Source organism: Thamnophis sirtalis, unplaced genomic scaffold (genome assembly GCF_051295495.1).
Source record: "Thamnophis sirtalis isolate CommonGarterSnake01/CBP01778 unplaced genomic scaffold, rThaSir2_p1.2 scaffold_2, whole genome shotgun sequence".
Taxonomy (NCBI): domain Eukaryota; kingdom Metazoa; phylum Chordata; class Lepidosauria; order Squamata; family Natricidae; genus Thamnophis; species Thamnophis sirtalis.
The window spans coordinates 50,188,713-50,453,335 of record NW_028261382.1 but is presented as its reverse complement, the minus strand read 5'-3'; the positions used below and the strand labels follow the sequence as shown (position 1 = coordinate 50,453,335).

General features: G+C 58.3%; 18 protein-coding genes across 25 annotated transcripts in view; 11 read left to right on the top strand and 7 right to left on the bottom strand.

Moving 5' to 3' along the window:
• Window positions 1–4,655, top strand: part of MYO1H (myosin IH) — a 12,871-nt gene extending 8,216 nt beyond the window's left edge. Inside the window, 6 exon segments of the mRNA XM_087703464.1 lie at window positions 1,186–1,241; window positions 1,387–1,522; window positions 3,020–3,090; window positions 3,188–3,285; window positions 3,891–3,990; window positions 4,228–4,655. Coding sequence (XP_087559590.1) covers window positions 1,186–1,241; window positions 1,387–1,522; window positions 3,020–3,090; window positions 3,188–3,285; window positions 3,891–3,990; window positions 4,228–4,251 — 485 coding nt within the window. The 3' untranslated portion in view covers window positions 4,252–4,655.
• A 1,931-nt stretch (window positions 4,656–6,586) lies between these two features.
• KCTD10 (potassium channel tetramerization domain containing 10) lies at window positions 6,587–12,714 on the bottom strand. The gene is made up of 7 exons (XM_014069641.2): window positions 12,637–12,714; window positions 11,421–11,634; window positions 10,042–10,211; window positions 9,276–9,362; window positions 8,922–8,974; window positions 8,574–8,769; window positions 6,587–8,465 (listed from the first exon to the last, which is right to left on the bottom strand). Exons 1-7 carry the CDS (start codon window positions 12,637–12,639, stop codon window positions 8,247–8,249), a joined length of 942 nt encoding a protein of 313 aa, XP_013925116.1. The 5' UTR covers window positions 12,640–12,714; the 3' UTR covers window positions 6,587–8,246.
• A 117-nt stretch (window positions 12,715–12,831) lies between these two features.
• Window positions 12,832–25,382, top strand: UBE3B (ubiquitin protein ligase E3B). Of its 3 annotated transcripts, none has more exons than XM_087705428.1 (28): window positions 12,832–13,005; window positions 13,447–13,614; window positions 13,731–13,899; window positions 14,127–14,241; window positions 14,518–14,577; window positions 14,887–14,991; window positions 15,112–15,208; window positions 16,127–16,212; window positions 17,001–17,083; window positions 17,185–17,290; window positions 18,868–18,988; window positions 19,366–19,543; window positions 19,708–19,862; window positions 20,551–20,718; window positions 20,950–21,121; window positions 21,219–21,337; window positions 21,434–21,548; window positions 21,692–21,791; window positions 22,014–22,133; window positions 22,214–22,390; window positions 22,487–22,597; window positions 22,917–23,054; window positions 23,367–23,432; window positions 23,573–23,631; window positions 23,817–23,999; window positions 24,391–24,502; window positions 24,659–24,751; window positions 25,011–25,382. In XM_087705428.1, exons 3-28 carry the CDS (start codon window positions 13,739–13,741, stop codon window positions 25,200–25,202), a joined length of 3,192 nt encoding a protein of 1,063 aa, XP_087561554.1. In that variant the 5' UTR covers window positions 12,832–13,005; window positions 13,447–13,614; window positions 13,731–13,738; the 3' UTR covers window positions 25,203–25,382. The 3 variants fall into 3 exon arrangements, with proteins under 3 accessions (XP_087561554.1, XP_087561553.1, XP_087561555.1); XM_087705427.1 differs by having other exon boundaries at window positions 13,443–13,614; XM_087705429.1 differs by having other exon boundaries at window positions 13,443–13,614; window positions 24,659–24,726; window positions 25,011–25,192.
• Window positions 25,383–26,810: 1,428 nt separating this feature from the next.
• MMAB (metabolism of cobalamin associated B) lies at window positions 26,811–31,240 on the bottom strand. The gene is made up of 9 exons (XM_087705425.1): window positions 31,074–31,240; window positions 30,872–30,936; window positions 30,690–30,783; window positions 30,166–30,223; window positions 29,946–30,018; window positions 29,258–29,355; window positions 28,955–29,019; window positions 28,391–28,450; window positions 26,811–27,959 (listed from the first exon to the last, which is right to left on the bottom strand). Exons 1-9 carry the CDS (start codon window positions 31,187–31,189, stop codon window positions 27,866–27,868), a joined length of 723 nt encoding a protein of 240 aa, XP_087561551.1. The 5' UTR covers window positions 31,190–31,240; the 3' UTR covers window positions 26,811–27,865.
• Window positions 31,241–31,478: 238 nt separating this feature from the next.
• MVK (mevalonate kinase) lies at window positions 31,479–38,496 on the top strand. Its single transcript, XM_087703736.1, has 10 exons — window positions 31,479–31,579; window positions 32,090–32,237; window positions 32,598–32,733; window positions 33,374–33,529; window positions 33,796–33,899; window positions 34,405–34,450; window positions 35,892–35,982; window positions 36,395–36,511; window positions 36,923–37,076; window positions 38,247–38,496. Exons 1-10 carry the CDS (start codon window positions 31,499–31,501, stop codon window positions 38,396–38,398), a joined length of 1,185 nt encoding a protein of 394 aa, XP_087559862.1. The 5' UTR covers window positions 31,479–31,498; the 3' UTR covers window positions 38,399–38,496.
• Window positions 38,497–71,389: 32,893 nt separating this feature from the next.
• On the top strand, window positions 71,390–98,711 carry FAM222A (family with sequence similarity 222 member A). Of its 3 annotated transcripts, XM_014075872.2 has the most exons (3): window positions 71,390–71,986; window positions 86,202–86,331; window positions 96,890–98,711. In XM_014075872.2, exons 2-3 carry the CDS (start codon window positions 86,250–86,252, stop codon window positions 98,140–98,142), a joined length of 1,335 nt encoding a protein of 444 aa, XP_013931347.2. In that variant the 5' UTR covers window positions 71,390–71,986; window positions 86,202–86,249; the 3' UTR covers window positions 98,143–98,711. The 3 variants fall into 3 exon arrangements, with proteins under 3 accessions (XP_013931347.2, XP_087561550.1, XP_087561549.1); XM_087705424.1 differs by lacking the exon at window positions 86,202–86,331; XM_087705423.1 differs by lacking the exon at window positions 71,390–71,986 and having other exon boundaries at window positions 85,727–86,331.
• A 2,310-nt stretch (window positions 98,712–101,021) lies between these two features.
• On the bottom strand, window positions 101,022–107,792 carry TRPV4 (transient receptor potential cation channel subfamily V member 4). The gene is made up of 15 exons (XM_087705422.1): window positions 107,415–107,792; window positions 107,142–107,314; window positions 106,352–106,504; window positions 105,768–105,908; window positions 105,100–105,398; window positions 104,759–104,938; window positions 104,509–104,667; window positions 104,229–104,321; window positions 103,904–103,977; window positions 103,544–103,709; window positions 103,213–103,279; window positions 102,797–103,113; window positions 102,141–102,268; window positions 101,521–101,642; window positions 101,022–101,425 (listed from the first exon to the last, which is right to left on the bottom strand). The coding sequence occupies exons 1-15, from the start codon at window positions 107,789–107,791 to the stop codon at window positions 101,268–101,270; spliced, it is 2,607 nt and encodes an 868-aa protein (XP_087561548.1). The 5' UTR covers window position 107,792; the 3' UTR covers window positions 101,022–101,267.
• A 6,043-nt stretch (window positions 107,793–113,835) lies between these two features.
• GLTP (glycolipid transfer protein) lies at window positions 113,836–119,233 on the bottom strand. The gene is made up of 5 exons (XM_014075871.2): window positions 118,942–119,233; window positions 115,519–115,580; window positions 115,144–115,277; window positions 114,872–115,022; window positions 113,836–114,699 (listed from the first exon to the last, which is right to left on the bottom strand). The coding sequence occupies exons 1-5, from the start codon at window positions 119,042–119,044 to the stop codon at window positions 114,517–114,519; spliced, it is 633 nt and encodes a 210-aa protein (XP_013931346.2). The 5' UTR covers window positions 119,045–119,233; the 3' UTR covers window positions 113,836–114,516.
• A 983-nt stretch (window positions 119,234–120,216) lies between these two features.
• On the top strand, window positions 120,217–123,277 carry TCHP (trichoplein keratin filament binding). The gene is made up of 11 exons (XM_087703463.1): window positions 120,217–120,415; window positions 120,516–120,726; window positions 120,823–120,879; window positions 120,986–121,054; window positions 121,141–121,314; window positions 121,489–121,601; window positions 122,071–122,137; window positions 122,281–122,453; window positions 122,669–122,750; window positions 122,842–123,027; window positions 123,116–123,277. Exons 1-11 carry the CDS (start codon window positions 120,222–120,224, stop codon window positions 123,275–123,277), a joined length of 1,488 nt encoding a protein of 495 aa, XP_087559589.1. The 5' UTR covers window positions 120,217–120,221.
• A 1,551-nt stretch (window positions 123,278–124,828) lies between these two features.
• Window positions 124,829–132,890, bottom strand: GIT2 (GIT ArfGAP 2). 2 transcript variants are annotated; one of them, XM_014075847.2, is made up of 19 exons: window positions 132,732–132,890; window positions 132,350–132,483; window positions 131,727–131,839; window positions 131,419–131,524; window positions 131,179–131,265; window positions 130,765–130,895; window positions 130,493–130,587; window positions 130,328–130,373; window positions 130,069–130,120; window positions 129,774–129,846; window positions 129,486–129,583; window positions 129,044–129,155; window positions 128,614–128,756; window positions 128,226–128,375; window positions 126,777–127,010; window positions 126,311–126,393; window positions 125,977–126,141; window positions 125,831–125,894; window positions 124,829–125,738 (listed from the first exon to the last, which is right to left on the bottom strand). In XM_014075847.2, the coding sequence occupies exons 1-19, from the start codon at window positions 132,781–132,783 to the stop codon at window positions 125,526–125,528; spliced, it is 2,151 nt and encodes a 716-aa protein (XP_013931322.2). In that variant the 5' UTR covers window positions 132,784–132,890; the 3' UTR covers window positions 124,829–125,525. The 2 variants fall into 2 exon arrangements, with proteins under 2 accessions (XP_013931322.2, XP_013931324.2); XM_014075849.2 differs by having other exon boundaries at window positions 130,069–130,117.
• A 493-nt stretch (window positions 132,891–133,383) lies between these two features.
• Window positions 133,384–140,347, top strand: ANKRD13A (ankyrin repeat domain 13A). The gene is made up of 15 exons (XM_014075845.2): window positions 133,384–133,593; window positions 134,480–134,612; window positions 134,704–134,828; window positions 135,949–135,994; window positions 136,163–136,306; window positions 136,793–136,988; window positions 137,193–137,259; window positions 137,386–137,467; window positions 137,560–137,621; window positions 137,729–137,859; window positions 138,136–138,293; window positions 138,429–138,533; window positions 138,957–139,117; window positions 139,281–139,348; window positions 139,668–140,347. The coding sequence occupies exons 1-15, from the start codon at window positions 133,516–133,518 to the stop codon at window positions 139,858–139,860; spliced, it is 1,749 nt and encodes a 582-aa protein (XP_013931320.2). The 5' UTR covers window positions 133,384–133,515; the 3' UTR covers window positions 139,861–140,347.
• Window positions 140,348–140,602: 255 nt separating this feature from the next.
• CUNH12orf76 (chromosome unknown C12orf76 homolog) lies at window positions 140,603–141,567 on the bottom strand. The gene is made up of 2 exons (XM_087705421.1): window positions 141,317–141,567; window positions 140,603–141,177 (listed from the first exon to the last, which is right to left on the bottom strand). Exons 1-2 carry the CDS (start codon window positions 141,456–141,458, stop codon window positions 141,092–141,094), a joined length of 228 nt encoding a protein of 75 aa, XP_087561547.1. The 5' UTR covers window positions 141,459–141,567; the 3' UTR covers window positions 140,603–141,091.
• A 164-nt stretch (window positions 141,568–141,731) lies between these two features.
• On the bottom strand, window positions 141,732–149,184 carry LOC106556827 (sodium-dependent serotonin transporter). The gene is made up of 13 exons (XM_087705420.1): window positions 148,830–149,184; window positions 147,112–147,246; window positions 146,579–146,798; window positions 146,209–146,347; window positions 145,832–145,966; window positions 144,751–144,854; window positions 144,300–144,427; window positions 144,008–144,120; window positions 143,586–143,717; window positions 143,070–143,169; window positions 142,672–142,772; window positions 142,230–142,397; window positions 141,732–141,980 (listed from the first exon to the last, which is right to left on the bottom strand). The coding sequence occupies exons 1-13, from the start codon at window positions 149,014–149,016 to the stop codon at window positions 141,900–141,902; spliced, it is 1,743 nt and encodes a 580-aa protein (XP_087561546.1). The 5' UTR covers window positions 149,017–149,184; the 3' UTR covers window positions 141,732–141,899.
• A 2,223-nt stretch (window positions 149,185–151,407) lies between these two features.
• SGSM1 (small G protein signaling modulator 1) lies at window positions 151,408–171,110 on the top strand. Of its 3 annotated transcripts, none has more exons than XM_087705418.1 (25): window positions 151,408–151,690; window positions 156,579–156,654; window positions 157,366–157,528; window positions 158,101–158,253; window positions 158,468–158,535; window positions 158,709–158,854; window positions 159,129–159,260; window positions 159,438–159,562; window positions 159,750–159,817; window positions 160,040–160,200; window positions 160,457–160,583; window positions 161,440–161,616; window positions 163,579–163,717; window positions 164,139–164,203; window positions 164,416–164,561; window positions 164,650–164,778; window positions 164,991–165,173; window positions 165,615–165,686; window positions 165,812–166,363; window positions 166,593–166,717; window positions 166,833–166,915; window positions 167,209–167,318; window positions 167,596–167,692; window positions 167,931–168,098; window positions 168,397–171,110. In XM_087705418.1, the coding sequence occupies exons 1-25, from the start codon at window positions 151,526–151,528 to the stop codon at window positions 168,483–168,485; spliced, it is 3,519 nt and encodes a 1,172-aa protein (XP_087561544.1). In that variant the 5' UTR covers window positions 151,408–151,525; the 3' UTR covers window positions 168,486–171,110. The 3 variants fall into 3 exon arrangements, with proteins under 3 accessions (XP_087561544.1, XP_087561543.1, XP_013931345.2); XM_087705417.1 differs by having other exon boundaries at window positions 160,037–160,200; XM_014075870.2 differs by lacking the exon at window positions 161,440–161,616 and having other exon boundaries at window positions 151,409–151,690; window positions 160,037–160,200.
• A 2,561-nt stretch (window positions 171,111–173,671) lies between these two features.
• KIAA1671 (KIAA1671 ortholog) lies at window positions 173,672–199,699 on the top strand. Its single transcript, XM_087705416.1, has 12 exons — window positions 173,672–173,805; window positions 180,119–180,264; window positions 180,495–182,004; window positions 182,529–182,622; window positions 184,005–186,632; window positions 186,804–186,932; window positions 197,561–197,679; window positions 198,250–198,481; window positions 198,573–198,753; window positions 199,000–199,115; window positions 199,277–199,419; window positions 199,621–199,699. The coding sequence occupies exons 3-12, from the start codon at window positions 180,533–180,535 to the stop codon at window positions 199,697–199,699; spliced, it is 5,193 nt and encodes a 1,730-aa protein (XP_087561542.1). The 5' UTR covers window positions 173,672–173,805; window positions 180,119–180,264; window positions 180,495–180,532.
• Window positions 199,700–202,267: 2,568 nt separating this feature from the next.
• CRYBB2 (crystallin beta B2) lies at window positions 202,268–204,595 on the top strand. Its single transcript, XM_014075844.2, has 6 exons — window positions 202,268–202,362; window positions 202,935–203,000; window positions 203,225–203,343; window positions 203,571–203,703; window positions 204,039–204,181; window positions 204,317–204,595. The coding sequence occupies exons 2-6, from the start codon at window positions 202,953–202,955 to the stop codon at window positions 204,483–204,485; spliced, it is 612 nt and encodes a 203-aa protein (XP_013931319.1). The 5' UTR covers window positions 202,268–202,362; window positions 202,935–202,952; the 3' UTR covers window positions 204,486–204,595.
• A 2,933-nt stretch (window positions 204,596–207,528) lies between these two features.
• On the top strand, window positions 207,529–226,214 carry GRK3 (G protein-coupled receptor kinase 3). The gene is given in 22 exon segments (XM_014075869.2): window positions 207,529–207,925; window positions 210,523–210,599; window positions 214,766–214,839; window positions 215,729–215,830; window positions 216,026–216,100; window positions 216,418–216,479; window positions 217,136–217,187; window positions 217,477–217,568; window positions 218,283–218,382; window positions 218,829–218,907; window positions 219,311–219,441; window positions 219,798–219,892; window positions 220,147–220,254; window positions 220,549–220,615; window positions 221,013–221,113; window positions 221,673–221,739; window positions 221,922–222,017; window positions 222,254–222,416; window positions 222,689–222,739; window positions 222,742–222,824; window positions 222,923–223,036; window positions 223,341–226,214. Coding segments are annotated over 22 exon segments (2,064 nt in total). The 5' UTR covers window positions 207,529–207,812; the 3' UTR covers window positions 223,503–226,214.
• Window positions 226,215–233,531: 7,317 nt separating this feature from the next.
• The window catches only part of MYO18B (myosin XVIIIB), a 35,082-nt gene continuing 3,990 nt past the window's right edge, over window positions 233,532–264,623 (top strand). Inside the window, exons 1-36 of the mRNA XM_087703462.1 lie at window positions 233,532–233,576; window positions 234,120–234,275; window positions 234,644–235,360; window positions 235,929–236,001; window positions 236,587–236,699; window positions 236,853–237,029; window positions 237,157–237,355; window positions 237,467–237,609; window positions 237,750–237,850; window positions 238,315–238,378; window positions 238,650–238,794; window positions 241,664–241,822; window positions 243,405–243,495; window positions 244,840–245,032; window positions 245,366–245,446; window positions 246,248–246,380; window positions 246,684–246,843; window positions 247,925–248,108; window positions 248,585–248,780; window positions 249,583–249,692; window positions 250,398–250,463; window positions 250,546–250,674; window positions 250,936–251,079; window positions 251,343–251,432; window positions 256,442–256,561; window positions 257,391–257,499; window positions 258,264–258,388; window positions 258,730–258,884; window positions 259,601–259,724; window positions 259,930–260,130; window positions 260,222–260,332; window positions 260,417–260,521; window positions 260,891–261,026; window positions 263,539–263,696; window positions 263,792–263,908; window positions 264,326–264,409. Coding sequence (XP_087559588.1) covers window positions 233,538–233,576; window positions 234,120–234,275; window positions 234,644–235,360; window positions 235,929–236,001; window positions 236,587–236,699; window positions 236,853–237,029; window positions 237,157–237,355; window positions 237,467–237,609; window positions 237,750–237,850; window positions 238,315–238,378; window positions 238,650–238,794; window positions 241,664–241,822; window positions 243,405–243,495; window positions 244,840–245,032; window positions 245,366–245,446; window positions 246,248–246,380; window positions 246,684–246,843; window positions 247,925–248,108; window positions 248,585–248,780; window positions 249,583–249,692; window positions 250,398–250,463; window positions 250,546–250,674; window positions 250,936–251,079; window positions 251,343–251,432; window positions 256,442–256,561; window positions 257,391–257,499; window positions 258,264–258,388; window positions 258,730–258,884; window positions 259,601–259,724; window positions 259,930–260,130; window positions 260,222–260,332; window positions 260,417–260,521; window positions 260,891–261,026; window positions 263,539–263,696; window positions 263,792–263,908; window positions 264,326–264,409 — 5,208 coding nt within the window. The 5' untranslated portion in view covers window positions 233,532–233,537. The remainder of the gene's footprint in view (window positions 233,577–234,119; window positions 234,276–234,643; window positions 235,361–235,928; window positions 236,002–236,586; window positions 236,700–236,852; window positions 237,030–237,156; window positions 237,356–237,466; window positions 237,610–237,749; window positions 237,851–238,314; window positions 238,379–238,649; window positions 238,795–241,663; window positions 241,823–243,404; window positions 243,496–244,839; window positions 245,033–245,365; window positions 245,447–246,247; window positions 246,381–246,683; window positions 246,844–247,924; window positions 248,109–248,584; window positions 248,781–249,582; window positions 249,693–250,397; window positions 250,464–250,545; window positions 250,675–250,935; window positions 251,080–251,342; window positions 251,433–256,441; window positions 256,562–257,390; window positions 257,500–258,263; window positions 258,389–258,729; window positions 258,885–259,600; window positions 259,725–259,929; window positions 260,131–260,221; window positions 260,333–260,416; window positions 260,522–260,890; window positions 261,027–263,538; window positions 263,697–263,791; window positions 263,909–264,325; window positions 264,410–264,623) is intronic.

Below are 264,623 nucleotides of genomic sequence, written 5' to 3'. Positions count from 1 at the left end.
ACAGCCATGTGATCCATTAAAACTCTTTAAAAGTCCTTAAAGTTCTTTAAAAGTCTTTAAAAATAGTCTTTCAGGTATTTTCACAGCCATGTGATCCATTAAAAACTCTTTAAAAGTTATTAAAGTTCTTTAAAAGTCTTTAAAAACAGACTTTCAGATGTTTTTCACAGCCATGTGATCCATTAAAAGTCTTTAAAAGTCCTTAAAGTTCTTTAAAGTCTTTAAAAATAGTCTTTCAGGTATTTTCACAGCCATTGTGAACCATTAAAACTCTTTAAATGTCATTAAAGTTCTTTAAAAGTCTTTAAAAATAGTCTTTCAGGTATTTTCACAGCCATGTGATCCATTAAAACTCTTTAAAAGTCCTTAAAGTTCTTTAAAAGTCTTTAAAAACAGCCTTTCAGGTATTTTCACAGCCATGTGATCCATTAAAACTCTTTAAAAGTCCTTAAAGTTCTTTAAAAGTCTTTAAAAATAGTCTTTCGGGTATTTTCACAGCCATGTGATCCATTAAAACTCTTTAAAAGTCATTAAAAGACTTTAAAAAACAGGCTTTCAGATGTTTTTCACAGCCATGTGATCCAGGGCTGGTGGGTGAGTAGGGAAGGGGCTGCTTTTAAAGTAGTGCTTTAAAAGTGAGTGGGTGGGTGGATGGGGGGCATGTTTCCATGTCTCCTAGCCTTTTCAAAATCAGGTGAAGTTGACTAATTCAAATACAACCTCAGTATAAAGCCAGGAGGAGGATTCACCCACTGCCTTTGATTCTTCCCACATATATAAAGTACACCCACCAGATTGGTTGCTGAACAATTTGGGTAGATCTCCATGGGTGTGTATTACACATGCACAAGTGTGGCAAAAAGCAAATCAGCTTGTGAATTCTAAATTGGCCACGCCCACCCAGTCACATGACCACCTAGCCACGCCCACCCAGCTGGTCCAGCTACCCCAACACTGTGAGGGACCGCCGTGAATCGGCCCCCTGTTGGCCGAGGGTTTCCCCGCTTGAGCAGAGGGTTGGACTGGAGGGACCACTAAGGCGCCTTAAAACTTCCTCTGTTATCTGGTCCAGCAGGAAAAGTAAGTCCTTATTTAAATGAATAATGAAGGGAAAAAAATTAAAGACATTTCTGGCCAAGGTTTCTTCGAAGACCTCAGAGGAGCTTTCTGCCCCTTCTCTCCTAGGGGAGGGCGACCTCTGCCCCAAAGTCCTGCAGATGATCCGCCACGAGAAGGTCCAGGTAAGGCAGAGCAGGGCACCCCGCAGGTAAGTGGGGAAAGAGCTCCGAGCGGCTCCCACCGTTTTCTCCCGGACTCCGATGCTGCCGACCCAGCCCTGCTTCAGCCCTCTTCAGCTTCCCTCTTGTCTCTTGTGCTGGTTTCCAGTATGTCACCCCAGTGGTCAAATACGACCGGAACGGCTTCAAACCCCGAGAGCGACTGCTTGTCCTGACCCGCGTGGCGGCTTACGTGGTGGAGACGGCCAAGATCAAGCAAAAGATCGAGTACGCCGCCCTCAAAGGTAACCTTGGGCGTCGCTTCTCGTGGGCAGAGGGGACTCGGTCCTCGTCCCTGAAGCCGGCCCCTTTGTGACTTTGGAGCAGGAGGGGGGAATTCTGCCCTCAGGCAGGCCGCCACCGGTCTAGGAGAGCCGGCGCAGAAGCTAGAATTTTCCACCAAGTTAATCAGGAGCTCTGGCCTAAGTACAGGTATTTACCCCATCAATATCTGGAAGGCAGCAAGGCTGTTGAGGCCAGGTGCTTTTCCAAGGACAAGAAGGCTGCCAATTGGTCTCCGGACGCAATTCAAGGTGTTGGTCATCACCTTTAAAGCCCTACATGGCTCAGGACCAGCGTATCTGCGAGACCGCCTACTGCCACACTCCTCCCAACAGCCGATAAGATCCCACAGGGTGGGCCTCCTTTGGATGCCATCAGCCGGACAATGTCGGCTGGCGGGCCCCCGGAGGAGAGCTTTCTCTGTGGCTGCTCCGACCCTGTGGAATCAGCTACCCCCAGAGGTCCGGACCTCACCCACCCTCATGGCCTTCAGAAAAAGCTGTTAAAACCTGGGCTGTTCTGGCAGGCCTGGGGCTGTTGACCTTATTGTTAAGGTCCAGCCCCGATTAGAAATGTATGCGTGTTGGGAATTTTTAAACTATTCTTTTATTTTGCTTTTCTTTTTTCTTTCTTTGTAAGCCGCCCGGAGTCCTCCGGGATTAGGTGGCCTATAAATCTAATAAATAAGTAGGGAAGCAAGGAGGGAAAGAGGGAGGGAAGGAAGGGAGAGAAGGAGAGTAGATAGGAAGGAGGGAAGGAGGGAAGAAAGGAGGGAACTTAAGAGAAGAGAAAGGAAGGAGGGCAGGAGGAAAGGAGGGAGGGAAGATATGAGAGAAGGAGGGGGGGAAGAAGAGAGGAAAGGGAAGGGGAAGGAAAGGAAAAGGAGGGAAGGAAGGAGAGAAGGAGGGAGGGAAGGAAGGGGAGTGGGGAAAGAAGAAACAAGGGAAGGAGGAGGGAGGGAAAGAAGATACCTAACCTTTGATGTCTATAATGATTTTGATATTATGGGAATGTCTTGAAACACAGTCAATTGTAAAGCGAAACAGTGGATGTTGTATTGTCTTTTACCAGTTATTGGTTGTTGTATTTTTCTTTTACTAATAAAAATACTTTAAAAAAAAAATCTAATAAATAAATAATAAATAAATAATAAGAAAAGGCCTAAGTAGATGAGAGGGGTGGGTGGGAAGGGGCGTCTCGGGAACAGGAAGGCTCCAATGGGTTGGGAAAAGATGGGAGACCAAAGACCTTCTGGTGGAACAAGGACGTAGGGCTCCATCTTTGCAATTTCACCAAAGGCCCCTCCGAAAAAGAATCGGCGGGAAAAGGGGATTCGCTTGGTTAACGAAACCGTCTTTTTAAAAAAAAGAAAGAGTAGGAACTTCTTCCACATTTCCATAAAACTGACCCGTGTGGGACAGAAAGAATCAGGTGGTCTCTTCTCCCTTCTCCCCTGCAAGGCATTTCCACCAGCAGCCTCAGCGATGGAGTCGTAGTCCTTCATGTCCCCGAAGACAACAAGCAGGAGAAGGTAAGAGGGGGGGGAGGGTCTGCTGTTCCGGAGACCCTCGCAGACCCTTCGGGACCTGGTCAGGAATAAGGGCCCCCCTCTCCAACCTCCCTTGCAGGGAGACGCCATCCTGCGGTGTGAGCACGTCTTTGAGACCGTCACCAGGCTCTGCATGTTGGCCCATAAGGAGGACCTGGTGGCCGTGGTCCAGGGCAGGTAAATTGGGGGCTCCCTTTGCTCCCGAGGGGGCGCAGTGGGTAGGGGTGCAGCACTGCAGGCCACTTCAGCTGACTGCTAGTTCTGCAGTTCGACTGTTCAAATCTCACCGGCTCAGGGTTGACTCAGCCTTCCATCCTTCCGAGGTGGGTAAAATGAGGACCCGGATTGTTGTTGGGGGCTGATATGCTGACTCTGTAAACCGCTTAGAGAGGGCTGAAAGGCCTATGAAGCGGTATATAAGTCTAACTGCTATTGCTTTGGCATGCTTGTTTTTTTTTAATACTGTTGGATTAAAACCCACTGAAGAAACGTCAAATAATTTAAGGCTTCCCTTTCGCAACACACAGCAGTTAAAAGTCTGATTTTCTGTTTCTCCTTCAATCTTACAAAATGTTTGTTTTCTCATCCAAGATCTGTTTCGACTCCTAGGGCTCGGGGCGGGGGAAAGACCCTTCGGCCTGTGGCCTGGTGCTGCAGACGAGCCCCCCCCGCCCCCCGGTGTCTCCCTCTGCAGCCGGGGCCCTGCTGCTGAGCCTGGCCCTGGGCCAAAGGCCCCCTGGAGCCCTGGTGGAATTGCTCTGGTTTCCCCTGTTTTGTAACAGCCTCCAGTTCCAGATCAGTCCTGGGAAAGAAGGGACCATGGTTTTCACCACGGGACAGGAGCCTCACGTCTACAAAGCCAAAAATGGGACCCTCACAGTGGTAAGGCCTCTGGGGCGCATCAGGCCAGGCGGGGCTTTGGGGCATCAAGTCTGAATATGATTTCCCTCCTCAAAAGACGGAAGGAGATTCCGTTGAGGCAACCGATCAATGCGTTTAGCCAATGCAGTTTTGATTCTTTTTTTAATGTAAAGAAAAGCAGCCTCCGTTTCTTCACGGGTGTTTCTTTGGCTGAAGCTACCTAGAAATAAAACTCTCTTTTATGTTTAAACCCCAAAGGTGTCGACCAAGATAAAGTCCTGATGGGGAAGAGCAAAGCTGAGGGCTGTTCGTCACTCTTCTCTGCTGGAAAAGGAAGTCCCCGAAATCCCCTCCGTGGAGAATTGAGGTGCTCTCCGTAAACCTGCTCAGAGGGGCTCAGAGGGGAGTTGAGGTCATCTGCATCTTTTTTTAAAAAAAACAACGCACCACCGTGAACAATGCCCCCCCCCCCCATTAATCCCAGACTCTGTAACGGCCTCAGTGACCCTTTCCCAGAACGGATGCATAGATCGAGCCCCGAGTGTTTTTTGTGATCATTTGCTTCAACATTCCAGTCGGCAATCATTTAACCCAGTGTTTCTCAACCTTGGCAACTGGAAGATGCCCGGACTTCAACTCCCAGAATTCCCCAGCAGTGGTTAGGACAGTGTTTCTCAACCTTGTCAACTGGAAGATGTCCGGACTTCAACTCCCAGAATTCCCCAGCCAGCATTCGCTGGCTGGGGAATTCTGGGAGTTGAAGTCCGGACATCTTCCAGTTGACAAGGTTGAGAAACACTGATTTAACCATTAACTGCACCAAACGGTCCCCCCCCCCCGGCACCCGTTTTGAACTCCAGAACTCCAGAAAAGAACCTCAGCGTAAAAAAAAAAAACCCGGAGGACTCCCAACGCCCCTTTGAGGAGGTCTGGAAGAGGAGCAATACGGCCGTCCGGGAACCTCTACCCGGGGACCTTGAAGGGGGGGGGGTCTCTTTTCAACCAAATCCTCTGCAACATCTGAAGGGGGCCGGTTGATGGTGGTGGGGGGCACCAGCCCCATTTGTGAAATGCAAATTGAGGTTCTTACTTCCGAGATAAGGAATTCCCGGAAGGTCCTCCTGTCCCTGGAGTTACGATCCCACGTTATTCTCTGTATTAGCAACCTGTGATGTATTTATGAAAAATTAAAAAGGCGAAAGGAAAATTCACTTTCACTGGCCTGGCCTCTCCGTGCCTGCGAGCCACCTTGTTCAAAACGCCAGGCCAGTTTTTAAGAAGGGTTCCCCCCCTCCCCCTCGTTTCCCAGGGGCCTCCTAAGGCCCTCCGAGGGCTGAAGGGGGGGCTGCAGAATCAGCCACAACACACAGACCTCTTTGGGGGGTGGGAGGATGTTTGATCCTTGAAGGGCCTTTCCCAGGTGAGTGACACCTGGCCAAAGCTTCTCAGCAGCCCAATCTGTGACGCTGAGGATAAGAGCCGAGGTGGCGCAGTGGGTAGAGTGCAGCACTGCAGGCTACTTCAGCTGACTTCAGTTCTGCAGTTCGGCTGTTCAAATCTCACCGGCTCAAGGTTGACTCAGCCTTCCATCCTTCCGAGGTGGGTGAAATGAGGACCCAGATTGTTGTTGGGGGCAATGTGCTGACTCTCCGCTTAGAGAGGGCTGAAAGCCCTATGAAGCGGTATATAAGTCTTAACTGCTATTGCTATTGCTAACTCTCTGGTCTTTGGAGGAAATTGGCTGCTGGCAGCTGTGCATTCTCTTCTGACTCTGGTAGCCATGCAGACTAAGAGCCGAGGTGGCGCAGTGGTTAGGGTGCAGTACTGCAGGCCACTTCAGCTGACTGCTATCTGCAGTTCGGCGGTTCTAATCTCACCGGCTCAAGGTTGACTCAGCCTTCCATCCTTCCGAGGTGGGTGAAATGAGGACCCAGACTGTGGGGGCGATATGCTGACTCTGTAAACCGCTTAGGGAGGGCTGAAAGCCCTATGAAGCGGTATATAAGTCTTAACTGCTATTGCTATTGTGACAAGCCTAGCTGGGCATGTTAGTGATCTGTCGGAGTGGCTGCAGGTACTTTCCTCGACCCAAGAAATATAGGACCTGCTTCAGAAGTGCTGCTGCTCACTTCTCTTGTGACGGGACGTTTTTCTCCCTGCAAAAACTCTGATTTTGCTCCCTGGCCTCTTTCAAGAGACGGTCTTAAGTCAGGACGCCGAGAGACGCTGGCAATAGGAAAGACGTCTAATTTATTTTCCGTATTTAAAATCTGTGTCAAATGCCTTAACGCTTACACAAAGGGACAGAAAACCACGTCAACAGAGAGGAAGGAAGGGATTCTGCATGGACAGGCTCCTTGAAAGAAAGTGAGGCTGGGCTCCCAGCGTCAAAGCAGGTGGGGAGGGGGCTTCTTTCCCAACCTGTCTGGTTCACAAGGCCCAGAAAGCAAAGGCACTGCTGGGAAGGGGGGCGCAGGGGGGGGGGCGAGGCAACTTTTCCCTCTGGCCAAAATTGTTTTTGGTATTAGGATTAGCACAAGGACGGTTTGAAGCCAATGGAGGCACTCAGGTCTATCCTGATCACTCACTTGGGGGGTGGTGGTGGTAGGGAGGGTGGGGGCTGGTCAAAATTGGGTCTAATGCAGATGCCTCACCGGCAGGCTAAACAGACAAAAGTTTGCAGCCGGTCTTCTTTATTGGGTTGGGGTGCTGGTTATCCCACCCCAGAAACATTTCCTCCCTGGTCCCCTTGAGCGATTCGGGCTCAGCCGCACGGCTGTCCCTTTTCCTGGAACTGATTGTCCTCTCTGCCAGCCTGGATCGAGAGCCCCCACCCCACCCCGCCCCAAGAAGCAGCCAGAGAGAGGAAGCCCAGGGCACCCCACCCCTTCCTCTGGGCCGCCTTCGCTGGGTTCTTAGCAGAAACAGCCACAAAGACGCTTCCCAATTCAGCAGCGCATTCAGCTCTGGGAAATAAATATCTCCTGGGTGGGGGGGGGGGAGAGGAGGGGGATGTTAGTAGGCAGCCAAGGACCCATTGGACGACTAACACAACCGTTGTGGTTTTCGGCATCTTTCGACAGTTGCTTTTTGGCTATTCTGGTTTACCTCCCTAAGCTTTTGAAACGCACAAAATAAAACTTGCAATCTATTTTTCTTAAATGGAATAAGCCAACTCTGGACTTTGGTCTGCAGCCTTGAACACTTCGCACAACCTCTCAACTCAGCCGAACTTAATCTCAGTCCCGTCCAAACTTAATCTTTGGATTTCCTGCTACTTAAAACTCCAAATGACAAATAAGATTTCCGCTGTGAAATAATAAAAGGATTGGAGAGATGCAACAGAAATGGACAGAAGAATGAAGGGACAAAGGGCTTCTCATCCCGCCTGGCGCAAGATTGACTCTAGATTCCTGCCAGCCAGGCGCCTTCTCACCTACATGGGGGCTTCGGGGTGGGTGGGTGGGTGTGATGGCACACGGTATGGAAGCCCCAGGCAGAAAAGGGCCCCTGTTCCCCCTTTTCGGGACCCTTTTCCAATCCAAGGTGCTTTCGGGCCTCTTCTGGACGAACTGCAGGGGGACTAAGAGAAGAGGCCTAGGGGGGGGTCTCACTCATCAGGACTTTCCTTCCACCCACCTGCAAAATGGCTTCTAATTTAGAGGGGGCAGCCGGGGTGAGGAAATATCGGCCTCTGAATGAAGGAGACCGAATCACACACGGACACGGCAAGAAGGCCATTGCTGGGAAGTCGAAGCCTTTGGTCTTGGATAAGAAGATGGAGGGGCTCGTGAATGGGGAGGGGGCCACGAGAAAGAAGGCCACGGGGGCACTTTGCAGCATCTACTAAAGGCAAGATGGGAACCAGCATCCTTTGGGGGGGGGGGAAGTGAAGGAAACGGGCCCTAATACTCTTTGTCCTCCTGCAACAGGAGACGTTGGCAGGCCCCCTTCCCACCCCCACCCCTCCTTGGGCGGCCAGGGGATTCAGCCACAGCTTTTCTCCCTGGGACTGGAGGCTCAGCCGGAAACCTCCCCTGGAGGAGCCCGCTCGAACGAGAGGCTGCGTGGCCCTACCCGAAACAGGCTGAATTTGGAAGTGCTGCAAAGCCCGGGACCTGCACCCCGAACTCCTTCGCGGGGGGACAATCCATTGGGGCGCCACACGCTGCATCGTTGAATTATACCAAAAATACTCTGGGTAGAAAAGGGAGAGTCCAGGCAGCAAGCCGAGGGCCGGCTGAGTCAGAGGGAGGGGGCTGGCCCGCCGTGGCCCCTCACTGGTGCATGTGAGTGCGGTCGTCGGGGCGCTTGATGTGGATCCGGCGGACCCTCTCGATGCGCTCGCGCTCCTCGTCCTCCTCCAGGTGGTGGGAGCGCCCGGCCGCCCCGCCGGTGGCCTCCAGCAGCGCATTGTCGGGACCCCGGCCGTCCTGGGCCTCGTAGAGGAGGATGTTCAAGGTTTCCTCGTAGATCCGGGCTTCCGGGAATTCAACCTGGAGATGCCGGAGGGGAGGGGGAGTTAGACCGCGATCCCATGCGCGACCCTTTCTGAGCGGGGTGGAGAGGTGGGGGGGGGGGTACAGAGAGAGCCAGCCACTCACTTTGGTCTGCTTCTTCTCGGTGGCGTACACAATCGAGGTGCAGCACACTTCCGCGATCTTCCGTCCCTGCCCGTAAAACGACCAGCAGCAAATCTCGTCCCCCAGGACGTCTTTGATGAAGAGGACCCTCCCGTTGAAGCGCAGGGAGAGTTTGTCAAACAGCTCGATGTTCTTCAGCATGTTGTCATCCGAATTGCTGGGGGGGGGGGGGGGAAGGGGGGGCAATGGACCCAGGAAGGGAGAGATGGGGCAATGCTCTTAATTAGCCAGTTGCCCCCACCCCACCCCTGGCTGTTTCCCTCCCCTCCTTTCCGCCTCTCAGGGAAACTAGTGCTGAAAATACTTTACCTGGTGTAGGAATATTTGTTGTTACTTCGGTTGTAGAGCAATTTAACCGCCGGCTGCAAAGACACAAAAAGCAAATAGGGGCCTTTCGTTCCATGGGTCACCACTAGGCGTTGAAGGCCATCGGGCCCCCTACAGGGATGGTTGGAACTGCAGAGCTAAACATCTGGAGACCAGCTGTGTTCCCCCCCCTCCCAGAGTTGGTCACCATAAAGATCTGGTGGAAGGTGAAACCCCCTTGGGGGGGGGGGGATGACCATTCCTCTCCCAGCTCCAAGGGGAGGGGGAGCCACTAAGAATGACCGGAAGACCCCCACCCCCAGCTTCAGAATCCCCCTTTAACGCAAGGCTGTTTACCTTGTTGGACGTGGCTATGAGCTTCTGCTCCTCCTTGGAGGATGTGATGATGGGCACTTTGCAAAAAGGCTCGTAGACATCTTTGTTCTGGGCAAAGAAGAGGACAGAGATTCGAACCCTCACCACCCTCCAGGCCTTCCGCAAAGCCCTTAAAACCTGGCTGTTCCGACAGGCCTGGGGCTAAAGAGCTGTTGCCCCCCCCCCGTCTCGAATGGTATGACTGTTGTGTGCTTTTAAATTATGTATTGTTATGTTTCATCTTTTTTATTTCCTGTCTGTACCCCCCTTCCCTGATTTGAATTGTGAGCCGCCCTGAGCCCCCTTTGGGGAAAAGGGCAGCATATAAATGTAATAAAATCCAATCCAAAATCCAAATCCAAGGGAAGCAAGAAGATCGGGCAGAAGCCGGCCTTTGCTTACGGCAGACCAGTCCTCCCTTCTCTGGCTTGCAAAGGCTTTCCTTTAGAACAGTGTTTTCCAACCTTAGCCACGTTTAAGATGGGTGGACTTCAACTCCCAGGATTCCCCAGTCAGCAACACTTAACAACGCTGGAATCCTGGGAATTGAAGTCCACCCATCTTAAAATGGCTAAGGATTGTGGAGAGGGTGCCTTAGAAGCACCAATAACCCTATAGAAGGGGGGGGGGTCCAGCCCCACAGCCTCCCTCCACCCCCCAGGTGGGAGCCTCATCCACCCCCCCGTCAGAGGGATTCAGAGTGGGGAAAGAAAGGCTGCCTCCAGAGCACCCACAACAGCAGGTTTACCTGAAGGGCAGCCTGGCCCTCGTCCACCAAGCCTTGGACCAGGTAGTACTTGGCCTCGGCCAGCAGCTCCTCAATCTCCCGCCGGCTCTCCGGGAGGGGCACGGCGCCATCGCGCAGGTAGTTTAAAATGGTTCCAAAATGCTTGCCACACCTGTCTATCAGAATCCAGCCTAGGAAGGGAGACAGGAAAACGCAGCCAGGGTTGGAGGGGATGCAGAGGCCGAGCTAAGCCTCATCCTAACCCTGGCTTCCTTCCCTCTCAGACAGTTCGGTGTCGTCACCCGGCCTCAAAACAAGCCGGCTCAAGAGAGGCCAGCATCTTGCGCAAGGCCGCCAGTTTCCATGAGCTCAACGTCTTTGTGGGCAGAGAGACAAGAATGTGAAGCGGGGAGAGGATTAAAAAAAATGCGCACGGAGGCCGCTGGTCTTTTGACAAATAAGGGCGATGCTGGCTGAAGAATGCAGAGGCCGTCTTAAATTAAGGGGACTTAAAACAGCTAAAACCGGATTAAGCTCTCAGTTCTGCAAGCTGTGGATTTCATTCTAATGGAAGCAGAAGTCGTCGTTTTTGGAGTCAAACTGTAGTAACCTTTTGATATCTGGGTCCGTTCATCTCCTTACTTTAAAATCCTCAAATGCGGTTGAAAAAAACAAAACCTGTTTTAATGGGAGATTCTCTCGTCCCAGATCCCCTCATCAAACTTTCGAATGCTCCTAGCAAATCAAACGCTTCCTTTGAGATGGTGCAAAGGTATCATCCTCAGGTGGGCTGCCTCTAGTTGGCTTTTACCACAAAGTAAAGCTTCAAACACCCGTCTCCTCTTGGTCCTGGGAGAGGCTGCAGGTGAGTGGGAAGCCACCCACCCCCACCCACCCCCGAGACTTCCTTGTGCTGTGCCACTCAAGAATCAACTCTACTTTGCAAAGACAAAAAGCTGGTTTTCCTCCAAACGGAGACTCAAAAATCACATTGCGTGGGCTGTTGGATATGAGATGGGCGGCAATTAAATTTCACAATAAAATAAATAAATTCGGAACATGATTTGGCAGCTCTTCCTCCTTCCTGTTATTCATATCCAGGAGGAACCGCAGGAGAAGTTTGGTCACAAGAACCAGACCTCCCTGCTGGAAAGCCCATCCTGTGAAGGGCTCCTGGTTCAACACGGAGCCAATGGGAGCACATGCGTCACGGGCTCCGCTTCTGGGGGGACCCAGGGGCAGAGAAGCCTGACCCCCCCCCCAGGAGCATCCCGAGGCTCAGAGCGACTCCGAACCCTGGCAGGCCGTTCTAGAGGGTGCCGGGAAGCCCACTTAACCCCAAAGCCCCCCTCTCTTGCAGAGTCGATGCTAACCCACCCACCCACCCCCGGTTTCTTTACCTTCGCTGTCGGTGAGGACCTCCATGCGGCCACTGAACATGGCCTTCAGCATGGTGTCCTGCTTGGTCAGCGTCTGCATGGTGGTGTAGTACAAGGCTCCGCCGATGTTCAGCTTCACATACTTGGAGCTGGGGCTGCCGCTTTTGAAGGACGTGGTGCGGGTCGTGGCTGCTGGCACGGCGGTGCTCACCACTGTCTCTCCGGACATCTCTTCCTGCAAGGGCGGGGGGGGGGCTTCAGGGAGAGCCCAGCGCATCCCCAGGGGCAGGAGAGGACGGGGCCAGGCGCTCTGGAGGGGGGCCAGGGATGTCCAGGGGCCGTTCTTGGGCCTCCCCAAGGGGCAGACAGGGCCAAGGGCCCTTCTCCCGAAAGAGCCCTTCAGAGGGGAGTCTCTGTTGCTGGAGGGGAAACCCCTCCATGGGGGCAAGGGCCCCTCGGCCCCCTCCCTCTGAGTCTGGGGTCTCCCAAGGTGCCAGCTTTAAAGCCAGGAATTCTGGGAAGTCCACAAGTCTTAGAGCTGCCTACTTGGGAGACCCCAGACTCAGCGGGAGGGGCCAGAGGGCAGCCCCCCCCTCCTGAGACCCAAGGTCTGAGGTCCCCACCGACCTGCCCCCAGGAGCGGCCTTTGCCCCCGCCCCGCCCCTTTTCCCCTCCCTCCTCTTCCTCTTTTGTTGCCCAGCTTGGACTTTGGGCCTCGGATCTCTGGACGGCCGTTAAGCGAGTCAAGGTTTCCCCCGGGCGCAGAGGCGAAGCAACGCGCCAGAAGCCCCCCCCCCCCCACGGTTTCCTCGCCTGCCATTCATTCCCCCCCGCCCGCCTTCCCGGCTCTCTGGGCGGAGGGGCCGGGGCCGGAGATCCGGAGGGAGCAATCCGGGCCGAGCAGGCGGGGGGCGGCGGCGGAGACCCCCGAGGAGGCTGGGCGGGAGGGAGGAAGCAGGAAGCGGCCCCGGCTGGGAGAGGCGGCCTCCGCGGAGGGAAACGCCGGGAAAAGCGATCGACTCCCGCCCTGCCCGCCCCTTCCCCCTGGAGACCGACTAGATGCCCTCCGGTGGACCCTCGCTGATCCCCCCAGCCCCCCCCTTCGTTCTTCTTGCCCTCCCCCCGGATGTCCCCCCCGCCACCATCGGCCCACCGTCCCCGCCGGACGAGGAGACCCCCGAGAGGGAGGAGAGGGGGCGACGAGGACCCCCTCCCCCCACCGGCGCCCCCTCCTCACCATGAACAGCCCGCGCGAGGCTCCCTCCTCCCCTCGGCCAGACGGTCCTCCTGGGCGGGGCAGGGAGCGGATGACGCAGGCTGTGGGGGCGGAGCCTCGCCCCGCCCCTCCTCTACGCAGGTCGGAACTCTGCGTCGCGGGGCGCGTTTCCGGGCGGGCCTCGGCCTCCGAAGGCGCTTCCGCTGCAACGGCCGGAAGCGGTCCTGCCGGCGTGGCTCTATGGTCCTCGGAGTTCCGCGGGTGCTCGGTGGGGGTAGGCTGAGGGATGGGGGGGCGCGCCGCCGAGGGCCTCGACCCGTAGCAGCCCCGCAGCCCGGCCGGAGCCCCCTCGCCCTTCGCAGGCCTCGCCGCCAACACGCCCCCTGCCAGGTAGGACAGGCTGCGGGGGGGGGGCTCTCGCGGGGGAGGGCTCCGTCCCCGCTCTGGGCGCCCCCAAAGGGGACCCGGCTCGCTCTGGGCGCCACGGGGCCCTCCTGGGGCCTGGTCTCCGGCGGCCCCCGCAGAAGGGCTTTCGGGGGGCCCAGGAGACCCCTCCCCAACTGGGCTGGTGGGGGGAGGGAGTGGCATGAGGGGGCTAACCGTAACTCCTCCAGAGCCCCCCTCCCCGAGACCCCCTGGCTCTGCAGGTCAATCAGGACTCCCCCCCCCCCTTCTGTCCCATCTAACCAATTTCGTTGTATTTATTTTGTATAATGACAATAAAGGCTATATCTGGTCTTTCTTTCCCTCTCTCTCTTTCCCTCCCTCTCTTCTTCCTTCCTTTCCTTTCCCCCCTTCCTTCCATCCTCTCCAACTGATGCGCCCAGCCAGAAGAAGAAGCAGCAGCGTTGGAAGCAGCCAAGAAATGTGATGGGAAGCTGCCTGGCATGAACTCATTGCTCTTCCCAACAGCCAGGAGAAGCTGCAGTGTGGAGCGAGTGTGAGCCATGTTTGTCAACGGGTGACCTCCAGGCTCTTCTGCAAAACACACCCGCCTGGGTGAGCTCCACGCCCGAGCCGCCTTTCCGCCAGGGACCGTCCAAGCAGCCTTTCCTGCACACGCATGCAAAGGTGCTCCTACTTCAGGCCTCCCCTTCCTTGTCTTTGGTTCGCAGAGGCCAAAATGTTCAGTGCAGCCCAATCATCCAAGGCCGAGTTCCTGGACAAGGCCCGGCAGGCCCGGGAGGAGCGCCGGGAGCAGAAGGAACGTGACCAGGCCGCGGTGCGGATCCAGGCCCTCATCCGAAGGTTTCTGTGCCGCTGTCGGCTGCAGCGGAAAATCAGGTACGTATAGCTACGGGTACTATGAAACCGTACCTTCAGCGGGTACCTGGGCATATGGAAAAGTTGTCTGTTGCCACACGTGAAATCCTCCAGTCCCAGAACAAGAGGCCTGGGAGGTCGTCCGAGTCAAGCTCCCTGGGCTTCTGTATCCAAACTCAACGCCTTGCCTGCTGCACCGGAGGCGCCTGTTGCTGGGACTTCCTTCTTCCTTCTCCTCTTTGGCCCAGGAGCGAAGTGGATAACTTCTTTCACACCAGCGGTCCTGCCAAGAAGACGGCCCTTTCGCTCTTTAAAATCTCCCGGAAGCTGCTCTTTATTTTCAGGCTCCCTCAGGACAAAGAGGTACAGCGCCTCTGATGCTTTTGGAACCCCAGCTACTCTCGGCATTAGAGGGGAGGGGGCATCAGTAGAGGGTGGGACCCTTGGCCTCCCAGTTCTGGTGATGGAAGAATCCCTCGTGGTTGTCCTCGGACATCAAGCGAAGGAAGGAAGCAATGTCATACGCTTTCCATGAGTTAATTAGCCATTTAAACTTAGTTCTGGGGAATCAGGTGGATTCTGGCAGCTTGGTAAAGGCTCATCTCATCTCATCTCGAGTCTGTTTCCTGCTCTCCGCAGAGATTTGAAAAGCTGTGCCGCTGCATCCTTAGCAGCATGGAGGCGGAAAACGATGCTAAGGTAAGCAGGTTCTCTTTTCACGAGATGAGGGTGCAACTGTGCATCCGGCTGTTCATTTTGCCAGAAAAAGAGAAGCGGGGAACTTTTTCAGAGGCGACTCCCCCCACTAAAGCTTTTCCCGGGACTATTTGTGGCTGTTTTGAGACATTTCTTTGTCTCAGCGGCTTCACAAGAGGCAAAGAAAGTTCCTCTGAATTGCAGGATGGCAGCATTTTGCCCTTTGACCTCTCAATCCAGGGACAGGAGCGGGACTCCTCTCCCCCCCCAAATCGGGGGCCAGGTTACTCTGGTGGCCCTTGTGTTTTGCAGGTGTGGTACGTATCCCTCGCCCTCTCTAAGGAGCTGACTCTCTTATGGATCCAGCAAGTGAAGGACGTGCTGTGGATTTGCTGTGAATTTCTGAAGCTGCTCAAGGTACAGGCAGCCCCAGTTTCTGTGGCGCGGATTTTTTAGGGGTATTTTTTTTTCCACCCCTGCTGTTAGCTTTACAGTAGGTTTCCTTTTTCAACTTTCTGGGGGTTCATTTTTTTCTAGCCAGACATCTTGCAAGATTCAAAACTGGTAAATTTGCACCTCACGATGCTGGTGACTTTTACGGACACTTCTACCTGGAAACTCCTGCAGGGGAAAGGTGCGTTTGCAGAATTCTGCCTCGATGCTCCTTTGTTTGCCAAAAAGAAAAAGATGCCACTTCTTTCTTCTTTTCCATTAGCTTTGTCCTATTGGCTTGCCAGGGGTGATTTCCTCTTGACCTGATGGCAGAGTGTGGGTGTTTGGCATCTTTTCCTTATATAAATTATGTAGCGTTTAGTTTTAGTTTAGTTTAGTTTTATTGATTTTGTATGCCGCCCACTCCCGAAGGACTCTGGGCGGCTTACAATAAAACAAGGGAAGGGGATAAATACACAAAACAACACTTTAAAATACACAACAGTCACAGTTTCTGAGGGGCTGGATATTTCGAGAGCCCCCCCGGCCTGCTGGAGCAGCCAGGACTTAACGGCTTTGCGGAAGGCCGGGAGGGTAGTAAGGGTCCGGATCTCCACGGGGAGATCGTTCCAGAGGGCTGGAGCTGCGACAGAGAAGGCTCTCCCTCGGGGAGTCGCCAGCCGACATTGGCTGGCAGATGGAATCCGGAGGAGACCTAACCTGTGTGATCTAATCGGTCTATGGGAGGTGATCGGCAGGAGGTGGTCTCTCATTTGAGCCCCAACTCTCCTCTGAGTGTGAGGGTTAAGCTAAGGGCTTTTTGTTTATCTTGGGAGTTTTCAACTTGACGGCTTATTTTACGGCATTTTTTTAAATCTTTGTTGATTGATTTTTTAAAATATATATATATTTAAAAGCATTTAGCCTAATGATGCCTCTTAATCTGTTCATCAAAGTCTAAATCCTGGAGGCTGGGGGGAAAGTCCAAGTAGACCACACTCTCAATCGGGTTTTTCCTGCCCTCCCCGAGCCTTGGGGAGCCCTTGATGGGCAGGAGGCGCCTGGCCACGAAGGGAAGAGTCGCTGCTGAGCCCTTCCTTCTCTCTGGGTCCTTTTGCAGGAGACGCCCTGCGCCACGCTATGAACCACATCTGTGCAAACATCATGGGGCATCTCAACCAGAAAGGCTTTTACTCTGTGCTCCAGGTTTGTTGCTGTCTAGTCGCCATGGCTGTAAGCTTCTCCCTGGGAAAAGAAGAAGGGAAAGAGCTTCGTGGGGGTTTTGTTTCCCCATCTCCTCATCTCTGTTTTGTGACTTTTTTCCTTTAGAACCTTGGCAACTTTAAGCCTCGTGGACTTCCAGTCCCAGAATAAAACTATATACAGTTAAATGTTAACTAATATGGGGGAAATGTTATGATACACGATATAATTACATAAAGAAAGGAGAATGATAATAAACTATATACATGGAGGATGGAATTTTTGGTATTAAATATTATGGATGTTTAGCTAAAACAGGATATGAGGATTTGATGTTAATGGAGGATTTTATAAACAAGTAAATGAAATGCCAGCATGTGATTATGGATTAAATCTTTGGCATAGTTAAGGTTGAAAGATGTTTAAACAACTGTAGTCAACTAAAAGTGGAGGTATGATGATGTCAATATGGTAAACATTTGAGTTAAGGTATTTGGATTAATATGAATTAATGGAAGAGATGCACAAAAACATGTAACCAGCTGATATACTTTTTTATAATATATACCTGGGTTCTTTTTTTCTTTTTCCCCTGCCTTGTTTTCTGTTTTTTGTCTTTTTTGTGTTTTGATTTTTTCCCCCCACTAGTGTGGGCATGTGTTGTTTATGTAACAAATTTTTTTAATAATAATAATAAAAAAAGTCCACAAGGCTTAAAGCTGCCCAACTGGAGACCCCTCCTCTTGACCCTTAAATGCATTTTCAACTCTTCCCCCTCTCCCCCTCCTCAGATTTTGCTGACAAACGGCTTGGCCAGGTCTCAACCTTCCTTCTCCAAAGGCACCTTAACGGCGGCTTTCTCTCTGGCACTGCGGTAAGGCAAACAGCTGTGACTCAGTCCAGGGAGCCTTGAAGGGGACCGTGGTGGCGCTCCGAGCCTCTCCAAACCCTTGGCGATGTTTTTCTCTCCCGCAGCCCGGTGGTGGCGGCTCAGTTTTCCGACAATCTCTTGCGGTCCTTCTTGATCCACATCATGTCCGTGCCAGCCATCATCAGCCACCTCGCAACCCTGACCCCCGAGGTAGGCGGTTCCTGTGCAGGCCAGAAGGAAAGGAGAGGCGACCGATTTGGAGCCTCCTTTTCCTGGGATCCCAGAAGCCGCCTGATTGTCCTGCAATCCTCTCCAGCGGGGCTTCTCAGCCTTGGCCACTCTCCGACACGTGTGCGGACTTCAACTCCCAAACTCCCCAGCCAGCAGAGAGCGAGGGGGGGGGGGAACCGCCACGGTTGAGGAGCTCTGCTCTGCAGGGCTGTTCAGGATGCCTCTTTCTTGCTGTATGGATCGTCTGTGATATTATCCCTGTACATCAGTGCTGGGGGCTGTTCAGGAGGTGTGAAAAGGACTTAGTTGCTTGCACACAGCTGTGGAGAACAGCTGGCAGGGAATCTTTTAATTTTTTTATTAACTATTTTCATGACATATAATCACATGTATATTATTACATAGACAATATCATGTTGTAAGAGAGGACAATATACATGTGCAATCATATTGCTTTAAAATCAGAAGAAGCTAGGGTCAATGTAGAATGTCATTAATCTCTTTGTTTCTTTTTTCTCAATAGATTTTAGACTGTGTTTGTTAAAAATCCATACCCTGTACGGGTTCTGGGAAGTCGGGGGGGGGGAAGGAGGAGGGGGGTTGGGAGGGGTGGAGGGAGGGAGGGGCATACAAAAAAATTGTACTTGGATGTTTTACTGATTGAGGAATGATGAAATGTTTGTTTTGTTTTAAAAGAAATAAAACTTTTGAACCATATTGCTTTAAAATCAAGCCTAGTATACTTTCCCCCCCCACCCTCCCCCCCCCCGAGCCCCCACAGCCTACCCCCCCAACTTCCCAGAACCTGTACACGGTATAGATATTTAACAACCACAGTCTAAGATATATTGATAAAAAATAAAAGTAAGAAGTTAATAACATCTTTGCGTTGAACTTAGCTCCTCCTTGCTAACCTAACTTTAGACAATTTAAATCATTCCTGATCTTAAGCATAGGCTAACTGGAATTTCTTGGTCCCGTATTTATTTTGTATATAGTCGATCCATTTTTCCCAGTCTCGTTTATATCTCTCATTTGAGTGGTCTTTAAGATATGCCGATATTTTAGCCATCTCAGCTAAATTTGTGACTTTCAGTGTCCATTCTTGGATTGTCGGCAAATCTTCCTTCTTCCAGTATTGCGCCACCAACAGTCTTGCTGCAGTTATTAAATGCAAAATCAGGTTAACCTCTACCGCTGTACAGTCAGCAATTATACCTAACAAGAATAACTTGAGGAGTAAATTTTATCCTTTTTTTAAGAATATTTTGTATAATCCACCATATTTTTATCCAAAATGCTTTAACCTTTTGGCAAGTCCACCATATATGGAGGTATGTAGCCTCAAGAGAACCACATCTCCAACATTTGGGTTGCAAATTCGAATACATAGAAGCCAGCTTTTTAGGATCTAAATGCCATCTATAGAACATGGAATCTTGAGGACGTCTTTGTTTCCCTTTCTTGGCCAGAGCCAAACGCACAGAGCAGGCTTTGAAAGGCCCGGGGAGCTGAGCCTTAGCCCATCAACGTCTCCCCTTCTGCTCTCCTTTCAGCGCCTGGCAGTGATGGAATCCCAGGATCTCCTGCACAAGTTCCTGCTCTTCCTGAGCCGCGAAGAGCAATGCAGAGACGTCTGCGTGTGTCTGGAAGGGAGCCACACGCTCTGCCTGCTGGGTAAGATCCCCAGGCGGCCCCTTGGCCTGCGGAGTAAGGAAAAGGGGGGCTCTGGGAATTAGGGCAGGGTTTTTCAACCTTGTCAACTTGAAGTCCTGTGGACTTCAACTCCCAGAATTCCCCAGCCAGCTATGCTGGCTGGGGGATTCTGGGAGTTGAAGTCCACAGGACTTCCAAGTTGACAAGGTTGAGAAACACTGAATTAGGGAGACCATATTTGCCATCCTCTGCGCAAACTCTGTCCCTGCACTTGGGTTGAGACGGATCCAAGGCTTCTTGCGTGCAGGGGACAGGCTTTGGGGGCCGGGGTGTGGATTGGGGCAGAGCTCCCCCCCCCTTGCCCCGGGGCCGGTTCAAGTCCTGCGGCTGTTTCCCAGGCAACCTCGTCTACTTGGGTTCCCTGAACGAGAAGGTGCTGCAGGAGGAGACGGGGCACTTCGTCAGCGTCCTCACCCACATGCTCTGCTACTGCCAGAAGTACGTCTCGCAGAAGAAGTCCAACCTCACCCACTGGCACCCGGTCCTTGGCTGGTTCTCCCAGACGGTGGATTACGGGTAAGCACCACGAGGGAGACCGGGGGACGAGACACGGGCGTGCTGCCTTGGGGTCCCTCCTCCTTTTTCTGACTCGGAGACCCGCTGGAGGCGCTGGGCTTGCCCCCTCTTGGCTCCCAGCTGCAGCTGCTCTCCCCTCCTCTCCCTCGCCTCCCTTCCCTCAGCTTGAACGAGTCGATGCCGTTGCTCACCAAGCAGCTTCAGCACCTCTGGGGGGCCCCCATGATCCGCATCCTCTTCAGCGACGTCCTCAGCAAAAAGCTCCTGGAGAGCCAGCCCCCGCCAGCCCCCTCCCCGCAGAACAGCCTGCCGGTGAAGAGTGAGTAGCAGGGAGCGGCATCCCCCCCGGGGGTCCCTGTGGGGTTCCGTGGTCAGCGAGCCCCAAACTCAGCAGGAGCATCTACCCTCCAGTCAGTATTTGTGGGCTTCAATTCCCAGAATCCCCCAGCTGAGGAATTATGGGAGTCGAAGTCCACCCACCTTAAAAGTGGCCTCAGGTGGGCTGCCCACCTGCTGCTTCCCCTGGACTGAGGTTGTAACGTTCCCGTGGTTCGTCCATGAGGCCAATGTGGAGAAAAGACAGGACACGACCTTTCTCGGGATGGAGCGACCCAGATTGGGGGTCTGAGAGCCCCTTTTATTGAGACAGGACAAAGGCAGGAGGAGCAATATCATGTGGCTAAAAACAGCCTGTAAAACTACAATTTCTAATCTACTGCTCAGGGAAGTTCTGTCTATATATGGTCAATTCCTGGGCGTCATTGGTAGGGCACATCTCAGGATGTTATGTTATGAACTATCAGGATGTTATGGCGTTTTAGGAGTTTGTTTTCTCCTGTGTGGTTCAGCGTGGCTCTGCATGCCCTGGTATGAACTGGGCCATGGGTGACCGCTACGCCTACACAAGGAACTATATTACAACATCAGGTTTCCGAGAGAAGGAGCATCTTCCCTCCAGCTGTTCTCAGGGTTTGTTCCTCCTTGCTTGCCTCTTGGTCTCCCGCCAGGCCTCTTCAGGCGCGCCTTCCAGAAGTCGACCTCCGTGCGCAACATCCTGAAGCCCATCGGCGGCAAACGGGTGGACTCGGCGGAGGTGCAGAAGGTGTGCAGCATCTGCGTCCTGTACCAGATGGCCCTGACCACCCTGACGCAGATTCGGCTGCAGATCCTCACAGGTGGGGTTTGAGGTGCTGAGGGGTGGGGGGTGGGGGGCAATTTTAGGTGCTCCATCGGGTTATCTAGGGAAGCGGAACTGATGGAAGCTGCCCTCCCTCCCTGCTCAGGCTGGCTCTGGCTGCCTGCATGGAGAACGTTAGTAGTTTATTGTGGGAGGGGGAGATTTTCCAAGAGATGGGGCAAAAGGAGAGGGCCGGATCTCCTCACTCTCCTTCTCTTCCCCCTTCCAGGTCTCACTTACCTGGACGACCTCCTGCCCAAGCTCTGGGCCCTCATCTGTGAGCTGGGCCCCCAGGGGGGCCTGAAGGTCTTCCTGGAGTGCTTGAACAACCACACCGAGGAGTCCAAGCGGCTTCTGGCGATGCTGACGCTCTTCTGCGACTGCTCGCGCCACCTGATCACGTATGCTGGGCGGGGGGGGCGCCCTTCCCCTCCTCCCCCCTCCGTGAGGATGACAGTGCAGCCTGACCCCGTCCCCCTTTCACTGCCCCCCCCCCAGGATACTGGACGACATTGAAGTCTACGAAGAGCAGATCTCCTTCAAGCTGGAAGAGCTGGTCACCATCTCCTCTTTCCTGAACTCCTTTGTCTTTAAGATGATCTGGGATGGGATTCTGGGTAAGTCCCTCGTGGGGGGCAGCCGCCCTCCCTCCCTCCCCTCCTCTACGGGGGGAGGAGGGTCTCTCAGAGAGGCTGTCTTTCTCTCGGCCGCAGAGAACGCGAAGGGGGAGACCCTGGAGCTCTTCCACTCGGTCCACAGCTGGCTGATGGTCCTCTACGAGAGAGACTGCCGGCGGCGCTTCGCTCCGGAAGACCACTGGCTACGCAAGTAAGCGCCCTTCCCTTGCCGGGCTCCCTCCTCCGCTCAGCGGGTGAGGCTGGTGCTCCCCGGCCCACCGAGGGCAGGGCCGCTTCTGCGCCTCCGGCTGATTTTTCTACGCACTGTGTGTCCGTGTGTGTCGTGTTGTTTAGGGACCTGAAGCCCAACTTGCTGTTCCAGGAGCTTGACAAAGATCGGAAACGAGCCCAGCTGGTCCTGCAGTACATCCCCCATGTGGTCCCCCACAAAAATGTGAGTGGGGCCGAGGAGGTGGCAGGCCAGGGCTGGCCGGTGGGACGGTCCTGGCCTTGAAACAGACCCAGCCGGGCCACCCTGCGATCCAGACGCGCTTCAGAAGAATTGAGGCCAAGGCAGGAAGCCCCTGGGGGGGGGGGGGCTCTCCTTGTGGTCTCCGCTTTGCAAACCCAGCAGGGCTAAGCCATGTTCTTTCCCTCCCCCCCAAAAAAAATTTAGCGGGTCCTTCTCTTCCGGAGTATGGTCACCAAAGAGAAGGAGCAGCTGGGCTTGGTGGAGAGCAGCTCTGCGTCGCCTCACGTCACCCACATCACCATCCGCCGGTCCCGCATGCTGGAGGTGAGAGGGGTGGGCCGGTGGCCCTCGAGCGCCCCTTCCCTTCCCCTCCTGATCCCGGGGACTGTCTTGGGCCTCTCCAGGACGGCTATGAGCAGCTGCGCCAGCTCTCCCAGAACGCCATGAAGGGCGTCATCCGGGTGAAGTTTGTGAACGACCTGGGCATGGATGAAGCGGGCATCGACCAGGACGGCGTCTTCAAGGAGTTCCTGGAGGAGATCATCAAGAAGGTCTTTGACCCGGCCCTCAACCTCTTCAAGGTATCTGCCCCAGGGACGGGATTTGGGGCCACCCGGAGAGGGGAGTGAGGCTCCGTGTCTCCAGCTGCTCAGCTGTCCTGCTCTGTTTCGGCCCAGACCACCAGCGGGGACGAGAGGCTGTACCCGTCCCCCACCGCCTACATCCACGAGAACTTCCTGCAGCTCTTCGAGTTCGTGGGGAAGATGCTGGGAAAGGCCGTCTATGAGGTGGGCCGAGTTTCACGACCGGTCGGCCTGCAGCTCTCTTCCCACGGGCCGAGTGTGGGAAGAAGGGCACCCAGGCTGCCTTGGGGGGGGAGGGAGGGGGAGGATGCTGGTAGCTCTGCTGCAGTTCTCGCACAGCCCTCCCTGCCTTCCATCTTCAGGGAGGGGCCCCGGGTGCTGCCTGAGCCGGCTGGTGTTCTGGCCCAGGCGTTTCGCGAGCCAAAGGGGGCAACGTGATCAGTGCTAGGGATGCGCGGGTGGTGTCGCCCAGTTGGGCAGTTGCTCCTTCCGGCCCAGAGCTGCAGATCCGTCTCCTTTCCAGGGCATCGTGGTGGACGTCCCCTTCGCCTCGTTCTTCCTGAGCCAGCTGCTCGGCCACCATCACAGCATCTTCTACAGCTCAGTGGACGAACTTCCCTCCTTGGATTCCGAGTTCTATAAGAACCTGACCTCCATCAAGGTTCACTCCCAGCTCCTGCGGGCGATGCTTTGGTCCCCCGGGCGGCTCCTGCGGGGACGCGAGAGGCTGCAGAGGGCGGGTTATGCAAGGCCCCTTCTTGTTCCTCATCACTCCTGGCAGAGCACAAAAAGCGACACGCAGGGGGTGTTCAGCTGTGCTGGGGGGTTTTGCAAGCAGCAGAGTTGGCCTTTCTCTGGGGCAGTTTTTTTTTTTTTAAGGCTAAGCCATCCTGGGTCTCATGTTGGGCAACTTCTGCCGGACCCTTTCCCTGCAATTCCTCAGCAACGGAGCTGCTTTCTCGCCCTTCTGCAGCGCTACGAAGGAGATACCAGCGACCTGGGCCTCACCCTCTCCTACGATGAAGACGTGATGGGCCAGGTAGGGTCGGAGGCCCCTTGAGCGGCACCTGCTTTCCAGGGGTTGCCAGCTGCTCGCTCGCCCCATCCCCGTTTCTGCAGTAAATGCTAATTTCTCTCCTTTTTTTGTCTTTTCCCGCTCCACGATTTTTGCCTTTCTAGCTTGTGTGCCACGAACTCATTCCTGGGGGAAAGACCATCCCGGTGACCAACGAGAACAAGTAGGTCTGACTTTGCCGACTTTCCCCGGCGGGATCCGGCCGCTGCCTTTGTTGCAAAGGGGCCTCTGGGCTCCTTTTGACCTTCCCCCCCTCCCCCAAAGGCCTCAGGCGGCAAAGGGCTTCCTGGGGAGACGGGCTGTGAGGCTCAACTCTCCGCCCTTCTGGCTTCCTCCTCCGTTTCCCAGGATCAGCTACATCCACCTGATGGCCCACTTCCGCATGCACACCCAGATCAAGAACCAGACAGCCGCCTTCATCGGCGGCTTCCGCTCCATCATCAAGCCCGAGTGGATCCGGGTCTTCTCCGCCCCCGAGTTGCAGCGGTTGATATCTGGCGACAATGCGGAGATCGACCTGGAGGACTTGAAGTAAAGCAGGGGCCCGGATGGCTCCAAGGCCCGGACTCTTCCCGCCCCGGGTGCCTTGCGCTGCCAGGGATCTCCGCGGGCAAAGCCCGGAACTGCCCTCCCGCTTGCCTGAAGGGAGGCTTGCGAGCAGGAGAGGCAAAGGCCTTGCAAGGCCACTTCCAGGAGGGAGATTGGGAGGCTGGGGAATCGGGGAGAGACACAGGGATCTTGCGGTGCATTCAAGCGCCTGGGGAGAGAAGAGTCCGAGGGGGAAAGAGAAGCTGCAGTGCTTTGGGGGAGGAGTGGGGAGGAACAGCCCGGCCTGCCTAGAAGCAACACCTGAGGAGGGCCAGGAGCATGTCTGGGGCGTTGCAAAAGGCGCCTCTGGCCTGACCTCTTTGGTTCCCTCTAGGAAACACACCGTCTACTACGGGGGCTTCCATGGCAGCCACAGGGTCATCATCTGGCTCTGGGACATCCTTGCCAACGACTTCAGCCCCGAGGAAAGAGCCATGTTTCTCAAGGTGAGGGAACCCGTGTGGCACACGCATCTCTCTGCGAGGGAACCGACTTCCCTAAGCGCTACTCTCCCCTCTGGTGGGGGCTGTGTGGGGCAAACACCACCACCACCCCCAGTGACAGTGCTGCGTCCCACTCTTCATTTCTCTCTTGCCTCTCAGTTTGTCACCAGCTGCTCCCGGCCGCCCCTCCTGGGCTTCGTCTACCTCAAGCCTCCCTTCTCTATCCGGTGCGTGGAAGTGTCGGATGACCAGGTGTGTGTGGGGCTGTTGGCAGGGCTGTTGGATGGGGCCTCCAGAGCCGCTGCTTGTGTTCCCAGGGAAAGTGCGGCCAGCTGGCGTTCTGTGGCGGAGACCCAGAGCCCTGGGGGAAGGGAGGGCCGGCAGCATTCCTGGGACGTCCCAGTGGAAGGAAAGGAGGGGGGGAGCCTGGCTGATCTGCTCGTGGGATTGGGGTTCAGCCTCTTCGGCTGGTGATTCCCCCCCCCCTTCCTTATTCCTATCTGTCTCCCAGGACACGGGGGACACCCTGGGCAGCGTCCTGAGGGGCTTCTTCACCATCCGGAAGAAGGAGCCCGGGGGCCGCCTGCCCACCTCCTCCACCTGCTTCAACCTCCTGAAGCTGCCCAACTACAGCAAGAAGAGCGTCCTGAGGGAGAAGCTGCGCTACGCCATCAGCATGAACACGGGCTTCGAGCTCTCGTAGCGGCCCTGGCGAGAGAGAGAGGAGGGCCCGGGGGCGGGGCCCAGTTGGCTGCACAAAACAGCCCCTTCCCCGGAGCCCTTGGGACTCCGGTGCCCAGGTAGAAAAGGAGCTGCCTCCAGCACTGCTTCGCTCCTCCGAGACTGCAGCTGGCCTGCCATTAAACGTCGCCTTGCCTGCAAACCTTGTAGAGTGAGCCGTTGCAGGGGGCCGCGTGGAGGGCTGGGCAGGGGGTCCCTCGCGTTAAGAGCCCCCATGGCTGCTGCAGAGGGCGGGGCCTCTTGATGCCGCCTTCTCTCTTCCTCCACGTTGCTGCGGCCTTCCTGCCTGTCCCGGTCAAGCGTCCCAACTGCCCTGGGAGGGCTGTGGCCAAACTCTTGCAGGGCTCCCTTGTAAGGAGGCCGATCTCCGCCTGCTGAATCCGAGGCCTCCTCAGAGCGGGTGAGAGATTGGAGTTAGCGGCCAGAAAACCTGTTCCTCCGTGAGCCTGCAAGGCTGCCTTTACCTCTTGACCCGAAAGTGGGAGTCTTGTCCAGCCCACTTTTGTTCCCTTGAACTGCTGGCCAAACCAGTTTGGCTTTGGATCCCCCACTGGGCCCTCCCCAGCAAGACACGGGGCTGGAATCCACCCGTCGGCCTTCAGTGGCCAAGGCCCAGGGCAAGGGGTCTCCAGTGTGAACTTTGAGCAGCAGGAAGGCCTGGCACAGAAGGCGCCTGAGTGCACTTAGGCCGAGGGGGGAGGGGGTGGTCGGTGGGGTCTTTCAGCCCCAAGAAGGAGCACGTAGGCAGAGGTGAAGGGGAACCCGCTGGGCAGACCAGGGTGGTCCTGTGCCACGTCTCTCAGGGTTCTTTTGAGGTTGAGTCTGGCTGTTCGTGGAAGGAGGCTCTAATGGGTTTAGACCAGGGGGCTCCAAAGCTGGCAACTTTTAAGACTCGTGGACTTCAACTCCCAGGATTCCCCAGCCATTATGCCGGAGAGCCCCAACCTAGACCAGTGGTTCCCAAACTTGGCAACTTTAAGACTTGTGGACTTCAACTCCTAGAATTCTCCAGCCAGCTCTGCTGGCTGGAGAATTCTGGGAGTTGAAGTCCACAAGTCTTAAAGTTGCCAAGTTTGGGAACCACTGACCTAGACTGAAGCGTGCGTCCCGTCCCCCCCTTGCCGGTTGCTCTGGATTGTTCTGCCCTCCTCTTGAAGTCTCCCAAAGCCCCCAGGATGAGCTCGGGGCCTGTACAGGTTCCGCCGTCTGTGGCTCTGGTTGCACACGTGTCGGCACATGCATGGACGTACAACTCTTGGAACGAACACAAAGTCCGGCCAAGAAAGGACGTGTTTTTTTCCGCCTTTTAAAATAAACGGGATGAATCCGTCCATAGGGAAACGTATTTCGCTCCCAGTCCGGCTCTATTCAGTGGCGGTTTTCCACAGGGCTCCGCAGGGCTCAAGCGAGTCCAGGGCCTAATTGTGGTCCTGCCCCCAGGTAGAGCTGCGTGGCCTCTGGGAGAGTCTGCTTGTGTTAGGAAGACGGATTGCAAACCCTTTCGCACAAAGGTTGTGAAATATGAAGAAAGAAGAAAAGTTGGTTTGAAGAAACTAAAAACAGCGCAAGGTATTTTGGGAATGTTGCTTTTATTTTTAAGTCCGGTTCTTTTTAATTTCAGAACGTAGCTACTGCCTTGAAACAACCCCCCCCCCCTCTTTTAAATTAAGGGCTGGGCCCAGACAGGTTCATAAGCATGGAGCTGTCCTAGATGCTGGTTCAGCCAAATCCCTTCGTGACTTTCCGCTGGGGATTATGGGGCATTGACCTGTGGCTACCACTGCAGCCCTCCCAGAGAACTGTTTCAAATTTCCCCCTCGGAGGAGGAGGGGGTGCAGCCTCCCCCCACTGGAATCCAGGAGTGGCCAGTCCTAACAAGCCTGCCAGCAGCTGCACGCGGCTTCCCACAACCTTCAGTGCGCAAAGAGGGGCTTTGCAATGCACAGGCCCCTCCATTGCGCTGTTGCTCAGGCCTAGGTGTCCCCTGGAGGCCCTTCTGCAGGAGCCCACGCCTTCCCCGCATAGGTCTTTTCCCAGGAGAGAGGAAATCAATAAATTATTTTGCTCTTTGATCCCCCCGGTATTATTTTTTTTTAGTTAATGGCACATTCTTCACACTGGAAATTCAGGAAATAAAGTTGAAAAATTGGTTGAATGCTGCGGTCGCTTTTCTTTTTTAAAAATGCACGACTGGGAGAAAAGAGAAGCCAGGGAAAGAGCTTTGGGGCATTCTGGACGTTTGCCAAAAGTGCCTGTCTTTCAAAAGCTGCATTTTTCCAAGATTGTTGATGGAAGAAGGTGGCCGAGGGGAGAAATCCAGATCCATTTTTGTCTGGATCAAAGGAGACCTTCAGACGGCATCATGCTTAATGGGACTGAACTGAACCTCAATTCCCTTCCTTGTTCCAAGACGCAACAATGGCATCTTTCAGGCATCACAGTTGCTCTGAGTTTCCATTCGCAAGCCGGACTCTCAGCAAAGTGGCCAGGAATCTGAATTTCCGTGGGCTTCTATTGGCTTCTCAGGTCGGGCTCTGAGCGTTTCAAATTGCCAGGATTTTACACACTTTGTTTTGCCTTCTATTAGCTCAAAAGTTCTACCCTGCACATCATGCCTTCGTGAGTTTAGTCTTGGGGCTCCGTCCTCCTGTAGATTTGCTCCTCCTTCCCTTCCTGCTTTGCAGCCAACCGGGCCAAGACAAACAGATAGTCGCTCAGCCTGGATACGAGGGGAAGAAAAGGGTCATCCTCCATCTGTTGACAGCACAGCTAGAGAGAGACCCCCAGCCAGAGCCGGGAGTTGCGTCTGGGCACAGGGGAGAGAAGTGCCAGGGCTGACCTCTTATGACCCACCCGTGCCTGCAGCTCCCCTCGCCAAGGTCTGCGGAAGAAGCCCATGGATGCACAGAGACAAGAGTTGCCAAATAACTCCCTTGAAGCAGCTGGGAGTTTGAACCCAAGGCCAGAGTAAAGCAGTAGAAAAAATCCTTTTGAGGCCAGACAATCTCTTTTGGATCTCTTTCTGCAGAGGCTGCGATGCTTCGTATGCCTCTCCAGCAATGTCCCATGGTCTGCATTGTGCATGCAAAGTTTCCTTGTGGTTGGACTGCAACATTTGTCTGCCTGTTTAATCGCTTAAACCCAAGTTACCTGTTTAAATACTTGGCGACATTTGCATCTGCTTCTCCCGCTTTCACCAACGGAACAACACTGAAGACATAAGGAGACAAGAGGCCCAAACGCCATCATGACACAAAGCAACTGGGGTTTGCAAAAGGGAAAACATCCCGACCAAGAATCCGTGTTGCCACAACCCTGTGCCTGCCCTATCTCAAAGCCCAGGTGTCGAATTTGTGTGTTCTGCTTGGACAACAACCTTTTAGGTCAGTGTTTCTCAACCTTGGCAACTTGAAGATGTCCGGACTTCAACTCCCAGAATTCCCCAGCCAGCGAATGCTGGCTGGAGGATTCTGGGAGTTGAAGTCCGGACATCTTCAAGTTGCCAAGGTTGAGAAACACTGTCCTAGACACTTCCCCATCTTCAAGTTGCCAAGGTTGAGAAACACTGCTTTAGGTGATGGCTTCCCCATCTCTCCCTTGGTCCTATCAACACCTCTAAAGCCACAAATGCAGCTGGGGTCCCCTTGTAGAGTCTTCCCAGACGGGGGGAGCATTTATTCTAGAACCAACTGAAGGACAGGCCCCATCCCTTACCGCCTCTCGGCTCTGCGACACACGGCTCGGGAGAGATGGAGCGCGGCGCTGCTTTTCCCACCAGACTGCAATGACACAAAGACACGAGATTTGCTTGGCCGAAGATCATGGGATGCATTGGCTCACTAAAGACGACCAACTCTGGGCTGCCTTTAAAAAAAAAAAAAAAAATAGGATGCAAGGCATGAAGTTGCGATCCTAACAAGGAAAAAACTCAGGGTTTTTAGAGGCCGAAGTCCAGCCCTTCTATCCTGACTCCAGGACTGAAGGCAGAAGACGTGGATGGGTGCATAAAGGACTTACTGGCACAATGAAGGAGGTTAGCGGTGGGAGCTGATCTGAGTATTTGTCTATCCAGCTTTCCAACTCCAGCACAGGCTTCTCACTGAAGGATGTTCGCTCTGAGGAGGAGGAGGAGGAGGCCAGTCACACAAGATGGGCCTGGAGGAAAGCCTCAGGCTCCTTGGAACGTGCCCAGGGCAGTTTCCCATCTCCCACTGAGGGACAGATTAGATTAGATTAGATTTATTAAATTTCTATGCCGCCCTTTTCCCCGAAGGCGACTCAGGGCGGCTCACAACCCAAGTCAAGGGGGAAGGGTACAAATAAGAAATAAAAAGACAGACAAAACAATACCATAGTTTAAAAGCACACAACAACCATACCATTCGAGGGGGGGGGACAAGACTCATTAGCCCCAGGCCTGTCGGAATAGCCAGGTTTTAAGGGCTTTGCGGAAGGCCTGGAGGGTGGTGAGGGTTCGAATCTCCTGCTTTGATCTGCCAAGCGTGACTCCAAGGTGTCAAATCCAAAAGCTCCCCCCACTTAGGGACCCTTGGAAGCCTTTGAATCCCAACAGGTTATGGATGCAATCAGTGAAGCAGCCGTGGGAGAAGTCTGGGCTTCCAACTCTCAGCAGAAAGCAAAAGGCAAGGAAAACTGGCTTGAAAAGCAAATTCCTTACCAACTTTCTTAGAGAAGTCCTACTTACTTATGTGAGACTCCCTGGCTGAAGAGATGGGTGTTGCCACATTAGAGCCGGCATCTTGCAGCATGCACTGGACCTGCAGTGGGGAAGTCGAGACATGTTTGGGGCACAAAGTTGGTATCGCCCGGAAGGGAGTCAGGCCTCTGTTTTAATGCGCCTCTCAGAGTAAGAGGGGAGTAAAGCTTGGCCCAGATAGAAAGGATGATTTCAATTTATCTCTCACCTTGTGGAGTTCTTCCACAAACGCGTGGCCTCTTTCGCTGCCAAATTCAGCACTTAAGCTGCAGTGAAAAAGGACAGACTGAGCCTCCGGATGTGACTCCCTCTCCTCTAATATTATTAATTATTTGGGGTGATAAACCTATGATTGGTCACTTAGCAAACTTTGGAAAGTACAATGGGCTTCCTGAGGGCTTCTTACACCCAAGTTCCTGTATTCTGGCAGCTGCTCCCCATGGTCATGTGATCACACGCAACAACTATCAAGGCAGTCTGAAATCTATGGAGCTGTCACATATTTTTCCCTAAACGTAGAGCGTGTTTCAAGAATGCTGCTATTACCTATAGATATTAACACTGCTTTGCAAGTATTACATTTGCACGTGCGTTTCTCATCCAAAGCTTCCCCTATCTAAAGGGCAAAGGCCCAACTGGTGACAGGCAGCCAAGAATACTTCATGGGAACAGGCGTGTGGTGGTGGGGGGCAACTTTAGCTGGCCTATTGGGCATAGGAGTGTTGCATTTACCCTATAGCCGAGCTCAGTTCGTCCAGGGTCCCCAAAGCCTCGAAGATCAGGTCATCTTTGGCTCTCCTCTCCCCGGTGAAGGTGCTGGAGAACCCTTTAAGCCCAAGAAGAGACAGGCGATGGGCGCCCACCGGGGAGGCAGGGTTGGGGGGCGGGGGGTTAGGGCCAGGCGGAGGGGCTACCTTTGTCTCCCGTCCTGGTGTAGATCTTGGGGGCTCCGCTGCTTTTCCCGGGCTTGGAATCCGGGCTGCAGGGAGAAGGGAGCCGCATGAAGGCAGCCACGGCCGCCCCTCCTGGGGGTCTCCCGAAACCCTTCGCCCCCTCTCCCCCAAGGACACCGCCCTCCCCCGGTGCATTCGGCTGCAACCCCGCCACGGTCCTCACCTGGGCGGCTCGGGCCCCGGTGGCCGGCAAAAGGCCCGGCTCCTCGCCCCGCCGCCCGCCGCCGCCGCCGCCCGCGCCAGGAGGAAGCGGCCGCCCTGCCAGCAAGTCCCAGCCATGCCCGGGGACAAGGGCGAAGCGCCCCACCGGGATTGTCCCTTCCCGGCCGCCGTCGCCGCCCCCGTCCGGCTCCCGATTGGGCGCGGCGCTGCGGGAAGCGGCCAATCCGGGGAAGGAATGGCCCGCATCGCCCGATTGGGCGGGGGCGGAGCGCCGGCCACGCCCCTTCGGGATGATCATCCGGAGCGGCGCTTGGCACAGGTGAGCGGCTCTCGCGCCGGCCCAGCATGCATTGCGCGGAGGGGCGCAGGTAGAGTGCCTCGGGAAGGGGAGGCTCAGGCTCGGGCGTTTCTCTCTGCAGGGAGGCGATGTGGAAGGAGGGGAGCCTGGTGCTTTCCGCCCCGGGGAAGGTCATCCTGCACGGGGAGCATGCGGTGGTGCACGGGAAGGTAAGGAGGCGCTCGGGCTTTGCACCCCAAGAGGCAGGGAGGGAGGGAGGGAGGCCTCCCCCCACCCTTTTCAGTCCTTTAATTCAGTGTTTCTCAACCTTGGCAACTTGAAGAGGTCCGGACTTCAACTCCCAGAATTCCCCAGCCAGCGAATGCTGGCTGGGGAACTCTGGGAGTTGAAGTCCGGACCTCTTCAAGTTGACAAGGTTGAGAAACACTGTCCTAACCACTGCTGGGGAATTCTGGGAGTTGAAGTCCGGACCTCTTCAAGTGGCCAAGGTTGAGAAACACTGCGTTTAATTTTATCCCTTTAATCCAGGAGTGTCCAAACTCGGGAACTTTAAGCCTGCTGGGGAATCCTGGGAGTTGAAGTCCACAAGTCTTAAAAGTCCCCAAGTTTGGACCCCCCCCCCTGATTTTAGTCCATCCACCCATCATCCCCGAATGGCCACTAAGGCTTCTCCCCCCCCAACCCCTTCTGCTTTCCTCTGCTGCTTTTGGGACCTGCAGGTGGCTCTGGCGACGGCGCTGGACTTGCGGACTTTCCTCCGGATGACTCCGCGGCAGGATGGGAGAATCTCCCTGCAGCTGCCGAATCTGGGGAGCAAACTGAGCTGGGGAGCAGCTGAGCTCCAGCCCCTGCTGGCCGCCTTCTCAGGTAGGCACAAGGCACCTTTGGGGGATTCCCACCTGAGCCACAAGGAGCCGCTCGGCTGCTGGGGAAGTGGGTGTGTTTGCCACCTCGCTGGTGATGTTGCGGCTCCAAAAGCCACTACAGGCCGCCTCTTGCCCTCGTCTCCCTGCTGCTCTCGGTCTATGAGGCTTTGGTTTCTTTGCGAGGTCTCCCAAAATCAGCTTCATCGTCAAATTGTATCCGTCAAATTCTGCCCCTTGTGGATGGTGCTATCCTGACGCACGTGGAATAGTTAGGAAGGATTGTCCAAAGACCCTGAAGAAAGGGGTCTTGCCTCCCTTTCTGGGCGTAGAAGACAATGTCTCTCCTGCTGTTTCTCCTCAGCTGAACTGCCTGAAGGGCAGCCACCCAGCGTTGAACAAGTGGAGAAGCTGAAAGAGTTTGCGGGGGATGATAATATTCAGAGTGTGGCCGCTGCAGCCTTTCTTTACTTGTACCTGTCTGTGGCATCTAAATATGGGTAAGACTGATGGGTCTCAGCTTTGCGTTGTGGCTCTTTTGCTCCTGGCAGTCAGGATTGCCCAAACCTGCCTTCCCAATTTCCACACGGAGAATTTGGAGGCGTTGATGGAGATTGTGGAACTGTTTTGCCTTCCTCTGGGAATGTAGGGAGGGTTTGGCGAACGGTGCAGATTAACAGGGATCCTAAAGAACACGCAGTGCAAGATACGATGGATCGGTAGAAATAGAGAAAAAAATGGGATACAGCCAACGAAGATTGACAATGAAAGAAAAAGAATAGGTGTTTTATTATTACAGGAATTTAAAATCAGGAATGTGGGATAGTTTTTGCAGAAAATAACTCATGAGCCATGAAATAAAATCGTGGATTATATCTCTTTTTTTTAAAAAAAACAGGAAACTAGGAGCAGGCAACATACAACACTTCTTAACAAATTACTTGTTTCTGAGGCACCACATCCAGAAAAACCAGAAGAGAAAATGAGGGAAGGAAAGACCAGTTCTGTGGTCTTACTTGTTCTGTTAGCCTGTTGTGACTCATCATGAACGCAAAGACTGTTAAGTTCTGCTCAGCGCCAGGAAAACAACGAGTGGGAATTGCAAAACTTTTAATGCTCGCAGTGTTCTTATCTTTTCAGGGTTCTGCCAACGATTGACATCTTGGTCTGGTCTGAGCTGCCCACCGGCGCTGGGTTGGGGTCCAGCGCAGCTTACTCGGTCTGCCTGGCAGGGGCGTTGCTTTCTGGATGCGGCGCCGTCAGATATCCTCTGCAGGAGGGCCAAGAAGCAGCTAGGTAGGCACTGGGAAAGAGAGGAGTTGAGGAATTGTTTCCACCTGTCCAGGTGGGACTGGGCACGTGTTACGGCACCTTTTTAAAGCCCTTCATTTTGGACTCTTGTCACTCAAAGATCAGAGTGCAGTTCTAGGGACACAGGTGCATCTTTTCACCCTGCCTGGTTTAAAGGGTCAGAATCAGCAGGTGAAAAGAGGAGCCAGGAGGGCTGCTGAAAGGGGGCAGGGAGAGGCTGATCTCAGCCAAGGCCTCTTCTGCTCTTCCAGATGGACCAAGGAGGAGCTGGACGTGATCAACCGGTTGGCCTTCCGAGGAGAGCAAGTGATCCATGGGAATCCTTCTGGAGTGGACAACGCCGTGAGCACCTGGGGTTGGTGTTCTCTTTCCTTCTTTCCCATTTCTGGATTGGCTCAGAGGCAGCTGAGTGGTTAGGGTGCAGCACTGCAGGCCACTTCAGCTGACTGCTATCTGCAGTTCAGCAGTTCAAATCTCACCGGCTCAAGGTTGACTCAGCCTTCCATCCTTCCGAGGTGGGTGAAATGAGGACCCGGATTGTTGTTGGGGGAAATATGCTGACTCTGTAAACCGCTTAGAGAGGGCTGAAAGCCCTATGAAGCGGTATATAACTGCTATTGCTATTGCTCTGAGATGCTGAACTGAGCTGCCTCAGGGAACCACAAGAAATGTCCCTTAGGATTCCAGATTTTGGCTGCCGTTGACCCCAAAGCCGCCCTTCCCTTGGTTTTTGGTAGAGGAGTCAGCAGCCAGATGTTTCCCTCTTGCTTAGGTGAAATGAGCAATTTTGCAGAATATGGAACAATGAAACATTGAGGGGAGGGAAACAATTTCTCTTCCTTCCTTTCCCAAATGTTTAGGTGGAGCCTTGCGGTATATTTCAGGAAAAATCTCTCCGTTGAAGAGGTAAGGTTCATTTGAGCTTCAGCGTTTAGATAGTTTCAACAAGAATTGGTGGCTTTATGAAATCGTTTTTAAAAGACCGAGTTGCATTTTTTAGCATGGTTCCCATCTGTTGGTGTTTCCTTTACGAAAAGATAGTTTTCTTCAACGTTTTGATTTGATCAGCGTGTTAAAAAGTTTTGATTTTTTTTTTTTTAAAAAAAGGAAAAGCCTTGCTAGGATGATTAATTTCTTCAGGCAGACAGGAGTCTTCTTTTCGAAAGAAACAGCCTCCCGCTGATCTCACTCTGGGCCTGAGGTCTCACACTGCGAAGGTTGCCCCTCGGCAAGCAAGCATCGAGCAGTGTTTCTCAACCTTGGCAACTTGAAGATGTCCGGACTTTAACTCCCAGAATTCCCCAGCCAGCATCTGCTGGCTGGGGAATTCTGGGAGTTGAAGTCCAGACATCTTTAAGTGGCCAAGGTTGAGAAACACTGCATTAGAGAGTTTGCATGCTGAGCGTTTCTGGGGCTTGGAAAAGAGATTGCCAGCGAGGGCTCAGCTCCCTTCCCACTCCCCCCCCAGCACCTTCCGCCAGCTTGGCCTAATCGGACTTCATTAGAATCTTTCGCAGGGCGTGAAATTGCTCTATTAGCAGCTAATGTTCGACCCCACTTATTCTGTTGGCAGTTATTAGAAAACAAAGTTATTTTGCCTTGCAAAATGTGGGCCTTGGCTGGGTCGTTCCCAACACGCCAAGCTAATTCTAACTAAACCGTGGCTCTAATTGGTGATTAAGCTTAGCTAGCAAAGGTCCCTTCCTGGTGTGCCGCTGGCTGTGCAACATTCGCAGGAGCGGAGCAGAAGTGAAGCTTCAGGGCCTCCAGGGAGGGGGACGATGGGGCTTGTAGTTTCACCTTCCTGTTATGGAGATGCTTGGCCAAATTCTCCCCCCCCCCCTCTCCCAGGCTGCAAAGTTCCAGTTCCTTTGGGGCAAAATAAAAGCTGTACCTTCCTCCGGGTACGCCCTCCTCCGGGTTCCGTCCACCAGCCAATGCCACCTGGCTACTACCCGGGGGAGGGCCTTCTCTGTGGCAGCTCCGGCCCTTTGGAACGAACTCCCCGCGGAGATTCGGACCCTCACCTTTCTCCAGGCCTTCCGGAAAGCCGTCAAAACCTGGCTGTGCCGGCAGGCCTGGGGTTGATGAGTTCCCCTCCCCTCTCGACTTGTATGGTTGTGTGATTCTTGTTTATTTTAATTACGTGTATTGTGTTTTATGTTCCCCTTTTTCTCCCCTTGAGTTGTTCACCGCCCTGAGTCCCTCCCGGAGAAGGGCAGCATACAAATAAACTAAATCTTAATCTTAATCTTTGGCTGTGCCTGATGGGTCTGCGTTCTTAGTTATTGCACAGCAACTCCCAGACTGTTGACTTGATTTCTAAGAGTCTTTTCCTTTTTCTCAGCGTGCCCACTTTACGGATTTTACTGACCAACACTAAAGTTCCACGCAGCACCAAGATCCTGGTCGCGGGGGTTAAAGCCAAGCTCCTGAAGGTATTTCTTCTGGTTCCTCTCCCAGGCTTTGTGACTGTTGGTGATAAGTCAAAATACATTCAGGGTGGGAGGGAATGATTTGGAGAAGGGCTGTATAAGAAGCAGAAGCATGTATAAATCTGCCATTCACGAGGGTCCCTTTCCGGCTAAGTTTAATAGAAGCAGGTGTTTGTTTAAAAGTAAACCTTATAACTGTTCCAATATAGGATTTCAGATTTTTTATGCCTTTTATTTTTGCTCTTCAGTTCAGTTCAGTTTATTGTATTTATATGCTGCCCTTTTCCCCCGAAGGGGACTCAGGGCGGCTCACAACTCAAACCAGGGAAGGGGGATACAGACAAAAAGTTTTTAAAAACTTCCTCCTTCCCTTTCTCTCCCTCTGTCCCTCCCCCTATAATTTCCCCTCCTGCAGCTTCCCACGATCATGGAGCCGATGCTGGCTTCCATAGACGCAATTTCTCGGGAATGTGAAGTTATTCTTGAGGCAATGACCAAAGATCCATCTCAGGAACACTACTCCAGGCTGGAGGTAAGCCCTTGTCTTGGTTCCTTCCTTTCCCATGAGGACTAGGACCCTGCTTTTAAAACAGAAAAAGAAGCTTGGGTTTTTTGGCACACTCTGAAGTGAGACAATTTTGCTGATCTTCAATTTGTAAACCTTGCTAAAAGTAAAGAACTCCTGAGTTTTCGGAAAGAAGGGAGAGAGAGAGAGTAACACTCCGTTCAGGCCGAAGACTGAGGTTAATCTGGGTAGCCACAGGAGAGCAGGAGGTGTGGCTTCCAAAGATTTCCTCAGTCTCCAATAGGCAAGAAGACTTGGTTAATACCCATGGTTACTCCTCCCACACCTTCTCTTCGGAAACGCTTGGATTTCTTGGCCCACTCTGAAGCTTCTGCTCCTCGTTTTCCCTCTCATCCGTGTCGCTGCTTTTTCCCTCAGGACTTGGTAGACATCAACCAGCACCTCCTCAACGGCATCGGGGTCGGCCACGCCATGCTGGACCGCGTCTGCCAGGTCACTTCCTCCCACGGGCTGCATAGCAAACTGACCGGAGCTGGAGGAGGAGGCTGCGCCATCACTGTGATCCCACCTGGTAAGTCTTTCCTGGCCGGCTCTTGCCTTCCTACGCACAGGTTTCATTTCCGCTCTGGAATTCTCTGTTGCCTGCGCATCAGTTGGGTTCACAGTCAAGCGCGTAAGTGGAAGGGCCCTACAGATGTGTTGCAGTGCAGCTGTTGGGGGCATATTGGCTTTCAGTTGGTCGTGCTGTTGTATGGGCCGATGCTTCTGGACTCTGGCAACTTTAAGACCTGTGGACTTCCATTCCCAGAATCCCCCAGGCAGCATAGCCCGTGCCTTAAAGGTTGTCAAGGTTGAGGAACTCTTCTGTAGGATTTACCTTAAGTGCCACACTTAAAAGTAACCATGAAGCACCCCTAAATTCTGCTTCAAGGCTTCCCAGGTGCAGCTCAGAGCATCTTCCCGTCTGCATTCGTGGCTGTTCAGCTCCGTTTCCTTCGGCTGCACTTTAAAAAAAAAAAAATTATTTCTCATATATACATTCACAATTATATGATCTCATAACTGTTATTAATAATATGTATTTGTAACAATTTTTCTCCCCTACAATTGACAATATAATTGAGATTGCTTTCTTACCATCCCATAAACCCATCTTATTTTACAACAATCCTACTTCTTCTTCCTTCCTTCCCTCCTTTCTTCTCTCCTTCCTTCCCTCCCTCCTTCCCCCTTCCCTCCCTCCTTTCTTCTCTCCTTATCTCCTTCCTTCCCTCCTTTCTTCTCTCCTTCCTTTCCTCCTTCCTTCCCTCCTTTCTTCTCTCCTTCTCTCCTTCCTTCCCTCCTTCCTTCCCTCCTTCCTTCCCTCCTTTCTTCTCTCCTTCTCTCCTTCCTTCCCTCCCTGCTTCCCTCCCTCCTTCCTTCCCTCCTTTACTTCCTCCTTCCTTTCCCTCCTTCCTTCCCTCCTTTCTTCCCTCCTTCCTTCCCTCCTTGCTTCCCTCCCTCCTTCCTTTCCCTCCTCTCCTCTCCTTCTCTCCTTCCTTCCCCCCTTTCTTCTCTCTTTCCTTCCTTCCTCCTCTCCTTTCCCTTCTCTCCTTTCTGCACTTTCTGAGTGCCAGACCTTCCGCACCGCTTGGGGTGGGTGGGCAGCTTATTACCCACATCTGCTGTTTTGAATAAATAAAATAAAATAAATAAATAAAACTTTTGAGTGTCTTAATGGGGGGGCAACGTCTCTTGGCAGGCACCCCTCCTTCGGCAGTGGAAGACGCCATCCGAGACCTGACCCACTGCGGCTTCGAGTGCTGGGAGACAGTCATCGGGGCGCCTGGAATAAGCGCCCACGCCTTGCCGTGCCTGAAAGTGGAAGCGCAGAAGGCCTTGAAGGGCAGCTGATGGTAGCCGTGAAGAGCGACTCTTCCTCCGCCTGGGACTGGACATCCAGGCAATCTCTAAGGCAGCCCGGCAAGGACTCGGTCAGTCAGTTTGGGAAGGGCGCAGTCAATGGGGGTGGGGGCTGCTGGAGCACCGATGGGGGGGGGGTGAGAGGCAGGTAGCCGGGATCTTCCTAACCAGTCCTCTGCTCTTGACGTGGCTCTGCTGCTAACGGGGAAACTTTGGGTACACTAATATACATCCTTGCACCTTTTGCACTCACTCAAGGTCACTAAAAATGCCAGGCATGAGAGCCCATCTCCTGAACTCTGCTCCTGGGGGGCTTTCCTTCTTACCCACCAGTTGACAGGGCCTGGCAAGTCTGCCCTGAGCTATTAACTCTCTCTCTCTCCTGATTTGTCTCTAATGTGCTTTTTTGGGGGGGTGGGGGGCAGGTTCCCTGGTTAATGAGTTGCTGAGTGGCTTTAAGGGGAGGAAAAACAGGGCTTCCAAATGTCCTTGTAACCAGCCTGTTCCTGTCAGCCCTCCCCCCCCCCCCCCGGTTGCATTTGATCACTTAATCCAGTGTTTCTCAACCTTGGCAACTTGAAGATGTCTGGACCTCAACTCCCAGAATTCCCCAGCAGTGGTTAGGACAGTGTTTCTCAACCTTGTCAACTTGAAGATGTCTGGACTTCAACTCCCAGAATTCCCCAGCCAGCGAATGCTGGCTGGGGAATTCTGGGAGTTGAGGTCCAGACATCTTCAAGTTGACAAGGTTGAGAAACACTGACTTAATCAACACAAGCTTTCGGGTGTTAAGAGGGGCTGCGAGGGCCCCTCTTTGTGGGCGTCTGAATAAAGGCCGCGGGTCAAAGATGGCTCTTCTGGCTTTTGTGCCGGGGCTGTTGGGGGAGGTGGAGGGGAGGGTCTTCCCAGCAACAGCCACTGCTGGGGGGGTTGGGGGGTGGGGGCGCTTGTCCTGAAGTGGTTGGAGGGAGGCTTCTCAGCGGGTGCAGAGATTTTTCTGAACAGCAGAGGGCAGCATAGACCCACTTACGGAGAAGCTTCGGCTGGGAAGGGTCTCTTGAGCTTGCAATGGGAAACCCCCCCCTCCCCACCCCCGGAGGCAGAGGCTGGCCAACTGGCTGGGAGGGGGCTCCGTTGGTTCCCTTGGAGTGCCCACCCACCCCTGGCAGGGGACTGTTCTTGCAGCTCATCCAAGGTGTGGGGGGCGTTTGTGCCACCTGTTAAGCTGGGTGGACACTCCTTGTAAGTGGTGGAGCAGGCCGCTTTGGGGGGGCTGACTTCTTTGAGCATAGACACACACACACAAACACACACACACACCCTAACCATATTGGCGAAGTGGGAGGGGAGCCCAGTGCCTGCAGAGGCCTCCAAACACTTCTGGGAATTCAGTGGCTGTCACACTTCGAGTCCCAGTTCATCCCGGTTATTATTATTCTTGGATTCCACCTTTTCCTCTTCCCCCCCCCCGACTCCCCCCCACCCCCTGGCCTTTGAGAAGGTGGGGGCAGCCGGTGAAGAAACAAATGGAAGTTAAAACAAAACCATAGTTTGATGGGATGTAAAATGTAGGCATGTTGGGTCTAGCATTTAAAATGGGTTCCCCTGTTCTGCTGGCTAATGCCATCCCTCCCCAAGGTAACCCCCTCGGGGGAAGGAGGGGGAGATCTGGCATCTCATATCATCTTCCTGGCCCTAATTTGAGGGCCCTTCCTCTGTTTGGGGGAGAATGGCGGGTGGGACAACCGTCTCTGGAGAGGAGCGCAAGACGGCAGAAGTGACCAGAGGGTCATCACAGGACAATAGTCGCGAAGGCAGCCTCTCCGCCTGCTCCCCCCCCCAAGGAGAAGCCTGCCCCTCCCCCTTTGCCTTTGGGTGGGGGGGCTTCTTCCTTAGCTTCCAGGCCCCTCTTGTCAAAGATTACGAATAGCTGATGGATAACTTGGCTAATTTTTCTCAAGCGTCACTTTCCCACTGATGAGCTTTGTGGCGGGAAGGCTCAGCGTTCTCCCTATTGGCTCCTAATGGCCGGAACAGCCCAGGAAGGCGGAAGATGAAAGGGGCAGGCGAGAGCCAGACTCCTCTCCGGGAGGAAGGGCAGAGCCAGGCCGGGCTTGGCAGCCCCTGGCAGAGATCAGTTGTGCAGGGATGCGGATCAGAGCTGTCTCATTCTGGGAGAGGGGCCCAACCGAGGCTGGCTGCTAGAGGCACGCTGGGCCAGGAAAACACTGGCTGGGGACCTAAGGGGGGTGGGGGTGGGGGGACAGGTTATCAAGACAGCTGAGAGCCGGACTTTGCCCGCATGGCAAAACCTGGGGAAGCAAGCAGAAGAGCTGAAGAGGTGAACCTCAAAGGCTGAAACTCCTCCAGTTGGCCTCCTGGGGGGCCGGTGGGTCTTCTGACCCGGGTGGGCTCACCGAGGCCAGCAGCCTCCTAGGTGGGTTTCAGTCCCGTGAAGGGTGAGGATGAGCAGGCAATTTTATCAGCCGGAGAGCAAAACCAAAACATTCCCAATGACCACGAGGCTATTTATTCCTTTTCCAATCATTTGCTCAGCTGCATTAAAAAAAGGCGTAACCTGCCTTTCGGTTGAAAGCCAATTTTCACCAACGTGCCAATAAAAGCATCAAAATTATACCAGAAGTTAAAGCAGGAACGTGGATCCTGTGGCACTGAATAATTGAGCTGTATTAAAACAACCCTTTACGAAGAGGCTGGGGAAATGACTTTCTTTTTACATAACCCATGAAACCATGCTCCACTGCCAAGAGGATTGGGGGGGGCAGCACTCTTCCCCCTCCTGCACAAACTGAGCAGGGGGGTGGGGAGGCAGCCCATCTGGTCGGACCCTCTGAGCTGTTTGTCCAAGTGGGACCCAGTCCAGCACGGGGGTCCTTCTCGGCTCCTTGTCCTGTCCCTTCTTGGGGTCGGTTTCTAGCATCCTTTGGGGGGGTCCTTCCTGCCTTGGGCCCCACTGCAGGCCCCCCCCTGTCCTGTTAACCCTGAGGGGAGGGGGCTTCTGCCTTCCCCCAGAGTGGCAGGTGTGGGTGGCGCGGATGGTTTTATGCTGAACCTCAGCAGTGGCCCCTTCGAATGGATGCTTGGGAGACGATGACGCTGGGGGGAGACAAGAGGGGGGAAAGGGGGTCAGAGTGGGAAATGTCAAAGGAGGAACTCAAAGGCAGCTGCCTCCCTCCCTCCCTCCAGGATCCAAGGGGGCCTGGCAGAGATTGTGGGGCTCAAAGCCCCCTCCCAAGCATTGCGGGGCTCATGTCGGTTTGATCTCCGCTTCTTAATCCTGCTTTTGGGGGGACAGAACGGCCCCATCAGTGGGAAACAATGTCTGGGTTGACACGTTGCACCAAGCCATAATTCCCTGACTTTGTGCTCACACTTAAGCCACGATTTAGAAGCTTCAGTGGCTGCTTCCCTCTTCACTCTACGCTCTGAGCCCAAAGCCCACCCAGCTACTTCGGGCTTAGCCCTGAGAAGGACATTATTCCACTGTGGAATAGAACAGAAATGGGACACACCCACCCACCCACCCACCCACCACAAAAACCCCTTCCAGAGCCCTCCGAGGGGGCCTGGTTCCCAGGGCGGAAGGACCCACAACTCTTAACAGTGTGAAATTGTGGTCGAAGCCGAGTGGATGAAGATCAGATCTAGAAGACACCAGTGGCCTGTGAAACATCTGGGTGTGGTCCCAGAAGAAGACTTCCTGTGTAACTTCTTGGCATTTACTCCCAGGAGTATCAAAGAAGGTTCTTCATCCTACTCTGTTCTCCCTGGTCCTTTCCTTCCTTCAAGAGCCAAGATCTGGAGGGAGAGGAAAGGTCTCTGCCCCTGACAGGGAGCCTGGGTCTGGGAAGCCCACCCTCCGCTCCAGATGTGCCGCCAAGGTGGCCTCAAAGCTCTCCGCAAGGGAAGGAGGCCGGGGGGGGGGGCTCAGCTGCCGTCCATCAGGCTCCTCCAAGGGGTCTGGAATTAGGCACCTCCAGGTCTCCGGAGAGCAGAATCGGAAAGGCTGATCACTGTTGAGGGTGTGGAAGTGTCTGCTGGGAGCCTGTGGATTTTTGCATCTGTCTTCAGACAGACCCTCACTCCCCAATTGAGGGAGGGGGCGAGGCAGGGCTGATGTCCCCGGGGCTTCCTTCCCCCAGCACGGAAGGGCACCCCTGACAGCCTGTTACTCCGTGATGGATTTAAGGCACGAATCCCCCCCCCCACAGAAGCCCCCCATGGCACCGTGAAGGTTTTGAAAGTTAAGTATTACTGTCGGCTTTGTTGTTGCCGAAGTACGACAGACAAATTGAGAAGTAGTTGTCAAAATGTCAGTGCACAACAAATCAACATTCAGAATGAGTCTTGGTGCAATGTGGTGTATAATTAAAAAAAAACCCTTTTTAGGAATTTCGGCAAGCATCGGCTTGGCTTTATATTTGTCTGTGTGATTAATAAAGGCAGCTAATTTTCAGACTTTTAAAAACAGCTAGAAAATAGCTCCTAATTACATATTAGGCTCCGCGCGTCCCCCGCTGCGCTCGGCTGGTATTGGTGGGCCAGGAATTTTGGCAGAGGCTTAATTACATTCTGAGAGCTTCATCTAATTTTAGTTAAATGTAATGTAATCAGCAGCAGATGTCTTGAAATAAAATATGAATTATGAATACGAAGAAATTCCTTTAAATAATTCTTTAAAAAATAATTCGCCATTGAGTTTTCTCCAAAGCGGCTCCGAGCTCGGTGGGAGAAGGCTGGAGGCTGGGAAGTGGGGGTTCAGAGGGGCTGGGGGTTCCAAGATTGAGTAGGAGGCACGGAGAGCGGAGCAGCCGTGGACAGATGTTTCCGGGGAGGGGGGGGCATCCAAGGCAGATTAAATGTCATCGTACCGCCGGGTCAGCTGGATTTCAAAACTGGTCCGATTTCCCTCAGCCGAGCAGGGCTGCTGAGTTAGCATTCTGTGGCATCCATCCTCGGCTTTATTGAGTTTTCCAAGCAATTTGGGGGTCCTGCCCCTCCTGAGGGAGCCTCTCCACCTCCTCCCCCCCCTGCAACACCCTGAGATCAGCTTAAATCTCCGCTTATATTGCATTTTTCTGCTGACGCTGTCAGGGTTGTGTTTTCCCCCTCCTGCCTCTGAAGCCCAACGCCCAGGGTGGGGTTTGGGACAGCAGAGGCACCACGGGGCTCTCGGGGGTCAAACCGTAATGTTGAGGCTTCCCTTTGCAAAAGGGGGGAAAAAAAGGACGTGCAAATGTGTGTGGAGGGGGGGGCGTTGTGCAATGCTAGGAAGCTTCCCTAAAGAGCCATTCAGAGGGAGAAAAGGCAGAAGGGCTCAGCCTGTGCCCCCTTAGGGAGGAGGTGAGGAAAGCACTGGGGGGGGGGAGCCAGCTGTGGGGCCGGACGTCCTGCTGGGCCCTCATGGGCCACCGGGACCTTCCGGGAGGCCAAGGCCTCCAGCCGATGCCTCTCAACCTGCCCTCTCCTGCCCTCGCCCTTCCCTGCCTGGGTTGGCAGCCCCAGCTATTCAATTCATCACGATGGGGAGTGACAGCTGAAATTCATTGGAAGATGAAGAAAATGCCGGCTAATCCTTTCCGGGAGACATTGATAGACTAGCGGCCGGGGGAGAATCGCACGGCAGTAATGAAATTAGGCTAAAACTACTGGTGGATAACAGATAATTGCCCTTGTCTGTCATCAGGAATAACATCTCCCCCAATGCAGACACAGGAAGAGCGGGGAGAGGGGGGGACGCTGAAGGCATGGCGTGGATTCCTCCGCCTCCCCTTCTGCCCCCCCCCCCCCGAGGAAGGCAGGGACTCCCTCCCCACCCTTCATGGGCGCCTCAGGGGTCCTCTCCTCGCTGCAGGTGGATCCTTTCCGGACACTTGGCTGATCTCCCCCAACAGAGGAGCCGAGGTGGATCAGGTGGGCCGAGGAGGGTGGGGGGCTCCCAGCCCCAAAGGCTGCAGGGAGGGGCGGCCAATCGCTTGGGCTCTGTGCTGCTGGGGGAAGCAGGTGGTCCTGCGGCCAGCCCTGGTCTCCTGGCTGGGGATGATGGGCTAGGAAAGCCCAATTCTCCTCCCAGGGAAAGGAATCTGCTTCTACACCAGTGCCGGGATCTTTCAGCCAAAGCAGCCCAGCAGTTTTCGGGATCCACTTCCTTCTGGAATCAGCGGACTGACTCGGATGCTGCCATCCAGGCCCAGGTCGACCCTCAAACATTCATAAATCCACGTAATTGCCCCGCGGTCCTCGGGGTCTCCAGCAGCCGCCACAGTGGTGGCTCCGGGGGCCTGGCGTGACCAGCAGCCGTTTGCCGGGTGATTTATCGCGAGAGGCTGGTGAGGGAGGGCGCAGGCCGGCCAGCTGCAGGAATGGTTTATGCGCCCCGGCCGGTGGCTGTAATTTACGGCGGACGCTGGAGGAATATTTCGCTTCCTGTCGCGCGGGTGAAGATTACTTGTGTTTGCAATCGCCCGAGTACACAGTGGGATCCACTTAAGCGGTTCCACTCGGCTGAGCCGGGGTGATGCCCGTCTCCTGCCTGGCTCGCCAGTGGCAGAGCCGAGAAGGAACCCTCCGGCGGCTTTCGGTGCCCGCGCGGACCAGCCCCTCGCGAGAATCAGCATGCGGGGGGTGGGGGGGTGTTGCTCTGAGGGCAGCAGGAGGCAGCGAGGTGGCCTCTCAACCCCCGGCTGATGGCTGAAGAGAACCTCCAGCCTCAGAGGCCGCCCCCTGACTCCCAGGCAAAAGTCCCTTCCTGGGACGCACAACTCCCGGGTCTATTTGGCATGCGTCAGGGTGCTGGTTTTATCGCCCGCCTTGCTGCAGGTGGCATAGCTGAGTTGAAAATCGGGATGGATTTCCTGAGGACTACCCTCTTGTTTTCCTCCCAAGTGCAGAGGGGCAGATCCCTGGGGCAGAGCCCGCAGGGAGGCTCTGGGTACCAGCCTGCCTGCCTGCAAACTCAGCGGGCAGGATGGGGGAGCGAGGGGGACTCTGCTTTCCCAGCCTCTGGACGCCGAGAGGTCAAAGGTCAGGAGGGGCCGGGAGAGCCAGACGCCTCCTGCTCCCCCCCCCCAAAAAAAACAGCGTCTGAAAGCTTTGGGATGTCGGCATCCTGGTACACTGAGCCCTTCGTAGCCAGCTGGCCCTCCGGCTCTGAGAGCTTCCCTCCGAGAAACCCCCACTGGCTCCCCCCGTCCTGGGTTTGAAGGAGAGTCACGTCCCCAAGCAGTTTAGCCCAGGAAACGGGCCAGTGGCCTGGCAGCAAAGGCTTCCGGGCGGATAATCCGTGGCCCCTTCCTCCCCGGGGTCTCTGCCCTGCGCCTGCCCAGATGTCGAGGCGCATTGGGGGACCCCGGCTGGGGAGGAGGGGGAGGTTGCAGCTGAGTTGGGCCGCCTGGCTCCCTCGCCTCACAATCTGGGGCTGAGCCATGTGGGGGAACGGGGTGGCTGGGAGCCTGGAGGGAGGCCGGGAGGGGCAGCCCAGCCGCTGGGGGCTCTGCGAGAGAAGGGGGCCTCGTCCGTATCTGGGCCTGACGAACGAGCAGCCGGGCGCTGCCACCCCAGAGCGGCTGTTCGCAAAGCCCACCGATTGGATTCTCCCCCCCTGCCAGTTTGCTCCCAGCCGCAGAAGCCGAGCCGGTTAGCCAGCAGCTGCATGGGGAGGGAGGGTCCTCGAGTCGCTTGCCAGGAGGCCCAAGCCCAGCCGCTTGCTCAGCCCTGGCCGGGACCCCCCCCCCTTCCCTTGCGAGGTCTGCAGGAGCCTCCTCCCTCTGGAGCAACCGAAGGAAGGGCTGCGAGGACCCCTCCCCTTGTAGGAAGAGCAGCCCTGGGTGCTCCCAGGGGGAGATGGGTGGATCTGGGAGGGGCCGCCCCCCCAGGACTACTGAGGGGCCTGCTCCTGGTTGGGACCCAGGAAGAGTCTAGCCCCCTCCCCCATCATCCTGGCACTGAAAGGGACCTCTTGGGGTGGAAGGTTCCTCTGCCCCCTTTAGCTCGTGCCTCCTCTGATCCTCCTATCCTGGCCCCTAATTCCTTCATCCTCGGCTTCAGGTGTGCAGGTAGACTGCCTCTGAGCAGGGAGGCTCCATCTAGCTCTTTTGGAACAGGGGGGGGAGGGAGAGCAGGTTCTCCACCTGCTTGGAAGTCACCGGTGAGGGGCCCCCCTCCCCACAGCCTCCTTCCCCGGCTGGGCTGTTTCCGTGGCTCTTTCCTTGACACCCGTCCCGGGGTTTTTATGGCAGCTGATTACAATCCAGTGTTTCTCAACCTTGTCAACTTGAAGATGTCTGGACTTCAACTCCCAGAATTCCCCAGCCAGCATTCGCTGGCTGGGGAATTCTGGGAGTTGAAGTCCGGACATCTTCAAGTTGACAAGGTTGAGAAACACTGTCCTAACCACTGCTGGGGAATTCTGGGAGTTGAAGTTCGGACATCTTCAAGTTGCCAAGGTTGAGAAACACTGTCCTAACCACTGCTGGGGAATTCTGGGAGTTGAAGTCCGGACATCTTCAGTTTGCCAAGGTTGAAAAACACTGGATTACATAATGGAAAACTCCTGTTAACACTCCACCAAACGGCAACGGAAGATTATGAAGGAGCTGACAAACCAGCGCAGGGGAGGTGTGAAATATGATGCCCCTAATGTTGCAATTAGACAAGGACGACTCTTTTCTGTCTCTTTCATCCCCGGCCCTTTTTTTTTTTTAATTAGCAGGAATAATAACATCCAGGCACCAAAGCGGAGGGGAACTGCTGGTGGGGGGGGGGGGGGAGAAGCGCACATCATTGGCAGAGAAGCAGCCTCAAGGCTGGCTGGTGAAAGACACCCACCCACCCACCCCCCAGCTGTTCTCAAGGCAGAGAGGGCATGACGGGCAGTGCCATTGTCTTCGCGAGGGGCAGGAGAGAAGGAGGAGAAAGCGGGCATCAATCCTGCGAAAAGATAAAAAGGCCTTGAACAAGCTGTTCTCCTTCCTGCTGCTGCCTTTTTCCAGCAAGAGCCACTTGACTGCGGAGGGGGGGGAGAGCCAGGCTGCCCCCCAGGGCTGCTCTTCCCCTCCCCAAGGAGAACGGGGGGCCCTTCCTCAGCTCTGCCTGGAGCTCAGCCGGAGGTATGGGCATGGCCCGGCTGGAGGTGGCAGTTCTGCCCTCTCTTAAAGTTTAATAACATTTATATGCCACCCAATCCCGTAGGCTTACAATACAAAATAAATCAAAAAGAAGAGAAGGAAAGAAAAGATAGATTTTAAAAAAAACACCATGCTCTCCGTTCTAAGTGGGGCTGGGCCGTATTTTGGGGTCAACAGCCCCAGGCCTGCCGGAACAGCCTTACAGAAGGCCGAGAGAGTGGGAAGGGTCCGGATCTCTGCGGGGAGATCATTCCACAGGGCCGGGGCAGCTACAGAGAAAGACCTCCCCCGAGTGGTCGCCCGAAGGAGGCCCAGCCTGCTCTGAAGCCCCCAAACTCCAGGGAAGGAAGCGGCTGTCTTCAGAAGAGGCTTCCCTGCGTGAGGAAGGCGAGGGGGGTGATTGAAGGGGGCGACTCTTCTGGATGCCAAAGGCCACGTGGAGCCTGCCTGCCGATGCCCGCTGAGCCAACAGGCATCGCCTGGGAAAGCCATGGAGGCTAAACATGAGTGGGCGGATCTAACCCGGACCCAGGATGGGGAGGGGAGTGTCCTGAGGGGTCGCATTTTGGCCCTGCGGGAGGTCAGAGCCAAGGGCCACTCCTGGGGCTGAGCTGGTTTTGAGTTGGATTTGGAAAAGAAGAGGGGGCAGGAGGAGTTTCTAAGGCACAAGGAGACCCTTGGAGAGGGAAGCCCTCAGCCCAGCCTCTGCCTGCCTTGCAGCCCCCCCCCCTCTTCCTTAAGCCTCCGGGAGCGCCCTTAAAGGGAGGACCGAAGCCATGGAAGCTCAGACGGAGGCCGTGGCCCCCTGCAAATGCAGAGCAACCTCCCCTCTTCACAGAGACAAGCGGGGGGCTTCCGTCCTCTCTCCAGAAAGAAGAGGAGGATCCATTACATGAGGATCAGCCAGAAACCGACTCGGCCAATCGGCGGGTGCATAGGGAAAAACGGCAAGCAGGAGAGGAAAAGGGAGGGTGAACGAGGAGAAGAGGCAACGGAGGAGTGCAGAGATGGAAGGAGAGCGTGGAAAACGAGGAGGGAAGAGAAGCGGGAGTTACAAGGAGGAATTTAAGCAGAGGGAAAAGGAGCTTCATCCTCTGCGTGCCCTGGGTCACTTAACCACTGAGGGTCAAAACATCCATTTCAATGCTCTTGAGTCCTGGGGGGGCCCAAGGGAAGGGTCAGCCCCCCACCCCCAGGCAGCCTCATTACGACTGGAACAAAAGCCCCCCCCTTTTCTTTCCTCCGTGTTCTTGATATCCACTTCCATCAGTTCCATTGACAGGTCTTGAAGCCCATCCGTCAAGACGATTGGCAGGTCTGGGAGTCGGCTGGGAAAAGGAAGGGAAGGGTGGGGGGTTGGGGGGGGTTGAGAGGAACCGGCCAAAGACAGGACTTCTCAATTAAAAAAAAAAAACCTCCAAAAACATCTGTGGACTTTTTCCAAATATTTTTTTAAAAAAAAACAAACGCTGGGGAGCAGGAAGAAGTTTTTGGGGTTCTTATTTAGTTTGCTTAATTGGCCGTTCTGCTTGATGTCCAGGGTCTGTGGAGGAGGGTCTGTGGGGGGGGGGGTCCGGGGCACCTGAAGGAGACCCAGCTGCCCCTCCCCTGAAACTTTTGGCCTGGGCAGGGTTCACTAATGCAGTGTTTCTCAACCTTGTCAACTTGAAGATGTCCGGACTTCAACTCCCAGAATTCCCCAGCAGTGGTTAGGACAGTGTTTCTCAACCTTGTCAACTTGAAGATGTCCGGACTTCAACTCCCAGAATTCCCCAGCAGTGGTTAGGACAGTGTTTCTCAACCTTGTCAACTTGAAGATGTCCGGACTTCAACTCCCAGAATTCCCCAGCAGTGGTTAGGACAGTGTTTCTCAAGCTTGTCAACTTGAAGATGTCCGGACTTCAACTCCCAGAATTCCCCAGCCAGCGAATGCTGGCTGGGGTATTCTGGGAGTTGAAGTCCGGACATCTTCAAGTTGACAAGCTTGAGAAACACTGCACTAGTCCACAGCCCTTCTGGCAAGGCTGAGGACAATGGGAGCGGTAGTCCTTTCGGCCTGTTGCAGAGGGTGGGGGGGCTGTGCTGTTCGCTTGCGTTGGCAGCCCCTCCCTCCTGAAGCTCCCAACAACAGGGGGCTCTCTTGGCTGCTGCTCCAGAGTTGCTTTCAAAGCCCCCCCCCCCCAGTTAATGGGCCTCTTTGCGCCTTTCTGAATTACGGAGTGCTTCTGTTCTGATGGGCTTTTTCTGCCAATTAGCCTTTATTAATGGAAGGCGACCTCTTCCCATTAGGGCCGCCTGCCTCTTGTGCCACAAGCCGTCCTGCTTGCGAGGCCTCGTGCCACAGAGCGTGCCGGGGGGGGGGCGTGTGCGTGCGTGTGCCAAAGGGGCCGGGGAGATTTGGCTGCGGAGGGAGACCCTCGTGGCCTTTCAAGGGGGATTCTCCGGTTAGCTGCCAATAGGAACCGTTTTCTGAAAGTTGCTCCAGAGCTCTTGACTCAGAGCAGGGAGGTGTCCCCCAAAACTCACTAACCGTGAAGGAGACAACAGGGCGTGTCCCCCCTCCCACACACACACACACACACACTGTTTTGCTTGGCATCTGAAGGAAATGGTGCAACGTTTCTCTTTTTCACCTAAGTTTGGGGGGTCTCCAAATTTGGTAACCGGTGGTCTTCCCAAGCTTGCAATTTTGCGTGAGGGAATGCAGTTTTTTCCTTGCTTCTTGCCTGGTTCCCGTGAGGTGCAGTGGTTAGAGCAGCTGCTACACACACACACACACCCTCCCTCCCTCCCTCCCCCGTGGAGGATTTTCTGTGGCGGGTTGGGGGGGGCAGCGAGGGGCTCCTGATGCCAGGCCTGCTTGCAGCTCACCCAGCCAAGGCCTCCTCCGTCTCGCCAGGCCCCAGCTGGCTCCGCCGCTGCCTCCTGGATTGGGGCCATGTGCCTCGAATTGCAATTGCAGTAAATAAATCCCATTAAGGGGGACTCTTCCTCCCGCGCGCACTCATTACCATGTGCCAGAACTCCTGGGCTCCTGGGAGCGCGACTCTAATGAGGCCAGGATGTATGTGTAGCTGGGAAATTAATGCTTATGCAGGTTAATTTGTTTTTATTAAGCACATCACATGAGCAGCAGGAGGAAGGGGAGATGCCACTCAGCGCACGGGGGGGGGGGCGGTGTTGGAGGGGAGGTGGGCAGAAGGTCCTAGGGGGGCAGTTCCATAGCCCCCCCCCTTTGCTCGGCTCCCTTAACTCCGCTCTTCTTTCCCCAAGGGATGCTTGGCTCCTTCCTCAAAGGGCAGAGGAGCCTGGCTGTTTCTCCGGCCTCACCTGCCCTGCCCTGCAACAGCCCCTCCCTTCAGACGCAGCCCTCCTGGGGGCTCCCCGGGTGAGGGAGGCCTGTTTTGTGCCCTAGTGACAGTGGGCAGCCTCGGAGTCTGTTTTTCGTGCCAGCTGGGCTGTCCTGAGCTGCTCTGTCCAGCAGGTGAGAAGCAGGAGAAGAGTTGAGTTGGGGGATAAGATTCTAATCCGCCCCACCCGAATGCTGAATGAAAGTTGTGTTTTATCGTCTTATTTTTTATTTACGCACTGTCTTATGTTTTATCTTGCACCCCCCTTCCCATGAACTGTAAGCCGCCCTGAGTCCCCTCAGGGAAAAGGGCGGCCTATAAATAACAAATAAATTCTAAATTCTAAATTCACCTGTGGCTTCCTTCAGGCTGCCAATACCAGCCCAGTCTCTGCATCGGGATCTGGCCCATTGGAGCTCCCAGGGCTCAGGATAGCAATGGGCCAGCCAGGCCCCCACAGAGCCCCAGCTTCCCTGGGGGAGGGGGGGAGGTGACATCTGCACCAAGCAGCTTTGATCCAGCCCCCCCTCCCTCCCTCTTGCCCTCCTCCCCCCAGCGGGCTGAGCTATCGGATTCATCCTTCTCCGGTCTGCCTCACCTGTGATTTCATGAAAGGAGAGGTGGAAAGGGAGAGGAAGAATTCCAAGAAGATAATTTTAAAAAACCTCCAATTAAGCAATTTGATCCTTCGGGGCCCAGCATCACATCCGCTGTTGGGAGAGGCTGGAAGATGCCCAGGTGACCCGAGAGAAGGGGGGGGGCAGGCGCATGATTGTCTCCCAGGGATGGAGGCTCCCTCAGCTGCAGTGCCAGGCCCTCCGTCTCCTTCAATGAAATGGCCTTTATTGGAGGAGGAGGAGGAGGAGGGGTCCGGACACCTGCTGCCTGAGAGTCATTGCCACCCACCTCCCACCCTCCAGCAGCTGGCAGGAGGGAGAAGGGGGGGGGCTCTGGGGCTGTGGCAGAAAACTTTCCTTGCAACTGCAAAATTTGCAGATTCTCCCTCCCTCCCTGACTGGCAGGCAAATGGAGCTGCTGACCTGTAGTGTCCATTTCTGTGCCATGGGCCAAGGATGATTGCCCCCAGCCCCACCCCAGAAAGAACCCAGCTCATGCCCAGAGAAGGAAGAGGCTAAGGTAGCTGGGCAAAAGTTCCCTCTGCTTGGAGTTCATTCGCTCAGCTAGGATGGCTGGGTGGCTCTTTGGGGGGGGGGGTGCTCAGATGCTCCAGCCCCCCTCAAGAATTCGTAGGCAGAAGCCCCCGATTTCTTGTCCCCCGTTCTAAGACTAACAGCTGGGCATCAACCGGCAGAGCTCGAGCTGCCCTGGCACCTCACTTGGGGCCATGCTGGTGGGACGCCCTGGGAGTTCTAGCTCAGCCGCGGCTCAAGCGCCTGAGTGCTCCACCAGCCAGGCCGAAAGCCCTTTAACCGCGGGGCTGAAGGGCATCGCTCTCCTGGCCTCCATCCGGGGAGGAGGGAGGGAGAGCGGAGGAGAAAAAGGAGCGGGGTGAAAAAGATATTTTCGTCCTTGGCAACTTCAGCTTCGCTTCGTCTCTCTTCTCCCCCCCCCTTTTCCCCTTCTCCGCATTGTTCTTCCCCTCCGCCGAGGGAGATTTCGGCGGCATCCTCCTTTTTCCCGCTGAAAAGGCTAAATGATATACTGACACCTTAATTACACCCCATTGTCACAATGAGGCTTGGAAATTGCATTACTGATATGAGAAGAAAGGGCTCTGGCGTGTGCGTGTCAGAGCGTTTGATTCACGGTGGCAGGTGGGGGAATGACACAAATAGAGGCTTAGAGGAGTCACACCCTGCTTTGTTGGCAAAAAGCAAAGGGGAGGGAGGGGGGAGCATCCAGTGGGGCCACAGGGCCGGAAAGCGGGGTGGGGCAGGCCCGGAGATGCTCCTCGCACGCAGCTCACAAAATGGTTTTGGCTCTTTCCTGGCGTGGCCCTTAGGATGCTCAACCATGAATCGGGTTCCCGCCCTCTGGATTTCAGTCTGGAGGCTGCAGAATAATGTTTAATGTTTGATGTTTAATGAATTTATAGGCTGCCCGATCCCGAAGGACTCCGGGCAGCTTACAACAATACATTTAAAAATAGAAGTTAAAAACATAGATTAAAAAGATCACAACATACACCCAGTCTAATCAGGGCTGGAACTCAATTGTGAGGTCAACAGCCTGGGGCCTGCCGGAATAACCAGGTCTTAATAGCCTTTCGGAAGGCCAAGAGAGTGGGGTTTTCTCCTGTGTGGTTCAGCGTGGCTCTGCATGCCCTGGTATGAACTGGGCCATGGGTGACCCACACCTACACAAGGAACTATATTACAACAAGGGTCCGGATCTCTGGGGGCAGTTTATTCCAGAGGGTCGGAGCGGCTACAGAGAAGGTCCTCCCCCGGGTAGTTGCCAGCCGACATTGTCTGGCTGACGGCACCCGGAGAAGGCCCGTCCTGTGCGATCTTATCGGTCGTTGGGAAGTATGTGGCAGAAGATGGTCCCGCAGGTATCCGGGTCCTAGGCCATGTAGGGCTTTAAAGGTGGTAACCAGCACCTTGAATTGCGCCTGGAGACCAATGGGAAGCCAGTGCAGCTCGCGGAGGATAGGTGTGATGTGGGTGTACCTTGGTACACCCAATATCGCTCGTGTGGCTGCATTCTGGACTAGCTGTAGTCCAGGGGCAGCCCCATGTAGAGCGTGTTACAGTAGTCAAGCCTCGAGGTAATGAGGGCGTGAGTGACCGTGTGAAGTGCCTCCCGATCCATGTAGGGCCGCAACTGGTGCACCAGGCGAACCTGGGCAAAGGCCCCCCTGGTCACAGCCGACAGGTGATGTTCTAACATCAGCTGTGGGTCCAAGAGCCTCAGGTCTTCCAGCTGTTGGTGGAAGGGGGAGCCGACACGACTTCCGACTCTCCTCACAGCTGGCGAGGGGAGGATTGCCAGGGAGAAATGGAGCTGGCACAATAGCCGCGTCTGCCTTGGCTGAGCCTTGTGTGTGAATTCCCATCGTTGTGGTTTATGAATCAAGGCTTAATGCGAGCGTTGAACCTCACTGACCAGGATTTATCAGACAGAAAATGCGTTTCTATCCGGCACCGTTCTGCTCTCAGAAAACATTACTCGGGTGCGTTTTCTAAATGCTGCTTGTGCGATGGAAATAAATACTTAAGTCAGGATATTTAGGCAGCCTTTTCTAAAACTTTTCCAGTTAAAACGGCTGCTGGGGAAAGGATTCCAAGCAGCATTAAGTCTCTCTTCTAAGCTGGTGCCTCCAACTCCCTGATCTCAGGGCTCCCACCTCCAGGGGTCTGTTTTGAAAGGGCTTGGAGGGGAAAGGGGGCCTGGGGGGCCTGGGGGGGTCTCCTGCACCTCCCTGCCGGGTTGCCTGCCCTCCAGATCGGAGGGAGGCAGAGGGAGCCTTGGAGGGGTCTTTGGCTGAAGGCTTTGTCCCTTGAAGGTTAATTGGCTGTTAACATTTCATTGATTCGGGGCTTGGCCTGGCTGTGGCTGCAGATGGTGCTGGGGAGGGGGGAGAAGGGGCTGCCAAGAGAGCAGTGCAGAGACTGGGGGGGGCTCACAAGCATCCCCTCCACCCATTTGTAATTCAGAGCTTCAGCACAGGCCTTCTGGGCTGCCCACAGGTTCCCCCCAGGTGGGATTCTTTTACTTCCGAAGGGAGAAGGCCAGATCCGCTTGTGGGGGGAGAAAGAAAGGGGTCTGGACGAATTGGTGGGGGGGGGGAGAAGCTGGTGGCGAGGTGGCGCAGTGGTTAAATGCAGCACTGCAGGCTACTTCAGCTGACTGCAGTTCGGCTGTTCAAATCTCACCGGCTCAGGGTTGACTCAGCCTTCCATCCTTCCGAGGTGGGCGAAATGAGGACCCGGATTGTTGTTGGGGGGCGACATGCTGACTCTGTAAACCGCTTAGAGAGGGCTGAAAGCCCTATGAAGCGGTATATAAGTCTAACTGCTATTGCTATTGCTATTGGTGCTCCTGAGCTCTTCCACCAACTCTTCTTCTCCCCGCATTGAGAGACGGCAGGGAAGGCGGCATCTCCAGCCGAGGCTGCTCTGCCTTCAGCTCCGAGACCTTTTCCCGCCCCCAGTAAATCTTTCCTGGGGTATTTATTGTAATGGATCCGCACGAGAATCCATGCATCATCTCTGCCTCCGGGCGCACTCCATTACCCTGACAAACCTGCGGCATTTAGCACCGGCCACGCGGCTGCTCCAGAGAGGAACCGCCGCCAAAGCCCCACTGACTCCTGGCTGCCAAGCTGAGCAGGGCTGGGGGGGGGGGGGAAGGCGGCCAGAGGGAGGAAGGGGGGGCAGGCGGGAGGCAGACCCTCACGGGGCAGGATCTGAAGCCCTCGCGGGTCTCCTGACCCCGGGATGCCTGGCCCAGGAGTCGGAGGGCTGGGGAGGAAGGAAGGAGGCCGAAAGAGAGGAGGGTGGTCCAAGTAAGGCTTGGATTAACGAAGGAGGGAAGAGCTTCCAACGAAGCCTTTTGGGGGGCTCATCAAAGCTGCCGGCCTGGCAAAACCACCTTGGTGGTGTCAGGAAGAGCAACAGGAGATAAGACATTGATAAGAGCAGCCTCTGCTTCTTAAGGGAGACGTCCCTGGGGCTGGCCGAGAGAAGCCAGCAATTCTGAGAGGGTCCTTGGGGGCACTGCTGGGCTGAGGGAGAACACCATGGCAGGCCACCCCCCACCCTCCACGCTGCCCCTGAGGGTCTTAAGGCCCCAGGCGTCCCCTCCTCTTGGTCTTCGAGCTGCACCCAAGGGCCCACCAAGGCCTGAGCCGGCCCCTCCTGGCGCCTGCCTTCCCTTGGGGCATCCGTGGGGAAGCCCCTCTCTCTGAGCCTGCCTCCCCTCGGCCTGCCCCCTCCCCCAGGGAGAGAAGTCAGTGTGGGGGGGGGGAAGATGGATGGAGAGGGGGAGGCACTATTTGCGTGTGGAGGTGGGATGCTTGCTTGCCCACCAAATGTGGGAAGAGCCTTCCAGAGATAGTGTCATAAATCACGCCGACACCTTCTCTTTGCATACTGGGGACGGTTGACAGTGGCTATTCATCTGAATGTCACTGGCAGTAAACTAGGTGGGGGGGGGCACAGCACAAATAAGCCACAGGGAGGGAGGGAGGAGGGGGCTTCGCAACACCGAGACCCCCAAAGTCTCCTCCCTGGAGGCCTGGATATCAGGACGGAAAAGGTGAAAGGGAAGCACCAGGAAAGGCCGGGTCGCTCCCTCACCCTCCCTTGGGCGGAAATGTAATGCTGGGGATATTGAAGTGCCCAAGAAGGAGGAAGGGCAGAAACCAGCAGCCATCCCAAGCCCCCTCCCCTCTTCCTGGGTTGCAAGGAGTGGAGCCCTTTGAAGGACGGGCCGGTGGGAGCAACTGGGGGAGTCAGGGGCCAAGCGTTTTCCCCCAAGTGGGCATCAGGGGCTGCGGACTGGAGGCTGGGCAGTGGCCAAAGCTCACCACCCCTTCTCTGGGGGGCTTTGGGTGGTGAAAGCCAAGAGCGGGCAGGGGGCCAGCCTCTTGTGCAGGGAGGCCAGCTGCTTCGGAAGGCAGAGAGAGAATGGACGGGGAGGGGGGAATAGAAGAGGACTTCTCTAGATCAGGGTGGGATTGTGGGGTCTTTGGAGCGCTTTGAGCTTGGCGGTTTCCGTGCAGACGTTTCGTGACCTGACTAGGTAACCTCATCAGTGCCCATGGACGTGGCAGCCCGGATTCAAACCCTCCCCAGATAGTTCAAACAACCTACAGCCATTCTCTTTTTGGCTCACACTCCAATGAAGATAGCGGAGTTTCAGGGAAATGAGCAGATCCAGGAGAACAGGACCCTGGAGAGCTCCTTGAAAGGGGTCCTTCCAGGCGGAATCGGAGCCCTTTGAGCTCAGCCAGGGGTGGGGGGCTTTCCCATCCCTGAGAGCGAAGTCTGACATTTGGCTCGGTTTTTAGTTGCCCTCTTTCCTATCGTCGAGTTGCAATGAATCCGGGAGAATGTAGCTTTCGGGATGGGACCCATCTCTCTTCTCCCTCCGAAGTCCCAACTTTTCCTCCTGGCTGCTGAGGGGTCCGATGGGAGCTGCGTCTCAGAGTGGAAGAAGGCAGGGATTACCTGGTGGTGACGTTTCCATCAGATAAAGGATGGTCTGTTCCTCAGGTTGGAGAGGTGTAGGTAGATAGGTATCAGCACTTGGCTTCAAGGGAGGGGTGCGTGTACGTGTGTGTGTGTGTGTGTGTGTGTGTGTGTGTGTGTGTGTGTGTGTGTGTTCCCACTCCCCATCCGAGGTGGGGAGCCCTAAACGTTATTATGAAGAGTTTCCCCAGACAGAATCTGCTCCACTTTCCCCTTCAGGCTCTGTTTGCAAATATTGGTTATTAAATTGATTTCTGCCATGGTGCTTCCATGCTCAATGAACATTAAAATTAAAGTTCTGCTTAGTTTCTCACTAGGTTAAGGGTGAGGGAGCCAGAGGCTGATGGGAGGGGTGGGGGGGCAGCAAGGGATGGGGGTCCCCAAGAGCACAAGCACAGCTCCTTCCTCAAAACCGGCACGAGGGATGATGGGAGCCCTTCCTCTACAATGCTTCCGAGGTGGAAATCCTGGTGGGGGTCTCCCCGAGCCTTCCCAATGATGCTTGGTGGCCAGAAATGCTTGCAGGTTCTCTGGCTGCTTCTCCGGGGGTCTCTGAGCCGAGGGCAGCCCTGCCCGCCTGCCGGAGGATTTCCTGAGCCTGCAGTAAGTTGCAAGGCAGGGAACCCCCCCCCCAAGTCCAAAAGGCCCCCTTCCCCCCCCTCCCCACTGCTGGGTTTGCAGAGACAGGTGATGGAATCGATTTCCCCCCCGTTTTACATGCTCAATGAACATTTGAATTAAGATTTGGCCGCCTCTCCTGGAGGACGATGGGGGCTGCTGTGAGCTTGGAAGCAGAGGGGGAGAAACTTTCTTTGGACTGACCACCGGGGAGGCCCAAAAGGGCTCCAGGTCATGTCTCTGGACTCAGTGGGCATTGAAAGGGACAGGGACGAAGCTGGAGGACAGGCAGAGAACCGGGGGCCGGGGGGAGGCAGCAGAGCCCCTGGCTGTGCCCAAGAAGGCTTGCTTGGCACAGGGAAGATTTCAGGTGCCTTCAAGGCAAGAACTTCTCCCTGGGCAAGGAGATTCTCCTGCACCGAGAAAGCAACCTGGGAGGGGGGGTCTCCTTGGAGCAGCCCCCCAAGAAGGGCCCTCGTAAGAGACGGACTTTGAGCACCACATCTCAGGGCCTGCCGGCTCCTTAGCAGAAGTCCGGAATCAACGACATGCATGCTCTCCATCCCTGTGGCTGCAGCACCTGGCTCCCCCCCCCGTCTCCCCCCTCCCTCCCCCATGGTCTCTTCAGCAACCCCGTCAGGGAGCCTTTCGTGCTGCACTGGTTCTTTTTATTAGTTCCCATCGCTTCTGACATTGCCAAGCGTGGACCTTGGAGTAAATTTTCAGAAGCGACTCTGTGGGGCGAGGAAGCGGCATGCCGTCATTTTTCTAAATTAGGGAAGATTTCCAGCCTGCGAAGAGGAAGGTGGCACCGACTGGTGGGTGGGGGAGTGGGGGAGGACCAGAGAAGGGCCAGAAGGATCCTCCCCAGCTGGACGGGGGTGGGTGGGGGGGGGGTGGAGAGGTCATTCCTCCTGAGGCTTTGGGTTGCAAAACTGCCCAGAATGGCTCCTGCAAAGCCTGGGGCTGCCTTGGAGAAGGGAAAAGGGGCCTTTCGTTCTCCCGTAAGGGGGTCCCGGAAGGTCCCTGCAAGTGGGGACCCAAAGGTGTGTCTCCCCCCCCCATCCTCGCCTCTGCCCCCCCCCCCCCCGGCCGCCTGTGAAGGTTGCCCCTGAAAGGATAAAGGAGGGGGGCGAGGCCATTCCTCATTTATGAAGAAACACAAGATTGGATTCGCATGACCAGCCCAGATTCCCCCTCGGGGGCTTTGATCTTGCTGGGTGAGCCGAGGAGCCTCAGGAAGAGCCGGATGTGATTCTGAAACGTCTTCATGAAGCGGCTGTTTGGGTTTCAAATCTGATTTTCTCTTCCCGATATTAAAATGTGTCACATGGAACAAGGATCAAAACGGCTCAAATCCGGCTCCAGGAAAACCGGCTAATAAGAGCAGTGGGGTGGGGGGGGGGAAGCAGCACCTGGGAGGGAAGCCGTCATAAGTGGAATAAACAGAGGGGTTCCTGGGCATGTACAAAGTGCCTTTCCCTCTCCACTGACTGTCTAAGAAAGGAAGAGTCCCTGGGAGGGCTAATAAACCTTCTGAGTGGTTGGTACTATTTCTGCCCACCTTTCCAACCTGGCACCCGCAAAAGTGTTGCACTACCCATAATCCCCAGCCAGCCTGGCTTTGGGGCTGGGGTGAGTGCCTCTCCGAAGCAAAGGGGAGCCTGGCGTTCTCTTTGCCAGGGTCTGCATGGCGCCTGCTGGGTTTCCTTGGGGTGCGCCTGGAGCCATGCAGGGGGGCATTCCAGTGGGACTTGCCCTGGCTGTATGGGAGGGGGCGGGGGGAGATGGAAGGCGATCTTAAGGGCGGCTGGGAGGGGGGTTGCCCCCCCTCTTCCACAGACTGGCATTGCTTTCCATTGATTTTACTCTCAGAGAAGAGACAAGCCATCAGGGAACAGGTGGGAAGGGTGCCAGGTAAATCAGCAGACTTCCCAGGGCAGGCTGGCAAAGGGCTTGGTGGGGTCCAGAGAAGCAGACCCCTCCCTGTGCCTGGGGTGGCCCACCAGACAGGGCCCTTAAGTGCTGGGCAGTCCGACTGAAGACGTCTGACCTGGCAGCTCCTAGATGCCAGCCTGCCTTTTCCCTCCGTGCTTCTGCCCCGCTTAGAGCCACGGGTGGCCCCTGGGCCCCCCCCATCCAGTGGCCTCTCGTGAGCCGCCCCTTGTGGCCGAGGAAGCCAGGATGAACCGCCCAGGTGTTCCGGAAAGGGATGTCAGGGGACACGTGCCAAGAAATACGCCTGGGCGAGAGGAGCCTTCCCAGATGGCAGCATCCATTTTGATGTCAAGCCCAGTTGCCAGACAGGCCGCCGTATTTCATGCCGAAGCCCATCATTCACGGGGGGGGAGGGGGAAGCGAGGAGGGGGAGCTGAACTTCAGGGAAGGGTGTTTTATGGACTTCCAGGTGAACAAGATTCACAGCGGTGAAGATCCGTGCATCTCCTCCTGCCTTCCTGGAATTTACTGCCAGCCTCCTGGAGTTGCTGTCAGAAAGAGAAGTGGGGGGCACTGGAGGCGGGCTTCCCCCCCCCCAATCAGCTTCCCGGGGAGAGGAATAGGAGCTGCAGGTGGGATGGGACCCAGAGAAGAAGAAGGATGAGTCTTTGCCACGCCACCACCCGCCAAAGCTGGCAATCCCCCGGGATGCAACGCCAGCATTCGGTTGTTGCGTTGCAACCTCTTAAAGCCTCTTTATCTGGTCAAGGCGGAAGACAGGGGCGAAGGAGCCAGGAGGCTGGAGGTGCCGAAAGGGGAGAATCTCCCGGAGGGACCAGCCAAGGCACCAATTGGGGAAGAAACGGGTGTTGGAGTTGGCACAACGTCAAACCTCAGCAGATGGCAAGGAAAGCACCGCGGTGGATCAGGCCCGAGGTTGCCCTCTTCTGCCGGGCTTTGAGGGGTAGTCGAGAGCCTCAGTGGGGAGACGAGGGGAGCGCCCCTTCCCATGGCTGCCCACCTCCAACTCCACCATCCAAGTCTCTGGCTCCTCTCCCCTTCCGAAAGGCTCTCTCTCTCTGCCCCCCTCGGAAGCCCTTGGGCCTTGTCCACCACAGCTGCCTGGGGATCCGGAGCATGACGCCCCAGGACTGACCCCTTCCCCACCGGCCCCCTGGCTGCCCCAGATGCCAGATCTCCGTACGCCCGCATAGCATTTGTCTCCTGAATCACCTTCCCATTTTCTCTGACATGGACGGTTTTTAATGCGCAATCGATGTCTGATCCCTTTTTACGGCTTGCTAATGCCCGGCCGGCCGGCTCCCCAGGCTGGAGGACCCGTTGCCATTAAAACCTGATCTCTGCTGCAGCTGCGTGGCGCCTTGGCAGGTATCAAGTATCGGAGGGGGGCTCTTCTTCCCCCCTCCCTCCCTCCCTCCCTCCCAGGATGGGCCCCCGCTGACTGGATGTCCATTAATGCCCAGCAGGATCGCCTTTCTGCCGGCCTCGTCTCCTCCTCCTCCCCTCCAACTCAATGGTTGCCATGTCTCCTAATCTACCTCTAATTCCCCGCAAGGCCAGCTCAGATCCCAGCTGTGGCTTTTCTGCCGAAGAGGACGAGCCAGCGAGGAGCTTCCTACCTACTCCGGGTTTGCTAGGGATTTGCTCCAGGGACTTTCCTAGGCGCCCCATCCATTTAGACCAAGGTTGAACGAGGGCCTTGGCTGTGAAATGGATCTGTGTGGCGGCACCACTGAAAATATCCTTGCTTGCCAGCAGGGGGAGCCGCTACTCTTCTGATGGACCTCTGGTGCCCTCTCTGGTTAGCGGCGGAATTACCCTCTTGTCCCATGATGGGGAGGACCAAACTGGGGCAGCCTAGAGGGGAGTTGGTGATGGGGCCCAGGAGGTGGGATGGCTGCACTCCCACCCTAGAGCCCTGCTGGTTGGGAATGCTGAGAGTTGTAGTCCTGCTGTCTTGGAGGCCCCCTCTGGTTCCCGCCTCCTTTTTTTTAAGTGTGTGGATCCTCTAAATTTGGTTGGCATGGCAACGCTGCAGGTGAGTCTCATTAAGCCCCAGCCTGATTGCTCCCCCCTTCAATCCTGGGTAATTACCTGGGGATCGGATCCCCCCTCCTCAGAAGCCACTTCCTGACTTGGGGGTCTGCCTCCCCCTCCTTCACCCCCTTCCCCCCCCCCACTGCCACTTGTGTGCCCCCGCAGGGCTGGCTTTTGTCTTCTGCCGCGACTCATCCCCATCATTAAGCCGAAGGTTGGTTGCCATGGCAATTAATCACTCAATCCTTCATCAGCAACTTTTGCCAAATGTCACCCTGTTCTTGATCAAATGAGGAGAACAAATTAAGCCGGGCGCCCGCCCCGCACCCTCCTTCCCAGGTGCCACCCCCAACCTCTTGCAAAGGGGCTGCAGATGGTGGCGGGGGAGGGGGTTCCCAGAGGTTTGACCCCTTCACAACCTTCAGGCTCCCTTCCCTGCCCCAGTCCTGCCCCAGGGCCACTTGGGCTCCCAGGCTGGCTCCAGGGATCAGGGCAGGGCTGGGGTGAGTTGCCCAAGGCTGAACCCTGGATGGGCTCCTGGCCCTGGAGGCGAATCCCACCCCTGATGGGTGCTGAGGAGCCCCAGGAGTTAATGGCAGCAGGTGCTGAACGGAAGCCTTCCCCCCCCCCCCTCTTGCAAACAATTCTACCTAAAACTCATTTCCCTCTTCAACCTGCAATTAGCGGAGTCATGTGCCACATGCAAATGCCGGCCTTTAATTGTCAGCTCTAACCTTGAGAAAAGCTGCCCCACCCCTCACCACCCACCCACCCCGCGAGCCTCTTGCCTCCCGCCAACCTTGGCCAAGGACGGCAGGGCCCCCAGGGCCCACCTGCCTCCTGGCACAAGGGAGCCACGCCTGGACAGGGGCTTCGGGCTGGGAAGCCCCCCCCCCAGGGCACCTCCAGGGCACACACCCCCCGCAACCAGAACTGGGATGTCTCCTCAACGTCACTTAAGTTGATCCAAACCTCCGTCGGGTTTATTCGCTCTGGCCTGAATCGTTTCTCCGCTGCTCAATTTGGCCTCCTTGCTCCGTCGCCGGCCATCCGCTCTTCCCAGGAAGGAACAGTCAGATCCCGAGAGCAAAGGCTGGTCCTGGGAAGCTGGGAGAAGGGTCTTCGGTTGGGGGACCCCAGGTGACCCCAAGTCCGTAGGTTACCCTGGAAGGCCAGAAACGCCTGGTCTCTCTTCGGCCGCCAGTAACCTCCCGAGGAGAGTTTGCCCCCCTTTTCTCTCTCTTTGGCTGCCTGGAATCAGCCATTGGGACAAGCAGGGGGAAGGAGGGATCCGGCCCCCCCCTTGGGAGCCGATTCTGATCTCTTCAGCCAGCCCAGCAGGGAAGATCTCCTGCCTTTAGGGGCTGCCATGGTTCCATCTGTGGGCCACGGTGTGCCTGGACGAGCCAGTCGTAATGGGGAGCGATCCCCAGGGCGGGGGCTTTGAGAGGCTGGAACAGCCCCCCACCCCCATGGGCAGCTGGGGGAGAGGGCAGACCTCGCCCCTTTTTCTCCCTGGAGACCCTCAACCCAGTTCAGGTAATAAGCAGGGAGAAAGTGAGGAAAGTTACGCAGCGCTCCAATTATAGGAAATTGAAAAATTGCATTAGGGAAGGTGGCGTTTAAGGGTTGATGCCTTCGGACAATTCGCCCCTTTCTGCCTGGGGGAAATTGATTATCCAGCCTGGGGATTTCCTCCTCTCCCAGGCGCTTTCGGTCCCCCCCCCCTCCGTGGTCTCTCTGGGAAGGTGGGAATCGGCCCCCACTGGCGCCAAGTTGAGATTTCTCCCTCCCCCCCCCCCCCCGCCGGACATGGGTGGGCCGACTCCTGGCGGCTCCCTTCGGGCGTATCGATCCGGCCTCGGACTCCCGGCAGAGCTCTGCCAGTCAGCCGACACCCCCACCCCACCCCCCAGGCAAAGTTCAGGGATGTGGGTTGTGTGTTAACCAGCTCAACAACCGATAGAAGTTGCCTTCGGCTTACAGATGCCCTGATGTTAACGAGAGGTCCAGCTGCAGTTTTGGGTACCAATAGCAATAGCAATAGTTAGACTTATATACCGCTTCATAGGCCTTTCAGGCCTCTCTAAGCGGTTTACAGAGAGTCAGCATATTGCCCCCAACAATCTGGGTCCTCATTTTACCCACCTCGGAAGGATGGAAGGCTGAGTCAACCCTGAGCCAGTGAGATTTGAACCGCTGAACTGCTGATCTAGCAGTAGCCTGCAGTGCTGCATTTAACCACTGCGCCACCTTGGTGATCCCTTGACGTTTCCCCGGATCCACCATAAGAAACGGCTCCTGCGGGTTTGCCCTGCCCCCCCCCCAAGGAAGGGGCACCCTGGAGGTTGGCAGCCTTCTTCTGCCGCCTGATCGCAGGGAGAGGTGGGTGTCCTGGTGGAATTGACCTCTGCCGGGGTGGCTGAGGATTAATGTCGCTCAGAGAGGGGGGTGCCCCCTTTGCTACAGCCCAAGCGGGAGGGGGTGTGGCAGGGCTGTGGGGGGGAGGAGGCTTCCCTGGGCCTTTCTGCCCTCCATGCCTGGAGCATCTCCCCACCCCCCTCGTCCAGGTGATGGACAGCTCTCTCTGCTGTCCAGGACTGGGACCAGAGGAGGGTCTCCCACCTCCCCTCCCCTGAGAAGGGCAGTTCGCATCAGGGGAGCCCTCCACCCGTTAGCCGTCGGGGGGGGGGGGGACAGCCCAGCCATGGATGACCCTCGCTTGCTGAGAGGAGACAAGGAACCATCTAGCAGCTCAGACTAATTGGGGAGTTGCAGGCTGACACCGTGATTTACAGGAGTGATTGACAGACGGTGTCTCTCCATCACCCATCGGGGACCCTGGGAAGACTCCAGGCCTTTTGGTTGGGGACTCGGGATTGGCCAACTTAGAGCTTGTGGGCTGGGGGCCTTCATGTAAGCTCAGCGAGGGGGGTGGGCTGTTAGAAACCTACCCACAGGTGCTGTGCATGTAGAAGAGAGGGGGGTCCTGTCTTGGGGATGAAAAGTGGGCAGAGCCTGCAGGCCCAGGTTGCTCCCCCTGGTTCCCTTTAGGGCCCAAGCCTCCCTCTGGGCCTGGATCCTCCCCACCCAGGGAGGGTGTTTTTTAATGGGCCACCGGCCCCTCCTTCGTCCCACCCGCAGCTCCCGTCCTTGCTCATCAATTCTTGATGTTGGGGCGGCCTTAATCGGTTTCCAGGGCCCACTTAATATTCCCAGGGACATAAAGTGGAGGCTACTCAACTCGTTTAAGCCAGAATGGCCCCCTCCCCATTCCGGCTGCCGTAAACCCCCCCCCCCCGCCCGTGCCTCTGTAATTAAGGCCTCCCTCCCGCGAATCCATTTATAAGGCGAGGTTCCCGCGTGGCCAGGCTTTTAGGCAGCTTCCACTCCAGCGCCAGCCCAGCTCCCCTCTTCAATTAAGCAGCTGTGGATAATGGAGGCTTCCGAGGAGGGGGAGAGAGAGAGAGAGAGGCCCACCACTTGCCGTTTCCCAGAAGGGACACGCACAAAAATAGATAGCTCTTTCCCCTTTTTGTGCAAAGCCTGTAAACACACACACACACTCGGAGAGAGAGAGAGAAATAAAGTTAATTGTACCTCTCGGTTTGCCCAGAATTTCTGCGCTGAAGCTAATAAGAACGGGGGGGGGGGGGCACGCTAAAATGGGAAGGGGGGGGAGGATTCCCACAATCCCCATTGATGCAAGCCAGAGATAAAAGGGGGAAATTGCCGGCCACGTTAATGACCATAATCAAGGTAATCATAGGCTTGGGGAGGGGAGGGGGCTCCCAGCCCCCTTCCCTTCTCACCTGTAACCAGTCCCAGAGGTTCTCCGGTCAACGATGAGGAGGCCCAACGGGCAGAGAGGGAGAAAGGGGCTTCCCCCCCACCCCGCCTTCATCCTGCTGAAAAAGGCAGGCTTTCAGGCAGAGGGGAGCCTTGAAGCCACGTGGGGGAGCAGCTCCGAGCCTGGGGGGCACAGCGGGAATTTGGGGGGGGCAGCAGAAGGCGGGCGATTGAAGGGACCCAGAGCCCAACCTTCAGGGCGGCCCTCCTGTCCCCCTGCCAGTGAATGGATGCCTATTGCTCTCTGCCAAAGGAATCTTGGAATTTGTGGCTCTGTTGATTTGGCCTCGTTATTCCTGCTCCCTAGAACCGTTTTCTAGAACTGCCAATATTTTTCCCGTTTCCATCTGGGATTTCTGCAGCAAAACACGCTTGTTTGAGAAATGGGCAAGGTCCCAGCGGGAACCCAGCCATGAAGGCTCCCTGCTTTTCTCTCTCTTCTCTCTCCTTCCCTCTCCCTCTCTTTCTTCTCTTTCTCTTCTCTCTCTCCCTCTCTCTTCTCTCTCCTTCCCTTTCCCTCTTTCTTCTCTCTCTCTCTCTTTCTCTCTCTTTCTTTTCTCTCTCTCCTTCTCTCCTCTCTCCTCTCTCTTTCTCTTTTCTCTCTCTCCCTCTCTCTTCTCTCTCCTTCCCTCTCCCTCTCTTTCTTCTCTCTCTCTTTCTCTTTCTTTTCTCTCTCTCCTTCTCTCTTCTCTCTCCTCTCTCTTTCTCTTTTCTCTCTCTCTCTCTCTCTTCTCTCCTCCCCTCTCCCTCTCTTTCTTCTCTCTCTTTCTTTCTCTTTCTTTTCTCTCTCTCCCTCTCTTGCCTGCCCTGGCTCTTCCTTTCCACGTCTCTGCAGAAGCCGCGATTCCCACAGCCACACTGTGGCCCTGACGCGTCCGAAGAGACAGCCCTCCCCACAGTTCCCGATACCTGTTCAGTGGCAGAAGCAGGAGGGGGGATTTGGGGTCAACCAGCCCCGTGAGGAATTCTGCCTTGAGGTGGGCAACAGCCAGTGTATTACTGTAACGCGTTCTACATGGGGCTGCCCTTGAAGAGTGTCCGAAGACTTCAGCTAGTCCAGAACGCAGCCGCGCGAGCGATTGTGGGTGCACCCAGGTACACCCACGTTACACCTATCCTCCACGAGCTGCACTGGCTGCCCATTAGTCTCCGGACCCGCTTCAAGGTGCTAGTCATTACTTATAAAGCCCTTCATGGCATTGGACCTGGGTACCTGAGAGACCGCCTCCTGCCGATTACCTCCCATAGACCGATCAGATCTCACAGGTTAGGTCTCCTCTGGATTCCATCTGCCAGCCAATGTCGGCTGGTGACTCCCCGGGGGAGAGTCTTCTCTGTTGCTGCTCCGGCCCTATGGAATGAGCTCCCCGTTGAGATCCGGACCCTTACGACCCTCCAGGCCTTCCGCAAAGCCACTAAGTCCTGGCTGCTCCAGCAGGCCGGGGGCTGTTGAAGTATCCAGACCCACGATAACTATGAATGTTGTGTATTTTAAATTGTTGTTTTGCCTATTTATCCCCTTCCCCTGTTATTGTAAGCCGCCCGGAGTCCTTCGGGAGTGGGCGGCGTACAAGACCAATAAACTGAACTGAACTGAACTGGCTCCCTGTGCCTGGCACACCTGCTCGGCTGCTTCTCCCAGCTCTTCGGTGGGGCAGCTGTTGGTCTTTCACCAAGGGGGCCTTTGGCTACACAACTGAAGGGTGGCTGTTCCCCCATTCCCTTCCCCCCCTTCTTGCCATGGGGGCCAGCCTGAAAAACTTTGTGCTTCTCTTTCTGTGAAAAGGCTCCAAGGGCATTTTTGTCCTTCCCCATTCGGGACAGTCTCTCCTTGGCGAGTGAACGGGGTGTGTGTGTGTGTGTGTGTGTGTGTCTCGAGGCATCCTTGTGTGAAGGTGGTGTGACTTTTGTGGGGCAAGCCTGGCACTTCCCTGCCCCCACCCTTCTGAAAACACCATCAAAGACTACAATTTCCCCTTCTTTATTGGCCGAGACTTCCAAAGCATCCCTCCCACCCCCACCGCCTCCCTTTGCAGTCAAAGAGCATGGGATGTCCTTGCAGGATGCCTGCCCCCCCACCCACAATTAAAGATCAAAGTCTTTCAGGAGCCCCTGATTCCGGAGGTGCCAACCAGTTGCTGCAGGAAGCAATAAGCACAATGGGGGCCCTTTTCGCCCCTCTGCTGAATGGCTCTGCCTGTCAAATGGCCGCCCTTTGATTCCATCAGTCTGCAAGGTGGGGGTGGGGGGTGGGGTGGTGGGCTTGTCTTGCCAGAATGTTTTCTAACAATGTAGCCCTTCCGGATCTCCTGGGGGCTCCTGCCCGAGGCCAGTTTGGGCCTCTTTTAGCCAGGCTGCACCTCTGTCAGGTGGGAAGTTGGACCAGCAGCAGCCTTGCCTGGCGGAAGAGGCCAGCCGACCCAGTCTGCCCATCTGACCCAATCTGCCCATCGCTGCCTAATTGCCCCCGGACTGGCCTAGTGGGAATTGGGGGGTCCCTGGGGGATCAAGGCAGATGCTGCGCTCCAAAATGGAAACACTCGAATGGAGTTTAAAGTGCTTTTGAGGCAGAGTTTAACTGGGACCCTCCACTGGGCCACTGAGCTTGTGTGGAAATAATCCCACCGGCACTTCAGGCCCTCTTCCAGAGGTCACTTCCTCTCCCAAACCTTTCATCACGGCCGCCCTGCAGTCTTCGAGCCACAGAGAAAAGGTGGCACAAGAATCGGAGCAGGTGGGATGTTGGTGTCGGAAGACAGGATAGCAATAGCAGTTAGACTTATATACCGCTTCATAGGGCTTTTCAGCCCTCTCTAAGCGGTTTACAGAGTCAGCATATCGCCCCCAACAATCCGATAGATAGATAGATAGATAGATAGATAGATAGATAGATAGATAGATAGATAGATAGATAGATAGATAGATAGATAGCAATAGCAGTTAGACTTATATAGCGCTTCATAGGGCTTTCAGCCCTCTCTAAGCGGTTTACAGAGTCAGCATGTCGCCCCCAACAATCCATAGATAGATAGATAGATAGATAGATAGATAGATAGATAGATAGATAGATAGATAGATAGCAATAGCAGTTAGACTTATATACCGCTTCATAGGGCTTTAGCCCTCTCTAAGCGGTTTACAGAGTCAGCATGTCGCCCCCAACAATCCATAGATAGATAGATAGATAGATAGATAGATAGATAGATAGATAGATAGATAGATAGATAGATAGATAGATAGATAGATAGATAGATAGCAATAGCAGTTAGACTTATATACCGCTTCATAGGGCCTTCAGCCCTCTCTAAGCGGTTTACAGAGTCAGCATATTGCCCCCAACAACAATCCGGGTCCCCATTTCACCCACCTCGGAAGGATGGAAGGCTGAGTCAACCTTGAGCTGGTGAGTTTCGAACCGCCGAACTGCAGCTAACAGTCAGCTGATGTAGCCTGCAGTGCTGCATTTAACCACTGCGCCATCTCTCTCCTCACACTGGGCTTTGGGGCCAGCTGGGATGGAGAGGAACCAGCGGGGTTTTCTCTCCCCCCCCCCCTCCAGAAGCTTCGGATGCGTGAAATTGCCCCTGAATCAGGAAATGGTCGGCCTCTTTCAGCAAACAGGAAATACACCCCCTTTATGGGCCCAATTGCAAAAAGTGCCCCCCCTCCCCGGAAAGGAGACTTAGTAAAGACCCCCCCCCAGCCCTCTTTCACAAGGGAGATTACCTTTATGTGGCATTTCCTTTGCTGCCCCTTAGATCTCTCCTGGCTGCCCTGTCTGTGCTGAGCTCCCTGTTGCTCCTGTCTGCTCAAAGGCCAAGGGTTTGGAGCGGATGGCCTTCAGATCCTCTTCTCGGGTGAGCCTGGCTGAGATTTCAGGGGGCTTATTTAAACTTTTTGCCCCTTGGGTGGGTGGGCTTGGAATCTCTAGCTTCTCTCCCGCTCAGGCTGGTGGGAGGAATTGGTTCCCTCTTTGGGCTGGGAAGCGGCTGGTTTCCCACCTGAAGAAGCTTCCCCTGAAACCTTCCCAGGAGGCCAGAGAAGCCCCTCTGATCCCAGAAGCCGGGCAGAGCAAAGAGACCCACAAAGGGGTCCCATTTTCCTGACCCAGACAAAGTGGCCGCCTCTCTAAATTCAGGGCTGGTTTGCCTTTGGTTGGTTGCAACTTTAAAGGTCTGAAATATTGGGTGGGATCGAGGGCTGCTGAAGAAAGGGCTTGGGGAGGACCCCTTCTCCGGGGGGGGGGGGATTGCTTTCAGCTTGCAAGTCTGGTGCAGAAAATGGTTATGAATTCAGCTGAGCTGCAGCAGAGAGAGAGAGAGAGGAAGGGGCAACTATTAATTAAACGCTGACATCTGGAAAGGCAGATTCTGAGGTGGTCTCCCTCTCTCTCTCTTTCCCCCTCCCACCCTCTTGTCTTTCCACTCTCTCTTCCAGCCTGTCCTTCAGCCCATTGTTTTCTCACCCGTGCCGGGAGGTTCCACAGAGGCCTAGAAGGCCGGATCCCCACCTATTGACGGCCCAGCCAATCAATGCTATCTCCTCTCCCCATGCCTGCGTGTCCATTGATTTTTGTTGTTGTTGTTACCTCTCTGTTTATGTAATGCCTGAACTTTGCACAACTCAACCGTTTAATGTGCAGGAAAGGAGGCCCGTTGCCATGAAAACACGGCTCCCGGTGACAGCGTAATGGGGAGGGAGCCCTCTTTGCTTGGACTGCGCCGAGCGCATTTTAACCTTGATAAGTCAATAACTTTGTGGGAAAGAAAGCCGGGCCTGATGCTGCTTCCAAGGCGTTGGAGACGGGGGAAAGGCTGGTTTTTTAATTCCCAGGAAATCTCTCCTCCCTCCGTGTGACAGGACAGCGGAGGCTGCCCTTGTCGTTGTGGCTGTGATGTGTGTGTTCTCTAAACCAGTGTTTCTCAACCTTGGCTACTTGAAGATGTCTGGACTTCAACTCCCAGAATTCCCCAGCCAGCATTCGCTGGCTGGGGAATTCTGGGAGTTGAAGTCCAGACATCTTCAAGTAGCCAAGGTTGAGAAACACTGTCCTAGACACTTCCCCATCTTCAAGTTGCCAAGGTTGAGAAAGGCTGCTCTAAACAGCCGAGCAGAAGGACCGGGATGTGTTTGTGTGTGAAGGTGGTTGGTGCCCCTTCCTTTGGGGCAGGGAAGCCGAGGGGGGGGGCAGGGAGGGTTCTGGGGAGAGGCAGGGGGAAGAGAGGGGGGAAGCTGCCCAGGTCCCAAGAGCCAGAGCTGGTGCTGGCTGAGGAGAATGGGGCTTGTAGTGTGTGGACTGGGGAGGGGAGCAACTTGAAGTAGCGAACGGATCGCGTCAAAAAAGCTTCAGACGTGATCAATACAAACAGATTGGATCGGTGTTGAGCGGAGACGTCCCTTCCCTCTCCCCGGAACCGGAGCCCGGCCCAACGCGTCGACCAGCCCAGCTGGGGACGATGGGATCCATTCCGCCCAAACCTCGCTCGCAGCCGCCCAATTGGAAAAAAGAGGCGCCCCTATGCAGCCGCCTCATCCCGGGGCTTCGGTCGTTGTTCCTGAGCATCCTCCGTTGGGGCCGCGGGAGAGGGAACCGCGGGAAGAGCCCCACCGGCGCTTCCCAGGGAACCGGCCGGGCGGCGAGCGGGCCGAGCGAGGCCACTTTCGAAGCGGCCGCGTGGCTGCCGAGGCCCCGCCCCCTCCGGCGGGGGGGTGGGTGGGAGGACGCTTCGTGGCGTCGCCCGGGCAACCCCGGCCCGGGGAGGGGGGAGGAGGGGGCGTGGCCCGGCCGCGTGCGCCGCCAGCCGGGAAGAGCGCAGGAGGGGCGCGCGCTCCGTGCCTCTCAGTCGCCGCCGCCGCCGCCGCCGAGGGAGGTCGGGGCCGAAGCTGCCGCTGCGTGGAGCCGGCCGGGCCACATCCAGCCGCCACCCCCTCGCTAGCCTCGGCCGCCCCGCTCGACGAAAGAAGGCGGCGGAGCGGCGTCCCCAGCCCGGCGCCCGCGAGACCCAGCCGCGCTCCGCATCGCTCACGGCCCGCTTCCTCCGCCGGGCTCTGCCGCGCGGCCCCCGGAGTCCCCGCAGCGCTGCCCCGGCGGTCAGCGGCTGCTCGGGGCCGGCAGCTCGGCGCGGCGGCGGCGGCGGCGGCACACAAAGGGAGCAGCCCCGCCGCCCTCCTCCATGTCGTCTGGGCTGCTCCGGCAACGCCGCGCGCCGCCCCGGCAGGATGTGAGCCCCGCTGGCGGCTGGCCACCCCCGCGGAGCCTCGGCCGGGCCACGCCGCGCCCGGTCGGCCCCTGAGGATCGCGGCGGCGGCGTCTCCTCCTCGGCGAGGCATCGGCGGCACTCCTGGCTCGGCTCCCTTCATGGCCGCGAGGACCCGGCGGCGACGGCGGCGGTGGTGGAGGCGGCGGCGGCTGCTGCTCGCGCCCGAGGCGCCCTGAAGCCCAAGCGGGGCCGCAGCGAGATGGTAAAGCGGGCGGCCGGGGGGGGAGGGCTGGGCGAGCGGCGGGGGCCTGGGGCCTGGCCGGGGAGGATGGGCAGGGCGGGCTGGGCGTCTGGCTGGGACAGGCCGCCCCGTCCTCGCGCGTCCCTTCCCCGCCCGCCTCCCCTCGGCGAGTTGCCCGATGGCCGCGGGTCTTTCGGGGGAGGAGAGCTTCGGGCGGCTGATCAGACACCCTCCGCCCATCAGGAGCGGCGGGACGGGACCCCCGGCCGGTGCTTTGCTCCTGAGGGCCTCTGGCTCCCGCTGGATCGGCGGCTGGTTGGAAGAGGCCCCCGGGGCTACGCGAGGGGGCGAGGGCGGCCGGGTCCGGGGGTCCGCGTGCTCTGGCCAATCTATGGCCTGGTGCCGGTGGGATGTCTCCCCTCCGAGCCAAGGGGCGAGTCTGGTCTGAGCCGAGCGGTTGTCTCTGGACTTCCGCGGGGGTCTTTCAAGGGAGGCCCCAACCTCCCCCACCTTTTCGGCCATGCCCTCTTCTCCCACCGGCGCCTCCTGGAGACCCCCACAAGCATCAAAGCTGGAGAAGCAGCCTTGAAGACCCCGGAGGCCTTTGGGGGGGGAGGAGGGACCCTATGAGGCCGAGGAAGGGGAATCCCCACCCACTCTCTCAGAAACAGCCCCCTGCCCCCATATGGGGATGGGGGCTCCCTGCAAGGGGCTCAGCTCCCCTTTGGGGCACCGGGGTGGCTTTGCAAGGAAATCCGCTGGGTGGGGGAGGGGTTCGCCTTCCTCTTTGCAGCCTCACTGGGCACTTTGGCAGGTGCCCTTGTTTCTCTCCCGGCAGTGGCACTCCCCCCCCCCCCTCTGGGCCTTCGCTGGCTGCTGCCCTTGAACGGCCCTGGAGCTCTCAGCTGCCCAGCCAGGCACAAGGCCTGCTTTCTTTCCCGAGCTGGGGGGAGGGTGCTGCCCAGCCTGATGGATGGGGCTGGCGGGGGCCAGGAGAGGGGGCGGGAAGCCTCCGGGATGACTTATTTACTCCCCCCTGCTGCAAAAGCGGCCCCCTCCCCTCACTGCATGGAAGGGCCAAGTGGGGTCTGTGTTGCGGTGGGGTGTGTGGTGGGGGTGCTGCCCCCTCCCCAAAGCCTGCTTGAGCGGCTTCCTCCTGTGCATGCATGGGGGGGGGGGCTGTCTGGTTTGAGCCTCCTCTGAGCCCTGACTCTGGGAGGACAGCCAGAGCTCCTCCCGCCCAACGGAAAACCCTGATGGTGGTCTTGTGAAGCCCCTCCGCCCTTCAGACAAGTTGGACCAAAAATTAATCAGGGAGGTTAAATCTCCCCAGGCCACGGAGTCTTTCTGCCAGCTGTCCCTGGCTCCATGGCTTCTACTGATCCTGGACTTTGCCCCCCCCCCACCATCAAATCTATCTGGAACTCCTGCAGGTGAAGTCAGTGCCCCCCCACCCCCCTTGGTTCCCCATCTGCTGTGAGGAGGCCCTCTAGGGTGGGATGAACCCAGAGGCCTTTTTACAATGGAAAAGACGGGCAATCGGGGTTGGCGTCTGGGCACCGGAGTCCAGGGGTCAAGTGTAGGCTGTTGCTTTGGGACGTCAACGCCTCATTGTGCAAAGTGTGTGAGGCGACGTGCACAGAATAATTGCACAGCACTCTCCCCCACCCACCCACCCTTCTCTCTCTCTCTCTCTCTCTCTCTCTCTCTCTCTCTCTCTCTCTCTCTCTCTCTCTCGCGGCTTGCTTGGGAAAAAAAGTTTTCAAGTTTCAGACTTCGCGGGGGGAATTTTGTTGGAGAGAATGAAAAAGGCTCAGAATTTCAGCACCGGAGGAAGGGACCTGCTCTTCAGCCAGGCCTTTCAATTATGATTGGATCCTGTTTGATTTGGCCTGGTTTTAATCCTGATGATGATTGTGAATTCCCTGAAATAGGCATTCTGGGCAGGCAGTTTGCCAGATCAGTTGAATAAACTAGCTGGTTTACCTGTTTAGTGCAAAGGTTTTTTTTCCAGGCGGACCAGGATAAAAAAAATTATGCGAAATGTTAAAACCTGCACGCTTTTTAATGCCGGCCCACCCAAGTGAAACATTTGAGCCGCGGCACCGGGAGAAAATGCCTGGCTCGGATGCTCCTTTGACTCAAAATTGTGAAATCGGAGCATCATTGAGCCTGTGGGGGGCATAGGAAGAAGTCCTTTCTCTTCTCCCTTTCGGTCAGAGAGAATGGCTGGAATTTTATATTGTCTGCCAGCTGAAGAACTCTGCAGAAGAAGGAAGCTTGTCCAGGTGCTTTGCTGGATCACCTGTAGGTCCCTGGTGTTTTCATCTGGTGGGAGCCTCCTTTGATCTCCCTAGGGGCATTGGCTGGCCTTCATGGGGAGAAGGGGGTGCCGGGAGGGCTTTGTGTCCTTCCTGCCTTTCAAAGGCTCCCAGACGGCCTCTGGGCACCCTCTCTCCTCCGCCTGCAGATCCGCCAGTGGCTCGAACAGCTCAATAAATCTCCATTCTGCCGCCTTCCTCTCAGTTTCACGCTGCGAGATATTTCAAGTCTAAAGAGGGAGCCGCATTAAAAATTTAAGCCTCGAAGCCACTGAATCTTCCTCAGTTACCCAAGGCTGCACAGAGAGAGAGAGGGAGGGAGAAGAGAGAGGGAGTCATGCGGGTCCTTCAAATGGCTTCTCCTGGGATGGGGAGGGGGTTTCACTTGGCTTGTGAGAGAGTAGTAGAGGGGCCGGGCCTGTTTTCCTGAGGAGCGGGCTCTGATCCCGCAACAAGGGCCTTTATATGGTCGGTATCTTCAGCCATACTCAATTGTTGGGATCCAGTGATGGATGGGATGCCCTTCCCCGCTCACCCCAATTCCCAGGTCTGAAGCTGTCTGATGCATTTGGCTCAGGACTGTAGGGCGTGTATTATTGTCCATGCTCAAGTTGCTAGTCCATATTGTGGATGTGTGGGAAGATCCGGAGAGCAGCCCCAAAGGTCCACTTTCAAAGTTGTGGATTTCCCCCCTCCTTCCTCCTCCTGTTTCCTAGACCCGGAGGGAAGTCAGAAAAGGGTTTGGGGTCTCTCCTTGAAACTGGAAGCTCAGTGCTCCAGCTGCTTTCTGTGAAAGGCACTTGGGGGGGGGAGGGCAGAAGGCCCTCTCCCCAACAGAAAAAAGGTGACGCTTTAAGGGCATGTGGCTGATGGCATGGGGGTCTCTTAGCCACAGCCAGGGGGAGGAACCACTAGGCCTTGGAGAAATGCTGACATTCATGTAATTCGATCGAAGGGCGATTCCTCTCTGGCTAATGCCGCACACAAGCCGAAGAGGCTTTATAGCTCCTGCTGGCCGAGGCGGATGCCGAATTCCCCGCCTGGAGTCAGCCGGCTAAAGCTGGCTTTATTACGTTAACCTATTTTGCGTGTCAAGAACTATTGTGCGGCCGCCTATCGCTGCTTGTGCTCGCCTGGCACCACCAGGGAAGGGCAGGGGAAAATGGCTGGTCGCTCGGCCTCACCGGGGGCACCCGCTCGGTTGCTAAGTGCCTCGCTCCCCTGCGCGCCTTCTCTCCGGAGGAGATGCCCTCCATAATTATCAGCCGGCTGACATTGGCGGAGAGCTGCCTCACACCCTCTCTCCCCTGCCCTCCGGGAAAGGCACAGGCTGCAGACGGTGCGGCCTTGGCCAGAGGGAGAGAGAGGTCTATCCGGCCCACCTTGGTGAGCCCCGCAGGAGGAGACCTTTCCTCCTTTTGAAAGCTGCCCCTGCTGGGGAGGATGGGACAGTTTGGCTCCCCCAGAGATGGGAATATGATCCCGGGAACTGGAATTCAAAGTCGGGCGGCGTGCGCCTTTCGTAACTTATTGTGGTGATTTTTATTCCCCGTGCCCTCTTATCAAGTGGGAAGGGAGGGAGGAAGGGGCTTGCAAGGGCTGCCCTGCCTCCCCTCCGCCTCGCGTCTGCAGTGTGCTTTTGTGTGTTGCCAGAGACGGCAGCTGGCCCCGTGGGGGGGGGAGGGGGGGCTGCGCAGCGCAGAGCAACAGAAGATTCGTGCAGGTGTTTGCTTGGCTGATTCGGTTATTTATTGCCTTCGCAAAGGGCTCTCTGTTTTCTCCGACCAGCACAGCAGCTTCCGGTACTGGAAGGAGAGGAACAGCATTCCTGCAATTAAAAATCAAGAGTTTAAAATTAAACGTTGGAATACAATTAATCACTAAAAAGATTTTCTGCTTGCAGTTTTTCCCTATTCCATATAATTATCTCTAGGCATCCTTCCCACATCGGCTCCTTGGTGCTCTCTTGTCAGTTCTGGATGATCAGCCAGCCTCCTTGGGGGGGTGGGGAATCTGGTTGGAATTCCCCCTTCTTTGTGGCCAGGCCTAGAATGTTTGAAAGCACCTTGTCCAAATTCCCCCTGGACCGCTGTGGGCGGCCTCCTTCGGCCCGTCCCATGGAGCCAGGAAGGGCAGCCGCGTCTCCTAACTGCTTCCAGTGGCGGATTTGATCCGAAGGGGAAATCTTGAGTCCTGGGAGTGGAGGATGGGGTGGGGGCTGTGTGCTCCAGGATGTGAGACCTTCCATGCCGGGGGGGTGGGGGGTGTATGCACAGGGCGTCTGAGTTATGCACCGGCATTTCTGGATGCTCGTACTTGGAAGGGGGGGGTGCCAGCTGCAGCCCCTTCTGGTTTTCCCCGGCTTGGTTGACTGTGAGTGGTTTCAGTCCCCCCCCCCCGCCACGCTTGAGCCCCCCCTCCTTCTCACTCTGGGTTTGAACTTTGCAGAGTCCAGTTCCCCCCCCCCCCCCAGTCGAGTGGATGGATTTGAACAGGCTGGAGATGCTTTTCCTGGTGAGATCAGACCGTCTGAGCCACCGGCATCATCCAATCCAGAGCGACTTGCTGGGAATTGCAACTTGCACAGTTGGAGAGCCCCCTCCCCTTTCGGTGTCTCAGGGCTGCGGCTTTCTTCCCAGCTGCCGCCTGCCCCCCCCCCCTTTCCCGGGGGTCTCACGGCGGCTCTTTGCTGGAGAGGCACAGAAAGGAATCTATTTATGACTGCTGTAAACAACCTTTCAATAAAAACAGGTTAATGACCTGAAACCGACGAGAGCCTGCTGGGAATTTTTTATTGCCCGGGAAGACAATATTGGCGCTTTTAAGCCCCCTCCCAGGGCCGGCTGCACTTGGCCCCCAGCCTTTCAGCCTCCTGAACTCCACACGCCCCCACAGCCCCCTCCATACACACACACACACACACACACACACACACACACACACACACACACACACTGCCCGGGCCAGTCAGCCGGCCAGATGCCGGAGGTCCCTGCAGGGCTGGGGTGAACTTCTGGACTCCCTGGGAGCCAAATGAATTTTGCTCCTCCTTCCTCCCAGGAGAAGCCTTGGGTCGCATGGAAGGAAGGAAGGGGGGGGAAACGCTCCTCGCCCCAAGATTTTAATTGCTTTGCATTTCCCCTCCTGCAGATCAGCGAATTGGCATTTTAATTCCAGAGAAAGGATCCTGAGATGCAGAGGTTTCCCCTGGAGTCCAGGCTGGGGAGGGGGAGGGGGCACTTCCTGATTAATCCCCTGCTTTGTGAATCCTCTCCTCCCCCCCCCACTTCTGTCACCTGCTGGCTGAACTTTTGGGGTGTCAGCTTAAATGCAGCTGAGTAATGGCTTCTTTGTGGTTCCAGTGGAATTAAAAGCATGGCTTTGTTTGGGCACAACGGCTGGGTCCCCCCCCACCTCCTCTGGTTTGCATTTCCCCAGATGTAAAGAAAGGGTGAGCAGGTGAAGGGGGGAGATTTGGGACCCACAGGCAGCCTAATATTACTAATGGGGGGCTGTGTTCTGCTCCTTGTCCCTAATCCCAATTCCCCTGGCATTTCCTGCCCCTCAGGGGGGGTCTTCAAGGACCCCTGGAACTCCCTGCCACCCAACAGCCATGGCTGCTGGCTCCCCTCAATGTAGAAAAGAAAGGGGGGAGATCGAAGTGGGATACACACACACACACACACACACACGCCCAGCTCCTCACTCCCGCATCGTCTCTGTGAAACCTGGGTCTTGGTGGAAAGAGGGGCTTTGGGCTAGAGAGATGGGGCTTCTCCCTTGGAGGATGAGGGTGCGAAGGACTCGCACACCAACCTGTTTGGCCTGGGATGTGTGTCTCTTAAACTGGTTTTCTGGAGGGGGGGCTGGGTTTCATCCCCCCCCCCAGCTGCCTGTTCATGAGGGGCACCTGTATTTTTATAGGCTCCTTTTGGATTGTGCTTGAGGGGGGAGAAGGCTCACCCTGCGGCAAGTAACCGGCCCACCACTCATCAGGCTGCAAGATTTGAGCTTTGGAGGAGGGGGCTTCACACAGTTTCCATGCTGCAGCCGCCTCCTGTGGGGTCTTGAAACGGGTTGGAGTGGACAATGTCCCCTTTGTAAGAAGAGATCCAAGGTTGTAGTGTAAAGGAAGACTAAGGCATTTATTGATGAAATATTGTGATGCTCTCCGGCCTCTTTCTGAAAGTGGAAATCCTGTGGCTGAGGAATATGGGTATTGTGGTCCAGCCCGTTTGGAAGACACAGGAGGGGCCTTTCTGAAATGATGGGCTTGGCCGACAGAGAGAAAAGCGGATCTTCTGTCTTTGCCCTGGAAAAGGATGTTGTTTGAGGTCAAAATGGGAGTAGATTTACTCCCATTTTACTCCCATGTAATTAAAGCATCAGCTGGGATAGAAACTCTTCAGGGTCCTCTTGGCCTGAATGCCGGCAGCCGCTTTGAATCGGAATCTCTGCTGCACGGCGCTTTTGGGAAACGGGGATCGTCTAGCAAAAGTTTCAGGGTCCAGAATAACTTCCGAGGCATCTCGTCCCTTGAAGCTTTCCGTTTTTGCAAAGCGGTCTTGATTTTGGGAGAGTGGGGGGCTTAAAGGAAAAAAAGGATTTCCAGAATGTCCATTCCGAAGGGGAAGGCCTCGTGCCCTTTGCACATGCTCTGCACGTGGAACCGAGAGTGTCCAGCCAGGCCTGAGGCCCTGGGAAGCCTCAGGGTGCTCAGCTGGACCATTGCCCGATGGGGTCCTCCTGAAAACAGCAGTTGGAGGAGCCCCAACTCTCTGACTTTCCTTCTGCGGGATGGGGGGGTGGGATCGGTTTCAATGGTGCACACACGTGTGTGAATGTGTGTTGCACAGGCAGAAGGGCTGGTCCTCCCCCCCCCCTCCCTGCCGCCCTCCCTGCCCGCCTCCCCAGCTGTTCCGGGAGTTATTAATGCGCAGAGCCGATGACGGGCTCCCATTGTAATCATTAAAACTATTAGAAGGGAAATGTTCGCTCGGAGCGAATGCCGGCCTCTCTCGGCGTTTCTGCTTTGCAAATGCTCACAATTAATGCCAATCAGGACTCGGGGATGAAGCCAACTTGAAATCACGTCTGTTTGATCTCATTTGTCAGCTGTTGCCGATCCGTGTTGTACATTTTCATACAATTGCTATAAACAGAGAAGGAAAGGAAGGAGGGATGGTGGCGGGGTGGGGGTGGGGGGGCGCTCCGTGTGCCTTCTCTCTTCCTCCCCGCCCTGACACCATTTCCCCCGTGTGTCACACCATTGTTTCGTTCCGCTGGTGCATTTCAAGCGCTTGGCATTTCTCTGCCTGCCATCGGGGTCTCGCGCGAGGAGAAGGGGGGGGGCTTTGTGCAGCCATCTCCCTGCGTTTGAGAGGGGCCTGGTTTTCTGACCCGATGGCCAAGTGAGGGGGCTGCGCGGGGGTCTTTGCAGTGATCCTGGTGGATTTTGGCTTTCATTCCCTCCTAGATTCTGCTTAAAGGCCTACAGAGGAAGCCTCCCTCTCCCAAATTGGCTCTAAACTCGGGGTGGGGGCGGTGGCAGGGGAAGTAAATACTAAGATTTGGGGAAATGCAAAGACAAACCTTGAATGCTGACTGGCTGGCCTGCATTGGCATCATATGAGGCCGGCTGGAAGGTGGGATGATCCCGGTAGCTGCAGAAGAGAGGAAGGGACTCTGGGAGGCCTCACGGGGCATTCAGAGCACATTGGAGGCACTGGGAGTGTGTGTGTGGCCTTCTCCCCGCTTGCCCTTCCGAAGTGGTTCTCAAGGGCATCTTGGCTTAGCAGAGGGAGGAAAGCCTTTTGCACATGCTCAGGAGGCGTCCCGGCTTGGGCCAGCCTGTTTCTCACCCACAAAAGGAATGGCAGCCCCTCCTAATCACCCGCAGAGTTTTTTTAAGTCGTGCCCAGGTGCCCTCAGCATGGATGATGCCCATCCAAGCGGCTCAAAGAAGAGGCCGAGTGGGGGGTTTGTCCCAGGATGACCCCCCTCCCCCAAAGGAACAGAAAGCGGTACTTCTGTTTCTCAGGGGCTGCCCCAAAGAAGAGGGGCTCCCACTATTCTCCAAAGCACCCGAGGGCAGAACAAGAAGCAATGGGTGGAAACTAATGAAGGAGAGAAGCAACTTAGAACTAAGGAGAAACTTCCTGACAGTGAGAACAATTAATCAGTGGAAGAGCTTTTTGTGAATCCTCCAACACTGGAAGTCTTTTAAGAAGATGTTGGATAGCCATCTGTCTGAAACGGTGTAGGGTTTCCTGCCTAGGCAGGGGGTTGGACTAGAAGACCTCCAAGGTCCCCTCCAACTCTGTTATTCTAGTCTATTCTGTTTTCTCTTGCTGCTTTGTCCCCTTTCCTCTCTGGGCCTGGGGAGCCTTGTCCCCCCCACTTGGTTGAGGTGTGAGATCTTGCCTGGGTCAAGAGCCGTTTGGGGCAGCTGGAGAGACCAAGCAGTGGCCATGCCCATGGCCCCCGGTTTGATATGCTGGCATCTGAGGTTGCCCTGGAGGGCAGGAGACCCTTTTCTGGCCCGGGGAGGCTGCGTCCTGGGTCCTTGGCTATTTCATTTAAATTCTGTGCCCTCAAGCCGTCTCTGTGCACCTTTTCTTCCCCTTAGCTGGCATTTGAAACAACTGGCCCCCCCTTTTCTTGCACTAAAGAGATGGAGACCTGGTTGTCTTGGCAGGCCTCGCTCTCCGCCCGGGCCTCCCGCTGACGGCTCCTTATTCCAGCTCCAGCAAGAACAAAACTCTTGTTTCAAGGTCTCTGTTGTTGTAACAAGGAAGAGGGGGAGAAAATCCATAAATTGCCGAGCAAACACAATAATGGCACAACAGGGCACTCTGGGTTCTCATAATTCTCCGCTTGTTTGTTTCGAGATAAGAAATTAGCCCAGGCGGCAGAAGCTGATAATTTTCTTATTTATTTACTTCCAATATTTGCAGACCCTCCTCCAGGCAGACAATGGCCCAGATGCCCGTTTGCCAGCATTTAGGAAATGCAAATGAGCTGCAATTAGGGAAATGCTTCTTCCGCCTTTGGACTGAGTGGAGCCCAGAGGGTCAGAGAGGACTCTTTGGGGGTGGGGGTGGGGGCTAACATTAAGGAACCCTTGCTGGAAATCCCCAGAAGCACCACGAGGCACAGGATGTGCCCAAGTACAACTTTGGCAAAAAGCTTTTTTGGGGGGGGGGAACAGTATACTCTGGGGTCTGTGATTCTCAACCTTGGCAAGTTTTGAGGTGTGGGGTCCCCACATCTCACAACTTGCCAAGGTTGAGAAACACTGATGGTGCATCAGTGCAATTGATGGGGCACCTGCCTGGCCTCTGGGCCTTTCCCTTGATTCCTGGAGAGCCCCCCCCCCCCGTCCCTGCCAAGCAAGAGGAGGAGGAGGAGGAGCTGGGAGGTAGCCTGTCTTTGGGGGTGACCAGGTGTGCAAAGATTATGGGGGTGGCACGGAGGGACCTCAAGAGTCTTGGGCCGCAACCCAGGTTCACACAAGCTATTCACAAGCTTTAAAACCTGGCAGCCCCCCCCAAAAAAAGTCCTGGCTGGTTCCTCCCCCGCCCGCCGGGTCCCCCCTTTTAATCAGCAGCCTGTGTGGCACGAAGCCACATGAAGCTCTGGCTGATCACACAAGGGGTGAGTGGAAATTACCCTTGACTCTTGCATGCTAATATAATCTTCAACCACATCTTCTGGGCTGCAGCTAAAATTGCCTTTTAGATTAACATTTAATTATTAACCGGATGCACTCCTCCGTTCTCCCCTCCGCTGGTTCCCCAGCAGGCTCGGGGCATGCTCGTGATGGGGGGGAGGCAGCCAGTCAGGGTCTCTTCCTCCCCCCCCCCCACACAAATGCATTAGCTGGGTTTCATGGAGACATTTGCGAGCAGGGAAGAGAGGTCACCCACCCACCCCCCAAACCGCCTGCCTGCTGTATTAGGCGCCTTAGGCAAAAAGGTGCGGGTGAAAAGTTTCCCGTTTGGGGTTTTATTTATTTGCCATGATTTACAGAAAGGTGACCCTTCTCCAGATTAACTCATTCCAGCACCCAAACTGTCGGCTCTGCTAATTGAGTTGCTGCAGCCCTTTGGGGTTTTCAAGGTTAAGCATAAATTATTTCCAAGTTTGCCTGAGTAGCAACTGGCAGGAAGGGGTGGGGGGGGGAAGGCAGAGCACGGGGGGGGTGTGTGGAGAGAGGGATGGTGTGCTTCGGAGCATGGGCAGAGTGCCTCTGGGTCTTGGATGGGAAGAGGAGCTGGTTTAATTTTGCATCCTTTGGGCCCGGAAGGAAGTTAGATGTGACTGTTTAAAGCTTGGTGTGTCGTTTGATGGATTAAGCCCACCTTTGCCTCAGGAAGAGCACCTGGGCACGAGGGTTGGGATACCCCTAAACCAGTGTTTCTCAACCTTGGTGACTTTAAGCCCTGTGGACTTCAACTTCCAGAATCCCCCAGCCAGCATAGCTGGCTGGGGGATTCTGGAAGTTGAAGTCCACAGGACTTAAAGTCACCAAGGTTGAGAAACACTGTCCTAAACACCAGCCATACTATTCGGCTCTCTGTCGAGCAGTCGGCCTTAAGGCAGGTGAGTGTAAACCCCTGGCAGGCTGGCATGAGAGCAGTGTTGGAATAGGTGTGCCAGGCTTTCGTCCTTCATAACCGCCCTGCCAGGTAGAATGGGGGAGTTCCCAGTGATCCATATGGCTGGCGGGGGTAGATTTGAAGCTGGTCTTCCTGTGCCCTTCTGAATGCCAGCCTTGCAGAGCTTGTTCCATACGTCAGCTGGTCCCAAGCGGACCTCACAGCCACAACGGGAGACAATTCAACAAAACGCCCCCAACGCACAACCCCTCGGAGGCCGTCGGTCAAAAGTGGGCAGTCGTCCAAAGGCTTTTTCCAGCCAGAGCAAATAAGGCCCAGGTGGGTGATGACTCCCACTGTGTGTCCCACCCAGCATGGCCATTGTGCGTGCTGCAGGTGAGCGTGGATGGGAGTTGTAGTGCCGACACTTCTTCTACAAGCCATCGTGTCATTGGAGGGCTGCAATGATGGCGTGGAAGTTGGAGCCACCCTGGTTTTAAAATTCTCCCCCCCAGTCTCTCATTGGGGCTCAAGGCCCCCTTGATCACCAAGGGGCAGTGCGTGGCCCTGCAGGGACAGGTGACTTTGGGCGGGGGTGGGGTGGGGAGGAGGGTTATTGAAGCCGCAGAGACCTTGGGCTTATAAATAGCCCTGATTTTCACGGCAAGCTTTCAAAATTAGCAGGCGTTAGAGAAAAGGCTGTGAAGGGGGCACTTAGACGTGAGAGGGAGGGGCCGTTAGCATGACTCCCAGAAGGCAGCTATTTTTAAAGGCTCCATCCCGTTCCTGGAGCACGGAGGGGGGAGTGGCAGGGCAGGGCCCCATCCTGCAAGCTCGAGCTCTGGCTGGGAAGAGGAGGGGGGAGTAGCCAGCTCTCCTCAGCCGGAGATGGGCTCGGCAGATGGGCCAAAATGCCGAGTCCGGCCGAGCCCTCCGCGGATCCGGCTGCCGATGGAATCCGGGACGGCTGGGATTTAACTCAAGAGCTGCGGGGGGCTGAGTAAAGGCAGAACTTTTTTTTTGGCTGAGCTCCGTGACATCATGGCAGATTAGCCAATAAGCTGGGGAGATTTGCAGGCGGGTTCAAAAGAGGTGGCGCTTCCAGAGGGCCGAATTGGCTGGCATTTGGCTTCGAGGGGTCGAGGCTTCTGGCAGAAGCGGCTCTCGGAGGAAGGAAGGGTCCGGGGGTGGCTTTTTCCTTCCTCTTTGCCCTTCTGAGTGGCGGAGATCCTGCCACCTGGCCAGAGTGGGAAGGTGCCCGGCGGTCCTAATCCCTTGGGGGGGGGGATGGATGGATCTGCCTGCAGGATTAACCTCAAGTGTCAGTGTCAAGAAGCCGGGGCAGGAAGCTGAGGCTGGAGGCCCAGATGGCCAATCCCTCTTAAGACGGGCAGAGCAGCTGTCACAGCCCTGCACACACCCCGGGGGGGAGGGGGCTTCAAGGAGGCCCTCTGGCAGATGGGGGGAGGGGTCATCTGGCGGGGGTCTCAGCTGTAGTAACCACTTCCATCCCTCCAGCCTCGCAGGCAGCCAGGCACAAGGAGACCCATGAATGCAGAAGGTCCCATAAGCCAACCTCTCTCTTGCCCTTCTTGTGACCGGGGGGGGGGGGGCTTGCAAAGTGGGGGGGTCTTAGCCTCTTCCTTGCTCAGGACCAACACCAAAGTGGAGGATGCGATGGGCCCTTCTGGGTGGGTGGGGGAGGCTGGGCTTTCGACCCCTCCCCTTGAATGAAACTGCTAGGGAGGAAATGGACAACACCCCCCCCCAAATCGCCTCTTGCATGGATGGGTAATGGGGGTCCCCCGTTTTGCTTGCCTCTCTTTTCTCTTCCAGACAGTAATAGGCAAAAATTGGCTGCGAGACGGAATAAAAGTCCTTTTCAGAGTAAAAATCCGCTCCTTTCGAGGTGCAAAATAAAATAGCTGGTAATGATGAAAAATGCCTGAGACTTCGGTTTCCTTTTCTTCTCCCCCCCCCCACTTTAGTGGTGCAGATCGGGGTGGGGGGGAGAGAACCTAGATTGAGATAATTATGTAGTAACGAACTCTTGTTGTGAAATTAGCATCTTAAGAAAGAGACTGAAAGCGGCTTTTATTCCTGAATGCTTCATTAGTAGCAGGAAAAGGAGCTTGGCAGCTCCAGGCGCCTGTTCAACAGGAGCAGACGCAGCGGATGTTTTGGGCTCCCCCCCAGGCGCCCCCCCCACTCCCGGCCTGCCTCCTGCCCCCCCCCCTCCGTGTGGGGTGCAAACCCTGTGCAGCCGGATCTGCTCCCCTGGGAAGGCATGGGGGCCTCTGATGCCGGCTTCTTCCCTCTGGCTGGGAAATGGGGAAGTTTTCCCTGCTTCCTCCAGAGGTTCAGGCAGATCCTTTTCTCCGATGGGGGGGAGACGCGTCGTTTTCGGATTTCTGGCCAAGGCAGCAGCTTCTGGAGCCTCAGGATAGGGCCTCCTGGGGCCCCTCCCTGGCACAAGATGCCCCTCCTGGGCGAGAAGGAGCCGCTTGCTGGTGTCCCCTTTGCTCATTTAGCAGCCGGGTGGGGGGGCTTCAAGCCACCTCCCCCCCCCCCCGTGCTGTCCATTGTGTGCAGGGAGAAGGACACGGGGTGAAATCTCTCTGACAGAACCATTAACCAGTTCACTCCAGTGCGAGGCGACAGAGTGGATGCCCCCATCCTGATTGGGAGTGAAGGGAGAAGATGCCCGGCGGGCAGAAATCTGGTAGCAGCCAAGAGAGAGAGAGAGAGATGGAGGGAAGGAGGGAGGGAAGGAGAGGAGAGAGAGGGAGGGAGGGAAGGAGGGAGGGAGAGGAGAGAGAGAATCTTCTGTCCATTGTTTTTTCTCCACCATGTCTCCGTTTTTTAATGTCACCTGCAAACGGTGGGGGCATGCCCCTCCTGAGTGTCTCACCTGGCCAGGTGTGGGGGCTCTTGCTGAGCTGCTCTTGAACCCAGTCCCTGCCCTAATGTTGCCTCCATTCAGCCGTCGGTCAAGGGCCAGCGCTCCCTGCCAGTTCCTCCTGGCACCTGGGTGCCCGCTGCCCTTAAGGGAAGCTGGTGGCCTGGTTTTGCCACGCCGGCTGGGGAACTCTGGGAGTTGAAGTCCACCCGTGTGAAAGTAAACAGCCCTCTTGTGTGAAACTCCGGCCTTGGAGATGTTGATGGTCAATAGAAGCGTCGCTTGTCCGGTGCGCGCAGAACCCCTGCGGAGTTGGGACCCTGCATGAAACTTTCTCCCCTGGCAGTTTGTGATGCCGTCGGAGGGTTTCCGGCTGAAGGACTGACCCCGTTGCTCTTCTCTGGGATTCCTTGCAGGGTCTTCTGGAGTGATGCCACCAGAGTCGCCTCGCCCTCTCTTCCGCCATGTTGGCCTGCCTGCAGAGGACCCAGAACCCCCCCAGGCAGCCTCTGGGTTGTCCGAATAAGGCCCTGGAGCCACGCAAGGGTGAGTCGCTCTGGGCTGGTGGCTGCAGCCAGGAGGGCAAAGGAGCCCCCTCCCCCTTGTCTTGGAGTGGTGGTCCCTGGCGGAGGAAGGGGCTCTTGGCATGAGTGCCACGGAGGGGGAGGTGAGGAGGGGGCACCGTTAGGCCATCTGCCCTGTTGCAGTTCCCCTCCCTTCTAATTCCCACTCAAGCCCAGAAGGCTTTCGGCGGCCGTGGCTGAAAGGAGCCGGCCTTTTGCAGAAGCCATAAAGGAGTCACCTTAAAGTAGGTCCCCAAAGGTCACCTGGCACCTGTTCCTGGCCTCCTTTGCCTCTCAATCCAAAGCTACGATTACATGTACGTTTAATGAGCCCGGTTTAGGCAGGAAGCGTTGACCTCTTTGGCTATTAAGAGGCACATTAAGGTTCTCAAGTGAGGATTGTGTGTTTTGAACAGGAGGGTGGGGTTTTTTTTGTGTGTGTGTGTGATTACCCTCCCTTATGCCAGCGTTTCCTACCTGCAAGGACACAGCCTGGGGTGGGCTGCGGGTGGCGTTAGGCCCCCTTCCCCCTTCCTTCCATGGCTGAGCAATTCTGCCATTTAAGATGGGCGAGGGATCTGGAGCGGCTGCAGATCAGGCTGTCCTCTTTCCTGAGACCTTTTAGAAAACGGCCTTCCGTGGCCCCGGCCAGCGCTGATCCTCTGATCCTCTGCGGAGGATGTGCTGGCCCAGCCTCCCCTCCGCCTGGCACCCCGGAGGGTCATGCTAGGATTTTCCAAGGGAAACTTTACCGGTTGTCCTTCTGCCTGTTTTCATTTGTTTAATGCTGGAGAGGAGGAATTGGAATATTTTACTTGGCTAGATGGTGATTAGATGCACAAGGAATTTGTCTCCGATGCAGAAACTCTCGGGATACGTGCAAAGCAATCAGAATAACGACAATCTTCATCTTCATCCTACCAATAAACTATCAGGATTCCAATTTTATTTAGCTTTTAGTTCTAACTGGGCAGAGACCGAGATGGTTCGGGCTCCCTCGGCCTGGGTGGGTTTGCTTAGCAAGAGGGAAATCGCATCTCTCTCTCAGCCTCCCCTCGCTTGGCTCCCCCCCCTGAATTATGGGCCCCCACCCTGGGCATCTCCTTGCCAAGGCAGCTGTCCCCCTTAGCTGTCCCTTCCGCCCACAGAGGAGAAGGGGCACATAGGGGGTCAGTGGGGGGAAGTGGGTGGAGGTCTTGGCCCTGGCCTGGGGGCACTGAGGAAAGGGAGAGGGGGGGGTCTCTGTTTTCGTCCTGTCCTCCTTCCAGATGGCTCTCTCAGTAATCGGGAACGATGGCACTTCTTAAAACTAGACATGATTTAGAGGCGCCTCTGATTACTTAATTTGCTCCCAAGTATCTCAGTAATTATCTTTATGGGCTTTATTTCATCTCCTCTGGCTTCCTTTCCGTCAGCATGAAATAAGTCGGCCGCCCAGCACGGGCTGCCAGGGGCTGCCGAATCCTATTACGCACCCGGGCCGTTGATTAATTTCGGTATTAATTTTGCATCAAAGGTGTCCCTGCTAATATTTCCCCTCCCGCCTGTGCTGGAGCTACAGAAGAGAGCGGCCTCCTCCCCCCTCCCTCCAGGCTTTTCCAGCCCCCTCCCCTCATTTCCTGGCACACCTGGCTTTGCACAGAGCAAGCAGGCTGGCATGGCTGCTTAGCGGGTTGGTGAGTAAACGGGTGCCCTCCAGCGGGCACTCTTCACCCACTGCCCGTGCCATGGCTGGCAGAGACAGGGGAGGGGTGCAGAGAAGGGAGGGGGAGGCCAGCAGCTTATTCCCCCTGCCAGTCCAAACTCAGGGAAAACGGGGGGATTTTGAGACTTGGCTGCAAAAATGTAAAATGTTTAAGGAGAACGCCAGGAATTGTCCTGGCAGCTGTGGGGTGAGCAGAGCATCAGTGCTCTGTGCATGCAGATCGGCCTTGGCATTCTGCCCACAGGGCATCTTGATGGAGGGGAAACGGAGCTACCTGTGGGCCCTCAAATTCTTACAACCCCAAAGATTGTAATCAAACGGTTGATCGTTCACGGCGGAGAAGAAGGGAAATGCTGCTAATCAAATGTTTCCAATAAAGGAGAATATTTCCAGCTCAGGGTAAAAATGGGGGCTTCCTTGCTGCTCTCTGAGCTTGGTGGTTTTCTTGCAGACGTTTCGTGACCCAAATAGGTAACACCATCAGTGCTAGGAGAGAGTGGGGTGGGCAGGGAGGAGGAGGAAGAGGGTGCAGTCCTTGGTGCCTTCTGAACTTGGTCTTCTTACAGACTTGGGATGAAGTTACCTAGCTGGGTAATGAAACGTCTGCGAGAAAACCACCAAGGATCCCTCCGATCAAACGATGCAGCCGATTTTTCTTTGACCGTAGACTGGACCTTCCTTCCGTTGGGGGGGGGGGGAAGGGCCCCACTGTGGCTCTCAACATCTCGGGGGAAGGGAGGGAGGGAGGGGGCAGGAGCCTCATAATCCCCCCTAATTGAATTAGCGGGGAAAGGAGTCCAAGCCTCTTCACCAAAGCACAACTAATTTCTTTGTGGGGAAACAAAGCACAATCTGTCCCATTGTGATGCAAACACACAGCCCTGTTTCTTCCACTTGTCACAGCGCAAACTAAGCCTTTTACTTTTTAGTGGCTCAGAGCGCAGGAACCTCCCCCCCCCCCTCCTCCTCCTCCTCCTCGGCTGGGTGAACCCACAGCAAGCCTCAACTAATCGAATCCAGAAGTGCCTGTGTGGCTGAGCTGGGTTGCCTTGGGAGGGGGGTGGGGGTGGGGGGTGGGCTCGCCCTGAGCACCGAGCTGGCTGGTGCATCTGTGGGGGGGGGGGAGGCGGGCACTGGGCACCAGCTAAGCAGCTGAGATTGTGGCCTCAGGCAAAGCATCAGCCTGTCCTCTCTGCTCCTGGCACTAATCGGGGCGGGCGGTAAGAATAAATTGCCCTCTCCTGGAAATTCCCAGGGCCCTGGCTGTTGCAATGAACGGGAGCATCTTTGGGCTACTCAGAAAAGTCCTTCCAGCCGGCGGGGGGCTAGGGGGGGACTGTGGACAGGCTGCAGCCTCCTGCCAGGGGTCACACGCCTCCTGCCTGGGAGTAACGTGCAACCATTGCTTATTTGGGGTGGGGGGCTCAGCCCTGAGAAGTCAGTGCTTCATGTGCCACGCCTGTTCCGGATTTGGTGAAAGGGGCCTGGTATGCATAGGGGCAACCAACCCATTTGCTTACGTTTAGCAGGGATGGGGGAAGTGCAGAGTCCCTAGAGGAGCCAGCTCAGAGTCCCCCAAGTCCCTCCTGCCCCTGCTTCGAAAGCGGGTATCTTGCTAGCCTTCTGCCCCTGGTGTCCTCCGGGTGCCCCCTTTCAGGTTCCTTAGCCCCTGTGGCGGCCTTTGCCCAGGCGAGACCATCGGCCGTCTAATGCAGTGTTTCTCAACCTTGGCAACTTGAAGATGTCTGGACTTCAACTCCCAGAATTCCCCAGCCAGCGAATGCTGGCTGGGGAATTCTGGGAGTTGAAGTCCGGACATCTTCAAGTTGCCAAGGTTGAGAAACACTGGTCTAATGGCTGGCAGCCTTTTAGGCTCGGCATCCGAGAAAGGAAACGGCAACACGCAAGTTTTTCGAAAACCAAACTTTTCCAGGGACGGTGCGAGAGAAGCGGCTCCTTGGAGGGTCCTGCGTGCCGGTTTGGGTGCTGGAGGGTCACGGAGGGAGGGGGAGAAAGACCCGGTTCTGAACTGCCCCCTTGATGGGATGTGCAAGGTGAGGAGGGACGCCCCGACCTCCCTGGGAGGAGGAAGCCCCCTTGAGTCAGCCCAGCCTTCCGCCAAGAGAGTCTTCCAGGTGGCTCAAAGCACCTGAAGCTGAAGCGATGGCAGCGAATTCTTTCCGGGGTTTCAGAAAGTGGTGCCTGGTCCCCCTTCCGGTGGGTCCCTGGCGAGGCAGAAGGGAGGGAGGGAGGGAGGGAGGGAAGCCCGTTTGCCAGATTCTTAGCTTTTATTTATGAGTAAGCACAACTCACTCTGCCTGTCACTTGGTCTGCTATTAAGCAGGAAAGCAGCGAGTAAGTCAACTAAAGGAATAGTAGTGATAAATATTCCCCCGGGGAGGAAGGGAAGGCTTAGGGGGCTGGGCTGGGCTGAAAAGCTCCCTGCGGATGGAAGGACCGAAGGGGGCTGCCATGGGGGCTGAGGGGCTTAGGGTCTTGTGGCCAGCCACCCCCCCACATGCTTCCTCCATGCGTGTCCAGGGCCCTTTTGCAGATGGATGGAGAACCACGTCCGTGACAGGGCCTGGGTCCCCGCCGTGTCGCTTCCAGGAAGAGGGATGGGCGCCAGGCCACAGGCTGCCTTGTGGGTTGGGCAAGCCGAAGGCCGTTTGTTACGCAGGACAATTTCTGGGGCATAAAAACCTGTTTTTTTCGGTATTGGCTGGATCCTGGAGCAGGTGCCCTTCCCCTCTTGAAGGGACCTGGGGCCAGGCTGCACCTCCAAAGGAGCTTCGGCTCTTGACACCCTGGACTGTCCCCACTCGGTGCCCGCTTTGCCGAAGGTGCCGCCTGTCCCGTGCCGGCTGAGCAGTGCCAACCTCCATCTCTTCTCTTGCCAGACTTTTTATAAACTCGGCTATCCGTTCAGCTGAGAGCCTCGTGTGGAGCCGGCCGAGGCGGAGGGTGATTCATCCGAGTGAAGGCGTTCCCCGGGGCCTTCTAGGAATCCTTGAAGCGTCTTGGGTAGAAATGCAAGCTTGCTCTCCGTGGGCAGCGTGGCAAAAGGCCTGGCTTTGGCAGAGGCCCCTGCTTGGTATTCAGGGAGTATCGGAAAGCCTGTTAATTCGGGAGCAAAAAAAAAAATCCACATTTAATAGCCTCCTCCGTGGAGATTCCTGTCTGTTTCAGCTGCTTTGCTCTAAGTTGGTGCCGCTTGGCAGTGGTGCAAATATGAATTTGATTGGCACTTTGCACAGGAGTGAGGGTGGGGGGGTCTCCCAGGGAGGGATCGGCAAGGTGGCTTTGCTTTCAAGCAGATTCCCCTCTTCCGTGTTTCAGGAATCCTCCCCTTCCTCTTCCTTGGGGTGGGGGTGGGGCTCCTTTGGACCCCCACAAAGCATCTGCCAAAGAGAGGGTCCCTTTTCTCAGACTTTACTCACTTCAGTTTCCTCGCTGTTACGTTACATCAGTGGTTCCCAAACTTGGCAACTTTAAGACTTGTGGACTTCAACTCCCAGAATTCTCCAGCCAGCAGAATTCTGGGAGTTGAAGTCCACAAGTCTTAAAGTTGCCAAGTTTGGGAACCACTGCATTACATCTCTGGGCTACGGACAGGATGTTCACCTGTTGGAAAAGGTGAGAGAGAAAGGCGGAGAATTTGGCCAGCTCTGTCCTCCTTTGGCCAGGTCCACTTCTCTCACACCTAACTGGAGGTGCATGGCCGATGGAAGGACTGTAGCAGGCCAGAGCAGCAAGTGAGTGTGCAGTAGGCCAGGATAAGTGTTCCTGCTGGTGGGAATTTGCACGGCCTTCGGCACTCTTGATGGTCGTTTAGAGAGTGTTCCCAGAGTGGACCACCCAGCAGCATCCTGGTCAAATGTCTGTCTGATCTTTGGCAGCCTTCCAGGGATGGAGCCATGGCGGCAGCTTCAGGCTGCTCCATCTTTTGCAATTGTTACGGTCTGCAGGAACCCTGGGCTTTGGGGAGGGTCCAGCCAGCCCCTCCCTCCAGTCCAGACCAATTTCCCCCTCCCCCCCATCCCTTGGCCAATTTGGGTGGGCGGAAAGTCCTTCTGTTTCAGAGCTAATCTCATCATCTGCTCGTCTCAGCGTCCCGGATGTGCTCCCAGCTCCGAATATTATCAAAAGCCATCAGACGATTTACCCAAGGCCCTGCATTTTTTCCATTTTACTGTAATAAAATACTGAAGAAACAAAACAATTTAAAATTCTAATAAAATCCAGTGCCTATCTTCGGCAGCCGGGATGATTCAATTATTTAGCTGTTATTGAATGCAAAGTCGGGGAAATTGAACAGCTTGCAAGACGGAGAGAGAGGAAATTTTTTGTTCCTGGTGGGGGATTTGGGGGTCTTTTTTTCCCCTTCCTCCCACCCTGAAAAATGCCAGGAGGGGAGATGGAGACAAATGAAACGCCTGCCTTCGCCTCCGATATTCTCCCAGGGAGCTTCGGCTTCCTAGGAAAGAAATACAGATTATAAATATATATATATTGTTTCTCTTGCATTTTCCTTGCTGAAGGTCTCAAAGCAGTTGAGGGAAAGAAAAGGCAAATTGACCGAATAAGACACTTCGGTGGGAACAAAAGACGGGAGGATTCTGGGTGGTTCTGAGCTCTGCGCTGCAGGTCACTTCAATGTGCTTTTAAAATAGGTATCGCTTTAATTAGAATGGATTAAATTGGGTCTTAAGCTTTTTCTAGGTTAATGGGCTTATGAAATGACTCTTTTTTTCCCCCTAAAAAAGAAGTGTTTAATCTTTAAAGGTGCAGATAGACCTCCTTCCTCCCCATTCCACACAAGCCTGCGTACTTGTTCATGAAAGACATTAAAAACATTTAAAATTAAATATACACCGGAGACCAGCCTCGTCCCTTCCCTTAATACCTACTGAGGATTTGGAAAGGTGTTTTTTTTTTCTTTTGACGATTCTTCACACCTGTTTGGGCCCTGGAGGCTTTTCAGGTTCAGCTACTGAAAGTCCTCTGGCTCTGTTTGAAAGGCTGGGCAAAACCAGGTCATTAACATGCCAGCTTTCTCACGTGGCATCAGCAGAATTAGAAGAGGGTTTGGTTTTGAAAAACGGAGTAACAATTCTATTCAAAAAAAAGTTGGTTGGGGGCTTTGGGGAGGGGGCTGGAGGCTGCACTCTGGCCACCGGTGCCCCGCCCGCCTCTTCTGGAAACCCCCAGACCCAGCCTGGAGGGCAGGGGAGAGCAGACGGGGAGAGCCCCACCCACCCCACCCCGGGCCAGGGAGCAGCCCTGTTGGTGGCTGCCTGGCGTGGCAGAGGGCAAGGAACGGGCCAGTGGCAGCGTGTCAAGGCAAGTGTGCGTGTGTGGTGGCACAGTGGCGAGGGTGCCGTGAAGGAAAGCAATTACGGCCCGCTCGAAAGCAGTAATTACTGTGGGGAGGGAGGGACGCTTGCCAGCCGAGCTCCGAAGCGCCCCAGGAGCCCCACGGAAATTGGTTCCTCCATCATTTTCACAGCAGGGAGCCCAGCATCCCCCCACAAGAGGTGACAACGTGGGGAATTTGCGGCTTGTCATATCCAGTCCCTGCTGGTGCTCGGCAGTGATGGAGTCTGTCTCCTTCCTTCCTCCTCCTCCTCCTCCTCCTATCTGCCCTCCAGAAGCCGAAGGCGGCCAGGGGAGGCAGGGGGCCAACCTGCACTGGGATTTTGAGGACACAAACGGGGGGGGGGGGGCGAGTTGGGCAGATGGACACTGCAGGATGGCTGGGGCCTCTTTCCACGTGGGCTGCAGCTTCCCCTCCTCCTCACCCTCATGCCAGGAGCCGTGGCATTAGGAATGCCATCGTGTCAGTGGCTCATTAGTGCCCCTGTTCCTAGAATGCTGGCAGGGATCTCCCCCTTCTCTCCCCCCCCCCCCCACAAGGACTGCAGGGAGCACAGAAGTGCCTGCCTGGGTGGGAGAGGATTTCAGAAGCCCCTCGGTTGCTCCTTCTGGGTCCTGGCTGCTCCCCCTTCTCCAAGCATTGCCCTTGGCACACACCCACGCCTCAGGGCACCAGGCTTGGCCCCCACCCCAGTGGGGGCATCGGCTGTGAATGGTGCCCCCTCCGCTTCACTTGCCTGGAGTGGGGAAGGAAAGCCTGGCTGGGCCTTCACGGGTGCCCCCTTTCTGCCAGAGAAGGGTGTGGTGGCAGACAGGCAGCTGAGTGCCCCCCCCCCACCTTAATCACGTGTTTCCATTCAACCAGCAGCCATTGGAAAGCTCCACTGGCCAGGCAGCCCCCCCTTCCATTGACGCTGGGGGCTTTTTACAGGTGCCTGGAACAAGCGTCGTTATTAACTAGGCTATGAAGTCAATTAAAACCTCGTCCCCCTCCCAGCTGCGTTTAATGCAGCCGTTGGCAGAGAACGGAGGGGAGACTGGTTGCTTTGCTGCCCACAGCACCAGCGGGCAGTGCCTTGGCACCCAAAGGGGGTGGCTCCCTTGCGGAAGGGGCTCCAAGACCTGGCAAGCGCAGGTGTCCTCCTCACGCCCCAACTCTTTCCAAGGCACCTGTATTTGCCAGGGCCCTCACACGGCATCCCCCCCCCCATAGCTTTTGGCCTGCAGAGTGGCAGGGCTGGCATCTGGAGGCTCCTCTCCCTCCCTCCCTCACCAGAGAAATTGCCACCTTGGAGAAATGCAGATTTTACACCTCTGGCATTTCAGGGCTGGCTCAGTTCTTGCTATCTTTTATTTCCTTGGACTCTCTGCAAATTCTTTGGACATTTTCTCTTTAATGATGGCAAACCGCCTCTGAGCAGGTCTCTTTCTGCCCTCCTTGAAACCTGGCTGGGTTTCAGAAAGTGGCAGACGGGCTATTCTGAACTTGCTTTCCGAACGTGGGATTCTCACGGATCAAAAATAGGATCTTGGATCCACACCTTTTCTTCGGCTGCCGCCTTTCCCAACAGAGTTTGGGGTGACAGACTGGGAGGGGAAGGGGGGGGGTTGTTGGTCTAGGCCTGTGATTCTCCCTCATTCTTTGCCTCCTCCCCAAACCCTTCCCCCTCTTCCCAGCATGGCCCCCTTTCCCCACCTCTCCTTCCAGAGGCAGCCTCTACAGACACCTAATTTATTCAATCTATTAGATAGATTTTGTAGATTTAATCATTTTCACAGTTGGTGGCTCATTGGATACTCAAGATAAACTCCAAATGAAAGCATAATGGAAACAACAAATGGGTTTTCACACCAGAAACTAGCTCAAAGGAAGGAGTTTCAGAGAGGCAGAATCCATATAATCTCCCTCTCTCTCTCTCTCCCTCCGTTCCTCCTCCTCCTCGCAGCCGCCTTCTGCTGACTGCAGTTACCACAGTTAATTTCACCAGTTTTGTTCATCTGTAAAATTGCATAAAAGTGACATTTTTGTGCTCATTATAAGAAGTGCTGATTTATAGCTGGTAAATGGATTTTTTTTCCCTATTTTTTTTCCCCCCGAACGGGGCGCTCATAGTGCCACAAAGCATCCATGAAATTGCTTGTATAATATGGTTTAAATCCAATCTTTCAGAGCCGTGCTCCCTCCCTGCCCCCACCTTCCTGTAAAGAGACATTTCCACTCTTCTTCCCATAGAGCAGTGTTTCTCAACCTTGTCAACTTGAAGATGTCCGGACTTCAACTCCCAGAATTCCCCAGCCAGCGAATGCTGGCTGGGGAATTCTGGGAGTTGAAGTCCGGACATCTTCAAGTTGACAAGGTTGAGAAACACTGTCCTAACCACTGCTGGGGAATTCTGGGAGTTGACGTCCGGACATCTTCAAGTGGCCAAGATTGAGAAACACTGTCCTAACCACTGCTGGGGAATTCTGGGAGCTGACGTCCGGACATCTTCAAGTGGCCAAGGTTGAGAAACACTGCCATAGAGAATTGCTGCCCCCCCCCTCTATAGACAACCTTGGAAGTCCCAAGAGAGCAGAAGGGCGATCTTTGGGGACACAGAATCTATTTGGAAGGACGGAGGCTAATTGGCTCCCTTGAGAAATCATCAAACAAACTTTAAGGAATTGGTTGGGTGGCTTTTAGTAACTCTGCTGTTCAGCAGAGCCTCCAGAAACTGGAGAAGAAAAGAGGAGGGGGGGACCCATCCTTAATGGGTCAAGGTGGTGCAGTGGTTAAATGCAGCACTGCAGGCTACTGCTAGATCAGCAGTTCAGCGGTTCAAATCTCACCGGCTCAGGGTTGACTCAGCCTTCCATCCTTCCGAGGTGGGTAAAATGAGGACCCGGATTGTTGGGGGCAATATGCTGACTCTCTGTAAACCGCTTAGAGAGGCCTGAAAGGCCTATGAAGCGGTATATAAGTCTACTGCTATTGCTATTGCTATAATGGCTGGATTCCTAGCATGGGTTTGCTGGAGAGGCAGTGGAGAGATTGATGCTATTGGATGAGAGTTGGGGCCGTCCCCGAATTCTGTGGTTGTGCTGCTCTGTGTCCTCGGCTGAGCCCAGCCAAGGGAAATGGGTCTCGGGCTTCCCCTCCCTTCTCCCAGCAGTGGGGAAGGGGAGGGGTGTAAGCCAAATGGGCTGGTTTTGCTTCCCCAAGGGCCCTTTGCCTGCAGAACCCCCCCCCCCTGATTACCCACTCTGTGTTTCTCACCCTTGGCAGGCATGGGGGGACTCCAGCGCCCAGAATTCCTCAGCCAGCCACAAAGCCCATCCTCCTGAAAGTTGCCTTGGGGAGGAGGGGGGAGGCTGTTTAACCAAGCATCACCGTCAGTGGTGCAGTGGGCTCTCTAGTGACCTCTAAGGCTGACTACGGGCATTACAGCACGTCACATTCCTTCCTCCTCTCTCCCCCCAGGTGACGCCATGGCTCCCATCCGTTCCCCGCGATACCCCAGCCCGGCTGAGCTCGACGCTTATGCCCAGAAGGTGGCAAACAACCCTCTCACCATCAAGATCTTCCCCACCAACATCAGGGTCCCCCAGCACAAGCACCTTAACCGGACGGTGAACGGGTACGACACGATGGGCCAGCGCTACAGCCCTTACCCTCTGCACGCCAGCAGCTACCAGGGGCTCCTGGCCGTCGTGAAGGCGTCCGCTGGGAAAGGGACCGTGAAGAGCGCCGAGGGCAAGCGGACCAAGATGCCCCCTGCCGTAGCCCCCTACTCAGTGGCAAGCACTTTAGCAGCTGGGCCCTCCTGCGTGGCCCAGCTCGGCTACCCTGGCGGCCAGAAGCAGATGGAGGCGCCCGTCCCGCCCAACGTCACGGTGGCCGCCTCGGTCGTCCCGCACGCCGGCCGGAGCTTGGTGCTGCCCCAGGCCAACCTGCCCTCCATCCAGAACATCATTTTCCAGATCAATCAGCAGTGCCAGGCTCAGGCCGGGCAGCAGATGTGCCAGGGGGTGGTGGTGGCCAACCCCAGCCCGGCCAAGCACGGCACCGCAGGCGGCTTCACGACCATGGCTACGGTGGGGGCGGCAGTGGCCTACACGGGGGCCGTCTTGCCGGATTGTCGGAAGGGCGCTGAGCTGGTGGCCGGCTCCAACCCGGGCAGTGGCCTGGCGGGACCCAAGCCGGGCCTTTACCCGGACGGCATGGATTATCTGCTGTGGCAGCAGAAGCAGCAGCCGCTGCGGATGTACAGCGCGGGCAGCGGGGGGGCCGTCAGCAAGTCGCCCGAGGTGTGTGCCGGGCTCTTGCGTGCCTACCCCGTGAGTGGTGCCAGCGCCGCGGACAAAGTGCCCTCCTCGCCCTTGAACTGCGTGGGCGTGCACGGGAATTTCTCGGTGGGCCAGTACTTCGCCCCCGCGTGGAACAGCGTCTTGGTGACGCCCAACAGCAGCGACTGCTACAATGCCCCGGAGCTGCCCACCGGGCCCCGGGACCTGGGCCTGCCTCCCTCGGAGGGGCTCCCCAGCCTTCCCAGCAAGGCGGCTTGCAACACCTCCATCCTCAGCAGCAGCCTTCAGTCGCTGGAGTACCTGATCAACGACATCCACCCGCCCTGCATCAAGGAGCAGATGCTGGGCAAGGGCTACGAGACGGTCTCCGTGCCCCGCCTCCTGGACCACCAGCACGCCCACATCCGCCTGCCCGTCTACAGATAAGGGCAGTGGCGCCCCCGGGCCAGGCTGCCCAAGGTGGGGGCACAGGGATGGGTCATACGGATGCTAAGGGTGTGAACAGGGAGATTTTGCTGCTATTCCCGGGGGTGCCCTGAAAACGGGTGTGTGCCTGCCTGCGGGCATTGCCAGCCGGACTGCCTGGGAAGGCGCCCCCCCCCTTCCTCTATCCTCTTTCTGCCCAGGGTGGCACCTGGGGGCATTTGAAATGCATTGTGACCGGGGGGGGGGTGTTTAGGGCAAGGAAGGGTACAGACTCCCCCCCCCCGACCCCTCCCATTAATCCAGGGCGCTTAGCGATTCTGCCTCCTTTCTAGATGAAGTCTGTAACTTGCACTGTTTCGATTTAAAGCTAATAATTGGGGTGGGGGCGAAGGTCTGGAGGCCGCCTACAGAAGGGGGGGGGAAAAACACTTGAAAACTTGAAGTGAAAACTTTTTTTTTAGTTTGAACCTGCTGTACAGTTTTTGGCTGCTATAAGATGGATATTCCCACCCCTCCATCACATCAGCATAACCCCAGATTTCTGAATTAAAACATTATTATTATTATTATTATTATTATTATTATTATTTTCATTTTTAAATAGCAGTATTTCATTTCATGACTTGTCTGCGTGAGAGAACCGGAAAGACCAGAGCCGGGGAGGGAGGGGCGTTGGCGGAAGAGAAAAGGGGGAGGGTCTTCTGTAGCATCTGGCTGCAGATGCCTGGGTCAAGGAGGCCCTTGGGGTGGGGTGGGCAACAAAGTCCTCTTAAGGGTCAAGGGTCACTCCCTTGAGTCCCCCGCAATCCCCAGCTGGGATCTGGCCACTGCAGCCCGAAGTGATGTAGAAGGGAAGAAAACGGGGAAGGGAAGCTGTGTGTGTGTGTGTGTGTATTGGCCATTCCAGCCCCTGGGAGAGGGTCTCCCCTCGTCCCCCTCTCCCTGCCCAGACTAGAAACCACTGGGTGAGGGGGGGGGGCTCTTCTACAGGAGACTGCCCCAGTCAGGAGCCCCCCCCCCCTGTGCCCAGTGGTGTCTTCAGCTGCAGCCTGTCTTAAGGGGGTGAGGAGGGTCCAGGCTCTTAACCGTTTCGCATCCTTTAATTTCCACCTTTAAGAGGGAGAGAAAGGGGGCTTCTGAAAAAGCCCCCCCCTTCTCTCCCCAGTTGCCCTGCTGGAACGAGGGGCCGATGATGATGATGATGATGGCGGGTGACTGGCCTGGCAGGCATTTCAGATTTTCCCCCTTAGAGAGAGGGGGGGGGAGAGGGGGGGGCTCCGAACGCAGAGCTACTGTGTCCTTCACCACCTTCTCCAGCACTAAGTGCATTTACAAATAAACTGAGAATGTGTTTTTATACGGAAAAAGCAACCATTATATTCTACTGTGAGAAGTGCCCTCGGCACTGTTATTGTTTTGAAAACGAGAGATAACAAAAAAGCTTGGGGAAAAAACCCCACCACCTTTGTCTCCGAATGTCTGTCTTTTTTCTCTTCTCCCCCCCACCCAAAAGACATTAAATCTAGGCTTTCACTGGATCCGTGTCCTGGATCGTCTTTGCGTGCTGCTCTCACCCCATGGACCCCCAGAGCAGGGGGGGGGGCTTGGAGGCGCCCTGGCCGGGGCCAAGGAGGTTCTTCCTACAACCAGCCACGTGGAAAGGGGGAGCCAGAGGGAGCAACTCAGAACCTTTTGAAAACGGGGGCGAGCCCCATGGAGAATGTGGTGGGGCAGTTGGGTGTGGGGGCAGAGCAGGCCTCCTTCCTCTTTTGGGGTGGGTGGGCTTCTGTGAAATGGGGCCTCCTGTGTTGGGGATGGAGCCTCCCCTTCCAAGGGGCTTTCTGGCCATCGTCCCTCCCTTTGTCTTCCTCTGGCCAAGACAAGTGTCCGGTGGTGTCTGGAGAGGAGGGGGCTTTGGCCCTGAAAGCAGCTGAGCCTTCAGAGGGGGCTTTTCAGGATGGAGGGGACATTGGAGCCCCTAATAGGAGGTGGCAGCATCTCAGCCCCTTCCCACTTCTTGGCTGGCAAAAGTGGAGGCCAGAGAGACGCCCTGCCAAGTGGGGTCTCCGTTGTCGGCCCCGGTGGCTGTTTTAGGGCACAGGCTGCAGATTCCCCTTATAAAAGGGGGAAGGGGTTTCAGCTGAGCCCCCCCCATTTGTTTCAAAGCTGCTCTTCCTTTGCCCCCCACGGGGGAGGGGAGGCCCCTGGCCCTGAATTCCAGCCAGGTCCAGCCATCCGCTGCACCCGGTGATGCCCCACCTGTTGAACGGCTGCCTGTCGCCGACCTTGGGAGAGGAGCAGGACTTCAGGCCATCCGTTGGGGTTTGCTGCCCTCTTGTGGCCCAGGTCCCAACCTGCAGGGAGGAAGGACGGAGGCCAATGCGGTGGGAGGCAGCATTCAACCTCTTCTGAAATCACTCAAGACCACCGAGGGGCATTGCAACCCCCCCCCCTCAAAAGCATAGAGCACAATAGAGATGCTTTGGATTTTATTACTAAATAAATAATTCAATAAAACCTTGTGCAAAATACCGTAATTTTCAGAGTATAAGACGCACCTTTTTTCCTCAAAAGTGAGAAAATCTGGGTGCGTCTTATACACCGAATGCAGCATTTTTGGCCTCCCGAAACCCCACCCCCTTTGCCCAAATGGCCGTGCAGAGCCTTTAGGAGGCTTCCAGGGTGCTCCTGGGGGCTGGGGAGGGCAGAAATGAGCAAAAAACGGGCTGTTTTTTGCTCGTTTGTGCCCCCCAGCCCCCAGGAGCACTCTGGAAGCCTCCTAAAGGCTCTGCACGGCCATTTGGGCAAAGGGGGTGGGGTTTCGGGAGGCCAAAAATGCTGCATTCGGTGTATAAAAATCCTCAGATCCTGAGCCTCAATCTCTGGGCGGTGTTGCCCTTGGGATGCAATGCGGCAACTTAAAACCAGGTTTCCAGTTTTATCTCCTTAGGAGTGTTTTTAAAAGCCACGATTTGTTCCAAATGCAAGAGGCTCGGCCCGTCTCCTCCCATTCCGGTTCCTGGAAGGCTGGCTGGGACGCAGAAGGCAGCTCCATCAAGATCCCCGTTCGAGGGGCTCCCGCGAGGCCACAAAGGCTGTCCCGGAGTGTGGAGGTTGCTTGGCCCTTAGATCTGAGCGTCTTCCTTCCTCCAGCTGTGAGGGTAGCTGGGCTTGTGCGCGTTTGCTCCCGCTGAGCGTAGGCTGTCCAGGGGCACCACCACCTCGTCTGGCTGGGAATTCTTGTTCAGCTCCACCACACGAGGCACCACCGTTGACCAGCGATCTGCACCCCACCCGAGAGAGAAGGGGGTGTCAGCAGCAGAGTCCGCAGCCCCGGCATTTCCGTGGGGGGCAGGAGCCACCCAACTGCCCTCTCACCTCTGCGCAGGCGCCCCATGGTGTGGGAGAAGCCGTAATACTGGTAGGTGTCGTTCTTGCCGGGGTCCTCGTTGATGATACCCAGGTTCTGGTTCCAGTGAGACCAGTTCACCTCATCCACTCTGCCAAGTTTCAATGCCAGAAGGGGGGGGGATCAGAAGGACCAAAGAGGGCCAGCCTTTCTCCCCCAAGCTGAATCTCTTGGCTCAGGGGGTACTTTCAATGGCATCGGCTTGCCCAGGGCCTACCCAGAACCCCCCAATCAATGCCTGTTTTGGGAACTCTTTGCTGGGGCTCAAGCTGGGGTCCCTACACCCTTCCACAATTTAGACAAAGGCTGTGGGTGCAGTCAGCCCCTTCCTGAGCCCCACAACCCTCCCAGATCAGGAGAGAAAGGGGGAAGGGGCTTTCAGGAGAGCGTGAAGAGACTTAGACAACTTTGGAGAGCAGCTGGGTGGTCTTCGGATGTGAAGGGAGGCTTCCATGACCACCTGCAGTGCCTCCAAACATTGAGGGGAATCAATAAGAATAAAGAGGGGCTGATTCTGCACAGCCGGACCAGGCCCCCAGTTCTCCATTCCTCCTCCTCCCGTGGGGCCAAAACTCGGGGGCGTCTCTACCTGAAGCACCACCTCCGGTCGGGGGCCCCATCCAGAGACTTCCCCACGGTGACCATCTCTCCCGAGCGGAAGGCCCTCCGGACGAACACGGGGAAGGAGCGCTCGATGTCCAGGATGGTGGTGGCCCACTAGGGATGGAGAAGACTTGATTGATTGATTGATTACATTTATATGCCACCCTTTTCCCCAAAAGGGACTCAGGGCGGCTCACAACTCAATCAGGGAAGGGGAGTACAGACAAAAAATAAAAAGACAAAACATAACAATGCATAATTTAAAACACACGACAGTCATACCATTCGAGAAGGGGGGCAAAAGCTCTTTAGCCCCAGGCCTGTCGGAACAGCCAGGTTTTAAGGGCTTTGCGGAAGGCCTGGAGGGTGGTGAGGGTTTGAATCTCCACGGGGGGAGTTCGTTCCAGAGGGTCGGAGCAGCCACAGAGAAGGCTCTCCTCCGGGTGGTCGCCAGTCGACACTGGCCGGCGGATGGGATTCGGAGGAGGCCTAATCTGTGGGATCTGATCGGTCTATTGGAGGTAATTGGCAGCAGGCGGTCTCTCAAGTACCCAGGTCCAATACCATGAAGATGCGGGAGCCTCAGCCGCACTTCCCCTTCGCCCGCCTGCGGGGCTCCCTCGCTCGCCTGCCCCCGCCTACCTGCAGCTTCCAGATCTTCTTGCTCTCCTTGGAGACCTGCCCCACCGTCTCCCCCATGAGGGCGATCAGCATGTTGAGCAGGAGGACGAAGGTGAGGATGATGTAGGTGACCAGGAGGATGACAAAGACCCCCGGGTACTTGGCGTTCTCGATCATCTCCAGGTCCCCCATGCCGATGGTCAGCTTGAAGAGGTCCAGCAGGAAAGTGCTGAAGGTCTTGCTGTCCCGGCAGGAGGGGTAGGCAGGCGCCGTGCAGTTGGAGCGCTCCCCGCGACAGGACTCGGCACTGGGGCAGGGGTTCAGCAGGGAGACCAGGGCTGCCGGAGAGAGGGGAGAACCTTTAGCCGGGTCCCTTGGCTAGCCTTCCCTACTGGCACAGGGCCCCCACCTGGCTCTGCAGGGCGAGGCGGGCTTACCGGAGGCGTAGCCAATCATGAAGAGGACGTAAACCAGGAGGAAGCGGAAAAGGTCCTTGAACAGGATCTGCAGAGGAAAGGAGGGCACCGGGAGGTGAGTCCCACCGCTGTGACCTCAGCTGTGCTGGGATATAGGCAGTCCTCGGCTTACGACCACGCGGGACCAGAATTCTGATCCAGGGACCGTGGCGATGCTGGGATGGTTTTGTGGGTCACTTATTCCGCTCCCGCGATCACTTCAGAGGGTCCCTAAAGCAGCGGTTGTGAGTCGTGGGCCAGCTGCGCCCGCCCACCGCGCACGGCAGAGGAAGGGTGCCCTGCTCCCCCTCACCTTCTGGATCATGATGCTGTAGGTGCCCGTCAGCTTGAGGCCGCGGGTGAAGTAGAGGGCGTTAATCCAGCCCAGCACCAGCGCGAAGACCATGACCGCCAGGTAGGCCTCGATGCCAGCCAGGTAGAGAGCAGCGGCCACCAGGACCAGGACGGAGTAGATGAAGCTGCAGGGGACGGGAGGGCAGGTTGGCACGGGGACCCATTCGCGAGGCCACAGTGTCCCCTTTAGAAGATCCTGAAGGGGAGGCAACTTCTCCAGCCGGCCAAGTTGGAGGGTTTATGGCTTTTTGGGGGGGGGTCACTATTAAACCCCCCTCCCCCAAACACACACAGAGCTGACGTTCCACCTTCCACTCACTAGAGTAGCTGAAAGGAGCCATCGATGAAGAAGGAATTGACACCTGGGCATTTCTTCATGAACAGATCCTTGACCTGGGGGGCAGGGGGGGGAGGGAAAGAAGACCCCCTTTGAGCCACAAATGAGGCTGCAGCCAAATTCTCCCGACAGCAGCTGCAAAGTCTGGACAGGCTCAGAAGCAGGGAGGATTTGGGGGATGGGGAGAGGAAAGGAGAGGGAGGGTCACCACCTTCCAGTATGCAGGGGAAGCACGGAGGGGTGTGAAGGGGGCTGGGGAAAGACGGGGGACCCCTCCCTAGGCAAGAAGACCCCCGTCTGCACTTACGTTGGTGAAGAAAAAGAGGACTCCTGTGAAGAGGGTGACGATTTCCCCAGCCAGGCGGAGGTAGTCCGGGGTGGTCGTGTAGGGGTACGGGGGCTGGGGGAGGAAGGAGGGGAAGCGCGCTGAGGGCTGCCCCAGTCTTGGAGGAGGAAAGCAGAGCCTCTGGAGGGTGGGAGGCTCCGGTTGCACCGGGCTGGCCCTCTGTTGGGGCGCCTCAGAGCTGCAGTTCCTGCCTGCCTCCTCTCAGGCTTCTTGCCATCGGACAAGGGGTGTGTGTACTCACTGTGCCCTCCAGGGGGCGGTAGTAGGCCACCAAGGTGAAGATCACCATGGCGCACAGGTAGGAGACCACGCTGATGTAGAAGGAGACGGCCCCAAATTTGCGCCACTTGTCTCGCAGCAGCTCATTGATGGGCTCCACGGCCAGCATCTCATGGCGGTTCTGGGCAGGAGATGACAAGCGCCGCGTGAAGAGCCGGCAGCCAGAGCCTCCCCACGGAGGGTGCCCCTTTTGGGTCTCCTGCCAGCCTCACCTCAATCTTGCTGTTGTAGACCAAGATCTCCAACACGGATACCTCCTCCCCGCAGGTGTCCAAGGAGGACAAGTCGTAGAGGGAGGAGTAGACGGGCCCGTAGGCCCAGTCTCTGAACTTGCGGGAGAGGTGCCGCGCCTCCTCGTCCTTCACCTCCCGGCGGATGATGTGCTGGAACATCTGCAGGCGGGGAGGGGGGAAACAGCTCGGATGAACTGAGGAGCGGGACCTCAAAGCAACCGAGGAATCGGGCAAACGGGACCCCTGGAGTCCCTCTGCCAACCTGATTTAGACTCTCGAGTGAGTCCTCAACGTGGTGCCCCCCACTGGCCCTGGCTCACCCCTATCTTCCCGGTCTTGGCTGCCATCATGAGGGGCGAGAGGCCGTCGTTGTTCAGCAAGGCTTCCAGGTTGGTGTCCGGGAATAGTTTGGCACATTTAATGAGCAGCAGGTCGTACATCTTGGTGACGAACTTGGTGTTCTCGCGGGTGTTGTCGGCAATGGCCACCAGGGCGTGGAGCACCGTGTTGCCCCGCGAGTCCTGCCGCCGGAGGTCGGCCTGCTTGTGGGCATTCTCCGTCAGGTACTGGACAATGTGGGGCTGGTTGGTGCAGGCGGCCAGAGAGAGAGGCAGCTCCCCTGTGCAGGAGTGGAGAAGTGGGCAGGCGCCAAGTCTCATCCACGACACCCCAAACCAGCTTGGAAATGCGCAGAGGATGTGCAGAACATCCGAGGGTCTTCCAGTGTTGTGGGGTCCAATTTCACCCTTTCTGTCCCTTGTAGGACCTGAAGTCCCTTCTGTGACTTGACCCCTCAATTTCCCATCCCTTCAGAAGCTCCCTGCCGGGTAAGGCACCCCCTTGGCCCTCCCCCTCTCCCCCCACGGACTCCCTCTCCCCTTGGTGGTCATCCTGGCCCACAGGTGGATGGTCGGCTCCCTGCAGAATGAGACCCACCAGCGGCCATAGAAGGAGGTCCTGCAGGAGAGAGTCTGGGAACGTTACTCACCGAAGTAGAAGTAGCCGCCTTCGTCTTTGGGCTGGAAGAAACGGCCCCGCGCCTGGGCATGCACGTCGGCCCCCTTCTCCACCAGCAGCTCCACGTAGTGCTTGCACCGCCGCTCGATCGCAATGTGCAGGGCGGTCTGGCCTGAAGAAGCACAACCGTTTGCTCCTTCGAGCGCTCCCTGACCTCCCTCGAGGCCCCCCAAGGCTGTGACCCTCTGAGCATTTCCTGCCAGCTTCCACAGGCCTGAAAGAAGCGCCGGCTGGGATGTGGCTCAGCGCAAGGAGATTTCCATGCCGTCAACCCACCCAACCTGGTGCTCCTGAGGCTGAGGCTCAAATGGGCATCGGATCGCGTCCCCCGGTCCTGACCAATGAAGGTCCAACTCCTCACCCCACAGCTGTTCCCCAGGCGTTGGCCTTAGATGGTCCCTGCCCCACGGAGGATGGGGCTCAAAGTGACGGTGCCGTTTATTCTGGGATTGTGAGGGGGGGGCAAGTAAAGAGAGGAGAGCCCAGGAGGGGGAGGGAGGGAGGGAGGACTGACTGAGCCTCCTTCGCTGGGGACCCCCAGAGGCGGACCCTCACCTCGGTAGTAGACGTCTCGGAAAGGTGCGTTGATGAATTCCCGCATGTTCCCCGTTTTCTCAGCAATGTCCAGCAGGAGAGGGATGGTGTCATTCCGGCCCCCGTTGAGGTTGAGCAGGGCCTTGGGCAGACACGTCTTCCCAGTGGAGAGCTCTGGAGCCAGGCAAAACCGGCACCTCGGTTACGCCAATGCCTCCCCCACTTCCTTCCTTCGTTCCTGGGGGCCTGAGACTCCCCCTTTTGTCCTCACAACAGCGGAGGCCGTCTTAACATCGGCGATAGTGCCTCCCCTCCCATCTGGGCCCCCAGGCTGCCTTTGCCCCACCGCGGGCTGGGAACTGCGAAGGTCATGGCCATCATGCCCCACCCACCCCTTTGCTCCCCCAGCCACGGCATCCGTGGCATCCAGCTGTGGCATCCCTCCCCCTGGAACTTCAGGCCCTGTGGAGCAGCCCTGGCCTCTGCGACTGGAGTAGCCACTTGGTAACTTTTCTGTCTGAACAGCTGGCCCGGGTTTCTGAAGAGGCGGGAGCAACTTTTCTCCCTTGGCAGAGAGAGGGGCAAGGGGGCATCTCCCCGGGGGTCCCATTTCCTGCCTTAGATCCAGCAGGGGGTGGGTTTCCTTGAGCCCCCAAACCTGGGATGAATAGGGCTACAGGGGTGGCACCTACAGATGTTGCCCTGGGTGCAAATATCTTGGCCAAGATGGGCCCCTCTCCTTTCTGCCCCACACCCCTGCATCTCCCCCCCAATCCCCATCCCCCACACACCCACCCCCCGCCTCACTCACCTCTGAACTCCTCATCGGTCAGTCGCTTCTTGTGGCCCAGCAGGAAAGGCAAGAGGCCGTCCAGCCCGTCCAGGGACCCCCGGGAGACGATGTCGAAGAGGATGGGCCGGTTGAAGATCTTGAGGATGGGTGGGGGGTTGGGGGCCGGCCCCTTGGCGCTGGGAGGCTTCTTCCTGGGGGAGGGGCCAGGGGGAGAAGGCAGCTCAGCACCGGTGGGGAGGGGCGTGAGCCACCAACTGAGCAGAAGGGAGATCTGCCTCCCCCCCTACTCACTCCAGGGCCCTCTTCCGCCGGCGCTTGTTGTCGCTGGGGAGGTGGCGGTAGGTGCCGTAGTCGAAGAGGGAGTCCATGGGGGCTTTCTTGGGCCCCGGCACCACCGAGGACTCGTAGATGGTGGACTCCAGCAGCTCCATGGGGTTGGGGACCCCCTTCCGGAAGGCTCCGTGGAACTTCATCCGCAGGTTCTGCTTGCCGTCCCCTGAGCCGGGGGGGCTGCGGGGGGCCTCGCCAGGCCCAGAGCCCTCCTCGCCCTCAAAGAGGTTGGCCAGGGAGGAGAGCGGGAAGGCCTCGCCCTGCGGGGAGGACTCCTCAGCCGGGGCCTCGGGGGCTTCAGCGGGGCCGGCCACGGGGGTGTCCTCCGGGTCGGCCATCGTGGCTCTGGTGGAGGAAAGGAGGTCAGAAGCCAGGCAGGGGGCGGAGGTGGCCTTGCAACACTCGTCCCCTGCTGCTGGTCACTCTGTCGGCTTTGCCTGGGGGTGGCCTCCTTTGACCATGCTGGAAACCCAGAGAAACCCCCCCTTCACCTCCCCCCCCCCTCTCACACACACGGAACTCCCCAGTTAGCAGCGATGGAAATCCTGAAGTTTTGGGACTGTCTGTCTGTTAGAAAAGGGTCACAAACCACGAAGGCTGCAGGGGCTTCGGGGGGGAGGAGAGACCGTCCCTGTCTGGTCATCTTTCAAATTCTCTTTCCAAACCTTTCATCCAACGGAGGAAAGGCCAGGAAGCTGGGCTGACTCTTGAGCCCTTCCCGAGCTGCCCCAGAGCAAAGGGGGCTGGAGTTTCCTTTCCCAAGAGACGCTGAGGACTCGGAGCTCCTGCTCGCCCCACTGCCTCCCACCCCCCACAAGCCAGGGCCCCCCGAGACCACCCACCTCTGCTCTCTGTGGAAGCCGGATCAAGGCTGTGTGGCTGGGCTGGAGGTGCAGCTGCACACACTACTGTTCCCAGATGCGGCTGTCCTGGCTGGGGGCTGCCCGGCCTGACCCACCCGGCCCCTCCCTCCCTCCCATGGGGCACAGCCTGCTTGCTACTCAGAGAGGCCTTTGAGAGACTGGCCACCAGCCCGCGGCTCACTTCAGGCCCGGCCCAGCAAGGAACAAGGAGTGCTTTCACCGCTCCTGGAAACTTCAGCCGGACCCCACCCAAAATCCAGACAGCGGAGGGGGGGAGGGAAGATGCGGCACTCCTGCAGGGGCTGCCAGCAGCCGTCCTCCTGGGCTCCACCGCGGCTGGGTAGAGGCGGCCACGGGCCCCCACCGACTTTCCCGAAAGCCTCTTTCTGGCGGTGCCCATTCTCACCATCCAGGGCCCTTCCTTGGGGGGGGGTGGCTGGGGAGGGTTGCAGTCTCTTGGAGGGCAGTGGGAGCTGTGCTGGAGCAGAAAGATTGAGATGCTCAGAGGCCAGGAGGTCCACCCCCCCCCAATTCTTTGGAGGCCTACATGGAAGCGGCATTTCTCCATCCGCCCCTGGAGCTGTCAGTCCGGATCCTGAGAATTTTCCCAGGCTGAAGCGGGGAAGGAGAGGAAGGAGCTCCCCTCCTCCAGACAAGCCTGACGTGGAGAGATGGTGACATGTGCAGAAGGGCCGGCCAATGAACCCCAGGCTCCCCTTAATCCTTGTGGCTGAACCCCGGTGGATGTATGGGGCTGTAGTCCCTGCTGCTCACGGCCCGCCCTTCCTTGGCCCAGGGAGGGATCCCAGCCCCCTGCCCTTCACCCTCAGGAGGCAACCCCCGCCCCACTTTCCCAAGTACAGAAGCTGGGACTACGGAGCACCCTGGATTGGGGCGAGACCCAGCGTCCTTAAGCAGGGAGGAGGCTGGCTGGCCCTGTGCCCGGGGGGGGGCCTGGTCGTAGCACCCAGTGAGGCTGGGCACGAAGAGACCCCTATTGTGCTTTACAGCCAGGGGCTTCCGGCCTCTTCCACCTTTTCCTAATTCCCAGAGCCAAGACTGTAGGGAGCCTTGGTGCTTGGAAGAGCCGCAGGGACCTCAGCCCTTTGGAGGAACAAATTAGGAACTGGGAGGAAGTGGGTGGGGGGAGAGGGAGACTGGGAGGAGAGGAAGCCAAGCCATAGCAGGCTGGCTGGGTGGGGGGCAGGGGGGGAGGGGAGGTCCCGGTTCCCATGCAGCTGCTTGTCGGGGCGATCAGGAAATCCTTTGAGATCCTGGATGGAAGAAGCTTCACCCAACTTCTTCCTTGGGGGTCCAAAACACAAGACTCGCAAAGCAGCCCGAATGGTGCAAATCTTTGCGGGGAACAAAGCTTGTGCAAAGTCATGAGAACTTCAGGCAAATCAACACCCCCCCATCTTCCCCCCCCAGGGAAGATGACCAGCCCCACACTGCCCAGTAAGTCCAGGATTGAACTGAGCTCTTCAGAGCAGGAATTTGCTGGGTGGGAGGGGGAGCTCTCCTCCTCCAAGATCAAAGGACTACAAATCAGTAGTTGGGCAAACAAGGGGGAAGGTGGCCCCCTCCCGCAGGCAGCCCCTCCCTCTCTGGCCATCTTCGCCCAGAGGCTCCTTCACTGGCGACAGAATTAAACTCTTCAACCACAAGATGTGGCAATTGTTGGGTGGGTGGGGAGATGGGATCAATTCAGGGAAGAGAAGCCCCCCCCCGTTAAATGCCAACCTCCCCCTCCTGCCTTGGATTCCGGCCCCCAAGGAGCCCCCACGGGAGACAAATTTTCTCCTGTCCCTTTTGAGAGCTTTAAAGGAATCCGACTCCCCCTGTTCATCCTGAACCTTTACAGCTCCCCCCAAAAGCAGCAGTGTGCAAGAGAGGCCCTCCCCTCCCCCAGGCCTATTTTGGGAACCGATGGAGCAGCCCCACCACAGCTTTCCAAGCCTCCCTTTGCAGCATCCCAAGGCGCTTCCTTGCCAGCCCCAATGGGAGGGAGGGAGGGAGGGAGGGAGGGCTCGCTCAGAGGGGAGGGGAGCCTCCCCTTCCAAAACAGGTTTTTGTTTTTTTCTGCTGCGTTGGGAGCCTGGGGTGGGGAGGGGTCTCCAGGTGGGAGCCCCTGTCTCCCCCAGGCAGAGGGAGGCGTGATGCAGCCTGGCTCCTCCTGCAGCGCCAGAGGCAACTGGGGACAGCCAAGCTGGGACAGAGAGAAGCTGCGTGTTTCTGGGCTTTGGCCGGAAGGCAGTTCGTCTCCTCTGATGTGGTTGGGCCACTGGCAGCGCTGGGTCTCCACCCTGCCAGAGTCCTCAGAGCACAGGACGCTGCTCCAAAGTGTGTCTTCTCTGTCTTGGGGAAGGGGGGGGCTGGGGGCCGGAGGCTATGCATGCCCAATCCCCCCCCCCTCCCCAGCTGTCCTGCAGCTCAAGTGTTTGGAGAATTTCATAGCTCAAAGGATTAACCAACGTGCCCAAACAGGCCCCCCCGGGGTCTTGGAGAGGGAGGGGAGAGCCCCTCCCCCCAGGCCAAAGGGCTGGAGAACAGCAGAGCCCAAATCCTGCCCCCCCTTCTGTTTCTGGAGGGGGGGATGGGAAGACACAGGCTTTAAAGGAGATGCCTCAGAAGAGAGAATCGGCCGCTGCACCCCTGCGTGAATCTGGGCACCTCCAAGGGCGGGGCTGTTCAAGGGGAAGACCTGCAAAATTGCATCATTCTGTCCCACCCAAAAACGGAGCCGCCACTGAATCCGTAGCGCTGCGGGAGTTCAACTCCATAAAACACGGGGAGTGAACTCCGATCCAAAAGCGCCCCCGCAGGGCCCCTTTTCCTCCTGCGATTCCTCTGCCCCGCGCGGAGTGGAAGGGACCCCGAAGGGCAGAGCAAGAATCCCCGAGTGGGGCAGAGTCGGGGGCTCGCCTGCATCGGAGCTGGAGCTGGACAGGGATCGGACTTACGTCCTTCAGCGCCGACGGTCGCTAGGCAGGAAGGAAGCACATTTCCAAACCGGCAGGACCAGATTCCCTGGGGGGAGGACTCGCCGAGCCCACGGCTGCCCCCTTCAGCCCCGGGATTATGATGTGTTGGGGGGGGGCGCCCAGGGGAGGCTCTGTAACCCACGTTGCCCGTTTGAGGGGCGGCGGCGGCTCTTCAATCTCTGCAACGGACGGTTCTCGCCGGGAAAGGCACCGCAAGAAGGCGAATCCCAGCTCCCCAAAGTCCGGCACTGGCCTCTGAGGCAGGCCCGGATAGGTGGCCTCACCAGGACCCAAAGCTGCGCCTTGCTGAACGGCCCTGTTTCAGCTCCCTTCTTCCGAGACAGGCAGCGGGGAGCCCAGCTCAGCTCAGCGCCTTTCTTGGTCGGGCTCCGGAGAGAAACCGCCTCGGGTTCTTCGGACTCCTTTAGCTGCCCTGGCTGCGGATTATGGGCGCTCGAGTCCCGGAGACCTGGAGGGAGAGTTCAGGGCCTGAGAGTCAGAAGCAGCAGCCCTTCCTGGAGCCGTCTTCCCTGGACGGAGGGAGCCGGGCCCCCCAGCCACGCCCCGACCCCAGCCCAGCCCCTTCCACTCCCGCCGGACGCGCCTTGCTCACCTTAGCGCCGGGTCTCCAGTCTCATCCGCGGAAGATTCCCCCGGCGCCGCACGGGCTTCAGCTGCCCCCCCGCCGCGAGTGGAGCTTTTTCTCCTGCTCCGCGCAGAGGAAGCGCAACTGCAGAGCGCAAGAGAAAAGACCCCCCCTCAAGAGACGGCACCGCGGCTCCTACCCCCCCCCCGAAGGGGTTCTCGCGCCCCCGAGCTGGCCAGGCTGTCCTTGCGGAGACGTCACTCGTCAGATCCCCCCCCCCGGGGTCTGTCCTGGGGGATCAACACTTTGGCTGGAACGCTCCAGGTCTTCTCGAGAGCAAACCGAGAGGCAGCTGAGGGTCTCCCCTCTGGGGGGGTGCAGGGGCCGTAAGGAAGGAATTCCGCTCCCCCAAACCCAACCCAATTCTTGCTCAGGAAGGCTCGCCTGCAGGTGGGGAGGGGAGGGGGGGATGAGGCTGCCTTCCTCTTCCTGTAAATGTTTGGAAAAGTTTTGTGCACACGCCCAGCTCTTAACTGCCTGTTAAACCTGGCAAAAATCTCTTCTTTATTGCCAAGGTGGAGCCCAGGTGGGACTAGAAAGCGCCTTTTAATAGCTTGACGGTTTTCTCTCCAGTCACCGTGAGAGGCACAACAGAGGGGGTTTCTTCCCGCTTTCCTTCCTGCAAGCAGGTGGGCAGAAAACTGGCAAGGGATTGTGAAGAACCCCCAGGGAGTAAGAGTTGCAACACTGAAGGAGGGAGAGAGGGGGGGGGGTCTTTTAAAACCATCCTCTGTGGGGAGGAAAGGATTCTGGCAGGCCGAGATTGTTGTGGGGGAACTGCAACCCCTCCCCCTTCTTCCTCTGGGCTCCTTGGGTGAAGGGCCACCTTCCCTCCCTGACTGTAGAAGCCCATTCCGAGTCTCAGGGCCTACTGGCTCGCCCCTCCCTCCCTCCCTCTGGCCGGGCTACTGGCTTTAGACGGAGCAGCCAAGGGCTTAGAGTTATGCTGGACTTAGGAATTTTTCCGGCCAGCCTGGACAGGCCTGGCTTGCACCCCTGACCCAGGGACGACAGGAGTGCCAAGGAGCTGATGGGGAAGAGGCGCGGGGGGGGGGGGGGCAGAGGCTGGAGTTCAGTGGGTTGGAGATCCTGCAGTGGGGAGAGGAATATGACTGAGGACTGTTCTGAGTCCCCAGGACTCAGCCTCCCCCCCCCACATGGCCCACTCATCCCCAAAGGGATCCTCCCCTCCCTTATAAACTTTCTCCTTCTGCAAACTTGGGGGGGCTGTATCTACTGACCCAGTGTTTCTCAACCTTGGCAACTTGAAGATGTCCGGACTTCAACTCCCAGAATTCCCCAGCAGTGGTTAGGACAGTGTTTCTCAACCTTGTCAACTTGAAGATGTCTGGACTTCAACTCCCAGAATTCCCCAGCCAGCATTCGCTGGCTGGGGAATTCTGGGAGTTGAAGTCCGGACATCTTCAAGTTGCTAAGGTTGAGAAACACTGTACTGACCCCTCCCTCCCTCCCTCCCTCCCTGGCCTTCCCACCCCCACCAAGTCTCTGCTGGTTCATCTGTGAGGAAAGGCTGCCCCCTGCTGGTGTGATGCAGCAAATGCCAGTTTCTGAAAAATCCCAACTGGGAGTCCAGTTGCCCTGGTAAGTGAGGGTGGTGGGCAAACCCCCACCCCACGACCCATCCCAAGATGCCCACCGTCTACTGGGTGCAACAGGACCAGCCGAGAAGGTCCTTCTCCCTTCAGGAGTTCCAAATAAGGACATGGGCTACCAGGCTGCCCTAAAAGGTCTTTTCAAAATAGTTTGGGTGCATTAAGCAGTATGTACCCACATATGCCCCCACACTCAACCCCCATAATCCCCAGCCAGCGTGGCTCACTGCCCCTCCCCCCTGGTTCTTCTTTGGGAAAACCAAAATAAACTGCGCGTCTCTCTCATAAAATTTTAATTCAACTCACGAGTTTCCTAAAACCATCCACACGGAAGGCATCAAGCAGTAGCAACACCATGAAGGCTGGGCATCATTTTTATGCCCCCAGAAAATGACAGCGAGTTTTAAAGCTGGAGTCGGTTCCCGGAAGAAATCCCTTGTGCAAAGAGGCCTCGTGGCTGTTCACCCCAAGAGCCACCCCGAAAAGTCCCTGAGCTCCGGTCGCTCTTGTCAGGTGAGGCAGGGGAGTTAAAGGGCCACCCAGGGGGAGGCAAGGGAAGCCCACCACGGCCCCAATGCCAGTTAGTTGCCTCCTGAGGGGTGAAGCTCCCCTGGTTTGCATGCCCTCCTGGCACGGCTTCTGGGGTGTTGGGGCACTAGCCAGTCCTGGGGCGCAACTGGGGTCCATGGGGTGCTGCCCAAAGCTCAGAGGAAGACGGGTTCCCCCTGGCAGGCAGCCCCAGTCAGCAGGGCAGGGCTGCTGCCTCCCCCCTTGTGTCCCTAGAAGGAGAAAGGCCACTAGAGAAAGGCCACAAAAGAGCACCAAAGCCCATCAGCCTGGGCCAGTCTTCGGTCTAGGCGGAGGGCTGGAAGGCACTTGCTGGGCTGCAGAGCGGAGGGAGGGAGGGAGGGGAGGCGAAGGAGTGGGCCCAGGCTGGCAGAGGAGGGGAGGGCCTGGTCAAGCTTTGTAGCTCAGCTCCGCGTTCATTTTGGCGTACATCTCGTAGATGGTGTCCAGGATGGGCGTCGCCTTGGACAAGAACTGGTGGATCTTCTCAAAGGTCTCTTCCTCCTTGACCTCCTTGCCTTTCTCCAGGGCCTTCAGCAGGTCCGACTTGTAGGGGAGGGCGTAGACGGAGCCCTGGGGAGGGAAGCCGGTCAGTCTCTGCCTTGCAAAGATCCCACCCGCAGGACCAGAGTCCAGTCCTAAAGGCCCCCAAAGCCTTGGAAGGAAGGGGGAGTCTGGGGTCTTGCCCTCCTCCCCCAGGTTCCCCCAGCCTCCCCCCCCGGCCCCTTCCCACTTGGGGGCTCACCAGGAAGAGCTTCTGCAACAGCCAGCCGTGGTACTTCCTCAGGGCCACCTCGTAGGCCTTGAGGGCGTTCACACGGATGAGGTTGGGGTTCTCCTTGTCCTGCTCCCCGTCGCAGAGGCTCTGCAGGAGGGTCTGCATGAACCTCAGTCCCCTGGGAGGGGGAGAAAAGCTTCTGAGAGGCTGCCAGCGCCCTCCCCCCTGGAGCTGGGGCCCCGTGAGGCCCTCCAGCCGCCCCTCGGGAGCAGAGGCAGCTTTGCGGTCACCCCCCTCACCTCTTCAGCCACATGAGGGCCAAGGTGGCCCCCACTTTCGGCCAGGCTGACCCGTGCATTTCCTTCTCTGCTTCCAAGATGTTCTGAAGGGTTTTGAACTTGGTTGGGTTTGATTCATAAACCGCCCGTATTTTCTGAAAGTGACACAAAAGAGAATCGGACGTTGGACCCAGCTGGTGGGGGAGGGAGGTTAGCAGCCCCCCTGATCCTGCTTCTTATGGGGCTGAAGCTCCGTGCTTGGCAAAGGGCTGTCTCCTCATGAGCTGGGCCACAAACAATCCAGGGTGGGTGGATGCCAGCCGGGGCCTGATCCCAGCTCAACCCCAGCGGCCCCTTTCCTCAGAGCCTCGGGGGGGGGGCACTGCCCTTCCCTACCTTAATGTTCCCGGAGAGGTCCGCCTTCACTGGGGCGTAGACAAGCGGGGTGCCCAGGCAGTCTGCAGAGGAGAGAGAGCAAAGGTGTTGTAATATAGTTGCAGAGCCACGCTGAACCACACAGGAGAAAACAAACTCCTAAAGCCCCATAACATCCTGATAGTGCATAACATAACATCCTGAGATGTGCCCTACCAATGACGCCCAGGATTTGACCATATATAGACAGAACTTCCCTGAGCAGCAGATTAGAAATTGTACTTTTACAGGCTGTCTTTACCCACATGCTGATTGCTCCTCCTGTCTTTGTCCTATCTCAATAAAAGGGGCTACCAGACCCCCAATCTGGGTCGCTCCATCCCGAGAAAGATCGTGTCTTGTCTTTTCTCAACATTGGCCTAATGGGCGAACCACTGGAACGTTACACAAAGGTCTGGATTCAGCAGCAGTGGGGCCCCCATCTGGCCTGCCAAGGGGTGCCCAGGAGTGGGGGTGCCACTTCAAACAGAAAAAGGGCAGGAGGGAGGAGGAACTGCCCCACCCACCCCCTGGAATACTCTGGAGCCAAGGAGCCTCTTCAGAGGGCCAGGGATGAAATCTGGGATGCTGGGAGGATTTAATTCAGCTGCGGAAAGGCATTTCACCACAGCTGGGCAATGCATCCTCCGGGCGAAACTGGGGAAGCGGTGTTTGGGGGTGGGCTAGATGGCCTTTAAGAGCTCATCCCTCCCTCTTGCACTCCCCTAGGCTTAACCTACACTGCAAGGATGTTGTGAGAAACAGAGGATGGAGCCACAAGAAGGAAAGCCTCTGGGCCAGAACGTGTGTTGAGGAAGAGGCTTGAGATGGGCTACTTTGGAGACAGTTTATCAGGCACACAAACATTGTATCATTCATGCAAGTTGACAGATTTCAGAGGACGGTTTGCAACAGCGCAAGTTGTGGCTTTGGTGGATTCATTGTCGCCGTGTTGCCATGCAGGGGCCACACAATGGCTGGAATGAAACGGAAGAACTTCCCAGGCCAAAGACGGAGAGTCCCAAGGAGGCCGCTCAAAGTTTGCTTCATGGAAGGCGATGGAAGCAGGGGATGTGTGTGTGTGTGTGTGTGTGTGTTGGGGGGCAGCGCTTCCCGAATGCCAAGCGAACCAGCAAGAAGCCAGGAGATTTTCAGAGCTGGTTTGGGGGGCATGGAGAAGAACGTTGCGGCTGCAATCTCTGGAGGGAGGGAGGGAGGGAGCTCTGGGGAAGGCTGTTTCACCACACGGCCCCAGGGCCACGGCTGCCTCTTCCTCCAGATCCCACAGCAGCCCAGTTGTTCCTGTTCTTCTTGTTCCCCCTGGCTTTCTGGAATGGCTGAGCACCGCCTCCTTCCCACACCCGGTGCCGCCCCCCCCCCCCCCCCCCCGTCTGGGGGCTGGGACCTCAGCCATCAAGCTCATCCGGAGGCTCTGGGGCTCAGGCCCTGCACAGCAGCGCGAAGGCGTCCGAGTGACGCAATCCGCCCCCCTGAGGATTCCACAAGGGAGAAGGGAGAGGCTGGCACACCCAGCAGGCCCTGCGCGCTTTTCCCACTCGGGGGTGGGGGGGGGAGATGAGCAGCCAGCGAGTCTGGCCTGGGGAAGCAGCAGGCGGAGCAGCCAACACTTGTCTCCAGCCGTCCCCAGCAGAAAAGGCTGCTTTCAAGATCGCTCAGCCGTTATCAGGGGTGGCAAAGCCCCCCCCCAGTGGGCGCCCAGGTTTCAAGTCCAAGGGAGCAACCTTCACTGGGGCAGCTTTGTGGGAGGAGGGCTCACCTGAGAAGCCCAAAAGGGATGAGGGCCAGCTTGCTAGTCAGAGTCACTCACCCGTTATGCCCAGGGGAACAAGAAGAACGGGAAGAACTGGGCTGCTGTGGGATCTGGGGGAACAGCCAAATCCTTGGCTCCACACAAACTCCTTGCTGTCTTGTGGGGCCACTGGAGCCCCCAGAAAAGCCTTAAAGGGGCCCCTAGTGAAGGGGCTCAATCTAAGGTGGCCCGGAATGACCAGCCATTGTGTAATCTCAGTGCCCAGTCTTCCCTAGTAGGCTGCCCCTATCCATGGAGGGTCCATTTTTCCATGGGGGGGGGGCCGTTGCAGGGAAGGGAGAAATCCACCGTCTCCCCCCTTCGCTTCCCCCACAGGATCCTCAGAGCGCCCTGCCCCCCCCCCCTGAGTTCCAGGTACTTTGTCCCTCTAAGGAAGAGAGTTATATCTCCCCCTGAACTAAGGTAAACCTGGCAAGGGCTCAGTTGACCCCCTTGGGCGCCATAAGGCCACCCAGACCCCCGGCTAGTGTTTTGAGGTGAAGAGCCCCTCCCCCCCTCCCCCCAGGCCCTCTTGGAAGGCGTCCCGAGTGAAAGGGCTTCATCTGGCCTTTGCAGACTTTTGTGGTTGTGTGGAAAGCAGAGAAGGACAGCAGGAGAGCTGGCAGAATTTCTCCAGGTGTCAGTTACCTCCCTTATGAAAGCTGTTCCTTAGCCATCTCTTTTCCACAAGCCTCTTGGCTGCCTCCCCCTTGCTTTGGGGTTCAGCTCTGCCAGGGAGCAAGATGCCCCTGGGGGGGGCTGGGGGGGGGCTGATGGGGGTAGTTGGGGAAAGAGATGGGGGAAAGACTTAACCCAGGGGCCCCTGAGCCTCGGGGGCAGGGGAGACCGTGTTAAATTTGAATTTCCTTTATTTGTATGCCGCCCTTTTCCCTGGGGGGACTCAGGGCGGCTCACAATTCAAAAAGGGAGGGGGGGGCAACCAAGGGCCCTCTGCACATGCCCCAAAGCCCAGACCTTCATGACAGACGGGGCTTAATTTGACTTTTATATATATATGCAGCCACAGCAGAGAGTAAAAGAGGAGTAAAGGAAAGGAAAAACTGAATGGGGGGAGGGGACTCAGCCCTTCCGCTTATTTGAGAATTAAAGTCTCGGGTTCACATTGTCTGCCAAGGCTGCGTCTCCCTTCAGCCCAGCTGGCAGCTTCTGCCCCCTTTCGGCCCGCTGGCCCACCTGGAAAGAGCGGCCGCTTTGCCTCTGCCGGGGAAAGCGAGCGGGGATGGGGACTTGCGACTCCGAGGGGGACCCGGGGACGGAGGGGTTCAAAGGGCGCTTGGAAAGTGGCCCCCGAGGGGCTCCAGCTTGGCAGGGGCTCAGCGCCTGGACTGCAAAACCAATCATGCGCAGCCCTCTGGAACAGGAGCGCAGAGACCACGGGGTGGCCGAACCGGTGTCGGGTGGCTGATCCCCTCCTCTCCCGGCCCCCCGTCGCCCCCCGCCCGCAGCCGCGACCTCTCCCCTGCAGGGCTGTTGTGGGGACTTGACAGGCGTCCCTCCCTCCCTTCTCCGTTCGGAGCCCGCTAAGCCGGCCGGCCGGGGCGCCTCCCTGCCGGGACTGCGGGGCGGCCACTCACCGAAGAAGGGCGGCAGGTGCGTGACGGCCTCCAGGAAGGGCTCCGTGTCGATCTGCTTGTCGGCCGGCAGCGTCCGGAACTCGTACTCCAGCAGCAGCGCCATGGCGACAGTTCAGCCGTCCCACCGGGCCAGGCGGCAGGACTCCCGGCGTCGGGGTGGAGCCGGACATCGCCGCCCTCGAGGGAGGCGGGCCGCCACTCAGCCTCCTCCCGCAGAGGGCAGGCGAGCCGCCCGGCACAGGGCCAGCCTACCGGCAAGGGCGCGCGCGGGCGGGCAACAGCGGAGGGGAGCTTCGGTCCGCCCAGGGCGCCGCCTCGCCCGCCCTCGGCTCGCTTGATGCTCCCCTGCCCGGGGCGGGCTGGGCTCCCCTTGGGCGAAAAGCGGGGCGCCAGGATCCCGGAGAGCCCGCTTCCTCTGACCATGTGCAGAGCGCTTGTGCGCTGCCCGCGCCTCTACGGCTCAGGGGAAGGTCCGGAGCGGCGGCCAAACCTTCCGGGTCCCCCAGCCCAGCTGCGGACGATGGGTGCGGCAGTTCGGTTGGCCGCTCCGAAGCTCCGCCGGGAAGGAGGGGCGCCTCTGCCTCTTGCAGGTGCCCCCGCGGCGGAGGCTCCGGCCGAAGAGAAGCGCCTCGGGGCCCGCGGGCATCGCTCCTTCCACACCGCCCAGCCCCCCGGTCGGATTTGCAGCCGCTCCCCATACAGGATCCGCGGCACTGACCTCGGGGTGCCCCGGGCCCAAAGGCCGGCCTGGGCTGCCCTGCAAGGCTGTTGTGAAGCTTTGCCCGGGAGTTTCAAAAGGGAACGGAAGCCCCTGGCTGCGAGAGGATCCCGCCGGGCGCTGCTGCTTCCCCTCCGCCTCCGCCTCCTCCTCCTCGGCGGCGTCTCCGTCGATCCAGGGAGCGGAGGGGAAGATGCGGTTGGTTCCGAAGAACGTACCCGGAAGCCGCCTGCGATGAGACCCGGAGGCCCCCTCTCCATTTTCTTAGCTCTTTAAGCCAGCAGCTCAGCTCCGCCCCCTTGCGCGATACAGGGCCTCTTGTCCCTGGGCGGCCCCTGTAGAGGGACGGGAAGTGCTGCCATGGAGACGCCTGGCGGCACCGGAAGGAGCTGGACCGTTAGGCGTTCGCTCGCAGGCGGCGAGGCTCGCATCGAAGGCGGCGAGCGCGGAGGCTTCGGAGCGCCGGAACTGTCCCGTGGCGGGTGACGTCAGGACGCGCGACCGGGCCTCGGGGTGACCTCACCGCGCCCCGTCTCCCCGGACAGTATCCCCCTCCGCCGCCATGGCCGTGCCCGCCGCCCCGCCGTTCTGGGGCAGCCGCCGCCGCTTCGGCCCGGAGCAGCAGCTGGTGCGGCGGCGAGAGCAGGAGGCCCGCCTGCGCCAGCAGTGGGAGCTGCACAGCCGCGCCTTCCAGCAGTCCGGGCTGCTCAGCCGCAAACAGGCCGAGTGGAGCTCCCGCCGCTCCTTCCAGCAGAGGTCAGCGGGGGTCGGGGGTCTTTGGGGCCCGAGAGGCCTCGGGGGCCGCCAGGAGGACCCTCCCCCTCCCTCCCTCCCTTCTCTCTCTCTCCGCCCGCAGCATGGAGGCGCACGGCCGGGAGCGGCTGGCGGCGGAGGCGGCGGAGAGCCTGGAGCGGCGGCGGCTGCGGTTGCGGGAGCTGCTGTGGCGGGAGCGCGAAGACCTGGCGGCCGAGCTGCGCGGGTTGCGGATCGGCGGGGAGGCCGAGCTGGAGGAGAAGCGGCAGCGGAGCCAGGAGCTGCGCTCGGCCAGGGAAGAGCGGCGGAAGCAGGTCCGGCCTCCTTGGGGGGGGGGGACGGGGTGGCTCTCTTGGGCAGCCCCCCAGGTGGGCGACGGGGCCCTGACTGGCGTTTCTTCCCGGTTGCAGGTGGCGGAGGACCGTCTCTACGACTGCTGGAGGAAGAGCAGCGCCAAGCTCCGCGAGGTGGGAAGCCTTTGGGCTGGGGGGGCAGAAAGGAAGGGTCCCGCCGAGGGCAGAGTGGGAGCCCATCGGGGCCTGAGCGTGATTCGGTGTCTCTGCTGCACTCCAGGTGGGCTCGGAGCTGCAGAGGAAGCAGGTGGTGGAGGCCTGGGGGGACCAGCTGGCGCTGAAGCAACAGGTAGGCGCACCTGCCACGCCCTCCTCTCCTGCCCAGAAGGCGGCCGGACGGAGCTTCACGCTTGCCTTGCTTTCCTCCCCATTGAGCGAGAAGCAGCGGACCAGGAAGAGAAAGCCCGCTCCGAGAACCAGTACGAGAGAGCCCGCAGGGAGGCCCTGGAGCGGCTGGAGCAGGAACACCAGCGCAGGAAGCGGGAGGAGGAGAAGCAGGCTGAGATGCTGCGGCAGCAGATGGCGGAGCTCCAGCTGAGGGACGTGGAGGTGCGCGAAGGGCGGGTCCTCTGCGAGCCCACAGAGCGGTCCCGTCAAGGGGGAGGGCAGCCTGCAGATGACGTTTCTGTTAGGATTCGCTTGCCCTCCTTCGGCCCCTTCTGGCTTTTGGGGGGGATGGGGAGGAGTGGGGAGAGGGTCAGAGAGAATTATTCCCCTTGTCAGGCCACCAAGCTGAAGGAGGAGGAAGAGAGCCTGCTGAAGCAGCATTGGGAGCTGCAAGCCCTGGAAGCGGAGCGGAAGCTGAAGGAGGAGCAGCGGAAGAAGGTGGAGCTCGGGTAGGTCATGATGGGGGTGGGGGGAGCTTCTCTCCAGATGCTCTGGGAGGGGGGGGAGGATTGTCCAGCTGTGGGATTTCTCTGCCCAGACGTGGAGTTTCCGGGAGATGCATTGAGGGCTTGTCTAAGTCAGTGTTTCTCAACCTTGGCAACTTGAAGATGTCTGGACTTCCAACTCCCAGAATTCCCCAGCCAGCGAATGCTGGCTGGGGAATTCTGGGAGTTGAAGTCCAGACATCTTCAAGTTGCCAAGGTTGAGAAACACTGGTCTAGGAGGCTGCACTGAGAACACGAGGGGGTTAATTGGGAGAGGGAGCCGCTCTCCCCCCCCCCCACTCTGTCCTTCCAGACTTCCATTATGATCTTGTCGGAGCTGCTGCTGGGCCCAGCTGGCTGTGCTGTTTGCAGAGTCTTGGGGGCTCCTCTCAGTTCTTGGGGTTGCCTATTTTGTGCCCCCGTCTTTCCCCAGGCGCTTCCTGAAGCACCAGGTCCAGGCCCAGCTGAGGAAACGGGCTCAGCAGGTCCAGCAGGAGTTGGTAAGCTTCTCTCCCAGAGCAGGAGGGGGTCTGGAAGGGTCCTGCCTGCAGGAGTCGTTCCCCCCCCCCAAAGATGTGGGGTGCAGTGGCCCTTCCCTGTGGGGCACAAGCCGCGGTGGCTTCCTGTGGCTCTGTGATTCCAGGAGGAGGACAGGCGGATCCTCCTGGCCCTGTCCGAGAAGCGCGAGAAGGACCAGCGCCTGCAATCCACCCGGCGGGAAGAAGCCGTGGCTGCAGTGGCCTGGATGAAGGAGGTCATTGAAGAGCAGCTGCAGCTGGAAAGGGAACGAGAGGCGGAGCTGGAGACCATCTTCAGGTGAGGGAGGGGGCAGAGGCGGAAGGGTCAAGCCGGGAACCAGCATCCTCACCTCCGAGGCCTCTGGGGTTGGGCGAAATGTGTATGTGGGGGGGAGGGCAGAGGTGGTGGGTCTCTCAGCCTTTGGCTGCAGGGAAGGCTGTGGTGGGGATGGGCGCTGCCTGTTGCTGAGCAGTGGGCATCTCCCTTGTCCTTTCTTTCCCTCGCCCTCCCAGGGAGGAAGCCAGGCAGGTTTGGGAGAAGCGAGAGGAAGAGTGGGGGAGAGAGCGGAAGGCCCGGGACAGGCTCATGGCAGAGGTGAGAGCAGGACCTCCGGGGGGGGGGGGGGAGGGGGAAGCAAGGAGGGGGGTGGTCTCTGCTCAGCCGTCCCTCCTGTGGCTTCCAACAGGTCCTGGCTGAGAGGGAGCAGCAGATCCAGCAGAAGATGGAGCGCAACAGGCACGCCCAGCAGGAGTCCGTCAGGTGCCGGGAGCAGCTGATCCAGCGCCTGGAAGAGGCCAGGCAGCTGACCCAGCGGGAACATGAGGTGGCGCTAGAGCGGAAAACTGCCCGCAAGGAGGAGCTGCAGGCCCAGGTGGGGCTCCCTTGCCCAGGGGGGGGGGGGGCTGGCTGGGCAGTGGGGGGAGGTTGAGAGGTGCCATGCTGACCTTCTCCTCCTTCAGCTCACGGAGCGGCAGCGGCAGCAACAGGAGGAGCTCCAGCACCAGCAGGAGGCGGCCACAGAGGCCCGGGCGCAAGAGGAGCAGCACCAGCAGCTGGAGGAGCTGGAGGCCAGGCGCATGGTGGAGGCGGGATACCGCAACAAGGTGGGAGCTGTCGTCTAGAGCAGTGTTTCTCAACCTTGGCGACTTTCAGTCCTTTGGACTTCAACTCCCAGAATCCCCCAGCCAGCATAGCTGGCTGGGGGAATTCTGGGAGTTGAAGTCCACAGGACTGAAAGTCGCCAAGGTTGAGAAACACTGGTCTAGAGGGCACCAGGACTGGCCGAGGGCTGCAGGCCAGATGGTGCTGCTCTGTGAAGACGGGTCTCAGGGCTGCCCTTCCGGGGTGGACACCCCCCCCCCCCAGTAGTCGTTCCCCAGGGGGAGGGATCCGATTTGACCGCTGACGGGTCAGACCTGACTGGTGACTGGCATCCTCCCTCTGCCCCCCTTCTAGTGCCACAGCTACCGCAAATCTGCCTGGAGCTAAAGAAGATTCTGGGTGGCCGAGAACCTCTTTGCCAGCTGCTTCCTGCTCTGCTGACCGTCTGCTTGGAGCTGGCAGGGATGCTAGGAGACTGAGAGGGGTGGGCTGGCTCCCCCAGAGTGGGCCTCTCGCCTCCCCCACCCCACCCCTCCCCAGGGTGCAGCTGCTACCCGGAGGCCGTTGGCCAAGGCAGGAGGGAAGATGATGGTGCTTGGAGGGTCAGTAAAGTGGTTTTTTTTCTTTCCCAATTGGTTTTCTCTGGCCTGGTGCTGACCGGAAAGGCTGATCAAAGATGGTTCTGCTTCTGTTCCACACGACCCCTCCCCCAAATAGCACAACGTCTTTGAAAAAGGGAGATGCAATGAAACACCGGCATTCAAAATCGGATGGCACTTGGTTTTTATACACGTGAGATTTACATATGCACACACTAGCAGGATATTTTTATACACACACACATACACACGCACACACACACACCACGGACTCTTCACTTAGTTGTGGCTTTAAAATGGAGGTGGGGAATCTGTCTCTACAGCCGCAAAGCAGCCGGCGCCCCCGTTCTCGCAGGGGGTCCTGAGCAAGCCAGGCCCGGGACAGCTGCTCTCTGGCTGCAGGCCAGTCCTCAGCCCATGACATGGATGGGGAAGGCCAGGCATCGTCTCGTCCTCCGGGGCTGATGCCTTTGGCCAAGCATCTGCCTCTACCCGGAAGCTTCCAACTAGGCCCAGGGGGGGGATGGCCAATAGGGAAGCCACCCCCGACCTTCCAACCCTTTACTTTCTCCCCCCCCCCCCCCAAAAAACACTTTTTGCATGGATCGGCCATTGTGCCTTGGCCGTGTGCTTTCTTCATACTTCGCACAGAGGCCTCCTAGGCCAGTGTTTCCCAACCTTGGTGACTTTAAGTCCTGTGGACTTCAACTCCCAGAATCCCCCAGCCAGCATAGCTGGCTGGGGAATTCTGGGAGTTGAAGTCCACAGGACTTAAAGTCACCAAGGTTGGGAAACACTGGCCTAGGCTGTAACAGACGTGGGCCACGAGAGGCCAAGGGCCTGGGGGAGGAGGGGAGGTCAGCACGAGGAGCTGCCTGAACAGCTGCCCCTCCCAACCACACTCAGCGCAGGGTCCCCTGTCCTGGCCAGGCCTTCCGCGTGCACTAAAGACCCTCATGCGTCCGTATCCCCAATGAAAGTGAAAAAAGGCGAAAGAGCAGATAAGGAGAGCTTTCCATATTGGGGAAGGCACAAGGCCTCCCAAGGCAGAGTTATTTTGCAAAAGCACTTTCCGGAAAGGCCAGCAGGAGGAGCCGCCGGGGGGGGGGGGGGGAGAGGATCCTGGCTCTTCCTCAAATGTTGGCCTATGGAGACGAGGGGCTGCCCCTCGGAGGGAGGGAGGGGGGGGCTGCTCCTTCCCCTTCCAAGTGGAGCCCCAGAAGGTCCTTTGGACCGTTCCCTGTATCTCGAGAGGTCGCCCTCTAGTGGTTCAATGGTGCCAAGCAACCGCCCAGCCGGATTATGGGGCAGGTCCCTGAATTCTGCTCTGGGCGTCCCGAGTTCCCAGCGGGTTACTAAAAAAGAGCGCAGGATTCGCACTCCCCTCCTCGCCACAGCAAAAAAAGTCCCGCAAGCTGGTGATGGGAGGGTTGACTCGAGAAGACTTCCAGCGCGCGCGCACTCAATGCCGGCAAACACGGAGCACCAAATAAGGCAGTGGATTTGGCAATCCTGGGGGAAAAGTCTTCTTAGAAAAACGACATGCAAAAAAGTTAATACTGAGTTTCCTTTAAAAAAAAAATGGCAACGCACCGCTTTAAATATTCCTGTAGAAAAGAGCTTCCCCTGGAAACCGGAGCCCAGTTTCCAAGGCGGCAGCAGAGGCTGCTCAGTTGGCGTTCTCTTTGGTGGTGATGGTGACCAGCTGCTTGGCAGCCTTGGCGATGTCGTAGGCGCACTGGATGACCTGCTGGGTGACCAGCTGGACGTCGGCTGTGGAGCAGGACTCGGGCGGGAGGGCCTTCACGCACTCGGAGTGCAGGCGGAAGGCGCTGGAGGTCAGCAGCCGCAGCGGGGTGCGCACCAGCTCCGACGGCGGCTTCTGGAACACAGCGAGGAAGGCGGGACGTTTTGGCCAACCCGGTTTCCCGTTTACGGACGGGCCTCCCTTCTTGCCAGAGGAGCCTTACTCACTTTGGGGAAGAGGGCTGCCATCTCCGTGACGGCCAGATGGATCCTCTCCGAGCAGGGGATGTAGCTGCAGAGGGCAGAGGAGGCAGGTGAGGGGAAGGGCCCTTCCTGTTCCCAGCCACCCCAAAGCGCAGGCTGCCAGGGCTCACCTCTCGTGCTTGCTCTCCTGGGCCGCCCTCAGCAGCTCCTGGATGTTCTTGGTGATCTGCTCCGTCTTCCGGATCACGTCCTCGGTGCTGGGGAAGCTGGGGTGGGCCTCGGGGTCCTTGCCCTCTGGCCCAAGGACGCTCCGCTGCCTGGCCTTCCTGATGAGCCTGTCAAAAGACACGTGCTGCAGCCCCAGACTGGCTCCCCTGCCCCCCGAATGACAGAGAAACCCTGGCTCTCTCTGGCTCAAGCCGGCACGTGAAGACCACAAGGGAGTCCTTCAGGTGCAGCCCAGAAACTGCCGAGGGTCCCGGACATTCAAGCGCCGGCCCTTACCCCGTCTCGTCCAGCTCCAGAGCAGGGCCGGTGTTGTCGTAATCCCCCTCGGGCAAGCTGCTCTGTTTCTCCAGCCGGGACATCTGGAAGGGAGAAGATGGAGGAGTCGCCACCCGCAGCCTCTTTCTGCCCTCACAGGCTCTTCCCCCAGAGGGACATGGCAGCCAGGTCCTGCCTCTTACCAAGCGTTCTCAAGGAGGCTGGGAAAAACACACGCCCGCCCCACGCCCACCAGAGAATCCCCAGATTTTGTGGCCTGGGGGAGGCTGGGGCCCAGACTTGGCAGGGGGCCTGGGAGCTGCCTGGGCTGGGGCAGCAAGGAAGAGAATGAGGCGGCTTTTCTACACAGAGAGCCCCCCAGCCCTGAATGGGGAAAGGAAACGCAGGTAGGGCCGAGCGCGAAGGAGCTTCAGCGGTTGCTGGAGAGAAAACAGGAGGCAGCCGGCAGGGCAGCTGTGTGACTCACATGGAAGAGCTGGAGCCGGGGCACGATGTGCTCCTCGGGGTAGGCGGCTTCGGTTAGCGGCAGGTAGGGCTTCTGGGTGGAGCCCGTCTCGTACATCGACATCGGCCGGCTGCTGCGCAAGGAGGGGCGCCGAATGGAAGGCACGTCTGCGTACTCGGAGCCAGCCGAAGCTGGGTGGGTGTTGGGGGTGGCCTGCCGCCGGAGGCTTGTGTTTTCGCTCTGCAGGCTCTGAAGCTGGAAGGAAACGTGGAATCGTCCCACCCGCTCAGTTTCTCAAGAGGGCCCCAGTCAGGACTCCCAGCCGAAGAGGGGGGAGCCTGGCAGCCGCCATCCTAGGACCGGGCGGGGCCCAGCAGCTCCCACGAGGTCTCCGAGAGACGGTGGCTTGAGCAACACGTCTTGAGCGAAGGACGCTCGGGTGGAAGAGCCAGGGGCCGGCTGCAAGCCCGGAGGGGAAGTGTGGAAATGCCGAAGCCACAGCCAGGGCGGGAGAGGAAGCGAGACGGAGCAACTGGCCAAAGCCCAGCAGCAGAAGGAACCTGGCCCACCACAGCCCCTTTCCCGGCAGGCCTTCAAGCGGAAGGGCCCAGGCAGGGAGGCCAGTGACTGGAGCTCCCAGCTGCCAAGAGGGCCCTGCTCTGCCCGTCCCTTTCACACACACACATCGTGACGAAGGCTTCGTATCCTTCAAAGAAACTGCCCTGGCAGAGGCCCCTTCCCACCAGCACGGCAGGAGGAATGGAAGCAACCCTGCCGAGGACGGAGGAGGGGAGCTCGGTCGCATTTCCCCCCTCCCAAAGGGACAACAGGATCCTCTTTCCCAAGGCGCAGATTCTTCCGTGGGTGTGGAATTGCAACTTGGGTGGGATTCTCGGTCCTGCTCCCCCCCTCAGCCCCCTCTCTGGATCTGAAATACATAAAACTACCCTCTAAAGCCAAGGTGGGCCATGCTTGCCTTCCCCCTGGCAAAGAGGATGGGGAGACCTGCCAGGGAGGCAGAGAGGAGGGCCTGAGGACAGACCCCAAAGGGCCGCCAAGGACCTCCCTGAAGTTCCCCATCTCAACGTTGGCCTTCCAGGGGAGGGGACCGGAGGGAGTACGGAGAGGCCGAGGAGGAGGGGGAAGAGCAGAGACGACTGTGGTACCAAAGTCAGGGGGAATCTGAACTCACATCCAGTTCCAAGCTAAATCACTCGCCAGCCCCCTAAACCTCGCCCTCTAGGTGGCTGGCATTTCCTTCCCCATCGTCCCCAGCCCGTAGAGCTCGGGACTGCACCCGCAAAGATGGGGGGGGTGCGTGGCCTGGAGGCAGCAGGGGGAAACCGCTGTCCTGGGTGGGCCGTCCTTGTCCCTGCACCGGAAAGAGACCCCCTGGGACTCTGCTCAAGCGGCCTGTGGCCGGACAGGCGCAACCCTGCGGAGCAGGCCGGGTGTGGAGTGCAGGGCTACCTTCTTCTGCATGGTCCTCAGCTCATCGCTCAAGTTGACGTTCACCTTCAAAAGCTGCTGGATTTTCGCCTCCGAAGCCACCAGGGCGTTTTTCACCTGCAGGTATTCCTGGGCAGTGATGGGGCCGTCAGACAGGTCGGAGTCCAGGCTCTGGAAGGAGCCCCCCCACCCACTTTTACAAGGCTTTCTCTAGCAGCACACACACACCCCCCCTGCTTAGAGGGAGGTGCCCCAAATGAGCCAAGGTTGCGTTCAGGAGGGTCAGAGACCTCAGGAAAAGAGGGACGACCCTCAGGATCCCTTCAGAGACGGCCTCGGCCTTCTCCTCCGAGTCCTTCCAGGCCCATAGCAAAAGGAAGCCCCCACCGAAGGCCTGGTCTCCACCCACCTTCTGCCGAGAGGCCTTCCCTGAACTGCTGTCCAGGTCGGCTTCTTCGTCGGAGGCAACACTGTCGTAGTCGGGCTGGTCAGCCTCGTGACCCCCAGGGCCAGGCTGGCTGTTGACGGCCTTGAGGATCAGCTCCACGTTTTCTGAGAGCAGAGAGAGAGAGAGAGATGCGTGCAGGGGGGGAGGGCTGGGAAAGCAGGAGGCCTTGGCAGAGGGAGCCATTCTGCCCTGGAGGCCTTTGGGGGCCTTCTCTCTCTCCTCCAGAACTGCTCCCGTGACTCCCGCCATCCCCCTCCCACGCAGCCTTCACTACTCCTCTGTCCCCCCCCCCGCTCCAGGCCATCGCGTTGGCCTCACCGTCTCCAAACCCATCGCGGGAGGGGGCCCCACCTGCCGCCTACTGGAGAGCCATCGCAAGAGCTGGGCTCACCTGTGGCACTTGGGACAGGGTTTCCCTGCTGCCTTCGCTTGGCATCCCCCAGGATGTCGATGACGAGCGTGGCGAACTCATGGGCATTGAAGCGGGCCAGCTTCTGCCTCCCCTGCGGAGACAAAGGAAGCTTTCAGCACTTCAGAGGCCTTGAGAGCAGCCCGGGGCTTTTGGGGGGGGGCTGCTTCTCCCCACAGAGATTGGAGGCTTCCCCCAAACTAGCCTCTCCTGGCAGCAGACTCCCCCTCCTTCCTTCTGAGCTCCAACCCCATTTCTAATGGCAACTTGGCATGGGAAGAAGAGTGGGCACCCAGTCCCTCCCCATCCCCGGATGGGCAAATGGACCGATGGATTCGCAAGGCCCAAATGGATGAGCGCTGCCATCTTTCAGCCGGGGGAGGGAAAGAGGGGCGCTTTGCCTCTCCTGGGACAAGATTCACACCTGGTTCCTGGTTGAGGAATACTCCGGGTTGACAGGAAGGAAAGGGACCACGGTTGTCTCCGTGACCAGGGTGCTGTGGTTCTGGGTCGCCAGCCACACTGTTGGTGCGGGCAGAGGGCGAGGTCAGGGCTGTGTAAGGCTCCCGGCCTTCCCCAAATCCCTCTCCCTCCCAAGCCCCCAGAAGAGCCCCCATTGCTCATCTGCGGTGGGGCTTCATTTTGGACCCCAGCACAGCAAGAGGGAGGGCTGGGGTGGGCCCTGGGGGGCAGCCCTGCCAGAGGGAAGCACCTGCGTCTGTCTCCCGCCTGTCCACCTCGTCGTAGACGTCCATGGCCAGCTCTTCGAACAGGTGATTGTTCAACTGAAGAGGGAGGGAAAGAGGGACGGTGAAGCTGGGCCTGCCGGAGTTCCTGGGGTTTGAGGCGGGGTCCTTGGCTGGGGGCTTCAACGGGAAACGCCTGCGGTTCTGAAGGCCTTCCTTTCCCAGGGCCGCAGGTGGGGCTCTCGGGAGGGAGGGGAGCTGGGGGGAAGGCGGCCTCTGCTGCCCACCTTGCAGCCAAGGTGGAGGGAGGAGCAGACTCACCAGCTGGAGCTTCTTCTTGGCTGCCTTGGCCAGCTCAGAGACGTCCAGGCTGCTGCGAGGAGAAAGAGCCCTTCAGAAGGGAGGCCAGAGCTGGGCAGGGGAGTGGAGGGAGCAGGGGTGGGTGCGGAGGAGACATCCGGCCGGCTTGCTCCCTCTTCCTGGAACTCCACATCCTGCTTTCCAACGGCTTTGTCCTCAGGCCCCTCCCAAGATGGAAGGGTGGGAGCCTCCCCCCACCCCACGTGGCCTAGTCCCTTACCTGTCTGCCATCTGAGGGATGATGAAGTGCTGCCGGCCTTTGTGGTCTGAAAAGGACAGGTCAAGAGAGCATCAGGGCAGGGAGGCAGGCAGCCTCCTCTGAAGCTCCAGCACGGAGGGGCAGAGGAAACCCAGAGGATTCCGCCAGCCCAGAGCATCCACTTACCTGGTTTCCTGCCACAGAGATAGAAAGCCAGCCGGTCGGTGAGCTCATACTGTATTTCCACCAAGCGCTCAGCCAGCTCAAGGTGGCCTCCTTGCCTAGTGGGAAAAGTGGGCAGAGGGGCACTCAGACTCCCCTGGGGCTCCCAGGAGGGTCTTCGTTGGACCCCCTTCTGCGGTTCTTCCCAAGGGAGCTCTATCCGGGGGGGAGGTCTCCATCCCCAGAAAGCCAGAAGGGCCCCCAGCCTGCCCGCCCCCTGGCGAAGGAGGGCCCACCTTGCATAATCCACTGGGGTCTTCCCGCAGGAGTCTGGGGTGCCAGGATCAGCTCCATACACAGCCAACAACTCTGCTTGCAGAATCTGCCCCGTCTTGGCAGCCACGTGAAGCGGGGTGTTCCCTTTTTCCTACGGGAGGGCCGAGAGGTTTAAAGGTTTATTGCACTTCTATGCCGCCCTATTCCCGGAGGAACTCAGGGCGGCTAACAAACCGAACGGGAGGGAATAACACAGACAAAAACAAGAAAAACGGGGGGAAAAAACCAGAAACAATTTAAAAACAATCAACAGCCACACAATTCGAGTGGGGATGGGAACTCAGAGAGAGAGAGGGGGGGAGGCTGGCTCAGCTGCAAGGCCTCCACCCCGCACCCGTTTCGGGCTGCAGAAAGACCCGCTGCCGTTCTCTCACCGGGTGGAAGAAGTTGGCCTGTGCTCCCAGCGAGAGAAGCCTCAAGCAGGTCTCCAGGTTCCCCGTCCTGACGCTGGAGTGGAGTTGCTGGAAGCAAAGGTGGGAGAGGCCTTGAGAGACCGCCTAAGCCTAGCGGGTCACGCATCGGCTGAAGCTGCACGCGAGGGCGCCTGGAAGAGCCGGACGCCTCGGGGCCCCCCTCCCTCCCTCCCTCCCACCACCTGCCCAGGGGGAACCTACCTTGCTGAGGTCTTTGGCAGTCACGCTGTCGTCGTCCCGGCACGGCAAGCGATGCACGAAGGCCAGCATCTGATATTTCGCCCGAATGAATTCCGCCTTGTTGGGGCTGCAGGAGGCGAACGAGAAAAAGGCTGCAGCACAAGAGCCTCCGGGAGGCCGAGGGGCCTCTCCTGCCAAGGACCCCAGAGGCAGAGGAGGAGGAGGGGGCAGGAACGGACCCCCACGAGAGATCAACTAAGCCAGGGACCGTGCGAGCAGGAGGCCGCCCTCTTGGGGCTCCTTCCGGCCCTGCTGCTCGCGCCACTTACTGCACTTTGTCCTGAGGGTTTGCTTTGCGCCGTCCGCTCATGACGGAGGCCGGGTCCAGCAGCGAATGCTCCCAGATGGAATTGGCGCCATTGTTGTACAAGGTTTCCACCATCTGCAAAAGAGGAGGCAAAGAAGCCCTGGAGGGTCTGCCGCTTCTCATCCTCCCCGGGGGGCTTCGCGGCTGGAGGAAGTCGCGCGCAGCGCTTTCTCTGAATACAAGCCACCGGTTGGCGTTTCGGAGAGAAAGCCTGCGCTGCTTCCTTCGCCAGCCCGAAACCCGAACCTCTCTACTTGTCAGTTTAAAGGCAGAATCTGTGTGGCTTAATAAAGGCCCCGGGTCTCACATTGCGACATAAAACCAATGACATTTCTTCATCCTCGGCTGGTTTGCGCCATGCCCAGAAACCCTTCAGCCGTCCGAAGCGCCTGTTGCTCATTGCAACAATTCCCCCACCCCCACCCAGAAGGCGCATCGGGAGGTTCGAGCCCCCCCTTCCCTTTCTCCGTCTCATGAAGCGACCCCCCCCAATCCCTCACCCAGGAGGGGGGCAGGGGAGCCAGATGGGGCCTCTGGCGTCACCCCCCTCCAGATGCGCCCTTCCGGGGGCGGAGGGGCCGGTACCTGCAGGAGCGTGGCGGGCCAGGGCGTGTGCTTCAGGTGCCGCACCTGGGAGATGTGGCGGCCGAGGCTGCGGTGGACGCTGCAGCACTCATCGCACAGCAGGACGCCGCGGTTGACGGAGGCCCAGCTGGGCTCTGCGGGGGGGAAGCCGGGAGGAGCGTCGGCGGCGGCCCCGGAGACCCCCGGGGGTTGGGAGGGGGCGCTAAGGGGTCCCCCCCGCCCAGGGACGCCCCGCCCCCCTTGGCTAGACGCCCCGCCCCGCGCCCCCGAGAGGCCCCGCCCCCGTGTCGGCCTCGGGGCGCTCTGCACAAGCTCAGAGGCCCCGATGTCCGGCATTGGCCGCGGGCGGGGCCCTTCTTCGCTACCCCCATCCGGGGCGTACCCGCGGCGCTGCAATCCGCGCAGACGTCGCTGCTCCGCAGCCGCTTGGCCATGGCGGGCAGGGAGGGCCGGGGGTCTCCGCCGATCGCAGGTCGCCCTCCGCCCGAGCAGCCTGCACGCGCACGCGCACGCCGCCGGCGCTCCTCGCCGCGCAAGCGGCGCCATTCGCCAAGAGGCTTCCGTACGTCGCGCGCGGAGGTGGGTGGGGCTGTGGACGCCATGCCGACGCCGGGCGAAGGGAGGCAGGCGCGGCCATCTCTAGGGCGGGCAAAACCGCCGCTCTCCAGGTCTCCCTTTAGAAAAGAAGCGACAAAGACGGCCGGAAAGAGCGGCGGGAGAAATTGGCCGCAGTTTCATCCTCAATCTCCCCCCCACGGAAGCCAGAAGGCCCCGCTTTTCCTTTTCCCCAGAGAAACGCCCCTTGCCAGTTGCCTGGTCGCCTCAGGACCCGCTTCGGTGGGTTGCCCTCGCTCAACATGGCCGCGAGTGGGAGGAGCCACGGCGCCCTTTCCCCATTGGCCCGCGGGGGGCGCGGGGGCGACGGCGCCCTTGGTCGACATGGCGGCCGCGCAAGGAGCGGGCCGGCCGCTGCCCTCACCCAAGATGGCCCGCCGGGCGTCACGGGCCGCGCCGAGCCGCCGCAGGGCGGAGCTCCCTCCTTCCGGGCCCGGCGGCGGCGGCGGCGGCGAGGGCGACGGCGGGGCCGGGCGGAGGGCAGCAGGCGGGTCGGTGCTCAGCCGGCCGTGCCATGGCGGGCCGGGCGGCGTAGGAGTCGGGGCCGCAGCATGAGCGCCCGGTTCCCGCTGCACCGGCTGGTCTGGCGGAACGACTCCCGGCGCCTGGAGGCCGCCCTGCAGGGCCAGGTAGCGCGGGGGAGGAGGAGGAGGCGGGGGCGGCGCTCGGGTAAGACTGCCGCGGGCGCCGGGGCTCGGCCAGGCCGCCTCAGCCGCAGGTGCTCTTCTCTTTCAGCTCGCCCCGCGCGTGGCCGGAGGCGGAGGTAAGGGGCGCGGGCCTCGCATGCCGGCCGCGCTCGCATCCGTGCCCGTCCGGACGCTCATTGTCTCTGTGCGCATCCCATCCGAGCACACGCGCACCCATCATCCCCGGCCGCGGGGCTGCCCAGGAAAGGCGCCCGGTGGGGGAGGGGCGAGCGGGACCCTCCCCCCGCCGGCCCTGGCCGCCCCCTCCCCAACAGGGACCCCCCCCCCTTTGGTTGGCCCTGCTGGGCCCGGAGGCGGAAGGTCCGGCTGGGGAGGAGCCGCCTTTCCCCCCTCCCCAAATGCCCCCAGGGCTGGCTAGGATCAGGAGGAGGAGACCCCCCCCCTCTGAGGAGTGGCTTCTCCTTTCCCCCTCCCCAAATTCCCCCCCAGTCTGGCTAGGATCAGGAGGAGGAGGAGACCCCCCCTCTGAGGAGTGGGTTCTCCTTTCCCCCCTCCCCAAATTCCCCCCAGTCTGGTTAGGAAGATCAGCCCCCTCACCAGCCCTCACCAGGAGGGGAGAAAGGGCTTCTCTTGGCAAGGGAGGGAAGGAAAGCGAGGAGGGGTCTCTTGGGGGGGGGGACGCTGCCTCATTTCTGAGCTTGCCTGTCTGTGTGTCGGAGGAAGCAACGCCGTGTCCGTCGCAGGCCTGGAGCTGCTTCCGTAGGTTCCATGGTGTGTCTGCAAAAGGGTCGCCATCCTGCCGGCCTCCCTGATGGGCTCCAGGGATCCTCAGAGGAGATCTCTCCCCCCCTCCCTCTCCTTTCCCCAGGATGTCGAGCAGCAGGATCCCCGCGGGCGAAGCCTGTTGCACCTGGCGGTCTCCTTGGGCTACGCGGAATCTGTCCAGGTCCTCTTGCGGCACAAGGCGGACGTCACGAAGGAGAACGGCCAGGGGTGGACAGGTGAGTCCGAGCAGGTGGTGGGGAAGGGGAGGCGTGGAAGAGCTTAGCTCTTGCCTCCCCTGCAGACTCAGCCCCTCTCTCTTTCTGCCAGTCCTGCACGAGGCCATCAGCACCGGCGATCCGGAGATAGTCCAAATGGTCCTTCAACACCGTGACTTCCAGCAGACGTCCACAACCCTGGGGGGGGTCCCCGAATTGCTTCAGAAGATCAGCGAGGTAACGCGAGGAGCAGGAAAGAAGAAGCCGCTTGGGTGAAAACCCTTTGGGCCTCCCAGCAGCCTCCACGTTCTAAAGCGGCCTAAATGCGGATTGCCCTAATTTTGCTACGGTGGTTTATTCCCCCCCCCCAGAAAGCCCCTCAGGCGGGGGTGGGCAACCTTTTTTGGCTCGCATGCCAAAGGGGGGGGGTAAGCACCAGGGGGGGGTTGTTGCGCATGGTGTGCCACACCTGTAATGCAATACATGACCCCCAGTGCGTATGCACGCATGGCCAGCACACACACACCCATTTTTTGCATTCTTTTTCCACCCTCCCCAGGCTCCAGAGGCTTTATAAGACCATGGGGAGGGCGAAAACAGTCTCCCTTACCCCCCAAGACCCTCCGGAAGCTTCAGGAGCGCAAAAACCCAGCCCTATGGGCAAACTGGAAGTTTGGGGACGGACTTCCGGTTTGCTCATGGGGCTGTTTTTAGTCCCCCGGAGCCTTCAGGGAAGCTCCGGGGGCCTCCGGAGGGGGAGGGCGGGGGGGGCTGTTTTTGCCCTCCCCATGGTCCTATAAAGCCTCTGGAGCCTTGGGAAGGGCGAAAAATGGCCTTAAAAAAGTCTGAAGTCAGTTGGCCAGTGCACACATGCGCGCTGGCCAGCTGACAGGGCAACGCCTCGCGTGCCCTGACAAATGGCTCCGTGTGCCACCTGTGGCTTGTGTGCCATGGGTTTCCCATTCCGGCTCTTAAGGCTTTCGCCTAGCCAAGCGTCGGGCGTTGTGCTGTTTCTGAGTCCACCTGTTCAGATTCGCACCCTCAGCCGAACGACGTTCCCTTTCCCCCAAATCCCGTGGCTGGGAGGCACTGAGGCCTTGTCCCTTAATGCAGTGTTTTTCAACCTTGGCCACATGAAGATGTCTGGACTTCAACTCCCAGAATTCCCCAGCCAGCATTCGCTGGCTGGGGAATTCTGGGAGTTGAAGTCCAGACATCTTCAAGTGGCCAAGGTTGAAAAACACTGCCTTAATGCCACAGGAGGCTCAAATTGTAAGGCTCACTGCAGGCCGAATCAGGCCTCCTCTTCCTCTCGAAAGGGGGACGTTTCATTCCTCTCTCATTTCCCTCCCCGTAGACTCCAGATTTCTATGTGGAAATGAAGTGGGAATTCACCAGCTGGGGTGAGTCTGAACCACGTTGCTGCTTTTGGGAGGTTTACGGATCCTCTTGGACCGAGTTCATGCTACCTCTCCCGCTCAGCCTGGGAAAACCGGCGTTCCTTTTGCGAATCGCGCCAGTTCCTGTGACTCACCTTTTAGCTCTTCCGCCCTCCCTGCATCTCCCCACAGTCCCGCTGGTGTCCAGAGTTTGCCCCAGTGACGTCTGCCGCATCTGGAAGAGCGGCGCAAAGCTGCGCGTGGATATCACCCTGCTGGGCTTTGAAAACATGAGCTGGGAGCGAGGGAGGCGCAGCCTGATCTTCAGAGGGGAAGGTGAGCCGTGCCAGAGCTCCAGGGGAGGGAGGTACTGTAACGTTCCCGTGGTTCGTCCATGAGGCCAATGTGGAGAAAAGACAGGACACGACCTTTCTCGGGATGGAGCGACGACCCAGATTGGGGGTCTGAGAGCCCCTTTTATTGAGATAGGACAAAGGCAGGAGGAGCAACCGCATGTGGTTAAAAACAGCCTGTAAAAGTACAATTTCTAATCTACTGCTCAGGGAAGTTCTGTCTATATATGGTCAAATCCTGGGCGTCATTGGTAGGGCACATCTCAGGATGTTAGGTTATGCACTATCAGGATGTTATGGAGTTCTAGGAGTTTGTTTTCTCCTGTGTGGCTCAGCGTGGCTCTGCATGCCCTGTTATGAACTGGGCCATGGGTGACCCACACCTACACAAGGAACTATATTACAACAGGGAGGGATTGGGGGAGGGACCATAACGCTCTGTGCCAGCCCTTCCCACTTGGCTTTCCAGAGACCGGGCACTGGGCTGAGCTGATTGAGGTTAACCATGACGACCAAGTGGTGGCGGCCGAACGCTTTGAGATCACGAAGCAGATCAAGCGGCTGACCCTGGACTCCATGGTCCCCAAGAGCAAGGAGGTGGAGCGGCGGCTGACCTCTCCCATCCTCAGCACCTCCCTGGACACCAAGAACATCGCCTTTGAAAGGTGGGAGGGGGCGGGAGCCCTTTGCTCCGTGTCTCCTGGGGTTCTCTTGCGCCACGGCCCTGGGTTGGCGGGAATGAGCAGCCCCCCCAAGAGGTGCCCGCCCTTCTCCCTCCAAGGGCTGAGTGAGCGTGGGGAGCACTGAGTCGTCCCTGGGCCAAGGATGGCAGGAGCTCAGAGGCCAGGAAACGGGTGTTTGCCTTGCAGAGATACCTCTGGCTTCTGGGTCTGGAAAACGGAGAGGAGCGAAGTGGTGAATGACTACGAAGCCAAGGTGAGGAGCCGCCTGGAGCCGGGCCCTGGTGCCTCCTCACCTCAGGCTCTCCTCCTTCTCTTCCTCTCCTCTGGGGAGCGGCTCCCCTACGGTGGGCGGGCGTCAGCCTCTTGCTCCTTCCTCCAGGTCTTCACGGCCAACAACGTGAATGTGGTGACCAGGATCCGGACGGAGCACTTGACGGAGGAGGAGAAGAGGAGATACAAAGGTGGCTGCTCTGATGAGAGCAACTGGGAGGCCCTGGGTGGGTGGGGTAAGGGGGCAGCTTGGAGCTGACTGGCCCCTCTCCCTTAATCCTAGCAGACCGAAACCCCCTGGAGTCCTTCTTGGGCACCATTGAGCATGAATACGGAGCCCAGCAGGTGAGTCTTCCGGCTCTGCCCTCCCGGCCTCCTGCTCTCAGCCACCAAGGGAGGGAGGGAGGGAGCCGCCCCTGAGGGCAGGCGCTCAGTTGCCCCCTTTCCCCCAGGACCTGACAACGGAATTTGCCTCGACCAACAATCCAACCGCTCTCACCCCGGAGGAATACTTCGACCCCGACTTTGAGTTGAAGGACAGAGACATTGGCAGGCCCAAAGAAGTCACCATCCGGACTCAGAAGTAAAGGCATTGGTTCTCCCGCCTCTTAGCTCCCAACCTGCATATCCCCCCCCCCACCTCCGCCAGCTTTGCTCCCCCAGGAAGAGGCAGCTCCCTGGGGGAGAGGAGGGGGCTCCTCTTTCTCTTTCCATATTTGCAAACGAGCAGCTCTCCTTTCAAAACTCCCCATACACATACACACACCTCTGGCTTGGGGAGGGTGGGAGGCCCTTAAAAATATGTCCCAGGATTGTGCCCCCCCCCCACCTGTGCCACTCTCCCGCCTTCCCTGCCCAGGTTTAAAGCCAACCTGTGGATGTCCGAAGAGTTCCCGCTCTCCCTCGTGGAGCAGGTCTCTCCAATCGTGGACCTGATGGCCAGGACCAGCGCCCACTTTGCCCGGCTGAAGGACTTCATCACCCTGGACTTCCCTCCGGGCTTCCCGGTCAAAATCGGTGCGGTTCCCTGGCTCTGCTGCACTTCTGAGCCGAAACAAAGCCTCCCGAAGCCCATTGGTGGTTTGGGGTGGGGGCAAAGATGCCTGGGGGCCCCTCCCCTCACTTCTCCCTTTCTCTCCTCCCCCCCCCCAGAAATCCCCTTGTTCCACGTCCTGAATGCCAGGATTACCTTCGGACGCGTCAACTGCTGCAGCACTCTGGAAGAGGCTTCGCCCGAAGGCCCCCAGGGGACCACGGGTGAGGAGGGAGGGCGTCTGTAGCCTTCAGGCAAAGGGGGGGAGGGTGGCAGTTCCACCACAAAACCGTGTTCGACTAAAGGGCGCTCGACGAAACCGCGTAGTTGACGTCATCATAGGGCGACAACAGCGCGGAGACAGAAGCACACTGTAAACGCTAAACCTAAAATTAACCCCTAACCCTAAACCTAACCCTAAAGCTAACCCTAAACCTAACCCTTACCTTAAGTTGAATCGGCTTGCTTTCAAAGCGCTATTTAAAGCGCCCTTCTTTCTCCGTGCTCGCCCTGTTGATGACATCAGCGACGCGGTTTAATTGGGCACGCTTTAGTCGAGCGCGGTTTTGTCATGCCACGGAGGGTGGCTACGGCCCGTCCGGGTTCCCAGTTGGCAGCTGTCCTGATCAGAGGCCTCCTCCCCCCAGCTGCCCCGGCCTCCCCCTTCGTGGTGGACCCCTCCGTCTTCGAGATCCCCAAATCCTACCGGCTGCAGGACGACGGCCGGAACCTCCACGTGCAGGACGAGGACAATGAAATCATGCAGTTTGCCATCCAGCAGAGCCTGATGGAGTCCAGCCCCAGCCAGGTGAGTTTGGGCCGAGAGCTGAGGCTGCCCTTTGGTCTGGCCATTGGACCCAGGCGCCTTCAGGGGTTGCACCCCCGGAGGACCCCTGGCTCAGCCCAGGGATCACAGCTGCAGGGAGAGCGGGCGGGAGGAGGGCCCCCCGGTCACCTCTCTGTCTTCCCAGGAGCCTCTGGGGCCACCCTTGAACGGGGACGTCTCCTACGCCCAGGACCTCCACCTCCACTATCAAAGGTAAGGCCGAGAAGGATGCCAGCCACCTGGGGGCCTCAGGCTCTCCCTCACGGTTCCCCAGGGGTGCACCTAGGCATCCCAGGCTGGTGGGCATGGGTGGTGCCAAGACCCGTCACCTGGCCGAACAAGCCCTCCGGACTCTCGCTTGCCCTCTTGCTCCTGCTGCCAGGGACTCCGGGCAGCTGCCTGGTCTGCCCTGAACAGAGCAGGGAGACCCTCCCCCAGGTCTTCAGGTTGCCAGGCTTGGAGCCCCTGCTCTGGCAGAGCCCCGGGGGCATCCCATCCCGCTGCTCAGAAAGCGCTTCTCTGTCCCGCGCAGGGCCCTGCAGGAGAGCCTCCTGGCCAGTGGCGGGAGCAGGCCACCCCTGCGGGGGTCTTCCACCTTCGACCGGGAGCTGCACCTGGCCATGGCGCTCTCCCTCCAGGAGCAGCAGGAGCGGGAGCAGCGGAGGCGGGAGGAGGAGGAGGAGGAGCTGAAGGAGGCTCTCCAGCGCTCCCTGCTGGAAAAGTAGCGGCACGACGCCTGCAGGAAGTGCGCGACGGATGCCCTTCTTGGCCTGGGCACTGGAAAGGGAGGCCAGGCCAGGCCCCCTTCGGCAGGGAGGGAGGGGGCTCTCCCGCTCACTCGCCAAAGCTTTGAGCCCAAAGATCTGCGCGTCTTCCTCTGCGCTCGGCCGAAGGGGGCACACCCCCCCGTCTTCCTTTGCCAAAGCCTGTTCCGAAAGGGTGGGGGGGACCCTTGCCAGCCTCAAAGGGGGGGGAGGTGGGCCACAGCCTGAGCCGAGGGAGGGGCTTCCTACGAGTCCGCTCCTCATCTACCAAAGATTTCAGCAGCCGCCAGGTGTCTTTCACGGCCTACATGCCGGAGTGCTTTGCCTTTCCCCTTCCCCTCGGACTTCTCCGGCCGCTTCTTGGTGTCTCTGTAACACCCCCCCCCCCGCTCCTGCCCCTCCTGGCAATTGGGGGGTTTGTGTTTTTAAATAAAGTGGGGGCAACTCCTGTCTTGGCTGAGTTCCTTACCTGAGAAAGAGGGGGGGGGCTCTTTAGGTTAAGGGAGAAGTTCTGACTTGGAAGTGGGGGAAGGAGGCGGACCCCAAAGAGCAAAGAGGAGGGGGACGCATCCTGTCAAGCTGCAATTTCAGGGTGGCGCAATCTGTTCCCAAGAGCAGAAATGGTGCCCTCCAACATTGGGGTCCTGCTGGCTGAGAGAAGGCAGGTTCCCCCCAAGAGAAGATGGAGACCAGCTGAGCCAAATCACACCGACAGCTGTTTTATTTCCTACCCCAAAGGAGCGGACGCACATCAGGGAAACCCCATTAGGACATAAAGACAAAAAGCAGGGAACCACAGCAGAAACGCCAGCAGTCACGAGGGGAAGTTCGAGGGCAGCCTTCGGCCGCTTTCCCTGGGCACCGTCCGCCTGCTGGGCTCCCCTCCGGTGAGACCCCCATCCGACTCCTGGGAGCTGCACGGCCGGCGAGAGGAGGGCTTTCTGGGGCAGCCCGTAAGAGGCCCCGCTGTCCGGGCTCTGGGCGAGAACGGGGCCTCTGGCGGCCCTCGGGGTCGCGCTGCAAAGGTCGGCGGTCCATTGGGAATCGGACCGAGCCCAGCTGGGGGCGCAGGGCCGAGACCTTCCGTGGCTTAAGGCGCTTCAGCCGAGCGCGGCGGAGGCAGGTCAGGGAGGGAGAGAGAGAGGCGGGACGGGGGCGGGCGGAGCTTCGGTCCCGGCGGTCGCACTCCCGGCTACCTGCGGCGAAGCGGCCGATAGACGCAGACGGCCAGCAGGAGGGCGGCCAGCAGCAGGAGGCCGAAGACGCTGCCCAACAGAGCTGCGGAAGAAAAGGCGGCCCGGTCAGGGCAGGGACCCCCCGCGGGTAGCCGAAGCCGCGGAGGAGCAGGGCCAGGGCAGAGCCGCCGGGCAGGGAAGGAGCGAGGGGGGCTCCGGCCGTCCCACCCAGCCCTCCTTACCCAGGTTCTGCCTCCGGAGGACGGCGAAGGGACGCTGCTGCTGCTGCCCACTGCCCGCCGATTCCCCGGCCTCGCCCTGCGCCACAGCTAGCAGCGGCGGCAGCAACGCCACCAAGGCGGCTCCCCGGCGGCTCCGCGGCATCCTCGCGACAGCTCAGGGCGAAGAGGCGCTCGCAGCCCCGGCTCTGAGGGCCTCTGAACATGTGCAGAGCGGGAGGCCCCGCGCGGAAGGGGCGGGATTGCCAGGCGAGACCCCCACCCCCAAGAAGCGCCCGGCGGGCGCCGTGCAGCCGAGCCTCGTGGCCGGTGCTGGGGAGGGGGGGGGGCGCTGCGTGAGTCCTTGGGGGGGGGGCTTCTTAGGAGGATGCCTTTTTTATTGGGGCTTCCGTGGGGGAAACGGCGGGGGGACGGGGGAGAAGCAAGCGGGGTGACCCATCCCACCAAAGGCGGCTTCCTCGCCGCTTCTTTTTGGGAGGGGGGGGCGGATGAGAAGCAGGAGTCGGGGCGCCTGGAACCAGGGGTTCTTTCGTGGGGTGCTCAGCAAAGAACAGCCTTGTGTTTTGGGGTAGCTCTCCATCAAGGATTAAAGGGGGGCTGGCACGTCCACCATCTCCAGGGTCAGCTCCCGGGCGATCTTCTCTGGCCGAAGACACAGGGCCAGGCGCTGGAGGGGGGGGCAAGGAGAGAGAGGGGGGGAGGGAGTGTGTTAGAGCAGGGTTTCTCAACCTTGGCCACTTGAAGATGTCTGGACTTCAACTCCCAGAATTCCCCAGCCAGCATTCGCTGGCTGGGGAATTCTGGGAGTTGAAATCCGGACATCTTCCAAGTGGCCAAGGTTGAGAAACACTGTGTTAGAGAACTGGCTGGGAAAATAAGCCCCCTCCCCCTTGCCTGAGGCTCCCATTTCCCTGACCTGCTTCAGAGATCCGGGGGTCCAGGCCAGCTTGTAGACCATGTAGGTGGGGATGCAGAGGAAGGAGGAGACCCCAATCAGGTGTCCCAGCCAGATGCTCCACGCGGGATACTCGTAGTCGAAGAGCACCAGCGGGGACTGGTCCAGGAGGGAACTGATGAGAATGAACTGGGCAGGAACCAAGGAGGAGGAGGAGGAGGAGGAAATCAGGTCTGGCAGAACGCCCAGCCGCCCCAAGGCCCCCTCCCCATCTTCTCTGCTTTACAAGCCTCCCTTCCACCCCCCCGAGGGGACACTTGTCCCGGATAGTAACCGAGGGGCTCCTGCAGAGAGCTAAGGAGCCTCCATACCCCTTTCTCCTGGCTCCCGAGAGGGCTGTGACCCACTTCACCCTCGGTCAGTGGCATCAGAAAGGGTGGCGGGGGAAGGATCTGTTACGTACCGCCAAGGTGGCTGGGCTGACCACTCTCCAGCACACTTGCCAGTAGAGTCCTGGCCCAAAGCCCAGCATGGCCTTCACGTCGCTGCAGAACTGCTGCATTCCTAGGAAGGAAGCCCATCGCTCAAGTCGAAGTCTACCTGAGGGACCCTTGAGGAGCTGGGCCCCCTCCCTGGACGGTGCAGGGGAGGAAGACTCCGGGCAGAAGGGGACGTTGGTCTCAAAAGTCAGAAGGGCAGAGGAAGGTTTGCAGAGATGATGGGGAATCATTTTCCCCTGAAGGAGACTCGTAAAGAGACGGCCGCTCTACTAAGCTGGCCTCAGGTGGCGGCACTGAAAGTCTCGCAGAGGGTCTCTCCCCCACCCCCACCAAGGGCCCACAGAGCCTCTTTCCCCCTCACCGTAGAACCAGGAGACGGCAATGGCTTCCAGGAACACCACGGCTAAGATGGAGCAGCCAGCCCCAAACTCTTCCAGGAGTTTCACAATGTAGGGGCCTCCCTGGATTGGAACACCGGTAAAGAGCCTGCTGTGAACCTGGGAGGGGAGGGGGGGGGGGCTCTGATAGGCTGCAAGCCCCCAGAAGGGCTGGGTTGGGAGCAGCCCTTGAAGGTGGACAATGCCACACTTGGCCTTCATGGAGCCCCTCTGCCCTTTGGGGGAGGGTTCTAGTAGGGGGAAGTCCCACAATTAGCTCACTTGGGGGCTCCTGGCTTGCTTCGCCCCCCCATCACAGGAGCGAAATAAACTCTCTGCCTTGTGGGGCAAATATTAAACAAGACGGCCTCCTTGCAAATCCATGCAGGAGAAGAGCTACAACATCCCAGCGGCCTTTCTTCGGCCTAAGGCCAGAGAGGTGCTGCCTGGCCCTGAGCTCAAGGGGTCAAGGAATGCCCGCTGCCGTCCCCATAACTCACATTGGTCAGCGTGGCCAGGGAGCCCAGGAAGCAGAGGCTGATGAGTCCCAGCACGAACAGCTGGCGGTGCTCGCCCAGCACTTGGGGATACTCGTCCATCAGGGCGGTGATCACGGCTTCCAGACCCCCGAACTGCAAGGGGAGCCCAGTCTGAGTGCTGGAGACTGTTGGGGGGGGGCTGCCCCGTCCCCTTCAGAGCAATTCTGGCCTTCGGGAAGCTTGTGGAACTGTTTGTTGCAGAGGAATGGGGGCACATTGCTTGGGAAACAATTGGGAGGTTTCCCCCCCCCCAGTTTCTGCCTTGGAAGTATTTCCAGCTGGGGCCTCTCTTCTTTTTTAAGACAAAAGGGTGGGGGGCTTTTGCAGGAGAGCAGCTGAAAAGGGTCTCCCGTCCTCCCAATGCAGAGCGGAAGTGGACTCACCGTGCTGTCCAGTCCCAGGGTGACCATCATGAGGAAGAAGAGGATGGCGAAGAAGGAGGATCCGGTCATGTTGGCAAGGGCTTCTGGGTAAGTGATGAAGAGGAGGCTGGGGCCTGGAAGAGACCCTTGGATGGCACCAGAAGGGACGTGCCAATGGGCCAAAAGGAGGCTTGCTCTCCGTGGCCTTCCCTGCCACCCGTCACCCCCAAAAGAACTCCTGGGCAGGGGCAGTGTGGGAATCAAACCTACTGGCCATGCCGTGACCGAGGCCCCCCAAGAGGCGATCTCTCACCTTGGTCCTTTGCCACATCCACCACGTCCATGTGCCGCATTTCGGCCATGTAGCCCAGGACGGAGAAAATGACGAACCCCGAGAGGAAGCTGGTGAAGCAGTTGACCAGGCTGGTCACGATGGCGTCTCTGGAAAGGAGCGAGGGAGCCGTAAGCCCCCCAGGCAGATGTGCCAGAGGAAGAAGAGGGTTGTGGCGGCCTCCGAGAGAAGGCAGCTGGCTGATAGCCGGGATCCACTCGGTTGCTCCCCTGGGGATCCGCTCGCTGCCCTCTTCGGCAGCCCCATCCGGCCCTTTGCCTCCAGCCCAGCAACGGGGGCTCCCGCCAGGCACAGGAGCAGAGCCTGGTTATCCTGACCCCCAACTTGTGTCAGCCATCCAGATGCGCAGCCACCCAACAGGGGGACGGAGAGGAGGAGGAGGAGGGGGAGCTGCTGGGCCTCAGAGCCTCACCTGTAACAGTTGTTGTTGAAAGGGTTGTAACTGGCCAAGGCAAGGAGGACCCCGAATCCCGGCCCCAGGGAGAAGAAGACCTGGGCAGCTGCGTCCACCCACACCTGAGCAGAGGGAGGGACAGGGGTGACCACTGGGGAGCCACAGGGCCACTCTTGGCGGAAGGAGGCCGGTGTTCCCTCCGGTCTAGGTTCCTGCAACATAGGGGGCTGCCCTTGGAGAGGAGAAGGGCAGCAAGGAAGCCCCTTGTAGGTTCTGCCCAATCCCCCCCCCTTCGCCTTCATGAAAATTCATCCTTGCATCAGGAGAGATAATGATGGGCAGGAAATCCATTGTCAGCTCTGCAGGGAAACAGGGCACCCAAATGCAGACAGTGGGTAATGACATGGGTAATTCAACCCCTGATTTGCATTTCTAAGGGAGCCAAAGAATAGGAGGGAAAGAACAACTCCCCCTCCCTCCCTCCCTGCCCCCCCCAACTGGCCTTCTGATCTTCTCTGTGGGGAGGGGGGCTTACCAGATGGGGGCCTCTTTTGTCATGGATCTGCAGGAGGGGGCAGAGTGGAGAGGGGGAGTCACGGCGGCAGAGCCCCAGCAAGTGGCCCTTGACGCAGAGGGGCCCCAGCAAGCCCTCTCCTCCCTGTGGGGGAGGGGGGCACCTGAGACTGAAAGCTCCTGAAGGGCAGGGGATCTGGGATCAAGTGGATCCCAGCGGTATTGAAGGCAGAATGGAGGCTTGGCTTCCTTCTGAGCCCCATCGAGAAGCCAGGACTGTGTTGGAATGGGGGAAGGGCCACTGCAGGGAAACCGAAGTCGCAGGGGTCCCCCCCCCCACTCCTCTGGGCCAGTGGTTTTTTTTCCCCCACTGTCTCCTGCTGGGAGAAGCCACAACTCTGTTTGCCCTGAAATGTGGGGTCCTTGGTGTTTCTGTCCGGCACAATGGCTGGATGGGAAACCTTTTGGGAGCCCTCCCGGCCCCCGCTCTGCCTCCAGATCTCGGGTTCCCTGCTACCTTCTCTGTTGAATTGCAGCCTGGCAGGAAGAACCTGTCGGTTGCAAAAAGCGAAGTGCAGAAACCTACGGCCATGCTCTTCAGCTTCTGCCAATCAGGTTGCAGGTAGAAGACGATCCCCCTCCAGGCCCCCGGGAGGGTTGCCCCACGGATCAGCAGGATGAGCAGGACGATGTAGGGCAGGGTGGCCGTCACCCAGACCACCTGGAGGGAGAACCAGGCTGAGGGGGGGGCTTGGGCCAAGCTATTCCCTCCCACCCCCGGTCCCAGGAGAGGCATTGCTTCCTCTACTGCCCAAGGGTTGGTGCCCATTGCCCACTTCTGCAGCCACGAGGAGGGGCCCCTGGGGGAGGGGGAGGAGGGGGAGGCATCAGGCCCCCCCCCCAGACACTGCAATGGGACTCCTCGCTGCAGGAGAGGGGCGGAGGCCCCCACGCAGCCTGTACCTTCCCTGAGGTCTTGACTCCTTTCCAGAGGCTGAAGTAGACAGCAGTGAAGATGAGGAAGAGGCAGAGCAGCAGCTGCCAACGGATCTCGCCCACGTCAGACAGGCCGTGCGAATTCTGCACCTGCAGGACGTGCCTCCTGTGGCAGAGAGAAGCTCTGGGTCAGAGGGGGGAGGAAGCCCCGTGGCCACCCGAGGTTCCCAGGAGGAACGCCAGAAGAATTTGCCCCCCCCCCGTGGATAATTCTGTCCAGGTGCCCGAGACTCCGAGGGCGCGTGCCCTCCCGCCTTGGCTCATGCCGCCTTATAAACCAGCCCGGGCTCTGCTCCCGGAGATGGCTGGCCCCTGCCAGGGCTTCTGAGCCCCTTACATGTAGAACTCTTCGGCGGGGGACTTGGAGAGGTTGGTCCAGGAGACGTTGCCAGCCTCAAAGTAGCTGAGGCAGCTGGGGGTGTTCCAGGGGTTGCTGCAGCTGGCCCAGGGCAGGGGGCGGGCGAAGGAGGAGCAGAAGTAGAAGAGGGCCCAAGCAATGATGGTGTTGTAGTAGAAGGCCACGTAGAGGTTGATAACGCAGATGGCGAAGCCGATGCCTGCAGGGGGGGGAGGAGGCAGGCAGGCAGAGGCGGCCCCCCCAGACCCTCATTCCCAGGGGCCTGGTGGAAGCTGAAGCCCAAAGGCCACCTGACCTCGGCTCCCCCCCCCCCACCAAGCACCCCTTCCCTTGTCCTGTCCTGGAAAAGCATTTCAGCTGCCTCTCGCCTAAGAGTGGGGAGGGGGGGGCTTGAAACCCTGGCTTCCTCCTCCGGGCCCCCCTCCCTCGAGGGATCCTAAACTTTTGGACAGATGTGCAGCCGCCCCTCCCCCCCCTTTGGGAGAACCTCTGCAGTTTGGGTGGCTGGTTACCTTTGAAGATGGGGCAGATGTTCTTCCAGATGGGTATGGCTCCGACCCGATGGAATTGCCCCAGAGCCAGCTCCATGTAGAAAAGGGGCACCCCTCCGAAGACGGCCATCAGCATGTAGGGGATGAGGAAGGCTCCTGGGACAGCCAAGGGGGGGGGGCGGAGGATGAGGGTTCAGGAGCCTCGGCTGCTCTCCTCCTCTCTCCCCCCCCCTCTGGCCTGGGGAAAGAGCTGACCAGCAGGCTCAAACCGCCCCCTCCCCATCTCTCTTGGAAAGGCAGCTTCAGTTAATGGTCCCATTCAGAGGCTTCATGAAGCTGCCTTGCTTCTCCCGGTGATGGGCATAACGAATTCCTCCTAGATGTTTTAAAGGAGTGGCAAGGGAGGGGGGCATGGTTTGCTCCCCACCAGTTCCTCCCAACCCCTCCCCCTTTCCTTAAAGCCCCCCCCCTCCCCAGCAGCCGCTTGGCCACAGTTGAAGGGATGCAGACTGTCCTCTGATTTCTCTGCATTCATGTGGTCTAGAAACATGGACAATCAATGCACAGATTGTTACAGCGTAGCCAGCGTGTGCAAGTAAAACAGGCAACTGGTGCAAGCTAAATTAATAAGACAAACTGAAAAGCAGAGAGAGAAGGGGAAGAGGCACCAGTGTCCTGGGAAAACATTTGGAAATATGCAGATCTCCAGGCTGTGCAATACACCTGCCTTCCCCCCCCAGGATGATTCTCTGCCTGGAATAAAATGGGCTCCAAACGGCACCCGGAGCAAATCCCAGAGGAGACCTGGAAATTGCAAAGCAGACTTTTCCTCCCTCCCTTGTTTAAGAAAGGCATTTGGTCCCTTTTCTTAAGCTTTTCCACAATTTAAAAAACAAAAACAATTTGGAGACAGATTCAATCTTATTCGTTTGTTTCTCCCTTGATTAACTTTTATTTTTTTATTCATATTCCCCTTTTAAGTAGTTTTCCTGTGACCATTTGTATGTGTGTGTGTGTGTGTGTGTGTATATATATATGTATGTATGTATATATGTATGTACAGTTGCTGGAAAATAGGGCAGAAATGTAAGAGAACTAGAGGGGAAAAAAGTAAGCAATAACTTTTGGATTGCTAAAGTTTGGTGTTATAAATTAGGTCCATAATGCTACGAGTAAATGGTAAAAATGGTTTGCAGTTTTACCACGTTTTGGCTGTTCTGCATTAAAGCAGTGCCATGTTTCAGATTCTACAATATTTTTCCAATGGGGCGAAAGAGTATCGGCTACCCACATTTCTGTGTGCCGTGCATTTCAGCGAGGCTGAGAATAAATACCATGGACAGTTCCCCATCCCCAAAAAGACAGAAAGCCTTAGCGGTAGTTAAATTTGTTCCGTTATCCTGAGATTGAAATGTTATCCGTATCTGCACAGAGATTTTAGACCCAAGAGAGTCTCCAGGGAAATGGAAGAACCTTCTTACAATGGCCCCAAACTCCTCCAATAAAGCTACACGGACACTCTTTATGTTTAGGATTTCAACGGGACCCCCCGTTTTCCTGGGTCTTTCTTCCCCATTCTAAAGTCCAGTCTTCCAAATTGCACTGGCAGAAAAGGTGGTGGTCTCTAGGACGGAGCGGAAGCGGAGAGACCCTCGCCCAGAATTATAAGGGGCTCCTTGCTTTGGTGGGAAGTTCACCTGGGCCCCCAACCCCTGCCCCCTCGCCACCTGCCTCCTTACCCCCTCCGTTCTGGTAGCAGATGTAGGGGAAACGCCAGACGTTGCCCAGGTCGACAGCAAATCCTACCACGGACAGAAGGAAATCCACCTTTTTGCTCCAGGTGTCCCGCTGGTCAAGCAGGGGGCTGGCCCGGGGGGTCTCAGGGCCAGTCGGCCTGGCAAGGCAGGTGGTGGGAGAAGCGGACATCTTCCCCAACACCCTAGCAGGGTCTGGGCTGGAGAGGTTGGCGGAGGGCAGGCGCACCCAGGAGGAGGGTCGGTGCAGCAGGCGCTAGGAAGGGTTTGCTCACTTCAAAGGGAGAAGGGCGGGGGGGGGAGGAGACAGAGGAGGAGCCCCCCTCCCCACCCATGCTTGGCTTTGGGAGCAAGAGAGGCACAAGGGGGGTGGAGGAGGGCCTGGGTCTGGCCACACCCACAGTTGCACAGCCTCTGTCGGGGGGGGGGAAATCAGTGGGTGACTTTTCCTTCCTCTGGGTGAGAGGGGGGGGGCTGGGGCAGCTGTGGGCCCTGCCCAGCGTGGGAGCTCCATTTCAGCCCCACAGCTTGAGCAGAAGGGATGCTGTGCTCCCCCACCTTCCTTGGTCTCAGACGGAGTTCTGATGGGGGAGCCAGGAGACCCTCCCCAGCCCCTGCCAGGGACAGAACTGGGCGACTTCTGCGTCCCAGAAGAGGGCCCCGCCCTGGCCCACCAGGGATGAAGAAGGGGTTGCCAGCGTGGGAATTGGCTTCCCCCCTTCTCAGAGTAACAGAATTGGGGGAGACCTTGGAGGTCTTCTAGTCCAACTCAAGTGGGAGGCAAATGGTAAATGGTAAATGGTAAATTTATTTATAGGCCGCCCTTTTCCCTGGGGGGACTCAGGGCGGCTTACAGCAGATAGGGCGGGAAGACACACAATGACCTATATAAATAACATATAATTAAAATAAAAGCAACATTCATTCATCATTCGGGTGGGGACTATAATCTTTAACCCCAGGCCTGACGGGATAGCCAGGTCTTGAGGGCCGTGCGGAAGGTCTGGACGGTGGTGAGGGTGCGAATCTCCACGGGGAGATCGTTCCAAAGGGTCGGAGCTACTACTGAAAAGGCCCTCCTCCGTGTAGTTGCCAGTCGGCACTGACTGGCAGATGGAACTCGGAGGAGGCCTAGTCTGTGTGACCTAATAGGTCGCAGGGAGGTAATTGGCAGGAGGCCCTGCACTGTTTGGGCCTCTCCTTAAAGGCCTTCGGTGATGCAGCTCCCACAACCCCTGGAGGGAGGCCTGGGAGATTTGCTCTTCCACATGTGCTGACTTCAGGCGCTTTTCTCCTGCACAACAACCTTGCCAGGCAGGCCTCAGTGGCTGGGTTAGATGAGCAAGGACACCTAGAGGGGCAGCTGCCTTTCCAACCGGGGACCCTCCTTGTGCCCTGCTGGGAAGCCTGAATCCTCTGGAGACTGAGGGCCAAGGGGAGGCCAAGGCGCCAGCTTCCCCTCCCTCTGCTGCACCAGATGCTGACGGAGGCCTCGCTCTCTGGCTGCCCTAGACTGGCAGGTCCCACTGAGAGGTGGGTCGATTCCTTGGATGCCCAGGGCTCTCCGCTACGGTGCACACAGCGCCTTTTCACGCCTGGGCAGCAGCCGGCCATTCAGCCACGCCTGGACAGCCGCCTCCCCTTCTCCTCTGCCACCTGTCAGCTGGATGTTCTCTCTCCCTTCAGCTTTGACAGCTCCCATTTCTGAATGTGTCAGTCAGAGGGGCAGGTTTCCCCCTGCTAGGCTGAGCATGATCCCAGTGAGCATGAAGCCCCCGGCGGCCCATGGACTGCTCTGCCCCAGTCAGCCGGGGCCCAGGCCGGGGCCAACTAAGCTCCCTTTCAATCCAACCAGCCCTGGACAGCTTCCTTCACGCAAAGCGATGGGTTTGACAGGTGTGGCCAACTTGATGCACATTTGCCTGGAAGAAGGGAGAGGAGGGTGGACAACTCAGGCTGAGAAGGGCAAGAAAGCCCCCATCTCCTTCCCCCTACTCTGGGGGGGGGGCAGATATGCCCGGCAGGTTGCTCAGCTGTGTCCTCAGGTGCTGCAGATACCTGGAGAGTCAGGTTGGCGTTCACTCTGGGGCCCTTCCTTCCTTCCACCTGTCTGGACCCCGGCAGAGGAGAGAGGAGGGGGAGCTGCTTGGCCCAGGCGGTGCACCAAAAGCAGAGCTGCCTGGCAGCCCCTTCCCCTCCAGCCTTGGGGGGCAATGGGAGGTCGGCTTTTCCGGTCCTGGGAGAAACGGGCCCAGTTCGTTCCACAAACCACCATTCAGGGAACCGGGGCTCAGCGTCCCCCAGTGAGGGGCCGGGGTGGCCCAGGAACGCTCCGTCTTGGCACAGACTTCCTCTGAGCAGCCTCGCAGGGCTGTTGTGAAGAGGGGAGGGGTGGAGCCCCCGCTGGCCTCCTCCACGGGCACCGAGCGGGAGACGCTGCCAGGCGCCGCTCCGAGTCCGGGGGGGGGGGTGCAGGGGGCGGGGCCAGGGGCGGGGCGGGCGACGAGGAAGAGGGAGGGGCTCCAGCCGCCCTCCTCCCCTCCTCCTCCTGCCGAGCCCGGTGCGCGTATCGGCGGAGCGTCGCATCGCCTCGCCCGGCCTCCCAGCTGCGTCCCCGCGGCCGGCCAGCCGAGCAGCCAGCCGGGGCAGCGGGCGGGCGGAGGGGCGGGCGAGCGAGCAGGATGGCGGCGGCTCCGGCTGCTCCGGCCGCGGGCTCCGGGCGGCGGGCTCCGGGAGCGGCGTCCGGGGGCTCGTCCGCCCTGCGCGCCCTGGCGCCCGCCTCGCTGCTGCTGCTGCCGGCCGAGGCCGAAACCCGGCAGCGCCTCCTGCGCGCCGTCAAGAAGGAGGTGAGTCCGGACGCTGAGCGGCCTCCGCCTGCGCCCGCCCCCCGGCCGGACCTGCTCCCGGAGGCCGGGCCGAAGGCAGCCGGGGGGCCGCGGGCTCCGTTGCGTAAGCGCAGCGCCTCCCGGGCCGGGCTGTCGGCGGCGCCAGCAGAGCCACCTGGTGGCCGAGGGCCCGGAGCGGCTACCGCGCTCCTTCCGCCACCGGCCCGGCCTCAGCCGCCTCCCTGGGCGCAGCGTCGCGGAGGGCGGGGAAGCCCCGCGGCCAAGGCGGCTCTGCTGAGCGCTGCCTTCTTCCCCAGCGAAGGCCGGGAGGGACGGGGACTGGCGCGGGGTTCGGGCCGGGGAGGGGGCTTCGGTTAAGAAGGTCCCGGCTGAGCTGGGCTCCTTCGCCCCTCGGGGGCCTTCAAGGCAGGGGCCGCCCGGCTCCCCCCCCCCCCCCGGCAGCGTCCCTGGAGGGGGGCAGAATTTGAAGGGGCCAAGGGGCAAGAGCGCCCATGCCCGGAATTGTTCCCTCAACGATACCCATCGGGTTAAAGTTTTTTAAAAGGGAAAAAACTCCCTGGACTGCCAACTCTATCCTGTGTGTGGGGGGGGGGTGTTTCGGCCCTTTGCTGAGCCAGATTTGCCCAGTTGGTGGTCCTGGGTGTTGGCAGGTCTTCCTGGCAGCGCTGGCAGGGCTGATTCTGCCGCCTCCTTTTAAATGTCTTTTAATTCACTGGCCTGCCAGCCAGGAACTTCCCTTAGGTTTATTCATTAATGATGAAGCGGCCACATTGTGCCCGCTCTTAAGGCCTATTCTTGGCATCCCCTTTCTGGGGTGTTATTGATGGCCCGGCCGTTGGTCTGCAGCCATTGATACCGTCCATTTGAATTGTGGGCTTAAGGCTGGCAGAGGGGGATTAATTGCCAGCGCAGCCCCTCCAGCTCATTGGCTGCCCAGCGTTCCTTGCCGTGGGCTGCCTGTGAGCTTCAGGGGCACTGTTGGCAAAGCTGGCATAATGCTGGACATGATTGGGGCTGCCAGTTGGTTTGAGAAATTGATGAAAACGTCATTTAACTCTCAATAGTTTTAGCCGGATTACAAGTGTTTACATTTTCCGTTCTTCTAAAGCGGCAGGGGGTAAACCCTGTTAGAATTCGGGCATGGCCTCTCTCCCGGGGGCTGCCATCTGCACTACTAATGTACAGCCTCTCCCCCTGTCCTGCTTTTGGAACCAGAAGCCCCACGGGGTCTTTGGAGGCTGCTGAGAGGGCCTTTGAGTGTTGAGTGAGGCCTGTTTCCCTTGGATGGAGAGGCAAAGGGGGGCCTGCCTCCCACCAGGAGAAGGAGAGGCTTTGATTAACCCAGCACAGAAGACGGAGAGCTCATAAGAGGCCCCCCGGTGGAGGCCCTTCCGAGAGGCTGAAATTCTCTCTTCTTTTGAAGGCCTGGGCTTTCTGCTGAGGGAGGCAGGTCTCTTCTCCCCCAGCGTGGTGCCTTCAAGCATTTTGGGGGAGCCCCGTCTCCCCGGTTCTTCTTCCCATCCTTTCCCGGTGGTGCAGATTCTGGATTGATAATCTCGGCTTGTTTCCATGGGAACGGCTCCCTTCTAAACGAGTCAGCACCAGGCAGACGAAAGAGCCCAGGGCCAGCAAGTGCAACAGCCGAAGGGAGGGGGATCTGGAGTTGTGCGTCACACTCTGCAAGCGTGTGCAAAATTCTGTGATTCTGAGAGGAGAATCGCGTCAAGCTAAATGACATCAGGCAGCCCCTCTTGCACCTACGTGTGCCCCCCAAAACGCAGTCCTTGGTGGGTGTGAGGAGGCTGGAGGCCCCGGACTGGCTGCTCCCCCCCCCTTAACAGGATGCAAAAGCTTCGGATCTTTTGGTGCTGGGATCCTGAGCAGCATTTTAGGCAAACGATGGGAACTTCCCCCCGACCCATTCGGGGTCTTGTAAGTTCAGCTCTGCTGGGAATCGGTCTGTCTGTCCTTAGGGGTCTCCTCGGAGGAAGGCTTGTTCCTCATCCGGGGTCTCTGCTGGGTGATGCTGAGCAAACAGTGACTCAATTTCTTTTTTTAATTAAAAGGGTCCTTTTGGGTCCTTTTGGCTTTCCTCCTGCAGGATGTTGGCGGTGCAGGGCTGATGAGAGCTTATGGACAGATTTGAAAGGGGATTGCATAAGCATGCCATGGGCTAATCGGGGCAGCAAATGGCTGGGGGAAAAGCCCCGTTAAAGATCAGCCTTTGGGGCCGGCTAGACTGAGCACCCACAGAGCTTCCTTGGCTGACTTGAAAATGCTTCTCCAGGGTTTGCTGCTGTGAGCCTTCTTAGCTGCTTTGGGTTCATCCGACAGGGCTTCTCCCAGCCCAACATGGGGTGTCTCGACTGCAGCGGATCAGGGTCTCGGGTTTAATCAGGGTTATAGAAACTCCATCCGCTTCCTTCAAAACGGACCATGAAAGCAGCTTAGGTAAAACTCTTAAAATTGCCCCAGCCCCCAAAGGGGAAAAAGAGGGGCTCAAACATTTGCCCTCGCCCACCCTGGGGCCACAGGAGAGGGTCTGTTGGCCAATGGTGCCCCTGGGCTCCAGGCTTGGCCCTGACAGTGACAAAGCGGCTCTGGGGTCCTTCCCCCAACCAGACCCCTCCCTCCCTCCGGGACGTGTTTCCTTTTTCAGAAGGCGGGAGTGTTGGTGGGGCAGGAAGGCCCAAACCCATACCTAGCAGCCTTGTTCAGCTGTCACTTTTATGAGTGATTCCAGAGCTGAGCCCGCTGGGGAATGTGGCAAAACCTCCCTGGCAAGTTTCAAGGTCCTTTCGGCAGGACGGAGGTGCCATTCTGGGAGATGGAACAAGCGAGTCACCTGCCGGCGTAGCTGATGTGCACCAGGCTTGCAAGAGGCCCCGATATATTCCATGAATGGCCTAACGGCATAAGGAATGTCATAGTTTTCTCTGTGAGAAGATGCTCCTGTGTGCAAACGTGCTCTGAAGGGCCCCGGGGAGGGGAGTCTTTCCTGCAGGGAGGGTCTCAGTGGAGGCCAATTCCTTCTTGTTAAGAAAGCTGGAGAAATCACAGCTCTCTGAGTCCTTATGCTGCCTCCTCTGCCCAGCAGCCACTGGCCTTTGAAAGGAAGGGGGAAAACTGGCCACTCGACTGGGAAGGGGATCGGATTTGGGGGGGGCAGCCTGAGGGTGGAAGCAGGAGCCTGGCCATCCTGCTGCACATCTCGCTCTGATCTGAAGCAATTCCAATAGCAGTTAGACTTATATACCGCTTCATGGGGCTTTCAGCCCTCTGAGGTCCCTCCTGTGGCTTTTGGGGGGGCATTTGCTGCTGGAGAAGCCGTTGCCGGATCTGAGCGTCCTGGGCCTGCTCCTCCTTTCCTTTTGCCCGGCCTCTCCCGCCCTGCCTGCTCTCTTCGGCCTGGTGCAGGAGACGAGGAGGGCCGTGGCCTCAGGGAGGGGCTGCCGGGGAAGCTCTCCAGCCCACGGGGTGCAGAACGCCCCTCCCACCCTCCCTTTCACCAAGGTTGCCATAGCAATGGGAAAGGATGCTGTGCCCGGAATAAATGGCCGAATGGACGGCCAGGGAGGAGGCGAGGGCTACGGAGCCCTTCTGGATGGCTTTGATTGTATTGAAACTGCCGCCTGCACTCCTGGCTTGGTCTGGGATCATCCTCCTTCAGTCCACCCGGAGGCTTCACTGGATGAGAGCTGGCCGCTCCCTTTTCTTCCGCAACCCCTTTTCCCCTGCCGCAAAGCCGCCTTGGGCTCTGTGACCGGCCTCGATGCCCCAGTACAGGAACTGGGCTCTCTGCGCGATTGGGACTCCAGGCCGCAAAAGGCAGCTTGGCCATCTCCTTCCTTTCTCTTCCTGCTGATTAATGGCTTTGCGTCCTTCGCCCTCTCCCACGGCTGCGTCCTGCAGGCCATCTCAAAACAAAGGTCCTTTCGAGGAATATGGACGCCTCCCCTTCACTTCTCAGCTGCCCTCAAGCGGTGGGCCCTGGGTTCTGCCCCGTTTCCCTCCCCTTCCTCTCTCCGGAAGGACGGCATTGGATGCAGTTATGAAACACGCCTGGAGAGAGAGAGAGATGGTTTTGTTGAGTTCACACATGGTCTCCTTCAGAGCACAACCTCATTTGCGCACCCGGGGTTTATGCCTAGTGGCTGTGATTCATTCAGGCAACTGGTTTGCTGCAGTGCGTGAGCCTGGCTCAGGTGGGGCTCAATCTCTCGGCTGGCCTTTTTCCCCACCAAGCAACAAAGATCAAACAACAGATTTCACTGGTCCCTAAAGTCCTTCATTCAAACCAGGAGTTTCCTGAACCACAAGAAAATGCCATTGCTTCAACTTGGCTAAAGGGGGGAAAGTGCTTGGGGGTTTTTCCCCCCTGTTATTTTGCTGTAATGACCGGTTGGGAAAATAGGGTTGGGGGCCACTAGAAGGAATATTTAGAGGCACTGTAACGTTCCCGTGGTTCGTCCATGAGGCCAATGTGGAGAAAAGACAGGACACGACCTTTCTCGGGATGGAGCGACCCAGATTGGGGGTCTGAGAGCCCCTTTTATTGAGATAGGACAAAGGCAGGAGGAGCAATAGCATGTGGTTAAAAACAGCCTGTAAAAGTACAATTTCTAATCTACTGCTCAGGGAGGTTCTGTCTATATATGGTTAAATCCTGGGCGTCATTGGTAGGGCACATCTCAGGATGTTATGTTATGCACTATCAGGATGTTATGGAGTTTTAGGAGTTTGTTTTCTCCTGTGTGGCTCAGCGTGGCTCTGCAGGCCCCGTTATCCACTGGGCCATGGGTAACCGCTACGCCTACACAAGGAATGTTGGCTTGGCAGAGAAACCTCTTTCCACTTATCCATTTTTTCTGAACTTTGTTTCTTACAGGTAAAGCAAATAATGGAGGAAGCCGTCACAAGGAAGTTTGTGCATGAGGATAGCAGCCACATCATTTCTTTCTGCGGTGAGCTGCATGGATGCAGGCCTTCTCTCTCTCTCTCTCTCCCCTCCCTCCCTCCCTCCCTGTGTGTGTGTGTGTGTGTGTGTCTTCCACCTGTTCGGCCACCCTGCAGACAAGCAAGCTCCTTGCATGTGAATGGCTGGCCTCTCCTGAGGTTGGCCTGGGAATCAATGGCTCATTGTCTCTGGCTGCGTCTCTCCCTGGTCCCAGGGGAACAAAGGAGAGCAGAAGGAAAGGAACTGACTTATTTGACTTGCCCTCAACCTTCAGGGAGCACCCTGGGCAGTTAGCAGAGCTTAAGAACAAAAGCTGAATGTAAAAAGTTATGGTTACAATTAGGAGTGCCGCAAAGACACTGGACAGTGAAACATCCAGCTGAAGAGAGCCACCTTTGCCCAAGGCCCAGGAGGAGAAGCTGGGCAGGGAAGTCTCTCTCTGTGTGTCTCCCAGAGGCCTTAAGAAATGCTGGTGTGGTCAGAAGGACAGCCGGGCTCTTAATCTTGACACACAGCCTTCATGGAGGGGGGAGGGTCTCCTTGGAAGAAGCCCTTGCTGGACCCACGAAATCTCCAGCCGTCCAGGGGGAAAGGCTCTTCCGGGGAGGATGGAGTGGCCATGGCAGTTCCACAGCTGAGTTTTGCAAGGGGGGGAGCCTTCAGACAAGAGTCCTCGTTTCCTGGGAGGGCTCTCAGATTCGGGGCTTTGTCCTTCCAGCCGCGGTCGAAGCCTGCGTCCTTCACGGACTCAAGCGCCGGGCAGCCGGTTTCCTGCGGAGCAACAAGATGGCCGCCCTGTTTATGAAGGTGGGCAAGAGTTTCCCGCCGGCCGAGGAGGTTTCCCAGAAAGTGCAGGACCTGGAGCAGCTCATCGAGAGCACGTGAGCCGTGGCAGCTGCGCTGGGGAAACGTTGGGGGAATAATGGGGTTTGTGGGCCTGGCTGGTGCTGAGAGAGGCATTCATGGTGGATCAGCTCAGTCCTGCTTAGGCTGCCTGGACTGCTGGTGCTGAGCGCTGGGTTTGGGGGGGGGAGGAAATGGGGGGGGCTCCCCAGCTAGAATTTAACCCAAGCCCCCCTCTCAGCTCCTGTACCCCTTCGCGGTTTCCTTGCCTTTAGCTTGAGGGTCATTTAGAAAAGTGGAGTCCTCTATAAGTTGAGTCAGTTCCAGGTGGCCCTGCGGGAGGCGCTGTTTCCTCAGCCAAAGTATAGGGAGGGGATTTCCATCAGGAGCTCCTGGGATCTGGGTTCAAATTCCCTCTCTTGCCCTCTGGCTGAGGTTTTTGGTTCGGTTTGGATTTGGTGGGGCACCTGCGTGTATCACGTGCATAAAATACGCACGTGAAAAATAGGTTTCCCCCCCCCCAAAGATAAAACCTCTGATTTGGGGAGGAGTGTGACCCCCCCCCCAGTGATGGTGAATGTGGGACGCCGCCTTCTCTGCCCCCTTCCAGGCGGAACCAGGGCTCCAGCTTGCAGGAAAGCGCTCGCAAAACTCCAAAGCCCCCCAGCCTCTCCCCACAAGCCGTCAGGCACCTCTGGATCCGGACGGCGCTTTTTGAGAAAGTCCTGGACAAAATCGTGCACTACCTGGTGGAAAACAGCAGGTGAAGCTCTCCTCCGCCCTGGCACTGCCACTTGGCTGGCAACCCTGCTGCCATCTCGGCTGTTGGGCCCCTCGGACTGACCAGGGGCCAGCCAAGGTCGGCAGCAGCCACCCGATATTCTGCGAAATGCAGTCGTAGAAAAAGTTAAAATTGGGGAGACTGGCGCCTTCTTCGAGGTCTACCCAGCCTTTTGTGTCTCTCCCCCCACTTGCAGCAAATACTACGAGAAAGAGGCCTTACTCATGGATCCAGTGGATGGACCAATCCTGGCCTCTTTGCTGGGTAAGGGGCTGGAGGCTGGCTGGGCATCCCAGGGGGCTGCAATCCACACCCACCCGGAGGATCTTGACACGTGGAAAGCTGGTGGGCTGAAGGAGGGGAACGTAAGTCTGGGGGAGCGTAAGGCCCAACGTCGCTCTCTCTCTACCCGGCCCTCCTTTATCCTGCGCCCGCAGTGGGTCCTTGTGCCCTGGAGTACACTAAGATGAAGACGGCTGATCACTTCTGGACCGATCCCTCAGCAGACGAGCTGGTCCAAAGGCACCGGATCCACAGCTCCCACTGCTGGCAAGATTCGCCCACCAAGCGCCCTGCGCTCTGCGTAGGTCTCGGAGGGGGACGGCCAGGGAGGTTGGCAGTTGAGGGGCAGCAGGGCAGGGCTGCGTCCCTGAACCAGGTGGCTTTGGGGGCAGAGGGGGGGGGGCTGCCTGGCAAGGCCCCACCGGGATTCTAAAGGGCAAAAAGGGGGGAGGGTGAAAAGGGAGCGCAGCAACAATTCATTTGGGAACGTCAGTCTGGTTAGACTTCGGCCCCCACATTGAACAGTCCAATTATTTGGAAGAAGAAGTTTGCGATTTCCCCGCTTCGGCCTCCAGATCCAGAAAAGGCACTCCAGCGGCAGCATGGATGACCGGCCCACCTTGTCCGCCAGGGATTACGTCGAGTCGCTGCACCAGAACTCCAGGGCCACCCTCCTCTACGGCAAAAACAACGTCTTGGTGCAGCCGGTGAGTTAGCCCGCGAGAGGCCAGTCGGGGCGCCTGAGGGCGTGGCAGGTTGTCCGGAACCTTCTTCCGATTGTTCTTCAACGTGAAGCCGCACGTTTTCTGGACGCTGAGAATTTACTCCCCAGGAAAAACCCCGTCATAAGTCGGTTCTGTCTCCCGTTTTCCCTCTCCCGACAGCGAGACGACATGGAAGCCATTCCGGGCTATTTATCGCTCCATCAGACGGCCGACGTCATGGCGCTGAAGTGGACCCCAAACCAGCTGATGAACGGCTCCGTGGGCGACCTGGACTACGAGAAAAGGTGGGCCCCCCTCCTGCGCTCTTTCGCGGGACTCCCGCGCACAGCCCCCTCCCCTGCGTTTGATGCGGGAGGAATTCGCAGGCCGAGGGAACCTGGCTCAGCCGGGCCCTTCGAGTGCTCCCGCCGTCTGCGGGGAGGGCGCCACTGTTGAGGTGCCCTAGCCAGGCGGTGCTTCTCCCCTCTGCAGCGTTTACTGGGACTACGCCATGACCATCCGCCTGGAAGAGATTGTCTACCTTCACTGCCACCAGCATGGTAAGGCGGCAGCTGGGCTGGCCTGGAACTGGCCCTCCACAGCTCTGAGACTGCCCTCCCTCGCCCGGGTGAAGAGGGGTCAGCATTGAGCCCACTCCTGCGTTGGCTTGGGGGAGGGAGGAGGCCGCCGCGCCCGCTTGGGGTAGCCCAGTTTCTGTGGGGCCCCCGTGGCCAAGTCCGCTCCTCATCCTGCCTTCTCCCTGTGTCTCCTCTGCTCAGTAGACAGCGGGGGCACCGTTGTCCTGGTCAGCCAGGATGGCATCCAGCGCCCTCCCCTGAGGTTCCCGAAGGGAGGGCATCTGCTTCAGTTCCTCTCCTGCCTGGAGAATGGCCTGCTGCCCCACGGCCAGCTGGATCCCCCCCTCTGGTCGCAAAGGGGGAAGGTGAGGCTGGGGGGGGGGAGTTGCACACCTGCAGCCGGGTGTGGGTGGATGCAGAGGGCCTCTTGTCTGAACGGGATCTCCTGCCTCTCGCCCGAGATGCCCGTCCAGCAGCTGGAGCCTGTTCGGGGGGCTGCCTGAATGCGGGAGGCTTTACCCAGAGGCCCCCCGGGCGTTGGCTGCGGCCTTCCTTCTGGCTTTCCTCGGGCTGGTCCAGGGGCAGAGAGAGCTGAGAGGTTTCCGTCTCTGCTTCCCAAAGGGGAAAGTCTTCCCGAGGCTGAAGAAGCGCAACCTGCAGGGGCCCCCGGAGTCTTCCTCGGAGAGGGAGGAAGAGGAGGCCACGGATTACGTCTTCCGGATCCTCTATCCAGGCATCCAAGATTTCGGTAAGGGCCGCTCGGGAGGAGCAGAAGACGGTTCCCCCCACCCCCAAAAAATGTTTCTTTCCTGCATGTTGAGATGCCTCACAGTCACGCGGGGTTCAGAAACGCAACCCATTTTACTATTTTAACTTTTCTGAATTGGTTTTATTTTGTCAGCTGCCTTGAATGCTTGGTGCAGAGGAGAAAAGGGGCATTCTTTTTTTGGGGGGGGAGGGCGAGAATTGAATTTATTGAATTTATTTTGAATTTATTTCATTTATATGCCGCCCTTTTCCCCCGAAGGGGACTCAGGGCGGCTCACAATCCAAGTCAAGGGAAGGGGTACAAATAAAAAATAAAAAGACGAACAAAAACAATACACAATTTAAAAAGCACACAACAGCCATACCATTCGAGGGGGGGGTGGGGGCAAAGGCTCTTTAGCCCCAGGCCTCTCGGAATAGCCAGGTTTTAAGGGCTTTGCGGAAGGCCTGGAGGGTGGTGAGGGTTCGAATCTCCACGGGGAGAAGGCTCTCTGGTGGCAGAGCAGCTCAGGGGCCCTTCATGATCCAACGTACTCGTCCATTTGTGGCTCCCTTGCAAAAGAGGGAGCCTGTAAAAGCTGAGAGTTTGGAGGGGGGGGACAAGAGGGGGGTGGGTGGGAGGACGAGAGGAGTGAGCTGATGAGATGGCCTTTCTGGTGCTCCCTTTTGGGGGGAAATCTTATAATTCGAAGGAGTTTGCCTCTTCCACCAGCCTCGGGCGCCTGCTGAAGAGAAGAAGGGACGTTCCCTTAGAACAAACGTCCAAACTCTTTGGGGGTGTTTCCCATAAACAGTCGGGGGTCCATTTTTATATTTTCCCTTTTCTGCTCCTTCAGCTGTGGTTAACGGCTCTTGCCTTGCCCCCACCTCTGCCAACGCTGGTGCTTCTGGGCAAGAGGCGACTTGGATGGCCCGGATCCATGGCAAAGTCGTGGTCATCCCCAAATGGCCCCTGAGTCTTCCTGGGGGGGCCCTTCCTTCCCCCACCAGCTCGGAGTCCAGGCAGCGCTCTTGTAATGTTCCATTCGCCCACTGGGGGGCGCACTTGAGGCTGGGCAGCTTATCCCCCTGTGTTGGCATTCGTGGCTTGGCAAGGCAGGGACCGCCTCTCCGTCCCCTTTGTGTGTGGTGGGGGGCTTCCTCCTCAGCCCCCCCACTTCCTGCTTCAGAGACAGGAAGCCTCAGAGGGGAGAAGGGGCAGAGCTGGGCCTTTTATCCCCCGGCAATATTGCAATTGGAGTGATCGAACTGACTTCCCCAGCTCGATTTGCCTCCACTAAAACAGCCCCAAATAAGAACATTTCTCATGCACGGGAAAAAAATAAGATTATACTCTACAGCACATCTAAGGGTGTTGGTTTAATCAGCTCAGCGGAGGGAACGAACATCCCTGCAGTTCTTATTACACCAGTGTTTCTCAACCTTGGCGACTTTAAGTCCTGTGGACTTCAACTCCCAGAATCCCCCAGCCAGCATAGCTGGCTGGGGGATTCTGGGAGTTAAAGTCCACAGGACTTAAAGTCGCCAAGGTTGAGAAACACTGTATTACACCATTTGCAAGTTGAGTCCGGAGGACAGGAAGATGGATGGAAGAAGGGGAAGCAATGGGCTCCGGGGAAGATGGACTTCGGAGGGGCCCCCTTGCCCACTTCAGATGCCATCACAGGCCAAGCTCTTGACTTTGCAAACTTTCCTCCTTTGATCCTTGCCATTTTCTTCCCGAGTTTCGCCTCCCTTGTTCCTCAAATAAGGGGGTTCTGTTTTGTGGGGCCCTCAATTCCGTCTGAGAACAGAGATGTGCTGCCATTCCCGAATTATGGCTCTTGGCAGTTTTGCTGGGTGATTCGGGAGACTTCCACCTGGTGAAATGACGCTGGGCTGAATTCTCTGGCCCTGGTGGGGGAATTGCCCTGGTTGAGCCTCAGAGGTGACACCTGTTGCTTAGAACAAAACGAATTCTATCCAGTCTCTGAGATCGGCTCAGATTAGCCTGCCTTTAGCTCAGCTGCAACAGGACAGGACAGGACAGGACACCTGATTGGCTAAGTTTCCCAAGGAACATTTCCATGGAATCTAGAAATCCAGCAAAAATCAATGATGTTACCGAAGGGCTTTCCCTGATAGGTCTGGGTGGGGGGTTTACAAAGAGGAGAGCAATTCAGCCATGCAGCCTAAGGGGGAGCTAAGACCCCCGTCAGCAAACAGAAGCTGCTTAAGGTTTGAGAGGACAAGCAGAGCAGAGCAAACTGCCCCCCCCTCTCCCCCTCGCCCTCCCCAGCCTTTCCTTGCACCCAAATGGTGGAGTGATTTAATCTTGGATGGTAGCAGCCTCCCAATCCAAATTAACTTTGGGCTCCTGGTTGGTTTGCAAGAGGAGAATAGCAATAGCAATAGCAGTTAGACTTATATACCGCTTCATAGGGCTTTCAGCCCTCTCTAAGCGGTTTACAGAGAGTCAGCATATCGCCCCCAACAATCTGGGTCCTCATTTTACCCACCTCGGAAGGATGGAAGGCTGAGTCAACCCTGAGCCGGTGAGATTTGAACCGCTGAACTGCTGATCTAGCAGTAGCCTGCAGTGCTGCATTTAACCACTGCGCCACCTCGGCAAGTTGGAGGAGGGGAGAGCCATGGGGAGGGTGGGGGGGCGGGGGGGGGCTTGAAGAGGCCAAGGTGGGTCCAGTCCCAGCTCCTGCTTGAGGTCCCTGCGGGAGGCTTAGCCTCAAGGAGAGCCTTGCCCTCTGCTGCCCTCTGGTGTTCTCCCTGATGGTGTCTCCTTTCCTCTTGGTCTTCCTTCCCTGGCTTTGCCCCCCAAAGCCTCGCGGGGACGATGGGATGAGGATCAAAGCCTCGGCCTGGCCGGCGCCCCAATCTTTCCAAGGGCGCTTCCTCCTCGCTTGCTTTCTCGGCTCCTGCACTGGCGCTCCTCCCTCCCTCCCTGCGCAACATTAACAGCCCATTTCCGGCTCTTGCAGCCCCCCAGGACCTGATGGACGCGCCCGGGAGCGCCCTCCCTTCCATGTGGCAGCCGAGTACCCGCAAGGCCTCCTGCTCTTCCTGCACCCAGGGGGCATCCAGGGAGAACGGCCTCTCGAACGGCTGCAACCACGAAAGGTGAAGGAGGCGAGGCGGCCTTGGGGCGGGGGGCGGGGGGATCCTGGGCACGAAGGGAGCTGAAAAGAAGGGTGGGATGTCACCACCCCCTGCAAGGAGGACGAAGCCCCTCTGCTACTCCCCGGATTGGGCATCCTGGTAACTTTTGCTTTTTTTTGGGGGGGGGGGGGGAGAGATCGAGAACTGAAGAGGGTTGGCAGGATTGCTCTTCAATCCGGAGTGAGGATGAGCCTGCCCCTCCCCCACCACGAGAACATCTGCCTTTAGGGGATACGTTGGAGGGCCTCTGCTTAAAAAGAGGGGGGGGACATGGAGGGAGGAGAAACAGCCCAGATTCTACTTGATCTTCGGTTTGGCCTCTAAGAAGCAGATTCAGGGAAGGGCACTTGGCCCCCTCCTCTCCCTCCCTCTCTCTCCGCAGAGCCCCCCTGAAGCTCCTGTGTGACAACATGAAGTACCAAATCGTCTCTCGGGCGTTTTACGGCTGTGAGTATTTCCCACCGTGAGACCCTCCAAGGCCCAGCCAGGCCTTCCCTCCCCGTCCCTGAGCAGGGGAAATGGGGCTCTGGCTCTAATGGGGGGCGTCCAGCGTCCTCTTTCCGTCCTTCGTGGAGATGAACTGGGGGTCTCTCGGAGGGGAGGGGAGGGGTCTGCCCTTTGGGGAGCCTCTCTTGCTCCTTCTGCTCCTTCTGTTCCAGGGCTGGCCTACTGCCGACACCTTTCCACCGTCCGGACGCACCTCTCGGCGCTGGTCAACCATGCCATTGTGTCTCCCGAGGTGCCCTGCGATGCCAGCTCGGGGCTGACGGTGGAGATCTGGGAGAGGTTCCTCCAGGACGGCACGGTAGAGAGATGCACCCTTGGGGCCCCCTCCTCTTCCAGCCCTGCGCCCCCCCCCCTTCCAGGCCGTTTCAAGCGCCTTCTCTCCGCAGAGCTACGAGGAGAAGGAACTGCTTCGGCTGGTCTACTTCGGAGGAATCCAGCATGAGATCCGGAAGTCCGTCTGGCCCTTCCTGCTGGGACATTACCAGTTTGGGATGCTGGAAGCCGAGAGGAAAGAGGTGAGCCCGATTTCAAAACAATGAAACAAGTGTGCATTCTGCCCCCCCCCAGCGCCTCCCCCCCTCCAGGGAACTTGGATGCTGGGATTGGGTGGAAGGGCTTCCAAACAGTCTCTTCTTCCGCTGAGCCCTTGTTCCTTTGCTTCTCCATCCGGGGGTCTTTGGGGGCTCCTGCCGTGCTACCCCCCCCCCCCTGTCTTTCTTGCCGGCAGGTGGACCTACAGACCCGGGCCCACTACGAGCAAACCATGGCTGAGTGGCTGGGCTGCGAGGCCATCGTCCGGCAGCGGGAGAAGGAGTCCCACGCAGCGGCCCTGGCCAAGTGCTCCTCGGGGGCCAGCCTGGACTCCCACGTGGGGCCCCTGAGGCACCGCGACTCCACCGTCAGCAACGGCGTGAGCATCTCCCGGGGCCTCCCCAGCAAAAGGCTTCCCTTTAAGCCAGTGTTTTTCAACCTTGGCAACTTGAAGATGTCCGGACTTCAACTCCCAGAATTCCCCAGCAGTGGTTAGGACAGTGTTTCTCAACCTTGTCAACTTGAAGATGTCCGGACTTCAACTCCCAGAGTTCCCCAGCCAGCATTCGCTGGCTGGGGAATTCTGGGAGTTGAAGTCCGGACATCTTCAAGTTGCCAAGGTTGAAAAACACTGCTTTAAGCCATCGAATGCAGCGGGCAGCTTAGGTCCCCTTCTTTACCCAGCCGGCCTTTGGAAATGGGCCGGGCCAGAAACGGGTGGTGGTAGTTGTGTCCTGTTTAAGCCCACCCCCCCCTCTGTCCACGTGGAAGAGCCCGGACGACTGATGCCGCCTCCCCTCCTTCCTCCTCCCCCTTGCAGTCTTCCCAGAGTAGCAGTTTTGGCCCCCAGAACCTCAGCCGGCTGCAGAGCGACTCCAGCGGCAGCACCCAGGTGAGGAAGGGTCCCCTCCTTGTTGGGGGGGGGAGCCTTTGGGGAGGCTGCCGACCCCACCAGGGCCTCCCAGAGCAACCAGAGCGCAGCAATGTGGTTGGTGGGCGCTGTTTGTTCTTTGCCAGGTGTTTGAATCGGTGGAGGAGCTGGAGCAGACGGAAGCCGAGTTGAAGCTGGAGGCCGGCAGGCCAGCGGCTCTCCCCAACGGTGGGGCCCCTGAGGCCGGGCCCTGCTCCCCCGACTCCGGCCACCCTTCCTCCCAGAACTTCTCCGTCACCTCGGCCTATTCGGAGCAGAGCTTCAGCACGGAGGAGAGCTGGCCGGAGGCGGGCAAAGCGGGGGCAGCCCAGGCCGCTGGGGAAGGGGCCCCGCCTGCCGTGGACGGCAAGGGAGAGGCGGAAGGGCCCCAGGGGGAGGACTCTGTCGCCAGCACCCTGGATGCCTTGGCCGGGGTGGGCCAGGAGCTGCCCGCGGAAGAGGGGGGGGCCCCCTCTGTGGCCGACCACTGGGCCCTCCCCAGTGCAGAGCAGCCGAGTTCCATGGGGAGCGAAGAGGACCTGTCGGAGGAGCCCGAGATGGAGAGCCTCTTCCCAACCCTGGATTCGCACTCGCTGGCCGTCACCGACCTCACCCTGAGCGAAGTCTCCCCCGTCTCTTCCTCTGGGGTGGCCTACTCGGTGAGCTCCCCCTTCTTTCCCTATGCAGGAGAATGGGGCGTTCTCTGCCCTCCCGAAATTCTGGCCCCGTAAGTCGAGGATCCACATGGGGATCCATGAGAACTGGAATCCTCCAGAGCAAATAGAGATCGGAGGCCGCCTCTCGTTGGCCGCTTTTGGGGGGGTCACCAACGGTCCCCCCCCCCGACCTTTGCGCTCCTTTCAATTGGCCTCAATCTCTGCCCCATAGCCGGAGCTGCTGGACCTCTACACGGTCAACCTGCACCGCATTGAGAAGGACGTCCAGAGGTGTGACCGCAACTACTGGTACTTCTCCCCGGTCAACCTGGAGAAGCTGCGGAACGTCATGTGCAGGTGAGGGTCCCGGCTCCTCCCTGGGGAGGGGGGGATGTTCTCTGCTGCAGAGCCTCCCCCTCCCTTTCCCTCCCCCCTCCGTGACCTCCTCACGGCGCCTCCCTCCTCCCTGCAGCTACATCTGGCACCATATTGACGTGGGCTACGTCCAGGGAATGTGCGACTTGCTGGCTCCGCTGCTGGTCATCCTGGATGAGGGTGAGTGGCTCTGTGTCCCTCGGAGGCTGGCCTGGGGGTGGCAGAGCTCCACCTGAGATCCATGGGGGGGGGGGGGTTGAGAGGCTCCGGTCCACAGCCTTCCTCCAACTGCAGGAGGAGAAATGACTGGAAAGGGAGGACTTTTGGGCCCTTGGAGTGGGGAGGGGAGTGCCTGGTGCCTGGGGCTGGCAGAGGGCCACTGCTCTGGCACCTGGGTGGCTGGAGATGGGGCTGGGGGCTCTGGGCAGTGGGAGGGCGGTCCTGGACATGGCTCCTTTCCGCCCCTCCGGCAGAAGCCCTGGCCTTCAGCTGCTTCACAGAGCTGATGAAGAGAATGAACCAGAACTTCCCCCATGGAGGAGCCATGGACACCCACTTTGCCAACATGCGGTCCCTCATCCAGGTACGGAGGGGCAGCCGGCCGATCCACATGCCGGGTCCCTCGTGGCCTGCCTGGCCTGGCTTTCGGAGGCGGGGGGGGGGGGGCTGTTCCTCTCAAACAGGCAGACATTCAACAGGAAAGGCTTTCTGGTGGGACGGGGGAGAGGAGGGAAGGGGCTCCCAGTGGGGGAGTCTGTGGGGAGGCGGCTGAACTGGACCCTCCTGGAAGCAGCGTTGGGCCAGAGGGTGCTGCGGCCTGGCTGTCCTCTCCCCCAGACCCAAATGGGCTTTTCTGGCAGATCCTGGACTCGGAGCTCTTCGAACTGATGCACCAAAACGGGGACTACACCCATTTCTACTTCTGCTATCGCTGGTTCCTCTTGGATTTCAAGCGAGGTGAGCGGGCCAGAAGTGGCACGGAGATCCGTTGGGGGCCAGGAGGGGGGCCCTTTGCTTGGCACAGCTTCATGGGCTCAGTGGTCCTCCTGAGTGTGGGGTTGGGTGTGATCTGGGCCTGGGGGTGTGGTGAATCCCTGGGGGGGGGGATAAGGAGGATGGGCTTCTGGGGACCGGTGTGGGGTCTGGCAGCTCCCACGGCTTCTGCTCCTCCCTCCGTGCCCCCCCTCCCCCCCAGAGCTGGTCTACGAGGATGTCTTCACCGTCTGGGAGACCATCTGGGCGGCATCTCAGGTCTCCTCGCCTTGCTACGGCCTCTTCATCGCCCTGGCCCTGGTGGAGGTGTATCGGGACATCATTCTGGAGAACAACATGGACTTCACGGACATCATCAAGTTCTTCAATGGTACGAGCCCCACGGAGGAAGCCGCCTGGCCTAACTGGGTGGGGGAGGGGCTTCCTGGCCTGGGGGCTTTGCTGAGGGTCCTCGTTTCTCAAGAGACCCTCCACCCTTCAGCAGGGAGACCTTCCTGTTTGGTTTTGCTGGGGTGGGATCCGACAGAAAGTTTTCCCCCGCTGCCCCAGGGGCTGCAGCCTAAGGCAACTTTAAGCCTCGTGGACTTCAACTCCCAGAATTCCCCAGCCGGCTCTGCTTTCCTTTGGAGGCCCCTGGTCTAAGGTTCCCTTCCGCTTCTCCCTCCCAGAAATGGCCGAGCGGCACAACACGAAGCAGGTCCTCCAACTGGCCCGGGAACTCGTCTCCAAAGTCCAGACGCTGATTGAGAACAAGTGATTGGGACGCTCCCTGTCACCCTGGCCTTCCTGCCCTTGGAGGATGGATGACGCCGAGGGTCCCGGGAGGGTCCGTCCTGGGCTCCGACCCCCTGGAGAGGCAGCAGAGGAGAACCTGGACTCGCCCATCTGCCCAGCAGCCACTTGACACTTGACCAAAGAACTCCGACCCCCACTCCCTCCCCCGTCTTGGCCAGGCGGGCATTTGACCTGGGCCAGAGTGGGAGATGGGGGCCTTGGCAAAGGTGGCAGGAACGGGCCAGTCCTTAGTTCCCCCCCTCTCTTCAGATCTTCCTGCCGTGCGTGTGGGTTGGGGGCGTGCGGCTTCCTCCCCAGATCTTGTCCCACTGCACTGGAGGACCCGGGCTGACGCTTGACCTCCTCCGCCCTCTGGATTGGGCTGCCCTTCGGGGCCATCTCTGCCCTGGAGCTCTTCTGGGCAGCCTCCTCCGTCCGCAGGCCTTGGTGCCAAATCCCTGCTGCCATATGGACTGATGGACGTCTGCTTTCATGAGGCTGGACTGGGCTCCCTGTGCTGCTTCTCCTTGTGGCCTCTCGTCCTCCCCTGCTCTGAGGGGGGCCGCCTGCCCTGGCTCCTTCCCCCTTTTCCCGGAGGGAAGCCCTTCTCCATCCTTTCAGTCTTTGGCTGGCGTGGGATCGTGCCCAACAGCGTCCCCCACTCCGTCTCTGAGGGGCCCCGTCAGCCGCCTTCTGAAGCAGGCGAAGAGGGCAGCCCTGCCTTGTCTTCCTCCAGAATCGCCCCTCAGCAGGGACCTCGGCTTCTCGGGGAGGGAGGGAGGCTTGGTGGTTTGATTCCTTTAAACTCAGGTGTTTTTCAAGAGGAGCAAAATGGGGTTTTGTTACCTGTCAAAACCTGCCAGGAAAAAGCCTCCCTTTGGGCTGAGCCAGTCCCCTTGTTTTTGCTGTGAAAATGCTTTCCTGCAAGCCGGAAGCCCTTTAGCCATAGCTGTTCCCCGCTTTCTTCCCTTGGAAGGACCCGTCCCCTAAACAGTGCTGCAGTTCCTCTCTGGGCTTCTAATCTCCCCATCCCGTTTTGGAGAGGGAAAAGTAACAAAAAGAGCAACTCTTAAAGGCTTCTGTCCGTCTCTGTTGGCTTGTCTGTGTATGTGTTTGTGCATTTCTGGTACATATAGATATATATATGTGTGTGTGTGTATATTTAACGTATGTATGTATATTTAACATAAGCAGAACATTCTGCCTTTGCTGGACTTCAGAGAGGTCTGCAATTACGGCTCCTTTCTAGCTGCTATTTCTACGGTCACTTCAAACATTGGAATGGGCTCCTCCTCCTCCTGCAAATCCCAGGGAAATTTAGTTCAGGAAACGGAAGTGGCTGACTTCCAAATTGCGTAGCCCAGGGAGGAAGGACCCTTGGCAGAAACGTTATCCGAGGTAACCCCTTTAGGTAAGGAGGAAGGTGATGCTGCTGGGAGGAGCAGGAGGCAAATTGGACTCCCTTTGCACTGCCACAAGCTTTCTCAGTACTTGTTTCTTGTGGTCCTGAGAATAGCAAGGCCGTCTCTGTGTGGAGGGGCAGCCTGGGCAGAGTTCTTGGTGAAAACGCAAGGAAGCTATTGTCCAGGAAGCCTGGCCCATTCTTGGCAATCTTTTACAGAAAAGGGGGCATTTAGAGACCAAGGTTCCTGGGTTTTTGAAACCCAACTCATTTTTTAAAGAGTTTTCTCTGGGCTAGAGGTGGGCAAAGTGGAATGTTGGGTAATCAGTTGGATTACCCAAAAGATCCAATGCGTGTGCGAGTGTGTATGTGTGCAAATGTGCATTTTAATTGTGCTGGGCTATCGAATTTTTGATATCGCTCTAGTGATCTTTCCTAAAAGCACAATCCTGAGTGAGTGATCTGTTCCTGAAAGAGAAATCTTGTTGCCTTTTGAACAAGAAAATTATGCCAGATCCCTTCCATATAATGCTTGGGTGGGCACCGTCGGCTCCATGGGGATGGGGGCATTTCATTCTGGGCACACTGATGCCGCGGTAGAGACCAGCAGTGACTCTTGGTGACAACTTTCCCCCCCCCCAAAAAAAATCTGTAGGGCAGCAGCTAAGCTGTTTTAAAGTAGCCATTGGCAGAGTCCCTGGCAGGAGATTAGCTCCCCCCCCCCCCCCGGCTTCCCTTGGGCGTGCCTGGTGTGTTCAGGTCAGAGAGAACCTCCCAGAGAGGGTGTCTTGGGCAACGCAGCTCATGCCCTTCGGGGCGACTCTGATAGGGGCCACAAAGGCCAGCTGAGGAATGGGTGCCTGGTCCTGGCTGCCGAGGAAGGCAGAGAGCGGATGGTGTCTCTTGGAGAGCAGGAGCTGAGTGTGTGCACATGTGGGGGAAACAGTTACAAATGCAAGGGAGACATTATTTATACCTGTTTATGAATTCTGTGTGTCCTGAGGTCTGTGTGCATGAATCCCTATGCAAGCAGAGGTGTGTTTTCTGTCGCTGTCTCCAAATGTATCTTGTAAACATTTTAGCAGGAAATTATCTTGTCTATAGCAACATATTATACAGATCACTGTGGTAGCTCATGCAAATATATGTCTGTGAGCAGGTGTGCATGCACATGCACACACATCCATGCATAAAAAGATGTCTGGATTATGCGGTGCAAGAGCTTTGTGTGATCTTGAGGACTTCCCTCCCTCCGGTGTTTGTTGAAGGGGCCAGTGAAACAGGTATTTTTCTCTTCTGCTTCAGGAAGTGATTTGAGGAAAGCTTTCTCAGCTTATAACATGGCTGTTTGTTTATAACCGAAGTGATATACTGCTTCCCATAAAATATCTGGGAACAATGTGTAAGTTATGTGTTATCAGGGGGCAGAGTCCATGTTCGAAGCCTCCTTTTCACCCCCAGATAAGTGACCTCCTGCCTGGTTCAGCAGAAAGAGGCAGCCGCTCCCATTCGATGCTGGTTCCTCCCCCAGGGAGAGGGGTGGGTGCTGGCCTCAGGTGTCCAGATAATTCCTCTGGGCTGAGGGGGCTTCGTGTTTGACTTGTAGGGCAGGGGGAGGCAAGGCTCCCTTTCAGATAGGGGTTGTGCTGGCTCAGCCTGGTGATTTGATTGATTGATTTGATTGATTTGATTTTATTATATTTATATGCTGCCCTTCCCCCCACCCCCCATGGGGACTCAGGGCGGCTCACAATTCAAATCAGGGAAGGGGAGTACAGACAAAAAATAAAAGACGAAACATAACAATACATAATTTAAAAACACACAACAGTCATACCATTCCAGACGGGGGCAACAGCTCTTTAGCCCCAGGCCTGTCGGAACAGCCTGGTTTTAAGGGCTTTGCGGAAGGCCTGGAGGGTGGTGAGGGTTCGAATCTCCACGGGGAGTTCGTTCCAGAGGGTCGGAGCAGCCACAGAGAAGGCTCTCCTCCGGGTAGTCGCCAGTCGACACTGGCCGGTGGATGGAATTCGGAGGAGGCCTAATCTGTGGGATCTAATCGGTCTAGTGGAGGTGATTGCTCACCCCTTTTTGCTGAGTTTGCCTTAAAATGAAACTAGTCCAATTTACAGGCTGGGAGGCTTGTGGGGGAGGACTGGAAACTCCGAGGGGTGGGGGATGAATCAGGAAGGCAAGACAATTGTTGGCACACACAGCCACACCTTTGGAACAGCCAGGCCAGTGAGTCTTGAGCAACTGAGCTCAGTTTCATCCTTGCTTGCTCTTGCATTCTTGTGCTGGATGCATTTTGGAGCAAATGGGGGGTTGGAACACCTGAAGAATGCAAGAACTCTCTTTTCTTGTGACTGTGGGTCTGTGTGTGCACAAGTGAGCATTCGGTGCACTTCCCATTCCAGGGGTTTAATCGGAGGAGTCGAGATCCAAGTTTCAAAGCAGGGAAGGCCTAGTTTTTTTTTTACCCCACAGAGAACTACAGCAGCACACACATAAATTCCCCATGCTGGGTGGGCAGAAAAGGCTGCATTGCCTAATTTCCCTGCCTCCTTGGGGCGTCAAGGGGGTGAATTTCCCAATTTGCTTCTGGCTCTTGCCTTGCTTACTGGCACCCGCTGCCGGGGGTCCCAAAAGATTAAATCAGGGCTTCTGTACTCTAATTGTGGGCCAGGGAGGTAAAGTGTAACCGGACCTCCCTCCTTCCACTCAGGAAGCTGAGATCCTGGTGAGTGGGGGCTCTTGGCTTCTCCAGCCCCTTCTCCCCCCCCCCTCCAGTAATACCAGGTGGCTTTCAGGAAGCGAGATGTGAATGTGTAGCAACTGCTGTCCAACACAAATTAGCTGCTGCTTGTATTTGTGTGTGTGTGTGTGTTGGGGGGGGGGTTATTTCATCCATTCTGGAAGTGCCTCCTGGCATCGTAGTTTCTATGCTTCATGTTTTGTCTGGTTTAAAAAAGAAGCTGGTTGTTTTTTTTTTTTGTTTGAATTTTGCCCTCGTTCCTTCGTGGTCATTGACTCAACCGAGCTTTGGAATTTTGTTAATTCTGATTTGTGCGATTTGTGTGATCTGCTGTGGGGCCAGAGAGAAAAACCAGGGGAAAGTTATATATTGTCTTTGGTTCTATGTGTCTTCAAATCCACAGTAAAAGAGCAAAAAAGCCAAAGCAGCTGAGTCCCGCCAGTCTTTGAACCGCCCTGCTCTGCCCCAGGGAGGGAGGGAGGGAGGTTGGGACCCCGGGAGAAGATGCCCAGGTGGGGCCCGCCTTCCACTCCGCCGCTCAGAGCGGGGCTGGGCGTGGGAAGCCGGCCTGCGAAAGCTTGAAAAGCAGCTCCGGGGGTCTTTTCCTTCGCAGGACCCCCGTTGCAGCTCTTTGCAGGGGAGGGGTCCCCAGGCTCTTCCAAGTCCCACCAGCCACGCCACCCCGGGGATTCTGGGACTTGTAGTTCGCATCTGGGGGGGGGGGCAGCGCTGAGGCGCCGTGGAGGTCTGGGGAACGGGGGGGGGGAGGAGCTCCAGGTGGACCCAGGCCCGCCTCCAGGGGCCGCCGAGGCGGGGCTGCGGGAGGCCAGTCAAAGCGGAGGGGCGGGCCGGGGGGTGGGGCGGGCCGGGGGGTGGGGAGGGTTGGTGGGGCCGCCGCGAGAGGGTCTCGACGGGACCACCGCCCGCTATTTCGAAGCCCCACCCCACCGGGCGTGGCCCCGCCCTCCCGGGACGTGGGGTTGCCATGGCGACGGAGGCGCTTCCCTCGCGCCGGGCCTCGGGCCGACCAGCAAGTTAGGTTGCGCGGGCCCCGCCCTCCCGAGCGGAGGAGGCCACGCCCCCTGGCGGCGATGTCGGCTGCACCGCGGAGAGGAGGGCGCGCGGGGAAGCTGCTGGCCGACCCAGGTGAGGACTGCGACCCCCCGGCGTGCTGTTGCGGGGAGGGGGATTTTTTTTGGGGGGGGGAGAGGGGCGCCGTGGGTGGGGGGCGAGTGGAGCGACGTGCGCCTGCAGGACCCCTCCCCACCTGTGACCCCCCCCTCCAGCCCCGCCTCTCGGGACGAACAGAGGTCTTGCGGGGTCTCCGCCTCCCCCCCCGGGGGGCCGGCAGGTGTTGGCTGGGGAGCATGGGCGTTGTTGTCCCCGCAGTCGGGGCCCTGCGTTGCTCGGCCCCCTTCCCTGCCGCTGCTGGGGGGAGCGCCTCCCCCCCATCCCTCCAGGGGGGACGTCTGTGAGGAGGGGTCCCCCCCGGACTCCCCCCCCCGCTTCCTTTCCCAGTCAGGTGGGGGGCGCCTCTCTCGGGGGGTCCTGTCCCCTCCTGGGAGGCAATGACGCCCGACTCCCACTTCCCCGCGGCCGCGGGGTCTTCGAAAGGCCCAGGGAGCCTCAGCCCCCCGCCCAGGAGTTGTGAGAGACCCCCCCCCCCAGGTGGGACCAAAGAAAGCGGAGTTGCCGCAAGTAGCGCTTTGTTCTGGGCAGGCAGGTGGTTCCCCTTCGTCCTTCCGGGATCTCCTCCCCCGTTTGCCAGATGGGATCCCCCTGGGCTTCTGGAGAGCAGGCAGGATCTGCTGGATCTTGGGCCTGGAGGGGCTGCTCTGTCCCGGGGATCCTTCTGGCGGGGGGGGGGCACTCTGGTGCAGCAAGAGGAAGTTTTGCTGGGGCTGAAGGCGCTGAAGTCGATGGCCTTTGATTGGCAAGTGAAACGTTTCCTGTGGCCGCCTTCGGTTTCCCCCACCAACCACAAGGGCAACTGGGGGAAGACCCGTCCATAAACGGTGCCATACATGCAGCCGGAGTATTTTATTCTGAAGGGCCGGGCGGCCTCTCAATATTTGTATTTTCAGCATTCAAAGTAGGATTAGCTAAAGTCCTTGGCAGATGGCAGGACTCAAGGTAACCGGGCTGCTGCGTTACATCCGTGTCTAATTCTTTCAGACCTAATTTTCCACTGTGTGTCTTGGAGAATGAACGTTGGCTGTGGAGGTTCCGGGTGGCTTGTCCCCATGGCCTTTCAAAGGTCTCAGGTCTGCTCGGAATTGCCTGTGGAACAGGATAATTGAAGTGGAAATGCCATTCCGGGATTGCAGCATATGACTGCTGGGTGGGTCATAAATCTTTTTTTCTCTCTCAGTGGCAATTATAAGAAGGTCTCATGGCAAGAAAAATAAATAAACATCCCGATCCAGAGCAGTCTTTCTGCTCCAAGGAATTATGCTGCGGTTGGAAATGTGTGCCCAGGAGTTCTTCTCATGGGATGTGTGTGCAAACTCAGAGGTGTGCCCACATAATAATAGTTGTGAATAGAATTTCTTAAGTAGCTTTAAACAATGCGTGTTTACAAAGGCGATGATGAAAATGCCTTCCCTTGGAAGCTGGCCAGAGGAACCAAGCTTGGCCACCTTCCCAAAGTTGCCAGGTTCTTTGGGGTTGTGGGGGAGGGGGAGGAGGGGGAGACTCCTTCTATAGGATTGGGACTCCAATGGAGCCGTCCTGCTTCCAGGCTCCCCTTTGGCATCCCAGGGGGGGAAAGGAACAGGCCCCAAGTTGTGGGAGACTTTTGTTTATGAGACGGAGAAAGGGCAACGTTGCTGAAATCACCCTGAGCAGCCGGCTGTTGAAAACAGGCTCCAAAACCCATATTTGGTGAGGCTAACGTGGGAAAAAATATAATTTAAGTTGTCTTGGGTTTGCTGGAAAGGCTTTCTCCCCCCTCCCCTCCTCTGTTATTCCTGTGGTGTGTTTCAGGAAGGGAACTCCTGGCATTCTTCTCAACTATGACAGGAAATAGAGCAGCTAATCGGAAAAAAAAATCTGTATGCTTGTTTCTCTCGGGTTTTTCTGGCAAATGATTAATGCTTCTCCAGAAAGAATGCGCGAACAACTTAAATACCTGCGCCTATGGTTATCCCGGGATATATCGATTAAAGCAATCGTTTTTAGTTTCCCCAAGGCTGGTTGGCTTGCTCTGGTGGAAGACTTCTGACACATGAGCCCACATCCTGGGATGCAGGAAGAGCAAAGCTCCCCAGGCCTTCTTCGGATGGCTTGTGCTGCCCATCCGTGCAAGCCTTACAGCCAGCCAGGCCCATCACCTAATTGCTTTAAATTTCAGCCTCGGTCTTCCTGCCTAGCACCACGAGCCTCCTCTCGACGCTGCTGCATAAGTTGTAACTTACTCATCGGAGCAGGAGTTTGTTCACCCATTAAGCCATGTGGATGGAGCTCTGAAGGAATGTGGAGGCCAGTCAGACCAGTCCGACCAGTGAGTGAGTGTTAGCGTCATCCAGGCAGAGAGACCGAGCTCTGTGCACCTCCTCAGAGACGGTGGTTCAGGCCCTTCTGAGACAAACAGGGTGTTGATTTGTGCCCAGAAAAGGGCCCTGTGGATCCTGGAGCACGAGGGCAGCCGTGGGCAGCACCCTGTGTGGCAAAACTAAAGTGAAATGGTGACGCTGGAGGTTAAGGTTTGCTAGAAGGGCAGCCCTGTTCTGTCTTGAAGAATCTTTGGGGTGGGGGTGTGGGGGGCAGAAAGCCCTGTCTGTTGACCCGAGCAGCTTCTTCTGCTGAGCTGGAAGGGGAGAGTTCCTCAGCTGTGTGGCTAACCAGTTTGTGCCCACTTTATTTAACGTGAATCAGTGGAGACAAACATTAAAGGGGAAATTGCCCTTCCTGATGCTCATGGAATATTAAAAGAATGCTTGCAAAGGGAAGCTCAGGGCGAGGCTTGGGAGTTCGCAGCTGGGTGAAGTGGGGCTGCTCTTCCCTCCTGAGCTTCGGGGCTTCAGAGCCAGCCCCTCCTGCTCCCTTCTGAACCGGCCTTTTCATGGAGATGCCAACCCCAGAAGAGCAGGGGTGAGTGTGTGTGTGTGTGTCTGTCTAAGTTCCACCTAACTTAATTGAAGGCCAGAGGTGTGGCAAAACAGTTCTGCGGAGGGGAGGGGTGGGAAACCAGGGCTGCTTTTAAGGAAATGAGATCCTTTTGGTGCAGAAGACGGCTGGGAGAGATCTGGTTTCTCGGCTTCGGGGACTGGAATCAGTCGGGAGAGGAGTGGAGCAGAAGGCGAGACCCATAAAGCGGGTTCCATAGTCCATCTTGGAAGGCACGGGGTGTGTGTGCCGGGGGGGCGGGGGGTAGGTTGGCTTCCACTGCCATATAACGGGGCCGGTGCCAGTTTCCGAAGGCCTTGAGGAAAACCAGCTCTAGGCAGATTCTCAGGCCAAAGGTCAGCACAGCATGCCAGGCAAGGTGCGGTGGAACAGGTCTGGGCAGTCCGCTGCTGCCAGTCCTTTGCGGGGGTGGCACGGCTTGCCCTCTCTGTCGGAGCGTGTCCTGTAGGTACGGTTGCTAATAAGGGGGACGCAGCCCCAGCCCAGGGTCCATCTCGGCTGCTGGGACGCCTGGCCCAGAAGGTGGGTGGCTGGCTGCTTGCAGGTAAGGCTGAGGGAGCGGTCTGCCCTTAGCTTGGCAGTGGGCCAGGGGTCCTTCGGGGGTGTCCGTGGGGACCGAGGGCTGCTTGTGCAGAAGGGCCTTTGAAGAGTGCCACCCGGGAGCCAGGCAACTGCAGGCAGAGGGGAATCTTCTCCCCCGGGGAATAATCAGGGCTTCGTGTTTTGGGTGAAATAAATCAGAACCTCTGATCCTCCAGAGAGGATTTGGAAGGCAGTGAAAGGATTGTAATCCCAGTTGCTCCTTTAGCACCCCTTACCGGGCGGGGGGAGTGGGGAAGCCAGGCAGGAGGGGGGCGTCTTTGCCTTGAACACTTTCGCTGAGTTGCAGCCCCCCTTGGTGGGCACCAGGTGGGGAAGGTCAACAGGGGAGCCCCAATTCCCCCTCTGGGGAAGAGTGAGGCTCTCCTGGCTCTGGCAGGGCTCAGCCGCCCACAGCTCAGCCGGTTCTCCCATGTGCCGGGTGCCAGGAATTGTGGGCTGTCTGCAAGAGCTCTTTGTTCGGCTACCCAGAGATGCCGCCAGTCCTGTGCCAGCTTGCCTTCCCCTCCCCGCCCGCGTTGTTCTGCCTTGGGAGAAGCAGCCTGGGAAACGGCTGGCGCTGAGGGTGTCTGGGGCGGCCTGCTTGAAAGACCCAGCGCCCCTCTCTGCCCCCACTTCCCTCTCTGAACCGACGGCCCCCTTCCTGGGCCCTGCTGGTCACCAGCTGCCCCCTCCAGAGAGCGCCAGGAAGGAGGGCATAGGGGCCGGTGCACAGCCGAGCATGCCTGGCCTTGCCTCCTGGGGCCGCCTGAAACCCCTTGCGTTCAGTGGCTCTTTGGTAAGGAACCAAGAGGGTCAGTCCTGCCTGGGGGGGATCTCTGGCGGGTGCGGGGAGCGGAGGCTCTGCCAGGGATGCCCCTGTCTCCAGGTCAGCTCTTGCCGAAGGGCTGAAACAAAGGAGACCCCTGGCCTGATCTAGAGGAGGGTCTCTCTTATTGGGGGGGGGTGCTCTTGGGCTCCATGGAACTGGTGCAAGGGGGCCTTTGGGGCTGCCACAGCTTGAGAACCCCAGATGGGCCTGAGATTCGGGCAAGGAAGGGGCTGCTGGAGTGGGGGCGGGGGCTGGGCAGAGAGAGCCCCTGGGCTCCTTTTGGGGAAGGGGCTCTTAGCCCCTTGGGAGGTTGGAAGAGGAGCTCATTTGCCTGCAAAGAGCCATGAGGGAGGGGGACCTTCGGGAGCCTCCCCCAAGACCTTGGCCTTTGTCTCCTGGCATTAATGCCCTCTGATCCTGCTCAGCGCCTGGGACCGGAGGCTCCTTCCCCCGCGGCCCTCGTGCCCTGGCAGAGAGCGGCCAGGGTTTTCCTTCCAGTGAGCGTTGGGCCAGGCTCTGCCCGAGGAGGACCGGGGGGGGGGGCAAGAAAGAGCCGCCCTCGGTCGCTGCCAGTGGAAACGGCCCTACGAGTGGAGAGGGCCAGAGGCATCGTGGCTGGGTGGCTTTGAACTCGGCTTCAAGAGATCTGGGGATTCGGGGATCACTCCGTGCAGACACAAGGTGCTCACTGCCAGGTGCGCAGAGAGAGGCTCCCAGGGAAGGGGCCCTCGGCTGAAGGGGTGCCCTGTGGCATGATGGGTCAGCAGCCCTCTGGCCATGAGGAAGTCCAGGGGATGAGTAAGCCTTGCTGTGCACCATGGGCTTGTTTCCTGCGGTCCAAGAGCCTTGCCTGCAGGCTGGCTCTCTTCCCTCACCCCAACTCCCCCTCTGGGGAAGAGTGAGCAGCTGTGGGGCTTGGTGGCTTTTGCCACAGGAGGGCAGAGGTCTGGAAGAACCGCCGTAGCCACATCCACGCCACCTGGGCAGCCTCCCGCCCCCGTTTCCCTGCTCCCTGGCTTCCGATGGGTTCTCTCTGGGCAGCCCCTGGAGAAGAGGGGGGCCCGTGACAGTCCCTTCTCCCCCCCTCCCAATATTTGATGCTAGGTTCTGGGAAGTCCTGCTCCCCTGCTCCCAAGTGGATGGTTTCCCCTGGGGGAGGGAGGGGAGGGGATTAAGGGCTGCCGGTTACTGCAAAGCCGTAGTAATTTCAGGGTCCAGCCACAAGGCTGCCTGATTACAGAGCCGCGTCTGCTTATAATGCCCTCCACAAACCACGGCTGGCTTCCTGTCTAAGCCAGCAGGCCTTTCTCTTCTGCCTCCGCTGACCCAGCCAGAGGGGTCTTTCGCAGGGGACTCTGCCCTGGGGCTGGTGCACCCGGGGGGCATCCGGAAAGGGGCCTGGAAGTCAGAGGAAGCACCCGGGAGCTGCCTTGGGTTGGCCTGGGTTCAGGGGCGTCCGGAGGGGGCCGAGGTTTGTGGTGCAAAAGAGCCCCATCCTGGGAAAGGCCTGGGAAGCTGCCTGGATGAAATATTGGACTGCCTCCCATTCCCCCCCCCCTGCCTGGCCTGGCCCTGGGGGTCCCTCCTGGGAAGAGGCAGCCACTGCCCTCCGTTTGCATCCCAATCACCCTCTGCTGCCACTTCCTTTGGCACGAAAGGCCTGGCATGCAAGTGTGGATTAGTGGCTTCTCATTGGATGCCCAGGCTGTCTTTCCTTCAGCCAGAGCCAGTGAGATTCCCGGGTGGCCTGACCTCTTCCCAAGGGGGGCCAGGCTGGGCTTGCCAGTCCCGCTCTTGCCTTGGGGGGGGGGAGGCCCAGGACTGGGGGGGGGGTCCAGGTTATCAGTCCTGGGGAGGAGGCCGGAAGGCGCTTGCTCGGCCACTGAAGGTCTCTCCTTCTTTCCCTTTTCCCGTTCCCAGGACCGGCCTTTGCGGAATCCTAGAGGCTGTTTCTCCCCAGCCATTCGTCTCTGTGGTCCCTTCAGAAGGTCTGCTTCAGGATGACCCTCCCCGGAGTCGGATCCCTTCCCAAGTGGAATCCTCGTGAAGCGGGCCAGGAGACTCAGGTTGTGTGAATGGACTCCTTGGCCACAGAAGGCTGAAATGTACCTGTGGGTGGAGGGCTGGGATGGAGCCTGCGCCTTGGATCTCTGTGTGCTCCAGAGGAAGGGAGCAGAGCGGGGGGCCTTTGGGGGCAAGCAGAGGGCCAGGGGCTTTTTGGTGGGCCTGTGAAAGCAGCTGCCGTGATTCTTTGGAGCAGCCCCCTATTAATGCCTGATGTCTCCATTTCTCCTAGGGGGCTCCTTCTCACGGGACCCTCCCCATCCCAATCCCATGAGGCCCTTGAGAGCAATGGCCACGCAAGTTGAACTCGGCTCCAGCCTGACCTCGCTGGCCAGCATACGCGAACCAAGGACCGAGGCCGCCTTCCGGCACTCCTTTCTCACCTCGCTGTCTGACTCCAGCCGGAAGCCCGGGGAGGGTCCCCGTGCTCTGGCCCTGCTCATCCCGGAGGGCAGGGGGAACCCCATGGGCCCCGCCACCATGCCCTCCACCGCCTCCAGGCCACCGTGGACCCCTAAGCCCTTCTCCCGGGAGACGTCTTCCGACACGTTTGCTACGGTGAAACCGCCCGTCCCGGCACTCAAGCCCAGCCATGCCACGCCAAAGCCCCCCACCTTTGCCCAGACCTTTGAAGACGCTGCCAAGGGGTCACCTGGAAACATCCCGCCGCTCCTGGATCAGAAACCCATGGAGAGCAAAGGCCCCCTGGAGCCGGTCGCCCACCTGCCCTTCTATCTGAGTCCCCAGGCCAACACGGTCATCCTCTTTGAAAGCAGAGGGCCGGCGAAGGGGAGGGCCGAAGAGGGAGGAGGGTCCAAGGCCCAGGAGGGGCAGCTGCTACGCTCCCAGTCAGAGAAGTGGCCCCGAAGGCAGCCCTCGCTCTCCACGGACCCCAGGCCGGTCTCCTGGGCCCCTCGCTGGAAGGAGGCCTTTGCGGGGGCCCCCAAGGGTCCGGCTACACAGCAGAGTCCGGCTCCGGCCACCGAGACACACTCCCAGGTGGGAGGGAGACCCGCAGCAGCCTCGGCTGGCTTTGGGCAATCCTGGCAGGAACAAAGGCAACCAGCTCCTCCCGAGGCAGCTTCCGGCCCAGGGTCCCCAAAACCGAAGCCGCTCCCCTTGGATCTCACAGGCATATTTGAACCCCGGGAGCCCTCCTGGCAGAAGAAGCCCTCCCTGGCTGAGAGTGGAGAGAAGAGCTTCCCCGAAGCCGGCGACGGGGCCCTGGAGGCCACAGGAGCGAGGAGCGCAGCGGCCAGCTCAAGCGGGGCTGCCCCATCCGGGCCCAGAGCGAAAAGCGCCGGCCAGCTGGGTGCGTCCCCCCAAGGTTGTTTGCCCTCTGCTCCCCCGGGCCAGACCCTCCCGGAAGAGGCGGGGCGAAAGGCCGCACAGGAGGAGACGGTGGTTGCGTGGGAGCCGGGGAAGCCCAGCGTGGGGCAGCCCAGCGCTAGCCAGGGGCAGCCTCTGGGGGAGAGGGCAGAGGTCCCTCCCCAGCAGGGCGGCTTAAGGAACGCCTCGGACGGCAACCACAGAGGCTGCGCTAAGAAGACCCTCCTGCTCCCGGACCCGCCAGGAAACCCTTGGGCTCCCACCGAGAGCGAGTCCCTCCGCGGACAGGAGACGGGGACCCTGAACATCCAGCAGCGGATTCAAGTGCTGACGGCGGAGAAGGCGGGTGCCAAGACAGGAGGCCTCCGCCGCTCCTTCCGCTCCCGGCCCCTCTCCACGGATTTGACCCAGATGTAAGTGACGGGGGAAACGGCCCTGAAGCCGCTGCCTTTCGCTCCCTCCGTCCCCTGGGGGATTCTGGGGGTGGAAACCCAGCCTGTCCGGATGGGATGAAGCCGGGAGAGAGAGAGAGGCCTTGCGGGGAAGCCTCCTGGGGGCTTTGGAGCTAATAATGGCCCCGTGGAGGAGGAATCTCTAATGCAGGAAAGGAGGAGGTTCAGTTTTTATTCGGAACTGACAAAAGTGGAGCTCCAGGAGGGCTGATGGGTAATTTTATCGGCTCCCTCCGGATCTGAGCGATGAAGAGACGTCCCGGGGGATCTTGGCCAAGCTTGGATGTAGGGTTGAGCCCGGGGGAGCCCTGTTGACGTGTGGGCAGGCCGATTCCGGGGCAGGGGGAAGAACCCCTTGGGGGAGCCCAGGCAGCGCTAAGGTTTCGTAAGTGGGGGGCAGGGATAGCTGGGGGCCTGGAGGGAACGGCACAAAGGCTCCTTCTCTGCGTTTGCCTCCTTTCATGGCGTGGAATCTTTGCAAACAGGTTTTCTGGGCCCGTGGCGGCAGGCGAGCTGAAGGCCAAGAGGCAGCCTGGATGGAGCAGGAAGCCTGCGAGGGAGAGGCAGGAGGCCCCGGAGGTAAGGGGGGGAAACCCAAACGCCATTTCTTCCCTCGAAAGAGAAACCTAAGCTGGACACGGCCTGGATGGCCCTGCAGGGAATGGGCCCTTGGGGCAGGATCCCCCACAGCTTCATCTGCTGAGGCCTTTTTGGGGTAGACCACAAAATCGTGGCTCAGCGGGCTGAGATGGTCAGCCAGTTCCAGGCCAGGATGCAGCCCCACTGGAACGAGGCCCTCCGGCTCTTTGCCACCAGCGGCTCTTCCCTCCAGCCTTCGCCCAAAGCCCCCCCACCAGCAGGCCGAAGCAGACCCCAAGTTGGAATTCCTGCCCCCCTGAGACCCGCACAAAAAGACCCCAAAGGGGGAGACTCTCTGCAGCAACACAAGCGGCCACTGCACGTATCCGTCCCAGGGGTCGTAGTTTGAGGACCCCCAATTTAGTGCAATGTAAAAAATGCAAGTAGTTTTTCTGCGGACCATCAGCTTGTGACCGCTGTTTTAAGTAGGCCCCCAGGATGGTAATAAGCTGTGGGTTTGTCCCTTTTTCCAGTCAATTAGACCAGTGGTCTCCAACCTTGGCAACTTTAAGACCTGTGGACTTCAACTCCCAGAGTTCCTCAGCCAGCAAAGCTGGCTGAGGAACTCTGGGAGTTGAAGTCCACAAGTCTTAAAGTTGCCAAGGTTGGAGACCACTGAATTAGACCACGGTCCGGCTGTTGCGCCTGTCTCCCCAGGCTTAAAGTTCAACTCCCACAACCCCTCATCCAGCGTGTGGGCTGTGGGAATTGTAGTGTCCCAAGGCTAACGGAAGGGCCAGGCCCTTTTTGTGCTCTTTCTAAGCAGCCTGATGGCCACAGGACTTTCGTGTTCCTCCCAGCCCTTTCTGGAAGCTTTCCTCCTCCTCCGGGTGATTCATTGATCTGTCAAAGGATTGTGCAGGTTAACTGGCCCTGCTCCACACAAGTGAAAGTGTAGGGGTGTGTGTGTGTGTGTAAGAGCTTGTGGTAGTTGTGCTTGTATAGCCAGTTTAGTAAACATTTGCCACAATATGTACATTTTTTGCAGAGCGCTCAGATTTGCTGCGTTTTTTTTGTGAGATGGACTATTCTTTGGACAAACCTGAAATCTAAAGAGATTGCTTAAACCAGGGGTCAAACGCCCACCCACGTTACTGGATGGATGGATGGAGTATAGTATACTTTGTTTTGGTCTCTGCATTAAAAATAAATAAATATACTGCTGTGAACTATTTAAAGAAAAAGACCGAGGTGTTATAACATCGTGTTCCTGAACGTTTTCAGCACTAAAAGAGAGAGAGAGAGACTTGATCTGGCAGGTGCCAGTTAGAGAGGTGCCCCCAAACACCTTCCTCACCCCTGCATCTTTCTGCTTGTTTCAGGAGGAGACGCTGCCTGTGGGTGGAGCAGATGTTGGAGAAGCCGGCAGTCCCTGGAAGCCCCCGCTGCTGGCAAGGACACCGTCCGGAGAGGAGCCCCCCAAAAGAGATGCCTCTGTGCCAGGGGAAGACCCCAGCATGGTCCTCAGCCCCAAAGCCAGAACGTTGTCCAGTTCGTCCACTGAAGACTCCTGCCCCAAGACGGTCAGGGCAACCATGTTTGAGCATCACGTGCAGAGACACAGTGTGGTGGCCAGCCAGATTGGCCCCGAACCGGCCCTGGTGCCACCAAGGGTGCCCTTTGGAGGCTCGCCCTCCCGCGCTCAGGAATTTTGGAAGGAGAGAATGCTGGGAGATGGCTGGGTGGCCAAAGCCTCCGTCCAGAAGGAGGCCGGAGGACTCAGAGATCCCAGGCCTTTAACCGAGGACGAAGGCTCTCCAACGTGGGCAGAAGACCCCCTGGGGGAGAAGGGGGAGCAGCCTGCTTCAAAGGGCATGGAGGACTCCCTGCTGGCTCAAAGGATCGAGCCCAGGTACGAGATTCTGCAGACCGTGGGGGAGCGGGCGCAGAGCGAGGCAGTGGCAGCCGTCTCCGGAGGGAAGGCCGTCACTCTCCGCCGCCAGAGATACTTGAAGGAGAACCGGAGAGCCGGCGGCTACGGCAAGAGCGAAGACTGGGGAGGGGCTTCTCCTCCAGGAAGAGGCCCCTTGAAGGACCACCCGGCCTCCGGGATCCAGGCTGCTTTCTATAGCGAAGCAACCGGGCCAGAGAGAAATCGGGCCGGACAGCAGGCGGCCGCTTCCAAGATGAAGGATGACGGCAACTTTGCCCCACTGTTGGAAACCGAAAAGGAGAGGGGGCTTGCTCCTGCTGGTGCAACGGAGGGGTCCAAGGCGCTGGGTTGCACCCGGCAGTGGGCTGGAGCCAGGGCGCCCGGGGCCGATGGCTGGGAAGGTGGGGCCGGCGTGCTTGATCAGCAGACCAGCCGGGGGCAAAATGCCAGCGGCCCAGGATTCCTCTTCGGCCTGCACCTGAAGCCCCCTCAGGGGCCGGAGGACTCTGAAGGGCAGGAGCGGCGCTCGACCAGATCCGCAGCGGCCCAAGAAAAGTGGGAGGCCATGGCAGAAGGAAAGCACCCGCCAGAGCTCAACGTCGGAGCGAGGTGGGCGAGCAGCTTCCGTGGCGCTTCTGCTCCCAGAGGTTCAGACCGCTGGAGGAGGAAGACGCTGCCCCACGGCTCGGCCAGGCTTGAGGACGCCCCCCAGGGCCCTGCCCAGTTGGCCAGCAGGAGAGGCACCCCACGCCCGGCGGAGGAGGGCTCAGCGGCCAAAGGAAGCCCCCAGACCCCCTGTGGACCAGAGCCCAGGCAGCCGGAGAAGCCGCTCTCCCCTTCAGAGCCCAAGGCCACGTACTTCGCGGTCACTTGCCAAATCTCGGAGATCAATAACCCGCCCAGAGCTGCTGCGGCTCCTCATGCGAGCGCTTGCAGGAGAGCCCCTCCCTTCTCGGAGGGAGGGAGCTCCCCAGCCAGGCCTCTCAGCAGGCGCAGGGGAGACGCGGGGGCCTCGGGCCATCTGGAGACGGGGGCTTCTCAGGCTCCCCCAACCCAGGCTGGAGAGCAGGAGCCGCCACAGAGACAGCCGGAGGCCTCAGCCGCAGGGCGTCCGGCCAGAGCTGACCTGCTCCTCTCTCCTGGGCCAAGGTCTCCTTCCTACTTGGCGCCCCTCCAGCCGGAGAGCCAGCAGAAGAGATCCGGCGCACTCGGTCTGGGTGTGGAGGAGGGGGAGGAGGCCCCCCATCACTACAGGTCGAGAGTGGTGGACATTGATGAGCTGATGGCAGAATACGGGGGAGACTCCCGGAAGCCTCGTGCCTGGGAGGGCCGGAGCGAGAGCAGCTTCTTCCCTTGGGAGAAATCGCCCCCCAGGAGCAGCCTCTCGGGGAAGCCCCCCTGCAGCGCTGACCAGGGAGAGAAGAAGACCAGGGGGGAGCACTCCCTGGGCAGCCAAGGGCCGGGCACCGAGGGCAGCCGTGCGCCTGGGAGCCATCCACGGGAGATCCACCACCCCCAGGAGTCCAGGGCCAGAGAGGGGAAGTGCAGCCCTCCTCAGTGGGGAAAGCCGCCGGACGCAGAGAAGAAGCCACAGCCGTGGTCTGCAGAGCCCCCTGCCCCGAAGACGAGGACACCCTTTCTCGCTGGCGGGGAGCAGGGAGGGGGCACCTGGCAGAGTGCCAGAGATCCCGGTCCCCCCCCTGCCCGTGTGGAGCCGGGAGGCTTGTGGAAGGAAGCCAGTCTGAAGCAGTGGGCAGCTCTGGCACCGGCCCCCGGGTGGAGCCCCAACAGTGACTGGGGCGGTGGCAAGACTGGGGGGAGAGCTGAGCCCCAGGCCGGAGTCTGGGAGACGGGCCCTCCTGCAGCGCAGCCTGGAGCGGAGCGGAGCAGTGCCACCGCATCCCCAGGCTCCCCGCCGGACAAGGCCCATCGGAGCCCAGCAAGGCTCAGCTTTCCCTTGGGAGCCAGGCTGGACCAGAGCTCCGTCTGCCAGCGGTTCTCTCCCGAAAGGCCCGGGGGCTGGCTGAGCAAGGGAGGCCCGTCGCCCGGGGACTGCTCCTCCCACGGAGGCACAAGGGTACGTGCGGGGCTTGGGAGTGGGGAGGAGGGGGGCGGGGTCCGGCTCCCCTGGGAGTTGAAATCTAGCCCACCTGGGGACGAGGGGGGTCTGCCCAGACTCCAGCGAGCGCCTGGTGTTTTGTGGGGGGTGGGGGCTGCTGCTCCAGCTGATGGGTCTCCTCCTTAACAGGGCCTTGGGGAAGGGGGCCTCCGAGTGGACCGTGACGATGCCACAGCCGCCAAGCGCTCCCCGTTCCCCGTCTCCCAGCGACGGAGCCACAGTTTCTATAACGAGAGGAGGACCGACCACTGGCCGGGGGTGAGTGCTGCAGCCCCTCCTCTGGGCTGGGTGGGCCCTTTGGGAAGGTCCCCCCGGGATGCCCTGGCTCAGCGGTCGGCTCTCCCAAGGATCGGGCCCAAGGGGTTGGCAGGACTCGGCCCAAGGGGTGGGGGACGATGGCCCCTCGACGCTTCAGCCACCGGGCTCCTTGTGGGGCCCCAGCAGAATTGCTTCTAAGTGGGGGGCCCCCATGTGTGGGTGTGATGTGGGGGGGAGGCATGGCGTCCTTAACCTCCTCCAAGGCCTGGTCATGGGGAAGGGATCGTGGTTGCGTCTCCGTTGCCTTGGGGTTTTGTGGTGGCTGTTATGGGGCTGCTCCCGCCGGGCTGCTCTGCCTGCCGGTGGCTGAGCAGGGGGCAAGACCCGTCACCGTGATTTATGATGGCTCAGCATCTGGCTTGGATCTGGCTTGGTTGTGGGTTGTTGAAGAAACCAGGTTTCCTCACAGGGGAACTTGGCTTGTCTCCGCCTTCCTGGAGGGGGGGGCATTTGCTTCTGTGGGCCTGGGAGTTTTGCGTGGGCTCTCTGGGGGGGGGCAGGTGTGGCTGCGGTGGGTGTGGGCAGGGGACTCCCCAGCCTTGGCTGGAGGTCAGGCCTGGCCTTGGAGTATATTGGGGGCCGGCCGTGGCCTCAGGATGTCCCTTCCTGGGCAGCTGAGAGCAGACCAGGCCCTGGTCCAAAGAGGAAGGGGCAGTAAGGAGCCGGGTGAGGTGGGACCAGGGCAGTTATGCCCCCTTGGCTGGAGTTCTGGGAATCTGCTTCCTCTTCTGCCCGATTGGAGCTTGGCGTGTCTGCAGTAAAAGCCTCTTGTTTCCCTGCCCCTTAAGCTCCAGGGAAGCTCCAGGGAGGCTCCCGCTCTGCTTCCAGAGAGGAACTCCAGGCGGGGCCCCAATCCCAGCCGAGCAGCCCTCCGGCAGTGGGGAAATGGGGGGCTCCTGCTGCTGGGCTGAACCCCCCTCTCTCCCTGCAGGGAGGGCTGAGCTGGGGCTTCCTCTGGGGCTGCCTCCTGGTCCCACAGGGCAGCGGCCGGCCTCCCCTCACTTCAGCCAGGCCTGTCACCTGGGGTGGGGGAGAATCCGCCTTTGGGGGCCGGATGCTAAAGGGCAGCCTTGCCATGCGGAGTTCCCTGCTTCGAAGTTTATCAGGGCTGTGTGCCACCCTGAGGGTAGAAAGACCCCTCCGGCCACTGACCCTTCAGCTCTTCTGCTGGGAGATGCCAGGGCTGCCCCCGGAATTCCCCTTGGGGGGGGGGGCTCCTCTGGTTCCCTGGCATGAGAGAGAGAGAGAGAGAGAGAGAGGCAGCCCTCCAGGGGGTCCTGCAGAGTCAGAGCCCCCTCCCTCCTCAGAAGCACCTGGGGAGATGGGGGAGGGCGGCTGGGGAACCCTTTGAGGGTCTTGGAGGGTCCTGCCTTTCAGCCGCTCCAGAGGGGGGAGGGGGCTGAGTTGTTGCATGCCCTGGAGGGATTTTATCCTCCCATTTAATTTTTAAATTCTGCTTGGGCAGAAACATGAAGCTGCTTTCTCCTCTCCTCTCCACTCGCAGCAGCCGAAAGGGGAAATGAGGTCACGGGCCACAAGCGGAGGGGGGGGAGCTTGTGCTGCTGCAGCCCCTCCCTCTTAACAGCCCCTGGGGCCCCTGGGGAGCCTGGAGGTGGGGGCAGGCCAAGGGCCGACTCCCCTGGGGCTGCCCCCCCTCCCCTCCTCTCCCGTGGCTCCCTCTGTCCTGAGGAGCTGAGCTGGGAGGGGCTTGCTCTGCCCTGAGGGGACGCGGACGAGGGGCTCCCTGATGGGGGCATGGAGCTCTATTACTGCCCAGGTTGCTGGAAGCCCCTTTGCAGCCTCTGGGTGAGTAAGAGCCTTTCTCCCCCCCCCCCGGGGACGGTGCGGGGGGGGGGGGCACAACTCAGTCTCCTGTCAGGGAGGGGCCTTGGCAAATGACCCCCAGTTGTGAACAGTGGAGAGCAAGTGGTCCTGTGTGTCGGTGAGTGCTCCCCCTGCTGGCCACACACACACCCTGCCCCCCCCTCCCGCGCAGGAAGTGGTCTTGCCTGGCGGGAGGGGCGCGTGATTGGCGCCTCCTTGCCCTTCTGCCAATGGCCCTGCCTAAGAGCCCTTCAAGGGAGCTCCCCTTCAGCCACACCGGCTTAGAACAAGGGAGGGTCTGAGGGGGGGGCTCTCAGAGACTTTGCCAGGTGGGGAAGGGGCTGGTTTCTCGTTTTTGACTGCCTCAATGCCTCCTGGGGTGAAGGGCCAAAGGGGCCTTTGGCTCCCCTGGTTGGCCGTTACTGGACAAAAGAGCTCCAGCTCCCATTTTCCCCGACCAGCTAGGTCAGGGTAAAGGATTATGGGGTGCTGTGGTGAAAAGCGAAGGCTGTTTGTTAAATAGGGGGGAGGAAGGACCTCCGGTGGCCATCCTTCAGATGAGTGAAGCTGCAAGTTATTTTTAGTCCTCCGGCCACAGTGGCCTCAACAGGAAACTGCGTAAGACTCCTGTTGACGGAGGGAGGGGGGGCTCCAAGCACCTGTCCTCCCCCCTCCCCCCTGGTGGCTATTTTTAGAGGGCTCAGTCAAGGCCACCCCCCCTGAGGCTCAAGGGAAGGCATCCCTGCAGAGGCCACCATAGTTGGAGAAGGCAGAGGGAAGGGAAGCGGGAGGGGGGCAAGGAAGCACCCAGGGAGCCTCCCTTGGCCCAGGTGCCCCTTGCGCCAACAGCCCCCCCCCCCGTTGCCTGTGGCAGAGACCTCATCCCTTCTGAGCAGTTGCTCTGCCTGGAGGGGGGCCTGGCAGGCGCAGCAGGAACCTCCCCCCCCACACACACACTGTGGGAGAACGCCTCCCTTCCGCTTGGCGGGGGGGGGGGATCCAGAGACCACCCGAGTTTACCAACCTGGTTTGGGGGGGCTGGGAGGGGGGCAGGCGGGGGACATGGCTGCGCCTCTGGAGCGAAGGGGGGCGGCGGGGGAGAAGCGGCTTGCAGGAGAGGGTTAATGCGGGGGGGGGGCGTGACGTGGCGGCGGCATCGGGCCGAGGGATGCGCCCGAGTGGCGGGGCGGATGCTGCTGCTCCTCCGGTGGTTGCATGGCGACTTCGCCCGCAACTCCCGCGGTGCCCCTCCCGCCGGCGCTTCCCTTCCCGGCAGAGCGGCGGCGGCGGCGGCGAGGGGATCCCGGGGGCGGGGGGCGCTGGCCGGGCGGGCGTTGCGTGGGACGGAGCCCTCCTCCCCCCCCCCCTGCAAGCGCGGGGTTTCCAGGCGGCCCATCGCGAGCGAGCCGGGCGCGCCGCCTCCCCCGCTGGGCGGCGGGCGAGGATCGGGGCTGGGAGCGGCCGCCTCCTTGGCCGATGGGGGCCGGGGCAGCTGCGGCTCCTGCGGCTCCTGCGGGATGCGCGTCCTGGGCGGGACCGGAGCTCCCTGCGCGGGATCCGTGGCGCGCGGCGGCGGCGGCTCCTCCGCGCAAGGGGTTCCCGGGGGGCGGCGGCTGAGCGGGGAGGCTCGCTAGGCCGCCCCGCCCCGCTAGGCCCTCGCCCCTCCTCCCGGCGCGCCCGGCGCTACCTGCGCTGGTCCGGGGGAGCCATGGAGTCGCTGGGGGAGAAGCTGGCGGGGGCGCAGAGCCAGGTCAACCGCTGGGTGGGCTCCGTGCGCCGCTCGCTGCACGAGGCGCTGAGCCTGGTGACGGCGGCGGTGGCCCCCGAGCGGGCGGCGGGCGAGGGGCCGGCCCGGGCCCCCTTCAAGCGCACGGCCTCCTTCAGGCAGCTGGCCTCGCGGGGCCGAGACTCCTTCCGCCAGTTCTCGGTGCGCAGCCAGCGCCGGCTCTCCTCGCTCAGGAAGAGGCCCGCCGGCGGCCCGGAGGAGCCCCCGCCGGAGCTGGTAAGGACGGGGCTGGGGAGGGGAGACCCTTCGGGTGGCTCCCAGTCGGCCTCCTTCTCAAGCAAGGGAGCCCAAAGGCCCCTTTGTCCCAAGAGGAAAAGGGGGGGGGAGATGGCTCCCTTCCCCAAAGGCAGGCGGCCTTGGTGCCCAGCACTGGGGGGGGGGTTGAGTCAGGCCCTGCCCTGGGTCAGTCGGGGCCATGGGCTCTGTGTGTCCCAAGCCTCAGCAGGGCCCTGGAGGAGGGGGGAGGCCCATCTGGCTCCAGACCCCCTGGAGGGACGGTTGCTGACCTGGTGGTGGGGCTGGCATGAGAGCGAAGGCCTGGCACGGAGTCTGGGGGAGGGCAACTCCGGGTGGGGCAGGCTGGCAGCTCAGGGCTTGGGACTCTCCTGCTCCTTGCAGGGCAGGAGGAGAGAGAAGCCCCCTTGGGGGATTTGGGCTGGAGACCTGCGTTCAGGATGGCCTGAGGCTTCTCTTCCCCTTGGGACTTTGGGGGGAGGGGGAGCAGAGGCCAGCCTTGCTTCTTGGATGTTGTCCTGCAGGGAAGCTGCTCTAAACAGTGGGGGGGGGGCTGGGGGGGCTTCTCTTTGGCCCACCAGTCATCCAGGAACTGGCCTGCTGGCCTGACCTGCATTTCCCAGAGAAGGGAGAGGGCAAAAGTCACTTAATCTGCCACAAGCGGAGGCCTTGCAACCCCCTCCCCTAAAAGGCCTGGGCTGAGCTGCAGGAGATTTTACTAGGGAGTGGGGGGGGGGGTTCCTTTAAATCAGCATTTCCCAACCTCGGCCCCTTTAAGACGGGTGGACTTCGACTCTGAGGACTCTGACCATCGCAATGACTGTGCTAGCTGGGGAATTCTGGGAGTTGAAGTCCACACAGATTAAAGGGGCCGATGTTGTTGCTCTCAGCGCTCTGAGGTTTCTAGAACTCTTGTGGCGAACTGGATGCCGTCTTGCCTTGGCACCCACTCTTAGCCTTTGTTTGATCTCTTCGGCAAATATTTGCCCACAGAGGACTTTAACCGGGGAGGCACGTGATCTTCCAGAGGAGCCTGGCTTGGATTGGGGGGGGGGGGGCTTTCAGTGTGCCTGGGTGACTTTTGAAGCAAAGTTATCAGGGAGGCTGCTGTGCCAGCCCTCTGGAACAGCTGGGCGCTGTCCGCAGGGGCAGCCCTTGGGAGACACCACGTTGTGGTGCCTCTCATGGTTGGAGGCTAGAGCAGAAGGACGGAGAACTCTGCCTTCCACTAGCAACCGAGCAGATCCTTTGACCCGGAGGGGGGGATTTGAACCCTGGACCATCGGACTAGCGTGTCTTTCTCCCGCCATCGTATGCCCATCAGAAGGCAGCATCCTGAAGCCCTTCTCCAGGAAATGGTGCCTGCCGATAAATCGAATTCTCCCACAGGCATCATCAGGTTGAAGGCCTTGGCACAGCCGCTCCCTCCTCCTGGGCCCTTCCCTCCCCCCGGTACTTGAGCGGCTGTGGGCACTGCCCACGCCCCTCCTCTTCTCTAAGGACTGAACCCGGGCCCCTCCAGCAGATTCCCCTGCAGAGGGTCAGGCCACCCTGCCTTGGCATCAGAGAGGCTGGCACTTGGGGAGAGGCTCTGGGGACAAGAAGGCTGGCAACCTCCTGCTGGCCCTGGCAGGACTGGAGCATCCATGGCAACACCGGCGGGTGCCGTGGCAGCCAGCGAGCGCATCCTTCAGCCTGGGCAGGGAGGGAGTTCTCCCATGTGTGTGGGGGGGGGAGATGAAGGGGGCTCCCACTTCCTGAGCCCAGGGATTACGGGCAGCCACGGGGAGTGAAAAGCAGGCAGCCGGGGGGGGGGGGCTGCCTTCCCCTTCCGGTGTCCGGTGTCCAGAGCCGTAGCTGACCGGCTGAAAGGCCGGCATGGGGCAGGCTTTGGAGCCCTCGTGCTTGAAAGAGAGTCCAGGGGTGTTTGGGGGTTTTGAGGGAGGGTCTCCCTCCCTCTGGAGAAGTTCCAGCTTGTCCTGTAGAAGGAGGTTCTTGCCTCCTTGGGTGGCTCCCCCCTCTCCCCCCCCCCCAAATCCCCTTGCACAGGAGAGGCTGCTGCAGATGTCTGGTTAAAAATACCCCCAAACATTTCAGAGAGAGAAAATCTGCTGGAGGCACATTGGAGAAGCTTCTGCTCCTGGGAAGCCATGAAGCAGCCGCAGCCCCCACCCCCAAAGCCTGCTTCTCCCCTGCTCTCCCCCCCCCCCCCCGGCTTGACTCCATAACTGCCTGTCCCTTTGGGTGCTTTTGAGACACCCCCCCCCACTCCACAGGGCTTGTGCCTAAGCCTCCCCCCCCACAATCTCTGGCTGAAGCCTTGGCTCCTTGCCCCTGCTGCTTCTAGGAAGGAGTCAGCCCCCCCTCCCTGAAAGAGCTGTGATCACGGGAGGGGTGGGGGTGGGGGGAGTCTGTCATCGGTGAGGTCAGCCACTTCTAGGAAGTGCAGCTTATCCGTGGCTGCAGCCGCCTCTCGCTCTGGAGCTGCGCATGGGGGGGGGGCGTTGTTTTTGAGCCAGGCCTTCCTGGCTGTGTGTGCAAAGCAGACTCGCCCAGCTGTGTGCATTGGAAGGGAACGCTTAGGAAGTGTTGGGGGGGGGAGCTTGTTTCGGAGGGGGGGGGGAGCAGCGTGTGGGTCTGTGCACTGCCCACTCCTGCTTTTCTCCTGCCGGGCAGGAAGCGGGCCGAAAGGATGGGATGAGAAGGGCCGAGGATTGGGGAGAAGGAGCCACCCCCACACCCCGCGTGTCTCTTGGGCAGGTGGAGCCCCCTTCCAGGGCTGCCTTGGCTGAGCTCCTCCTGGCCGAGGGTCTTGAAAGAGACAAGGAGGAGAAGCCCTCCCCTCTTCCAGGAATCCTGTCCCCCTCCCAGAGTCCGCAAGTGGGGCCTTTTCCTTGGGAAATGGGGAGCAGGAGGCCCCATCCGCCTCCTTTCTAAAAGCCTCTCCGTCTCGGGCCTCTGGGGCTCCTGCCTGGCGAGTGGGGCAGCTGGGAATCCCTTCGGGACTCTGGGGGTGCTGCTTGTCCTTTTGGCGGTGGTCCCGTCCCCTGCGTGACCCTCCGGGGCTCCGGCTGAGAGCGCCTGGCCCTGCCCTTCTGTGGGGCAGGCCCATGCCAGGGAGGAGGACTCCACCTCTCTGGCAGAGGGAGGGGTAAAGCAGCCCCCCTCCCTTTGACTGACTGGGGGGGGGGAGGATCACAGAGCTTCCCCCCAGCAAAGCAAGCAGAGGGATTAGACCCACAAGTGTATCTGGGTGAGTAGCAAAGCTGCATTGGGGGGGGGCTTGTGCTGCCAGAAGGCAGTGGGTGGGCAGCCTGAGATGGCTGTGGGAAGAAGAGCCGGCTGTGATCGCAGGGCCCGGGAGGCATCGGGCTCCTCGGAGGCTTTTCTCTGGGGGGGGGGGTGGGCGGAGGGGGGGAGGTCACCGCTGGCCTTGGAGGTTGGCCTGGACATTTGGGGACGGAGCAGAAGCTGCTCAGGGACCCTTTTCTGTATTCCCATTTTGGCCATTTCCCTTTGGTTGTCTTCCAAACAACCCCCCTGGTGCCTCTGCAAGTTCTTCCTCACCATCTTCTGAAAGTTTATTCATTGAATTCCACACCTTTTCTGAGTTATATCAGATATTGACGTTTCTGTTTGAAAAAACCTCTTTAAAAGTTCAACTCTCTGGATTTTGGCCCTTCGGTTCCCCCTAGTGGCCGTTCGCAACCTTCCTCTCTGCCCTCCGTCCCACTTCCCTTCTTTCCCATCCAGCCTCTTTTCCCCCCTTTTTTTTTTAATTTGAAAATTTTAAGAAGCTTTTACAATTATTTACCTCCCTCCCCCACCCTCCCCACCCGAGCCCATCTCCCCCGCCCCAACCTCCCCCCCCCCGACTTCCCAGAGCAAATACAGGGTATAAATTTTTAACAATCATATTCTAAAATAAAGTAAAATAAACTTGGCTTCTTCTTTCCTTTGTGCTTTAACTCCTCTTTTGTTAAACTAACAAATTATATCATTCCTTTCCCTTTCAGTCATAAGCTGTCTGGAATTTCTTAGGCCCGTATTTATTTTGAATATAGTCAATCCATCTTCTCCACTCCAGTTTATATCTCTCATCTGAGTGATCCTTAAGCTATGCTGATATTTTAGCCAACTCTGCTAAGTTTGTTACGTTTAATGTCCATTCCTGAATAGTAGGCAGATCTTCCTTCTTCCAGTATTGCGCCACCAACAGTCTTGCTGCCGTTGTTAGGTTCAAAATCAATTTAGTCTCTATAACAGTACAATCAGTAGTTATGCCTAACAAGAATAACTGCGTAAACTTTATCCTCATTTTAAAAATATTTTGCATAATCCACCATATTTTTATCCAAAATGCTTTAATCTTTTTGCAAGTCCACCATATATGGTAGTATGTAGCATCAACACAATCACATCTCCAACATTTAGGTTGCAAATTCGGATACATGCAAGCCATTTTTTTAGGATCTAAGTGCCATCTATAAAACATCTTATAAAAGTTTCTCAGGTTTTGGGCTTGTGTAAATTTTACATTTCTTACCCATATCTTTTCCCAAGTGTGTCCAGCATTATTGGTTCTTCAAAATTTTGTGCCCACTTTATCATACGGTCTTTTAACTAATTCTGTTTCAGAATCCATTTCTATTAATATATTATACAACCTTTTTATATGCCTTTGATTTTGATCCCTGATTTGTTTTAATAGATTGTCCTCATCTTGCGTAATACCAATTTTCTGATCTTTTTGCCATCTGGCCTGTAACTGTCCATACTGAAACCAGGTTTGAATTACCTTTTCTTCTTTTAGTACATTCAGGGGTTTTAACTGTAATACTCCTCTTTCTGTAGTAAGAAGCTGTCTGTATGTAGTTACATCCTGTTTTTGTGCTATACTTATGTTCTCTATTGCATGTCTGGGAACTGCCCACATGGGTATCTTATCGTTTAATTTATGTTGATGTTTTTTCCAGGCACGCAATAGAGCATTCCTTAATATATGACTTTTGAAAGTCTTATCCACCTTCTTGTCGTATATCAAATAGGCATATCAAATCATGCCCCTCCATATTCAGTAATCTATCCCCTGTTGAATTAATCCAATCACTAATTATTGAAAAAACTACTGCTTCATAGTATAGTTTTAAATTTGGCATTTTCAAGCCTCCTCTCTCACGTACGTCTTGCATACTTTTAAGTTTTATTCTTGGTTTTTTTCCCTGCCCAAACAAATTTATTAATGCCCTTCTGCCATTCCAGCAAGTTTGCATCTTTTTTAAGTATTGGTATCATTTGAAAAAGAAATAATAATTTAGGCAAGACATTCATTTTCACTGCTGCTATCCTTCCCAACAAAGACAATTGTAGTTTTTCCCAATTTTTCATCTCTACCTGTATTTTATGCCATAACGGTTCATAATTATGTTTATATAGCTTCCCATTTGAAGTTGTAATATAAACTCCTAAGTATTTAACCTTATTAATTATCTCACGTCCTGTTATTCTTTCTAATTCTTCCCTTTGATTAGTGTTCATATTTTTAACTAGCATCTTTGTTTTCCCTAGATTTATTTTAAACCCAGATACTTGACCATATTGATTAATCATATTCATTAAAACCTTAGTAGATTTCCCTAGTTGGGTTAAAGTTATAACCAAATCATCCGCAAATGCTCGTAATCTATATTCGTGATGTCTAATCTTAATTCCGTGTAAATCTTCTGACCCCCGTATTTTATTCAGCAATAACTCCAAGGTTATAATAAACAATAATGGTGATAAGGGGGAACCCTGTCTTGTACCTTTCTCGATTTTAAAAGATTCTGTTAAACTCTCATTGACTATAATTTGTGCAGTTTGTTGTTGATATATTGCCTTGATTGCTTGTAAAAAATACTCTCCAATTTGCATTTTTTGCATTGTTTTCATTAAAAATTGCCAATTAACTCGGCAGAATGAGTCCCGTACACGCGGAGTTTCGCTGGGTTACAGGGGGGGTCACACCTTCCACTCTCCAGATTTATCTCCTGGGGGAGGTTAGTGGAGCACTTCCCAAGCCCAGCTGCTCACCCCTCCTTCTTTGCCCGAAGAGGTAATCAATCTGTCAAACAGCTGATGGGTGCTGTTTAGACAGCTTAACGCAGGGGCTGGAGCTGCTGAAAGAAGCAGCTCTTCAGACGACTCGCCCAAACTGAAAGTCTCCCCATTTAGCCTGTTTTCCAAAACTCACAGCAAAATTAAGCAGCGTTTCAAATCTCGTTGGTCTCCAGTCCGTTTAAAACTTTGTTAAATCAAAATCCTTTTTTTTTTCCTTTTGGCCAATCCTGTGGTGTTCAAAACTCTTTAAAACTTCTTAAATCCAAAGAAGGTACAATTCATGAGGCGTCCAATGAAACCCACCATTCTGAGGTTCTCTAATGTCCATAAAGCGGTGAAATGTAGCATGTATGAGCGTGGTTACGAAGGCCCTGGTGAAAGGCTCTGCGGTTGTGGGGAGCGGAGATGTTGGTGAAAGTCCTGGGAACTCTGCTTCCCTGGGGAAGTTGCGAGATTTGGCCTGGTGGGCCTTTGGCTGTGGAAATGGGTGCGTGCCTGTATGCCTCCACCGCCATGGGGCAGTGAGAAAGGGAGGAGGTGCTTCCCCCCCCCCCCAGCCTGTTCCACCTGGCACCCAGACCCCGGGCAGAGGGTGATGCCAGCTCTCCCTCCTCCTCTTCCCAAGGGCCACTTGAAGCAGTGCTTTGGCCGGCCGTCAGCAGAGGCCAGGGACACCGACGTCCTCGTGCAGGAGGCGGACCGCAGGTATGGCACCTGGGGCGACCAGCGGCAGAGTGGAGACAGGTTGGGGGCCCCGGAGGGGAGGCTTTGGGTTCTTACTGGGCAGATCAAAGCTGGGGCTGCCAAGGGCACATCCGCACACCCACGAGGGCCCCTCCCTGGCCCCAGGAAGGACCCCCAGAGCCAGCTCTGGCTTCCTAGCAGCTGGGGAGGGGGGTGATGGTGGCAGGAAGGGGCCTCCTCCAGCTGCTTTCTCCCGGGGAAGGTCACCCCACAGCGCCCCCTGCTGCTCACTCCGCTCCTTGCCCAGAAGCGGGAAGGGGGTCAGTGCTGCAGCTGGCCAGGAGGCTTCCTGGGGGTGGGGGGAGAGGAGGAGGATTGCAGCCCCCAGCCCCTCCTGCAGACGTTTGTGCCATGTTTGTTGGCTGCTGCTCAGTTCAGGTGCTGGATAACTTCTATAGATGCCCCCCCCTGCCCCCCCCCATTTACGTGAGGTGTTAGAATCCTTCCCCCTCCCCGGAGCAAGCCCCTCCCTTTCCCCGCCCCCCGGCACAGGTGAGGGAGGGGTCCTTGCAATCAGTGCTGCTCCCCACTGCCATCCAGGGCCCTAATCCCACCCGGTGCTTGTCTCAGCCTCACCCCGGAGTCTCCCTCCTCCTCGGAGGGCAGCGAGGCCCCTGCACAGAAGCCAGAGTCTCCCAGCCGCCCGGCCTCCTTGCACTCCACCCAGAGGGCTCCGGCCGCTGACCAACGGGGCTCGTCCAGGGAGCAGAGGAGCCACAGCCTGGACAACTCCAGCCACCTCCAGGCAGAGCCGGCCTCCCCCACCACAGAGAAGGACAGCCCGGACTTCTCCTTCCTGGAGGTGGGTGGCATGGGGGTGGGGTCCCTCTGGGGCTTTGGAAAGGGGAGGGGGGGTCTGAGCTCCATGGCAACCGCTCTCTCTTCCCTTGCAGCAAACTCCCCGGCTGGACTGCGGGGTCCTGAAGAGCCGCGTCCTCCTGGGCAAAAAGCTGCAGCAGCACCGGGCCCCCATCTCCCACACCCTCCGGAGGGGCGCCAGTGGAGACCCCCAGCCGGCCCCCATCGCTGCGGGGGAGGGAGCAGCCAGCGCCTGGATGTTCAGGGACTGCACAGGTGGGGCCCCTGGGGAGGACGCTGCAGCCAGGAATGCCCCCCCCTCCCTGGCCAGCCTCTCGAGAGGGGGGGGGGCTATGGGAAGGGGGTTTAGGACACCTGGCCACACAGGTCTGGCCTGAAGGGCTGGGCGGGGGGGCAGCAGCCACAGCCCCCTCTCAGCCTTGGAGCCTCTTTTTTGGGGGGGGGGTGTTTCAGTCTGGTCTGGTGATAATTCTCCTTTCTCCCCTCCTCCCCATGGTGAAGAAGAGAAGCCCCCCAGGGCAGGGGAGGAAGAGGAGGAGTCCCCTCCAGCAGAGCGGCCGTTCTCTTCCCAGCCGCGGCTGCCTCTCTTTCCGGGCCTGGCCCCCTCCGCCCTCAAGGTACATTGGGGAAGCTCCCCCCACCCCCCCAGGAGAAGCCCTCCATGGCTGCCCTGCCCGGGGCCATCCTGGAGGCTCCTGGACACAGCTCCCCCCCCCTTGGTGGGCCCTCGGCTGCTTCCCCGCTTTCTCCTGAGAGGGGTTTGGGGCTTCCTCCACAGGCTCAACTCAGGAAAAGGCCCGAGTCGGAAGGGAGGAGGGAGGAAGCCCCCCCAGCACCCCTCTGCAAGTCGCCCAAAGGTCCGGTTCCGGCCAGAGTCTCCGGGGGCCGGGTGCTGGCGGCCACCCCCAAGAAGGGAGGGAGGTGAGAGAGGAAACGAGATTGGGGGGGGGGCGTGGAGTCACGTGTCCCTGCAGGCCACAAGGGAGGGGGGGGGCAGGGCTGCCCCTTATTTAAGCAAAGCCTCCCCTTGGCCCCCTCTCCGGTTTCCCTCCCACCTCCTGCCCCGCTCAGCTGGGGAAGCCCCCCCCTGAGGGCGGTGGCTGAAGCTCTGCTGCCTTTTAGGCCGGAGGAGGTGCCCCCCGCATGGCTGACGGAGCTGAAGTCCAGGAGGGAGCAGGGCCAGCCCGAGAGCCCCATCTGAGGTGCCGGAAGGGTGGGGGGGTGCATTGGCAGGGCGGGAGGGAGAGGGGGGGGCCTCTACAGGCTCACCCACTGAATTGCTGCTGGTGCCAGGCAAAGGGAGGGTGGCCTGAGCGCCCCCCCGGGCAGCTTCCTTGCCTGCCTGCCAGGGAGGGGGAAGAGGCAGCAGGTGGCCCAAGGGAGGCCCAGGCAGCTCAGATGACCCGGTTTCCCCCCCCCCTCGCCCCTCTTTTCCAGGTCGAAGCCATGAGTGGCCGGAGGAGGAGCTGCCTTAACTGACCGCCGCCCGTTCCCTGCCCTCCCGAGGCTTCCTCTCGCCTTGACCAGCCGCTGCGCGCTCAGTGCCTTCCCCTTGGGGCCCTGCCTGGCTCCAGCCCCGGAGGACCCCCGGGAGGGGCCCAGCCCCACCGCCCTGCCTCTGAGGAGTCAAGGCGAGGACCCGGTATCCGTGGGAGGGAGGAGAGGCCTCCGCCTTCCTCTTCCTCTCTGCAGACGGGGGAGACGGATCCTGCTGGCTGCCACACCGAGGAGGAAAAGCCGATTTCCCCAGGATCTGTTTCTGACCGGCTGAAGGGGGGCGCTGGGGGCTTGCTCCTTGGCCAGGGGGCAACGTGGCTCCTCCCTGTGGCTGTTCAGAGGAGGGTTTTTTTGTGGGAGTTTTGTCGGCCGTCCTGTCCCAGGAGAGAGAAAGCAATAAAGCCCAGAACGGCTGTAAATCCCCCCCCCCTCCAGGAGGCGGCTTCTCCCTGGACTTCAGAGAAGGGAAACGGACAGGAGGGGGGAGAGAAGCCAAGGGGGTCTCAGCCATAGACGCCTCGTGGTCTTTGCTGTAGATTTTCTTGTAAATATTTGGAGAATATTTCCATTCCAGTCTCTTCCCCAGCAATCGAAGGTGCCTCTGCGTGGCCAGGATGGGGTGGGGACCCCCGCAAGCCCTTCTCTGGTTAGCTGGAGGAATCCCAAATGGGGCAGTTCAGTGAATGGGGCCCGAAGGCCTCTGGAGACCCCTTTGGCTGTGGGGCGGATGGGGGTCACACCCGCCTGCCTTTCACCCCTTTGGAGGCGGCCACCCCAAGGCTGCCTCTGCTCCCGGCCGGCTGGCTGCTCGGTCGGCCCTGTGCCCCCCCTGCCCCCCCGCAGGCTCTGCATTCCTGCCTCCCGAGAGGCTGCTGTGCTTGGAAACTTGCATTCCACCCTCCCCACCCCCCCATAAGTGTCCTTCTCAAAACGCTCTGGCGCCCCAAAGGGTTCGGCCGGAGGGGACAGAGAGAGCCTGCTGTTAGGCGAGACTGCTAAGCTGCCCGTGAGCCTCCCAGGTGCCCCTCCTGGGCCATGGCTCCTCCGTCCCCTCCCTCCCTCCCTCTCCCGGCCTGGCCCATCTGCCCCACTAGGCCTCCAGCCCTCGGGCATCCTGACCCTCGTTGGGGGGTGGGGGCAGTGCCACTTGGAGGAGGCCTCCCCTGGCAGTGCCAGCAGGAAGCCCGGGCATCGGCAGCGTTCCTGAGGCTGGGGCAGATCCCTGGGAAGCTGCGCGCGGAGATTCTGCGGGTGGACATGTCCAGTCTCGACCGTCTGATTAAAAAGCTTCTCAGAGTGACCTGGTGTGGCCGAGGTTTTCTTTCTTCGCTCGGTGGTTGAAAGCAACCCCCTCCCTCTGGGCAGAAGGCGGGGGGGGGCTGGGGGGGGCAGCGCTGCCTCCTTTCCAGATCAAAGGGAGCAGCTGTCGTGGACGCTCAGACTCCCTTCTGCCTGCGGCCACACGGGGGAGCCCTTGAGGCGTCCTGCAGAGACCCCAGAAGACCCCGGTTGGTCCCCCTGGGAGCAGCCGGCACTGGAAGCGGGTGCCCCCCCCCCTGCATCTGCCCCCCCCCTCCTGGTTTGGCTGCCCCTGCGGTCCAGAAGAGCCCCTGGGAGCCCCTAGGCTGCCACTGGCCAGACGGGGGCTACAGTGGCCAGGCCGCTCCCGCCAGTGATGCTCTCCGGTCAATCCTGCAGCCGATGGGGGAGCTTCTGCCGTGCTTTTCTCCTCCAGGGAGACGGGGCTTTCTCGGGGCAGGCAGAGAAGCCTGGCAAGCATGAGCCGCAGCCGCCGTGTCCGGAAGGCCCAGCACAAGCCCTGGGCGGCTGCATGGAGGAGGCCTCTGCTTGTCAGCAGAGGCGCAGAACCTGATTGCAGGTTGGGTTCCTGGCTCCTCAGAGAGGAAAGCCTCTCCGGCCCTCGGTCTGGTGGGACGGGAGCCCTGCGTGGCATGGAGAAGCCACCTGCCCAGCCGTAAACAGCTGGCTGGGCTCCTGCGCAGGGCTGGTGGCAGAGACCGGCTCCAGCTGACACAGCCCTGGGGCCACTGGGGAGGGGGAGGGGGGGTTGCAGTGCCAGGCCCCGGGGCGGCTGCACCTGCTGAGGTCAACAAAACCGGGCGCTCCTTGCCCACCCAGCTGAGCAAGCAAAGCGGGCGCTCCAAAGTGAAAGCTCATGAAAATACCTCTGCCGGGACAAAGGGAGGGTGGGGGCAGCGGACTCTGTTTGCATTATGCTTTAATCCGGCATTCTTGGTTCGGGTCACATGCTGATCAATACTGCTGGCCTGGGACTCTGCCACCCGCTATAAATGGTGGGGCTCGGCGGCGGGTTTTCAGCGGCAGAAGCAAATTTTGGTGCAACCGGTAGGGCTCCTCCGCTCGGCTTTTTCCTGGGCTCTCGAGGGGGCTCTCTCTCAACCGGGGCTGAATCCCACCGAGGCAAAGGGCCGGTTGGTGGAGCAGAGGCAGAAGGGGAAGGAAGGCGGTGGGAGCCCCCTCCCCAAAACAAGGACTCCGCAGAGGGAGGAGGAGGAGGAGGAGGCCTGGCCTCTTCCTTGGCCAGATGGCCGAGGTCCCTGGAAGCGGTCAAAGAGGGGGTCTCTTCTCAGCTAAATGGGCCAGGATCCCTTTTCTGTTCCCCAGGATGTTCTGGGGGTCGCAGGAAGCGGCTTCTCCCTTCATATTGCGACTTTCCCCCTTTCTCCCCCGCAAACGCGCCAGGCTCCTCTAGCACTGGCAAGCGCCCCTTGGCGAGTCTTTCGCCGTCCCTCTCTTCCCATGCCAGGCCCCGGCCGGGCAACGGCCTGGCTTCTGCCCTGGGCCGAAGAGAGGCCAGAAGACGGGAGGGGTGGTAGCCCTCCTGGAGCAGATGGGGTGGGCAGAGTGGGGGGCAGTGGGGGCTGCCTGCCACCCCTGCTGTGACTTCTCTTCCCCAGGGAGCAGCCCCTTTCACCATGGCCTTGGACCACCAGACCTCGAAGCAGCTGCAAGCCACTTCCAAGGTCAGTGGGGGGGGAGGGCAGCCGGTGTGGGCTGACCGAAAGGAGGGAGGCGGAAGACCCCCTGCCTGTGGGACCGATGGAGGAAGGTCCCTTCTGACCCGGGAACCCCTAGGCAGAAGCCACCTTGCTCCCCCTCCATCGGACGGGCCTCCAGGCGGAGGATTCCTGGCCCTCTCGGCCCAGGTCCCCAGAGGCTCTGAGGGGCCCTCTTCTCGTGCTTCCAGATCGCCCTCTTCGAGCAGGAGAACTTCCAGGGGCGCTGCCAGGAGCTGAACACCCCCTGCCCCAACTTGAAGGAGGCTGGCATAGACAAAATCAGCTCCATCGTGGTGCACTCTGGCCCGTAAGTGCCAGGGCAGGGAGGCCGTTGGCCGTGTGTGTCCGTGGGGTTGGTGTGGCTACGAAGGCTGGTGCACCCATGGCTCCGTTTTCCTCTCCCCCCCCCAGCCCCACCCCAAAGTGCTGGAGAGGGAGGGCAGCTCTGTTGCCTAGGCAGCCCGAAGCCCTGGTGGGGTTCCTTGGGGGAAGACTTCCAGCCGGGGTCCCACCCTGGTCTCCCTTTGCTCCCAGGTGGGTGGGATATGAGCAGGCCCACTTCAAAGGGGAGCAATTCATCTTTGAGAAGGGGGAGTATCCCCGCTGGGACTCCTGGACCAGCAGCCGCAGGAGCGACAGCATCTGCGCCTTGAGGCCCATCAAAGTGGTGAGTGCCCAAAGGCGGGGGTCTCGCAGGGGAGGGAAAACCCTTGGCCTGGCAGCCAGCCCCCCACCCCACCCCCGTAGGCTTCCTGCAACCGTTTTCTGCCATGGGGAGGGGTGGCGATGGCAGCTGGGCAGAGAGGGAGCCGGGAGCAGCAACGGGAGGAGGGAGAAGGTGCCCAGAGACGCCCCTCTGCCCTGCCGCTCGGTCCGGGTGGGCTCTGGGAGAGGCTGAACCGGGGAGCCCTTCAGGTTTGGGCCTGGGGAGCTCAGCCAGGACCCCCACCCCACTCGGCTGGGGCCCTCCCTCTGCTCCCCTCCTCCCCTGCATCCCTGCAGGATAGCCAGGAGCACAAGATTGTCCTGTACGAGAATCCCAGCTTCAGCGGCAAAAAGATCGAAATTGTGGATGACGATGTGCCCAGCTTCCACGCCTACGGCTACCAGGAGAAGGTGTCCTCCGTGCGCGTGCAGAGTGGCACGTAAGTCTCTGGGTGGGCAGCGGGACCCTCCGTCAGGGAAGAGACCAGCGAGCCAGAGAGGGGGCTCCAAGCTTGGGACGGGGGGCATCCTTGTGTGAGTGGAGGATTGAGCCCCCGCCTGACCTCCTCCCGCAGGTGGGTGGGCTACCAGTACCCCGGCTACCGTGGGTACCAGTGCCTGTTTGAGAAGGGCGACTACAAGGACAACCTCGAGTTTGGAGCCCAGCAGCCTCACATCCAGTCGGTCCGGCGCATCCGGGACATGCAGTGGCACCAGCAGGGCGCCTTCTACCGCACCAGCTAAGCCCCCGGAGGGCCCCGCAGTGCCCCCCTCTGCCGCCCGGCCGGGCCCCCTCTCCACTCGCTGCCTCTGCTTCTGCTTCCAACCCTGAATAAAGTTTTTGTCATCTGAAACGCGCTTCCGTTTCTCCTGGTGTGGCAGAAAAAGGGGAGCCCCCCCCCCAGGGTGGCCCAGCAGCTTCCCCCAAGATGCCTGCAAGGAGGCACTGAGCCCAGGAGCCCCCTCCCCTCCCCTGTGGGGCTCCAGGCAGCTCAGTGTAGGCTCTCCTGGCTTGGAGGTGCCAGCTGCAGCCCTGAGTAGCCATCACCCCCTCCTCCTTCCTCAGCCCCTTTGAAACTGGGGGAGGGGGGGCTGTCTCGGAGAAGAGGCTGGTCTCTGGGCAGCTCTGCCCGGGACGGAGGCAGCTGGTATTCAGGGTGCAGCCACTCCACTGCCTGACCCAGCCTGGCTCTCCCAGCCACTCCAGGGGCCTCTACAGCTTTGAAGGGGAGGAGACCACCAGGCCCTGCGGACCCCAGGGAGCCCCACAGGCCTTGCTTGCCTCACACAAACAAGAGCCCAGGATCCCCCCACTCTTCCCCCCCCCAAAGGCTTTTGGCCTGGATTGGTGGACACTGAGTGGGGCCAATCTTTGGGGCGCCTGCCTTGGGCTGTGCAGGAAGCAGTGAGAGAAAAAGGCTGACTCAGCTGACCATTGGCCAGCCTCCCCCTCCTCCTCCTCCTCCTCTTCACGCCCAGCCATGTGGGACCTGATGGGATTAAGTGGTGCCAGTGGACGAGAGTCCCCGGAAGGGGGATGGCTCAGGGCAGCTTGCCCCATGTCCAAATATGGCAGGAAAAATGTGAGCGCAGAGCCAGGCATCGGTCGCTGCGCAGAATATTTAGATCTGTTTTTAAATTCTGCACAAGGGATGGACGGGAGGTTGGGGACGATGGAGCCAAGTTGCCTTTGGCATCATTGCTGGGGTTCTCTTCCCTCTGGGGTGGGGGGGGGAGAAGAGAAGGCGCCTAGGCCTCAGACCCAAACCCCCTGGGCTTCCCAGCCTCTTCTGTTCTCTGTGCTTTGGCACAATTCGGAGCCCGGCTGCAGGAGGGCTGCCGAAGTGGAAGGGGGTCTCATCGCTCTGGGGAAATAAAACGGGGAAAGTGCCTTTTGGAGGCTGGAGAAGGGCATCGCTGGGAGGAGGGAGGTTCTCAGACAATACGATGGGAAGCGCAGCGCAGCTCGTGGGACTTTCAGGGTGGCTTCAGTTAGGAGGCCCCGATTGCTGGAGGAGGCTCAGCAGGAGCCAGGGAAGGTTTCGGTCTCAGTAGGCCTACCTCTTCTCCCTCCCTGGAGGCTCCAGAGAAGCCATCTTGATGGGGGGGCGGCGTGAGCGTGATATTGAAAGAACATCCGGCATCCTTCTTCCCTTTGGCTCCAGCGCACCCAAAGCCCACAATTGGGGGGAGGTGGGGAAAGAGCCTCAGGTCCCCTGTAATTTATCCCAGGGAGGAGGGGGGGAGGGACCGCGGCAGCTGCCTCTGTGCCCACGTGGGCAGGCAAGGGAGCCTGGCAGTTTGAGCCCCGTGGCTGGAGCTTCTCCCCTCCCAATGGTGGCCTTGGCAGGAGATCTTTCCTGAAGCCCAGGAGAAGCCCTTGGAGGGCTGGCGGTCTTGACCAGGCGACCACCAAGAGGCCACAGCAGAGAACTGGGGAGCAGTGGGCCAACCCCCCCCCCCCAGCCGGAAGGAGGGCCTTTTAAGGCCAGAGCAGGAGCCCCTGGAAGCCTCTGGCTGTCCCAGAAAGAAACCCGTGGGTCTGGAGGGAGACGGGCTCCCTCCGTGCAGGAAACCCTCAATGCCGAAGGGATCTTGGAACGGCACAGATGCTCTTCCGCTTCCCGGGATCCCTTCCGGTGACTCCGAACAGTCTCCTCCTGGCTCATGAATCACTTTCAGGGGAAGGAAAATCTGCAGGGCCAGCCTAGGACGGTGGAGGAGCTGCTAATGGGTGCCTGTTTCTGGGCTTTTCCATTCTTAATTGGAGAGTCCTTTGGAGGGTTTGCAAATCGGATTGATCAGGGAGGCTTTCCTTGTGGCAAAAACACGTTTCTGTAAAGGACAATCAATTGCATGTTTTTAAAACACTTGTTGATCAGGAGATGCAAAGATTGTGATGGGGGGGGGAGGCTCATAGGCCCATCTGCAAATGCATCAGGGTCCCCGGTGTTGCTTGTGCCTCAGCCCCCCCCCCCCTCCAAAGGGGAGCTGCTGGCTCCCCTGTGCTGGGAAAGCCAGGCAGCGTTGATTGCAATGGAGGTGATAAACAGAGACCCCAGCAAAGTTCATTCCCCCCACAATTGCCTGACAGGGGATGCCCAGGAAGCCCAGGGAGGGAACCTGCAGCAGGACCTCCAGCTGAGATGCTGCCAGAAATGCCCTCCAGCGCCTGGAAACAGGAGGCAATAATTTCTTCTTCCGCGCAATCAAATGAATGCAATTAGAAAGGCTCCTTGTTTTATTCCATTATTTTCAAATTCACTTCCTTGAAGTGGGGAACGAAGGGAACTCGCCCTTTTCAAATCTGCCTGACTCATCTTCTCGGCACTATTTTATTCCTCCTAAATTGTGGTTTTTCCAGTGCACCAACCACGGGACTTACACAAACCCAATCTACAGGAAAAAGGGTCCCTCGGAGACCCCCGGCGGACGGTTCCCCACCAAGACCCTCCCTCGCCCACTGGGAGAAGCCTCTCTTCAGCCAGCAGCGCGTAACCCTCGCACCTGCCGGCCTCGGCCCACCCCCGGGCGGAGCTGGGCTTCTTAAAGGGCTGGAGGGGGGGGCTCCCGCTTGGGCCAGGCGAGCCGAAGGAGCCGCTCAGCCGGCGCAGCGGGGGAGCCTGGGCAGGGGCTGAAAGGAGCCGCCTGGGACCCTCCGCCGCGACCCTCCCCCAGCGGTCCCCCCCTCCCTCGCGCCGCGCCCGCCTCCCCTGCCCCCCCCGCCCGCCCGCCCGCGCTCCGCCCGCCGCCGAGACGCAGCCCAGCGCCGCAGCTCCAAGGACGCCGCCGCCGCCGCCGCCTCCCTGCCGAGCGCTCGGGAGAGCAGGTCGCGAGCCGGCGGCGTGCAGTCGCGCGAGGAGCCGCCGGGCCGTTGCGCCGAGGTCGATGCCGGGGCGGCGGAGCGCAGCCCCCCGCAGCCCGGCCGCCTGAGCCCCGGGCCGGCCGCGCTCTCCCTGGCGGCGCCCTCCTGATGGGGCGGCCCGGCGCGGGGGCCGGGAGGGGCGCGGGGCGGCGCGGGGGGTAGCCGGGAGGCGCTGGGTGGCCCCTGGGCCCGCGGGGCCCGCCAAGATGGCAGACCTGGAGGCGGTGTTGGCGGACGTCAGCTACCTCATGGCCATGGAGAAGAGCCGCAGCTCCCCCGCCGCCCGCGCCAGCAAGAAGCTCGCCCTGCCGGAGCCCAGGTGAGGCGGCCGGACCCGCGGGGCTGCGGGGAGAGCGGGGGGGGGGGCTTCGGAGACCCCCTCCCCCCAACAGCCTCCGTCTTTGGGGCCAGCAGGAAGGGGGGGTGGAGGCCTGGCAGCCCCTCCCCAAGTCAGAGCATCCTTCCCCCCATCCAGGCACCCTTCATTTCCCCCCCCCCTTTGAGGAGCCAAAAGCCCCCCAGGCTCTGCCAGGCTTGTTCAACTGCAGCCCCCCCCCCCCAAGAACTGCCTCCTTCACCCTGGGAGCGCCTGGTCCTCAAGCGTTGCCCAAAGGGGGCTGGAGTCAAGGGGGCTCCTGTGGGAGGGGATGTGCCAGGTCTCCAGGTGGCCCTGCACCCCCTCCCCAAAATTGTCCTGTGCAGTCCCTGACCAGCTGTTACTTTCAAACTCCCGCTGTCCCCAGATGGCCCCTGCCAAGTGACGGGGGGGGGGGGGAGCCAGCATCTTGCCCCAAGGCTTGTTGGCTGGGTTGATTGTCACACTAAGCCATAATTTATGGCTTCAAACCCAGCCTGTGAAGCTGAAAGCCAACAAGAGGTCCTTGGGCGGCACATGAATGTGACCTTTGGGGCTCTCTTCTGCCACTGCCCCCCCCCCAGTTCTAGAGTTGGGGTTGTCCTCAGGGGAAGGGTCCTGTCTGACCCACCCTGCATTCTTAGCCAGATCCTTGGTGGCTGTTGGCCTGGGCCTGGGGTCCGGCAACCAGGCTCCCAGCCCCAGCTGAGCCTCTTGTCTTTGTTGGCTGCAGTGGATCCGTTTCCTCTCCCAAATGAATCCAAATGGCCGACCGTGGGATGAGCCTTGGAGGCCCCTTCCTCAAGCCAGTCTCTGGGAGGGAAGAGGGCCCTGTGGCCCCCTGAGAATCCCAGCAGAGGCAAAGACGGGGGGATTCTGGGAGTTGAAGTCCGCAGAACTTAAAGCTACAGAGGTTGAGAGACGCAGCTGAAAGTCTCATCAAGAAATGAAAGGAGGAGGGCTTGGGGGGGGGGGTCAAAACTCCACTCGGACAAAACGTCCCATCTGTATTATTTATATTTTCTGCAGCAAGAGTCCTGGGCTGCCTTTTTTTCTTGCCAATCAGCAGAACAGGAGTTCTTCTGGGGCTTTTAAAAATAATGTCCATTAAAGGAGCATAAGGCCGACTAGCTGACATTTGGCCAGCGAGACCAATGGTGGGAGCAGTGGGCATTCCTTGATGGTGGGGGAGGTTCAGCTTGTCCGTGAGGCCACAGTCATGGGGTGCTGGGAAGAAGCCCCCGTCTGCTTAAGAATTGGGGGTCAGGAAGGGTTTGGCTGAAATGTCTGCTCTGAATTTCCTTCTTTACCCTCTCTGAGAGGCAGTGAGGTGGGGGGGGGGGTCTGGATGGCCTGGTGCAGCCCAGGGAAGAGTGGAGTCAGGCGCCCACTTACGGCGGCTCCCCTGGGCACGTCTGGCGGGGGGGGGCACGAGGCACTTCTGCTCGGCTCTTGCAGGCTTAATGAGTGAGGATGCATTAATTGTCTTTGTTTCCTGATGCAAAGTGTTGATGAGGGAAGGCCGAGGGGAAAGCCTTCGTTTAGTGTTGCAAGCTGAGCAGGCGCTGGGCGTTTATCCCTGGTGATGAATGAAAGCAAACCTCCTCCTCTCCGTGCGTAGCTGGCGGTGTTGGTGTTGGAGCAGCCGAGCTCAGCCGGAATCTCATTCAAAGGAGGAAAAGTCTTCTTCCCCTCCTTACAAGGATCCTGGCCAACGTTTGCTCCGCGCACTTTTAGCCGCTGCTCCTCTCCCGCCACTCTGGATGAGGACCGGAGGGCGTGACAGGGCCCTTCCCCGGGGAAAGCCTCTCCGGGGAGCTGGGGCTGGGGTGAGGAAAGGCCCCTCGGCCTCGGGTGTCCTTTGGACTAGCCGAGACGTGGCTCTGCGCCATGGCAGCCTCGGCCCATTGACCCGGCTGAGGTCTGCTTCCTGGAATGCCCCCGGCCGTCGCCGTCTGTCCCGCGGGTGTCTTCGTTGCCCTGGCTGGCACCCATGGCGGCCTGGAGAGAGAAGTGGTGGTTTGGCACTGAAGCACTGCAAACACGAACTGACTCTGCTCTGGAAAAGGCCACCGAAAGGACCACGGCATTGTGTGGTTCATTTGCCTTCAGCCTGGCTAGCGATGGCTTTTAGGGGCCTCTCTTCCCCTAACCCCCAACCCTGCCGGCAGAGACAGGGGCCTCTCTCCTGCCCACACACCTGGCTCCGCTTGCAGGGAGAGGCTGGGGGGGTGTGTGCGCGCGCGCAGGGGAAAGTTGCGGAGGAGCTGCAGGGTGGGCCGGGGTCCCGGAGAGGCTTTGCCCACCCTAAGGGTTTGGACGGTGGTTGCCGTGGTGCTTTGGCTGGGCATCGTTTTCCTCCTGACCGGATCAGGACGGGAGAGGCTCCTCGGCAGACGCTCCTGCAGCCCCACCAAGTGGCTCCCTACAGGTTGACTCCTGAGGGAGGGCTTAATGGGGGGGGGCATGGGGGGTCTTGCAGCCCTGATAGCCTGGCAGTGTCTCCTGAGTCCGCCTTTACTCCTTCCGGGAGCAACGCTTGGCTTCTCTCTGCCTTTCAGCATCCGCAGCGTCATGCAGAAGTATTTGGAGGAGAGGGGAGAGCTGGCCTTTGAAAAGGTCTTCAATCAGAAGATCGGTAAGTCTTGGGGTGAGTCGGGGTCCGGGATCATGCGGGAAGACTCGGGGGAGAAGCCGTGGCTTTGCTGGGATCACCGGGGGGGCAGAGGCAAAGCCGGACCTCCAAGCGTCCCAGAGGAGCGCAGGGGTCTGAGCTGGAGAGGAGGGGGCAGCTGAGCCTTGGCCTTGCTGGGTGGCCCCCTATCCTGCCCGCAACACGCACAGACCCCCTGCAGCTGAGCTGCCCTGCAGGCCTTCCGGCTCAGGCTCTCTGCTCTGTCCAGCTGTGGCGGCCCCCTCGTCAGCCTGCCCAGCGGGATGGCGGTGCCCACAAGGGCAACTCTGCTGTGGAGCCAGAGCTGCCCCTTCGGGATTTTGCTGGCAGCGGCTGGAACTTCCTGGAGGGGCCATCCTGCTGTGGGACCGTGGGCGTCGGTGTTGCAGGGCCTGTGAGGGTGACAGGCAGTGCTTGCTGAAGGGTGGCTTTCTGTGGACGGGGTTTGCCTCCAGCTGCTCCGTCGGTGGAAATCCCGGGAAGGCTTTGCCCTTAGAAGTGTAAACAACGCCAGACAAATGCCGGAGTGTCATGCCGGCAAAGCCAAATCTCTAAGCAGGCTTTGGGGATAATCCAGCCAATTGCTCCAGGCGCTTCTCTGCATTTACTAATCTTCAAAAGGGGAGATTTCCCCCATTTCTCTCCTCTTCCAATACGATGGGATTGGGATGGAAGAGATCCTGGCCTGGCGGTGAGATTGGAGGCTGACGGCAGGAAGGGAAAGGCCAAACCTTTATTAGCGTCTCAGGTGCTCGGACTTGAAAGTGGCCCTGTCACTTTCGTGGTTTTCTGAATGCTCTAAAGATGCTTGTTCCGGCCAGGGGAGTCCCCCACGTGGGAATGATTGAAAAGCTGGCTTGGACTTTAAGAGGCTTATCCAGGTTTTGGGCGATGGAGGAAGACCGACGGTCAGAGGGTGAAAAGTGGCTTAAGTCCCCCCCCCCTCTTTGCACTAAGAGCCCAGGGGTTCCTCAAAGGTTCTTCTGAACACGTGAAACCTGCTAAAAGGAGGTGCTGCTTGCTTGCTTGGCCAGGGAAATCGTCCTTCAGCTTGAAAAGGCTCAAGAAGAAGTTGCTGAACGCATTGTGGTTTTGTTACCTTGTGGGTTGTATTGCGTGGCACCCCTTGTGGGTCCCGCCTAGGCAGTGTGGAAGGCAATGAGGAAGAGGAGGAGGAAGGGAGGCCGGCCACACAATATCCGGATAACAGGGACTCCTCTTATCCCAGGAAGCCTCTCGGCCTCTGGGGGTCTCATGCAGGTAAGGGGGGAGGGGGGAGAACCACCTTTAGGCCTGCAAGATTCTGACGCGGCAACCTTATAAAAATGTAGTATTAGCACAGATGTGATGCTGGTTTCGTAGTCTGGTCTACCTTGAAGGGCTGCTAGGCAGGCGGGGGCCGGTCAGCAACCCCGCTTAGGAGGCTGGGTGTGGCCGTCACAGACCCGTAGCCGACTGGGAGCCTCTGCTGGTTTCATGGTGCCAGGTGTCAAAGGTCGTTCTGTGCCTGCTTGGCTGTTGGGAGAACAAGGCAGAAGACACGGCTTCTTTCTGAAAAGGACAATGGAGAGGAAATCTGGCTGCTAAATGAAGGAAGCAGATGTGGAAACGAAACGTGTGTAAAAATAGTCCTGGCATTTTGGTAAAGGACGGCTCCCTTTGCAGCCCGAGACTCATCTCTTGATTGGTCAGCTCCCCTCCTGACAGTCCACCTGCCCGGTCCCCTTGTTCACAAAGGTTCCACCACAAAACCGCGGAGGACAAAATTGCGCTCGACGAAAGCGCGCATTTGACGTCATCACAGCGCGACGGAAACATCACGCTGTGATCGAAAAATGTAAAAATAAAGCAAAAACCTTACCCTAACCCCCCCAAACCTAACCCTTAACCTAACCCTAAATCTAACCCTAAACCTAACCCTTAACCTAACGCTAAACCTAACGCTAACCCTTAACCTAATGCTAAACGTAACCCTAACGCTCTAAACCTAATCCTAACCCTTAACCTAACCCTAACCCTAAACCTAAACCTAACCCTTACCTTTATGTGAATCGGCTTGGTTTAATTTAATTTTTATTTCAATTTTTAATTTTTTTCGTCGCGCTGTGATGACGTCAAATGCGCGCTTTCGTCGATCGCACTTTTGTGGACCGCGGTTTTGACGGGTCACGCTTCACAAAAAGGAAGGAAAGCCCAGGAAATGCATGAAAAGGACGCAGCCCTTCGCCAGCTGCTGCTTTCCAGATGTGCTGGACTTTGGTTCTGACCAGCCCAAGCCCTTGAGCCTTGTGGGCCACCCCCCACCCCCCCGAAGGCCATAGGTTGCACACCTGCGAAGGCTCACCTGCGTTAGGAAAAAGGTGGCCCATTTGAGATGACTTTTGTTTCCTCGTAATGTTTTGTTTTATTGAATTAGCTTCTTTAATCATTATTTTCATACTTTAGACGGGGGAGGGGGCTGCCCTGTTTTCGCGTGAATTGTTTCATTGATGGATATGCAGTGGGTTCCTTGGGGGAGCAACCCAAAAAGACCCCTTGCAAATTCAGACGGGACGAATAAGCATCCATGCCTGGAGACCAGAAATGCTGAGGATTTGGTTTTTATCCAAAGGGGGGGGGGCGTTTTATTTGCCCCCAGGGCCAAGAAAGTCCTGGAATAACTCCAGGGTGGAGCCCACTCTTAATGGAAGGCAGGAGATTCTGATCACGATATATATATATATATAGAAGCCTGGCCAAGGAAATGCCGTATTTCCCCCACAAATATTTACTTTTCCTCTGCAAATAAAGCTTAGGCTGCCCCTGAATCCATCAGCTGATGTCAGCCGCTGCTTAATGGGAGGCCTGGTCCTGCCCCCCTCAGCCCTCCCCCAAACGGATCTCCTCCCTGTGGCTGTGCGTCTCCGGGGGCTCATCGGCCCTGTGCAACGAAGGGGTTTGTCTGGGTGACTCACCAGGCAAAGTCGCTCCTGCCCGACCGGGTGACTCGACCGCTTTGATGTCGTTACCGTAGTGGTTGACGTGGGGATGGAGCCGCCCTTCGGGGTGGGCTGAGGGCAGCCGGAGGCCGAAGCGCCAGGGAGGCCCCTGCGCTGGCATTGTGGGGAGCCCAGGAGGGATTGCCATAGGAACGGCCTCTCGCCTCTCCGCTTGGGAGATCGGAGGACAAGCCCTGCCGTGTCCTCATCCGGGTCATCTCGGCCACGGCGGCCGGTTTCCAGCCTCGGACGAACTTTGGGGTCACCCTGCCCGAAGGCTTTGAGCCAGGAAGGATCCGTTTCACTTTACCTTCATGAAAATCGGATTCATCTTTGGTCACCCTGGCCTGACTCCCGACAGTGTCCTTCCTAACCGTCGCATGAAGAGGTCGGACTGCGCGTGTCCCCCCCCCCCCCCGGGTGGTCCTTGGGAGCCGCCTGTACCTGGTGGGCCCTTCCGTGCTTCCGTCCGAGGCCTCATGCCGGGAGAGGAAGGCCAGGCTGTGGGGTGGCATCTCTGGGACGGCTGGCATTTCAGATGCCCTCGCTCGCAAGTCTCGGTGAAGGCTTCTCTGCAGTCTCTTTCCATCCGAACGGCAGAGCCTCCGTTTCCCCTCCTCCCATCTCCTCCTCCTCCTGCGGAGAGAAGGGGCTTCTCCTCTTGAATGTTTATTTCATTTGTATGCCGCCCTTTCCCCCCCCCCCCCCCGAAGGGGGACTCAGGGCGGCTCACAACTCAAACCAGGGAAGGGGGATACAGACAAATTAACAACAACACAAAACAATACATAATTTAAAACGCGCAACAGTCATACCATTTGAGATGGGGGCAACGGCTCTTTAGCCCCAGGCCTGTCGGAACAGCCAGGTTTTAAGGGCTTTGCGGAAGGCCTGGAGGGTGGTGAGGGTGCGAATCTCCACGGGGAGTTCGTTCCAGAGGGTGTGGCTGGGTATTTGTGGCCGGGCTGCCCCTCACAAGCTCCCGGCCGTCTGTGCGTCTTTCATGGCTCGGACTCCTCGGGCCTTTTAGTCCTGGAGGGACAGGCGCCGGAGATCACAGCCGGTGCTGGGTTTGGAGGCATATCCTGCCTGGGATCCGGTCTCCTGCATCTCCCCCGATCGCACACAAACCGTGGCTTGTTTGCCTCCTAGGATTCCTGCTGTTCCGAGACTTTTGCCAGAATGACATGGACGAAGGGATTCCTCAGCTGAGGTTTTACGAAGAGGTAAAGGGAGCCTGGGCTGCCTTCCCGAGTCTCCCGGGAAGCTGGAGGGGTTTTCTTTTTAAGTGAAGAAGAGGGTCTTCCTACGTTGGAGGGATTGGTGGAGTAACGGCCCATTTAGGCCCTGAGTAAATCTGATCAGAGGAGCACGGAGCCTCCACACTCACCTGTTGCTCCGTGAGTCACATGGCAACCTGTGTTTTGAGGAGGGATTCACCCCAGCTGTCAGGTAACCCGGGGGTGGGGGGGATTTCTCGGGATGGCTTTCAAGATGTTGGGTAGCCTGGTCTTGTGGATGGCAGCCCCTCCTCCTCCCCCCAAGCCCCTCCTCCCGCTCTCTGCGTGGCTGCAGACCTGATGCAAACCCAACCGGACTTTTCCATGGAAACTGATCAGAGGAATAAGCAGATGGAGCCGAGTCCGTTTTAGGCTAAGAGGCTTGATGGCCACTCGGGAGCCTCCGGCCTGCCCTCCAGAACAAGGGGGGCTTCTAGGGTGTTCCCCAAATAGTCCAGGGTGGGTCAGAAAGGGCAGCATCGTTTGGAGGGACAGACTAGCGGATCTCTGGCTCCCTGGAAGCTGATGGTGGCTCCAGAGGGACCAGACCGGTCTTGGAGAAGGAGGCCCTTTTAGGCTTCCGGTCGGCCCTGCAAAGCGGCTCACCAGCCCGGGGTCTAAGCGCAGGGGAGGGCAGATCTGGGGTCTGCTGGCTTAACGCCCCTCCCCTCCCTTCATGGGGCTTTCATTGAGTCTTGAAACTCATTTCCCAAATGCGCCTGCCCACCCCCCAGCTTTCCCCAGTGGGACCCAGAGGTGCTGCCCCCCCCCCGTGGTCAAGAAGGGCCTTGGGCAGCGCCTGGCCTCGACCCCTTAGCCCTGTTGGGTCTTGCAGATCAAAGAGTACGAGAAACTGGACTGCGAGGAGGACCGTCTCACCAGGAGCCGCCAAATCTACGACACCTTCATTATGAAGGAGCTGCTGTCCTGCTCCCACGTGCGTATGGGCAGCCGGGCCCCGGGGGGGCCTGCCCCTTCCGCCCACTCAAGGAAGGTCCCCGTGGGGCTCGGCTTGGGGCGGTTGGGACTGAAAGGGTGCAGAGGGGCCCCCGGCCCTGCTGCTGCGAACGTTCCCAGGGGGTCTCTGTCCCCAGAATAGCTGAAGGAATAAGTCGGAGCCTTTTCCCTCCAGCCCTTTTCAAAACAAGCTGTCAGTCACGTGCAGACCCGCCTGGCCAAGAAGCAGGTCCCCATAACCCTCTTCCAGGTGAGTGTGGGGGGGGGGTTGTTCCTGTCCTTGCGGAGTGACAAGTTGAATAAATCCAAAGTGGGCAGAAATCAAGGCGTGGTTAAGGTTTTGTTCCAGGAGAGAGACGGCCTTGAAGGTTTAGATCAGGGTTTCCCAATTTGATTGTCTTAAAACGTGTTGAATTCTGAAGCCCATCATCCTCAGCCAGTGCAGGCAGAGCCCCAAGTGATTCCCCAGATTGGGGAAAGTTGATTTTAATCTTGGGTTTGTGGTATGGAAGCCAGTGTGGTTTGGATAATTGCATTTTTCTTGGCTTCCCCCCCTCCCCCCCATAGCCCTACTTAGAAGAAATCTGTGAGAGCTTGCGAGGAAACATCTTCCAGCTGTTTCTGGAAAGGTAGGGCTTCCTTCTCTGCAAGCCCCATGCCCCCCCCCATGGCCCCCCAGGGGTCTCTGCAGGATCAGCTCCTGCAGAAGGAGGGAGGAAAGGACCGCTGGGGGCGAGATGCTTGTTCTGGGAGGGTGTAAGATGTAGCTCAGCTGGGGGAATCTCAGTGGGCCTTCTCCAACATGGGGCCCTTCCGGAAAAGTTGGGGCTACTTGCACACCCCAGATTGTTTTGTGCAAAATGAACAGCTGTAACCGTTGCGTTGTATCGGGGAGATTCGACAAAGAGACTCTTCAGAAATGAGCATTCTCTTATTTTTAAATTAAAAACAACACTGTTGAGTTCTCTGAATTACAGTGTTCATTTCCCCCCCCCCCAGGAGTTGTTTCAGCACTTTTAAAAATGCATTTCAAATAGAATCTTAGGGGATTAGGAAATAACAGAAGCTTGGTCTTATTCTGACAGCGATTTGTGCTGGAATCTCTCCTGCCTTTTAGAAGAAGCATCATAAGCAAGTCTCCTTTCAGGGCAGCCGATTAGGAAGAAACGGCTGATCAAGAGACATTTATAAACTCAGAAACTTGGTTTTGTTTTTCCAATTCATCTTAGTTTTGTTTTTATTGTGGTGGTGGACTATAACTTCTCCCCCTCTTTCTTATTTCCAGTGATAAGTTCACCCGATATTGCCAGTGGAAAAATGTCGAGCTGAACATTCATGTAAGTATTTTCTGACCTTGGAGGTGTTTTCCTGGCGTTTTGCTGGGTGTTGTGTGAAGGGCATCGCTGAGGGTTATGCAAACAACAAACTCTTATCTTGGAGGGCCTGAATGTGATCCAGAAACACTCTTTGGCCAATAGTCTTTAGTTTTGGGTGGCCCCACAGAGTTCAATCTGCTTTAAGTGTTCGGCATGTCATGATGCTTTGCAAAGTTTTAGTGCGCTTGTGAAGTTGAGCAGCTTGGGGGGGTTGAGTGGTTCTAGGTTGTCCCCTCTCTTCTCTCCACAGCTGACCATGAATGACTTCAGTGTCCATCGGATTATCGGCAGAGGCGGCTTTGGAGAAGTTTACGGCTGCCGTAAAGCCGACACGGGGAAAATGTCAGTTGTGTTGCCTGCGTGTAGGATGAGAGAAACGTGTATTTTCCCAGATCAAACCATTAGAAATCAGAGCGGTTGGGGGGGTTACTGACTGATGCATTTACCGCCCCCCCCCCTCCCCAGTGCTCCAGACGTTGGAGGAAGGTTTTCTCTTTGAAAGGAGATCTTCCCCTCCTTGTGTGACTTGGGCTTCAACTGTGCCCCATATGCATGAAAGGGCAACCAGTTGCTTCACTGGGGGAAGGCTGGCTGTACTGGGGCTGCTCGCATGGACTCCCTCCGTGCAGTCAGCAGCATGGGAGCCAGACCCCTGGGAGGGGCAAGGGGGTTGTGGGCACCTTCTGAGGGGCTCCCAGTCAGGGCAAGTCGGCCTGAGCTTTGAACGGAGAGCGCGGTGGCTGTGCCGGAAATCCCCGGCTTTAATCCTTTTAATTCATAAACCAGCAAATTGCTGAGCGAGTCCTGGGAAGCCCCTGGGAGCAAACGAGGACGCAGCGCTGGCCTTTTGGTTAGAACAGTGTTTCTCAACCTTGGCGACTTGAAGATGCCCGGACTTCAACTCCCAGAATTCCCCAGCCAGCATTCGCTGGCTGGGGAATTCTGGGAGTTGAAGTCCGGGCATCTTCAAGTGGCCAAGGTTGAGAAACACTGGGTTAGAAGAAGGGAGGACTTCATGGCCTGGGGCGGCCTCAGCCTCTTTGTGCCACTTTTCAGGTACGCCATGAAGTGTTTGGATAAGAAGCGCATCAAGATGAAGCAGGGGGAGACCTTGGCCTTGAATGAACGCATCATGCTCTCTCTCGTCAGCACCGGGGTGAGTGCCTTGTCCTGGGCTCTGGTTGCTGCGCAGGGGGAAATGGGGGGGGCAGGGAGGGTCTCACAGTGGACCTGTGTGGACGTACCGAGGGCTCTTGCGGAAAAGCTGGAGCGCCTCTGCAGCGCTTGGCAGGGGAACGCCTGGAGATCATCTGCAGGGATCCTGGGGGGTCGTGGAGCTAGAACGCCGTCGTTGCCCCCCAGTTTGGCCAGTCCATCTGGGTCTGGGCAGGCATGTTGAGAGGCAGGGAGAGAAAATGGCAGGGGTCTCCCTCTCTCTCAAGGCTGCCTGGCCAGTCTGTCTCCTTCCATGCCCGGCTCAGGGCCTCTATCCCGGTGGGTGGGTGGGTGGGTGCTGGCTCCCCTGCCTCTCTCAGGCCAGCCGTTCTCCCTGAGGTGGGAGGGGCTCTTTGCATCGTGCCAATCTCTGTCTCCCCCTCCAAGCACTGTCCTTTCATCGTGTGCATGACGTATGCCTTCCACACGCCCGACAAGCTGTGCTTCATTCTGGACTTGATGAATGGTAAATGAGCGGGGGGTGGGGGAGTGTTTCTGCCTTGGTCTGCTGCAGGGCAGCAAAGGGGGTGGGCTGTCTCAGAAAGATGCCACCGCAGGGCCTCTCCGTGGGGGTCCCTGAAGGCCGCCCCAGGGACTCCAGCAGGGCAGGGGCACAGGAGGGCTTGAACCCTTCCTGCCCAGAGAGCAGCTGCCGAGGGTGGACCTTGGAATTGGAATTGGAATTTATTGCATTTATATGCCGCCCTTTTCCCCGAAGGGGACTCAGGGCGGCTCACAATCCAAGTCAGGGAAGGGGGTACACACAAGGGATAAAAAAGACGAACATAACAATACACAATTTAAAAGCACATGACAACCATACCATTCGAGGGGGGGGGGGCAAAAGCTCTTTACCTTCTTGGCCTTAGGGGGGGACCTGCACTACCACCTCTCCCAGCACGGGGTCTTCTCAGAGAAGGAGATGCGCTTCTATGCCGCCGAGATCATCCTTGGGCTGGAGCACATGCACAGCCGCTCCGTGGTCTACCGGGACCTGAAGGTAACTCCTGCCGGGAGGGGCCGGGGGTGGGGGGCGAGGCAGGGCACCGGGGGTCAGCATCGTGTCCCCAAAGAGGGCTTCTCCCGGGCACCCCTCCTTACGGCCCAAAACGGAAGTGGGAAGGAAGTGGGCAGATTGGGCTGGAAGCGGCAGCTGGGACGGTGTCTTCACAGGCCCCCTTTGCCCAGGAGCTCCGGTGGGCAGCAAAGGCTCCGGGGCCTGAGAGACCCTCTCCTCAACCGGAGCTTCCTCCCTCTCCCCTCGGGACGTCCCCGCCTCTGCCCTTGTCCTTGTGCGGCCGCTGCAGCTGGCTGCTCGCCTGACAGAGTCACAGGGGCCGCCTGGTTTCTCTCCAGCCAGCAAACATCCTTCTGGATGAACATGGCCACGTGCGGATCTCCGACCTGGGCCTGGCGTGCGATTTCTCCAAGAAGAAGCCCCATGCCAGCGTGTGAGTGGAGGAGGGGCGCAGCCGTGCAGGGGCAGCCCAACAACGCTTACCCTGGGATTGGGCCCAGCCCTGAGTTCAGCTGCCCCCCCCCCCCCCCGGGACCCTTTCTGTGGGCGATGCCAGAGTTGGAGGCTGGGGCCCTTTGGTCCCCCTGCTCTGCTCCGAGGGGTCGGCCCGAGCCTTGGCCAGCCCCCCTCTGTAGTGGCCTTGGCCTCCTCCGCAGACCCCCTCCCATGTCTGCATCCCTTTCCCAGTGGGACTCACGGCTACATGGCTCCGGAGGTGCTGCAGAAGGGGACGGCCTACGACAGCACAGCCGACTGGTTCTCCCTGGCCTGCATGCTCTTCAAGCTTCTCAGAGGGTGAGTCGGGCCCCTTCGGACCGGCTGAGCCCCCTCTGTGGGCTGCTGCTCTCGGGGGGGACGACGTTGTGGTGAGGGAGGAGAGGACGAAACCTGGGCTTAAGACTGGCTGAAGATACGTTTCTTGGAAGTGGGGAAAGTTACCAATGGGTCCTCCAGGAGGTGAGTAGCTCCGTGTTGATGTATAAGGCTCCCCATTTCCCCTCTCTGCCCTGCTGAATCCCTGTGTGCTCTTCCTCCTCCTCCTCCTCCTCCTCCTCCTCCTCCTCCTCCTCCTCCTCCTCCTCCCTGCAGGCACAGCCCATTCAGACAACACAAAACCAAAGACAAGCACGAGATCGACCGCATGACGCTCACCGCGGTAAGTGGGCTCGGCCCCCTTTCCTGGCAGGGGACTCTCCTCGTACGTCCCCTGTGCAGCCTCCTCCGCGGCTTCACCCGGCAGTTCTAGAGACGGGGAGAAAACCGCGACGGCCAGCCTCAAGAGAATTCCATGCCTTTGTATTCTGGAAAGCTCCGAAGCGTTTCCTCCAAAGAAATCCGCTGTGCCGTTAAAGCCACGGGCTCCTGCCTGGATGTGCTGTGTCTTCAGTTCTCCCACCTTGGGGAAGGGGCTTCGGAGGGGGGGGGGCTCGACCCTGGAAGCCTCGCAGTGCACTCCGGGCTCCCGTTCCGGCAGAGGGGATCCCCTGCTGGGCTTGGAAGATCCGCGTCGCAGGGCAGGTTCGGCTCCCGGAGGGTCTCTGCTTTCTCCCCAGAACGTGGAGCTCCCGGATTCCTTTTCTCCCGAACTCAAGTCTCTCCTGGAGGGGCTTCTCCAGCGGGACATCACGAAGCGCCTGGGCTGCCAAAGTGGCGGGTGAGCCCCCTACTGGGAAAGGGGAGGAAGGAGGGCTGTGGGAGTCCAGTTGTTTACACAGTCTAATTGAAGAGCCCCGGTTTCACTTTTCAAAACTCCGGCTGCTCTCCCAGGCGAGGAATTCAAATCATTGCAGAGAGGGAAGGGCTCCGCTCCTCACCTGCACCCGGAGCCCCCTTCTCCCTGCAGCGTGGGGGGGGGGAGCCCAGAAAACCAAGGGGCCCCTGGGTTGGGCCTGTGAGCCTCTCCTGCTTCAGAAACTCCTCTGGCCCGGCTGAGGCCCCTTTATGGGGTGATCAAAGCTGCTGATGCCAAGGGAGACTCCGGGTTTCTCCAGCCGGCAGCTGCCCGCCCTGCCTGCCTGTCCTGTTAGGTGGATCCTGGCACGGTGGGCCCCCGTGCTGCGGTTGGGCAGTGGCCGAGCTCCTGTCCCGGCCACTGGTCCTTGGAGAGACCCATTTTTCCCACTGCCGGGCTGAATGCGGCCACTCGGGGGAGGAGACGGGGCAGGTGTGCAGCTTTGGGGCCGTGGAGCTCACGTTGTGTCTGTGTCCCGCAGTGCCCAGGAGGTCAAGAGTCACCCTTTCTTTCAAGGAATTGACTGGCAGCACGTTTACCTGCAAAAGGTGAGCCCAGGGGGGCCCTTCAGCGTCAGGGACCCCGTTACCTGAGATTCTGAGTGACACTTTGCTGGTCCCTGATTGCCGAATCCGAAGCCGATTGCGGTTTCTGTTGGAGCCCCTGAGGCCCCATAGAGAGACGAAGGCCCAGACGTTCCCTTGTAACGCTGCCCTCCTTGCGTTGCCAGTGCTCCCCGCCCCTCATCCCCCCCAGGGGAGAAGTCAACGCGGCAGATGCCTTCGACATCGGCTCCTTCGACGAAGAGGACACGAAGGGAATCAAGGTGGGCAGGTCAGCCCGCCTGAGGGCGTCTCCTACAGCACAGGGCCGGGAGAGGCATTGGGCGTCTGCTACCACCTCAGCCTCATGGGGTGGCAGGAGGGCCGTTGAAGGCCAGGGGGCCTCTTGAGGACTAGCAAGGCGGTTGACCACTGGCTGTGCTGCGGACGAGCTGCGTGTCGCTTGCAAACCAGGGGATTGTTCTGGAAGCGAATCCTCTCCTCTCCCCCTTCCTGCCAGCTGCTGGATTGCGACCAAGAGCTCTACAAGAACTTTCCCCTGGTGATTTCCGAGCGTTGGCAGCAGGAAGTGGCCGAGACGGTGTTTGAGACGGTGAACACCGACACAGACAAGGTGGAGCTGCGGAAGCGAGCGAAGAACAAGCAGCTGGGCCATGAGGAAGGTACCCCTCGGCTCGGCTGCCCCAGGGACCCGGCTGCAGAGACTCTCCGTGGGCAGGGTGGGCCGCTGAGCTGCCTCCTGCCCAGGAATGGTCCACGGAAGGGCAGGACTGCAGCTGTTGGCATTCTATTAGAAGTGTATGCCCAGCCTTGGCAGTGGCTCTGGCAGCCTTCAACTCTGGGACAGCCCATCCCGGCCATGCCAGCTGTGTGTGTGTGGGGGGTGCCCCTTCCGTCTTCCCCACTCATGGCGTCTCCCCCCCCCCCCCGACAGATTACGCTCTGGGGAAGGACTGCATCATGCACGGCTACATGCTGAAGCTGGGGAACCCTTCCTGACGCAGTGGCAGCGTCGCTACTTCTACCTCTTCCCCAACCGGCTGGAGTGGCGAGGGGAAGGGGAGTCCCGGGTGAGTGGCCCCCTCCCCTCCCCCCCCCGGCTACCCCACCTGCCCTGCCCTGCCTGCCCCCAGGCTGGGCAACCTCTGGGTTCCTTTCGCCCCCTCAGCAAAACCTGCTGCCGATGGAACAGATCCTGCTGGTGGAGGAGACGCAGGTCAAGGACAAGAGGTGCATCCTTCTCCGGATTAAAGGAGGGAAGCAGTTCGTCCTGCAGTGCGAGGTAAGCAGGGTGGGGAGGGAGGGGGGTTTATTCCTTTGGGGGGGGGCTTTGGGGCTCTTATGCCAATAAGGAGGTTGGGCTACGGAGAGAGAGGGATGCCGTTCCCCTCCCCCGCCCGACCTCTCGGCCTTCTGAGCCCAAGTGCAGCCGGGGCTGTTGGGGAAGAGCCACACTTTGGGCGTCCGATGGTTTGCGTGGCAGAGACGTTGGCTCCGCTCTGTCCTGGGGGAGGCAGCCCTCCCGGGGGCTGAGCGTGGGGGGGGGCCTCTCTGGTGGGGCTGAAGCCTCCTCTGCTCCCCCCTAGAGCGACCCCGAGTTCGTGCAGTGGAAGAAGGAGCTGACGGAGGCCTTCATGGAGGCCCAGAAGCTGCTGCGAAGGGCCCCCAAGTTCCTGAACAAGTCCCGTTCTGCCGGGGTGGAGCTCACCAAGCCCCCCCTCAGCCACAGGAACAGCAACGGCCTGTAGCGGCTGGTGGGGAGGAGGCCGGCCGGTGAGCTTTGCTGCCCCAGAGCCGAGTCCTGCCAAGGGCAGCGGTCGGGCAGGGAGAAGCACAAGGGAAGACGCCTGCTAGGCGACGTGGCCTGAGGGAGAGGCTGCTGCCCGCCCTGGAGGAGCCCGGCCGCACAGCCCTGGCATGGGGGGTGGCTCCCGCCCGGTTTGCATTTCGGCCTGGGCCGGGGATGGTGCTCTGGACCTTTGGGGCACAGCGGTGCTTCCCTGGCTGCGTCCACCCGGCCGAAGAGACCTCTGGCCCTCCCGGGGGCCCTTCACACACGCCGACCAACTGAACTCGACAAGTTTTGTGTGGCTTCCAGTTTTGTGCTGCTTCTTTTCGGCAAAAGTGACTCTGGACTCTCGCTCCGTCTCCCTCACCAACTGCCCTGCCTGTCCTGCCAGCGTCCGCCGTGGGCTCTGCTCCTCTGAGCTCGGCCTGCCCTGGTGCAAGTAGAAGCGGAAGCTGGGGAGATTCGGGGGTTGTGTTGCCCTTGTGTGTGTCTGCCTGCCTGCCTGTCTTCCTCTCCTCACACCAGGGTTGCCCGGAAGAGCCGCAGGATGAAAGCTCCCGTGGCTTTCCTGACGGCGGCTCTTTTAAAAACCACTTTAGTAGATGTGGAGCATGCGAACGCTGGAATTCGCCTGCAGGCAGCTAGGCAGCCCCCAGGCTCTCCTCCCCCAGGCGCCTCCGTCCCCTCGCAGTTCGGACCCTGTTAAGGCAGGGGCTCAGAGCAACTTGCCTTGGCAGCCTGTGGGGTCTGCGAAGCTGGAGCCCAGGGACCCTTCCTCCCCTTGGGAAGACAAACCTGGACCCTCCCCATCCGTCAGCAGGGGGCCATTGGTGGCTGCTCGCTCGGAAATGTGGCTCTTGTTTGGTGGCAGTTTCGGTGGTCTGAAAGTTTAAGAAAAGTTGTTCTTGGAAGGGCTCCCCAGAGAGAGACACCCCCCCCACTCTAGAACCGCCACATGGTTTGAGGGTGAATTGGCTGGTGTGATGGCACCATGCCAGCTCTCGCCCTCTGCCCCTCCTCTTTTGCTTGGGTTTAGTGGAAGGTGGGAGTCCTGACTCCCTCTTTATACCAGCTGGGATTGGAAAGGGCTTTCCAGGGGCTTCCTTAGGAGGCCTGAGCTGCAACACCCCCAAGTGCATGCCTGCGTCCGCTGGCCCTGCTGAGTAAGAGAGCCACCCGCCTCCCCGGCTCTCCTGTGTCCTGGAGGGGCTGCAAAGGACCTGGAGGGGGGATGATGAAGCAGGGGGCAGAGAGAAGCCAACCCTTCTTTTGCCTCTGGGCGTCGCTTCAGGCACCGGGAAGGGCTGGAGAGCCGGGCTGTGTGTAAACAGCTGAAGGCTCTGGGTGAATTTGTGTTTTTAAACAAAACTGAAATTGCAGAGTTTGTTTAAGAACAGGAGGGCCGCTCTGGGGCCATCAGTGCCCTGTCAGTCCGGCTGGCCAGGAGCTTGGCCGGTTGGGTTGGCAGGTTGGCAGCCTGGCCCAAACCAGGCAGGGTCTCCCTTCCCCTCCCGGCTCAGCTTCAGTGAGAATCCCCTCCCTCCATTTCTCCGGCCAGAGAGAATCTGTCAGGTGGTGCAAAAACTCCCCTTCCTTTCATAGCTTTTAAATAACAGTCAGGGGCCTAACAGAGGAATACTTGGAAAATTATTATAATAATAATACAAATTGTTATGAATTTACTAATGCTAATGAGTGAAGAGAGCATTTCCTTGGGGCGTTTGATTGGTGGACGATGGGAAATAAGTCCTGAAAACGAAGGTCCGCAAAGCCCTCTCTAAAATTTCCTTCCCCTGGGAATTCCCGCCACCTTCTCTTCTCCGCCGGTCGTAAGTTGCAGCTCCTTTGTGTCCCGGGCAGAGCGGAACCAGCACGTTGAGGGACTTCCTGCAGAAGCAGCCCTCGAGGGAGGATCTGGCCGTGGTGGCAATTGCACCGATGCAGAGAAGCTTCAGGGCTCCAGGAACAAGCGCATCCTCCGTGCAGCATCTCTTGAGGGCAAATTGCAAGTTACAGTTTTTTCCCCCTTCGGCAACGCACCGCTATAATAGAGATCTGTTTTAGAGCACCTTCACCACCTTGAATTATGACGTACGCATCCTCTTTTTCAACTGTGCTGTAGAGGGAGAAGAACTTCTAGTTAAAAACCGATAAAAATTGTTGGGATAATATACATTTTTGGAGATCTTAAGATTACATTGCTTACTTTCAGTATTACACAAAAGGGGAGAAATATATCTAAAAACACTGAAAAATGTACGCGTGTCCAAAAGATCATAGAAAGTTTTTTGTGCCTGCTGTTATATTCCATGATGTAAATAATATGTGGTTTAGCACTACTGAATATTAGAGCATCTAATACTTTGTTATTTTTTTAAAGCGTTAAACTAATAATCAAAGTTTTATTTTGGTACAGAAGTATTTTAAAAAATCCAAGAATTATGTTTTAACTAAGAGGCATTTTTATGTTAATTTATTTTTAAGTCTGGACACCTTGGTTTACTTAATTCCCTGTACAATTTTTTCTTTATCTTCTGTACGTTATTTAAACAGTAAGGATCCTTTTCCAGTTGGGTTCAATAACTTTTTATTACAGTTTTCATAAACTTGCTGTTCAAGCTGGATTTCCTTTGTCCAACCATTCCCAATAAAAGAAGTTCAGAGGAAAAAAGATTGATCTCTGTCTCTCGTTTTCCCCTCTTCCGGCTTCGGGTCCCTTGGGGGTGATCTCTCTGGCCTTCTCCCAAGTGTGGCCGTGTCCCGGATTTGGGTGTTGGTGTTTAGCCCACAGATCTGCCAGGCTGGGCAGGTTGGTTTTTGAACGCCAGTCTGCAGCACGGAGCCTTGGCAGGGGCAGACCTGGCTTTCAGGAAGGCGTGAGAGGCCACTGCCTTCCAAGAAGACCCGGCGGAGACCTCAGGAGGGCAGCTCAGCTGCTGCAGGGAGAAATTCCGCTTCTGCAATTCTTCTCAAAGCAAAACTGCCAGAGGACAAAAGATAAAGGACTTTGCAACTCCAGCCCGGTGGATTGGGTAGTAATTCCCAGCCTGCCTTTGGAGATCTCTGCCCGTCTTGAACCAGCGAAAGATGATCCGGCTTCTTTGCTTGTTTTTCAACAATTCTGCCGTGTGTGTTTAGGCAGGATGGATGGATGGATGGAGCGGTGGCGTTTGGGGCTGCGTCCCTTTCCTCGGCCAGGTGAGGAGAAGAGTCCCATCTTGAGGTGAAGAGGATCAGGAGGTCTTCTCTGCAGGTTCCTGGCTTCAGGTAGAAAGCAGCCCTGGAGAGGTTGTTTTTTAATATATATTTTTATTCTTTTTCTTAAAAAACAAAACAACACATACAAAACAAGAGCAAGAAAAAAAAACCAACTTTCCTCCATTTCATCAAGCATGTCGTTTGGTTACAAGTTTTGGTGCATCAATTCTTGAGATTAAGAATAACATCACTGGTTTTGCATTAAACATAACTAAATATTTCACTCTCATTGAGCTTTGTGTGTTCAAATTACCATTAATATTCTTTCATTTGTAACAGTCCTTGTTTCCTTAAATTCATAATTATCTATCAAATAACAATAAGTCTTTAAAGTATTATAATATCACCTATCTCCAAGGAGAAAAAGCGAAGATTAGAACAAAGAATTCCCATTGGTTTATAATATACATTCATATTTTCAATTGACCATAATGTCACCAATCATCCAGAATTCCAAGAATAGATTCCCATTATTAATTATTAATCCATATAGTGGTTTAAGTATTTCAATTCATGTATATATCAATTATTCCTTACATCATCATTGATCCGCTTAATATACAAAGATCTTTCTAATATAAAATGGTCACTACATACAATTATACCAAAGTGTTCAAATCATCCCACTCTTATACATGAAGATCATTATTGTCCTTTATATATCATGTGAATAGTGCTCTGTATTGTAACAAGGAAAAAAACTTTCATAACAATAACTATAACTTTCTATTACTGCATAAGTAAACAGTTTCATTCCCAGGTTTTTTTATCTAACCGTTGGTAAAACAAGTCCCATACTTTATAAAATTGCTCGTCCTCTCGTTCTCTAATTTCAAATGTAAGCTTACTCATTCCGGCACATTCCATTATTTTCCGAATAGTTTCCTCCTGGGATGATGGCACTTTCTCATTTTTTCCAGTTTTTGGCAAACACAATTCTAGCCGCCCTGCTGAGTTTTACGTAAGTTTCTCTTCAGCCAAAAGTTCATCTCTGCTGCCATCTAGTGGATAATGTTTTCCTAAGAAATCAGATTTCCCCATGAAAACAGGAGAGGATGGAAACTTGAGAGGGCTGAGAGCACAATGGCCACCTGCAAAGTCCCCTTATGGCATTTGTTTGCAGATGTCCTTGAAGAGCCACGGTGGCCTAGTGGTTGGAGTGCAGCCCTGCAGGCGACTTCTGCTGACAGCCGGCTGAGGGCAATTTGCCAGTTCAAATGTCGCCAGGCTCAAGACTGACTCAGCCTTCCGAGGTGGGTCAAGTGAGGACCCAGATTGTTGGGGTTTGCAAGAGGCTGACCCTGTTCACCGCTTAGAGAGGGCTGTAAGGCACTATAAAGCGGTATATAAGTGCTATTGCTATGAGGAAGGCTCCTCCCCCAGGGTCTTCTCTGGGCCTATTGACGTTTTCCCCGTAAGATTAGGAGACGGTTGCCAGTTTCCGTCACTGCCCTCCGTTGGGCCCTGTTCCTTCCGTGCGATTCATCCCATGGGGACACCTAGCTGGCCGTTCTGGAGCTCTGGAGAGGAGACCAGGAGGCCTTTGGCCTGACCCACCAGGGCTGCTCTTCTTCCCACCAGAGATTCAGCCCGTTTGCTGGTCTTCTTCAGGGGCCAAGGAGTCCCAGGAGCTTTGCCCCTTCTGAACCACCTCCTGAGGTTGAGCAATGTCCCGATTGTCAGCTGAGGCCTTTAATGGAGGGGCGGCAGCTGGCAGCCAGTTGTGCTGTGGGATCAGCTCCCCCCCAGATCCTTCAGACATTCCTCCCCAAAAGCAAGCGAGGGCTCACTTTTTCCGGGCATCCGGTGTCCACAGATGTTACCTGAAACGTCGTCCCGCAGAGCTCCTTGGAGCTTAAAGAGGAGAGGAAACATTTGTGTCAATGGGAAGACTAGAAGAGGGAGCTTCCAGAACCTTCAGCCCATCGTTCTTTCCTTCTGAAGGGGAAGTTGAGCCTTTTCAAGACTGCATTCATACATCCTTGCGGTGCATCATACGTGCTGGCATTTCTGGCACCGGAGGTGGGTGGCTTTTGTACCCCTGATGGGGCTGTTTCTAAGCCGGCTCATTGGTTTACCCTGGAGGAAGATCCGGAGGTGTGAGTGGCCGTGGGGGGCCTGGTGGAAGAGCTGACGCCGGAGGGACGGCAGACGCGGCACAAAGGCTCCCCGGAAGCCTTGCACCAGCATCCTGATCGTCCATGCAAGTCACCCTTCTTTCTAGGATTGTTTAGAGCCGAGGTGGCGCAGTGGTTAAATGCAGCACTGCAGGCTACTGCTAGATCAGCAGGTCAGCGGTTCAAATCTCACCGGCTCAAGGTTGACTCAGCCTTCCATCCTTCCGAGGTGGGTAAAATGAGGACCCGGATTGTTGTTGGGGGCGATATATGCTGGCTCTGTAAACCGCTTAGAGAGGGCTGAAAGGCCTATGAAGCGGTATATAAGTCTGACTGCTATTGCTATTTTTAATAGCAGTGACGGCCATCGTCCTGAGGCTCATCGGGAGGATGATAGACGGGGAGCTGTGTTACAGGAAAAACGGTTGTGACGCACGGAGGTGGTGATGATGCCTGTCAGCAGATCCTTCGCTTGGCAGAGCCACCCAGCCCCTCTGGCCCAGCAGAAGTGGGCAAGGCCATATTCCTTACTCCCGTAAGTGGGCAGGGCTGCTCAGGGTCAGGGTCTCCCTTGGGAAAGCAAGCAGTGGGGGCATCCACTGGGCTCTCCTCTTCCGGCCTTTCGCAAAGCGATTAAGACCCGGCTGTTCCAGCAGGCCTGGGGCTGTTGATTTATCCAGCCCCACTCTAATTCTATATGAATGTTGCGTAATTTTAATCTCTGTTCTTTTTAATTTTCATATGTCTCCCCTCCCTGTTTTTATCTGTAAGCCGCCCTGAGTCTCTCGAGAGTGGGCGGCATACAAATTCTAATAAATCGAAATCTACTGGCCAAAGATGGGGAGGGGGCGCTTGGAAAAGGGCCCAGGGATCTTCTTGGCCACTAACCAAGACTTCTGGGCAGTCGATGGGTCTGGAACAGCCCTTGGCCAAAATGGAAGGTCCCCTCAGAGCTCTTGGTGAAAGTAAACTACTTCTTGGGCGTGAGATACGGAAGTTGCGGTTGTGGTGGGTGATACTATTGGACTTCGTGGATTGTGGTTAATTGTGAGCCTTGAAGGGCTGGCTGGGGAAGAGCCCCTCTCAGCCTGGGGGGGGGAGAATTCAGAGTCCAAAGCCACCTCTGAGCTCCTGTTCTCCTGGGTGGGGGCAGGCCCTACGTGCAGGTGCTGAAACCCCAGAGTGCCCCCAAGGGAGAGGGCACCAGGCCTCCCTTCCCTGTCCAGCTGGTTGGCAGGGGGCCTCGGTCTCAGGCAGGCAGGCAGGCAGCCTGACACCCGGGAGTATTTTTAGCCATGACATGTCCTCCTGCTCAGCTGCTGGCTCTCATCTGGGGTGGGGGGAAGGGGAGGGGTCCTCTTAGCCACTTCTCCCCTCCTCCTCCTCCTCCTCCTGCTTTTTCCTGCCTGGTGGAAACCTGTAGCTGCTGCTGGGCCCGGGTCCTTTGTGTAGGAAGCCCCTCGCCTGTGGTCAGCCAGGTGGCTGATAGAGAAGGTAGGTGACCTCTGTGGCTGCATTGGGGGGGGGACTGGGGAGAAGGCCTGGGGGGCCCCTGCCTTGGCCTCCCAAATGCCGGCCCGAGGGTCAGCCGGTGGCTATTTTTAGCCAGGCTCAGAGGACAGCCATGGCTGAGCAGGGCCTTCCTTCAGCCTGGGCAGCTCAGCCGGCCTCCTTTCTCTTTGGCTTCTCCTCCTCTTGGCTCTCCATCCCTGAGGAAAACGGGGGGACCCAGCCCAGGAGGGCCAAGACCCTCATTTTCCAGACCCAGAGCCGTCCCTGGAGACCCCCCTCCCCTGTGGGAGAAAGACTGGGGGGGGTTTCTTTTGAAAGGAGGAGATATTTCGTGTGTTGTATGGGAAGGGCTGCGGGTGCTCCTCTGTTAGAGAAAGGGGCCTTTCCGTACCCCAAATCTGGAGATCTTGGAATCCAAAAGGTGGCAGCGATTGTGACGGTGTCCAAGAGGAAGAAAGTTGCTGGGGAGAAGGAGGGGGGGGCGTAAGAGAGCCAGGGAGGCTCATAGGGGGCACGGAGGGTGCCAGAGTTGGGCTTCCTTGAAGGTTTTCGGGAGTTCTAGCTCTGGCGTTGACCAGCCGCCATGTTTCGCCTGGGCAGTTGCTTTCCTTGCTGCCCCCGTGTGGCAGGAACCTGCAATCAGCGTCCACATCTTGCGCCCCTCTGGAGGGAGGGGGGACTGACCTGCAGTGCCAGGGAGCCTCTCGCCAGGCTCCTTCCAGGCTTGGAATGGGGGGGGGGGTCCTCTTCGCCCACCCAAGGCCCAGATTCAGGAATTGAGCGGCCTGCTTCAAAGTGTTCCCCCCCTTTTTCAGTCCCCTGGAACTGTCCCTCCCAGAAAATGGATTCCCAGTTGCTTCCCAGTTCTCCGCAGTGACCAGATAGCGGCTGCTGTCTCCTCTTTCGATTCCTCCCACCAGGCTCCCCTTCTTTGGAAACTGTCTTCTGCCTCCTGTCACCAAAGTGGGATTAGATCTTGTCTGTGGGAATGGGGGGGGGGGCATATTTCCTTTGTTTTGAACCGATAGAGATGAAATAATCCAAGACCCTGTTTTGCTCCCCAAAAGGGGCTTCTCATCAGCCAGATTGCCAAAGACTGTGTGTGTGTGTGTGTGTGTGTGTGTGTGTGTGTGTGTGTGTGTGTGTGTGTGAATTTTGTTGCTGTGTTCTCTGTAAAGATGGATGAATCCGGAAGCCGAGTGAGGGTTTCTGTATGGAACACAGTCTGCGGGTGGCAGATTCCTGCTGTGCCCTCTGCCATGTCTGCTTTCTCCTTAGGGTGTTTTGCAAGCTTAGGCCTGGGTGTGTAACCCGGGAATTGTGTTAGCCCAGGGGGTGCGTGATAGCAATGGTGGCTCAGCCCAGAAGGCAGGAGGAGACGGTTAGGGAAGCCCAGGAAGCTGAGAGATGGTTTTTGGGCTGTGGGAGCCCTGAACCAGCCTGGCACAAGGCGGCTGAGAGGGAGGGAGCTGGGCCTGAGGCAGCAGAAGGGGCCAGGCCTGGTGGGTCGGAACAGGGGTGGCCTCCCACCACGGCTTCCCTCTGGGTCCCTGGCTGTGGGTGGAGAAGTCAGTGCAGCAAAGGAGCCGCGTGACGCCTGGAGAGTAGGGCCAGCCCCTGGCCGGGCAGGCTGACCCAAACTCTGCAGAAGGAGCCGAGCGGCCCAGGGTAGCCCCAGCCAGCTTCCCTGCCGGAGAGGAGAGGTCGGGTTTCTGCAGAAGCCCCCCCCCCTCTCCCGATTCAGCCTGGCCAGAGAGAGGAGCTGGAGGTGGCAGGGCAGCTGTGCCAGTGGGCCAAGGGGCGAGGGCAGCAGTGCCCGGAGGGGGGGGGGGCAATGGGGCTTCTCCTCCCACTTTCCATTCTGCCTGCGCTGATTGTTGCCACTTTCACTGTTTTGTGTAGATGTGTTTGAACTGGATTTTCTGAGGAGTTTTGCCTGTGGTCCAGGGACCCAGACGGCTGGCAGTTTAAAATGTCTCCATGGTTAAGGGCGGGGGGGGGGGGACGACCACCCAAAGACATTTACGTAGATTTTAGCACTTCCCAATTGCCTCAAGACACCCTTGGAAACAGAGATTGGGGTGGGGGGGGGGACAAAGCTGCAGCCCTCTTTGCTTTCTGATGCATTATCCGTGGCTCTCTCTGTGTGTAACAATAATGATGATTGTGCCCCTGATTTAGAGGGAGGCGAGGGGGGGGGCTGTGATCCGACTGAGGAGCCTCCATAAGGGCCTCCTGCTTCCAGGGCCTCTTGGTCAAGCCAGGCCTCTGCAGGAACGGGGGTGGGGAGGGGGGGGAAGCATTTGAGCAATTTCCCTCCCGAGGGGCCCCAACGCCCAGGAGAAGACTCAGGCCAGGCCAGCCCCTGCAGGGGGTTGGAGCCCCTCCTCGTGGTATTCTGCGGGGGCTTCTCTCTCTCTCCTTAGGTGGAGCTGAGGGGCTTTTATGCCCCCACTCCCTCCCTCCCTCAGCTGCCCAAGAAGTCAGCCAGGCTTCTCCTCCGGGCTCCAGGAACAGCCTGGTGACTTTCATGCTCAGGCCTCTGAGTGCCGGAGGTGCCCAGGAGTGCATGTGTGTGTGTGTGGGGGGGCTGCTAGAAGCTGTGAAGCCGCATTTCCAAGAGGCCAACAGGAAAAACCAGCTGTTGCCCAGGGAAGCCTGCCCCAGAGGCTTGGGGCTGGGGAAGGAGGGCTGTCTCATTTGGCATCCAAGCTCAGAAGCCGCCCGGAGGATTGGGGAGGGGCTGCCTGGAAGATGGCAGCCAGGGTCCCTCCGGGGGTCAAGGTTTCTCAGGGTGGAGCCTTGGGGGAGGGGAAGCCTTGCGTCTGTCCCTTCTTGGAGGGAGGGGTTGGTGAAGGGGGGGGGGCTGCCAGAAGGAGCCGGCCAGGGGGAGGAGGGGGGAGGCTGCCTCTCCTGCCAGGGGTCTGGGACAACCTGGGGTGCCCCGCCCTGCCTGGGTCTCCGAACGGGGCGAAGGGCTCCGACGGCGCCTGACGGGTCTCTCCTCTTCTCCCGGCCCCTGCCTGGGTGGGCAGCCCCTCCGGACAGACGCGCCTCCACCCACCGTCCTTGCCTCCACCCGTCAAGCCGCCCGTCCCCACGTCAACATGGCCATCTCGTCACGACTCGCTCTGTGGGAGCAGAAGGGAAGTGGATCTCCTGGCAGAGGCAGCCCCGCACGAGGCAACGCGGAGGGCAGCATGAGCTGTTAAGGGGGGGGAGCTTTGGTGCCCTGGAAAGGCCCCCACCACCCTCGCAGACCCCGCGGCTGCCGGGCTGCCCCCCCTTGCTATTAACTGCTGGGTTCCTCCTCTGCATTGCTGGCTTCCCTCCATGAGCTCCTCCGCTCTGCTTTGGACGGGCAACTAATCTGAATTTTCCTCCGAGTTGAAGGCCGTTAAAGCATCACATCTGTCCAAACAAACGGGCAGCTTCCTAGAACTGCAAATGGTGTGTGTGTGTGTGTGTGGACATAGGGAGCAATGCTACTCGGCAAGCATCTTTCTTTCTGTTAGAACCTCTGGAGCATGTGCAGAGTGCCCTCCCCCCCAGCAGCACATCTGGGGCTTCGGCTGGCTCTCTGGAGCACCTTCTTTGCGGTGGGGGGAGGTTCTATGGGGAGGGGTCTTCCCTGAGGAAGGAGGGCGCCCTCCATTTCCCCGATTAACTGAGCCCCTTGGTGTGGACAGATTAGGGAAGAGGACCGGAGCCCCCCGCCGACCTCCCCGCCTTTGCCTTTCTCCATCATTCCGGGGGGCTTCATCAAGCAGCTGGTGCGGCAGAAGGAGGAGGAGTCCAAGGCCCTCCGGCTGAAAGAGGACGAGGCCTCGAACTCCCAGGAAGACGTGAGTGGCCAGAGGGTGTGTGTGTGTGTGGGGGGTGTTGTCGTTAAGCCAGGAGGGGCGGCTGGTGGAGGGGCAGCTGCCTGGAGATCTGTCCTGGGGAGGGGGGGTCCCCTCTGGAGAGGAGGCTGCCCCAACAGCCCTCCTTGGGGTGGGGGGCATCACGTCCCTCTTGGGCACACAAGCAGAGCCAGTCTGGATCTCCCTGCAATGTGTCAGTGGCCCTGGAGCCCCCTCCCCAGTTCTCAGAATCCTCAGGTGGGGTCTCCTCTACTTGCGTTCCCACCTTGCACCCCAGGGAGAAACCTCTGCCCCCTTTGTGCCCTTCGGTCCCCTGGCAAAAGTTCCGACAGGCGTTTCTTTGCTTCCAGCCTCCCGGGAATCCGGTTGAAATCAAGGAGGCCGACCTCTTGGAAGCGGGGGCCGCCATGGCCAGCAGCAGGGGGCAGCTGAATGGGGAGAAGCCGGCAGGGGAAGGGATGGTGGCGCTCCCGGAGAAGAAGACCCTGCCCTTCAGGATAGGGGCCCCAAGGAGGAACGCCAAGCTCTTTGGGCCCGATCTGGGCCCAGCTGCTCCTCCCAAGGCTGAAGCCCCCGTGGCCGGAGGGGAGGGTCCCAAGGCATCCGCCGCAGAAGCCAGCCAAGGCCCGCTGGACTCCAGGCCCGGAACGGCAGCCGCGCAGGGCAGGCGCACGGAGAGCCCCAGGAAGGAGACGGCCCAAGGGAGGGCCAAGCCAGGCAGGGGGGCCAAGGGGGCGGGGAAGAGGAGGGGGGCAGAGGGGGAGGGGCCGGGAGAGAAGGGGGAGCAGAAGGCGCAAGGAAGTGCAGAGAGGGGAGCGGATGAGGCCCAAGCCAAGGAGGGGCCAGGGGAGGCCTTGGCAGCTGCCAGCCGGGAAAAGGGAGATGCCCCGGAGGCACCTGAGGGAGCCCAGCCAGCAGACGTCCCAGCCAGAGGAGGAAGGGAGCCCGGAGCCTCTGGAGCAGCAGCAGCAGCAGAGACGAAGGAGGGGGGCCTGGAAGAAGCAGCGGCGGAGGCCTCGGCGGGAGACGGAGGAGACCCTCCCCAAGAGAGTCCTCCTCCCAGCAAGGTGAGACGGGCGTTGGGAAGCCCATCCTGGCCTCCCGGCAGGACCGAGTACTGGGAGGGCCTTCGGGGGTCTTCTCCCCAGACTGCCCACCGCTTGCCCCCCAAAAGAGGGAAGGGTGCGTAGAATTCTTCCTTTTCTCCTCGCCTAAATCGGATGGGCAGCCCCCCGGATCTCTCCCCATTACGCCTTCCCAGTACGGAGGCATAAAACATGGCTCCTCTACCCCCCCCCCCCGAAGGCTGCTGTGATTGTAGGTGTGAACTTTTGTGCAGGAGTTGAGAAGGGAGGACACGGGGGGGGCTCAGAGCCCTCCAGGAAACGGCCACACTGCAGCCACCCTGGGGGGCCTGGGGAGACCCTGAGCTGGGGCTGAAAGGGGGCACGGCCTCTTCCAGGGGTCCTTAAGCGGGGCGAGGCCTTCGGGGGCAAAGGGGGCGAGAGGCCGGAGTCTCCTCGGATCTCAAAGGGTCCCTGAGCAGCTTCCAGCCCACCTTTGCAAGGAAACCAGTGAAGTTGTTCACTCCCCAGTTCAAACTGGGAGCCCTCAGCCCCCCCCCTCCTCCTCCAGCAGGTCTCCGAGGACGATGCCTGGTTTGAAGCGGAGAAGCTCTGGCTGCTTCAGAAGGACAAATTCACCCTTGGTAGGCTTGGCTTCTGCAGCGGAGGGGGCTGAGGGGTGGGGCGGACAGGAGCAGCCCCCCCCCGGGGCCCCAGTCACTTTGGAAGGAGGGCAGAAATGGGGGAGGGGGAGGGGTCCGGGTTTTACGCTTTGCCTTATTTTATTTGTATGTTTGTCGCTGAGACAGTTTATTATTTTAGGATTTGATGATTTAGATTTATTCTTTTTTGATGTTTCATGTACCGTGGATGTTTTAATTAATTTTTCATATCGTGAAAGCTGCTGAGAGTCCTTGAACTCTTGTGGAATATCAATGCGATAAATAAGTAAAAGGCAAAGATCGCTCCCCCCTCGCTCTTGGCTTTTGTCATGGTGTGCCTGTGTGTGTGTGTGTCTCTCTGTGTGTGTGTAAGTGTGAAGTCTGGAGCAGCTGAGGCAGGCAGGCGGAGGGACGGACGGAGGGAGGGGGGCAGGGATGGGGGCAGGCGGGGCCCCTGGAGTAGAGAGCCCCGTGTGGTGGGTCCTGACCCAGAGCAGAGACCCAGGAGCCGCCTGCTGCCTTGGGGGAATGGCTGCGCAGGGACTGGAACCAGCCTTGGCTTTGCAGCCACGGAACTGAAGCCTGATGTGGGCACCCTGGAGCTGCCTGCGGGGACCGTGCGCGCTCGCCTGGACGCCGATGGCTCCATTGTGGAGGTGGACGAAGAAGCGGTGCAGAAGGTGAGAGCTTCTCTCCTCCACCTGAAGGCCCAGGATCCCCGGCCTGCCCTGAAGGCCTCTTCCCTTCCTTTGGCGGGTGGAGAAAAGAGGGGGAGAAGGCAGGTGAAGGTGGCTTCCTCCCTCCTCCTCCTCCTCCTCCTCCTCCCTCAACAGGCCAATCCACCCAGCCTGGACTACACCGAGGACCTGGCCGCTCTGGTCAGCCTGAACGAGGCCAGCGTCCTCCACGTCCTCCGCCAGAGGTGCCAGTCGCAGCTGCCCTACACCTTCTCTGGCCCTCACTTGGTGGCCCTCAGGTCGGTTCCTCCCGCGGTCAGCAGCTCCAGGAAGGTACGGTACCTGGCGGTTGGGCGAAGGGCTGCGTCCTTCGGGGGGCAGACATTGGCTTGCTCCGTGGCCCCCGTGGCAGGGCCCCACTGTGGCTGTGCACGGAACCCCCCGGCCCATGTTTTCCCAGGCCTTCCAAGGCAGGAGGGACAGGATGCCCCCACACGTCTTTGCGGTGGCGCAGAGGGCCTACTGGGACCTGCTGGCGCAGAGGCAGGACCAGGCGGTGGTGGCCCTGGGCAGAAGCAACGCGGGAAAGACCACCGCTTGCCAGAGCATCCTGGAGTACCTCGTGGCCACCGCAGGCAGCCTGGACAACCGGGTCACAGGTGGGCCGCGCCCTGGGGAGCCCCTCCCAGCAGCCTCCCAGTCCTGAGGGAGGGAGGGAGGGAGGGAGGGAGGGCGCGGCCTGCCTTCTGCAGCGTCTTCTGGCTTTGCAGTGGAGAAGATCCAGGCCATGTTCACGGTCCTCACAGCCTTCGGCACAGTGTCCGCCGGGCCCAACAGAGCCTCCACCCGCTTCTCCATGGTCATGGCTCTGGATTTCAGTGCCTCTGGGCATGTAACGGCTGCCCATCTCCAGGTAAGAGGGTTGACTGGCACTGGCTGGGCGGGTTTCTGCCTTCCGACATCCTCACGGGGGGGGGGGAACCCCTCGCTGTGCCCGGGGGGGGAGGTGCCACCTTCAGCTGATCCGGAGTCCCCTGCCTCTCTCCTGCCCAGACGATGCTGCTGGAAAGGGCCCGGGTGGCGCAGCAGCCCGAGGGAGAGGGCACCTTCAACGTCTTCTCCCAGATGCTGGCAGGGCTGGACTTAGAGCAGAGGTAGGCTGCCGGGCAGGAGGCGAGAGGGGGAAAGCGGGGTGGCCTTCAGGCTCTCTCAGAATTCATGGAAGCGGGCAGGGCTTGGGAGGGGCACGTGGGCCTCCTGGGGGAACTGGGCGAGGGAGCGAAGGAAGCCACCGGCAGAGACTCGGGGGGGGGGGGGGGGCCTTCCCACCATGAAGGCTGTGCACAGCAGCTGCTCCTTGGCCGCCCAGCAGAGAGCGCCAGAGAGCCAAAAAAGGCTGCCATGCATGGCACCAGGCCTGGGAGCGCTTCGTCGTTGGCAGTGCCCTGTGGTGGTGAGCAGCGGCCCTTTGTGAGCCTTTCTTGGTTGCTCTGGCTGGCACTGAGGATGCTGACCAGCCCTTAAAGGCTCACAAGCCCCCCCCCCCGGGCACCGGCCCTTTCTGTAAGTGCTTCACTTTATCCCCATTCCTCCCCCCACACACAATTTCTGCCAATAGGTCAACGTTGCACCTGCACCAAATGGCAGAGAACAGCTGCTTTGGCATCAGAGCCAATCTCAAGGTAAGGCGCCCCTCCCCCGGCCTGTCCCCACCACCCCCCTGACTGGGTGTCCCCCAGGAAAGTGGGGCTGAAGGCAGCCTGAGGAGGGGGCACGGCTGGCTCCACTTTGCCTTGCTCACAGACGGGAGGGAGGGGGGATGGCCAGGGATGCTAGACTCAGGCAAAGGCTCTCCCCCCCCAGCCCACCCCCCTTCTGTGTTTGCCTGGTCGGGAAGGGGTGCCACGGCTCCTGGACCCCCCCCCCCAAAGGCTGCCCTCTTCCTTCTTGCAGGCAGAAGAGAAGCGGGGGGCTTCAGCCGCCTTTGCCCAGCTCCAAGCTGCCCTGGGCACCTTGGGAGTCGAGGCGGCTGAGCAGGAAGCTTTGTGGCGGGTCTTGGCCGGCATTTATCACCTGGGGGCTGCTGGTGTCTGCAAAGGTACAGCCAGGAAGAGGGGGGCAGCCCCTTGAGGAACCTGCGCTGCCCCTCCCCTGGGATACTGCTCAGGACAGCCCCAAAGGCCAAAGGGGTGCCCGTCAGCCTGGCGAGTGGCACCGACTTCCTGGGCGAGGAGGCTGGCGAAGCGACTCCCGGCCTCTCTTGAGCCGTCCGGAAGAGGCAGAGTTGCCAAGGCAGATGGCCGTAGAGTCCAGAGTCTCCCTGAGGCCTTTCCTGGTCAGGCTGGGGGGGGGAAGAGGCTCAGGCAGGGCTGTCTTTTGGGAGAGGAGGCTGTGTACCCAAGGGGTTAGCGACGGGCTCAAGCGCCCTGTTGGTTTCCTTTGGCCGGCTCTGAGCCCCCCTCCCCATGCCCCCCTCTCCTCTGGCCTGGCCAGCCGCCTTCCAGCTTCCTTCCCTGCTAGTCCCTTGTGTCTGGGTCGGAGTTAAATTGGGGGGGGGGGACTCTTTGATGGAAGCCCTTCTTGACTGCGAAGCCCTCTTAAGATGCCACGAGAGAGAGAGGGGGGGGAGAGAGGGGGGGGAGAAGGAGAAGCTGTGAAGTTGCTCATAAATTCTTTAAGGGGGCGGGGGGGGTCTCCCCTCCCTTCTGCAGCCGCTCCTGGTGATTTATGCACTTCCCTTTGAAAGAGGCAGCCAGGCAGGGCCAGCCGGGGAATCTGCGGGGCTCCCTTCCATGCGCTGCGCCTTATGCTAATTTCACCCATGAATCAATGATTAATTATTGAGAAATGAGGAAGTTAGCCCCTCCGTCCGCCAGGCACAGGCCCCCTCCCCCTCCCTGCCAGCTTCTCCAGGGGGCAAAGAAAGTTTAGGAGAGGCAAGGCAGGATTGGCACGTTTTTGGGACCCCTCGGGGGTCTCTCAATTCGGCCTGGATTGCCCTTCCCTGATTCCCAAGTTGAGGACCCTGAATTGGGGGGGAGGGGAGCTATGGGGCCCTGGCCTTCCCAGTTCATGCCCACTTCAGCAGCAGAGCCCTTCCTGTGGATTCTGCACTCAGAGGGACGTTGACCACGGCATGCCAGGGGCCCTTTGCCCCACTGAGCCGGGACTGGCAAGGAGGCCAGGATCCCAGTTCAAAAGTGGGAGGCCCCCAGGGGATGGGAGGCGGGAGGCGCAGGCGGTAGTCGGCCCCTCGGTGAAGCTGCTGCCATGGGGTGGGGGTGGGGGGTGCCCGGCAGAATGGAGATGCTCCTCCTCACTTGATTTTGAGGACTGGGAAGCAGCCGCAGGGCCTGGGCCTTCGTTGGCTTATCCTGGTGTGGCATTGCCCCATTTGCTTGGTCTGGGGAAGGTCTTTGGGGGGCCCAGCCGTGGCTCAGTCACCCTCTGCCCCTGCCCTCCCTCTGCTGCCTCTTCCCTGCCCCTCTGGATCTCCACTGGCAATTCCTCCCCCTTCTCTCCTTTCCCCCCCTTTCCTCTTTCCCTTCCCTCTTCTCTCCTCTTTTCTCCTTTTCTCCTTTTCTCCTTTCCCCTTCCCCTCTTCTCTCCACCCTGGCAAGAAGGCTGGAGGCTGCTCTCCTGCCAAGGGGGGGCTGTTGCTTTTATAACCGGCCTTCTCCTGCCTCTCGCCTGTTGACTGATTTCTTTCTAACCCACCAAGCAGAAATAATTGTCCCAGCGGTTAAATGGGGATTCTGAAAAGGCTCATTGTGCAGCTGGGCTTTTTTGGGGGGTGGGAGGGAAGGGGGGGGTGGGCTGTGTTTCCTGAGGCTGGACTGCTGGGGAGGGTCAAGGGGGGAGGGGCTCTGGATGCCTGATTTTGGCAGGTGAGTCCCTGGGGCTCCTGCAGCCGGAGAGGGAGGGGAACCGAAAGGCTCAGCTCTTCTGCGCCTGCACATTTCACCCCAGCAGCCGCTTCCCTGCTTCCCTTCTCCTCCGAGCAGAAATCGGCCACCCGTCCCTTCTCCTGCGCTCCTGCCTCCGTAGCCGTGGCCTCCTCCTTGGCTGCTCTTGGGGGGTCGGTGGAAAGCCAAGAGGGTGGAGACCTCGCAAACCCCCATGGCTGCTGTGCTGTTGGGGTGCTGCACTCAGGCCCCCCGCGCAGTGTCCGTCACAGGCCTGGGACTCGGCCCTTGTTCCACGGCCAGACACGGCCTGTGATGTAACCATCCTCTGCTACCAAATGTGATGTTCCCGTGGTTCGTCCATGAGGCCAATGTGGAGAAAAGACAGGACACGACCTTTCTCGGGATGGAGCGACCCAGATTGGGGGTCTGAGAGCCCCTTTTATTGAGACAGGACAAAGGCAGGAGGAGCAACAGCATGTGGTTAAAAACAACCTGTAAAAGTACAATTTCTAATCATCTGCTCAGGGAAGTTCTGTCTATATATGGTCAAATCCTGGACGTCAATGGTAGGGCACATCTCAGGATGTTATGTTATGAACTATCAGGATGTTATGGGGTTTTAGGAGTTTGTTTTCTCCTGTGTGGTTCAGCATGGCCCTGCATGACCCGTTATCCACTGGGCCATGGGTGACCCACACCTACACAAGGAACTATATTACAACAACGGCCGTCCTAAGATCACTGCATTCCTCGGTGCTGCGGTGGAGGAAATTCCTCGGCCGGCTGCTAATCTCAGTTTGGGCCTCCCGAGGGACAGCCCTGCGTCTCTCGGATTAGCTGGGGTTTGTAGCGGAAATGGGGTGGCTGCCCTGAAGCCACCTGGGCGCATCAGCGGGAGGCAGGAAGGGCCGGCCTGGTTCAAGGGCTGAAACCAGACTCCCCCCGCTCCGAGTTCCAGCCCTTCCCAAGACTGGGGAGTGTGACGGGGGGGCTGGGTAACCCCAGACTTGCAAGAGAGTGGGGGTTCTGGATGGCCAGGCTCTCCTCCTCTTCCTCCAGTGGGCAGGAAACAGTTCCTGAAGTTCGAGTGGGCCAACTGGGCGGCGGATGTCCTGGGCTGCGAAGCGGAGGAGCTGACCACGGCCGTCTTCAAGCACCACCTGCAGCGGATCCTTCAGCAGGTCACAGCCGGATCCCCCTCGGAGGAGCCACTGGACGGTACGGCTGCCCCCCCGTTTCGTTCCCCCCCACCTCCCGTGTGATTTCTCCTTGGGGTCCTCACAGGACCCTTGACCCAGAAGGGGCCCAAGCTCTGCGCCCGGACCCTCCGCAACCAGGGCTCTGTCCTCCTTTCCTCAGGGAGACCCTGGCCCCTTCTGCTCGTCCACCCAGTCCCGAAACCAGGCAGCCCCCCAGGCCTCCGAGGGCCCCTCCATGCAGGGAGAGAGTCAAGAGGCTAGAAGGAGGGAGGCAGCCTCTGAGCGCCCAGCCGCTCCTCCCAGATCTGTGGTGCTCCCTCACTCCCTGGGCCGAATCCCCTTCCCCTTTTCCCGCTGCCTCCCCCTTCCTCCATTGGCCTTCGTGCGCTCTGTTGCAAGCAGCCCTCTGTGGGGACTGGCCAATTAGGAGGCAGCCAGTCAGCCTCAGATGGTCTCCTAGCAACCAGACCAGGTGCCAGGTGAGACCCGCTCGGGTGCTTTGTTGCTGGGCGGCGCCTGGTTTGGGCTGCACCCAATTCTCCTCCCTTTTGCTGGAGGGGGAGGAGAAGGGCAGCCCCCTCTCCAAGCAGCCCCGGGTCATTTGGCCTGGCCGAAAAGGAGAAGGGGGCGAAGGGGGTCCCCACCGTCTCCCGGCTGTCTGCGAACAGAGCTGGTGGGCCAGGTTCCCATTGGCTCCCTGCTCCCTTCCGGTCGGCCATTCATCCATTCACGCCTTCAGCACATTTTAGTCCAAACACCCGTAAGGGGACAGTCTAGGACAGTGTTTCTCAACCTTGGCAACTTGAAGATGTCCGGACTTCAACTCCCAGAATTCCCCAGCCAGCGAATGCCTGTGTTTAGGACAGTGTTTCTCAACCTTGGCAACTTGAAGATGTCCGGACTTCAACTCCCAGAATTCCCCAGCCAGCGAATGCCTGTGTTTAGGACAGTGTTTCTCAACCTTGGCAACTTGAAGATGTCCGGACTTCAACTCCCAGAATTCCCCAGCCAGCATTTGCTGGCTGGGGAATTCTGGGAGTTGAAGTCCGGACATCTTCAAGTTGCCAAGGTTGAGAAACACTGGTCTAGGAAGTCTTGGATTCTGAGTTCTTCTTCCATCGTTGGCTGTGGGATAAAAACGGGCTCTTTCCGTCATCACAGGGAAATTGGGCACCTCTGCTTCTTCCTTCAAAGCGGAGTTTGTGACTCGGCTCAGAGCCTCGTCTTCCACCTGAGACCTGGGAGGCACCCGGGCCCGTTTCCTGGGGATGTGGACGGGGAGAGATTCTCCCCAGGCAAGCCATCAAATCAGCACAGGCCACTGGCACAGGGAAGGGCAAAGGGGAATTTCGGCTGCCGTAAATCTTGGCTGAGGCCGGTTATCAAAAACGAAGCTGCCTCTGATCAGACCCGGAACCCCGTCAAGCTTGTTCAACTGGAGAGACGGGCAGTGTCTGTGTGTGTCCCTTTGGGGGGGGCTAAGCGGCTGCTTAATGTCTTTGCTTCTGCTTTTATTTCACAGGGGTTTGGGGGGGGGGGCAGCTCGGGGGGGGGTCCCGTTGGGGGGGGGGCCTCCATCCACTCGTCCTTTTCTTCCCCAGGCCCCAAGCTGAGCGGGGTGGAGTGCTTGGAGGGCATGGCTGCCGGCTTGTACGAGGAACTCTTTGCGGCCGTGGTGATGCTGGTCAACAGGTGGGCCTCCCTTTGGCACCCAAGGTGGGGGAGGGGGGCAATAATCCACTCAAGGGGTGGGATGCCTGAATCCCAATGAGCCGCTCTGAATTAAAGACATTACATTCTAATCAATAAAAATGAAGGTAGTTTGTAATTTATTTGTAATTTTAATGAATTTTTTTTTTTAATTTTTAAAAAAAGATTTTATTGGTAAAAAGAAAATACAACATCCATAGCTTGTAAAAAACAATACAACTACATTTCGAGATGGAGAGGAGAAAGGAGAGGAACAGGAATGGCAGAAGAAGGGGGGAAGGATAAAGAGGAGGAAGAGAAAGAAGAGAAGGGAAAGGAGGTGGGAAGAAAGAAGGAGAGAAGAAAGAGAAGAAACTGGGGGAGGAAGGAGGGAGGGAAGAGGAGAGGGTAGTAAAGAGGGAAAGAGGGAGGGAAAGAAAGAGAGAAGGAGAGTTGAAAGGAAGGAAGGAGGGAGGAAAGGAGGGAGATTAAGAGAAAAGGAAGGAGGAGGGAAAGAGGAAGGGAAGGAGGGAAGGTATGTGAGAAGGAGGGGGGGATCGAGAGAGGGAAAGGAGGGGGAAGGAAAGGAGGAAAGGAGAAAAGAAAGGAGGGAAGGCAGGGGAGAAGGAAGTAAGGGGGGAGGGAAGAAAAGGGTATGGAAAAGAAGAAATGAGGGAAGAGAAGAGGGAGGGAAGGAATAAGATACCTAACCTTTGATGTTTATAATGATTTGATAGTATGGGAATATCTCGAAATGTAGTTGTAATTTTAATGAATTTATATGCCGCCCAATCCCGTAGGACTCCGGGCGGCTTACAAAAACAAGACTAAAAGATAAAAAGTTAAAATAAAGAGAGGAAAACAATTTTAAAAGCAACGCACTATACACTCAATCTTGGTGGGGCCGGACCTCGTTCGTGTGGTCAACAGCCCCAGGCCTGCCGGAATAGCCAGGTTTTAGTGGCCTTTCGGAAGGCCGGGAGAGTGGTGAAGAAGCCACGTAAACGACAGGAGACAAATGACGGGCAGGCCAGTCAGGGGAGACTTTTCTCCCCCCCCCCACGAGGCCCCTTTCTGGGGAAGATGGGCGTCTAGGGGTGGGGACTGTGCCACAGGCAGGTGTGGGGAAGGGGGGCTGCAGGGGATTTGGGGAGGGGGATGCTGCTTATGAATAACGGATGTGACTTTGTGGGATTCAGGCGAAGGTCACCATTGTGTTCAGAGTGTGGCTGGGAAAAAGCAAGCAGACCCCCCCCCCAATTGCCTTACAGGTGGGGGGGGTTGAGGGTTGGACCTTGAGAGGCCCAGAAACACGGTGTAATGGGGGGGGCTTCTCCCCCCTTGCAGGTCCTTCTCCTCCAGCCAGCTCTCCATGGCCTCCCTGATGGTGGTGGACACCCCTGGCTTCCTCAGCCCCCGGCACCAGCAGAGGGAGCGGGCGGCCACCTTTGAGGAGTTCTGCCACAACTACGGGCAGGAGCGCCTGCAGGGCCTCTTCTACAAGACCACCCTGGAGTCTGAAGTGGGCAGATACCGGGAGGTGAGACCCCCACCCACCCAAACGCTTCCTTGGCTGTCCCGCTTTGCTCCCAGGAGGGTCGCCCGGGCCAGGGCAGGGGGGGGATCTCCGGCAGAGGCCCAGCCCCCCCCCCACCTGCTCTGGGGCTTGCTGGACATTGGCCTCACTGCTGTCCCCTGGGGTCACGGAGGGTTCTGGGGAAAGGCCGTGGAGACGGTTGGGGGGGGCCCTTTAGCTCATGAACCTCCCGAGCCTCAGGAAAAGGGGGGGGCAGTGGGGCAGAGCAGAAAAGGAGGGGGGGGCTTTTTCCATCCACTCCCCTGCGCGGCCCAACCTCCCCTCCCTCTTTCCCAGGAAAACGTTGAGGTGCCTTTTCTTCTGCCTGAAGTCTCTCCAGCCGCCACAGTTGCCCTTGTGGACCAGAGCCCGTCCCAGGTAATTTGGAGGCTGGCGTGGGTGTGTGTGTGTGTGTGCAGCTTTCCGAGGGTCTGTTGGCAGGGCAAAGCTTTCCTGAGGGCAAGAGCTGGCACGAAGCACGAGAGGCGGGTGAGATAAAACCCACCGAGAGAAACGCATCTGGGGGGGAAGCTCTGGGCCTTTGCCCCCAAGGACGCCCCCAGTCCAGCTAGGCAGAAGCCACCCACTCAGAATGGGGGCCCCAGGTGCCCTTCCCTGCCTCGCCCAGGCGTTCTGTGCGGTGAGAGGCCGCAGAGCCAGGGGGAAGGGCGCCGGGGGTCTTCTTCCAAGGGGCGCCACCCACTTGGATGCAAACCGTAGAAGGCTGGCATCGACTGGCATGCTGCTGTCTCTCGCTCTGCTTGACCTGCCCTGGGGGGACCCATCCTGATCGGAGGAGGAGGAGGAGGAGGAGGAGGAGGAGGAGGCAACCCCCCCCCCATGGCCACAATGGAGGCAGGGAGGGATTTTCCCCCTTTCCGTGAGAAAACTATTGGGAGGAGACAAACCTGTTTCCCAGACTGCAGTTGGGAAAGTGCAGTTTGCCAGGAGGAAAACGGAATCTTTCCTGTACAGATGGAAAGATATAATAATACATATGCAGCCACCGATAAATGAGTGTTTATTAGGATGAGTCATAATTAGTGATTAATAAACCACAGGACATTTGCTTCAAACCTCGGACAGGAGAGCCGGGGGGTGGGGGAGGGATACCGGGGTCTGTGTGTGTATCTGTGTGTGTTGATGCCACGTGGCTGAAGCCAGTCTGTCCCGCTTTAGATGCTCCTCTCTTCCGGGGGGCCCTCAGAGGACCCCCAGGGCCTGCTCTGGATCCTGGAGGAGGAGGCCCTGCTGCAGGGCTCCAGTGACAGCCGAGCCCTCGACCGCCTGTGCTCGGCCTTCGGGAAGGAAGGTAAGGCCGGAGGGGAGAGCTTGGGCAGTGCCAGCTGCATTGGGAAGAGCAAAGGGGTCTCTTCCCTTCGTCAGAGGCGGCCCTGGCTCGGGAGCTGGGCTCTCGCTCTGCCCACCAAAGGAAGGGGCAGCCTTGCCCTCCGGGTGCCCCAGAGAAGGGCGGCTTTGGGCCTCCTTCAATGGGACGCCACATATGTGCTGCCCACTTGGTGCCCAAGAGGGCCGTAGAACATCTTGGCCCCTTCATCCTCTCCTCCCCCCCCCCAGCAGAGCAGCCAAGCTTTACTCTGCCTCTCTGCTGCAGAGCCGGGGGTCCTGCGCAGGTGTGAGCAGCCCCTGCAGTTCGAGGTTGCCCACCGGCTGGGCAAGGACCCCGTCCGCTACGATGCCACCGGCTGGGTGGGCAAGGCCAAGTGGAACCTCTCTCTGCAAAACGCCATCCAGCTCCTGCAGCAGTCCAAGATGTGAGTGGGGGGCGGGAGGGGGGGGCGCCCCTCCCCCCCTGTCGCTGGGAGGGCAGAGGGGCTGCAGGGGGGGGGGTGCCAGGCTGGCTGGGCTGGAGGAGGGAGGGAGGGAGCCTGGGCTCTGAGGTAGCTTCAGGGGCTGCCTTCCTGCCTACCTGGGTCAACCAGGTGAGCTTCCCAGGGTGGCAGGGAAGGTGGCTGCGGTCTGGCCCAGCTTCAAACCCCCCCCCCCGAGTTCCTTCCCACTGAAGCCCTGGGGCCAAACTGTGCAAGCATGGAAGGGCGTCCCTGGGGCACAGATGCCAGGGGCAGGAGGTGGTTGGGGCCGGCTGCCCTGCCTTCTCCTGCCTCACAGGCCTTGCCGGGAGGGAACACGGTGTATATGTGTGTGTGTGTATGGGGGGGGAGTTCTGCACTTTCTGAACAACCGGCGTTATGTGAACCAGGATGGGGGGGTGGAAGTTCATCTGGATGGAGAGGGGGGGCTGAAAGCCCAGGAGAGGATCAGCCCCTCGGCTCCCCCCTCCCCCATTCGGCCAGGAAGGCAGGCGGGAGGGGCCGGTGGGGGCAGCCAAGGAAAACTCGCCACTTTCGCCACTGTTTAAGATGGGGGTCAGGAGGCAGCATCCGGCCCAGCCAGGAGGAAGTTTGGATCTGGGGGGAGTTTTTGGAGAAAGTGACAAGCTCTCATTCTCTGGAACTGCCCGGCTGGGAAACGGTGGCCAGAGGGTGAGGAAGAAGCCTTGGGTGGGGGTCTCCCTTCCCAGAAGCCCCAGGCGGCCCACAGGCTCTGCTCCCACAGTAGCCCTGCAAAGCAGGCCAGGCTGAGAGATGGTCGGATCCGCCTCCCCACGGCTAGGCCAGATTAGAAGTGGGGGGGCCCAATTGGCTGGATTTGGGGAGGCCGAGAGGGGGCCCTCCTGCTGCTGACGATCCCCCTTCCTTCCTTCCTTCCTTCCTTCCTTCCTTCCTTCCTTCCTTCCTTCCTTCCTTCCTTCCTTCCTCCCTCCCTCCCTCCCTCCCTCCCTCCCTCCCTCCCTTCCTTCCTTCCTTCCTTCCTTCCTCCCTTCCTTCCCCACAGAGGGGCTCTGAGGAAAGTCTTCCTGCCACGCGCCCACGTGCCCCTCCTCTGCCGCTCAGTGGCGGGCTGGGAGGGCCACTCGCACCAGGCCCTGCAGCGCATTGGCTGCCTCCGGAAGACCTTCAGTGGCAGCTGGGCCGCCGTGAAGAAGAGGTCGGTCTGCGCCCAGATCAAGCTGCAGCTGGTGAGTCAAGCGCTTGGGCCGGGCTCAGGGGCCGCTTCCTGGCAGGGGCTATTGGGGGGGGGAGGGGCTATGGGGGAGGAGGGGCTGGGATCCCCTCCGCTGTCAGTGGGCTTCTCCCCGAGGATCCAGTTGCCTCCCGGTTGGTCAGCGTGCAAAGGGAGCTCCTGCCAGCCCGACAGGGAGGAGCAAGTCGAGGCAGAGTCATCCACCTTGGCTTCCAACAGGAATCCCCTGTGAATGGGACCAGGGAGGGAGGGAGGAAGCGGGCTTTGGAAAGGCAGGCACCTCCTTTCCCAGAGGCCGTTTGTGTGTGTGTGTGTGTGTGTTGTCCCGGGTGGAGCCGCCAGGAAAGGAAGCTTGTGCAGACCCTGACTGCTGCCTCTGCTGCTGCCCTCGGCCCCCTCCTCACAAGGGGGAAGGAAGGGGGTTGCTGAGGGACCCCTCCGAAACCAGCCTCCCTCCCCCCCTCCCCCCAGGATGCTCTCAGCAATCTGCTCAAGCGGTCTCGGATCCACTTTCTCCATTGCCTGGACCCGGGGACTCCGCCGGAGCCTCAGCCGCCCACCACGGGGACCATGGAAGCCGCCCCAGGACCGCCGTGGGACGTTCCGGCCCTGCGCGCCCAGCTCTCCGGCAGCCTGATCCTGGAGGCCTTGCGGCTGCACAGAATTGGTGCGAGGGGAGGTTTCCCGGGTCCCCCTGCCGAGGGTGCAGGGAATGTCGCCCACCCTTCCTGGGTAGCGCAGTTGCGGTGCAGGTTACACAACGGGCGACCGAGGGACACAGGAAGTGGGGAAGCTTGGCTGGAAGCTGGCTGCAATTCTGAGCACGCAAGGAAAGCCAGAGGAAGCTGGGACCAACTTCCGGCTGGGAATTCTGGGCATTGTAGTGTACAGAGAACTCGGGGGGGGGGGTGCTAGGTTCCCCCCCCTCCACACGAAGGGCTGGTTCGCGCTGCCCCAAATCTCTTTGCTTTGTGAGGAACCCGTTAGAGTTTGCGATGACAAAATGCCCCTCCTCTCTGCCTGTTTGTTTGGGGGGAATTGAGCCAGAGAGTTTCTGCACATGGTTCCCAGGGCAGCACAAGTCGTAAGTGCAAACACGATGAAACGCAATAAGCAGCCTAAACCTCCACAGCGGCCGTAATGCCAGTGGAACCCAGCAGGAGCCCTGCAAGGTCGTGGGGCACGTGAGGGGGATGCCGGCTGAGGAGCTCCTCCCCTCTTGGACAAGATCTCGGGTGCTGCAAAGCCCCCTGGCGCTCTCCCTCTTCTCCCCACCCCCCATGCCCCCATTTAATTCACAGTTGGGGGAGCGGAGGGGCTCCTGGCTCTGGCCGGGACGCAGCCATTCGGAGTTGGTCGTGACAGGAGGGGACGTGCTCCTGCAGGCTGTTGTGGGCACCAGGGTCTCGGTGGTCTGGGATGCCAGTTCTTGCGTACCAAGCGCCTTGCCTTCGTTTATGCTCCGGCAGGCTATGCGGATCGCATGGAGCTGGTCCAGTTCCGGCGGCGCTTCCAGGGCTTGGCTCAGCCGGAGATGAAGAAGTTCACCTCGGCCTACGAGCTGACGGATGAGAAGAAGGTCAGATGGAGGGACGAGGGAGGGAGGGAGGGAGGGAGGGATGAGCCTAGATGGCCGCTGCAGCTTCAGCCGATAAGACAGGAAAGGCGACCGTCACCCGTGTCCTCCTGGGGGGCCATGAACCCAGCGCCCAGGGAGGAGGGGTGCACCGTTGTGCTGGGAAAGCAGCTGCCGCCCGGGGGCTCCTCCCAGCGTGTGAGGGTTTGACAAGAGGCGCTTGGCGGGGGAGAAAGGCCGCGCTTGGCAGGTTGCGCTGCGGGGAGACTCGTTCGACAAGCGCTCCAGCCCTCTCCTCCGCCCGGGGGGCTCTCGAGGACCTGAGTGGCACAAGGAATGCGGGGGCTGGGCTGGGAGGCCAGGGAGCTTCCCAGGTTCGGGTCCAGTGACAGCCCACAAAGGGAGCCCAGCGAGATGCCCAGCGGCTCTGCAGCCACGGCTGCCCCACATGGAGCTCTGCCGGGCGAATTCCTCCCCTGTTGCGGGCAAAGTAATGCAGGCTCTTCTGAGCCGTAAAAGGGAGGGGGAGGACATCCGAATCTCCCCCTGGGCAATTCCAGCGGAAACGTCGGCTGAAGGCAGCAGTTGAAGAGATCGGTGCCAGTTGGGCAGAGCAGCCGGGATGGGGCAGCCCGGCTGTTGTGGGGCTCGTGATGTGGGGCAGCCAGAGATTTTGGCAGCTGCTGCAGGCGCTCCGTCTCTCTGCAGGCGCTGGAGGAGCTCTTCCGGGCCCTCGATCTGGAGAAGAAGAGCGTTGCGCTGGGCCACACGCAGGTACCGGAAGCCGCCGCCCTGGTTCTTCTAGCCTGCCTGGTGGGGAGCGGGCAGCGGCTTCACCCTCCGTCCCTCTGGGCAGGTCTTCCTGAAGGCCGGCGTCCTTCCGCGGCTGGAGAAGCAGCGAGAGAAACTGGTGTCCCAGGGCCTGGTCCTGCTCCAGGCAGCCTGCAGGGGCTTCCTCTCCCGCCAGCACTTCAGGAAGTTAAAGGTAGCCCTGCTCTGCAGTTGGGGGGGGGGCAGCCCTGGGGAGGTCGGGCTGCCTCCTTTGGGGAAGAGGCCCACAGAGGCTGGTAGCCTTCAGCAGACTCCCCTAGTGAGCCAAGGGAAACTGGGGGGCTCCCATCCCCTCTCTCTCTGGCCTGCAGCGCCGGGAGATGCCTAGCTGGATCCCAGTGCTCAAGGCTCCCACTGGGAGGGGGGGGGTCTTCCTTAATCCTTGGCCTGAGGTCTCCCTCCCCTCCCGCTTCAGATCCAGAGCCTGGCTGCCCGGTGCATCCAGAAGAACCTGGCCGTCTACCGGGCTGTGAAGAGCTGGCCATGGTGGCAGCTGATGTGTGGCGTCCGGCCCCTCTTGACCATCAGCCTGGCCGAAGGCCAGCTCCGCGTCAAGGAGGTACCTGAGTTGCCAGGAGGAAAAGGGCCGCAGGCTCAACCCCTGATTTTTCCTTACATTCAGCAGGAAGGAAGCTGAGCTAAATCGGTTCTCTGAAAGAGAGATTCTAGAAAGTTCCCCCCGCCCCCCACCCCCCAGACCCGGCAGCCTTCCCTTTCATCGGGGGGGGGGGATGGGCAATTGACCCCCTCCTGGAGGCAGCCACTCCATGCTGAGTGGTCAAGTTGCAGATGGTGAATAAGCCCGAACTTCCTCCCTCCCAGGAGGAACTTGCAAGGCTGCAGAAAAAGTTGGAGAACTCGGACGTTTCTCGCCAGGAGCTTCGGGAGAGCAGCGAATTGCTGGAAAGCAAGGTAGGGGCGGGGGGGGAGTGGGGGCTGCTTTGGCAGATGCAGGAGATGCTTGGATTGCACCTTTGGGGCTGTTTGTGTGGACAAGGAATGGGGGAGGGGAAGCTTTGGAGCTTTTTTCTAGCATGGGGGGGGCAAGGTTTTATGCCGATGGTGCCAGCTTAGACAAGCTCTGCCCCCACAGGGGTTGGCTTCTCCTGCTGGTGGGCCACTGAAGGAGTAGCAGGGTCGAATAGCCTGGGGGGGGGGGCTTTTGCTCTCTGAAATACCAGCCTTGGGGGGGGGAGGGCAGGGTCTTCCTCCTCCTGCCCCCCCCCCGATCTTTCTGAGGCTGCAGCTGCCCATCGCAGCCTCCTCTCTTGGGCCAGCATTGCAGCCAGCAGTGCCAAGGGCCGCTTGTGCTATTGAGTGATGGAGGAGGGAGGGGAGCCCGACACACGGCAGCACCACAGAACGCTCTCCTGGGTATGAAGGGAAGCGGAGAGGAGAGACGGCCGGGCCGATATAATCCGTTTTCATGGCTGAGCGGGGAAATTACAGCCAGTGATACCCTCCCTCCTTGCCCCCCCCCCCTCGGATACAGTCATGCCAGCCTCTCCCGGCCTGGAAGCAATGGCTGAGATGGCACCTCATGGCGGGCAGCAGCGTGATTAAAGCAGCGATCCTTCTGTCTGCCTCCCTCTGCAGCTGCTCAGCACCCCAGGCCCCCTTTGGCTCCTGGGCTCCCCCGCCCCCCTCTTTTTTAAAAATATATTTTTAAAAACAAAAACGAACAAAAAAACATAAAACACACACACAACCTCCTTCCATTTCATCTGCCGTGTCGTTTGGTTACAAGATTTTGTGCGTCCTTCCCATGGTCACCACTTACAATTACATATCGAATCACAAATTGTTCATTACATAAACATAAGTACATTATTATTAAATGCCAATTTTTCAACTGTAATTATTAGTCCTTAATTTTAAACAAGATATTCTGGATATTGAATCCATACATACAACATCATTTTGCCTCAATAGTTCAACTCCAATTATTATTCCTACGTTTTAAACAAAATATTCTATATATTGAAATAAAACATTATTCTATTACATCATTCTAATCTGTTTAACAGTGCTAAACCCTTACAGTATTGCATATATCATTCTATTATTCTTAAAATATAAAAAGTTCTCCCAGTTTTTCCATTACCATGATTTTTTTATCTAACCATTGATAAAACAAATCCCAAACCTTGTAAAATTGTTCATCTTCTTGTTCTCTAATTTCAAATGTCAATTTACTGATTTCCGCACATTCCATAATTTTTTGAATAGTTTCCTCCTGCGTTGGTATTTTCTCATTTTTCCAATTTTTTGCAAATACAATCCTAGCTGCTGTTAAAACATTTACAATCAAGTATTTCAACTCTCTATTATATATTTCTGGTATAATTCCCAATAAAAAAGTCTCTGTTTAAAGTCCATACGTTTTTGTGTCATTTTCTCCCAACCATGTGTGGATCTTAATCCAATATCTTTTAGCTTCTGCGCAAGTCCACCACATATGGTAATATGAACCCGGTGTCTGATGACATTTCCAACACTTTTCTGATTTATTCTTCAACATTCTTGCTAAAGATGTAAAGCATCTTATACAAATTTTCTTTATATGCTGTTGACATTGTCATTTTGTAATTTTGGGACCACAATTTCTGCCAATTCTCTAATTCAATCCCATGCCCAAAATTCCCCCCCCCCCCAAGCTATCATAGTTCCTTTAACTTGTTCTTCTTCTAACTTAACCTCTAGTAAGTGTCCATAAAGTTTTAAATTACTTTTTCATCAGTACCCATCAAACGTTTATCTAACTCAATCATTTTATCATAAAAACCTTCCTCTTTGCAATCCTTGTCATATCTAGATTGTATTTGCACATATGAAAACCAGTTCATCTTTATATCTTCCTTTTCCAGTTCTTGCATAGATTTAAGTTCACCCTCTGCAATCAATATTTCACCATATCTGTTTGTTCCTTTTTGTATATTATTGCGTATGAAAAAGCTTCAATCGTTGATAGCCAGACTGGAATTTTTAAATAATATTGTCTTTTAACCTTCTCCCAATTTAGTAGCAAGGCCTCCCGTAGGTAATGTCTTCTAAAATACCCCTGTGTTTTAGTTCCCTTGTGCCATAAAAAGGCATGGCATCCCCACAACAGATCATGTCCTTCAAGAATCAATAATCTGGTCTTCCTTAGTGTTATCCGTTCTTTAACCCACATCAAACTTGCTGCCTAGTGATATAGTTCCCAGTTGGGCAGGCCCAAGTTCTTGCATCTTGTAGCAATTTTAGCTTTATTCTTGCTTTTTCCCCCTGCCATATGTATTTCAACACTATTTTATTTAAGTCATCAAAATATTCCTTCCCTAGTCTAATTGGAATCGTCTGGAACAGGTATAAAATTCTAGGTAGAATGTTCATTTTAATTGTAGATATTCTCCCTATCATCGAAAGTTGTAGATTTTTCCCATTTCTTCAGGTCCATCGCGATCTGTTGCTTGAGTTTATAGTAGTTGTTGTCTTTAAGAGGCTGGCTGCATCTTGCTGTTAAATATATCCCCAAATATTTAACCTTGTTCGTAACTTGCATCTCCAAGGTTTCTGCCAACTCTTCTTTTTGTCTTGTTGACATGTTCTTTGTCAAGATCTTCATTTTGTCTTTATTTTTAATCCTGCTACTTTCCCATATTCTTCTATTCTTTCTATCAATTTAGGTGCTGTTTCTAATGGATCCTCTAGGATGAAGGCCACGTCATCTGCGAATGCTTGTAGCTTGTATTCTTCCTTTTTGATTTTCATTCCTTTTATTTCTTTTCCTTCTCTGACATTCCTATTTAAGACTTCTAAAGTTAAGACAAATAGTAATGGCGATAGTGGACAGCCTCGTCTCGTCCCTTTCTTTATTTCAATAGACTCTGCCAGATCTCCGTTTATCATTATCTCAGCTGTTTGTTTATAATATATAGTTTGTATGGCTTGAGTAAATTTCTCACCAAAGCCCATCTGTTCCAGTTGTAACAGCATAAAGCGCCAATTCACGTTGTCAAATGCCTTCTGAGCATCCAAAAACATCAATGCCAATTGTTTTCCAGGATGTGCCTCATAATATTCCCCTGCCCCTCTTGTGCCCCTTCCTCCCCCTTTATCTGCCCCTTTCAGCCCCAAACGGCCTGCCAGTATGTGTGGGCGAGATCTCCAGGCCGAGGGACTGGCATAGTCCTGGGCACCGCTTGAGAGCAGTTTCTCTCTGGCAGGAAGGGCTGAGGTACTTCTGCCAGCTGGGCCTAAGGCTCTGCCAATCAGGCCATTAATTTGGGCCCTTCCTTGGCTGGCTGGTGGCTTGCCCGGCCTCCCCGTCAGCTGGGTGGGGGGCGTTTTCTGTGGTCTTGCTGCTAGAGACACACAGGGGTGCCCTGCCTCGGTGCTTGGCATGTCCATCTGCTGCAGGAAGGTGGGATTCAGCATGAAGCAATGCTTAGAAGCCCCCTCCCCCCTTTATCCAGCCCTGCGAGATGGACGCACCCCAGTGTGGGGGTGGTGGGTGTCTGCTTGCTTGGATTCCTTGTTTACTTGGATCTTTTCAAAACGGAGGCTGAGGAAGACCCAAGAGTTGCGCTTTGTGATTATTATTATTATTTTTAAAGCATTCCTATCCCGTTCTGTATCATGCCTGGCTCTAGAACAATGGCTAGATTGGTAGGAGCATGGAGCAATTGCAAAATGGAGCAGCATAAAAGGGGAGGGGAGGGGGAAAGGCCTCTCCTTGCAAACTGCCCTGGGCACATTTTAAGAGACGTGTGTGTGTGTGTGTGTGTGTCTGTCTGTCTGTCTGTCTTCCTTGCTCTGGTCTCATGCCGAAGGGGGTTAGAAGGAGCGCTAGAATGTTTGCACCTGGCCTCTGCAGCCCTGTGAGGTGGAGCGGCTGGGGGGCTCTTGGGGCAGAGGACGGGGAGCAGGAGGGCTCTCCGGCCGGCGTGCTGCGATTCCCGCTCTCTCTGCCAGGCCCAGCCGGGGGCTCCTTCCTGGCTTCCCCTGGAGAGGCTGGAGTTTTGCCAGATCAGCTTCTCAGCGGTTCCCTCCCCCTCTGCCCCCCCTCCCCTCCCCCCGAACTTGGCAGGCATTGGTTGCACATTTGGCTGTGCAGGGGATTAGACAGCAGTTGCTTGGCACACTCCCGCAGAAGCCTCTTTTCAGCAATTAATTAATTAACACTATCATTATGCCCCCAGCGCCCGGGAGATTATCAAATTGTCTCAGGTTTCCAATCAACTTGCGGATTTGTGGGAGGCGAGGAAAACTCCAGAGCAACAATCCCTGTGCCCCACCCGCTCCCAAAGCTCAGGCGGGAGCCCAAAGGGGCAGGAGGGTCCCGCTATGCCCCCACCCCCACCGCCGCCGCCTTGGCTGAATGGAAACTGGCTTTCCCAGGCAGCCTCTCGGGATGCCAGCCTGGAAGCCAGTAGATGCTGGCAGAGATTGGGAGGGCTGGCGTTACTGCCAGCGTGGCTTTAGTGAGATTATCTGTCTCTCTCTGGCTCCCTTGTCTCTCGTCTGTCATCTATATACCCAGTTGCTGAGCTGGAGAAACCTTGGCCTGTCTGTCTGTCTGTCTGTCTGTCTGCCTGCCTTTGCTCTCAATCCACACAGGGGACTCAGGTTCCGGAGGAAACCATGGGAGATTCTGAATGATGCGACTTTCCTTAGTCTCCTATTCCAGTGTTTCTCAACCTTGGTGACTTTAAGTCCTGTGGACTTCAACTCCCAGAATTCCCCAGCCAGCTCTGCTGGCTGGGGGATTCTGAGAGTTGAAGTCCCCAGGACTTAAAGTCTCCAAGGTTGAGAAACACTGTCCTATTCGTTTCCTTCCAAAGTATCCCTACGGTGTTTGGGGGGGGGGTTTGTCCCTGGAGGAGGCTCCCTCCCCCCCTCCCTCCCTCCCACCCAGCACTTGTTTCTGCTCCGTTTAGCTCATAGATCTGAGGGCAGAATTGTCAGACGAACGGTTGAAAGGAGACGTCGCTTGTCGGATGCTGGACGTGGAGCGGGCCGAGAGGCTGCGGGCATCGAAGGAGGCACAAGAGCTTCAGGTGCATGGGGGGAGCTGTGGGTGGGCGCAGAGAGGCTAGCAGCGGTCTTCATCCCTGGCATCACCAAGGCACATTTCCCCCCCCCCCCAGCAATCCTCAACCCTCTCGGCCAGCCACTCTCACCCGCACAGCTGCACTCCTTTTGACCCCCCCTGGGGTTGGATCGTTCCGTTTGCAGTTTCTCCCCACCCCTCGTCTACCCCCAACGTGGGGCCTGAATGTGCCAAGCATAAACACTGCCAGGCTGAGAGAGTTTAGCCACGGAAGAGCCGCCTGGTGCCCCGTACGGATAGACGACCAAGACGGCAATAAAAGCAGCCGTTGGCTCTCCATCCTCCCTCGGGAGCAGCTGCTGGAAAATCAGCTGAAGCTGCTTTGGAAAGGGGCTCCGAAAGGAGGAAGCAGAGCTGGGCCCTTTCTGGGGGGGGGGGTGGCAGGTCAGGCATTGCGGTCCCACCACCCAGGAGGCCCTGCTTGATCCGATCTCTTCCTGCCAGAGGAAGCAGCACCAAGGCCGCCTTCCTGGCTCAGCCCTAGAGGGAGCCTCAGAGGGGGAGGCTTCTTCCACACGGGCCGGAGTGGTGTGGCAGAGACGGCGCCTGACCACTTGACCCCCAGAGCAGTTGAGCAGGGAGGTCCATTTGCAGCTGAAAAAGCCCCATGGGAGAGGAGGAAGCCCCTGGGAGCAACCCCAGGCGGCCTCCTCCCAAGGGCCCGGGGCCCCTCCGTTTCAAAACCAGGCTCTTCCCTCAGACGGGGGTCTTTCTCTGGGAATCCCAGCCTCTCCTGGGAACTTTGTGGATTCCTCCATCTCTCTCTCTCTTTCCAGGCCAAGCAGCTGCAGCTTCAGAAGCGGCTGGAGGAGGCCGAGAAGCAGCTGGGGGAAACACAGCAGCAGCTTCAGCTCCGTGAGATCGAGGCCAAGAGCTCTGGGAAAGGTGGGAGGCAGCCCCCCCCCCACCAACGCCCCCCCAAGCATGGCAGCAGGATGTGGGGCAGCCCTGAGTGGGCGTTGATGGGCGCCGCCCTTCCCTTCCTCCAACCCCCAACTGTCTTTGGCCTCTGAAGATTGCGGGGCAGTGAACCAAGGACGTCCTTGGGGCCGCCTCTCGCCATGGGGCAGCAGCCCCCCCCCCTCCCCACTGCTCCGCTAGATGGGGGCGGCCTCTGACGGTTCTCCCAAGCGACACCTGTCTCTCCCCTCATTTGGGCGGGGGGAGGGGGGCGTTGGGGCATGTCAGTTCGAGTCAAGGCACGGGGCGCCCCCGGCCACCCCAGTGAAGTCCTGCCCCAGATCTGTCAGGATGTCTTAGGAAGCCTTGGGAGCCGGGCAGAGCGCAGCGTCCAAGGTTATTGCCAGCGTGGCGTGAAAGGCGCCCGTCGGGGAAGGTTGGGAAGCCTCGGCACTGCTGGGCTCTGGGGGCACCTGGGGGGCGCTGAGACCCTTTCATTGCTGACTTGGCCTTTCCGACCCAGGGAAGGGCTCCGGATAGGAACCGCCTTAGAATCCCTGGGGCTGCGGAGGGCTCAAACGTTTGAGACCCACTGCTCTCTTTCTGGCAATTGGAATTGCCCGGGAGGGGAGGGGACGCCTGAGCCCCTCCGGCCTTGGGGCCCCTGCTGCGTGTGTGTGCAAGCAGCCCACCCTGAGGTGGGGCGTGGCCAGCCGGCTGTGCAAACGCGGATCCTCTCACACCGGCAGGGCACGAGTGGCAGATGCGCCTGGACTGCGCAGAGACCGAGACGGCCTTTCTGCGGAAAAGGATTGCCCAGCTGGAAGAGAGGCTGGAGAGGGAGCAGCAGGCAAAAGCGGACGTGGAGCAAAAGGCAGGAGGGGGGGGGGTGCAGGGCATGTAAACCTGCATGTGGGAATGTGGGAGGAGCCCTCCCGGGACCTTCCCACCACTGCCCGGCTGCTGCCTGTGGCCTCACACCCTCCCTGGCTGGGTCTAAGCCAGAGTCTGCCGAGCCCCCCGAAGGGCTACTCCAGTGCAAGGACCCCGGGGGCTCTGGGAATCACGGGGCAGTGCCCAAACTCCTCGTCCGTGCCAGAGGCCACAGGGCTGGCGTAGGTGGCCCTGCAGTGGGGCCGCGGGAGGTGTGGGACCTCTGCGATGTGCCCTAGAGAGGGGTGGCTCTCTCTTCACGGGGGCCCCCCTGCTTTGCAGCTCAGCCAGGCGCAGCAGCTGTACCAGGAGGCCAGGCGGGCGGCCCAGCAACTCAAGCGCAGGTGCCAGCAGCTGACCTGTGAGCTGGAGGACACCCGGGTGCTGATGGAGAACCAGCAGAGTCGCAACCATGAGCTGGAGAAGAAGCAGAAGAAGTAAGGGTCTGCCTTGGGGGGGGGGATTTGTGATTTTGTGATTTTATTGAGATTTGTAGGCCGCCCTTTTCCCTGAGGGGACTCAGGGCGGCTCACACAAAATCGGGGAAGGGGAGATACAGACAATAACAAAGACACATATAATAAAAACAGTAACCAACATGCATTCATCATTCGGGAGGGGCAACTATCTTCATCCCCAGGCCTGACGGGCTAGCCAGTTCTTCAAGGCTGCGCGGAAGGCCTGGACGGTGGTGAGGGTACGAATCTCCACGGGGAGTTCGTTCCAAAGGGTCGAAGGAGGGCCCCCCCCCCAGGCTCTTTCAGCAAGGCAGTGGCAGCCGACCAGACCCTAAGCATCTCCATGGGATGGGATGAGCCTGGGGGGCATAGATTAAGGGTCCTGGTCTCCCTCCCCCCCCACAAAAAATAATGGCCGGATTCTCTTGAGAGCAGAGCCCAAGGAGGAGGGAGACCTTTGTGGGAGGGGGCTTCCAGGGGGTCTTGCCCCACGGCTTCTCCAAAACTAGACGGACTCTGCATTCCTCATTTCCTTGTTTTTGCCCTGGGATTTCAGTGTCTCTCTTGTTGGTGCAACAGCCAGACGGTGGCGCTTGTGTGGGGGGGAGGACTGAGCGCCCCCCATCCCAGATCCCAGACATGCAAGGCCTTTAAACACAGACCCCCCACCCCAAAAAGTCCACATTTCCCGGCAGGTTCGACCTACAGCTGGCCCAGGCGCTGGGGGAGGCGGCCTTCGAGAAGAGCCTCCGGGAGAAAGTGGCGCAGGAGAATTCCGGCCTCCAGTTCCAGCTGGGCAGCCTGCGGCACAGCCTCCAGGTAAGGCCTGGGTGGGCACAATGGAGACTGGCCGTGCCACCCACCTGCCAGGCTGAATCCCAGCACGTTCAAGTGAGTGTGTAGGCTGATGGCAAGACCCCCCCGGACCTCAGCCCAGGCTCCAGAAGAGGCTGGCTCTCCAAGGTCTGGAGGGCGGCTGGGTGGTGCCCACTTTCCTGCTCTCTCCCCTCCCCCCCCCCGGCAGCAAAAAGAGTTGGAAAAGGAGAGCCTGGCCCAGCGGGTGGCAACGCTCAGCTGCCAAATGGAGGAGCTCGGCAACTGTGCCAGCCTGGAGGCGGGTGCCCCAGCCGCCCTGCAGAAGAAGCTGTGGGATCTCGAATCCAGGACCTTGGAGCAGCAGCAGGAGCTGAGCCAGCAGACCAAGGCTGTTCAGCAGCTGGAGCAGGTGAGCCACCCCCTTGTCTTCCTTTCCAGAGGGGCCAAGCCGGGGATGGGGTTTGGAGGCCCCGCCCGTAACCCCTGTTTGTCCCCTCCAGCTTCACCTGAGACTGGAGCTGGAGATTGAGAGGACGAATCAGATCCACCAGAAGGAGCTGGAGGACAAGGAGGAGGAGCTGGAGGACAACCGCAAGTCGTGCCAGAAGCGGGTACGGCCTGCCTGAGGGGGTGTGTGTGTCTTTCTGGCCGTGTCCCCTCCCGGCCCCTCACCTCTCCCTTTGCCTCGGCTGCAGCTTCGCCAGCTGGAGATGCAGTGTGAGCAGGAGGGCGACGAGAAGCAGAACCTCCTGCGGGAGAAGCGGGACTTGGAGGGCCTGGTCGCCACCCTCTGTGAGCAGGTGAGGGAAGAGCAGCTGCCCGGCGGGCGTGGGGGCACCCCCAGCACTGCTTGACTGCCCCCTGGCAGAGGCCCCCAGAGGCTGCAAAAGGGCCCAGGCAACAGCAGCAGGGATCAGTGGCATCTGGAGGCCCCTTTCACCGTGCAGAAGGGAGCCCCCGTGGCTGAAGACACCCCCCCTCGCCCGGGAGAAGGAGCAACATCAATCTTTGCCCATGTCGGCTCGGTTTTCTCCTGGATCTTTGGCCAAATCTGGTGGCTGAAGGGTTTGCTTAGGAAAGGGGATGGAACGACCTGGTTCTCTGCTTTGGGCCCCCCCACGTGGAGGCCAAGATACAAGCCCCCCCCCTCAGCTCCCCCCTTCCTTCAGATTGGCCACCGGGACTTTGACGTGGAGAAGAGACTCCGGCGCGACCTGAAAAGGACCCACGCCTTGCTGGCAGACGTCCAGCTGCTGCTGGAGACCTCTGGGACAGCAGAGCCAGGCCCCTCCGAAGCCAGGAGGAGTGGCCAAGCTTCGCAGCCAGGTGAGGAGGGCGGCCCCCAGGAAGAGGCTCAGGAGGTAGCCGGGGGGGGGGCCTCTTGGCCTTTGCCCGCAGGGGGTCCGCACCAAGGGGGTGAAGAACTCCCAAGGTTGAATTAAAAGCTCCCCACTTTGCACGCTTCCTCCAGCATAGCAGAGCCCAAGAGGGAGGGAGGGGGGCTTGGCTGGCCCTTGATGGCACTTGAACGCTGAGCCTCTGAGCCCCCCCCCCCTGTTCGTCCTCTGGCTCCCCTTTTGCAGTGGTGCAGAGAGGAAGGGCTGGGAATGCAAGGGGGGCCCTTGGTTGAATAGAGGGTCTTCTCTGGGCTCTCTCTACCTGGATGTAACTACCAAGCCTTGCCCTCGCTCGCTCGCTGGGCATCTGTTCTTGGGAGGGGGCTGGGGCCCCTCTAGGGTTCCCCCCCTGAGGGGGGAGGAGAGTCTGGCTAATCAAAGGCATCTCCAAAGTGTCCTGGGGCCCTTCGGATGCAGCAGCAGAGCCGAGGGGCCCCTGGGCAGGCGCTGGGTGGGAGGGACGCTGGGAAGGAGGCAGCCGGTCTTGGTGACTCATCTGATCCCTGAAAGGAGGGGGGCATGGCTCTCCCCCCCCCCCAGGTAGAGTACTTCCAATTTAGCTACACAAGCATTCCAGAGACATTCAATAAATAATCCCCCTTGCTTGTTTCCATCTAAAACACGCCATTCCGGAGATGCGAGCAATTACAGTGAGCGCAGACGTTGGTAATTGGGATAATAATTCTGTGTAAACAGCATCTGGGAACTGCAGATGTTTCTACCTGTTTGGCAGAAGCGGGGGAGGGGAGTTGCAGGTCCTTTCGGGGGCTCTTGCCCTGCTGCCCTTCGGGCACTAGAAAGATGCTGCCCTTGGCACAGGAGAAGCCCCCCTCCCCCCGGGGGGCTTTGCCAGTAGTAACCAAGGGGTGTGTGTGTGTGAGAGATTGGAAGATACCTTAAGCTGCCCTCTTCCAGCCGCAGCCCCTCCCGCAGCTCAGTTTCAGGTCTGTGGTTGAGAGGGGGGAGAGCGAGCCACCTGCCCCACCCTCAAATATACTTCCAATCCGGTCGGGCTTCCACAGAGGCTTTTCAGAATTGTGCCTTTCAGGACAGACCGTGAATTTAGTTGCTCTTAATTTGATTTCCCACCGTTTTCCCAAAGGTTTCCAGAGGTAGCCTGACCTCAACAGGGGTCACTGCAACGCGTGTGCATAGCTGGACCTGGTTGGGAGTGGAGTCCCCCAAGTGCCCGCCCAAGAGGGATCATCTCATTGGATGGAATCCCAGGGCCTCTCTTTCTGATAGGCGCCTTTAGATGCCTGCCAGTGGGTGTTGCAGGAGATTAACCTGCTCTCATTTGTCCACGTGGGGATTAGGGGGTATACTGCACCTGGATGTGGAAGATCTCATTCCGAAGGGAGCAGATGAAAGGCCCGCCAGAGGTCTGGCTGTTGCTGTCCAGTCTCAAAGTGCTGATATTCAGAATCATCCCCTTTTCACTCCCTCTAGACAGGCGATGCGGGGGGGGGGAGGCGCAGGGAGCCCCCTGGGCAGCAGCCCCTCTTTTGCTGGCCCTGAGATTGGCGTGAATGTCAGCCTCCCCTGGAGAATTGGTTTCTCCTTTCCGTGACCCCCCTGGGAGGTTTAAGCAACAAGGAGTGTGGGGGGAGGATTAAAAACCAGCCGAAGGTGCCCTCCCTCCCTCCCTCCCCCTCCCCTCCCCAGCCACGGAGCCTTTTGAGGAGGGGGCCCTGGTCAACATGCAGGAGAGGCCTTGAGCAGATGGCACCGCTGCCAACTTAGCACGTTTGATCTGTTCATACATTATGTATCCTTTTTGATGGGAATTTCAGTTTGTTTTCCCCCAAGTGGGAAAAAATTTATTATGCAGATTTTAGAAAGAGAGGGAGGAAGGAGGGAGCAGAACAGGCGAATGAAGGGCTGGGAAGGGAAGGGCTGATCTTTCAGGAGAGGCAACAGACATTTAACAGCTCTGGGGCTTATAATCTGAATTAGGGGTGCAGAATGAGAGGCCTCTGCGTGCCCCAAATCCGTTCCTCCTCCAAATGGAGACAAGCGAGGCTGGGAAGCAGGACCTTTCAACACAACCAGGGAAGGGTGGGGGACGTGGCCACCGCCGTCCATCCGGCCACGCCAGCCCTTGGGGGAAAAGGAGGGTGAAGCCCCAGGGCCTCTGGGGATGGAGAGAGGGGCAGGACGCTCAGGGGCTTAGAGCCTGTCCCTCCCCCTGCTTAAGAAAGACCCCTTCGTAGACCCTCTGCCTGCCCCTCGCTTCCATCCCTGCAAATTGGAGGAGATTCACCTCATTGGCTAATTAATGTGGGATCTTCAGCTCAGCCGCTGTGAAAGAAGAAGCCCCATTGTTGTCCCAAGGAAGGGGGAGGAGGGGAAGGAGGCATCCTGCCCCGGGTTCCCTGGCGCCAGGGGCCGAAGCCGGACTCAGCTGTGGGGGAGCCAAGGGGGCCGAAGCCACCGTGTCCTTCTTTCCTCCCTGCTCGGGCAGTGGGAAGAGAGCGCAGCCAGGTGTGCCGAGGCCCAGGAGTCGCAGAAGACGCTGTCCCTGGAGGTGGAGAATTTGCACTCGGAGCTGGAGGCGGCCACCAGGAACAAACACTTGGTACCGGACTGGATAATCGCCCCCTGACCCAAAGGGCCCCACCCACCCCACCCGCGTGGAGCCCCCGCCCGGAGGCCTGACGGTCTCTTCTGCAGGTGGACGAGCAGCTTTACCAGCTGCAGCACGAGAAGGCCGACCTGCTCAAGCGCTTCGAGGAGGACCAGGAGGACCTGAACGAGCTGCTGGCCAAGCACAAGGCCCTGATTGCACAGGTGAGGAGGGGGGGACGAAGACCCCTCCCTCCCCCTCTCTTCTGGGCACAGAGCCCCAACCACTGGGCCTCCCACTGGTGCCCGCTCTCCTGAGAGCCGGCTGCCATCCGACACAGAACGCTTGTCTCTGCCCTTCCAAGGCTCCCAGACTCACCTGTGTCCCATTCCCCCCCTCTTCCCCCCCCGGGAGAAGCCCCCCAGCTCAGAATAATGGCAGGGCTGAAGGGAACCTTCTGGTGGGAATCAGGGTTGGTGTCACTGGCCAACCTTCTGGTCAGTGGTGGCGGTGGGTGGCAAGCATCTTCTGAAGTGGGCTTGGGCCGATTGCCCACCCTTGCCGAGGGTCCTCCCTGCTTCTCAGCCTCCCCACTGCCCCCAATGAGCGCTCAGAGCCCTCGGCTTCTCTTCCTCCCTCAGTCGGCCACCGACATCGCCCAGATCCGGGAGCTTCAGGGGCAGCTGGAGTCGCTGGAGAAGGAGAAGCAGGCGCTGCAGGAGAGAGTAGGCGCTGGGACTGCATGCCGGCTGGGCTGGGGGCGCTGGGCAGGGCACGGGGCGGGGGAGGGGGCTCTGCAGAGGGGAGGTCAGCAGGTGGAAAGGAAGGCCTCTCTGGAGCCAGGGACCCCAGTTCCTCTTCGGCTCTCAGAGCGGGGAGCTGCCCGCCTTAGCTGGGGACGGTGCAGGGCTGGTTTGGGGGTGCCTTGCAGCAAAGCAC

Coding starts and splice junctions, on each gene's coding strand:
- KCTD10 (XM_014069641.2), bottom strand. Junction 9,363..10,041: donor AGGGCCAGGCTGCCCTTCAG/GTAAACCTGCTG, acceptor TTCTTTGCCCAG/AACAAAGATGTCTACGAGCC. Junction 8,770..8,921: donor AACAAATATTCCTACACCAG/GTAAAGTATTTT, acceptor CCCCCCCCCCAG/CAATTCGGATGACAACATGC.
- SGSM1 (XM_087705417.1), top strand. CDS start 151,526: ATGGCGGCGGCTCCGGCTGCTCCGGCCGCGGGCTCCGGGCGGCGGGCT. Junction 165,174..165,614: donor ACTCCACCGTCAGCAACGGC/GTGAGCATCTCC, acceptor TCCCCCTTGCAG/TCTTCCCAGAGTAGCAGTTT. Junction 165,687..165,811: donor ACTCCAGCGGCAGCACCCAG/GTGAGGAAGGGT, acceptor GTTCTTTGCCAG/GTGTTTGAATCGGTGGAGGA.
- ANKRD13A (XM_014075845.2), top strand. CDS start 133,516: ATGAGCGCCCGGTTCCCGCTGCACCGGCTGGTCTGGCGGAACGACTCC. Junction 137,622..137,728: donor ATGAATACGGAGCCCAGCAG/GTGAGTCTTCCG, acceptor CCTTTCCCCCAG/GACCTGACAACGGAATTTGC. Junction 138,534..138,956: donor AGGCCCCCAGGGGACCACGG/GTGAGGAGGGAG, acceptor TCCTCCCCCCAG/CTGCCCCGGCCTCCCCCTTC.
- UBE3B (XM_087705428.1), top strand. CDS start 13,739: ATGTTCAGTGCAGCCCAATCATCCAAGGCCGAGTTCCTGGACAAGGCC. Junction 22,391..22,486: donor CGGCCCTCAACCTCTTCAAG/GTATCTGCCCCA, acceptor GTTTCGGCCCAG/ACCACCAGCGGGGACGAGAG. Junction 23,433..23,572: donor ATGAAGACGTGATGGGCCAG/GTAGGGTCGGAG, acceptor TTGCCTTTCTAG/CTTGTGTGCCACGAACTCAT.
- MMAB (XM_087705425.1), bottom strand. CDS start 31,189: ATGGCTGGGACTTGCTGGCAGGGCGGCCGCTTCCTCCTGGCGCGGGCG. Junction 30,937..31,073: donor CCGGGGCCCGAGCCGCCCAG/GTGAGGACCGTG, acceptor TTCTCCCTGCAG/CCCGGATTCCAAGCCCGGGA. Junction 30,784..30,871: donor CACCAGGACGGGAGACAAAG/GTAGCCCCTCCG, acceptor TTGGGCTTAAAG/GGTTCTCCAGCACCTTCACC.
- KIAA1671 (XM_087705416.1), top strand. CDS start 180,533: ATGAGGCCCTTGAGAGCAATGGCCACGCAAGTTGAACTCGGCTCCAGC. Junction 182,623..184,004: donor AGAGGCAGGAGGCCCCGGAG/GTAAGGGGGGGA, acceptor TGCTTGTTTCAG/GAGGAGACGCTGCCTGTGGG. Junction 186,933..197,560: donor GGACCGACCACTGGCCGGGG/GTGAGTGCTGCA, acceptor CCTCTTCCCAAG/GGCCACTTGAAGCAGTGCTT.
- FAM222A (XM_014075872.2), top strand. CDS start 86,250: ATGTTGGCCTGCCTGCAGAGGACCCAGAACCCCCCCAGGCAGCCTCTG. Junction 86,332..96,889: donor GGCCCTGGAGCCACGCAAGG/GTGAGTCGCTCT, acceptor CTCTCCCCCCAG/GTGACGCCATGGCTCCCATC.
- GIT2 (XM_014075847.2), bottom strand. CDS start 132,783: ATGGCCAAGCGGCTGCGGAGCAGCGACGTCTGCGCGGATTGCAGCGCC. Junction 131,266..131,418: donor CTGCCAAAGACCTCAGCAAG/GTAGGTTCCCCC, acceptor CTTTGCTTCCAG/CAACTCCACTCCAGCGTCAG. Junction 128,757..129,043: donor CCCTGTCCCAAGTGCCACAG/GTGAGCCCAGCT, acceptor CTCTGCTCTCAG/AAAACGTGGAGCTGATCCTC.
- CRYBB2 (XM_014075844.2), top strand. CDS start 202,953: ATGGCCTTGGACCACCAGACCTCGAAGCAGCTGCAAGCCACTTCCAAG. Junction 203,001..203,224: donor AGCTGCAAGCCACTTCCAAG/GTCAGTGGGGGG, acceptor TCGTGCTTCCAG/ATCGCCCTCTTCGAGCAGGA. Junction 203,704..204,038: donor CCTTGAGGCCCATCAAAGTG/GTGAGTGCCCAA, acceptor GCATCCCTGCAG/GATAGCCAGGAGCACAAGAT.
- TCHP (XM_087703463.1), top strand. CDS start 120,222: ATGGCCGTGCCCGCCGCCCCGCCGTTCTGGGGCAGCCGCCGCCGCTTC. Junction 121,315..121,488: donor TCCAGCTGAGGGACGTGGAG/GTGCGCGAAGGG, acceptor TCCCCTTGTCAG/GCCACCAAGCTGAAGGAGGA. Junction 122,138..122,280: donor AGCAGGTCCAGCAGGAGTTG/GTAAGCTTCTCT, acceptor CTGTGATTCCAG/GAGGAGGACAGGCGGATCCT.
- GLTP (XM_014075871.2), bottom strand. CDS start 119,044: ATGGCGCTGCTGCTGGAGTACGAGTTCCGGACGCTGCCGGCCGACAAG. Junction 115,581..118,941: donor GCACCTGCCGCCCTTCTTCG/GTGAGTGGCCGC, acceptor TCTCCTCTGCAG/ACTGCCTGGGCACCCCGCTT. Junction 115,023..115,143: donor GCCCTCATGTGGCTGAAGAG/GTGAGGGGGGTG, acceptor TCCCCCTCCCAG/GGGACTGAGGTTCATGCAGA.
- MVK (XM_087703736.1), top strand. CDS start 31,499: ATGTGGAAGGAGGGGAGCCTGGTGCTTTCCGCCCCGGGGAAGGTCATC. Junction 32,734..33,373: donor TCTGTGGCATCTAAATATGG/GTAAGACTGATG, acceptor TTATCTTTTCAG/GGTTCTGCCAACGATTGACA. Junction 36,512..36,922: donor AACACTACTCCAGGCTGGAG/GTAAGCCCTTGT, acceptor TTTTTCCCTCAG/GACTTGGTAGACATCAACCA.
- LOC106556827 (XM_087705420.1), bottom strand. CDS start 149,016: ATGTCCGCTTCTCCCACCACCTGCCTTGCCAGGCCGACTGGCCCTGAG. Junction 145,967..146,208: donor GAGTCAAGACCTCAGGGAAG/GTACAGGCTGCG, acceptor TTCTCCCTCCAG/GTGGTCTGGGTGACGGCCAC. Junction 144,428..144,750: donor TTCAACAACAACTGTTACAG/GTGAGGCTCTGA, acceptor GCTCCTTTCCAG/AGACGCCATCGTGACCAGCC.
- TRPV4 (XM_087705422.1), bottom strand. CDS start 107,791: ATGGCCGACCCGGAGGACACCCCCGTGGCCGGCCCCGCTGAAGCCCCC. Junction 105,399..105,767: donor AGGCGGCTACTTCTACTTCG/GTGAGTAACGTT, acceptor ACTCCTGCACAG/GGGAGCTGCCTCTCTCTCTG. Junction 103,710..103,903: donor GGCTCCTTTCAGCTACTCTA/GTGAGTGGAAGG, acceptor CGTCCCCTGCAG/CTTCATCTACTCCGTCCTGG.
- CUNH12orf76 (XM_087705421.1), bottom strand. CDS start 141,458: ATGCCGCGGAGCCGCCGGGGAGCCGCCTTGGTGGCGTTGCTGCCGCCG. Junction 141,178..141,316: donor CCTCCGGAGGCAGAACCTGG/GTAAGGAGGGCT, acceptor TTTCTTCCGCAG/CTCTGTTGGGCAGCGTCTTC.